Here is a 288,358-nt window from a genome sequence, read left to right as displayed (position 1 = left end):
ACATGAAAATCAGAGTGTGGAAGATAAAAATTCCTTGGAACATAGTATTGTTAAACAATACTGTTAATTTGTTAATTCAAATTAATTGTCTGTATGACTTATGTAGATGACATTGAGCGTTATTAAGGAAATGTGCTAATTATAATTTTATACAATGCTTCAAAGTGAATTCATGAAAAACTGTATAGGTACACAGTAGGAGCACATTCATGAAAAGTAGAATTGATGTTATTTCCACATGTTTAATGGGGGTTCCCAGGTGGCTCAGTGGTAAAGAATCCTCTTAGCAATACCGGAGATGCTGGTTGGATCCCTGGGTGGGAAGATCCCTTGGAGGAGAAAAAGCAACCCACTCCAGCATTCTTGCCTGGAAAATTCCATGAACAGAGGAATTCCATGGAAGGCTACAGTTGATGGGGTTGCAAAAGAGTCGGACACAACTGAGCAACTTGAGCACGCACGCACACCACATGCTTAATACTGAAGGAATTTTTTGATGCTTGAAAACTTTTCTCTCTTTAAGCTAAACGTAACTCATCCAACTACAGTACAAGTAAAGCCTTCATAGATGAACTCTAGGTTTATACAAAATCATCACATGTTCAGGTTCAGTGGAGTTTCTACTACTGACATTTTCCTATGGCTTTCTTTGGTCCCTTTGCTTTTTCATTCAACATATACATACTGACCTCTTCCTATAGGTAAGAATTTAGCACCAGGCTTTGAAGATGGATGTTGAGATTTTTGAAAAAAAGAAATTAAGTTGACTGTAATGAGGGTAACCATATTTTCAACTTAAAGGATCTGTTTTATCAAATTAAAATAGATTTAGTTCATGATATAAAAGTCCCATCCCACATACTTTCTATTTTGATCAAGCTTCCGACCTCTTAAGGACTATCCAATACAGAAGACCATTAGGCTAAGAATGTTAAGTATCAAAACAGACATTATCTACAGATTTGCTGAGCATTGGACATTTGAACTGAGTTGGGCCTCATGGAATGTTTGTGTAATTAAGGGCAGCCTCAAGATAGGAGACTTTTCTTTTTTGTTTTGTCTTAGTTTATATCATATATGTCCTATTGACTAAAGAGGTAAAGCTCTTGTTATGCTTAGTAATAACTGATATATTTATCAAGTGCTTTAATCGTTCCCTAAAGGCTTACCTTATCCCATTTAATCCTGGATTCTGGGAGGATTGCTCCTATTATCCCAGTTTTACAGATGCACGAATTAAAAACTTTAAAGAGTTAAGTGACTTTGCCCAATAGCACAAAGCAAGGGGGCAGAGCGTGGGAGCTGCAGACCAGAGTGGCTGTCCCAGAGTTGTGCTTTTTTATTGCCCCGCATAGTTATGGAATCATGGACAACATGCTGTCTAGAGAAGATAGAAAAGTCGAAGTGGGAGTGTGTGTCTTTTGATAGGGATGGTAGCTAAAATATCAAATGCAAGCAACCAAGAAGAACTGTGCCATTTTCAATAATGAGAGGTGATAGTTTACAGGAGAAGATAATTGTAAGTATCCTTCATTTTGAGCATAAGAGAAGAAATCAACAGTAAAAAAGAAATAGATTTGCAAATCATCTGTATAGAGTTTCCCAGCTGTGTGAGTCTGGGACATCACCCATGATTTCATATCTCACCTATTTTTTTCATACTGTTTAAAACAATGAGGTCTAGCCCTCAGCCAAGTGGATGATGTCATTACTTCAAGTAGGTACTTGAAACATCGCTCATTCACGTGATGGTTAGAGGGTGGCATTGTGGTTGAGAGCGTGGACTAGATCCTGGCTTCTTAGGTTCAGGACTGACTGCCCACTGCAAGCTGGTGACCTTGGTCAGGTGTTTCACTTGTGAGCTCATCCTTTAGTCTATGAAAGGACGATAGTAATCCTATCCCAACAGGATTCTTGTGAGGATTAAATGTATTAGTACATTTAATGTGCATAGGACAGACCTAGAACAGAGTTAAATGTTCAGTAAATGTCATTACATTGAATAGCACTTTTTAAAACAGATATTCTTTTTGCTGAAAGCTCTGTGGTAAAATTTGATCATATATTCATAATCTTTTACTTGTGACCCTTCACAGATTTAATTCATATTAATATAGTATTTGTTTGCTTAAAATTATGCTGCTTAAGATTATAACGCTGTAATGTCCCTTTTATCAGCTTCCTCTGTATTTTGGTTATTTTTTAATGTTTATTTATTTACTAATTTATCTGGCTGCCCCGGGTCTCAGTTGCAGCTTGTGAGGCCTTTGTTGGTCACGCAGGATCTTTTGTTGCGGCGCATGGACTCTCTACTTGTGCCTCTCAGGCTCAGTCGTTGCAGGCTCGTTAAGTTGGAAACGTTGCTCTGCAGCATGTGGGGCCTCAGGAATCAAACCCACGTCCCCTACATTGCGAGGCTGATTCTTAACCACTGGACCACCAAGAAAGTCCCTCTCTGCATTTTAAGAGCAGACATCTATGAAAATGCTCTCCAAGAATGTTTTGAAATTTGCACTCACCAAAGATTGAAATGAGCATAAAATATATGTTCAGAAATTAATGGTGTGAAAGTGTTAGTCCCTCAGTCATGTCTGACTCTCTTTGCAACTCCACAGACTGTAGCCCACCAGGCTTCTCTGTCCATGGGATTCTCCAGGCCAGAATGCTGGAGTGGGTAGCCATTCCCTTCTCCAGGGGCTCTTTCCAACCCAGGGATTGAACCCAGGTCTCCTGCATCGCAGACAGATTCTTTACTATCTCAGCCACCATATGAAGTGCTTATACTGGGATTTCCAACCAATAACATAGTGAATTAAGTTGGAAATGTTAATAAAGAAAAAATTTTAATATCTTACTCTATAACCCAGTTTTGATACTACTATTATTAAGAATCAGACTAAATGCAAACATTGAAAATAATATTGTGTTTATTTAGCAGACATAGCAAAGATTTATATCTTATTGTTTAGATTTCATTTACATATTTACTTCTTATATAATTGTATATTTGATCATTTATAAATACATTTGTATATTAACAGTATGGTAAATTACTTTGAGGTGTGGTTGTTTTGGGTCTCAGATTAGGCACAGGAGAATATGTTCTGAGGTGTATCAGTAAAGCTTGAAAACATACTACCTTAAATTAATTTTATTTAAAAAATTTTTTTCATATTAGTAGATCAAAAGAATGTTCTAAAGTGTTTCTTTTATTTTGTCTTTCCCCTTTAGTCTGTAGGGTGTATCATAAAGAAGTGTATTTTAAGAATAATAGTAATTATGAGGAAATGTTTTAACTTCATTTAACATCTGTGCCAGATGTGATGTATTTAATTATTTTTTTAAAAAAGAAAGTGTTTGTAACTTTCATTATTCTTCTTGTGGTGCATCTTTTATTGAGTGTTTTATACAATTGATAAGCATTATTCAGTGGCATATGGTCCGAGTCTGACGTGCTTTGAAAAGAGTACAGAGTTCTGATAATGAGGATTCTGTGAAAATGGGAAAACCAGCACAACAGATATGCTTTGAGAAAGTATGGGTTTTTAGCATCTTGAAACAATATATCACACTCAAAGGGACAGAACTGGGCTGCACAATCTGTTAGCTCATTCTTGTCCAATCTGGTCTCCTCCTTTCTTTTGGAGCCAGCATTGTCATCAACTCACTGAATTATATTCTGACTGGAATGTATTTCAGGCACAGAGTAATGTATCTACTTAAATGGAATCCTATCTTTCTACAAAAGCTTTTTGAGTATAATAAATTTAAAATATTAAAAAAAATTTCTATTAAGTTAAAGTAATTGGTTCAACAGTTTACATATGTGCCTCTTCCCCACCACCCTAAAAAATGAGCACTACTTAGAGGAGCATAGATCTGTTTTCCTTTTATTTTTAATATTGAAAAACATTTTTTGGTTTCACTAACATATAGTCAGACATATTTCAGAGACTGTTTATTGGAAAGATACCTGTACCTTACAGCAGTTGTTACTTGAACATAAGTGAACTGTGGCATTAAAACTTCCTCTAACAAGGTGTTTTAATTACGACTATTCTTTTTAAAATTCTATAGCAGTGTTAAAATTCTAACAAGAATTAGGCCTTAATGTCCTACGACGTTCAGTGAGTGTAATAAATGAACTTTCTCCTAAGCATCTAAATGGTACTAACTGTCCTTGAAAAAATTAAGACAATGGTAGTAATTCAGATATTTTTTTGTGAGGCTCAATTCTCTCATGGAACCAGAATTGAGAAAAACTACTTTATAGTATTCAAGATCACCCAGTCTTTAAATTTGAAATATAACGTGTTGTATAAATGAATTGAGTGTTACTTTAGAGCTATATTACTTTATGTAAAGAATTAAGTGTTATCATTTTTGTAAAGTCATAAGCACAAGGCCTGATACTTAGTAAGTACTCAACAAATTATATATATTATCATATTTAAATTCCTAAAAAATTTTGCTCATATTATGTTGTTTTGATCAAGATGAAATTAAGTATAGCAGTAAAGATGCATATAATCTAGTCAAAAATTATATTTTCAAATTTAAACAGGCTCCCCTGGTAGTATTTTATGCTTATTGGTTAAGTAACATTACTATAAATTTTGCTTTTTTATAATGTACAGGTAACTCAGAATTCATCCATAGTAACCATGTAATAAATGAAGTTGTTTTTTGTGATTGTCCTCTTGAGGATTTTAGGTCTTTACCAGTTCAGATAGGCAAATAGTTATTTTTAATGCATTGATTTATGTGAAAGTGGGGGCAAAGGAATGAGAAGCAGCTAGGCTTGCCTGATGTGGAAGGACAAGGTATTATTGCCTCGCCAAACCTCCTGCCATAGGACTCTTCTCTTTCCTATGGTAAATTGTATGTTATTTTTTAAATATGATTGGCATTGCCATGGAACACTGCAAATTATACAAGTTATAAATATACAGTGATATTTAAGATGTGAAACTGAAAAATCCCAAAACTAATTATCAGGCTCAAATATCAGCAAATTAATTCTTGATAGCATAAATTGAAGCTATTTTATGCAGTGAACTATTGAACAAAAAAAGGGATAATAGGCTGTCACTTGAGAATGGCTAACATAATTTGTGAGATGGGACAGCATCTTTCTTTATAGCATACATTTGTAGTCAGTCTTTATGCTAATACATTTCCATATTCTTGCAAACAGTTTATAAATAAAATAACACAAGAATACCAGGTGACTATACTGTGAATGTGAAGCAGAACAAATTGTTATACATTGCATTCAATTCAGGAAAGTGGATAAATGACATTTCTGATGTTTATGTTAATAAAATGTTACCTAGTCTATGCACTACTTCTTATACATTGATAATTATTATAAAGCGAAACTTCATCTTTCTTTTCTTTTCTTTTCTTTTTTTTTTTTTTGGATAATTGGTATAAAACAACTTTTTCCCACACAGAAAAACTAGTGAGTTTCGTAAGAAAAAAGGATTTGTTCCCTTTGCATAAAATCTGTGTTGCATTAACTATTTTCCATGTAGAAAGTGGAAAGTGATTTCTATCACTATATTCTGAGAGTATTTATAAAATATGAGTTTCAGAAACTATTTGTACATATAAAATTCAGTGAGCTAAACTGAGACTGGAAATGCAACCTGTTTTACAATGCAAAACATGGAATGTATGAGAATTCTGAATACAATCAAATTAGCATTTAAAATAAATAAGGTAAAGAGTTACTTAACCAAATAAAATAAATAAGAATTACTTAATATTGCTAGAATAATTGATGGACTATTTAGAAAAATTAAAGTTAGATTTCTACCATACTTTTTATTACAAAATAGTAACAAGTTAATATTTAAATGTAAAAATAAAACTATAACAGAAGTTAAAGGAATAGTAGGTGCATATGTATTTGATCTCAAGATGAGGCAGTTTTCTAAGCAAGAAAACATAAGGCCAATTTAAATTTTAAGTCCATAAAGTAAAAAAATAAATAAATTGATAAATTATAAATTGTAAACTTAGTATTATACATATAAAACTGGATGAAAGTTTATGATAATTTATTAAAAATGAAACAGTAAATATGAAAAGTATTTAACTGAACTGTTGATCAAAAACATGAGAAGTAAGTAAAAGTATATACCAGGCTGGTTTTTTAAATGAGGAAGCTGAGGCTTGGAGAGGGTATATAACTTGCCACCAGGTCACTAAGTTCAGTGAGAAAGTCTAAATTTGAATGCTTACTCTTTGGTAAGATTATAACTGATTTTTTCCATTAATTTTTTGTCCTTCCTAAATTTTTATTACTGAGTCAAAAAATAGAAGTCTTTTCCATAACAAGACAAACAGACACAAACATCTTAGGCAATATTGCATCACTTTTAGTAGTTGTGGCTCATTAAGGGGTAATGAGTACAGATTTTTTTTCCTTGATACATAAAAATAGGATTGATAGCATTTAAATTTTAATTAATGTAGGCTATACATTCTCACTAAGCAGATATTCTTTTCAACTAATTTAACTTTAATCATTACTGCAGATGCGGCCTAGATTTTTATGCCAGTAAGAATTAAAAAAAAACAAAATTAACCAAATATAGTCTTATGAAAAATGTAAAGCTCATGCACCTGCAACTTGTAATTGTGTTTTTATTTGCAGATGGAGAATATCATTGGAACAATAAGAGATTCCAACCTGAAGCTGACACTTGCTTTTGGAATAGGAATGCATCATGCTGGGTTGCATGAAAGGGACCGAAAAACAGTAGAGGAACTATTTGTAAATTGTAAAATTCAGGTATTTTTTTTCCCCATGAACAGATATTTAAAAGTGACTTGAAAGTTGTATTTTAGTTAGATGTAAGATATTATCTTTTATTTTTTAGGTTCTTATTGCTACAAGTACATTAGCCTGGGGTGTAAACTTTCCAGCTCATTTAGTAATTATTAAGGGAACAGAATATTATGATGGAAAAACACGACGATATGTGGATTTTCCTATTACAGGTAATATTTTTAAATTTACAAATATATTAGACTTCTGTTTTAGTCTTAATAATTTGAATTTGCATGAATTAAAGTTTAGAGAATTGGTCACATATGGTGAGCAAATTGTAAAATTTTTTTGTTTCCAGTAAAAATATAACTCAAAGTGTTGAGCCATTTTGTTTACTTTTACTTATCTAATTTGTTAATGAATGTCAAAAGCACAAGTAATTTTTTTTTAATTAAAAAGAGATTAGTACCAATTAGTAGCTGTTAGTAACGTTCAGTGTGTGTGTGTTTTTCAATCCTGTCCAACTCTTTGCTGCCCCATGGACTGTAGCCCACCAAGCTCTTCCATCCATGGAGTTCTCCAGGCAAGAATGCTGGAGTGGGTAGCCATTCCCTTCTCTAGGGGGTCTTCCCTACCCAGGGATCAAACCTAGGTCTCTTGCATTGCAGGCAGATTCTTTATCATCTGAGCCACCAGGGAACCCCCATAAATTATAATTAAATATTATGTTTAATTTTAAATCTCCTTCAATAGACATGATTGTTTCCATAGGATTTCTAGAACCAAAGCATTTGTTGCTATAATTTGTACAAGTCAATTAACATATTTTAAAATCTGATAGAATATTTTCAATGAGTTTTGAACAGGGTGATATACCAAATGAATATTTTAACTCAGTTAATGCATAGAAGACCTATATCATTTCTCAGTGATAATTTATGTCAAAGACTCCTGCAGTATAAAAGAAAAATTTTATACAATGGGTGAGTTGAGGATGAGGCCTAAATGGATCCATTATCATAGATAAAAATAATCAAATTACCCTGCTAAAGAAGTTTTTCTATGTGTTTTATTTTTTTCTTACTTGATTATAGTAGTTATAACTCTTAAATATCATTTTTGAAACATTTAACTAAAGGAACCTTTGATCTTTCTTACTTTTACATACACCGCAAGGCTCTTTTGAGGACTCAGTTTTCTGTCTTAGTGAATTGGTTATTAAATTATTAAAGAACTCTATAGTAGGCATAAGAGATAGCATCCATCCCTTGTCTTAAAATACTCTCTTATTTTCTGGTATTGTAGAAGCATGCCATAATCCATCAATATTTTTTGTGCTACATGCCACATTACAAAATACCTCTTGTCCTCTTTCTTATAGATGTACTCCAGATGATGGGGCGTGCTGGGAGGCCTCAGTTTGATGACCAAGGCAAAGCTGTAATTCTGGTTCATGACATAAAGAAAGACTTTTACAAAAAGTTTCTTTATGAACCTTTCCCAGTAGAATCAAGGTAAATTTTGCTGTAAATTAATTTAAATGGATTATGTCTTAGCAGGTTGATGTTTTTGTGCTTACATTTTATCAGGTAAAAATCAGTAAAACTTGTAGTACAGAAGAATTATTTGAAGTGAAACAATACATTTATCACAATAAGGCAACATTAAATTATAATTTTCACTAAAAAACAAAGCTGTTTAAAAGAAGCAGTGAAGCACTTTGTTCAGTCGTGTTGACTCTGGAGCCAGAACACTTAGGTTCATATCTGAGGTCTCCACCACTTATTTGCTATCATCCCTTTGACAAAGTGAACAATGCAAAGAAATAGAAGAAAACAGTAGAATGGGAAAGACTAGAGATCGCTTCAGGAAAATTAGAGATACCAAGGGACCATTTCATGCAAAGATGGGTGCGATAAAGGACAGAAACCATGTGAACCTAACAGAAGCAGAAGATATTGAGAAGAGGTGGCAAGAATATACAGAAGAGTTATACTAAAAAAGATCTTAATGATGGCAGAAAGCAGAGGAACTAAAGAGCCTCTTGATGAAAGCGAAAGAGGTTGAGTGGAAAAGCTGGCTTAAAATTCAACATTCAAAAAATTAAGATCATTGCATTGAGTCCCATCACTTCATGACAAATATATGGGGAAACAATGAAGACAGTGACAGACTTTATTTTCTTGGGCTCTAAAATCACTGCAGATGATGACTGAAGCCATGAAATTAAAAGACGCTTGCTCCTTGGAAGAAAATCTCTGACAAACCTAGATTCCATATTAAAAGCAGAGACATTACTTTGCTGACAAAGGTCCATCTAGTCAAAGCTATAGTTTTGTCATGTATGGATGTGAGAGTTGGGCCATAAAGAAGGCTGAGGGCCAAAAAATTAATGCTTTTGAACTGTGGTGTTAGAGAAGAGTCTTGGGAGTCACTTGGACTGCAAGAAGATCAAACCAGTTAATCCTAAAGGAAATCAGCCCTGAATATTCATTGAAGGGACTGATGCTGAAGCTGAAGCTCCAGTCCTTTCACCATGTAATGTGAACAGCTGACTCACTGCAAAAGACCCTGATGCTGGGAAAGATTGAAGGCAGGAGGAGAAGAGGATGACAGATGGTTGGATGGCATCACTGACTCAATGGACATGAGTTTGATCAAGCTCTGGGAGATGGTGAAGGACAGGGAGGCCTGGTATGTTGCAGTCCATGGGATCACAAAGAGTCAGACATAACTAAGTGACTGAACAACAACTTTGACAAAGTCTTTGCTCATTACTCAGCAAAAAATAATCTTTTCTCTGTCAGATTTGTACATTTTCATTCTTAACATATATCACTTGCTACTTTTTATCACTGTCTTCTTAATATACTTAACTTCATTTACCATATTCCAAATGCAAAGGATAAAACATTTCTCATTTATACTGTAAACAGTTATTGAGGTTTTTTTACTGTGTTAGAATTTCTACTAGTGTTCACTTTTTTAATTTGGAAAATATGAAAACATTTAATATGTGGGAGATAGCTTATACTGTGCTAAGAGAAAATTTATGACCATAAATATATATTTTAAAAGAAATAGGGAAAATGAATTATCTGAATATCCATCTCAAGAATTTGAAAAAAAGTTAGCAAATTGAACTTAAAGGAGAAGATAGAAAGATGAGAAGGAATTAATGAATTAAAACCAAACATACATTAGAAAAAACTATCAGCAAAGCCAAAAGTTTATCAATAATATTGATAAACCTTTAGTCTGGTCAAGAAGGAAGAGAGAAGGAACACCACAGTATCAGGAATCAAAAGATATAAAAAATTTTTAAATAATAAAATATGAAAAAAATCTATGCATATTTTTAAATTTTATATCAAGTGGTGAAATTCTTTTTTAAAAAACCTTACTAAAACTGACACAAAAAGAAATAGAAAATTTAAATAGTCTATCAAAGCAATTATATCTGAAATTTAAAACCATTCCACAAAGAAATTTTCTGATCCAGACATTTCACTAGTGAATTCTTTACAGCATTTAAGGAAGAAATTGAACATGAACTCTTTTCTACTCTACAATAGTAGAAAAGATAGGAATATCTGCCAACTTATTTTATGAGATTAGAATAACCTTAATGCCAAAACCTGATAAATTTACCAGAAGGGAAAGTAACAGAGCTGTGTCTCTCATGAATATAGATGTAGAAATCCTATATAAAACTTAAAATCAAATCTAGTAATGTATAGAAAGATAACATATTACAGCTAATTACAACATAAGTGCAAAGGCTAATTACTTGAAAATACATGAATATAATTCACTGTATTAGCAGGAAAAACATGAGAAAAATATATGATTATCTCAGATATTTTAAAAAGTGTTCGATGAAATTCCACACCGTTCATAATAAGAACTGTTAGCCAGCAAATAAATAGGGAAATGTTCTTAATCTGATAGAGTATCTGCTAAAAATCTACCTCAGATACCATGATCAAGGATTCAATATTAAAGGCTTTCTCTTTGAGACAGAAAATTATACAGGGATGTTGCTTTCACCAGTGCCAGTAATTAAGCACCGTGTTAGAGACCTAAGCCAGTACATTAAGGTAAAAAAAAGAAAAGTGAAAATTCTTTTTGAGCAAGAGGAGTAACTAAAAAACACAAAAAGAAGACTTCTGGGGCAGTGGGAATGCTTGATGTTGGCATTGGTTACACAGATGTGTTCACATTGTGAATATTACTTGAGTTGTACATATATAGTTTATGTAATTTTTTTCTATATATACTTCAGTAAAAAATTGATTAAAAATTTAAATGTGCAAGTTTGATGTAATATTTTATCTTCTACAAAATATATATACAGAAGTTATATATTAACTTCTCTATTAATGGGCATTCAGAGTTTCTAGTTTTCTCTCTTACATATATTGCTGCAGTGAACGGTTTTGCTTCCCTATCCTAACTTTTGAATGTTTCCTTAACAGGTGATAATGAAAAAGTAAAATTGCTGGGTCATAGTGATTGTTCACATAGATATTGCCAAATTGCCCTCCAAATTAGCTATACAGATTTACACTCTGCCACTGATGACTAGAGAGGAATATAGCAACTTTTTTTCATTCAGTTTATTATGGCCTTTTCCTCTCCTTAAAAACATCCTTTGCGGAAGCTGTGTTTAATAATACATACTGTTCCATGTATCATAATTTACATGTTTTTATCCTTTATTGGACATTGCTTCCCTGTTTTGTATTTTATGTAAGAAACTGAAATGACCATTTTGTTGTGCCAATATTTCAATGCATCTGATCATCGCTGTATTCTACAACACCTTGTACATTCATCTTATATGACTGAACTTAATATTCACTGAATTAATGAAGGGAATATCCTTGCTCCAACATAACTATCCCCCACTTCCTACCAACTCTTCTATCATCTGCCTCAGTATTATTCTGTACTTACTCCAAATGCCCTATGAGAAAATTCTGCTCTCCAAAGTCTGTCGCCTCTTGTCCACTCTTATGTTGGCTCTCATCTTCTTGTAAAAGTTACTAGCTCCCTTCCTATCAGCCTGTGTTTGTTTGCACCTAGCAATTCATTTGGCCAAAGTTATATACAAAGTATATAAATTACAGGAAACACATTTGTCCTATATCTTGGGACATCAAATTTGAGTCTTGACTATGTGTTCAAGTGTTTTTCGTTTAATTTTCATGTATGTTTCCCATGTCTCATTCACTCTGTAGTTTATTAGGAGTGCTGTCTGACCATTTAAATGCAGAGATTGCTGGTGGTACAATAACATCTAAGCAAGATGCAATGGATTATATTACCTGGACTTACTTTTTCCGCCGTCTTATCATGAACCCCAGGTAAGCACAGGACTATTATTTATCTTTATCGTTCTTCTCTAAAGATCTTTTTTGTATTTAAAATATCACCTGTCTGTGGAAGACCCAAAATATTTCACTCCATCTGCTCTCCATCAAGTAGAGTCTCATTTCTCCACCAACCTTCTGAATGTTGCCACATGGACTTCCTACCATCATTTCAAATTCAACATGCCTAAAACTGAATTAATCATATCTAAAAATTTTGCTCAAATCTCACTTTCTTGATCAGAAATTAAATATATTGTTTTGGAAATGGAAAGTAGATATGGTTTACTTAGTAGACATAGGTGTAAGTGGTGACATTTGAACAAAGACTTGAAAGAGGTGAGAAGGTTGACCACATAAATATCTAGTGGACAGCATTTCAGGCCAGGGGGACAGGAGAGGTTCTAAGACTGGCTAGTCTGGTGTGATGAAGGTACAGCAAGAAGAAGATATAGCTAAAGTGGAATAAGTAGGGGGGTGTGGAGAGTAGTAGGGGATGAGCTTAGGGATTGTGGGTGGGTGGGCAGTGGTCTTATTAGTCTTATGAGGCCTTCGGCACCAATGTAAGAACTTTGATTTCTATTCTGGGTGAAATGAGAAGCTTTGTCAGTTTTTGATCAGAGAACTGAGAGTATCTATCATATCATAAAGAAGGCAAATTATAATCATAAATGTTATAAATAATTTGAACTTCTCTGTTGAAAGATAGAAATTTTCAGATTTATTTTTTAAATATCAGTGTAAAATTTTTTTTTTTTTCAGTGTAAAATTTTTTAAGCAACATTTCAAATCAAGAGAAAGGGCCCAAATAAAGTCAATAATTTGCATATTTTACTTTATCTGCTATAGTCATGCTCTGCAGTTTTCTTTCTAATTGGCCCCAATATCTTTTTATTGTTGTCTGTGTTAAAAGCCCCTATCCACAAAGCCAGAAGCAAAGAAAGGCACAGGAAATTGGCACTTTTCCCACTTACTTTTAGATCTAATAAAAGTTTTAAGAAGGCTAAAATCATTGTCTCAAATGAAGAGCTTGTGTTGTGTGTAGTTTTAATATATACTTCATACTTCCTGTCATTCAGTGCCATAAATTGAGATTTGACTTTTCTTTGAGTGGGAGGGGCTTGTATACACACTTGTGTGCATGCATGTATGTGTGACAAGAAGAAACTGAAGTTTATTTTAAAAGTTGAAAGAGCAAGCACCACTCCTGAAATACAGTCACATATAGATAAATAAATATGACCCAATTTTCCAACCCTCTTCATTTATCCATGTTACTGTAAAGTGTCCACACCATACCACCACCCAAAATAAAATTTATGTTGGGAAAGATTTAAGTTCCTGGGTTGTTCTCTGTATGTCTATGTATATTTTTATGTTTTGATATGCATGTGTGTATATATATGCAAATATATGTAAATACATATAAAGATATGTATTTATAAAATTAAATATATATGTAGATACAGATATATGTATATATTAGTTTGTTTAAATATATATAAACACATGTATTGGTGCATCATGAAATGTAATATATTTCAAATTGAGTTCTGGATTCAATTTGTATGTTCAGTTTTACTCTCTGTTTTCCCCTGAGAAAGCGTCTAAATATTTCTAGGGGAAAAAAATGTTGTGGTAGTTTCAGCTGTCCCTGTAACCACTTCCATTATTTGTGTCATTATTACTGCTGCATAATCTGAACATAAAAAAGCATGGTGCTGTAACAAATGACTTCCCAGTACTGACAGTTATAGCAGCAGCATTTCTATACTGATGAAAAATTTCCCAGCGAGATCTCTGGCCAGGTTTACATAAACCAAACAGGAAATGGCTGCCACTATTCACATTAAATCCAAACTGTTTGGTGTGACTTTATCTATGTTTTACATTACAATAAAATCTCTCTTTTTCAGCTGGTAAACTTTCATTCTTTTTAAGGTTGGAAAGAGAGAATGAGGTTTCGTGTGAGGTATTCTTGTTTATCTTTTGATAAGATCTTTTAAAGTTAATTTTTTTAAGCTTGTTTTACTTTTTGATTCTTTAAATGTAATCAACTTTGTAAAATTTTATGATAGGGAGAGGTTTGTTTAAACTTTTTCCCAACGGACTGCTGATAGAACTAGCCTGTCTAGTCCATGTGCTCGATGCTGTCAGTACAAACTGCCTTTGACTTTCACACCTCTCAGGGGACTAGTAATTGTTGTGTTCAAACAGCCTGTAATTGTGATCCCGCTGGCTTCCTCAGTACGCTTCTGGCTATTAGAATCATTAAACAACTCAGCACCTGTTAACAGCATTGTAAATATTCAACCCTGCTTGTGTGCAGGTTGAGTCCAATATAGAGAAATCTTACAGAGCTCAGCCTCATAAATTACAGCCTCTGACAAGTCAATTATTGTGAAACTGGGTTTCTCTGTGAAATAAATGAAATACCATGCTGACAAAAAAGGTAGGCTGTCTGTTTATAGCAGAGAGAAGATAATGACTTGATGATTCAATGCAGTGAGCATGAAACTACATTGTATCCTTTATTCATAATTAAACGTTGTATAATATTTCTGCTTTAATAACCAATAAGTTATAAATTTTCTACTGTGGCGAGTGCAACATGAAAACAAACCTTTTTACTTAGCAGTTGCATGCTTTTTCAAGCTAGTAAAGTGATTATTAATGTTAATATGTAATTTGTAAGCTAAATGCTTATAATTATTTAAGCTAGAAATTGCATGGTTACTGAACATTCACGTGTTAAAAGCAAAGGCCATATAATGCTACTAATGAAGATTATGTAAATATAAGCTCTATCCTTTATTCACAAATAAGTGTCAGAATATACTCTCTCTCAAAATTTTATGGGATCTAAAAAATGGATATGAAAATGTTTATATAACCTTAGAATCTCAATTCAAATATTAACAAAGAGTAGTAATACTTGGTATAGATCAGTGAAGTCATCACTAGCAAAACTAGCAAAACATTTTACTATTTGTGTTGGCTGCATAGGAGAAAAGTTTTTACTATTATGTTCAACAATGTAATACTTGAACTAGTACCCTCTGTTTTTAAAGTTGTCACTTTTAAAAAATAAAGTTAATCACTTACATATGCCAGAATATCTGAAGAAAACAATTTTAGGGATTTTGAAAATTCTTGATAACCCCGAGATGTAGTAAGGATAAAAATTTCAATATTGAATCAATTGAATGTCAGTTCAATTACTTAAATTGAGTTTTTCATCTCTACTCTTATGCAGGTCAGTAATGTTGATGAGCACGTTGGAAAAGAACAACTATATTAAGAAATTTATCAATGGATTTTTTTTTAAGTTATTCTGCTCCAAAAATGCATTCGTTTTTAGCAAGTTAGATTATGAATAATATTTTAGTGTAGTCATTAGATAATTTGTTGGAGTCTCAGAGTCATGATTTTACTTAATTTTTTTTTTGCAATTCATTTAAATGTTTAAAACATGTTTATCCTGACTCTACTTTATCTGAATAAAACCACAAAGTAGTTTAAAGTATTTTCCAATAGATTGGAATAAACAAACTTCAGATGGGATTTTAGCCCATCACAATATGTCTTAAAAGTTTGTAAAATAGTGAATAAAATAAATAATTTAAAAAGAACCTATCATTTTTAGAGAAAAGTTTTTATCATTAATGGTTTTAAATATTATTTTTAAGTGTACCAAATTCATTAAAAATTAATTAAAATTGAAATGCATTAAAGCATAATATGGTAAAGTTGACCTTCCAGTTATATTTATATGGGAATGTCTGTGATTATCTGTAGCAGCAACCGTGAGATTTTTTTTGTTTTCAAATAACCTAATAAATTTATAGATGAAATGGAATCACAGCTTTTCATTTTTCATGGTAATATTATTTTCACAGTGTCTTCTTTCTATAATTTTAATTGCATAAAGAATAGCTTGATTTGTGTTCTGCAAATAGTACTACTTATTCAGTGTCCTGGACACATTTTCACTAGTTTTCGTCCAGTTAGATATAACTTTATCAGCGTTGTATTAGTCCAGGCAGCTGACAATAGTATTGGAAAATTTATAGGCTTAGCAAGCCAAAAGAATGTGAAATATAAAGTAAGCGCTTACATCGCACAAAGTCTGGCTGATAAATTTCATTTGTTGGGAAAAATATAAAAGGGAAAAAAATTGTTAATAATTTGAAACAGCTTTGGAGATCTGTCTCTTTTATGGAACCTTGAATGTCCAGAATTTTTATTTTCACCTCTAATGCAGTATAAATTATTCTAACTATATGCTTCTCAGTCATAATTCAGAATAAAGGAAGTATTTTCTAATGGTTTCTAATACTGATTTTTCACCTTCACATATGGCTGGTTATATTTTGGTCAAATTAACAATAGCACTGATCTGTCTGGTATTTATCTGTTCATTGATAAATATTGCTTCATTTGGGATTACGAAAAGAGCTTTTCCAGGAAAGACAATAATTTCTCTACAGACTAAAATTTCAACTAACTATTTCTCTTTTATAAGAAAATCCTTAGCATTTAATTAATTATGATTTAAATAAATAATCTATTATTAATCCATACTCATTGGAAACTCTCATATTTGAGGGTACCTAAACATTTGGGCTAACTTCTCTTTCTAATGAAAATATATCCTGCCATGATTTAAGTCCTGCTTTTTGTGTTTTTAAATAAATTTTTATAGTATTGACCCCAACTCTTTCCCTTGGAAGAAAGAAAATCACCATACTTGGCAGGCCTTAAGGCCTCTCCCGTTTGAGATAGTTAACACTTTCTTCCCCAGGCCCTGACTACCCACTTCCTGCTGCTGCTGCTGCTGCTAAGTCGCTTCCGTTGTGTTCAACTCTGTGCGACCCCTTTCTAGTCCTGTACAGATGTTAAGCCTTCTTGCTGGGGTTTCAGTATTGACGGTCTGTTCTCTGAGGCTTGTATCCTTGATTTGGGTGGAGGTAGGGCATGTAATTCTCCAGGCTAACTAGGGGACAGGATTCACCCAGCAGGAATTAGCGGTCTGCCATGACTGTGGGGATGGTCCCTCACCTCTTGGATCTTTTCGCAGGCACAGTTTCCTAGTAATCTTAGGGATTTGCCAAAAAACCTCTTGGAGTTACAGGGAAGAGCATTAAGGTGAATTGCATGTCCTTAAGTTTTTATGTCGAAGGTATATATATATATAGCTGAACCTGTATGTTTTCTGAATAAGTAAGCATAGTTAGAATGCTTTTTTGTTAGCCTGAAGATGCTCCTTCTAATCTTTAGAATATTCCTTAAGGGAACAACAGTTTACTAAATTTCCTAAAAGAACTTATCTACTACCCAAATCAATAGTTATTTGAGTTTTTTAATGTTACTGCAGATGAGTTTTACATATAAAAGGGAATTATATGTTTAAATGTAATAAGCTTCTTGCCGCTTTTGAATCTAGTATGTAGATTTAGTTTGCGGTAGATGCATAAACTGAAATAGTTTTAATGCTGGAAAATTAGTGTCTTTTTAATGTGTTGCTGAATTTTATCTGCTTCTCTTTCATATTTTGAATGTATCGCCATTCTTCATCAGTATCAATAAACTCTAGTATGACGATTTTGATCTGTAAGGTGGAAATGACAATTGCAGTTGCTTTATTTCTTTGATTTGCTATAAATGGATTTTTTTTTAAATTCTGAAAAGAACAAGGTGAAATTGAAGTGACAGTTTTAATAGGAAATATTTTGAAACAAATAATGACCTTGCTTGTTTTCTAGCTACTACAATTTGAGTGATGTGAGCCATGATTCTGTGAACAAGTTTCTGTCCAATCTGGTTGAGAAGTCTCTGGTTGAGCTGGAACATTCCTATTGTATTGAAATTGGAGAGGTACGACTGGGTCATATACATTCCAACTGAAAAGATTGCCCAGCTTTCTAACAATAGGGCTTTTGCTAATGATAATCAAAAACTGTAATGAAAAAAAAAAAAAAACTGTAATGAAATGTTGCGATAGCAACCTGCAGTATGAGTTATTAATATTATGAATATATTTACTTCTATTGTACTTTCTATTTACATTACTTTATCTTTCTTCTGAAACAGGATAATCGGAGTATTGAGCCTCTGACGTATGGCCGCATTGCCTCTGATCTTCCTGACCTAGGGATCGAACCCACATCTCTGATATCTCCTGTGTTGGCAGGCAGGTTCTTTACCACTAGCGCCACCTGGGGAACTCCAAAAAACACATCTTCCTTGATGTGAACTCAGGCCTTGGAGATGAAAGCACTGCATCCTAGCCACTAGACCACCAGGGGACTGTGCAAAATATAGATGGATGGGTATCAGATGCTGATGAGGATGTGGGGAGGTGGGAAGCTTCAGCACTGCAGGGGGTCATGTAGTCTGTACGGTCACTTTGAAAGCAATAAAATGATAACTTCATGGAATTAAGTATTTACTGTATAGTAATTCTATAGTATTAATATACTTCAAGAGACTCTTGAGAGTCCCTTGGACTGCAAGGAAATCAAACCAGTCAATCCTAAAGGATATCAGTACTGAATATTCATTGGAAGGATGCTGAAGCTGAAGCTCCAATACTTTGGCCACCTGATGCAAAGAACTGACTCACTGGAAAAGACCCTGATGCTGGGAAGGATTGAAGGCAGGAGGAGAAGGGGATGACAGAGGATGAGATGGTTGGATGGCATCACCGACTCAGTGAACATGAGTTTGAGTAAGCTCCGGGAGTTGGTGATGGACAGGGAAGCCTGGCGTGATGTAGTCCATGGGGTTGCAAAGAGTCAGACATGACTGAGCGATTGAACTGAATACTATAGTAAGTTAGTAATAGTAGTAATTACTATATAGACTTTCAACAGTAGGAAACCCTCATAAGAGTGTACCATGAGATTTTTATGAAGATGTTTAACACAGCATTATTTGTGGTAGCCAAAAAAGCAGGGACTGATTAAGTCAAATTATTGACCTATACACATCAGTCACAAGGAATCGCCCAAGTAGATGTTTAGCCACATGGATTAATCTCTAAAAAATAAGTTCTGTAATCCTACACTGTTATGTAACTTAAACATACCCAAACAATAATATTTTTTTAAAGATTCTCACCCGTACATATACAAATAAAAATACTGAAGTTGGATTGAAAGTACAAATATTTAATATTTTAGGCTGGGAGCATATGGAAGGGGAGGGGAAGTAGATTATATGGGATGAAGGGGATAAACCTCTAAAATAAAATAAAGAATAAATGAAGATAATGTGTCATGAGTTGATAGTATGATAAATCCCATTCTGCATATCTGACATCTCTAAAATAAACCAGTTACTCTTGAGAAAGAGGAAGGTTTGACAACTTAAGATCTGGTTTGCTGGGAGCCAGGAGGTGGGTAGGTGTGGAGCAGTCTGCCACAGATTACCTCCCCTTCTGTCTTTCAGCAGTCAGGTGCATCCATGTGCATTCCTCACTGGCCTCTACAAGCATCTGCATTAAGGCCTCTACTCTACAGAACTTTGTTCCAGATGAGGATCTCAGGAGCAGGAGACCTCGTGGCTACAGACCAGTTATGTAAGCATAACACGGTAAGTTAGTTTATCTTAAAAGTTCTTGCTTTGGTGATGAGTTCCTCCTGGGCTGAGAATCCCAAAGACAAGCAGCTCAAAAGATGTTACATGCTCTGAAGTCAATATTCTCCCTAGGAAGGATCCCTCAGAAGATCTAGACAGAGGGATGATTTTAAGCAAGGTCCATAAAGAAACTTTTACGAGTGCACCCATCATTAGTAATTCAGGTAAGAGACCTGTGAGGAGCATGGACCAGGTGAGCATCTTATCATCTCTGACTCTTCTATTCCTTGGAAATGGTCAGATTTTCAGTTCCTGATTAAAGTTTCCAATGTAGTTTGCTGAAAATATGCCAATGCATTCTAAATCCTGCAGGTTTTTGTCAGAAAACAGCAGTTTTTCCATCCATGACTTTCCTTGATCACTAAGGATGTTCTATATTCAAATAGCTGATTACTTGAGACAGTCTTTAAAAATTAACATCCTTTGGTATGAAGTACAGAGATAACTCAAAAGCTTAATATAAAAAAAGAGATACTCTTTGTATAGAGTTTGTAACCTATGGATGAAAGAACAAATTTATCTACTACATTCATAACTGATATGTAACAGGTACAAAAAATTAAGAAAACTGTAATAAAATGTCCTATTTCGGGTGAAAGTAAAGTCAAAGGAAACCCCAACCCCTCCATACACTGGTCACCTGTACAGAATATTTATTTCATCCCCAAGGGTAGTGCTGGTAAGAAAAGTGATGTGAGTGGACTTCATTTTATTGAATTGCTTCTTTGTTAACAGAGACCAACAGCCAAGGGACATTTTGCCAGAGAGTGTTAACAGAATTTTCTATCCTGCATTTGATAATGTAGGAAAAATCAACCAGAACTGGACCTGTGCTTGGTTATGTGTAGATCTGGGCACATTAGGAGTTTCTACCATTTTAGAGAAACCAGTTTTTGTATTTAACCCCATTTACTACCATCAGAGTACCTACACTAGAGATCAACGTGCATTGCAGATAAAATCCACTGCTTTGACAATCCTGGTGAACACTAGTTAGTCCATATAGGTAGCTGGAGTACTGACTTTGAAAGTCTACTCCTGAGCTACTAAAATAAATGATACAGCTTCTAATAGTTTGTAGTTGCTGCCAACGGTGATATGAATGGTGAAAAATGCGGTGTAGGACTAGATTACAGTACTTTGTACTATCTTTCTCCAAAATGCACTAGGTCTCGTTGAGGGTGGCCACTGCTAAACATGGAATAAGTAAAGCAAGTTAGGTCTGGAAATTTTGATTGATGGGGAAACAGTGATAGTTTCAGAGATTTCTAGAGTTAATATTGAGAGGGGAAAAGAGACCAGCCCTACAGAAGCAAATAAGTCAGTTACTACCATGAAGTGAAACAGGTTGAGTTTGTACAGAAATTTCGGTTTCATACTCCTAGGGGGAGAAAAAAAGAGTAACATTGAGTGTGCTGACAGACTGTGGGAAGATGTTGTATTAAACACATAAATTTCAGTTGAGGAAAAGATAATATACTAAATGATATTATGAGCATTAAACAAAAGTGCTATTGAGAAATGTCCATTTGTATTTCCTTAATAATGAGTATCAGCAATCTCAGCTGCCCAGATTACATGTTTGTCTCTACCCAACTCTCTCTATGGAAGGCTGTGTGGTGTCACAGGCAGACCAATCTGATGGTAGGTATCTCCTCCACTCTTGGTAGCTGTGTGATCTGTCTATATTGTAAGACATACAGTTAAAAGCTCACCCTATTGATTGATCACTGACAACTAAGACTGCTTTTGAGTTAGCAAACTGTAGCAGCTGCCCTGCTCTGATACACAGCAGCAGACAGACAAGGGCAACTATTGAAAAAGGCTGAGCTCTGGTGGTCAGGCAGGACTGCTGCTCAGGTTACATCTCTCCTACCTGGTTACTGATCTGAGATTCATCTCTACTCCTTCATCTTTTCCCGGAAGTGGGGATTGTATGTGTGTATGTGTGCAGGTGATGTCAGTAAATCATGGTATATGTGGTGCCTGTCACATTTATCCTGAGGTTGCCAGCTCTTAGATTAAAAATTACCCTGCCATTGGACTAAGGTAGGTAGTTGTTGCTACTTCCCCACTGGCCACTCGACCCACTAAATGCAAATCGTCTGTTTTGTTTTTTGAGATCCCTAATACTGACTGCTTAATTTAGGAGGCCCATTTGAATGAGTTTGGAGGATTGGGGTAGATTGCTTTTAATATCACTAATTTGAGTCATCCTCAATGAATTGGAAGGAGTGCACACTCTAGTGGACATTTTCAGAACTGGAATAGCCTGTCTGTATAAAACAGGTCAGGATTGGGTCAGTTCACGTGGGCAGCATTACACACTCTTGGCACCCTTTCATCTGTAAGTTAGTGGTTTCTGCCTTTGCGGTAACAAAAGGAGTCTGAAAGCTTAACCACAGGACCTGAAGAATGCAATGACTGGTAGAGGCGGGCATGCACGTGTGTGTGTGTGTGTGTGTGTGTGTGTAGGGGTGGTAGAGGGTTTGCTGCTTCACTCCACTGCAATTTGTGAAATGTTCGGGAGCCAGTTGCGGAGGTGGGCAGTTTGGAGAGAGAGAAAAGTGAGTCACAGTGTTTGGTTATCATGGCATTAAAGATGCAAGAAAAACTGATTGTGAAGGTAGAAAGATTCTCCTAATTCTTATTTTATTAAAATCTCTTGGTTCATTGAGAATTTCTCAAAAATGTGACATTAGAAGTACTAGAATATAAAGTTTTCCCAGTAATAGTATTTCTCTTGAATTGTCACAGTGTTTTTTAACTTATTTAATGTCATAGTAAGTAAATATATATATATATAACTTTTCATTGTTAGCATGAATTTTATCATTCTTTATATTATACAACATCAGTTGTCAATGCAAATATAAGACCATTTAACTTGTATGCAGAATCCCTGAAATTCCATAATTTGTATTTCATACAGGCATATGTAATTTGCTCTTAACAGATGACATGAAAAAAAATAACTAAAATTTTATTTTACTTCTTGATAAATGCAAAATATGGGCTATTCTATCTTTACCTTTTCCCCCTTAACTTCCATGTTATCATTTTCAGCGTAAGTGGTTGGTTAATACAGGGAATTTACACAAATAAGAAAGGGCACGACAGGGTTTCTCAGTTTTTAATGTTTCTCAGGCCACCATTGCCTTCTTTCTGAGCTGAGAATGGAACGGGGCAGTGGCCTTCTGGGATTGTCAACACCTCCACTTACTCGGTCACGGATACAACATGCTTGCCCTGCTGGACTCCGACCACTGCGGGTCCACTGGAACATTTCACTTGTGGGGATGGAGAATGCCATCTGTGAACAGGGCAGCTGGAAATGGTCTATGTGCAGACTGCATGCATCTGTGCTCATCCTCCACTGTCCTCTCGGACTTCACTGACGAAACCAAAGTATGAAGATAATGGTATTAAGAATTAGAGATGGTGACACCAGAGCATTACGCCAAGCACAGAGCTCTTCTGAGCATGGCAAGCTGTGTGATTGTACTGGCCACCCATCCATGAAGTCAGTCCTGCGTACAGCAGACCATTTATTCAGATGACACCCTAAGATTTACACAGTTTCTCCCTAGAGTAGCAGACCTTTCAGGACATGGTGCTTAGTCAAGGGGAGCCTGGGACGAAATATCAATACCACCCTTAGACTAGCTCCTTTATCCCAATAGGATTTGCTATTGTTATCACCATCATCAACATTTTTGAAAATTTCCTTGTTTTTGTTCTTTTTATTTTGGAACTCCTATTAGTCACATACTAGATCTTCTGTACCGAGTCTCTGATTTTATTATCTTTGTTTATTTTAAATACAACTTTCTTGGAGAATTCTTAAAATATTATTTTGATTCTTCTATTAATGTTAAAAAAATCATTTTCTTTATTTTTGGCTGTGCTGGATCTTTGCTGCTATATAGATTTTTCTCAACTTGCAGCAAGCAGGGGTTACTCTCTAGTTGTGAAGCACACAGCTCTTGTGACTTCTCTTGTTGTGGAGCACAGGTTCTAGGGCTTGTAGGCTTCAATAGTTGCAGCTCTTGGGCTCCAGAGCACAGGCTGTGGCTCACAGGCTTAGTTGCCCCATGGCATGTGGGATCTTCTTGGATCAGGGATCAAATCTATGTCTCCTGCATTGGCAGGTGGGTTTTTTTTTTTTTTTTTTAAATCACTGAGCCACCAGGGAAGCCCTCTTTTATTAATATTATTTATTATGATTATCACATCATGTCAAAGATTTCTATCTTATTCTCATATGGATACAACTGGTTTCATTGACACAGGATAATTTCTTATATTGCTATGTTATAAGGTATGGTTAAGAGGTGGACCCGAAACCAGATGATTTATATTCAAATCCCAGCTCTGTTATTTACTGGTTGTGTAAACCTGGACAAATTACTAAATTTTCTCATCTGTAAAATGGGCTAAAACCTTCATCAAAGGATTGTTCAATGAGTTAAAAGCGCTTAGAACCGTGCTTGACCCAAAGCAAATCCCTCCATTAGCATTTGCCATGCCACTCTTATTATCTGTCTGAAGTTGTTAATCACACGATTAATTTTTTTTTTCCTTTCCCTTTCTTTTCTTCCTCTGGGTTCCTTTTGTTTAATTTGATGCTCGTCTCAGACATTTGAAGAGTTCCTCAGATCTGATGATCCTGGGCTCTCTGTGCATAGTGAAGAGTGAGTCACTAGAAAGTGGATTAGAAGTTGCGTATGTGCGCGTCAAGGTTCTGACTACTGGGGTTCACTGTAGGATTCAGAGATTGTTGAAACTGCCTTTTTGTCAGAGGATGCCAAAAACTTACTCTGTGGGTGTCTTCTGTCTCAGGCTGTTCAGTTTCTTCAGAGAAGAATTCTGCTCACGGTAAAAGGCTTTAGAGTCTGACAGTTCAATATGTATATTTTCATTAATCTCTGTTTCAGTTTTACACTTTGCCATAGTCATTGCATCCCTCAGTCTAGACCCATGTTGCTTAGGTTTCCTCGAAGAATAAACCTTCCAGCTTTTCTGGGGGAATTACTAAGGGGTTACCTGTTCTGCTTGATTGGAGAAGAGAGCTGGCAAATCCAGTAACTCCCTGTTTAGATTGTCATTAAATCCATCTATGTTCCATTTTGCACCTAAACTTACCTGGCATCTCACCCATGAATCTTTTGTGGGTGCTGTAGTGTGTTTGTTCATTTCCTGTCTGTATTCTCTCTTTATAAGCTCTTAAAAGTTTTTCAACTCTGCTAAGTCAGTTTCTACCACTCCATCCATTTTTCCATCCTTGAAAATTTTATTAAAATCTTTCCTCTGCAGTTGTTTGGTCTTTGATTTGCTTTGCCTTTTGGTTTCTATCTTTTTATCTCCCTTAACTATCACTTTAGTAGGGTTAAAGGAGAAAGAGGAGACTAAGGTTAATTTGCCATGTTTAACTAAACTGAGATGGTTGGATGGCATCACCGACTCAATGGACATGAGTTTGAGTAAACTCCAGGAGTTGGTGATGGACAGGGAGGCCTGGCATGCTGCAGTCCATGGGGTTGCAAAGAGTCGCCCATGACTGAGCGACTGAACTGAACTGAACTGAATGAATTTTAAAAATACTTATTTGTTTATTTGGCTGCCGTGAGTCATAGTTGCAACAAGCAGGATCCTTTGTTTCAGCATGAGGACTTTAGTGTGGTACAAGGCTCAATAATTGTGGTGTGCAGGCTCCAGAGCATAGGCTTAATTTGCTCCACTGCATATGGGATCTTTAGTTTCCAGGTATATGGGATCTTAGTTTCTGGACTAGGGATCAAACCCATGTCCTCTGAATTGTAAGGTGGGTTCTTAACCACTGGACCACTAGGGAAGTCCCTGAAATGAATTTTTTAATAGAAGGTTTTATTATGTGTGTGTGTTTTGTATTTTTCTTGTAGTGGGTATATAGGAAGTGCCAAGGAATCAGATATTGCTAAGAATGCTGGGTCTTCTGGAATATACCCATTCCACTTTTCCTTTTGGCTTGCTACTTTGGAGTGAGACAGAGTTTGTGGCAATTTATCAAATTGTATTGTTACCTGAAGTTCAGAGGCCTCAGATTACTGAGTCCATGGAGAATTATCGTTTTTTTTTTTTTTTTTTTTTTTTTTTGCTGCAATGCAAGTGGGATCTTAGTTCCCTTACCATGGAGCAAATCCACAGCCCCTGCAGTAGAGGCACTGGAAGCAGAGAGACTTAATCATTGGACTGCCAGGGAAGTCCTCCAGAATAATCTTTCTTTGGCAAAGCTGTATCGTCTGTCCCTTTGTTTCCTGTCAACTTTCAGATGAGTCAGGTTGTCTGTGCCTCAATTTGATGAATGCTGAAAGGAGTACCCAACATCCTATGACAGTGATGACAGCATTTCCCACCATGTTGCCCAAGGCTCAAGCCTCGGTAATTACTTGGTCTGAATCCAAGAGATAACAGATAGTAGTTTAACTGATTGCTTCACAGCCTTCAAAAGGTATGCCTATTAATGAAAGTGTACATATCAAACTGTTGGATTGGAAAGCTCTGACTTTCAAAAAGATACTCTCTCCCACCCTACTTGGTCAACATTTAAGATTCTGTCCCTGTAGGAACCAGACTCTTTTGGTTGTAAGTTGCCGTGTGTATGTGTGTGTGTGTGTGTGTGTGCGTGCGTGCATGCATGCATGCTCTTACCTTAGTCATGTCCGACTCTTTGTGACTGCATGAACTGTAGCCCTCCAGGCTCCTCTGTCCATGGGATTCTCCAGCCAAGAATACTGGAGTGGGTTGCCATGCCCTCCTCCAGGGGATCTTCGTGACCCAGGGATTGAACCCATGTCACTTAAGTCTCTTGCATTGGCAGGTGGGTTCTTTACCACTGAACCACCAGGGAAGTCCCCAGGGAAGTCTAAGTAACCATAATCAGGCTTAAAATCACCTCCCAAGATCCATGGAAGAATTGAACAACCGAATTTCAGAGAAGTAGCTGGTTCTCATAAGCCCCCTGTGCCCATGGATTTGAATGCCATCAGGATGTAATGTTTCTCATCTCTGATGAGAGACAGAGAGTTGAATATAAGCCATAAATAGTCCATGAATTTTCCATATTAAATTTTCCACTGACACCAAAGACTGACCTACTTTCTCAGTTTCAGTCCAAAAAAATCCCCAAGGAGGAATTTACTTGGCCCAACTTGAATGAGTATCAACATCTGGTCCAATCAACTGGGGCCCTGGGGTGAAGTCAGGTAAGAGTGTCATCTCCCAAGGGGCCATGTGGATGGGGTCTTTGTGGTTACAGAGGCACATCCTTGGAAAAGTAAGAGCTGGGGCAACAAGAGAATAGCTTAGACATTCACCACAAACTAACCTTGAGTTTTGAGCAGAATTTTCTCTTAGTTCAAAATACATGTAATACTGAGCTCCACATATACATCAACTTAAAGATTAGAGGCAAAGGGAACTTGTCATTTCAATTTCAAACCCTTAACTCTTTTTCACTCTGAAATAACCCGCTTATAACAACAAGGCTAATAGCTCACTTTAAGGTCAGAAATCTGACAGCACTTATTGACTTTGACACTCTCCATAGGAAAACTCTTGGAGTATCCACGACATGAATTATAAGCAGGAGAATCAAGAATATCACAACAAAGAATACTTTTATCATAATAGACCTCAATAAATATTTTGGATATTGGTGGTAGTGAAATGTCCAACCTGGAATTAGAATCAATTCCCTGGTGGCTCAGATGGTAAAGCGGCTGCCTACAATGCGGGAAACCCGGGTTCAATCCCTGGGTCGGGAAGATCCCCTGGAGAAGGAAATGGCAACCCACTCCAGTATTCTTGCCTGTAAAATCCCATGGACGGAGGATCCTGTTAGGCTACAGTCCACGGGGTCGCAAACAGTCAGACACGACTGGGCGACTTCATTTCACTTCAGCCACCAATTACTTTGCCGACAAAAGTCCGTCTGGTCAAATCTATGGTTTTTCCAGTAGTCATGTATTGATGTGAGAGTTGGACTATAAGGAAAGCCGAATGCTGAAGAATTGATGCTTTTGAACTGTGGTATTGGAGGAAACTTTTGAGAGTCACTTGGAGTCAAGAAGAACAAACCAGTCCATCCTAAAGGAGCTCAGTCCTGAATATTCATTGGAAGGACTGATGCTGAAGCTGAAACTCCAATCCTTTGGCCACCTGATGCAAAGAACTGACTCCTTGGAAAAGACCCTGATGCTAGGAAAGATTGAAGGTAGGAGAAGGGGACAACAGAGGATGAGATGGTTGGATGGCATCACCAACTCGATGGACATGAATTTGAGTAAACGCTGGGAGCTGGTGATGGACAGGGAGGTCTGGCATGCTACAGTGCATGGGGTCACAAAGAGTCAGACACGACTGAGTGACTGAACTGAATTGAGTGATCAAATAAGGCATCAAAGTGATTTTTAACAATCTGATATATATATATATATATAATATACAATATACAATATATGTAATATATGTATAATTATATACAATAAAATTATGTAAGTTGGAAGTATACATATGTGTATATATGTGTGTATGTACATATATACACACATATAAATTATACATATTAGAATGATTTAATAAAATTACATAAATTGAAAGGGAATATTGGTCCATTTTTTTTTCAGCATGTACAGTTTATCAGAGGTAGTTATCAATGTCTTTCAAAGGACTTGACACAAACTTGAATTTGACATAAAACTGAAACCTTCCATCAGTTTGTTACCACTCTGTGACATTTACATTCTGCTTGTTTAAAAATTCAAGAATTCCACTTTACATTTGAGGGCTTGTTTTAATTAAACCCTAAGACTGAATTATACTTCCCTGCAATCTGAATATATGGAGATTGAATTATTTATTTTGTGTATCTGAGCAGATACCAGAGACCTAATTTACTGCTGGTAATGATATTCAATCATAGATTAGCACTCTGAATATGCAAAATTTTAAACACATGTTAGTAATTGTTGAAAGTCTCTTGAGACTGATTTTAAAAAGTAAGAAAGCATATTTTGAGTTGAAAAATGCAAGTTTTAAAAACACCAATGTAGAACAGTCATAACTGTACCCTGCTGTTATAATTGCCTCTACTTCAAAATTCCAGGAACTCTAACCCCAGCTGTAACCATCATGACTATGGGGGCTTTCTAGGACAGACCTCTCCCCCATATTTTCTGCTTTAGCTTCTCTCTAAAGTGCCTAGATAACAGTATCTGATGCACATTATGTGAGTTGTTTTACAGATGCTAAAACCACCACCAAATGGAAGAAATTAAGTACTCGACCATGAGGATGCAGCCCCTAGACCTACTGGCACCTAAGGGTTGATAATGTTAACTCCTATGGCCCCACTTTGTTAACCTCACCATCAACCAATTCGATGAGCTGAGTAGAGAGCTGATCACACACCCTGGGATGCCACCCTTCACCTAGCCTTTAAGAGTGTTTTGCTGAAACCCATGGGGAGTTCAGGTGTTTTGAGAACTAGCTGTTCTGGACTCTGCTTGGTGATAAATGCTGCATTTCCCTTCACCACAGCCTGGCGTCAGTACATCAACTTCACTGTGCCCCGGTGAGCGAGCTCAAATTTGATTTGCTAACATGACTATAGAGAGTTGTTTGATGATTTCAAATAATTTCACCTATGCGTAAAGTATAATAAGTTGTTGCAGAATTAGGTACATTATTTTAAAAATTTTATTTTGAGACATTCTTCTTAGTATGATGCATTAGTATTCTCTTTTTTTTGGAATGCATGTATATTTATGTAGATTGGATTGTATATTTGTCTAATATAAATGGAGATGATAGAGTCATTAAGATTTTCATTTCAATTCACACTAAAATCACTGAAATCTGAAACATTCAGGGATGAAAGAGAAGGTGGATATGAAAATACAAACATGTGAAGATGTACCTTCTCCCTATTGCAGCATAAAGTTAGTGGCTTTCTAGTGACCAAGGAAAGAAAGGAGAGATTAAGAGAGAGGGTGGGAGTACTGCACTTTGCCTTCCTGAGTGATATGTAAGCTATGTTAAAGCTGACGGACTTCAAATAAAGTAAAAACACACCAGACTGTGGAGGGAGAATTCCAGAGGGAACGACCTGGAAGGGATAAGTAACGTGAGCAGGTATATTAAAGAATTATTGACAACGATTTGCTAGTGTCCCTATCCTTAGCCAACTGTATGGGTATAGAAAAAACTAGGCTAGATGAGGCAGAGTGTGGATTAACCCATGTACTAAAGGTGTGAAAATATACTATTATCCTATGTTGTGAGTGCTGGATGCTCAAGGCCATTTAATTGGTTTTCCGAATTAAGTTTTAGGAGTGGGTATTATCAGATATTTGACACAAGTAGATGTACAAGACAAGATGCCTTAGAGTATTTCCTGTGCCCCAAGTTTGTGGTGACAGAGAGTGACTGAGGATATGGAAGATTTGGTAATGACAGTGAACCTTGATGGTATATAGGTATTTGGCATGGTTTTGGGGACAAAGAATTGATGCTTTCAAATTGTGGTGCTGGAGAAGACTTTTGAGAGTCCCTTGGACTGCAAGGAGGTCAAACCAGTCAATTCTAAAGGAGATCAACCCTGAATATTCACTGGAAGAACTGATGCTGAAGCTAAAGCTCCAATACTTTGGCCACCTGATGTGAAGAGTTGACTCACTGGAAAAGACCTTGATGCTGGGAAAGATTAAAGGCAAAAGAATTGAGCAACAGAGGATGAGATGGTTAGATAGTACCACCGATTCAATGGACGTGAGTTTGTGCAAACTCTGGGAGATAGTGGAAGACAGAGGAACCTGGTGTGCTACAGTTCATGGGGTCTCAAAGAGTTGGATACGATTTAACAACTGACAACAATGGCTTTGAAGGAGCCCAAGCAACACCTTCTTAAGGGAGTCAATGTCCTATATCAGTGAAATATGTGAGCTGAATATCAGCAGGAATAAGCACTCTCTTAAAGATTTTTGCCCTCATCACTGACCTTGTTCTACCAAGTTCTATCAGGGGACTACACCACTTTTAGAGTTTAATGGATGATAGAAGTGATATGTAAATAGCTATGTCCAAATTTCCAAGCTTCTCTATCTGATTTAACTCAAAGTTAAATGTGGATGGAGTCCGTGCTGCAAGACTGGGGCCTTAGGTGACCCCAAACAATGAAGGAGGTGAAAGACGACCAACTCAGAGACTTGAGGTCCAAAATAAGAACATGCTACGGTGAATCAGCCACTCCTCCAGGGAAAAAAAAGCACCCTCAGACTTGACCTTGATGGTGTTTTCCTGGTATCACACACCTCTGGCTGAGCTGGCGAGTGGCCATGAGGCTTCAGTGGCAGAATGCTCCTGGTTGCCCCAGAACCTCCAGCAGAGGACAAGACTGGAACAACCTGGCTCTATTGTTTCATCTTCACCTCACCAGGAACTCAGGGATATTCAGCAGGATCTCACCATTTTGCTTCCCTCTGATTCCATTCAATTCCTTTTGACTGTGCTGGATGGGCCTTACTGCCTACTTGTATGAGAATGGGGTGGTCTATACCTAACCTCTGCCAAAGGAGCAGGGGAATATTTATCATCAAGACATTACTAAAGCAGATTTAACAGTCTCTCCTACTACCTCCAAACCACCCCACTGCCATTCAAAAAGAGAAAAGGAGAACAAGAAAGGGGAACAAAAACAAAGAGGGAGGCTTGCATTGTTTACATCGTATGTGTGCAGAAACAAATTTTAATAAAGCATTTGATTTCACTGCACAGAAAATTAGAACTGTCAATCAGTTTATTGTAAGAATGTGTGAAGAATATCATTATTAAGGCCAATGGAACCGATTGAGAAAATAATTAGGCATTTATGTAAATTGGATTGCCACTCAAACATACAAGACTGAAAGAAATTAGGAATATCGTTTATGCCCCTGTTCACTGCCAGCTCTTTGCTTTGGAACACAAAATCCATTTAAAACCTAGTTTTCCCTCTTTCTACTTGGGGCAACTTGTACCAACATTTAGGGGTTAATTAGCTATTAAGTAAAAAAAGTCACTTGGAGGTATATGATAACCCTATTAAGCAACATAAGCCTATAAATCCCTTTAGTCCCCTGCAGTTCCAAACCCTATACCCCATCATTCATGGTCCCCATCATTATTTCCCTTCTTTATAAACTTTTCCTCCATTTCTGCACTTCTCACTGTCTCAAAACATGATTATCATACATTTTCAATTGCTAATTATATGCTGATGGGAAGGTGGAAACCATTCAAAAAGTATATTAAAGAGTAGAGACATTACTTTGCCAACAAAGGTCCATCTAGTCAAGGCTATGGTTTTCCCAGTGGTCATGTATGGATGTGAGAGTTGGACTATAAAGAAAGCTGAGTGCTGAAGAATTGATGCCTTTGAACTGTGGTGTTGGAGAAGACTCTTGAGAGTCCCTTGGGCTGCAAGGAGATCCAACCAGTCCATCCTAAAGGAGATCAGTCCTGGGTGTTCATTGGAAGGACTGATGTCGAAGCTGAAACTCCAATACTCTGGCCACCTGATGCGAAGAGCTGACTCACGTGAAAAGACCCTGATACTGGTAAAGATTAAGGGCAGGATGATAAGGGGATGGCAGAGGATGAGATGGTTGGGTGGCATCACTGACTCAATGGACATGAGTTTGAATAAATTCCTGGAGTTGGTGATGGACAGGGAGGCCTGGCGTGCTGCAGTCTATGGGGTTGCAAAGAGTTGGACATGACTGAGCGACTGAACTGAACTGAGTTAAAATATTTGTTTGTAAAAATCTGAGACTTTCTCTAATGATTGAGATTTATTACAAGGTTACCTGTGTGGCAGTAAGAGAGATGGGGCCTCACAAGACTGTAACAGCCAGGTCACAGGAAAGAAATGGGAGCTGAGCTTCACCCATGATTTACAGAGCTCATCCTAGAAGGAAGGGTCCTTTAGGATTCAAGACAGCTCTGGGGAACAAGTATTATTTCATGGCCACTCATTGACAGTTCTTTAATTTTCTGTTGAGTTCCCTCTGATTTTACTATTCTGCTTAATTACCATTCTCTCTACTCTACTTGTATCTTTACTTCTTGGTGTACTTGCTGCTTATTCAGTGATTCTGTGTGTGTGCATCGCTTCACTCGTGTCCAACTCTTTGTAACCCCATGGACTGTAGCCCACCAGGCAGCTCTGTCTGTGGGATTCTCCAAGCAAAAAAATACTGCAGTGGGTTGCTATTTCCTCCTCCAGGGGATCTTCCCAACCCGGGGATCGAGCCCACATGTCCTGCATCTCCTGCATTGCAGGCGGATTCTCTACCCACTGAGCCACTTGGGAGGCCCCATTCAGTGTTTCTGCTTACTTATAATTTGGCTTCTTTATGACTCATCTGCTTTATGTCTGCTTTTGGTGCTTTAAATGCCCATATACTAGCTATAACGCTTTCTATATTTCACACAAAATTTCCGGTACAATACTTTGATTGGGATAGTTAATCACCATGATTACCATTGGGCAGAGGCTTCAGATGGGCTGATCTGTTATGAGGTCCAAACAGCTCTAGCTGATGTGCAGGATTACTCGGGTAGAGAACAGAGTCGACAGGGGGAAGAAATCCCAGGGCTGTTGCCTCAGCAGATCGGATGCTTGGTGCTCTCCTTTGTAAGGCTGTTAGAATCACAGGCACCGTTACTCACCAGTTTATATTTGTAGAAGTCAGATTTTAGCTAGAAATTTGTACAGGTAAAATTCCTTATAACAAAAACCTTCATATGAATATTCTCAGATTTAAAAAAGATTATAGTGCATTGATAATTATGTGGCTTAATAAAAGCTAATTTGATTCACAGCAGATTTGATCCCTCCTCCCTCCCTTCCTCCCTACCTGCCTTGCTCCCTTCCTTCCTTTTCTTTCCTCTCTTCCTTTCCTCCCTTATTTATTTTTGTCTCTTTGGGCCTTAATTTAGAATTAACTTCATAAATGTTGTATATAGTTGTGAATTGGTTGTTCATTATATTTTTTATTATTTTTTTTTAATCCTTAAAGTCACTCACTGCAGCCAAGAACCTGCACAGAGCTAACTGATCTCTATTAAATTTTCTAAGCCAAGGCTACCACCATAGTTCTTTGTTGATGGCTGTTAAATGATGGTTCAATTTTAAAGTATTCAAGACATGTCTAGAAGGGTCATTCTCTATTTTTTGTATGAAAAAAATTCTCCACTTTCTGTATGAAAAAAAATCCAGCATTCTAACAACACAATTTAATAATTTTTTTAAAGTAAAAAAGGAACATATTTGAAAATATTTTTAAATATAAAGTTTTATATTTGTCTTACATTTGTCTATCCTGCCTATCTAATTATATACCACTTATAATCTCTACTTTTAAAAATTGTAGCCAGTTAAACATGGGTTGAAATTACAAATTTACTGACTATTGTCTATATTTTTAGCAAAGTATTAGATTAGTGTTCCAAAGCTCTATTTGTAAAATCAGGATAATAAATTTATAAACCTGGATTGGGTAGAGAGGGAGGTGGGAGGGGGGATCAGGATGGGGAATACATGTAAATCCATGGCTGATTCATGTCAATGTATGACAAAACCCACTACAATATTGTAAAGTAATTAGCCTCCAACTAATAAAAATAAATGAAAAAAAGACAAAATCAGATTGCATTATACATTAAACATGAAAATCACCAAAGACAGTATTCTGGTTCATTACAGAAATTATTCTTTTCTGCCATAACACAACCATTTTATTTTTGCACACACTTATTGTGGGCTCTGCCTCCTCCACAGCTGGGAGAGCACATGATTTATTATCAAGAAGAGAACATTCTGAGAGTTAAAGTGACTGCTATTGATTTAGTCCAAGAGACTGTATGTGAAATGGGACTGTCAGCAACCTGTGTGTGTAGTTACCCTATTCATGCTCTCCTTGTTGGTTTGGGTTTGGAGCCCAGGTAGTTTTTCAAGTCTTCAGAAATCACAGATTTTTATTCCCTTGGAATCTTGGCAATAATTTTTCTTCACTCTTCTTTAACCTTTTTATATCCTCACCTCCTGATTTCCATCATCAATCAGTATGATGATCTACTCTTAATTCCTTACCATTCATGTGAACTCATCCATCTTTCAGAATAAGCACCTTCACTCAAGTATTTGAAGTGACATTGGAGAAAAACTCAAGACCGTAAGTGAGAAGTGGCTTCTTCACTACTTGCCCAATAAACCTCTTCTCCCCCTAACACTAAGAAAAAGAAAATCTCAAAAAAGGAAAGTGAGTCTAAATTATTTAGTTTGCATGAGTATGAATCTAATTTTATAGAAACCATAGATTGAATCTATAATTTTTATAATATGTGACATTGCTACTTAGAAAACATATTAGACTATATTCAGTTGAAGGATGGGAGATGTTATTTTCTCATTTTGGGGGAAAATACTTTGTAAATAATATTCTACAAAAGATAAGAAGCCCATCTACCATATTTCTTTTTTCTCTCTAAAGGCTTCTAATATTTGAAAAATTGATAGCATTTTGTGACTATAAAATTGACAAGAAGAAGGAATAAATAAAACATTCTTACCAAAAATAGTTTATCATCATATATTCAAATTTTTCTTCAAACTGGAAAACTGGGTAGAGTTCCAAATCATGGGCTGTATGAAATGAGATACATGGTATGTGTTTTCTAAGAATGCTTAGGTCATCTCTGAAAGCCATAGTTTTATAAATTAATTAAAAGGGAAGAATCCTTTTTCAATATTTTTACCAGGGTAGAAAGTAAATATTGAAATGTGAATTAAATCGGAATTCTTCTATTTGACCAAGTTTCAAGTTACCCAGTGATGGACTTTTACTTAAAGATGATACAGTTAATTTCACCAGCAAAAAAGATAGTCTAAGACTGAAGCCCCGTGTCCCCTTCTGCTGCAGTTTTACCAGAACTAAAGGTCAGTAAGGCAACCAGACAATATTGCTGAGAGCCTTCTATGAGCAAGGCACTGTGATTAATTCAGGAAAGAAATAAAGTCTTTTAGAAGAAACTCACTAAAATAATTCTGTGTATTTATTGAAAGATTTGTATATGTGAAGGTCATACTTCCTGGTTTAACTTAATAGTTATTTCCAGGTGTGTCACAAAAACCAAACTAGGATATTTATGAATTCTTACCTTGGGCCATTGGGTTCAGCAAAAGAAGACATAGAGGTATCCTAAAAAGGAGATGATTGCCTGTCACCCAGGAATGTGTGGAAGAAGTGAAATATTTTCCTTCCCAGGTGGTGCTAGTGGTAAAGAACCCGCCCGGCAAAGCAGGAGACGTAAGAGACATGGGTTCGATCTCTGGTTTGGGAAGATCCTCTGGAGAAGGAAATGGCAACCCACTCCAGTATTCTTGCCTGGAGAGTCCCACGGACAGAGGAGCCTGGCAGGCTACCGTCCACAGGGTTGCAAAGAGTCGGACATGACTGAAGTGACTTAGCATAACCCACATCAAACTTAATATCTCTTGTATCTGATGTGTGTCACAGGCCTTAGAACTTCGGGCTAATTTGCCTAACTAATTCACACATTGTGAAAGGAAGTCAAACATACTTCAAAAAATACTCTTTTATAATAGACACTGCTACTTAAAAACTCCAGTGCGCCTCATTTTAAAAAGGACCTGCTGAGATTCTTTTGAAGTGTGATTATTATTATTCAATTGAAAATGCTCTTAAGTTTTTATGAATTTGTAAAATGATTTATCAGCCTTGTCTATGGACTGCTCCAGATGTTGCTCTCCAGGCTGTAATTTTTATGAGTCTACTTTATAGGTCAAAGAACTGTGAGTCTGGGTGACTAGTTTCAGCCTCAAGTCTAGAGAGGTGATACTTAATCATTTAGAAGGGCAGAAAAGCAATGAAATGACCATTTGAAAGTTTTGCATTTTAATAAGTATATGAGATATAAATACAGGTGACAACTAGCCCAGGGCACCTATGAACTAGGCATATTTCCTTAAAGGTCTTTCATCTTTTCTTACTTAAAAAAAAAAAACAAAAAAGAACCCCAATAAGGCAATAAGCAATGTCTTGTGATTGAACTTTAACTTGAGGCTCCACTGCATCTTCTTATTTCCAGTTTAACCTAAGAAGTAGGCTTCCATCCTGAGGCTCTGATGCCTGGGGGAAGTGAGATGTAGAGCCTTCTAAGCAACAGGAATAAAAGCTGAGTCATGGATTCAGTTTGAATTAATCCATCGATCCATTCATCCAGCAAACAGTGAAAGAACACTCACAGGGCATTGGGACCCTGCTCCTGCCCTCCAGTAGTGAACATTCCTTCAGCTGGAGGGAGAAGGTGACAGGGGACCCCCAGTGACGGTAAAGAGAAATGGCAGGAAAGTATTAAAGAGAGGCAGCAGGACTTTTGGAAGACCATCTAGGTACTTTCCACTGTAAAATAAGCAGGTCTGGGTAGAGGTTAAACCATGGATTTTGGAGTCAGATGTGAGTTTGAATTTTCCTTCCTTAACTTCCAATGCCCATGACCTTGTTCAGGTTATTTAGCTTCCACTATTTATTACATAGCGGAGAAGGCAATGGCACCCCACTCCAGTACTCTTGCCTGGAAAATCCCATGGATGGAGGAGCCTGGTGGGCTGCAGTCCATGGGATCACTAAGAGTTGGACATGACTGAGCGACTTCACTTTCACTTTTCACTTTCATGCATTGGAGAAGGAAATGGCAACCCACTCCAGTGTTCTTGCCCGGAGAATCCCAGGGATGGGGGAGTCTGGTGGGCTGCCGTCTATGGGGTCGCACAGAGTCGGACGCGACTGAAGCGACTTAGCAGCAGCAGCATTTATTTCATAGGGGCTTCCGTGGTGACTCAGACGGTAAAGAATCTGCCTGAAACTTGGGAGACCTGGGTTCGATTCCTGAGTTGGGAAGATCCCCTGGAGGAGAGCATGGCAACCCACTCCAATATTTTTGCCTGGAGAATGCCCCTGGACAGAGGAGCCTGGTGGGCTACAGGGCTTGCAAAGAGTCGGACAGAACTGAAAGACTCACTTGGACATAATGATAATGACTTTGTAAGGTTCAGGTGGTGATCAGTGTTATCCTGAAGGACTTCAAAGCTCTGCATGTTAAGAGTTGTTAAGAGGTAACTGTTAATTTTATAGTTTTACTTAAGACTGCTCAGTGGTTTGGATTATTTCTTGACTGGGGCTAAGAATTGGATTCAGGGTGATTTCCCTCACTAGTTTGCCCATAGCAGCTCTTGAGAGTCCACTGTGAAGTTTCAGGAATTTTACGAGCCATTTGTTAAACACAGTCATCTTTGAAACTGGCCATGGTGGAAGTATTTACAAGATGAAAATCAGCGAATGCCACAGGTCAGAGCTCCCCGATGTCCTTGATTTATCAGCATATGATTGCAAGTGAATTTCAATCCTAGTAGATCTATGGGGCTCTGGGTGGTGGTGGGAGCTGGGGCATAGGGTGAAGTGGGGAGAGAGCCTCCATATAATTTAGGTTTTTAAGTCCTGTCCTGAGGGAATATACCAGGGTCAAAGGTGAGGCCAGAATGAGATGGAAAATGTGGGAGAATAAGCCTTCTCTTCATTTAAACTTTTATGTAAGGCTTTGAAAGCACTGTTTAAATGTCATCGTTATTGGTACATTCTGGAGTTGAAAATCACAGCCCCAGAACAGCCCAAATGTTTGTTCCTTGATAGCAGCTGTTTTTAATATAATTGAAAGGAGTGGTGCACACATGTAGTAATAATATTTATAAACACTTCTTCTCTGCTAGCCAGATCCCTGCAGTAAATAAGAGTGTTCAGCGTGCCCACGTAGCACTCTGGTCAGTCTCCCTCCTGTCTGCTTTTTGAGTTATAGCAGAAGGATCTTTAATAGTTATGAAGTATTTAAAATCCAGCCTCACTCTTATTATGGAGAAAGTATTTCTAATACCCCGCCTGATTGCTGCTGCTTGAATTTAATCTTGTTTCTTCTCTCTTTACCTTGATTAGAGATGGGGAATAACGGGGCAGTCACCTCCTTGTTTTATTGAAGCTAGTGATGCTGCATTTAAACCCCCTCAAATCCAGACTACCTTTAGTCTTTTAAAATTTCTCCCTTAGTACTGTTATGTGAACTTTTCAACTACCTAGATTTACCTTCTGTAGTCTTTGAGTATTTTTTTTTTCTTTCTCTATTTCTTCCCTGGATAATTCCTATCACTTCTCCAACCTAAGTCCTGCATTTGGGGCCCCTCCCACCCATATATTCATGCAGTAGAGCCCCATGTGATGGATCACTGGCCCACTGATTCTCTTCTGCTGTGCATAGCCCTGCTCATTTCTGATGAACCTCCATGTACCTCTGAGGTTAGGAGCTAGGCTGTATATTTATAGCTTCTTTATTTAATTAGTCTTCTTGGTTTTGCAGCTTGCAGCTATTGAGTTCCAAACCTTAGTGACCAATGATGTGTTAAGCCATTGAAAGTCTCTTAATTTTCTCCCTGAGTGAACCTGGCACTCCAAAGTTTAGAGTTATTAATGGTTGCTCTGTAAACTACTAAACCGTGCTTACTTGGCAAAGAAGACATTTGTGGGACAGGGTAAACACACTGTTAACATTTCAAGGACTGGGTTTTCTACTTGCTGACAGCTGAGTGCCAGTGAAATTGGAGATAAGGTGGAAAACTGCCAAAAAGCGTTTTCCCAATCTTAAAGGGAAGAATCTCTCCACACCCATCCTTAGATCGTTCTGTCTGATGCTTTTTGCACGACTTAACCTTTCTGGAATGTAGAGAAAGCCCCTGGGAAAAGAGAGGAGACCCTTAAATTAACTGACATTGCTTCTGCTATTTGGTTAGATAGGCATTAAAAACTAAAATTAAGTTTAAATAAAGACAAAGGTAACATTCAATATTTAGCAACCATATAACACTGGTACCAATCCATCAGAACAGCTGTTGGCTTAAAAATCCTGGAGTCCTCCTGCTGTGAAATCTCTTAAATTGTTGGAACATTCAGATGGCTAGGAGTTTACGGAGTGTGGCCTAGGATGGCAGTGGCAGTAAAGGGGTGCACTTGAACCGGGAACGAAGCATTTCAGTATTTAACATCTGTTCTGCCTGTGCTTCTGCATAGCAGCTCAGTATCAAATCTGGTTAAAAACATAAGCTAAGTCACATTGCTTGCTCATCTAAGTTATACATTGATTGATACATGCTGCTTGTAAATTCAAATTTCCTTGAATGCAAATTTTTGCTCTCTACCTTTTTTCTCTTTTGTCAACATGTGTTTGATTTCTCACCACCATTACTATTTATTTTTATTCTTTAAACAATGACACATGTACATATACACATGAGAACAGGAAAACTACATCATTGATGATCGTAATGAACTCTTCAGATTTCTTTTAGTTTTGATGTAATTATTTAAATCACTGAACATATTTCCATATTAAGGGAGCAAAAATATTTGTTAAAAGACATGGTAAGAGGTAGTATTGATAGGCTTACTCTAATATATCAGATTATTGTTTGACTGTTTTAAAAGAGACCAAATAATGGTGATTAAGTAAGATAGAAGTTTTTTTATTGTCATATGCGTGGGATATGAGGGTGTTCTACATGAAGTACCCAAGGGACCAAAGTCCTTTTTATCTTGTTACTCTGTCTCTTCCTAAGACATTGCCCTTGTTTGTGTGGCTGAAGACTGCTCATGCACTCATTGTCTATGCTGCAATTTTTTATCCACAGTAAAGAGGAAGGGGAGGTGTCTTTGTCTGTTCCAGCTGCTATAACAAAATACCACAGACGGGGTGGCTTATAAATTGAAATGTATTGCTCACAATTCTGGAGGCTGGAATTCCCAGATCATGGTGCCAGGCATGACTCTCTTCTGGGTCCCAGATATCTTATTGTATGCTCACATGGCAGAAGGGGCCAGGGGGCTGGAGGAGGCTCTTTTGTAACAGCACTAACCCCCAAAGAATACAAATGAACTTATTCACAAAACAGAAGCAATCTCACAGACATAGAAAGCAAACTTATGGTTACCAAAGGGAAACAGGTGTGGGGGTAAATTAGGAGTATGAGATTAACAGATACACACTACCATATATAAATAGACAAACAGCAAAGATTTACTGTGTACCACAGAAAACTATATTCAATACCTTCCAATAACTTATAAAGGAAAATAATAAAAAAGAATATATAAATATATATAGATTATGTGCGTATATATATATATATACATATACACATATTTGTGTGTATGTGTATGTATGGATGTGAGAGTTGGACTGCGAAGAAAGCTGAGTGCCGAGAAATTGATGCTTTTGGACTATGGTGTTGGAGAAGACTCTTGAGAGTCCCTTGGACTGCAAGGAGATCCAACTAGTCCATCCTAAAGGAGGTCAGTCCTGGGTGTTCATTGGAAGGACTGATGCTGAAGCTGAAACTCCAGTACTTTGGCCACCTCATGCGAAGAGTTGACTCATTGGAAAAGACCCTGATGCTGGGAGGGATTGAGGGCAGGAGGAGAAGGGGACGACAGAGGATGAGATGGCTGGATGGCACTCACCTACTTGATGGGCATGAGTTTGAGTAAACTCCGGGAGTTTGTGATGGACCGGGAGGCCTGGCGTGCTGCGATTCATGGGGTTGCAAAGAGTCGGACACGACTGAGCGACTGAACTGAACTGAATATAGTGAATATATATATATATATATATATATATATTTGAATCACTTTGTTGTACACCTGAAACTAACACAATATTGTGAATCAACTATACGTCGCTTAAAATAATAAATTAAAAGAACACTAATCTCATTCATAAGAACTCCATCCTCATGACCTAATCACCTCCCAAAGACTTTCCTTCTAACACCATCGCATTAGGATTCAACATGTGAATTTGGCATTAGGAATCAGCATGTGAAGTTTGGGGGGACACAGCCTTCAGACCATAGCAGGAAGGTCAGCAATGACTTTGAAGACCCACACTCAGAAGTTATACACACTGCTTTTTCTCCTAATCCATTGGCTATAGCTTAGTCACCTGGCTGTGTCTAGCTGCATGGGAGTGAGGGAAAATAGTCATATTTGAGCAGCTATATATGCAGCTAAGACTCAAGGGGTTCTGGATTCTGGGGGACAATTAGTAGTATCTATCACATTTATGAAAACACATTTACTACTATCCTGGTCCATTGCTACTTGTAAAGGCATCTGATATAATACATGGAATCCCTTTTCCTCCTGCCTTCAATCTTTCCCAGCTTCAGGATCTTTTCCAATGAGTCACTTGTCCGCATCAGGTGGCCAAAGTATTGGAGTTTCAGCTTCAGCATCAGTCCTTCCAATGAATATTCAGGACTGAGTTCCTTTAGGATGGATTGGTTTGATCTCCTTGCAGTATGCTTATCTACTTTTAAATTTTTCAATAGTTTTCTTTTCCAAACAGACATTGAATTCATTATCTTTTCTTATTAGATATCCTCTGACATTCTGTGGTTCCATGTTATTGTATGGGTTCCCTTTTTGAGTTCTGGCAGTTATTTGCTATAATATTTTGTTCCTGATGAGGCTGTGGGGGTTAAAATATAAAATATATATAAAAATAATAAGATCTTGCACAACTGCTGCTTTACTCAAGACAGGGGTATTTGACAAACTTGTGGAATTTTAAAAGAAGGCACATTCCACATAGTTTACCTCTGAGATGTATATTCACTAGTGGGACCAATTGTGTATTGTTACTTACTTAAAATATCTAACAGATACTACTGAGACCCTTGTATACAGTGGTGACAACCATGGACCATCCCCTTCTAATTTCTAATGTATGCATCCTTTTTACATCTCTATTTTAAGAATTCTGTGTCTTGTGTGTCTTTCACTGAAGCCTATCTCAAGTCTCTACTGGAATTACATCAAGTATAGAAGACCAAACGAGGCGGATATTAGGGAGAGTCTCTCTTTAACTTCCTTGTTCAATATCCTCAATCAGTCACAAGCCCTGAGTTAACAGAAAGAATTGCAAACCTTTTCTCCAGCTTTCCCCCTGGTTTGATTCTTGCTGTCTCTGAATCTTGGTGTGTTCATTTGTCAAATAAAGTTAAGATTGCATCTTTTTTTTAAAAATTTAATTATTATTTTTTATTTATTATTTTTTTTCCATTTATTTTTATTAGTTGGAGGCTAATTACTTTATAATATTGTAGTGGTTTTTGCCATACATTGACATGAATCAGCCATGGATTTACATGTGTTCCCCATTCTGAACCCCCCTCCCACCTCCCTCCCCATCCCATCCCTCTGGGTCATCCCAGTGCACCAGCCCCGAGCACTTGTCTCCTGCATCCAATCTGGACTGGCGATCTGTTTCACACTTGATAATATACATGTTTCGATGCTGTTCTCTCAGATCATCCCACCCTCGCCTTCTCTCATAGAGTCCAGAAGTCTGTTCTATACATCTGTGTCTCTTTTTCTGTCTTGCATATAGGATTATCGTTACCATCTTTCTAAATTCCATATATATGTGTTAGTATACTGTATTGGTGTTTATCTTTCTGGTTTACTTCACTCTGTATAATGGGCTCCAGTTTTATCCATCTCATTAAAGTTGATTCAAATGTATTCTTTTTAATAGCTGAGTAATATTCCATGGTGTATATGTACCACAGCTTCCTTATCCATTCGTCTGCTGATGGGCATCTAGGTTGCTTCCATGTCCTGGCTCTTATAAACAGTGCTGCGATGAACATTGGGGTGCACGTGTCTCTTTCAGATCTGGTTTCCTTGGTATGTATGCCCAGGAGTGGGATTGCTGGGTCATATGGCAGTTCTATTTCCAGTTTTTTAAGAAATCTCCACACTGTTCTCCATAGTGACTATACTAGTTTGCATTCCCACCAACAGTGTAAGAGGGTTCCCTTTTCTCCACACCCTGTCCAGCATTTATTGCTTGTAGACTTTTGGATAGCAGCCATTCTGACTGGCATGTAATGGTACCTCATTGAGGTTTTGATTTGCATTTCTCTAATAATGAGTGATGTTGAGCATCTTTTCATGTGTTTGTTAGCCATGTGTATGTCTTCTTTGGAGAAATGTCTGTTTAGATCTTTGGCCCATTTTTTGATTGGGTCATTTATTTTTCTGGAATTGAGCTTCAGGAGTTGCTTGTATATTTTTGAGATTAATCCTTTGTCTGTTTCTTCATTTGCTATTATTTTCTCCCACTCTGAAGGCTGTCTTTTCACCTTGCTTATAGCATCTTGTGTGACAGCCTCAGATGAAGTCAAGAGTTACTGTCCATAAATACAATGACATGCTTCTTCACTAGAAAGTGTCTCCAACCTGGAGGATTAAAAAAAAAAAAAAAACAACCTAGGAGGTTAAAAAGAGAAGAGCCAGGCAGATGAAGTAAGAAGAGACCACTCAGCAATTTTAAAATTGGACGTACATTCCAGGCATGGAAAAGGTTACAGACTTGATCTCAGAATGAACATTTATCTTCCTGTAGAACTCAAGGCACACAGGAGAGGTGTGAGAAATGTTATTGTGTCTATAAGGGGATATATATTCTGTCACTTTCAGGCAGAGCTTGATGTTGATATCTAGAAAATTTGCAGAATGTATTATTGAATATTGGGTTTACAAGAACTTAGAATGGTGTTCATGACTTCTGGATCAAGATAGCTAGTTGAGACACAAATTTCCCTCTTCTACCTTCCCAACTTGTACTGAAATTAAAGGAAAAAAATGTAAGAAAAAAAGACAGGTTTCTGAGAGTGCTGAAGAAACAGATGCTAGGAAAAGACAGAAATATAGAGAAGGTTGCTATAGATTCAAGGGCTGTCTTTTTCCATGAGATTTTCATAGGGATACAAGCTTGAAATCAGCAAGGGTAAGGACAAGAAGTGGGGTAGAGATCTAGTAGTAACATTAATTAGAGGAATTTAAAAGAGTTGCACCAGTCATCTGCTCCCTCCCCACCCGCCCCAGTCATCTGTTTTATGTGTACAAAATGCCTGCCTATTATGTTTCTTTCCTGGATAAAACCCGAGAGAATAGCACCTTCCAAAAAAAGTGGGTGGGTGTTTGTGTGTGTGTCAGGGGGAATGAAGTTTAACATAAACTTTGGAGTCAAATAGAAGAGATGGCATTTGGTAACTTCACAGACATTCACCATGGATAGAGAAGAGAAAAAAGAATATAAGGAAGCCAGTGACACACAGGAGTAAAATAACCGAAAGTACTCTATTTCCCAGAATAAAGTCTTCCTTATGTTCTTTCCAACTGTAATGGAAGCCATCACACTGCAGCATTTCTGCTTATTCATTTGCAAAGCTGTAGAATTAACATCTCACTGAGAGGAGCCTTCCCATCAAAAGTAATTTTTGAAACTCTTGAGGAATTCTATTGCACCTCCTATATGTCGTGAACTGAATAGTGTCCAGCCACCCTCCAATTCATATTTTGAAGTCCTAACCCTGAGAACCTCAGAATGTAACTGTATTTGGAGACAGAGTCTTTGAATTAAGTTAAAATGAGGTCATTATGGCGAGCCTGAATTCAATATGACTAGTGACCCAAGAGGAGGAAATTTGGAGACCTAAAACTGGAGTGAAGATGATGCGAAGATACAGCATGAAGGTAGTCAGTTGCAAACCAAGGATAGAGGCCTCAAAATCAACTTCAAGGACTTCCCTGGGGGTCCAGTGGTTAAGAAGTCACCTGCCAATGCAGGGGAACAGGTTCAATCCCTGGTCTGGGAAGATCCCTCATGCAGAGGGGCGAATAAACCTTGCACAACTACCGAGCCCATGTGCCCTAGCGCCTGTCCTCTGCAATGAGGGAAGCCACAGCAAGGAGAAGCCCCACACAATGAAGAGTGGCTCTAGCTTGCTGCAACTAGAGAAAGTCTGCCGGACATAGCAACGAAGACCCAGTGCAGCCAAAAATAAATAAATATTTAAAAAAACCCAACTTCCAACTTCTATCCTTGGCAGATATTGCTTTAGTCAAGTGATCAAAGTATCATTAACGAGAGACCAATATCAACCCCTCCTGCAATCTCCCACCACCATGCAAAGTACTAAGAAAAATAGAACGATTCTTTCTGAAAGTGTTTAATCCATATTCAATTGTGAGGACAATTCAGACAAATCCATATCAAGCAGCATTCAGCAAAACCATTGATATAAGGAAATACCAACATGAGGCAATAACATTGAGAAACTATTCTTGATGAAAGAGGATTAAAGGGTCAGTGAAACGAAATCTAGTATGTGGTCTTTGACAGAGTTCTGGGTCATTATCAGGATAGTAAAGGTTATTGGATATGGCTCATATAATAGATAATGTTATTAACATTTCCTGGTGATAACTGCATTTGGTTATTATAGGATAATGTCTTTGTTCTTAGCTGATACAATCTGAAGTATTTGATATAAAGGGTATTGATGTTTGTTAGTAATTCTTAAAAGGCTCCAGCTATAAGATATATATATGTATACACACATATAAACATACATAAGTGTGTGTATATGTGTATGCATATAAATAGATATAAAACAAACGTGATGAAATTTTAATAATTAGTAAATCTGGGTGAAGTGTATAAATGGTATTTCTTACGGTATTCTCGCAGCTTTTCTGGAGGTTTGAAAATGTTTAACATAAAATTGAGGGAAGGTTTAAAAGCTAACTCTTGGTGTAATTAGAGTGTTTAGTTGCTTAGTCATGTACGACTGTTTGCAATCCCATGGACTATAGCCTGCTAGCCTCCTCTGTCCATGGGGTTCTCCAGGCAAGAATACTGGAGTGGATTGCCATTCCCTTCTCCAGGGGATTTTCCTGACCTAGGGGTTGAACTTGGGTCTCCCACATTGCAGGCAGATTCTTTACTGTCTGAGGTACCAGGCAAACCCAACTCTTGGTGTAAAGGGAATAGAAAAAATTAGCTTTTTTTTTTTCCTATGGCAAAAATAGTAGCTTGATACTTTCAGTTTAATTAAACAAAATGAAGCACTGGTTTGATAGTAAGGCCAAGAAGGATCCTAGTGTTACTTGTACTACAAATGCTGCTTGCTGGTGGTATATTCAAAGGCAGGTTGCTTAAATTTCTGATTTACAAAATGGAGATAACCACAGTACTTACCTATAATGGAGGCAGGTTGGCTGCCTAACCAGTATCCATTCTTAAATACTTTTTAAAAGAATAGTAAATTTGATGACATTGGCAATGTACTACATTTTGGAGCACACTTTGCCAGGTGGTCATGTCTTGGATCAAGAGATGTGAATGGGAGTTGCTTAATAACGGCCTTGACAGGTGGTACATTTAGCCAACTGGTAATTTTTTGCCTTTGCTCTTTCCTCTTCCTCTTGTTCCTTCCAAGGAGATGCATGCAATGGTTGGAGCTCTGGGGTATCTTGTGAAAATGAGGTTGTAGGCTATATCTGCACCTGAAAGGAGATGGGTTGTTGGAGCCTGGTGAAGCTTCTCCACCAGCCTGGCATCACCTACCTTGGGACTCTTGTTAGACGCAAAGACACACCATTTTTTAGTAAAGTCAACCTTGTTTTGATTTTCTAACAAGTGCAGCCAAAAGCTTATTTACATACTATCTTATAGTGTTATGAAGATTGCTTTGGTAATAGATCTAAAATGCATTGTACTATTCTTAGCACACATAAAGAAGCCTGAGAGACATCTGGCCACTATTACATCATCAGTTTCATATAAAGGAGTGTCCTTTCCCATTGACCTAGAGAGGGAATGGATGTTTCCTTCTCTCCAAAGCTTCCCTGTTAAAATATTCCTCTTAAGCTCAGGGAATACATATCAGTTCAGAGTTTTTCAGATATCTAGTCTATTTAAACATAATTCTGGAAATGATTAGCATAATCAGCCCCATATTTAAAATGAAGATATTAAACAGGTTTCTTGAACTGATGCAACTAAATCATTTTTAGTGAATAATTGCTGTTAAAAGAGTCAGAATGATTTACAATGTTATAAAACTGTGCTTGCTTCGGCAGCATATATACTAAAATGTTATAAAAGTGATTATCAAGTATGCTAGGTAAAGCAAAATATATATAAAATTTTGTATATATGTGATATATGGACTCAATAAATAAAAACTTAAATAATTGCAATGTTTGCAAAACCTGGCAAACTGGTTGAATAAATAGCATAATGTATGAAAAGGCAATTCTAGATATTTCTTTTTCAATAAAATGGTAAATCAACATATACATGCTTAACTTGATTTTGAATGAAATAAAGACTAGCATGGTTGAATTCCAAAGCCAGAAATTATCTTTAAAAACCCACATACTATTTCTTGAACATAAAGAATAGCCAGTTTCCTGTTTAACTTAGTAAGATGTTATTTACTTAACATGTGTTACTGACATGTTACTTGGACTGTTACTTACTTAAGCAGCATAGTTACATATGTAGTAAGATGTTATCCATAACTGGCTATAATATATCTCATAGAGTAATTCTTTCATGTTCCTATTCAGAGACTGGCTGTGGGAATAAGAATCTATGTATTTAACAGGGTGTTGTGTGACTAGAAAACAAAATGCCTGGTGGAGATGAAGTAGAATTCCTCTTAAGTTTCTAACACTTTATTAGTGAAATCTTCGTAGCACACAGATATCACATCAATTTTTAAACTGTGGAATCTGAGGATCCATTCCAAAACGTATAACACTTTCACTTGTGCACATAATGAAAATTCATAGCTGAACCAAAGAATTAAAGGGAAAACAAATGTATACTGAATGCCAAGGAAGGGCCATGCCCTGCACACATTTATCTTTTCACTCTGCATAGTAACCCTATGAGGTGGTATGATTATTCCCATTTGTTTGGTTGGGAGAACTATATCAATCAGGGTTTTAGCAGGAAGCAGATTGGACCCTTGCAGCAGGATAAATAAAGAGACTCTTTATGAAAGTCCTCAGGGTGAGGAACCCACAGAGGGTAGTGAAGTCTTCTAAGGCTGGTCATTAAAGAGCTATTCCCACACTCAGACTCAAAGGACAAGGGGAGGAAGTGGGAGTAGGCACTGGAATCTGGAAGGAGATTGATGGAGCATGATGCCTTGAGAGATGTTGGGACCTTTTAATTAAATGACAGGGTTGACTGGAGGGACTCTGCAGAAAGGGAGCTGGAGAGTGAATACTGAACCTGGTTTCCTCCTGCCAGTTTTCTGCCAGGGGCCACATACTTGAGCTTAATGAGAAGCCAGTGGGCAAGGTCATCTGATGACATTGTCCCTGGAGGTCAGCCTCCTGTGAAAGAGAATGGAGTGGAGGAGTGGGTAGTACATCTGGGTAAACAAGAAGAAGGTGTCCAGCTCAGGAACTGAAGCTCAAAGAGGTTAGGCTCTGTCAGAAGTCATACATTTGTAAGTCTTCATAAGACTTCAGTTGGAAATCAGCTCTGACTTTAAAGCTTTATTCTTCCCTTTATACCAAGTGCCAGCTCCTATCATTTTGAAGACAAAGAGTGTAGTTACATTTTTAATGTCTTATCTAGTCATTATGTTTCTCAATAGAAAGTGATATAAAGCCTTAATATGTTTATGTGGATGCATCTATTTCTTTCATAAACTATCACAAGAAGAAAAGAATGCAAAAGACCATGGTTTATATTACTTTGAAAATATTCCACACAGGCAAGGAACAGGTAAATTTTCTGTGGATATAAGTAGCATAAGTCCAGATAATTGACACATGGAACAATTATTTCATTCTCTCAATCATTTATTTGATTATCCTTTATTGCATGAGTCTCTAGAATCATTAAAATTCGAGAAGGGTTGCAGACCAGTGTCTTCAGAAGAAGGTTATCATTATTAGTTTGTTAAGGTCCCAACCAGTAATAGGGAATATATATTTTCTCTTTTTTTTCTTTGCATCTTGAAAAATGGTTTCAAAATGCCCAAAAGAAAAACCAAGTTTTTGAAAAGTAATAAAATTGCAAGTCAGAGGATAATTTTTCTTCTTTATGAGCATCCATCAATATCACTGATAACTTCAGTGAAACTGAAATAAAATGCTCACTATTTGCAGGAACCATTTAAAAATGGATCTCATTTTTACAAACTTCCATCAGACAAAGGACTTTTCCTAAAACACCACCGGAGCCATGGTCTGGAAATATGAGAATACAATCATGGTTCTGTTCTTCTAGGACACTGAAAGTTATATTTAATTAATAGAGTGATTGAGGGTACAGCTGCTGATTTTGTTAAATAATTTCCTAAGTGAATCATTTAACCTCTTAAAGGACTGACCTGTTTTTTTTTTATTCCCAGAGTTTATAGTTCACCACTGATTATTTCTTAAAGAATTGGTTGATACAAACAGTGATAGCATTAGAAATAATACTATTCCAAATGTAAAACCCAACTAACTATTTATAACTAAAATTTCATTCCAGTTAATGTTAAATTCTGTATGTTATTCAACAAGAGTGACTAAGAATCAGTTTAACAAAGAATGAGAATAATTTTTGAAATTAGTAGAATATTTGTAAAAAAGAAAAAAAGAATATTTGTACACCTAGCAGTGGCCACAGGACTGGAAAAGATCAGTTTTCATTCCAATCCCAAAGAAAGGCAATGCCAAAGAATGCTCAAACTACTGCACGGTTGCACTCATCTCACGTGCTAGTAAAGTAATGCTCAAAATTCTTCAAGCCAGGCTTCAACAGTATGTGAACCATGAACTTCCAGATGCTCAATCTGGATTTAGAAAAGGCAAAGGAACCAGAGGTCAAATTGCCAACATCCACTGGACCATAGAAAAAGCAAGAGAGTTCTAGAAAAACATCTACTTTTGTTTTATTGACTACACAAAGCCTTTGACTGTGTGGATCACAACAAACTGTGGAAAATTCTTCAAGAGATGGGAATACCAGACCACCTGACCTGCCTCCTGAGAAATCTATATGCAGATCAAGAAGCAACAGTTATAACTGGACATGGAACAATAGACTGGTTCCAAATTGGGAAAGGAGTATGTCAAGACTGTATATTGTCACCCTGCTTATTTAACTTATATGCAGAGTACATCATGCAAAATACTGGGCTGGAAGAAGCACAAGCTGGAATCAAGATTGCTGGGAGAAATATGAATAACCTCAGATTTGCAGATGACACCACCCTTATGACAGAAAGCAAAGAAGAACCAAAGACCTTCTTGATGACAGTGAAAAAGTTGGCTTAAAGGTCAACATTCAGAAAACTAAGATCATGGCATCCGGTCCCATCCCTTCATGGCAAATAGATGGGGAAACAATGGAAACAGTGACAGACTTTTTTTGGGGGGGTGGGGGGTTGCTCCAAAATCACTGCAGATGTTGACTGCAGCCATGAAATTAAAAGACACTTGCTCTTTGGAAGAAGAGCTTCAACCTTTTTCCAAGCTTTTCTTGGAAGAAAAGCTATGACCAACCTAGATAGCATATTAAAAAGCAGAGACATTACTTTACCAACAAAGGTCCATCTAATCAAAGCTATGGTTTTTCCAGTGGTCATGTATGGGTGTGAGAGTTGGACTATAAAGAAAGTTGAGCAGTGGAGAATTGATGCTTTTGAACTGTGGTGTTGGAGAAGACTCTTGAGAGTCTCTTTGACTGCAGGGAGATCCAACCAGTCCATCCTAAAGGAGATCAGTCCTGGGTGTTCATTGGAAGGACTGATGTTGAAGCTGAAACTCCAATACTTCAGCCACCTGATGTGAAGAACTGACTCCTTGGAAAAGACCCTGATGCTGGGAAAGATTGAAAGCGGGAGGATAAGGGGATGACAGAGGATGAGATGGCTGGATGGCATCACCGACTCGATGGACATGAGTTTGAGCAAGCTCCGGGAGTTGGTGATGGACAGGGAGGTCTGGCTTGCTGCAGTCCATGGGGTCACAAAGAGTCAGACATGACTGAGTGATTGAACTGAACTGAAAATGCTAGTAACGTGGACCTCCTGACATCTCTCTGCAAACCCTTCTGTTTTATTCAAGCAATTCAGCTAAATTGTATTCATGGATTTTAGTTAAAGTTGACTCTAACTGAGATTCAATAAAAGTATTAATTATATATCCATTGTAAGTGCTCATAAGAGACAAGTTATAGATAATTTGAGTACATAGAGACTCACAAAGAATCTTTTACATAGTGTATTATATTTTAACCTTAGTATCATTTTTTGGTTGGATGGAAAGAAAGGAAAAAAAAATGTGTTTCTCTGAACAAGGGACTTTAGTGTCTGTTTTTATTTACTAAATATTAAGAATCTGCATAAGCAGAATCCTTAATATGTAGACTTGAGGCATTGGCTTGCCTGGGTTCAAACCTCAGCTCTACTACTTACAGTGGTGTAATAATAGTACCTACTCCACTGGTATCTGTGAAGAGTAAGCAAGTTAAGGGTTTCTCAAGTGGCTCAATTGTAAAGAGTCACCTGCTAAGGCAGAGGATGTGGGTTCAATACCTGGGTCAGGAAGATCCCCTGGAGAAGGAAATGGCAATTCACTCCAGTATTCTTGCCTGGGAAATCCTATGGGCAGAGGAGCCTGGCAGGCTACAGTCCATGGGGTCGCAAAAGGATCGGACATGACTTAATGATGAAACAACAAAGTGAGTTAGTGTCTGTGGAGCCCTTAAAATAGAGTCTGTTACATAAGAGGCTTTTAGTAACTTTCACAGTTACATGATAGGTGGTTAATGGCACTCCATTGCTCATACTTCTGGTATGGGCATACCATTGTCATGCTCCTTTTTAATATTGCCGTTGGTATACTTCTTATGGACTTCCCTGGAGGCTCAGACAGTGAACATCTGCCTGCAGTGAAGGAGACCTGGGTTTGATCCCTGGGTGGTGAGGATACCCTTGAGAAGGGAATGGCTACCCACTCCAGCATTCTCGCCTGGAGAATTCCGTGGATGGAGGAGCCAGAGTTTTATTCCTAAGCTTATACAAAAAAATTATCACAAGGAAGTTAACATTTTAACTTACAGTTGTGTATTGCTGTTGTTTTCATAATTGAAGAATAGAGAAATTGGAAAGGTTTCCAAGAAATTGGAAATAGAGAGGGTTGGAAGGGGAAAGAAGATGAGAGAATATGGTTTTGCAGCTAAGAAACCTGTTTTATTCTGAGTTTGGCCATTAATTAACTGTATCATCTTTGGGAAAATCACTTAATCTCTTGGGTCTCCACTCCATTAATTATGAAATGGACATAATGATACCCTTGACATAATGCATATGCTCCTACTTAATGTGATCTTTTCATTGAAGACCATTTACATCCACTTTTTGTATCTCTAAGTGCCTAGAAACATTTAATCCCTTTCTTAGACTTTGGATTGTCTAGAGAGTAGCAAACTTCCTGTTACATTCCTGTCTTTTAGGCCATATGAGTAGAGAACTTGAAGAGGGCCTCAGAGAAAGAGGCCTGGAGAATCATTTTTATTGCAACTAGGAAAGTGTTAGACTGTTCTGATGTGTGACATGAAGGGGCTATCTAGCCAGGCATAGCGACCTCGCAGGCAGACCCTGCTTGGTTAACCTTGCTGGACACAGTCCCTGCTCACTTCATTAGCCCAGAGTTCATTCTGATCTGGGAGTCCCATGCCAAGAACACAGTTCATTCCCCTTCTGATTCAAAACACCTGGACTCCTTTGGCCAGAGGCCACATCCTGGGGCTGGCTCATCTCCGAGTGGCGACCTGGGTCTTGCCTAAGCCTTCACTACAGCAGCAAACACACCACAAGGAAAGATTAATTTTTGTGGAATGAGGCCAAGTAAAGCAAACATAACTGAGAATCTAAAATATTAAAAACCTATTAGCTGGGACAATGAGGAGCCCACATTAGCCCTGAAGTAAGAAACGTGCCCAATTAGAGAAGCAAGAGCTATTAAGAGCAATCTGAGCTAGCAGGAATGAGAGCAAGATTCCTTGCGAGGAAAAGTGATTGTAGCAGCAGCATTGCCAGAGCTTAGTTAGGTGAATAAAAACACCCATTTTGTTTCCATGTGGATACTTTTCTATTGATGCTGTTCCTATGACCATAACGATAGATGAAACAACCCCATCCCGAGGGTTTCAGCTGCAACTGTAGGGCTGTGAGATGTGTGCATTGACTTAACTTTCTGAAGACATAGACAATCAAAGAGAGGAAGTGTGAACATGGATTTGTTAGTACCTGTAGGTTTTCACCTGGATATCTATCTGTCTTTATAACTTGCTATGTGTACAGAACTTATAGCATGATTATTTTCTAGTTTGTGTTCTGTTAATTCATCCTTGAGCTCTTCACTACTGCTCTCTTTTGCCTGCCTCCCATCGCAGGTTTTCTTGTCCCCTCCATATACTAGAGAGGAAAAGCAAAAACAGGTGGTGGCATTCCAGTTAGTGTGGTAGCTCTGCCAAAGCTTCATCACAGGTTCTCTTCAGCTGTTGAGTTTTTCTCTCTGTCTGTCTCTCTCTTTTTTTTTTTTTGACCATGCATGCCATGTGGCTGGTGCGATCTTAGTTCCCTGACCAGGGATCAAACTGAGGCCCTGGCAGTGAAATCACTGAGTCTTCACCCTTTACTGCCAGAGGATTCCCTCAATGAGTATTTTCTTGAGTGCCCTTTTGTCAGGCATGGTGCTGGGAACTGCAGAGACAAATGGGTCTTCATTTTAACTGAACGGTATATAAGGACCTTTGTCACACCTCGGGGTTGCCTACCTGGCTTCTCATAAACACTGTTCCTCACTCAAACAAGGACAGAGTGCCCACACTAGCCTTAGTTCAGTTCAGTCGCTCAGTCATGTCCAACTCTTTGCAACCCCATGAATCGCAGCACGCTAGGCCTCCCTGTCCAGCACCAACTCCTGGAGTCTATGCAAACCCATGTCCATCGAGTCGGTGACGCCATCCAGCCATTTCATCCTTTGTCGTCCCCTCTTCCTCCCGCCCCCAATCCTTCCCAGCATTAGGGTCTTTTCCAATGAGTCAGCTCTTTGCATGAGGTGGCCAAAATACTGGAGTTTCAGCTTCAGCATCAGTCCTTCCAATGAACACCCAGGACTGACCTCCTTTAGGATGGACTGGTTGGCTCTCCTTGCAGTCCAAGGGACTCTCAAGAGTCTTCTCCAACATCACAGATCAAAAGCATCAATTTTTCGGCGCTCAGCTTTCTTCACAGTCCAACTCTCACATCCATACATGAGCACTGGAAAAACCATAGCCTTGACTAGACGGACCTTTGTTGGCAAAATAATGTCTCTGCTTTTTAATATGCTATCTAGGTTGGTCATAACTTTCCTTCCAATGAGTAAGCGTCTTTTAATTTCATGGCTGCAGTCACCATCTGCAGTGATTTTGGAGCCCCAAAAAATAAAGTCTGACACTGTTTCCACTGTTTCCCCATCTATTTCCCATGAAGTGATGGGACAAGATGCCATGATCATAGTTTTCTGAGTGTTAAGCTTTAAGCCAACTTTTTCACTTTCTTCCTTCACTTTCATCAAGAGGCTTTTTAGTTCCTCTTCACTTTCTGCCATAAGGGTAGTGTCATCTGCATATCTGAGGTTATTGATATTTCTCCCAGCAATCTTGATTCCAGCTTGTTCTTCTTCCAGCCCAGCATTTCTCATGATGTACTCTGCATATAAGTCAAATAAGCAGGGTGACAATATACAGCCTTGATGTACTCTTTTTCCTATCTGGAACCAGTCTGTTGTTCCATGTCCAGTTCTAACTGTTGCTTCCTGACCTGCATACAGGTTTCTCAAGAGACAGGTTAGATGGTCTGGTATTCCCATCTCTTTCAGACTTTTCCACAGTTTATTGTGATCCACAGTCAAAGGCTTTGGCATAGTCAATAAAGCAGAAAACTAGCCCTAATGTAACTTCTAATGTAGTTATTTGTTAGTTGTACTGATGGTACAACTATAGAAGAAGAAATAGAGGAAGATAATGACTCAAATACAATTTCTTTTTGTTTTTGTTTAGTTCACGAAGTCACGTCCAACTCATTTTGTGACCCCATAGACAGTAGATTGCTAGGTTCCTCTGTCCATGGGATTTTCCAGGCAAGAATACTGGAGTTGGTTGCCATTTCCTTCTCCAGGGGATCTTCCTGACCTAGGAATCAAACACCCATCTCCTGCACTGGCAGGCAGATTCTTTACCACTGAGCCACCTGGGAAGCCTATGATTTCTTTAGCATTTGTAATAGATTTAGTTTTCTATAAAAATTGACTGCTGATATTACCCTTTTCATCACAAAGATATTATAAAACTTTCCAAGAAGATGTTGTTCTCCTTTATCAGAAGCATGACAAACCACAAATATATGGCTAGGACACAGAGCAACTAATGAAAGAAATGTAAAAGAAATATTTTATAATATAGAGGGAAAGAAGTAAATGTTTACTATAACCTCAGATATGCAGATAACACCACCCTTATAGCAGAAAGTGAAGAACTAAAGAGCCTCTTGATAAAAGTGAAAGAGGAGAGTGAAAAAGTTGGCTTAAAGCTCAACGTTCAGAAAACTAAGATCATGGCATCCAGTCCCATCACTTCATGGCAAATAGATGGGGTAACAGTGGAAACAGTGGCTGATTTTATTTTTTTGGGCTCCAAAGTCATTGCATATGGTTACTGCAGCCATGAAAGTAAAAGACGCTTACCCCTTGAAAGGAAAGTTATGACCAACCTAGACAGCATATTAAAAAGCAGAGACATTACTTTGCCAACCAAGGTCCATCTAGTCAAAGCTATGGTTTTCCAGTGCTCATGTATGGATGTGAGAGTTGGACTATAAAGAAAGCTGAGCGCCGAAGAATTGATGCTTTTGAACTGTGGTGTTGGAGAAGACTCTTGAGAGTCCCTTGGACTGCAAGGAGATCCAGCCAGTCCATCCTAAAGGAGGTCAGTCCTGGGTGTTCATTGGGAGGACTGATGTTGAAGCTGAAACTCCAATCCTTAGGCCACATGATATGAAGAGCTGACTCATTGGAAAAGACCCTAATGCTGGGAAAAATTGAGGGCAGGAGGAGAAGGGGATGACAGAGGATGAGATGGTTGGATGGCATTACTGACTCAATGAACATGGGTTTGGGTAGGCTCCAGGAGTTAGTGATGGACAGGGAGGCCTAGCGTGCTACAGTTCATAGGGTTGCAAAAAGTCGGAGACGACTGAGCTACTGAACTGAACTGAATCAAGTTTCAGGTACAGTTCTTTATACGATGTTCTTCTGTGGGTGGATAAGTGTCAGGCTTCTGTGGTGGTTAATATATGGTTCTGTACCAGTTGTAAATATTAATAACTGCTGCCCTGAGCTCCTTGAGTATGTCCTTCCATTTCCATTTGTAGGCATATCATCCCACCCAAATTTGTTGAAATACCACCCCAGTTCACTTCCCACTGACAATAGAGAAGGCAAGTCTCAGAGGGTTACAGTGACTTGCTGGGGGGTGGGGGGGCAAAGATAACTAGAGGCCGGGCTCAACTGTAAGTCCAGATACGGCTCCAAGCCTTTCTCATTAAGCACACTACCTCTTGCAGCAGTGGAGTGGGGGCCACAGAGATGCAAGGCAAGTCACAGAGCACTCACTTTCCTTTGGCTGGCTGTTTTCTCATCAGTGTGGCATGTGCGTGCATGCTAAGCTGCTCTGTCATGTCTGACTCTTTGTGACCCGATGGACTGTAGCCTGCCAGGCTCCTCCATTCATGGAATTCTCCAGGCAAGAATACTGGAGCAGGTTGCCATGGCCTCCTCCAGGGGATCTTCCCAACCCAGGGATCGAACCTGCGTCTAAGTCTCCAGCATTGGTAAGCAGGATCTTTACCACTAGTGCCACCTGGGAAGCGCTGAAAGTGGCACAGCAGCTATTAATTCTGAGGATTTAACCGGAGCCTCTTCACATGTAAGGAGCATGCATCGAACGAGCGACTACAGGAAGCAAGGATGCACCTGAGAAGGAAGTGCTATGTAGAAAATACAGCAACAGTTCCAATAACAAATGTGCACTGCTTTCCTAACAGGCAGTTGCATGCATGCAAAAAGGTAAATTTTGTTTAATAGCAAAATTATGGAAACTAAATGCCCATCAATAGGGAGTGGTTGAAAAATCCATTAAAGGACCTCCCAAGAGTGAAATATTTTTCAGCTCTGAAAAAAGATGGGGTAGATCTATGTGATACGAAAATGTGTCCAATAGAAAGTAAATGTGTGGTGTGCTCTGCTACGCTTAGGTGCTCAGTCATGTCTGACTCTTTGCGACCCCATGGACTGTAGCCCACCAGGCTCCTCTGTCCCTGGGGATTCTCCAGGCAAGAATAGTGGAGTGGGCTGCCATGTCCTCCTCCAGGGAATCGTCCCAACCCAGGGATCAAGCCCAGATCTCCTGCAGCTCCTGCAGATTCTTTACTGCTGAGTCACCAGGGAAGCCCATGACTGTCATAGGATTCAGCTGTTTCACTCTTAAATATTTAACCAGGAGAAATGAAAGTGTATGTCCATTCAAAGACAAAAATATTTATTGCAGTTTCATTTCAAATTGTCAAAAACAGGAGAGAACTCAAATGTCTAGAAATAAGTAAATGGATGCTGTATCCATGTAATAGAATACTACACATCAATAAAAAGCAGTGAACTATACAACAAGCCCGAATCTCAAAATAATTATGTTGTGTGAAAGAAACCAAAGAAATCACATACCATATGATTTCATTTATGTAAAAGTCTAGAAATTGAAAACTAGTCTGTAGTGACAGAAGAGACTAGTTGCTGCTTTGGGAGGAGGAGGGGCAGAGAAAGGAGGAAATGCAAAGAGGCTAAAGGTAACTTTTAGTAAGGGAATGAGCATTGTCATTGTCTTTGTTTTGATGATGGTTTGACTAGTATGCACATGTTTAAAAACTCATAAAATTGTATACTGTGTGTAGTTAGTTGTATGCCAATTATATTTAAATAAAGCTGTTTTAAAAAGAAAACAGCAGAATTTAAGAGAACTCTAAACTGTCTTTTGGCAGAGAAGTAGACCACTGCTTACTTTTCTCAGTAAATTTGTAAATATAAAGTGGGAGTGAAAGGTGGGGCTGGAGGGCTAGCAAATATTTTTGAAGTCTTTTTATTTTTTTTATTTTTTTATTAGTTGGAGGCTAATTACTTCACAACATTTCAGTGAGTTTTGTCATACATTGATATGAATCAGCCATAGATTTACACGTATTCCCCATCCCGATCCCCCCTCCCACCTCCCTCTCCACCCGATTCCTCTGGGTCTTCCCAGTGCACCAGGCCCGAGCACTTGTCTCATGCATCCCACCTGGGCTGGTGATCTGTTTCACCATAGATAGTATACATGCTGTTCTTTTGAAACATCCCACCCTCACCTTCTCCCACAGAGTTCAAAAGTCTGTTCTGTATTTCTGTGTCTCTTTTTCTGTTTTGCATATAGGGTTATCGTTACCATCTTTCTAAATTCCATATATATGTGTTAGTATGCTGTAATGTTCTTTATCTTTCTGGCTTACTTCACTCTGTATAAGGGGCTCCAGTTTCATCCATCTCATTAGGACTCGTTCAAATGAATTCTTTTTAACAGGCTGAGTAATATTCCATGATGTATATGTACCACAGCTTCCTTATCCATTCATCAGCTGATGGGCATCTAGGTTGCTTCCATGTCCTGGCTATTATAAACAGTGCTGCGATGAACATTGGGGTGCACGTGTTTCTTTCAGATCTGGTTTCCTCAGTGTGTATGCCTAGAAGTGGGATTGCTGGGTCATATGGCAGGTCTATTTCCAGTTTTTTAAGGAATCTCCACACTGTTTTCCATAGCGGCTGTACTAGTTTGCATTCCCACCAACAGTGTAAGAGGGTTCCCTTTTCTCCACACCCTGTCCAGCATTTATTGCTTGTAGACTTTTGGATAGCAGCCATCCTGACTGGCGTGTAATGGTACCTCATTGTGGTTTTGATTTGCATTTCTCTGATAATGAGTGATGTTGAGCATCTTTTCATGTGTTTGTTAGCCATCTGTATGTCTTCTTTGGAGAAATGTCTGTTTAGTTCTTTGCCCATTTTTTGATTGGGTCATTTATTTTTCTGGAATTGAGCTGCAGGAGTTGCTTGTATATTTTTGAGATTAATCCTTTGTCTGTTTCTTCATTTGCTATTATTTTCTCCCAATCTGAGGGCTGTCTTTTCACCTTACTTATAGTTTCCTTTGTAGTGCAAAAGCTTTTAAGTTTCATTAGGTCCCATTTGTTTATTTTTGCTTTTATTTCCAATATTCTGGGAGGTGGGTCATAGAGGATCTTGCTGTGATTTATGTCGGAGAGTGTTTTGCCTATGTTCTCCTCTAGGAGTTTTATAGTTTCTGGTCTACATTTAGATCTTTAGATGCAAAAAATCCTTAACAAAATTCTAGCAAACAGAATCCAACAACATATTAAAAAAATCATACACCATGACCAAGTGGGCTTTATCCCAGGAATGCAAGGATTCTTTAATATCCACAAATCAATCAATGTAATACACCACATATACAAATTGAAAGATAAAAACCATATGATTATCTCAATAGATGCAGAGAAAGCCTTTGACAAAATTCAACACTCATTTATGATTAAAACTCTCCAAAAAGCAGGAATAGAAGGAACATACCTCAACATAATAAAAGCTATATATGACAAACCCACAGCAAGCATCACCCTCAATGGTGAAAAATTGAAAGCATTTCCCCTGAAATCAGGAACAGACAAGGGTGCCCACTCTCACCACTACTATTCAACATAGTGTTGGAAGTTTTGGCCACGGCAATCAGAGCAGAAAAAGAAGTAAAAGGAATCCAGATAGGAAAAAAGAAGTGAAACTCTCACTGTTTGCAGATGACATGATCCTCTACATAGAAAACCCTAAAGACTCTACCAGAAAATTACTAGAGCTAATCAATGAATATAGTAAAGTTGCAGGATATAAAATTAACACACAGAAATCCCTTGCATTCCTATATACTAACAATGAAAAACAGAAAGAGAACTTAAGGAAACAATACCATTCACCATTGCAACAAAAAGAATAAAATACTTAGGAGTATATCTACCTAAAGAAACAAAAGACCTATACATAGAAAACTATAAAACACTGATGAAAGAAATCAAAAGAGGACACAAAATAGATGGAGAAACATTACCGTGTTCATGGATTGGAAGAATCAATATTGTCAAAATGGCTATTCTACCCAAAGCAATCTATAGATTCAATGCAATCCCTATCAAGCTACCCACGGTATTTTTCACAGAACTAGACCAAAGAATTTCACAATTTGTATGGAAATACAAAAAACCTCAAATAGCCAAAGTAATCTTGAGAAAGAAGAATGGAACTGGAGGAATCAACCTGCCTGACTTCAGACTCTACTACAAAGCCACAGTCATCAAGACAGTATGGTACTGGCACAAAGACAGAAATATAGATCAATGGAACAGAATAGAAAGCCCAGAGATAAATCCACGAACCTATGGACACCTTACCTTTGACAAAGGAGGCAAGGATATACAATGGAAAAAAGACAACCTCTTTAACAAGTGGTGCTGGGAAAACTGGTCAACCACTTGTAAAAGAATGAAACTAGAACACTTTCTAACACCATACACAAAAATAAACTCAAAATGGATTAAAGATCTAAATATAAGACCAGAAGTCTTTTAGAGATTTGAATCTGAGTATGTCCTGAAACAAAGAAGAATCTGAATGGGTATTAAAGATCCCAATTATTTTATGAAAATCCTACCTTTGCCCTTACTGATAACAACTTTGAGTAAATGCCTGAGAACATTCTGCTTGTAATTGGATAATTAAAAGAATACTCTGAGTTTGTATTTGAGGAAAGATGTGTTTGGCCACTTGGAGAAGGCAATGGCACCCCACTCCAGTACTCTTGCCTGGAAAATCCCATGGATGGAGGAGCCTGGTGGGCTGCAGTCCATGGGGTCGCTACGAGTTGGACACGACTGAGCGACTTCACTTTCACTTTTCACTTTCACACATTGGAGAAGGAAATGGCAACTCACTCCAGTGTTCTTGCCTTGAGAATCCCAGGGACGGGGGAGCCTGGTGGGCTGCCATCTATGGGGTCGCACAGGGCTGGACACGACTGAAATGACTTAGCAGCAGCAGCAGCAGCAGCAGTGTTTGACCACTAATGGTCAGATTGGCAATTGGATCTCTCAGGATATTTTAAAGATTATTTATTATTTGATTTCTTTAATTTTCATAAATACAGAATAGGAGTTGTCAGCAGCACACTTTCCTCTTCATAAGATTGCATTTCATCATACTTTTTTTTGGTAAGATTCCTTAATGTCTTACCACCAACTGAGACAGATGGTGTCTTAGAGCTTTGGTTGGAATAGTTCAATCATTTGTTTTTCTCAAACACAATGTTAATGAGCTTTGCTGAGAGAAGAGCTCCCCAACATATGAGGCTCTCAAAGCATCAAGCAGAAAACAGCTCTACATCAATTTTTTTCCAACAAATTTTAGAGAGAAAAGAAAGTGTTTCTTTTCCATGTTACTCCTCCTATTCCTCTGGATCATGCCCTGGGACATACATGAATTCATTCCAACTCCTGTGGCATCAGAGACCTGAAACAGGTGCTAATGGCAGAGGTGATGGTTTCATCCCACGTGGAATATAGCCTTGGCAAATAACAAAAGTCAATGGGGCTTCAGTAGCAGTGATATTCTACCCTTCATTTCTGAGAGTTTCCTTAATGGGATCCCATACAGAAAACTGCATTCAAGGTCATAATGTAAGGCTGGGAGCAGTGGATAGAATTTATACAGGTCACAGGACTCATAAATATGACGGTTAAGCAATGCTGATTTCTTTCGCATTTATCTCCAGAGATAATCTGTAATCTGATAATCTGTAGAAAACAAATTAATTTATGAGAAGTTCATCACTGGCTACCAGCAAGTCATTTTCACAGCTTTTAACATAGCCGAATGGCTTCCGAATGCTCCTTGTTAAGCAGCTCAGTTCTCAACAGGAGGGGATTGTTGCTCACACCTTGCAGCCAAGGCATACAGCTTTCTCAGCGACCTTGTAACCAGTTCAAATGGGGAAGTACCTTCAGGTGAAATTTGCAAGGAAGAGGAAATTCCTTGATGCATAAAATCCACCTTTATAGGGATTACTAATACGTTGAGAAGCTCTTCGTCACAGTCCCACTTTTTCAAAAATAACTGTGCTCTTGCTGCCCTGGAAGACTCTGAGACACTTAATCCAGGCATGCAGCCTAGTGCTAGCGCTTTTCAGTTCCAGCTCAGAGTCCTGTCATCAAGGCTAGCTTCTGGGTGTAAGTAGGTGCAAGGAACTGGCTCTAGGGTGCAATAGGTCAGAATTATAATAGATAATGAGAGTATAATATACAAGAAGAATGGGGGAGTAGGAAGAGGTATGAAGAAGGGATCAAATTTGGCCTCTGGGGATATCTGTAACAAGAGGAGGATTTCCCACTCTGGGACTGAGCATGGAACCTTGTCACTTTGTGGGAATGGGGCAGTGTTATTGTAACAAAAGATATTTTCTTCCCAAAGAATTTCCTCCCACTTGTCATGTCCTAAAAAATAATTTATACATATGCTTTAAGACATACAGAACATTATTTTCATATATACTTGCTATAAATCCTCATAGCTAGGTTGTATTAAGTGCCATTGCTATCCTAATTTGGGTTTCTCAGGTGGCGCTGGTAAAGAACCCCCTAAAAAGCAGAATGGTGATTTGAGAATGGAAGGCTCCCCATTTTCACAACTGAAGGCTAAAAACAACAGCTACAACAATACCAACAAACTAGCCTGCTAATGCAGGAGACTTAAAGAGACAAGGGTTTGAGCCCTGGGTTGGGAAGATCCCTGGAGGAGGCAACCCACTACAGTATTCTTGCCTGGGAAATCCCATGAATAGAGGAACCTGGGGGCAACAGTTCATAGGATAGCAAAGAGCCGGACGTGACTGAAGCAACTTGGCGAGCATACATACACACATGCACTTTATCCTAATTTGCATAGGAGAGTTCCAGATTGTTATATTAAGTCAGGGTACATGACTAGAGAGTGGCAGAGCATAAACTTGAGTCTGTGTTCTGATGTCAATCTCAATTATTCTGTTAGTTGTTTGGTTTAACAACATCCTGGAGAGATAGATTCACTTATAGAACTTATTACAGAAATCAGATGCTAAGTAATAAGGTTCATCCTAAGAAGAAGTGTAGCAGGATGATAAAGTAACTGGGTTGTTGTTTTGCTATTCAGTCCCTAAGTTGGGTCTGACTCTTTGCCACTTCATGGTCTGCAGCACACCAGGTTTCCCTGTCCTTCATTATCTCCCAGAATTTGCTGAAACTCAGGTCCATTGAGTTGGTGATGCTACCTATCTCATCCTCTGCCACCCTCTTCCCTTTTCCCTCTATCTTTCCCAGCTTCAGGGTCTTTTCCAATGAGTTGGCTCTTTGCATCAGGTGGCCAAAGTATCAGAGCTTCAGCTTTAGCATCAGTCCTTCCTATGCATATTTAGGGTTGATATCCTTTAGGACTGACTGGGTTGATCTCCTTGCTCTCCAAAGGACTCTCAAGAGTCTTATCTAGCACCACAATTAGGAAACATCAGTTCTTTAGTGCTCAGCCTTCTTTATGGTCCAACTCTCGCATACGTCCATGACTCCTGGAAAAATCATAGTTTTGACTATTCGGAACTTTGTCGGCAAAGTGATATCTCTGCCTTTTAATATACTGGCTATATTTGTCATAGTTATCCTCCCAAGGAGCAAATGTCTTAATTTCATGGCTACAGTCACAACCCACAGTGATTTTGGAGCCCAAGAAAATAAAATCTGTCACTGCTTCCACTTCTTCCCCTTCTATTTGGCATGAAGTGATGGAACCAGGTGCCATGATCTTAGTTTTCTGAATGTTTCAAGCCAGCCTTTTCACTCCCCTCTTTCACCCTGCTGGAGTTCAAATCCAAGTTCTATCAACTCACAACTGTGTGATCTTAGGCAATATTCTTAAACCTTAGTAATGTTATTTATTTCAGGGAGTTACAGTAAGAGTTAATGAGTTAACAAGCATAAAGCACTTAGAACACTGCCTGGCATCTTCTAAAGGCTCGCTATTAGTTCTCACCACAGCAGCAAACACCATTGTTACCATAATTGATGCTTATTATTAGAGTAACTGAAAGCATTTATTACATTTCTTCCAGCTCTGTGGGAATAAAAATTAGGTCTGAATGGCATGCTTTTATGTTGATTTGAATCCTGCCAGGAATATATTAGGCACTGGAGAGCTGCATTACTCTGGTAAACTCTTATTTCCAGTCTCAGCCAATACTTAAAAACCAGGAAATGTATGTTCATTTTCTAATGTATCTTATTTACATCTCCCAACCTTATATTTAGGGATTACTGGACTCATTCATACTCTTCTGAGTTCGATACTACTTGAGATGACAGATTGCAGGTATGAATACTCAATTCTAGAGATACACATATATAACTTCCCTACTGGTACTTTCCCCCTCTGTTTATCTTCTGTCTTTCTTGGGGTTCAGTCCTTGAATGTCTCTTCTCTAGCTTCATCTGCTTCCTGATAGTTCTCATCTAGTCACATGGCTTTAAATGTCAATGCTTTGCTAATAATCCCCAAATTTATATCCAGGCTGGACTAACTCCAGACTTTTATGTACAACTGCCTATTCCATATCACCTCTTAGAAGTCCCATAGATGTCTGAACTTAACATAAGTCCAGTCCCTCCCAATCATCACTTCCAAACCTGCTGAACCTTTAGTTTCTCTATTTGATGATGACGTCTCCCGTCTTCTGATTATTCAGGTCCCAAATCTTGGAGTCTCCTGTGTCTCCTCTCTCTCCAGGATGTTAAGAAATCCTATTGATTTTGTCCTTGAAATCTCTTCAGAATCTGACTGCTTTTCAGTACCTCTGTTACCATCACCCCTGTCTGAACCAGCACGGTCTCATGTGGATTCTCACAAGCCCCTGCTAGTAGGTCTCCATTATTCTACCCTTGTTTTCCTACAGCTGATTTTCAACACAGCAGCTGTAATGACGCTTTTAAAATTGAAGTTGTATTATGTCACTCCTCTGCTCAAAACCCTGAAGTCGCTTAGCGATTCAACATGATTTGGTTTTCTATTACTCCTCTGGTTGTCTCTTCTACTCTCCCTTCTTGGTCGTGTCTTTATGTTTTCTTACAGGTGCCTAGGGGTGGCCTGTGTTCCCCTGATTCCTGGACCTTTGCTCTCCTGCTTCTGAAACACTCTTGCCTTGGGCCCCTGCTTAGCTAACTCCCTCCCCTCTGTAAGTGAAGATGCCTAAATATCACCTTTCCAAGAGGCCTGACCACTCTTATTAATTCTGCATCAGCTCCCCTCCCCGCCTCTGTCCCTCCAGATCTCCCTCACCCTGTTCCACATTTTCTTTTTCCATTTTCTAGGTCTCTAGGTCCACAGTCCCATCCAAAACCCTTGAGATGATGCTTTTCAGCATTTAGCCTTTTTCAGAGTTTAGTAGAGAATGCCACATAGATGCCATACATTACATTTCATGCATAGCTGTGTTCTGTGATCAAATACAATAATATTTCTGAAGCAAAACACAGAAGTAAGCTTATTAACTGGAATAAAGACTACACATAGTCATTCAGTTCAGATCAAGTTTACTGACAAACTCAGGAAAAACTTTAGGTTTTTAGACCTATTTAGACTTGTTTCTCAATGAAGGGGTTATAGACTTGTATACTGGTGGTGTTTTTTTCTCGCCACTGGACGGTGAACTCCATGAGGGCCATGTTCATTGTTTTTAGCCCACTGACTTTTCCCAGGTGCTGAGAGCAGTGCGTGGCATATAATATATGTGCAGTGTACGTGTTGCTTAAATTAAGGAATGGTCTCACAAAACTCTTCTCTTCCTTCTTTCCAGATTAACCAGTCAGTCATTGTTTGTTGAACTTATATGTATGCCTTTCCATCTAGACTTTTCCCTTCTTTGATTCTTGAATGCCTATCCTTGTACTCTTTTTATTCAAGGAGTCCTGTCTCTCACAGTTTAGGGTTAATCACACCCCCATAGAGTCCCCCTGGCTACATAGTTTGTGATGACTTTTCCCTATCAAATACTGTAGCAATTGTTTTTGTTTTATTTTACTAATGTAGCATTTGTATCCAATAGGTATGTGCCTCATTTCTTTTATTAATGATTTTTTAAAACATGAAATCTCATTACTCCAAATAAATAGAAAATTCCTTGAGTAGAAATGTTATGTTTCCATCAGCACTAGGAGGGCATTTTTTACAGCTCTTATTTTATGTAATAGACTTACCGTTTAACAAATTATTACATTTTGCCATTTTTGTATGAGACACTATTCTAGATGCTGGGACTATAATGAATTATTAGATATACTCCTTATCTGAAATCACTTTATTTACTGACTGCTGGGGCAAAAAAGAAGAAAATAGTTCACTACAATTGAATTGATTGGTGTAGCTGAGTTGGTTAGGACTGTGGGCATTTAGCCCAATCTTGGAGGACCAGGGATCATCCTGAAGAGCGTGGCAACTAAGATGAGACACACAAATTATAATTTATCCAAAGGAGGAAGGCAATGGAAAAAAATGTTTCAAGCAGAGAAGATTACATGTTCAAAGACCTGGAAATGAGAGCAAGGGGGGTAAGTCATTTTGTAAGGCACATTTGGATACATTAAAGGCATTTAGTGTATGTTTCTGCCTGTAACTGGGTGGAAACAGGTCCCTTTTTGGGCTTTCCTGGTAGCTCAGTCACCAAAGAAACTGCCTGCAGTGGAGGAGACCCACGTTCAATCCCCAGGTCAGAAAGATCCCCTGGAGAAGGAAATGGCAACCCACTCTAGTATTCTTGCCTGGAAAATCCTATGGACAGAGGAGCTTAGTGGGCTACAGTCCATGGGGTCACAAGAGTCAGACAGGACTTAGCTACTAAACCACCACCACCAAAGGCATTTTAGCGGTCTGATATACAGGTTGCAAGGGTGGTGTTATAATGTATTGAAAGATAATACTGATCTCAGAGGGAGGTAGAAGCCAGATCATGAAGGATATTATACATTTTGCTAAGGAATTTAGCCTTATTGTAAGAGAAGTGGTGAATTATTCAGGCATTTTAAGCTGGGGTCTACGATGTGCTCAGATCTATATTTTTGAAAGATGACTCTAGCTGCATCGTGAAGAATGGATCGGAGAGGGCAAGGCTGGAAACAGAGACCAGCCTTTTAACTTTTCCAGGATTTGTGGCAGTGCCTTTTTGAAGAGCTTGGTAAATGGATGTGCTTGCTGTTGATTTCTGGTAGGATGAAAAATAAATCTTAATGATTATGCTGAGGAGAAATACGGTAACACAATTTATTAACTAAAATGTATTGGCTTTTGTTTTATGATCTTTGGGAAATGAATTTCCCCCAAATACAAGAAAAATGTACTTGTGAAATATGTGAGTGGCAGGTATGTGTTCTGCAGAACAGGATGTGATGTGGGCTGAGCCATCCCTCTGAGAGCGGACATCACTCCCAAGGGCAGGGAAAGGATGGATCAGACATGCGACAGAAAGACTGATAGTGACACTTGGGGTGTGAGCTCTGTGAGAGTGAAGAGCCCGCTGCACCCCACACTCTACCCTCATGAAAGCAGCCTTCACAGACCCTTAAGAAAATGAATCTGTTCAACAGATGCCTTCGGCCTGTCACTTGCAGACAAGGCTTCTTTTCTAAAACCCTTCTCAGAAAGGTTGATAACGGTTAAGTCTGGTGAAAGGAATAATTTGTCAAACTAATTTATTATCGTCCGAGCACTCTGAATAATACAGGACTCTAGGGGATGGAAGGCAGTCATCTCCTGGCGTTAGTGCCTCACCTCCCGCAGACCCGGGCCTCTGTTTGCTTATTTGTTTTTGGCTTTGTTACATGCATGAGGCTAACATTGTTCCCAGTTCTGTGGTTCTGTGACTAATAGTCCATTCTTTGTTCATTTTGAAAATGAGAAAATGTGAGCCCATGTGTGGGAATGCTAGGTTTCCAACAGGACTCACTAGGGAAAACTGGATCTGGAAGTGAAAGCTATCAATAAAACGGGAACTGGATCGGTGGGTCTACTGTTTGGCTGTGAATAATCGGTAGGAGCCACAGGGAAAGGATAACCCACATCAGGCTTTAAAGGTAGCCATTTATGCCTTTCTGTTCCTGCAGAAGAGCTAGAAACTCAAAGCCAAACCACCAAGCACTGTCCAAGAACTTTTATTTTCTGCCTTTATAAAATAAGAAAAAAAGCTCCTAGCCAAAATTAAAGAGGGGAGGGGGAGGGAGCAATTTAGCATTAACTCAATGGGAAAATTATTACCATTCCAAAAATAATGGTCATTTTTCAAGAGAAAGTGTTAAAATTCCTATTTCTAGTGTAATGGATATCAGGCTGCGCATTTCTAAAAGAATCATTTCCCCAGTCATGGTAATAGTTGCATTTGTTAAGCTATTACAAAGGAAAAAAGAAAGGAAGGAAGAAAGAAAATAAGGAAGGGAGAAAGAGAGAGGGTAAAAGACCCCCAGGGGTCCTGTTTTTAGGTCCTGGGCTGTGACATTGCACCACACCAGCACTCAGCCCCTTTTGTTGGCCTTGGTTTTCTAATGTGCATCTCATCTCCTTCATATTAACATTTCAGGATTAAAAAAAATGAAAGTTCCACTGAAGGCACTGCAGGAGAATTTAACAATTCCAGAAATTAGAAGAAAACCTAAACAAAACAATTTCCTAATAGTCAAGGCAATACATATCATGACAATGAACATAAAGGAATTCTTACAGTGTGACAGAAAGAGATAGGGGCTCTGAATCTGCTACTTATTTCTATAATTTTAGAGAAATATCCTACTTCCTATCATACTTTCTTAGCCAGATGAGAAGATTGGAGTAGATGATGTCTATGTCCTTTTACATATCTAAAATTCTATATATTAAACGGACACATGTAAATTTAGACAGTAGATATTTTTAGTGCCAGGTTTGGGGGATAAGATCCTTACTTTTGCATAACTCACATTATGCTACAAGTGGTTCTCACTTGTCTAAAATGAGTAGCATTTGTTTCTGAAACACATTAACATAGTCAATGCAAAGGCTTTGCAGTGAAGTACAAAAGGGAGGGTGTTAGTCACTCAGTCGTGTTGGACTGTTTGTGACCCCTCAGACCATAGCCCACCAGGCTCCTCTGTCCATGGAATTTTCCAGGCAAAAATACTGGAGTGGGTTGCCATTTCCTTCTCCAAGGGATCTTCCCAACCCAGGGTTTGAACCTGGGTCTCCCACATTGCAGGCAGGCTCTTTACTGTCTGAGTGACCAGGGAAGATAAGGCACATTGATATGAGGTGGTAAGTATTCATTCAGCCTGTGCTGTTGACCTGCTGGGGACGGAGTGTTAGAGTAACTCAACAGATATTAGTTTGTAGAGGCCTGTTTATGCATGCATAAACGTACTCTTTAATTTGCCATGAATTCTTCCAATGCTGAATTGTACCCCCAACCATTCCTTCTACACATGAATGTATTTTCAGCACAAAAATTCATTGAATTCAATCCTGGGTGGTCAAGCGCTTGATGAGATGATTCAGTAAGAACAATTTTATGTATTTTCCTCCTGGTTCCTATCGGGAGTGCTAACACAGGTGGATAAGGGTGTTCTTATCTTAAACTCACAATAACTTCACCATACTGATCAAAGTCTTTATCCCATCCTTCAATTTTTAGAATGTTCTGACTTTCATGAAATGTCACTGGGCAATATTTTTTTTTTCTGAAAATCTTTTTTTGGGAAACTGCCTAGTACTCCATGTTACTTTTCTTCAAAAAGTCCACTTCATATGATACTCCAGGCCTTTGGACTTTTCAACATTCCTTAGCCAGATGTTCAACAGCAAGTATTTTCTCAGCTGGGAAAAGGAAGAAAAAAAAACCAAACAGTGAAACTTGTCAACAGCGGTGGGAATTATCAGTATCAATGAACACTTATTTTTTACTTTGGCATGAGAGATTGGCAGAAATATTTGAAATATGAATCTAGGTCCTATCCCTAATATACCTTAATAAATTCCAGCTCTGCGGTACCAAACGAAAACTGATACTGGAAACTACAGAGCATGCAAAAATATGGAACATATTCAGAAGTTATTACTATTCATTCTACTTCCAATCATAGGTTCACTGAACCTCTATGTGATAAATGAAACTTCAGGATATGTTTGCATTGACATTTATGAGTTTCAATAATAAATGACCTGATTTTTTTGGAGAGGCGTTCCCCAGGGGGCTTAAAGGTAACCGAAATATCTTTGGCCCAGAATACTTCTTAAGTAGCTTTGAAGCCAGAAAGTTTAATTGAATTTGAAAACCCACTTAGGAACAAAAATCTAAAGGCACTTTGGGCATTGAATTATGGGACTAAGTCAAATATTTCAAAAATATTTAACTTCAAATGAAATTTTCACTCATTTGGCTGGTTAATTAAATATGATTTTTTCCCCCTGAATTTCCCTGAGAAGGACAGAACTCTTTGAATGCATGGTATTAAAAAGAATACTAAATAAATTGGAACACAAGAGGCCTTTGGTTTGGGACAACTTTGTGAAGCAACAGTGTTCTATCAAGGAAAGAAATATATCACTTCCTTTGATCTGGTTTCTTGAAGTTACCGAGGGCCTTTTTTGCTCTCTCCAAGTCTGGATGGTCACTTATTCTCCAGGGAGAGTGATTTGGAAAGGAAACACAGTGTGCTCTGCTGTTTTCTCCCAAGGTCCTCAGACTAAAGTATTCTTAAGTAAGATTTATCAAAGCAGGACCATTTTAACTCAGGATCTTAGAATTTAGACTTGAGCTTTTTCAGCGTGGAATCTCTTCAAACCTGGTTCATCATATGGAAAAAGCTCATCCTTAGTGACAAGTTATCTTGTAATTAAAAACTAAGCTTTTAAGATACAGCAATCAAAATCAGCATACCAGGGCATTATGAGTCATCGTTCATTTCTCTCAAAAAGTTCCTTCATTTGAAATTTTGGCGCTTTAATTTTGAGAATATGGCATTGGAGTGTATACTGACAGGTTAGTTGAAAGTTGAATGTTAAAAATATAGATCTTGGAAAATTTTTTGTGTCTAGTTGAAAGAGCAGTCTCAACCTATAAAATAACAATATCACTATGCATGTGTGCTAGGTTATTTCAGTCGTGTCTGACTCTTTGTGATCCTATGGGCTGTAGTCCACCAGGCTTCTCTGTCCAAGGGATTCACCAGGCAAGAATACTGGAAGAGGTTGCCATTTCCTCCTCCAGGGTATCCTCCTCACCCAGGGATGAACCCACGTCTCTTATGCTTCCTGCATTGGCAGGTGAGTTCTGTACAACTAGCGCCACCTGGGAAGCCCAGTATCACTATGGACTTATTTTTTTTCCACTGTGATCTTATTTTGGGGATGATAAAACCTTCAAGAATCTTCTCTTTAGTTAAATAAACATGACTTTTAAAATATGAAGGTTAGAAACAACTAATCCTGTCTTGAATCAACAGGATTGATGCTATTCAACTTGCAAGGTATAGGGAGAAACAGACCAGCAAGTCACCTGCCTGGTCAAATTGTTCTTAAGGTAAAAACTGAATGTAGGAAATGACTACTTTTCTATTTCCATCGTATCTCTCTTCCTCAGTAGGGGGGAGTTGCTTTCATTATTGTTTTATATTTATTTCTCAATACCCATAGAATTTACATAACTTAAGTGGAAAAGGCAGGCTTTTTTTTTTTTGGAAAGAAATTGGCAAAATATTTGGGAACTTTTCATGATTATATCAGCCACTCTCGAAGTAACTCTAATGTCTGCAACTTGATTGAAAAGGAACTTTTCAACCCAAACTGAAGCACCTAAAATCAGTAAAGCTGGATCAGAGCAACCTTTTATAATACTTTGATATTATCATTGAACTGGAAGGTATTCAATTCACGCATCAATAATTGAACATTCATTTGCAGTCCACATAAAACTAAAGCCTAATGCCTTATTAGAGAGGCCTCTGAACCATTTTCCAAACACCTTTCAACTTCAGAATTGGTCCAAATGCAAGAAGCCAAAAGTACGGAGTGTCCTGCCAGAAAAATCTCTTTGCATTTCTGTTACTGAAAACCTCTAGACTTAAAACAAAGAAATCTTCTGAGGGAAATTGTAGAGGACTTACCACCCAAATACTGGACCAAATAAATGAGCCTAAGATAATATTTTGAGTGAGGATTATTTGCCTACCAGCAATTACAAACATCTCCATTTACTCAAGGTGATGGAGAACTGATAATGTAGAGCTAAAAATACATCAAATATACAGAACATATATAGATGCTGTATATGTATATGTTATAGTATATAACACATATAATATAAAATAGAGCTACATACAATTATTACTGACCGTTTCTCCTAATATTACCTGCTCTCAAACTATAACTGTTTACAAAGTTGCCCAGTTACTAGCATCACTTAGCTGTCATTCAAAAATGCAGGTCTTTCCTTTCTTCTCATTTCTTTCCTGAGAGTTTCTGATTTAATAGCATTGGAGAGGGTCCCAAAACCATGTTTTAAAAAAATCTCAGAGTAGTTCTGAAGAGAAACCAAATTTCGTATCTCTTCACTTAGGCCACTTGTTAGTTTGGGGCCTCTGCTTGTTCAGAGGGTAATAAAGTGAAATAATAAAGAAATACTGAAAACAGTACCAAATACCAGGATGGGTTGCTTTAAGACTAATCCCTAGTATTTGCAATTATATTTGTAGGTGTTTCCAATGTAGACAAAAGAAGAACCCAAAATGGTTATAGTTACACTGAATGAGGAATCTGTTCCTAGAGCTGTTGTTAATAGAATTCAATCTTAAAAGAAGCTGGAAATTTCTTCTTAGAGAAACATGTCAGACATATAAATTGAATTCCAGTATTCTTGCCTGGAGAATCCCTATGGACAGAGGAGCTTGGTGAGCTACAGTCCATAGAGTTGCAAAGAGTTGTCGGACACGACTGATGCAACTTACCACATACACACGCGTATAAATTGAAAGTTGTCTATTAGGAAATAGCAGAGATCAGGGTTCAGCTTGTTAAAAGAGCATGGAATTCAGGTGTCCTGGAGGACAAGGTATCAAATGCTAGAACTGCAACTTTCTTATATCTTTTATTTCCTCATGAAATTCTATTTTTTTATTACAAAAGTAAAATTTGAAAAATAGGAGGTATCATTAAAAAATTAGAAAATAGAAAAACATCAAAAAGAAAATGTCACTCTACTCATAATCACTCCATATTTTCTGATATTTTCTTTCTGTTTTAAAACATGTATATCTATATTTCTATATTGAAATGCAGATAGGCATTTACAAAATTTTAAGGCCAAAAATTGTGCGAGTTTATCTAGTTAACACCATTGCTGAATAAAATGTTTCAACTGGAACAATGACCCAATTAAGTTAGATGATAGAGTAGCTGATGTTTACAAGTTGCTTGTAAGAGGCACTGTGCCCTTATCACATGTTAATATAAAGCTCTAACTCTTCAGAATAGTGATGTAGGTACTCTATGATTTCCCATTTTATTGATGAAGAGAGGACGTGCAGAGGGTTTGAGCGATTTTGCTCCTACAATGTAGCAGAAGCAGGATTCTAGGCCTGCTGAAGAGTCATTGCTTTTAACATCCATGGAAAGCCTATGAGATGAGAGAGGGCAGAGGGTGGCTAAGGGCTTGCAATTCCCTGAGATGCTTCTCTGCGCCTGTCTTTCTGTTTTATTATTAACAAACATTTACGTGGTGGAAAATTAATTAAGAAATCCTGAGGTTCATTGGAGATATGCTGTGATGCTACAAAACCAGCTTTCGGAATCACTGATCTCAGTGTTTCTATCAGGCTGAGTTTTGGCCTCAGCTTTTATTCCTTAAACATGACAGAGGAGAAAAAAAGAATTTCACGAATAGCTAACAAGTTTTACCTGTGGCAGATTTCATCTCCGTTTACTCAGTAAAATGGCTCTGATTTTTCTCTTTAGATCTGAAAAATGACTTTAAAAGATTCCTGCAAAATTCTGCAAGGCAAATTTCTAAATTCATGTCAACAAGAAAATATCTTTTTTTTTTTTTTTCCAGATTAACAGTTGGATACTTGGTTCTGAAAAACAGTCGGGTTTAATTTAGGCTGTAAATTAAGACAAGAGAAATTTCAGAACCAATAGAGTTAGCTATTTTCGGACAGTCTTCTTGGCTTTTGTGCTCAGTTGCTCTTTGCTAACACAAAGCTCGCTCTCTCCCTAGGTAATCAGCCATCTTAATTGCTCAAGCTTCCACTGAAGGATATCTGAAATGACCAGACCCTAGAGGGGCAGAGTCATTATGAAGAATGTTTATTGCTCTTCTTATGTCCTCATTGTTCAGTGGCACAAAGAAGCATCTCTACATTTTAGTATCATGTAATCAGCATCAAATTATTTTCTCTGGAAACCTTGACCCTATTACTATTAAATCACATGCAGACTGTTAAATGATTTACAAGCTGCCCAGCTTAGCTTCATAGTTTGCATCTCTCTGGTGATTGCATTTTCATTTTATAACAGCAAACTTCTCACAGGTCAAAGAAACCATCCTCTAGGGAGGTCAAATTCTCTTTCACTTCACATTCAGTTTAATGAAACAGGATAGGAAAGCATTGTTTCTGAAGCGTCATTCCCAGTGCTCGGTAACATGGCAGCCCTGTACTCTTGAGGGGTGGAAACCTCTAAGCTGACATCTGGTGTTGGATGATTTCAGACACACAAAGGAAACCCACTTGTTCTGAGGCTGCTGTGGAGGCAGCTGGTCTGCAGAGTTAAACAAGAACATAAAGATCACACTTGCCCAACTTCTGAATTAAAAAGAAAAGAAAGAAAAAGAAGTTGGAGGGGGGACATCTGCTTAGCATCTGTTGTTAGAAACTTTGTCTTATGAACTTCAGACTCTGTGTTCCTAGAAGTGCCAGTTTACCAGGTGATAGTGCTAAGACCAGGATAATATGAAATAAAGATAATAAGGGAAAATGAAGTAATAACAGAGGGAAACTTGTCCCTTTCCAGGTAAAACCTTGCCCATCTAAGATACAGATCCAGTTTTGTTTTTGGGTATGTATCAACACATCTGGCTTCATAAACCCTTGTTTTAGTCTCAGGTTCCTCTCCAATAGTCTTTTCCATATCCTCAGCACATAGTTTTCCCTACTTTCAATACCTTGCAGAGTTCTTCGTACGTAGCTGTTCAATAAAGGACTTCGGAAAGACACCTAATCCATTAAAATTTGTCAAATACTTCAGAGAAACTTTGATGTTCTCTTAGATCTCTTTCCATTTTTTTTTTTTTTATGGAAAATTTCCAACAATCTGCAGTTTATATTGCATTTGAAAAAAAAAACTTTGTTTACTTTTATGTATTTTATTATAGAATATTTCAAACATAAATGGTAGAGAACAGTTTAATGAATACCCACAAACCCACGAGCAAGCTTTAAAACAATTTAGTGTTTGCCATATTTGTTTTAGATATATTTTTAGAAAGAAGCAAAAACATTTCATAAACTGTTGAAACCCCTACTCCTTTATGAGTCTGCTTCCCTTCCTGCCTCCTTCCCTTCTGCAGAGGGTGCTTCTACACAGAAGTTGGTGTATATCATTCTCATGAATGACTCATCAATATATACTTACTCCTTTTACTATACAAGTTATATATATTTTACCATTTCATTTTACTGTGTGTATATATATATATATATATATATATATATATATATAAGACAAATATTTTACTAAGTATATATTTATTTATAAAATCACTGGTATACTATACACTTTTCAAATTTTCTTTTTTTCATTCAATGTTATATTTTTCAAAATTTTTTCATGCTTCTTCACCTATTAAAAAGTTAAAGATCACCTATTAAATAGTAAAAGCTTCTCCAACTCTGGAAAATAAGTTTTTTTTTTTTAATATTCAGTCTATCATGAACCATATATCTAATTAAATATAATAAAAAAGGATTATTAGAAAAATGTGATAAAACAAAGATATGTTAAAATGCAATTTCCACATTTAACAGATAAAAATTACCCTGAGATGCTATGAAAGTTTCTTTAGAGAACAAATAGTGAGTAGTAGCAAATAGTTGGCCAACTGACACTTGTGGAGTGTAATTCATCCTGCCTGCTGTGGGGATTGCATTGTGACTTTTTTGCAGAGTACGGTATGGATGGGGGTGGGAGGGCATGAAGGAGGAACTTTACGCTAGTGAAATCTGACACGTGCCAGCACAGCTGATCGAGGACAACATCCTCTGTGATGTCATGTTGATAGCATGTGTCCTTGATATGATGTGATAAGGACACTTTACCTTTGTGATCTTTCTTCTCAAAACACATAACCACACTACACCATGGGGGAGAAAAAAAAGTGGAAATACCCAAAAGAGGGACATTCCAAAAACCTGACCAGCAATCCTCAAAACTGTCAAGGTCGTAAAAACAAGAAAAGCTTGACAAACTGTCACAGTCTAGAGCAGCTTAATGAGACGTGACGACTAAATGTAATGTGGTATCCTGATGGGATCCTGGGACAGAAAAGGGATAGTAGATACAAACCAAGGAAATTCAAATAAAGTGTAAGTGAAAGTGAAGTCGATCAGTCATGTCCGACTCTTTGCGATCCCACGGGCTGTCGCCCACCAGGCTCCTCCATCCGTGGGATTTTCCAGGCAAGAATACTGGAGCGGGTTGCCATTTCCTTCTCCAGTGGATCTTCCTGACCCAGGGATTGAACCCGGGTCTCCTGCATTGCAGGTGGACTCTTTACCGTCTGAGCCACAGGGAAGTTGTGACTGATAAACACAGTAATATAAGATAGTAACCATAGGGAAAACTCAGTCACCACACGCAGAAAGTCTCTGTAAATCTAAAACTATTCTAAAACAAAACATTAATTTTTTAAAAAGGCTTTTGAGAAAGTTTAATATAACCAGGGAAATAAGCACTTATGTAAATGTGTCTAGGAAATGAAACAAAACAATAGACCATAGACCTAAGCCTTTATTTTGGGATTTTCTATTCTGATTCATGATTTATATGTTTCCTAATGCAATACCACACTATCTTAATTATGTAGTTTTATAGAGAGTTGTGTAGTCAGGTAATGGAAGTCCTCCAACTCTGTTCCTTTTTGAAGTTTTTTTTTCTTGGTATTTCAGGTCTTTTGCTTTGCCAATTATTTTTGGATCACGGTCAATTATTTTCAAAAAAGACTATAATAATTTTTTAATAGAGATTACATTAAATAGATGTCAATTTGGGGAGACTTGACATCTTAAAAATATTGAGTCTTATAATCCATGAATATAGAATGGGTTTCTGTTTTGTTACAGATCTTCTTTAATTGCTTTCAGTAATCTTTTTAGATATCCATGTATAGGTCTTTCACTTCTTTTATTAAATTTATCCCTTAATATTTCTTTCTGATGTTATTGGGAATAAAATTGTTTTCTTAGTCTCAATTTTTGATTGTTTTTTGCTAGTATTATGAAGCAATTGCATTTTTAGTTTTGATTTTTGCATCCTGTGGCCTTTCAAACTTGTTTACTGATTCTAGGTTTTGCCTTACACTTTTGAGGTTCCTTAAGTGTAAGGTCCGATGCTGTAAAGAGCAATATTGCATAGGAACCTGGAATGTTAGGTCCATGAATCAAGGCAAATTGGAAGTGGTCAAACAGGAGATGGCAAGAGTGAATGTCGACATTCTAGGAATCAGCGGACTAAAATGGAATGGAATGGGTGAATTTAACTCAGATGACCATTATATCTACTACTGTTGGCAGGAATCCCTTAGAAGAACTGGAGTAGCCATGATAGTCAACAAAAGAGTCTGAAATGCAGTACTTGGATGCAATCTCAAAAACGACAGAATGATCTCTGTTCATTTCCAAGGCAAACGATTCAATGTTACAGTAATCCAAGCCTATGGCCCAACCAGTAACGCTGAAGAAGCTGAAGTTGAATGGTTCTATGAAGACCTACAAAACCTTTTAGAACTAACACCCCAAAAAGACGTCCTTTTCATTATAGGGAACTGGAATGCAAAAGTAGGAAGTCAAGAAACACCTGGAGTAACAGGCAAGTTTGGCCTTGGAGTATGGAATGAAGCAGGGCAAAGGCTAATAGAGTTTTGCCAAGAGGACACACTGGTCATAGTAAATACTCTCTTCCAACAACACATGAGAAGACTCTACACATGGACATCACCAGATGGTCAACACCAAAATCAGATTGATTATAATCTTTGCAGCCAAAGATGGAGAAGCTCTATACAGTCAGCAAAAACAAGACCGGGAGCTGACTGTGGCTCAGATCATGAACTCTGGCCAAATTCAGACTTAAACTGAAAAAAGTAGGGATAACCACTAGACCATTCAGGTATGACCTAAATCAAATCCCTTATGAATATACAGTGGAAGTGAGAAATAGATTTAAGGGACTAGATCTGATAGAGAGCCTGACGAACGATGGAGGGAGGTTCGTGACATTGTACAGGAGATAGGGATCAAGACCATCCCCATGGAAAAGAAATGCAAAAAGGCAAAATGGTTGTCTGAGGAGGCCTTACAAATAGCTGTGAAATGAAGAGAAGCTAAAAGCAAAGGAGAAAAGGAAAGATATTCCCATTTGAATGCAGAGTTTCAAAGAATAGCCAGGAGAGATAAGAAAGCCTTCCTCAGCGATCAATGCAAAGAAATAGAGGAAAACAACAGAATGGGAAAGACGAGAGGTCTCTTCAAGAAAATTAGAGATACCAAGGGAACATTTCATGCAAAAATGGGCTCAATAAAGGACAGAAATGGTATGGACCTAACAGAAGCAGAAGATATTAAGAAGAGGTGGCAGGAATACACAGAAGAACAGTACAAAAAAGACCTTCACGACCCAGATAATCACAATGGTGGATCACTCACCTAAACCAGACATCTTGGAATGTGAAGTCAAGTGGGCCTTAGAAAGCATCACTACGAACAAAGCTAGTGGATGTGATGGAATTCCAGTTGAGCTATTTCAAATCCTGAAAGATGATGCTGTGAAAGTGCTGCACTCAATATGCCAGCAAATTTGGAAAACTCAGCAGTGGCCACAGGACTAGAAAAGGTCAGTTTTCATTCCAATGCCTAAGAAAGGCAATCCCAAAGAATGCTCAATCTACTGCACAGTTGCACTCATCTCACAGGCTAGTAAAGTAATGCTCAAAATTCTCCAAGCCAGGCTTCAACAATACATGAACCGAGAACTTCCAGATGTTCAAGCTTTTTTTAGAAAAGGCAGAGGAACCAGAGATCAAATTGCCAATATCCGCCAGATCATCGAAAAAGCAAGAGAGTTCCAGAAAAACATCTATCTCTGCTTTATTGACTATGCCAAAGCCTTCGACTGTGTGATCACAATAAACTGTGGAAAATTCTGAAGGAGATGGGAATACCAGACCACCTGACCTGCCTCTTGAGAAACCTGTATGCAGGTCAGGAAGCAACAGTTAGAACTGGACATAGAACAACAGACTGGTTCCAAATAGGAAAAGGAGTACGTCAAGGCTGTATATTGTCACCCTGCTTATTTAACTTATATGCAGAGTACATCATGAGAAATGCTGGGCTGGAAGAAGCACAAGCTGGAATCAAGATTACCAGGAGAAATATCAATAATCTTAGATGTGCAGATGACACCACCCTTATGGCAGAAAGTGAAGAGGAACTAAAAAGCCTCTTGATGAAAGTGAAAGAGGAGAGAAAAAAGTTGGCTTAAAGCTCAACATTCAGAAAACTAAGATCATGGCATCTGGTTCCATCACCTCATGGGAAATAGATGGGGAAATAGTGGAAACAGTGTCAGACTTTATTTTTTGGGGCTCCAAAATCACTGCAGATGGTGATCGCAGCCATGAAATTAAAAGACGCTTACTCCTTGGAAGGAAAGTTATGACCAGCCTAGACAGCATATTAAAAAGCAGAGACATTACTTTGCCAACAAAGGTCCATCTGGTCAAGGCTATGGTTTTTCCAGTGGTCATGTATGGATGTGAGAGTTGGACTATAAAGAAAGCTGAGCACCGAAGAATTGATGCTTTTGAACTGTGGTGTTGGAGAAGACGCTTGAGAGTCCCTTGGACTGCAAGGAGATCCAACCAGTCCATCCTAAAGGAGATCAGTCCTGGTGTTCATTGGAAGGACTGATGCTGAAGCTGAAACTCCAGTACTTTGGCCACCTCATGCGAAGAGTTGACTCATTGGAAAAGACCCTGATGCTGGGAGGGATTGGGGGCAGGAGGAGAAGGGGATGGCAGAGGATGAGATGGCTGGATGGCATCACCGACTCGATGGGCATGACTTTGAGTAAACTCCGGGAGTTGGTGATGGACAGGGAGGCCTGGCGTGCTGCGATTCATGGGGTCGCAAAGAGTCGGACACGACTGAGCGAGTGAACTGAACTGAACTGAACTGAAGAGTTTCTACACATAGGATCATGTTATTTGGATTAAATGAAGACAGTTTTATTTCTTTTATTCCCTGATATATGTTTTTAATTTATTTTTCTGGTCTGATTGAACTGTCTAGAACCTCTACACAGTATTGAATAGACGTGACAAGAGCAAGCATCTTCTTTTTGTTCCTGATCTAAGAGTGAACTCATTCAAACATTCATTATTAAGAATGGTCAGCTTTTCCTGGTGCCCTTTGTAAGACTGAGAACATTCCCTCCTATTACTAATTTGTTGAGAGTATTTTTTAAATTTTAAGTGGGTATTGGGTTTTTCTTTTCAAAAGCTTTTCTGATTCTGTGCTTTATTCCACTGATATTGTGTATTACACTATTTGACGTTTAGGATGTTAAAGCAATTTTGTGTTTTTTGGGAAAATCTCATTTGGACATGGTATATAATCCTTTTGCTATGTTGATTAGATTTGCTAATATTTTATAAAGGATTTTTGTATCTATATTCATTTAGGATATTTGCTTATAGTTTTCTGACCTCCAGGTGAATTGGAAGTTTCTTCCTTCTTTGAAAGAGTGTGATGGATTGGTATCATTTTTTCTTTAAATGTTAGGTAGAATGCATACTGAAGTCGCCTGGATCTGTTCTTTTCTTTGTGGGAAGTTTTTTAATTACTAATTTAATTCCTTTACTTGTTATAGCTTTATACAGATTTTCCACTTCTTGTTATGTCTCTCTTGGTAATAAATATATTTGTATAAATGTGTTCATATCATCTAAGTTGTTTAATTTGTTAACATAAAGTAGATTGCAATATTTTCTTACAGTTATTTAAGTTTCTGTTGGAGAATTACTAATGCCCCCTCATTCATCCCTAATTTTATTGATTTGTGTCATCTCTCTTTTTTGCCTTTGTCAGTTTTTTGCCTATGTATCTTTATCAATTTTTGTTGACTTTTCAAAGAACAAATTTTGGTTCCATTGATTTTCTATGTTGGTTTTCTGTTTTATTATTCATTGACTTCAGCACTAATCTTTTAATTTGGGTTTGATTAGCCCTTCTTGTTTCTTGAAATGGAAGCTTAATCATTTTACATCTTTATTTCTTTCTAATGTAAGTGTTCAGAGCACTCAGTTTCCCTCTGAGCACTACTTTTCCTGTATTTCCAAGTTTGAATATGTTATGTTTTCTTTTTCAAGTAATTAAAGATATTATCTTATTTTCATTGTGCTTTCTTATTTGATCTTTGGGTTATTTATAAATGTGTTCATTTGCAAATGTTTGAGATCTCTCAAAATTTTTTCTGCTGTTAGTTTCTAGTTTAATTTTATTTTGTTCAGAGAACATACTTCATATGACTTCAGTTCTTTTAAATTCATTGAGACATTTTATGTCCTAGACTTATGGTGTATTTTGGGAAATGTTCTGTTTGTCCTTGAAAAGAATGTGTATTCTGCTGCTTTGGGGTAGAGTATTGTAAAAATATCAGGTCAAGTTTATTGAGTTGTTCAAATCTTCTCTAACAGTATTGATTTTCTGCCCAGTTGTTCTGTCAGTTGCTGGACATAGAGTATTGAAATCTCTATGATTATTGAACTGTCAATTTCTCCTTTCAGTTTTGTCTATATTTGGCTTATGTATTTTGAGGCTCTAATATTAGGCATGTACACATTTATAACTTCCACATATAGTGACCTTTGTATCAAGAAGTGTCCTTCTTTGTCACTAGTAATATTTCTTGTCTTAACCTCTATTTTCCATGATATTAGTGTAGCCATTCCAGCATTTTTAAGACTATTATATGTAGGGTAGATTTTTTTCACCTTTTTACTTTTTTTGTTTGTTTGTTTTGTTTTATTTTTTTTTCTTTTTTCTTTCTTTCTTTCTTTATTTATTTTTTTATTTTTTCCCAGTGGGTTTTGTCATACATTGATATGAATCAGCCATGGATTTCCGTATCTCTTTTTTTTTTTGGAGGATAATTGCTTTACAATATTGTGTTAGTTTCTGCTGTAGGACAATGTGAATCAGCTATAAGTATACATATATCCTTTGCTTCTTGAGTCTCCCTCCCAGCCTTTCTCCCACCCCACCCCGCTAGGTCATCATAGAGCACTGAAGTGAACTCTTGTGTTGTATGGCAGATTCCCACTAGTGATCAATTTCACACATGATAGTGTATATATGTCAGCGCTACTTGCTCAATGCATCCCACTTTCTCAAATTATGTCTCAATTTGTTGTTTTTCATTGGTCAATTTTTTATGGTTCTGCAATATTTGTTTGTAACAACTTTGTTTTATGCTTTTTTTTTTTTTTGGTGGGAGAGAGGATTTTCCAGTGTCTTCATGCTGCCACCACCAGAAAGCTTTCTGTTTTACAAAAAAAAAAAAAAAGCTTCCTGTAAAGAAGTTAAATAATACATAGAAGAGTAAAGAATAAAAATCAATTCCTCTGTATTTCAATTGTAAGTACTATTGACCTGTGTGAATACTTTTTCATACTCTTAATACATTACCATGTTATTTTAACTTAAGAGAACCATACATTATGTTACCAAGTCCAAGCTCCCTCTGCTCACCATAGGATAGGCCAATGAATCCGAGAAAAGAGGTGTTGAGGCAAGGAAGAGACTTTTATCTGGGAGCCAGCAGACTGAGAAGATGACAGGCTAGCGCCTCAAAATAACCATCTTATTGGGGTTTCGATGCCAGAATCTTTTATAGATTAGAGATGAGGGAAGGTAAGGAAGCCAAGTAAAAAGGTCATTAATCCTGCAAACCAGAGAAGGCAATGGCAACCCACTCCAGTGCCCTTGCCTGGAAAATCCCATGGATGGAGGAGCCTGGTGGGCTGCCGTCTATGGGGTCGCACAGAAGTCGGACACGACTGAAGCGACTTAGCAGCAGCAGCAAACTTGCAAACATCTCCTAGAATGGCAAACCTTAGGCAGGGGATGTGTTAATTTCTTCCTTCCTGCCATCCAGAGGTGGAAGTCAGGCAGTGGGGCGGGATTCTCTGAGGCAAACCATTCTGTACGATAATAACAAAAGCAACGAAAAGCATGTCAAAAAAACAGTTCCAACATGGAGTCAGAATTGGCTTCCTCCCTGCAGCAATTACAGAATGTTTTAGGAACTGTGTTTTTTTTTTTTTTTCATTCACCAAGATAGGGGGTATTTCAGTATCAGTGTGAATAGATTTACATCATCCTTTTTAATGCCTGCACAGAATTCCATTTTATGACACAGTTTTCCTATAATTTATTATGCAGTCCCTCACTGAGGAGTTTTAAAATGGCTTCTTTTCTTTCTCATTTTACAAGCAATAGTGTGATAAATGTATATCTTTGCACATTTGTCTAGGTATCTTATCAGAATAAACTTCTGTAGGAAATACTGTCAGTAATCACAGTGTGATCATTCTGACTTTGAGGATATTTTGTTACCCTCCAATTTATACCCCTCCCATCAATGTATATGGATAGCTATTTCATAAAATTCATAAGCTCATTTTTTTTAATGTTTCCCAGCCTAATGATTGGCATTGATAATTTATTCTTGCTTTTGTTTGTATTTATTTGATTACTAATGCTTCCTAGTGGTTCAGATGGTAAAGAATGTGCCTGCAATGCAGGAGACCTGGGTTTGATCCCTGGGTTGGGAAGATCTTCTGGAGAAGGAAATGGCAACCTACACCAGGATTCTTGCCTGGAGAATTCCATGGACAGAGGAGCCTGGTGGGCTACAGTCCATGGGGTCACAAAGAGTCAGACATGACTGAGCAACTAACAATGCTATTGAACATTGTTTCTATTGAATATTTCTTTTTCTGTATGAATGTCCCATTTTCTGTTCTTTGCCCATTTGTTTTATGTTGGTATTATTCTTTGTTAGGACTCTTTCTCACTTGCCATGTCTTTATCTATTTCCCTTTCCCATTTTTTTCATGTCTTCAACTTTATATTTCTTCATTTTTTGGCCTTTAAAAAATATTTTTATAGCAGAGCACAGGCTATGTAGTCCAAATGCTGTGGTTCTAATTTTAACTGGCCAATTATAAGCTATGTGATTATAGAAAATAAGCGACTCCATGCCTCAGTGTCCTCAGGTGTAAATTGTGAGTAATGCTAACATCTACCTCTTGGGCTTTGCTGGTGGCTCAGATGGTAAAGAATCTGCCGGCCATGCAGGAGACAAGGGTTGGATCCTTGGATTGGGAAGATCCCTTGGAGGAGGACATGGCCACCCACTCCAGTATTCTTGCCTGGAGAATCCCATGGACAGAGGAGACTGGCGGGCTACAGTTCATGGAGTCTCAAGGGGTCAAACACGACCGAGCGGCTGAACATATAGCATAGCACCTCATAGACATTATGTGAATGTTAAGTGTTACAATAATTGTAAAACATTTAGAATACTGCCTATAAATTATTAATGAGTCTCAGCTATGATTATTGCTATGTAATAAAATCTAGAATTTTTTTCTGATAATCTGGCTTTCATAGGCAGGCTTTGCCTAAAATTTTGTGATCTAAATGTGCTTATGAAGGGAGGAGGGGCAAGGTAGGGATATGGGGTTAAGAGACACAAACTACTACATATGACATAAAAACAACAAAGACATATTGTACAGCACAAGGAAATATAGTCATTATTTTGTAATAACTTTAAAGAGAGTATATCCATAAAACATTGAAACTCTGTATTGTGTACTTGAAACTAATATAATATTATAAATTAGCTATACTTCAATAAAAAAAAACCTCAGAAATGTGTGCTTGGACACTCTAAGGTTTTAGATGTGTTTACTCATACTTTGTTCCAGTGTTAACATTTATACACTTATGTAGTCAATTTATTTGTATTTATTTTGGTCAGTGAGATGTGTATCAGAAGTTTACTTTTTTCCAAATGAATGACCATTTTGTTCATAATTTATCTTATGAAATAATTACCAAATAATATAAGAATTTTTTGCATAGTATATTTTATCTTAGTAATTTGAAATGCTTGCTTTGTTTTTTTTCTTTTTATTTTATATTGAAATACAGTTAATTAACAACGTTGTGATAGTTTCAGGTGTGCGGCAGAGTGACCCAGTTTTACATATACGTGTGTCTGTTATTTTTCAAATCCTTTTCCCATTTAGGTTATTATAGGATATTGAACAGAGTCCTCTGTGCTATGTAGTAGGTCCTTGTTGGTTATCCATTTTATCTATTTATTTTTAGATGTTTTATTTTGTGTTGGGGGTATAGGGATTAACAGTGTTATGATAGTTTCAGGAGAACAGTGAAGGGACTTGGTCATACATATGCATGTATCCATTCTCCCCCAAACGTATCTTCCATCCATGCTGCTACATAACACTGAGCAGAGTTCCATGTGCTATACAGTAGGCCTTGTTCATTATTCATTTTAAATATAACAGTGTGTACATGTTATACATTCCAAATTCCCTAACTATTCCTTCACCTGATCCTTCCCCCAGCGGCCATAAGTTCAGTCTCTAAGCCTGTGGGTCTGTTTCTGTTTTGTAAATAAGTTCATTTGTGTCATTTCTTTTTAGATTCCGCATATAAGGGATGTCATTCATTATTTCTCCTTCTTTATAAGACTTACTTCACTCAGAATGACAATCACTAGGTCCATCCATGTTGCTGTAAATGGCATTATTTCATTCTTTTTTAATGGCTCCATTGTATATATCATCTTCAAAATTATGATAATATCAATGCTTATCTCAGCACAAGAGATAGTTGCCTGAAAATTTATATGCTAATTATTTAGAAAAGTTGCTTCATGTATAAATGTTTTGATGCATATTAGAAGCTATTTTAATCATTATTGTGAAAGAATAGTTTTATATCTAGACTGATGGACTAGGACAATAAGACCCTCCAGTGAATTATACTCCTGTGTCCATGCCCCTTTGCAGTGTCAATTTCTTAGCCCTCATCAAGAATTGGAGTCTGTTTTCCCACCTCTTAGATTTGAATAGGGCTGCATCTTGCTTTGACCAATAGTACAGTAGAAGGGACCTTATATGATTTGTATGCCTGGATCCTGAGAGGTCTTAAAATGTCTACATTCACCCCATTAGTAAATTTGGATAGAATACTTGAGGTGCCTTGGGTGACTGTCTTGGATAACCACTAGACCCATGAGTGAAGGCACTTTGGACCATCCATTCCCAGTAAAGCTCTCAATCCCGGAAACTGCTTGAGTGACCCCAAGTGAGATTAGAAGAAAAACTCTCCAGTGGGGTGCAGCCCAAACTGCAAATCTGTGAGCCAATAAATGTTATTTTATGTCTCAGTTTTATTCCTTTGAAATGTCACAGTAGGTAACTCTGACTATAGTTTCTCATTTTATTTTAAAATTAAATAATTACTTCCAACTCTCAAATGGGACTATGCATTCTTCAAGAATATTTTACTCTCATTTCTATAATTTCTGTTTGAATCTATACTTCAATTATCATTCTGGCAGCACAAATGTCTATGAAGATATAGAAAAAGACGAAAAGTCACAATAATACTTAAAAAGAAAATTGACAAATTTTTGGATGATCTGTGAACATTTTCATACTAATTAAATAGGGGATAGATCTATATTTAGAGCAATTGGTGGCTCACCCATTCTTCTCCCCAGCCATCCTGGTCATTTGAAACTAAACGACAACCAGCCCTGCTGCCAGTCATTACACCCTCGCTGCCCCATCAGATAGAAAGCTGGTATCAGTACCAAATGATCATTCTTTTGCCCAGAAATTTCTCAGTTTTTATTTGCAATATAAATTTAGGTTGATTACAAAAGATGAATACAAACCTCAAATGCTTTAGGAAATACACCAGAATAAAATATGATAATCAGCACTTTCAGCTATTATTTTCATGAGGCCAAGTCTATTTAATCATGCTTCACTATTATGTATAAGAGATGCTCTGAAAAGCAAGATTTTAAGTATTTTCCCATATAGATTTTATTCTGTGCTATGCGCCTCAGTTGGCATGTGACAACTGCCAAAATATAAAAAATATTTTATTTCAGAGTTTAGGAAAAATGATAACAAGCTTCAGGAAGTCAAGAAGAAAATTAAGACCAACACATAAATGAGTTGGTGTGGCAACTTTTTCTATATCTTCATAGACATTTGTGTTGCCAGAATGATAATTGAAGTATAGATTCAAACAGAAATTATAGAAATGAGAGTAAAATATTCTCGAAGAATGCAAAGTTCCAGTTGAGAGATAGAAGTAATTATTTAATTTTAAAATAAAGTGGGAAATTAAAGTCTGAGTACCTACTGTGGCATTTCAAAGGAATAAAACCGAGGCTCAAAATAACACATAAATGAGTTGGTGTGGTAAAGAAAAGCCTTTACCATGGAGTTAGTAGTAAAGAACCTGCCTGCCAATCCAGGAGAAGTAAAGAGACATGGGTTTGATCCCTGGGTCAGGGAAGATCCACTTGAGGAGCAAATGGCAACCCACTCCAGTATTCTTGCCTGGAGAATCCCATTGTCTGGGGAGCCCAGTGGGCTACAGTCCATGTGGTTGCAGAGTCGGACATGACTGAAGTGAGTTAACACACAGCACACATAAGCTTGGAACTTTCCATAAAGTAGTTTTGAAATAAAGACAATCAGGAAGACGGACCTCCAGCATACCTAAAAACAAACAAACAAAAACCTAGGCGATAAACACAATTATTAATGACAAATCGTTTGGCAACCGCTACAGAAAAGATGCCCTAGTAATTCAACCATAGGCTATGGTGTTTTGAACTTCTGTGTTGGATAAAAAAAGAAAGTAAATTGGCTGGAATTAAATCCCCCAAACTGAGAATTTCTCAGTTCTCCAATTTTCAGTTAATACAATCATCTTGTATCTGTTGTTGTGTAGTCACTCAGTTGTGTCCGACTCTTTGCAGCCCCATGGACTGCAGCACGCCAGGCTTCCCTGTCCTTCACCATCTCCCAGAGTGTGCTCAAACTCATGTTCATTAAGTCGGTGATGCCATCCAACCATCTCATCCTCTGTCGTCCCCTTCTTCTCCTACCTTCAATCTTTCCCAGCATCAGGGTCTTTTCTAATGAATCAGTTCTTCACATCAGGTGGTCAGAGTATTGGAGCTTTAGCTTCAGCATCAGTCCTTCCAATGAATATTCAGGATTGATTTCCTTTAGGATTGACCAGTTTGATTTCCTGAAAGTGTAGTCCAAGGAACTCTTGAGAGTCTTCTCCGACACCACAGTTCAAAAAGATCAATTCTTTGGTGCTCTTGTATAGGGAAATATTATTTTCTATTTCTATTGTATAGAAATCTCTATACAAGATATCTTGTACAGTGAAATATTTAAAATAGTGAATTTAGTCCTGCTCTTTATGACAGGCTTGATGTTTCTGATTATTTTTCTAGATGTCAATCATGAGAAAGTTCTTTTTGTAATTTATCTGTGAAAGTATCATCCCATATTCTTCTAGATGGAGATGAGATGATAATGTGTTTTTTCTAATCTCATTAAGAAAAATCTTTAGGGGACCATAAAATAATTAGATGGTTTAATTTGATTTTCTGCCAAAGATGCTTTTCCCAGCATCAAATTGCACACCATTCTCTCTGTTTGTTTAACATACTAAGAGAGTTCAGCAGTAGGATAGGGGTCAGGACAACTACTCCAGCCTATAGAACCTCTATGCCTTCCTTTCCCACCCCTCCAACAATTTTCATGGTCCATGAATCAATCCTAACTTATAACATGGCCTGACCCCTAGTCCCCTAGGGGTATGTGTGTGTGTATGAAAGTGTTTATAATGGATGTGTATGTATATCTAAACCAGTGCACAAGAACTCAGAAGAATTTCTCTTGCAATTTAAATTTGTATAGCATTTTATTATTTGCAAAGTACATTAACATCAACCATCTCGTTTTACAGTTTCCTACCTGGAATGTATTTTGAGGAAGTAATTGCCTCACACTTTAGAGAAATGACTGTGAACGGGACAGGCTTAAGTGACATATCCAAGGTTACAGGGAAAAGGAAGAGCAGAGGTGGGCCACCTCAATCTCTTTACCCAATGGAGTGCTGGCCCAGAGACAGCAAACGGTTTCATGATACCCAATGGGTGAAACTGAAGAATGATACTCCTCTCTTTACTATTTTTCCGTAGAAGTACATTTTTTTCAGAAACATGTGCAGTGTAACCTGGGTAGCATTATATAGAAATATGTAAGGATTAAATTTACTACTATCTAGCATATTTTTTTATTATTTATTTTTAATGAGTATTAAAAATTATTTTTTAATGAGTACTTATTAGTACATTAAGTACACTAAGTACATTATTATTTTTAATGAGTACTAATACCCATTAAAAATAAGGTTCTTAAATGCCATTGTCTTAGGCAATTTTGAGAGAGTTCCAGTATAGTACACTGCATTCTTTCCTACTAAACACACACACATACTATACTCACACACACAACATATACACATTATATAGTGTATCAGAAGTTAATGAATATTAATTAATAATTAAGCTGTTTCAGCTTAACTATTCAAAGAAATACCTAATTTAGTTCAAAGTAAAAATATCAGAATTAGTGTTGCCCCCTACCCATAACACACCATTGTTTTTTTCATAGAAAAGCATTTGGATTTTGATACTTTAAATGTTTTTTGAAAATGTTGATAAACACAAGCTGTACTTGGAGCTGGGTGACAGACATGCTTTCAACAAATGGATTTTTTATTCGAGAATGGACTTTTTCCAAAAACCATTCAATCTCAGGCCTTTTGCTGCAGGTAGGTTTCAAGGGAATGCACGAAAAAGAGGAAGGGCCCCATTACCCATGGGATATTGTAGTTTCTTTAAAGTCAGGCTGCTCTTACTTCCTGTGAAGTTCATAAAGTCCTGCTCCCTTTGCTTAATCATCCAGAATGAAACCTGCTGAACAGATTTTCTTCTGCTTCCTTGCTGCTCCGACACTGCCTCCGGCCAGGCTTGTCAGGAATATTAAGGATGGCTTTACTGGCCAGAACTCTCTTCCAAACTGCAAAGGAAAATTCCTTTTAATTCTGTGGAGAGGTTTCTCTCCTGCTTCAAATTCAACATAAAAATGTGTTGCTGCTCCTGGCAGTGCCATCTGCTTGATGGCAGAGGGCTCTGGGATGCCCAAGAGCACTATCTGTTGCTCCTGTGCCCTGGGAAATGAAGGCATTTTTAATGTCAGCAGTGGTGCCCTGGCTGAGTCGCACAAGAATGACCCGTTGCTGGAGGTGATGTCTCTTATTATCTTGTTACCAAATTAAATCATATGGACCCTGCTTGGGCTCTAGCCCAATGGGCAAGATGAGGACATGGTAATTAGATAAGCCCCCTTTGGCCAGGGCAAGGTAACAATGTGTACCAATCTTGAACATCAGATGTTTTTCTACTTCAGGGCTGGTAGGGCAAAATCAGCAAGAGCTTGGGGTCCAGGGAGGTCTGCAAGGCTGCTCTGGGTGAGGAGAAGACTTGCTCTCACTGCCACCAGATGGATGTCTCCTTCCTGCCTCAGTGCACCTGTCCCCTTTGCCATCTTATAGATGAACAGTCACAGGTGATGAAAGAGTTGATAGAAACATGTACATACAACTTTTAGACAAATCATTGGTCACATACGTAGGAATGATTTCATCTTCTGTGTGGGTTGGATGTAAAACACCTTTTTAATTTTAACCACTATTGTGAGCCAGCTTTGTGGAAGTGGGAGAGAGCCATCTGCTCCGGAAAGGTGACACATAATGAAGCTCCCTTTGGCCAACACTGATTGGGGCAGAATTGCATGGTGATCATGACAGCTTGGAGATCGGGAAAACTGAGTCTGCATAGAAACTCTCCCCCTTACTATCACTGTAACCTCAGATAATTATTTAACCTCTTTTATATCTTTGTCCCTTTATCTGCGAAGTGAAGATAATCATATCTGCTTCACAGAGTTCTTGTGAGGATTAGGTAAGAAAATGTATACACAGTACTGTGCCTTGCACATAATAAGTGTTCAATAAATGGTTGCTATGACAAGAACTTGGGCACAAGCAAGATTTATTTATTACTGATTTAAGAGCTCATTTTTAAAAACATTCCTGAAACCTTTGTTATTTGCTATAAAACTTAATATAGACACTAATAATGTGAACATTTCTGTCTTATAATGTTACTCAGAGTTACTATGGGACTTTCCAACCCTCCATTTCTTTCTTCTTTCCTAGTTCCAAGCTTCTGCATGTTTTCCTAAATCCCACCAAACCATGACTACTTCACTTTGAGAAAGGGTCCATTTGCAATCCTACTCAGCGTCTCAAGGTTCTGATCTCTGAAAACTTGACTTTCTACATCCCCTTTGCCAATTGTTTTCTTTTTTAAATTAATGGAATAGTTGACTGTGCTGGGTGACTTGCTGCACATAGACTTTCTCTAGTTGCGGTGAGCAGGGCTATTCTTTAGTTTCAATTCACGGCCTTCTCATTGTGGTGGTTTCTCTTCGGACTACAGGCTCTAGAGTTCCTGGGCTTCAGTCGTTGTGGCCTGCGGGCCAGTTGCAGCTCGTGGACTCTAGAGCACAGGCTCAGTAGCTGTGGCTCACGGGCTTAGTTGCCCCATGGCCTGTGGAATCCTCCCAGTCCAGGGATTGAAACCAAGTCCCCTGCATTGGCAGGAGGGTTCTTAACCACTAGACCACCAGGGAAGTCCCAATTATTTTCTAAGTAGATGTGGCCAATGGGTGACAAACCTGGGAAATTGGAGGAGTAGGGGAGGGAAGACCAGTTACTTCTTTGCCGTCTCCCTGGGCTTCGGGTTGCATTTCTAGCATAATCGGAGTCTCCATAATTCCATCTCTTTCTAGCCATCCTCTCTGTGGTCACAGTGTCCACTGGGCAGATTTCTGCCACAGCCTCGGCTCCCATCTGAACCTCGACTCCATGAGTGACTGCTCCTCTGTGGATTTGGCCTCTGTCTGGATGCTCTGTATTCAGACCTTTGGTAGCATCACCTCCTTTGTCTCTGCAGCTCTAGAATAACTTTTCTCTCTGGGTATTGACACTAAACTCTGAGTATCCTCACCATTCCCTCAGTGTCTCTAGCTCTTATTCCTTTGTAACTAGTGTCCTATGTTAATAACCTCTATTGGACTACTTGGTGTGGTTTCTCCTCCTGACTAGACCTGACTGATTCAATCATGGTGATTCCACAGCTGTTTTGTAAGCAACTAACCTAGTGGAGAAATTTGATTTTTAGTTGAGCTTTGTATCTGAGAGGACATTTACAAAAATGGGTATTGAACTATGACTCAATTCTTTTTTTTTATTCAAGAAAGCTAAAATTCCTGCTCTAAACTTTGGTGACTAACTGATTTTGTCAGCAAATAGCTATATAGTAGAGATTCTGTGCTTGAGACTTATAGGTAAAAAAGTACAATGAAGTTCAACACATAGCTGCATGCCCACAGAAAGGAGGAAAGACTTTATTTTCTTCATTCTTACTGTTAGTGCCATAGTTCCTGACATTTAGGAGTTTGAAGTAGAAGTAGTTTCAAGTTTATCCTAAATAAGAGAGCTTAGAATTATGAACTAAACCTAAAATTTATGTATTAAGATTTTATATATTTTTGTATATTTTGTACATAAGATGTATGTATTTTTTTTTTCAATTTTTTAAACTCTTAATTTTATATTGGAGTATAACTGATTAATGGGCTTCTCAGGTGGCACTAGTAGCAAAGAATTCACTTGCCAGTGCAGGGAGTATGGATTTGATCCCTGTATCGGGAAGATCCCCTGGAGAGGGAAATGGAAACCCACTCCAGTATTCTTGCTTGGAAAATTCCATGGACAGAGGAACCTGGTGGGCTACAGTCCATGGGGCTGCAAAGAACTGGACACAACTGAGTAACTGAGCACCATAGCCAATTAACAATGTTGTCATAGCTGCAGGTGGATAGGAACTCAGCCATTCATATGCATGGAAAGAAGGTTTATTTTTCCTCTGTCCTTCATTCATATAGTTCCTCCAAATCAAATAAAGAAAAGAAAGAATAAACAAAAGAAAATTCCTGCTAATCAAATATAAAAAAAATAACTAATAGTAGCAAACAAATTTTCTGCTTAGTTGCAGGGAATTTCATAAAATAATTCTGATATTTCAAACCTGTTGCTTAAGTCAGTGCAAAAGAATCAAACTTATGGCTTCCTTCACTTTATAGATCATTTGTAATTTGAGGGGAAAATAGCTGCCCAAAGGAAAAAAGGAGGCTTGAATTCTGAAGTTTAGGAAAATTGTATTAACTAAACATCTCAAATAAAACAAAACCAGATTCTCTTAGGCAATCAGAGGGCCACATACATAAGCTTTCGTCTTTGTGCACATGGGCTGCATTCAATAGGAAAGAGAACATGGAGTTGTCAAAGTGTCCTGAGACATATGTCTTTGTTTAATTTCTTGAATTGATTCTTTTCTGTTTCCCATACTTATTGGAAAAATATCATCATTCCATCAGGGTTATGGAACTTATCTAAAGTTGTGAAATATCTGCTCTGATGGCTTTATATGACCACTATGTTAATGTAAATAAATAAATGTATTCAGTCAATATTTCAGGCAAATGTGCACTAAAGTAAGCTAAGAATTATCTTAGTTGGCACACCTGGTGCTTAGTAATTATTAAAAAATATCAGAGTTTACCAACAATAATGAAACTCTAATTTTTTAAAAAAGTTATTGAGGAAGGAAACATACACTAATGTGAGCATTTCTTAGAACTGTCTATAAAAGTAACATACCCATAAAAGTAAGTCAATTAGGAAAACAAAAATGTAGTGTTTTAATGACACAGAAAGAGTTTGTAAAGGAAACTGGATCCAGGACTTACATACCTTTGGATTCCATCATTATAAAAATGTAATATAGTAATGGAAACATATATTTAAAGATTGATGCAATTATAGAGGAAACTAGAAAGCATCATATGAGAAAAAGAAAATTAATTCAATGCTTATTTATTTATTTATTCAAAGGACTATATTTAAAATCTGTTTTAGATTTAAAGAAAAACTGAGCAGAAAATACAGAAAATTCCCAGATACCCCCTTTTACCCTGAATGTAGTTTCCTTTAATTATTAATGTTTTGCATTGGTGTGGAGCATTTGCTACCATTGATAAGCCTATATTCACACATTATTATTAACTGAAGTTTATAGTTACATCAGAGTTCACTGTTTGCATTATGTATTCTATGGGTTTTGGCAAATGTATAATGACACTTATTCACTGTCACGTATCATTCCGAATAGTTTCACTGCCCTGAAAATTCTCTGTGCTCCGCTTAGTCATCCCATCTTCCCTTCTACAAGCCCCTGGCAACCACTGATCTTTATCTTGTTTCCACAGTTTCATCTTTTCAAGAATGTCATAGAGTTGAAATCATATAGCATGCAGACTTTTCAAATTGAATTATTTCACTTAACAACATGCATTTAAGGTTCCTCCACATCTTCCCATGGCTTGATAGCTCATTTATTTTTATTGCTGAATAACATCTTGTCATACAGATGTGCCATGAATTATTTATCCATTCATATTGAAGGACATTTGGTTGCTTCCAAGTCTTGGCAATTATGAACAATGCTGCTATAAACATTTATGTGCAGATTTTTGTCTGGACGTAAGTTTATAACTTATTTGGATACTTCTGGGAATTTTAACTTTTATGACAAGTTTATGGAAAATATGCCATAAAATTTATGTTAGTTGATTTAAAGATATTAACTGAACTGACAAATTTCTATAATATATACATGCAAATTTACCTAAAGAAGAATTTGAAGATCTGGATAGTATTATAATAACTAATAATTGTATCAGTAACCAAAGATATTCCCACTAAGAAAATTCTAATCACAGATTCTCTACCAATATGTTCAAGGGGTGTTCACAGAACAAATATTTCAATCTTAATTATACTATTCCAGGGTGCTAAATTTTTTTTTTATGAAGCTAGTGTAATTTCAATACCAACATGTAACAAAGCTAGTAAGGAAACAAAACATGGGAAAATTTTATTTATGAATTTATGAAGCAAGGATACAAAAATCATAAATAGTATGCTTACAAAGATAATTTAGAACATGTATAAAGCATACTAGTATAATCTACAATGACAAATTTGGGTTTGTTTATGGAAGATAAGCTTGTATTAATGTTAAAATGTATCTTAATATAATTTGCCATACTACAAGATTAAAGAAGATCACAAAATTACCTCACCAATTGCAGAAAAAGCACTCAATAAAATGTAGTCTTCACTGATGTTGATGTTCTTGGCAAATTAGAACCAGAAGGGAATTACCTGAACTGACTCAAAATCAACAGCAAATCTTATATAGAGTGAGGGGAAAAAACTGATAGCTCTACTTCTGAGTTTGCAAAAAAGACCAAGATTCTAAGTACTAACTTTTTATTCAATATTTTACCAGTGTCTCTAGACAGTGTTATCACCAGAAAAAGAAATATGTTTAATGACCTAAAAGAACAAAAATATAAAAGGTTATTTGCAAATCATATAATTGTGTACAAGAAATAGCCATAGTACCTACAAGTAAATTACTCGAATTTAAGAGGAAAGCAAAGTTGCTAAATGAAGTCTATATAGTAAAATTATTATGTTCCTATTCTGTGCTTAGTCACTCTGTCTTGTCTGACTCTGCAACCCTATGGACTGTAGCCCACCAGGCTCCTCTGTCCATGGGGATTCTCCAGGCAAGAATACTGGAGTGGGTTGCCATACCCTCCTCCAGGAATTACATTTCTATGCAACAGTAATAAATAGTAAGACTACAAACAAAAGCTGGCTTAAAACTCAACATTCAATAAACAAAGATTATGGCATCTGGTCCCATCACTTCATGGCAAATAGATGGGGAAACAATGGAAACAGTGACAGACTATTTTTTTGGGCTCCAAGATCACTGCAGATGGTGACTTTAGCCATGAAATTAAAAGACACTTGCTCCTTGGAAGAAAAGCTATGACAAAACTAGACAACATATTAAAAAGCAGAGACATCACTATGCCAACAAAGGTCTGTGTAGTCAAACCTATGGTTTTTCCAGTGGTCATGTATGGATGTGAGAGTTGGACTATAAAGAAAACTGAGTGCTGAAGAATTAATGCTTTTGAACTGTGCTGTTGGAGAAGACTCTTGAGAGTCCCTTGGACTGCAAGGAGATCCAACCAGTCCATCCTAAAGGAAATCAGTCTTGAATATTCATTGGAAGGCTTGATACTGAAGCTGAAGCTCTAATCCTTTGGCCACCTGATGCAAAGAACTGACTCATTGGAAAAGATCCTGATGCTGGGAAAGATTGAAGGCAGGAGGAGAAAGGGATGACAGGCAAGAATACTGGAGTGGGTTGCCATACCCTCCTCCAGGAATTACATTTCTATGCAACAGTAATAAATAGTAAGACTACAAACAAAAGCTGGCTTAAAACTCAACATTCAATAAACAAAGATTATGGCATCTGGTCCCATCACTTCATGGCAAATAGATGGGGAAACAATGGAAACAGTGACAGACTATTTTTTTGGGCTCCAAGATCACTGCAGATGGTGACTGCAGCCATGAAATTAAAAGACACTTGCTCCTTGGAAGAAAAGCTATGACAAAACTAGACAACATATTAAAAAGCAGAGACATCACTATGCCAACAAAGGTCTGTGTAGTCAAACCTATGGTTTTTCCAGTGGTCATGTATGGATGTGAGAGTTGGACTATAAAGAAAACTGAGTGCTGAAGAATTAATGCTTTTGAACTGTGCTGTTGGAGAAGACTCTTGAGAGTCCCTTGGACTGCAAGGAGATCCAACCAGTCCATCCTAAAGGAAATCAGTCTTGAATATTCATTGGAAGGCTTGATACTGAAGCTGAAGCTCTAATCCTTTGGCCACCTGATGCAAAGAACTGACTCATTGGAAAAGATCCTGATGCTGGGAAAGATTGAAGGCAGGAGGAGAAAGGGATGACAGAGAATGAGATGGTTGGATGGCATCACTGACTCAATGGCCATGAGTTTGAACAAGCCCCGGGAGTTGGTGACGGACAGGGAAGTCTGGCGTGCTGCAGTCCATGGGGTCGCAAAGACTCAAATATGACTGAGCAACCAAACTGAACTGACAAACAAAAAATTTAAAGATATTATTTGTACTAGCACCAAGCATACAAATTGTATAAAACACATTTAGCACAATATGTTCAAGAACTCTATGAGGAGATTTAAAATATAAGTGAAAGATATTCAACAATACCTAAATAAGTGAAAAAATAAGTTACATTAATTATCTTTAAGTGATTATAGATTCGGTGCAATCCTAGTTCAAAATCATAGCATGGTTTTTCCATAAAAATTGACAAGCTAATTTAAAAATGTTATATGTAAATTCAAGAGACCATATAGATACAGTCTTAAAAAGACTTGCCCTTCTGTATATTGAGACTTATTGCCTGGGTATATATGTATAAAAATATGGAAACACTGTGTTGTGCACCAGGGGCTAATTTAGTGTCATAAGTCAATTACACTTCAACAAACAAGCAAAGAAACTGATAGAAAAAGAAATAAGATTTGTGACTGCTATAGGTGAAGGGGTAGGAAGAAGGGAAATTAGATTTAAAAAGATTTATTACAAAGCTATATTAATTAAGACAATGTGGCATGGATGTAGATAGACAGACTAATGAAAATGGAGAGCCCCAAAGCAGATGCACACACATATAGACATGTATGACAGGGATGGCATGGAAGTTTAGTGGAGGATGAACAATATTTTCCATAAATTCTATTCAGGCCACATGTATTTATATGAACAACACATCAAAATCCTCATTTATATCATACACAAAATACAGCCTGGGTGAAAGGCAAAATTATTAACACATGAAAATATTTTCATGATGTCAGGGTACAGAATAATCTATATCTTTAACTTCATGTTGGTGTAGTAAAAAAGAGAAAAATATAATAGTAGACAGTCAACAATATTTATTGACTTGAACAGGACATTTCTTTATGTGTCAAGATGTAGCCACTATTTTGTACACTTTAGTCTTCTTTCCTTGCGTGAGTGTGTGCTAAGTCGCTTTAGTCATGTCTGACATTTGTGACCCCATGGGCTGTAGCGCTCCAGCCTCCTCTGTCCATGGGATTCTCCAAGCAAGAATACTGGAGTGGGTTGCCATTTCCTCCTGCAGGGGAATCTTCCTGACCCAGGGATCGAAACTGTGGCTCTTATGTCTCCTGCATTGGCAGGTGGGTTCATTACCGTGAGCGCCACCTAAAATACAAAACACGGGACTTCGCTGGTGGCACCGTGGTTAAGAATCCACTTGCCAATGCAGGGGACATGGGTTCGATCCTTGGTCTGGGAAGATCCCACATGCTGTGGAGAAACTAAGCCCCTGCACTGCAACTATGGAGCCTGAATGCTACAACTACTGAAGCCCACGCAGCTAGAGCCACGCTCTGCAACAAGAGAAGCCACTGAAATGTAATCCCGCACCCCACAACAGACTAGTCCTTACTCATGGCAACTGGAGAAAACTCGAGCAAAGCAGTGAAGACCCAGTGTGGCCAAAAATAAAAAAAAAATACATAAATACCATTAAAAAATTATTAAAAGAAAACAATACAAAACACTTCAAATGTGAAACAGTATACCAGTGATATCTTTGTAGCATTTAATTATAAGAAATACAAAATTTGCAAAAATGCCTTTTTATATGCATTGTAGTAAACTTAGAGTATTCAAATATCTAATAGACTTTTTTCTTTTTCCTGAGATCTAATTGATTTGCAATTATAATTATATAATTATTTTGATTACAATTATTACAATTATATAAACTTCAAGTGTTAAACAGTGATTCAAAATTTTTAAAGGTTATACTCCATTTATAATTATTGTATAATACTGACTACATTCCCTGTGTTATACAATATATCCTTGTAACTTATTTATTTTATACCTAGTAGTCTGTACCTCTTAATCCCCCAACCCTATTTTTCCCTTCTTCACTTGCCTCTCCCTACTGGTAACCACAAGCTTGTTCTCTATCTGTGAGTCTGTTGCTTTTTTGTTATATTCACTAGTTTTAGTTTTTAGATTTCATGTATAAGTGACATTATATAGTATTTGTCTTTCTCTCTCTGCCTTATTTCACTGAGCATAAACAAATACCTAATAGACTTTAGACATTCTTTGCCATTTACACAATATAACTGTTTCTATTTTGTTATTCAAATAATACCAGAAGGTTGACATCTTATTTCTAAAATGTTAAAAGAAAAATATATGAGAAGAAAGGGAAATAATAAAAATGAGATATATTTGTAGACCTCTGAGAATTGTTTTTCTAAGGAGTAAAACAACAAATGGGACTTACTTGTTTTAAAGACTACCTTTACTTCTAAAAAGCTACTAAAGCTAAAGTTATTTCTTCCAATATAATGTTTTTTCTTCATAAAATATTGGGTTCTATAGCAAACATTTTAGCGAAAACACTTTTTTTATAATGTGTTCAGCTTAATATCGCAAAAGTTGCATTCCTAAGAAACTGTGTTATCAAAAACAATTATTTAACAGAGAGAAGACAGTTAACGGCTAGAAAGTTTCCATCTTGCAATAACAAACTGAATTTTACTATAGGAGTTTCAACAATAATAGTGCTTTTTAAGTATGCACTGAATGTTTGTGTTCCCCCAACATGACTGTGTTTAGATATAAGACCTTTAAGGAGGTGATAAATATTCAATGAGGTGATAAAGGTGGACCCTTAATGCAATAAGGCTGGTTCCCTTATAAAGAAGAGTGAAAGACAGCAGAGTTCACTTGCCCATGTGAAAGAACTGTGAGAAAATTAATTTCTGCCATTTAAGGTACCCTGTCTGTGGTATTTTGTTATGACAGCCTGAGATGATTAATATAAGAGCTAAAAATGCATTGCTGTAAAACCTAAACATCTCTCACTAAATGTGGCATTTATGACTGCCAGTATTTGCTCCATGATAATGGCCGTTTCTATCATCAGCAGAAATATGATTAGCATAATTTCTTACAAACATTATTTATTTCATCCTTACTTATTGTTTCATTAGTTTTTGCCATTTAACTAATCAGTCCAAAACTTGGCGAATTAAAAATATATCCATTTATTTTGCTCATAATCTTTAGTTCTGGTTTTAGCTGGGATCCTTAAGAGTTGGCAGTTACCTGAGGGTCAGCAAGGCATATCTGTCTCTGGAGGTGGGTCTGTGGCTAACATTAGCCTATAAGTTTCTCTTATTGGTTTGCATACTTTTATCCCAAGCCTTAAGCTCAGTGTTAGGAAAACTGTGGGAATGTAATAAATACTTGTTGGACAGATGGTATTAAGACAGTGACCCTGGACTGTGAATTGCCAAAAAACATGGAGATCCTTCAGAGAGCTGACCGGGGTCACTCTTCAGGGAAGGTGTTGAGACCACTGGGGAACAAATGGGAATTACATAGAAGGTCTTTGCTAGGAGTTAATCCTTCAAGAAAAACCACCCTGGAGCTGCTGGTAGCAGAACCAGAGATGCCCTGATGGAAGGTTTTGTTGACAGGAATTGCCTTAGTAAAGGCAGGAACTCATTGTTGAAAATCTCCAGTTCATCCCTTGTTGTAGAACACGCAGTATGTGTTCAGTCACTAGGCTGTGTCAGACTCTTTGTGACCCCATAGACTGTATCCCAGCAGGCTCCTCTGTTCATGGGATTTTCCAGGCAAGAATACTAGAGTGGGTTGTCATTCCTTTCTCCAGGGGATCTCTTCCTGACCCAGGGATCAAACCTGCGTCTCCTGTGTCTCCTGCATTGGCAGGTGGATCCTTTACCACTGAGCCACCTGGGAAGCCCTAAATATATGTTACCTCCTCACTAAGGAGAGTCATATTTTGCCCCTTATAGCAGCACACATGAATTTCTCACACAGTCTAGTCTGTTCTTAATACAGTTATCCTGAAGCTAGGTAAAATGAAATGAAAACACTTTGAGTTAAAACTGTTGTAAACACTGTCAGGACAGTATTTAGGTGATATATGAACTATGATCCAAGAGGATCATAACGAAAGTTTGCAAATTATTTTCTTATACATTATTACAGTGGATGCTTTAAACATCCTTTGTGAGGTGGGTAGATCAAGTGTTATTGTATTATGATTTCACAGGTACGTAAACAGGCTCAGAGGTTCACAGGTCTTCCTCTATCTTAAGACTGATAATTAGTGAAACTAAGATTCAAAATTCCAGTCCAATTACTTTTCTCAAGGCAATGTTGCAATTCCAAAAGAAAAACTCAGTTGAAAAATAAAGGATGTTTCTCTTAGGTTTTGTTTCAAAGTCTTAAGAAGTGTAGTTGTGGCCCATGGGGAGAAAGTATTTATGTGAAGATATTTGTGTAACTCAACAGTCTATTTGCTAACTTTCTTTAAAACAGACTTTGAAGGCAGACATTTGAGCCATGCTTGCAGAACAATCCTTCAGAATTTATTTTTCACATTCAGCTTAACATCTATTTACAAAAAGGTTTAAGTTGAACTGATGGTAGTAATACGAAATTTTGGCCTGTATTTTCCAAAATTTTTCTCAACTGAAATACATAATAATCTCTGAAAACCTTGCTTTAAACTTGCATTATTTTCTTAAGATCAAAGAAAAATTGGCATTATTTGTTGGCAAAAAAAAGAAAAAAAATGAAGTGACGTTCCAAGCATCAAAGATGTTTTAATTGTTTTAAGAATACAATTACACTATTCATCTGTTTTCCCTTTAGAACCAATGTTCATGCATACCAGCTATGGTAGGTACTGTGCGCTGGATGGGATGCTAAAATGTAGTATTAGTTGAAATAAATTGAAATTCCTTCATTAGAGACTAAACACCACCAAGAGAGGAATAAGTTTCCTTTAATCTTTCACATGAAGAGGCAATCTCTTTAAATTCAAGTAAAGAATTTTGCATATTTATTATATTTTTGGATGATGGAACTTACACATGTACAGGCTAAATGTCATTCTTTACAAAGAAAGTGCATAGTAAATATCCACGTCTGCTATTTCCTATAACAAACGACTACTCTAGCAAGCCAAACTCTTTAACAGTACAATTCCTATCTTCTTTTTTCATCCTAATAGTATTCTCTTACATTGATTTGATGCTTCTATAAATGCGTAAATCTTGGCATTCAAATGAAGCAGCAAGGAAACTCCTCTCGTCCTTGTCCAATGTAAATTCTCACCCTGCATATTGTGGGTAGGATTACTGATTTCCCCTGGTTTGCTGGGACTTTCCTGGTTACCATGATGGAAATTCTCACCCAAGAAATCCCTTAAGTCTGGGAAAAATAAATGGTTAGTAATTGAAGGGCTGTCAAACCTGGACTGTTGGTATTTTGGAGGGCTGATCTTAACAGACTTTTTAATTTACTTTTTAACTTGTATATAATTTCAAATTTTCCAAGCAGTTGAAAGCATGCGTGTGTGTGCACACACACATCCCTTTAATCCAGATTAGTAATTGTTTAATTAAACTTTCTATATCATCTATCACCCATCTACCTGCATTTTAGAATAGATGGGAGATATGCCCCTTTACCTCTAATAATTCAGTGATTATTTCCTAAGAATGAGTACAGTCTCTTTATAACCACAGGATATTCAGTATGTTCATTAAAATTCTAAAATTTGGCATTTATGCAAACTCTAATTCATAGTACATATTCAAATTTCATTGAATGTTCCATGATATCCTTTACAGATTTTCCTATACTAGAATCTAATCCAAACTAAATGAATTTCATTTAATTATTATGTCCCATTAGTTTTTATGTCCTTTTAGTCTTCTTTAGTTTACAACAGTTTTACATTTTTTCCCTGTTTTTCTCATCCTTGAGATTTTTGAAAAGTATAAGTAGGTCTCTTATTGTGTAGAATGTTCCTTAATTTGGATTTGTCTAGTTTCCTCATGATTAGATTCAGGTTATAAAGTATTTAGGAAGGAATATCACTGAAGTGATGCTGTGTCTTTCTCAGTGTATTGTATCAGAAGCTACATGCTGCTGCTGCTGCTAAGTTGCTTCAGTCATGTCCGACTCTGTGTGACCCCATAGACGGCAGCCCACCAGGCTCCCCCATCCCTGGGATTCTCCAAGCAAGAACACTGGAGTGGGTTGCCATTTCCTTCTCCAAAGCACGAGAGTGAAAAGGGAAAGTGAAGTCGCTCAGTCGTGTCCGAAGCTACATAATGGTGGTTTATTCCAATACTGCTGAGGTGGGGAAATGCTTTAGATTTTAATCCTCTAGTTTTAGTAGCTAAGGGATTTTCTAATGCCAGTATTCCATCCATATTAGTTAGCTACTGTTCTATTGTCATTCTGTTGTAAGGAGGGATTTACCACTTGTGTTTTAATTTATAGGAGGCACTCAGTGCTGTATGAAATTTATTGTTGTGATTGTCCTGTGTGTGTGTGTGTGTGTGTGTGTGTGTTAGTTGCTCAGTTGTGTCTGATTTTTTGCCAACGCATGGACTATAGCTCACCAGGCTCCTCTGCCCATGGAATTTTCTAGGCAAGAATACTGGAGTGGGTTGTCATTCCCTTCTCCAGGGAATCTTCCCGATCCAGGGACTGAACCCAGGTCTCCTGCATTGGAGGCAGATTCTTTATCATCTGTGCCACCAGGGAAACCTATAAACCACCGGGATTGAGCCACAGGGATTTAGCCAGAAGGATTGTCCTATGTCTAACTTTATTATTTGATGTACCAGTAGCCCTATGGGGTAACATTTTCTGAAATATGCAGTGATCTCAGGTCCTTGAATCTTCTGAAAACAGAAGCAGAACTCATCTACTTCTTACCTTTTTCAAAAATAAGAGGAATAAGTGTATGATCAGAAAACACTTTTGAAAACTTCAGAGAAGAGACACAATGTACATTCCACAGGAAAATTCTTCCACAGCTCATCAGACAAGTGCATCGCATATCTCCGACAGGCAGCATGTCTTACCAGATGCTGCTTCATACAGTACTGCAGAGTTAGAGTTCTTGGGAGAATATAGCTTCCACATCAGCTGCATGCAAGGGTTCTTCTTATTATTTCAAATGTTAATTGCATAGTTTTAAAGAAATGTTAACTGAATAGTTTGTAAGAATCAAAGAGCAAAACATAGCTAGTAACACACAGGTTATATATTTACAATTCCTTTTCTCTTTTTATTTTGTGATTCCTTTTGTTGTGTCATAGCTGATCAGAAGAGAGGCTTACACAGATAAGTCAGTTTGAAGACAATCAGTACTCATTTTGTGAATAAAAGAGTGTTTTTTTCAGAATTGATAAATTGATAGGTGTTTATGATTTACTTCATTTTCCACTGTGTTCTTAGTTGATTGGTTTTATATCCACAGACATGCTTTGCAGGAAGCAGCAGTGAACTGTAATAATTAAGTGACTTGGGTTGAAAAGCCCTTCATTTGGTCTATGTTATGGGTCCTTCCCTGGTGGCTCAGACGTTAAGTGTCTGCCTACAATGCGGGAGACCCAGGTTCAATCCCTGGGTTGGGAAGATCTCCTGGAGAAGGAAATGGTAACCCACTCCAGTATTCTTGCCTGGAAAATCACATGGACAGAGACACCTGGTAGGCTACAGTCCATGGGGTCTCAAAGAGTTGGACACGACTGAGTGACTTCACTACTATGGGTCTTTCACCTGTAGGTTGAAATAGAAGAATAAGCCCCTGACTCTTGAGTCCTAAAACTTGGGTCATTTCCTTGGATATGGGCATTTACAAGTAAGCATGAGGTGAAAAGTAATACTTTTAGTAAGAATATTGAGAACAGCTAATTACGCTTAGCTGTAGTATCTGGGAAACTCAACAGTTTGCCTGACTTATCTTTGGCTTTGTCTCAGGGACTACTACACATCCTGGTGCTATTGAGTCTTAGTTAATAGTCACTGCAGTTTTAACTCCTCAATGCAGTAAAATGAAACCATTATTTTCATGACTAGGCTGTAAAAAACACTAAGATAGAAAACGGGATTCATTTCTTCATCAGTAATATAAAGACCAATGAGTTTATTATTTAACTAGATGAGCTCTCTGTTTGCTTTCAGCTCAAAAAATACTATATTTGTAATTATGAAATGCTTAATCATAAGCTTTCATACCTAGCACTTTAGGCTTAAACTAAATTGAGGACAATCCTCTGTCTTTATCTGGAGAGACACTTTATAATAGGGATTTACGGTTCAATTATCTATATGACTTACACAGTTAAAAACTATTTCTTAGGACTTTGAATTTCATTACCATTTCTAGTAGTTTATGGTTACTGTATCTTCACTTTAAAGACATTGTTGGCCATATTTAAGAATCATCTGAAGATAACTCTGGTTAGGAATGTAGACCCCAAACAGTGTTTTATTCCTATAGGAAAATGCCATCTGTTAAGAGTGATTCCCTTTAAGATCTTTAAGATGCAGATTCAAACCTTTTTTTTTTTTTTTTGAACAACCTACATTAGCTCCAGATTGGCCGTGTTCTGTCCCATGACCAACAGGCAGGAATAGAAGTGGAAGCTGTGACTTCACTTACCTTGAAATGAGCTCACGCTGACCTTGCGTCACAGCCAACAATTGCAATGATGCTGCGACCTCCTGACTGCTCCGGTGTCCTGCAGACTGGTCTATCCATCGGTCTGGGAAAAGGGTGGTAAAGAAGGTAGATACCTGAGGACTTGAGGTTCTGTAAAGCATGAACCATGGAGGACCAATAAATGGCAACATGCACAAATGGAACATGCAGGGCGTGGCAAAAGAGAATTGCACCACCCTACACCTGATACTAATTCCAAAAAAGATGTCCTTTTCACTATAGGGAACTGGAATGCAAAAGTAGGAAGTCAAGAAACACCTGGAGTAACACGCAAATTTGGCCTTGGAGTACGGAATGAAGCAGGGCAAAGGTTAATAGAGTTCTGCCAAGAGGATGCACTGGTCATAGCAAACACCCTCTTCCAACAACACAAGAGAAGACTCTACACATGGACATCACCAGATGGTCAATACCAAAATCAGATTGATTATATTCTTTGAAGCAAAAGATGGAGAAGCTCTATATAGTCAGCAAAAACAAGACTAGGAGCTGACTGTGGCTCAGATCATGAACTCCTTATTGCCAAATATAGACTTAAACTGAAGAAAGTAGGGAAAACCACTGGACCATTCAGGTATGACCTAAATCAAATCCCTTATGAATATACAGTGGAAGTGAGAAATAGATTTAAGGGACTAGATCTGATAGACAGAGTGCCTGATGAACTATGGATGGAGGTTCATGACATTGTACAGGAGACAGGGATCAAGACCATTCCCATGGAAAAGAAATGCAAAAAGGCAAAATGGTTGTCTGAGGAGGCCTTACAAATAGCTGTGAAATGAAGAGAAGCTAAAAGCAAAGGAGAAAAGGAAAGATATTCCCATTTGAATGCAGAGTTCCAAAGAATAGCCAGGAGAGATAAGAAAGCCTTCCTCAGCGATCAATGCAAAGAAATAGAGGAAAACAACAGAATGGGAAATACTAGAGATCTCTTCAGGATAACTAGAGATACCAAGGGAACATTTCATACAAAGATGGGCTCAATAAAGGACAGAAATGGTATGGACCTAACAGAAGCAGAAGATGTTAAGAAGAGGTGGCAAGAATACACAGAACTGTACAAAAAAGATCTTCATGACCCAGATAATCAACATGGTGTGATCACTCACCTAAACCAGACATCCTGGAATGTGAAGTCAAGTGGGCCTTAGAAAGCATCACTACGAACAAAGCTAGTGGATGTGATGGAATTCCAGTTGAGCTATTTCAAATCCTAAGAGATGATGCTGTGAAAGTGCTGCACGCAATATGCCAGCAAATATGGAAAACTCAGCAGTGGCCAAAGGACTGGAAAAGGTCAGTTTTCATTCCAATCCCAAAGAAAGGCAATGCCAAAGAATGCTCAAACTACCGCACAATTGCACTCATCTCACACACTAGTAAAGTAATGCTCAAAATTCTCCCAGCCAGGCTTCAGCTGGATCATTGAAAAAGCAAGAGAATTCCAGAAAAACATATATTTCTGCTTTATTGACTATGCCAAAACCTTTGACTGTGTAGATCACAATAAACTGTAGACAATTCTTCAAGAGATGGGCATACCAGACCACCTGACCTGGCTCTTGAGAAACCTGTATGCAGGTCAGGAAGCAAGTTAGAACTTAACATGTAACAAAAGACTGGTTCCAAATAGGAAAAGGAGTATGTCAAGGCTGTATATTTTCACCCTGCTTATTTAACTTATATGCAGAGTACATCATGAGAAACGCTCAGCTGGATGCAGCACAAGCTGGAATCAAGATTGCCGGGAGAAATATCAATAATCTTAGACATGCAGATGACAGAAAGTGAAGATGAACTAAAAAGCCTCTTGATGAAAGTGAAAGAGGAGAGTGAAAAAGTTGGCTTAAAGCTTAACATTCAGAAAACTAAGACCATGGCTTCTGGTCCCATCACTTCATGGGAAATAGATGGGGAAACAATGGAAACAGTGTCAGACTTTATTTTTTTGGGCTCCAAAATCACTGCAGGTGGTGATTGTAGCCATGAAATTAAAAGATGCTTACTCCTTGGAAGGAAAGTTATGACCAACCTAGATGGCATATTAAAAAGCAGAGACATTACTTTACCAACAAAGGTCCATCTAGTCAAGGCTATGGTTTTTCCAGTGGTCATGTATGGGTGTGAGAGTTGGACTATGAAGAAAGCTGAGTGCTGAAAAATTGATGCTTTTGAACTGTGGTGTTGGAGAAGACTCTTGAGAGTCCCTTGGACTGCAAGGAGATCCAACCAGTCTGTCCTAAAGGAGATCAGTCCTGGGTGTTCATTGGAAGGACTGATGCTGAAGCTGAGGTGGCCAGTACTTTGGCCACCTGATGCGAAGAGTTGACTCATTGGAAAAGACCCTGATGCTGGGAGGGATTGAGGGCAGGAGGAGAAGGGGATGACAGAGGATGAGATGGTTGGATGGCATCACCGACTTGATGGACATTAGTTTGAGTAAACTCTGGGAGTTGGTGATGGACAGGGAGGCCTGGTGTGCTGCTATTCATGGGGTCACAAAGAGTCGGACACAACTGAGTGACTGAAATGAACTGAACTGAACGTCTAATACTACGTTTGCTTAGAAACTGATCCAGTCTGAAACTTGGGCGCTTCTGACAGATTTCTCTATGAAGCAACTGTAAATATAATCTCTTAACCAAAAAAAAAAAAAAAAAATGCACTGTGTGGTGACTCTGGCACTGTATTCATCCTCTTGTGTGTGTGTGTCTGTGTGTGTGTGTGGTGAGTGAGTGTGTGCATGCTCAGTCACTCATTTGTGTCAAACTTCTTGGGACCCCATGGACTGTTGCCTGCCAGGCTCCTCTGTCCATGGGATTCTCCAGGCAAGAATACTGGAGTGGGTTGCTATTTCCTTCTATAGGGACTCTTTCAAACCCAGGCATCAAACTGGGGTCTTTTATGTATCCTGCATTGGCATGCATGTATGTGTTATTTGCTCAGTCAGCTTGTACTCTTTGTGACCTCATGGACTATAGCCAGCCAAGCTCTTCTGTCATGGGATTTTCCAGGCAAAAATACTGGATTGGGTTGCCATTTCCTGTTCCAGGGGATTTTCCTCACCTGGGGATTGAACCAGCTCTCCCACATGGCAGGCAGACTGCAGGCAGCTTCTTTATCACTAGTGCCACCTGGGAAGCCATTCATCCATTATACCTCAACATACTGAGGTTTACCCACAAATTGCCTTCCCATGAAAGATTCCATGGGAAAGAAGAAACAGTATGAAAGCAGTAATCTCCAATGTTGAGAGGGAAACAGAAGAAAAAGAGAAAAAAAGTAGTAGAGAAAGACAAAAAATCATCTGAAAGCAAAGGCAAGCAGAGATAAAGATTGCAAAGAAATGGGGACTGGGTGATGGGTAAAAGAAGAAAGATGCTTTGAGGAAGACAACTTGTCAGTTCAGTTCAGTTTAGTTCAGTCGTTCAGTCGTGTCTGACTCTCTGCAACCCTATGAATTGCAGCACGCCAGGCCTCCCTGTCCATCACCAACTCCCGGGGTTTACTCAAACTCATGTCCATCGAGTTGGTGATGCCATCCAGCCATCTCATTTCCTCTGTCGTCCCCTTCTCCTCCTGCCCCCAATCCCTTCCAGCATCAGGGACTTTTCCAATGAGTCAACTCTTCGCATGAGTTGGCCAAAGTACTGGAGTTTCAGCTTCATCATCAGTCCTTCCAATGAACACCCAGGACTGATCTCCTTTAGGACAGACTGGTTGGATCTCCTTGCAGTCCAAGGGACTCTCAAGAGTCTTCTCCAACTTGTATATCATCAGAAACTCACTTTATACTTTTTGAAAACTACTTACCCCAGAACTTTTCTATTTCTAAAATCACCTCTTTTCTTTCCTTCATAATCACTTCTTCTTACTCCTGCCACCTTGTTTTATGGTATCACTTACATACCAGTTTATGTAGATACCACAGAAGAAAAGAAAGATAGCAGGCAAAGGGGAAGGGAACATACTGTGTGTTGGTTACTGTGTAAAACATCTTAATGATAGGTGTATTAGATGTGTTTACATATGAGGAAGAAGCAATTTAAAAAAAAGAAAAGATTCTAACTGGTTAGATTGATGAGGAATGAATCATGCACCTTCTGAAGATTTATAAGGTCTTACTTAACTTTTAGTTTTGCTTATAATCCCAACATTTTATTGGCATCTTTGAGAAGAATGGTGTGTAGCTAGAACCAAGTTGATCTATTTGTGGATAATTATTAATAAAGAAGGCTGAGTGCCAAAGAATTGATGCTTTCAAACTGTGGTGGGAACAGACTCTTGAGAGTCTCTTGAACTGCAAGAAGATCAAATCAATCAATCCTAAAGGAAATCATTGAATATTCATTGAAAGGACTGATGCTGAAGCTTCAATATTTTGGCCACTTAATAGAAAGAACCTCCTCATTGGAAAAGACTCTGATGCTCAGAAAAATTGAGGGCATGAGGAGAAGGGGGCAACAGAGGATGAGATGGTTGGATAGCATCACTAACTCAATGGATATGAATTTGAGCAAACTCTGAGAGATCGTGAAAGACAGGGAAGCCTGGAGTGCTGCAGTCCATGGGGTCATAAAGAGTCAGACACAACTTAGCAACTGAACAACACTATCAATATGTACACAATTTCTGTTTTAATGGCAAGTAAACAGTGAATTTGTAAAATAGTAAATCCGCCAATAGTAAAAGCCCTAATAAAATAGTCTCTCTCAAATATGCCAAGATAGCTTGAGCACCATACATTGTCCCATATTTTGCCTAATCTGTTTTACGTTCTTCACTGGGGACCATTCTATTTCCAGTTCTTTCCTTTATTCTTCCCTCTGTCTCTCCTTCCTCCTTCCTCCCCTTCCTCCTTTCTCTTTCCCCCTCTGTCTCATCATTTCTTTCTCTCTTTTTCTTTCCAGATAATCCTAGTCATCTCTCTTTCTGGTTGAGTCATCACTCTTTACATCATCACTGACATGCTGTACAAGGAGAACATCAGGAAAAGATTAACGCATGAAGTATGATCCCCTGACGTTGTAGTCACACAATGCCTATTTTGAGGAATTGCACAGAAGGTTTGGTCAATGTAACAATGCTCAGAATGTTTTCCTATTCTGGGATAATAAATGTTATATCCAACGTTGTGATTCCGAAGTCTAACCTGTGAGAGTAAGTTCCTCATTACATTTTGATCACTGTGGTTACAATGCTTTATTTCTAAATCCGAGTATCCTTCCTTAGGCTATCAGAGATCATAAGAATTGCATGTTATATACATGCAGGCCTTCCATTATTTTTAGCAAGCAGTTTGGTTTAGAATGGGAATTTAAAATCACAGATAATGCCACAGCTTTACAAAATCCAGTTGTTAATTCTTCCTCAGGGCTGTTGCACTGGGGCTTATCAAGGAGACACTGGTTTCAATGTGGGGTCAGTTTTGAGTGTGGAGGTAGTTTTTGTTTAACATTCTCCTGGGAAAGTCCCAATCACCCATGGGAAAGGAAATCACAAGTTCGGAAGGTCAGCTATCTCCTGACCTCGGGAAGGAGAGAAGGTGGGTTGGGGAGTGGGTGAGGCCAAAGGAAGAGGATAACAGTGAGCTAAGGTTCTCTTTCCTGTTCCCAACCATAGGTTCTTCATAGAAAATTTACCTTCATACTGTGATGCGTGAGCTTTAAAAATTCAGCAACTCATTTTTAAATTCCTCAGAGAATGGTAAGCAATATATTTCTAGCACCTTAAAACTGACTATACAAGTTTTCATATACATTATTTTATTTTATTCTCAGAAGAATCTTATGAATGATCTTTTATCTCCATTTTTGGGAGAGGAACAAAGACTATGAGAAACTGATGCTCTCAAGTCCACTCAATAAGTCAGCAAGTTTTCATTGGCATCTGCTATGTGTCAGGCATGATGCTAAGTCAGTAAAAGCAGAGCCAGGGTGGAGACAAATATTTTAGAGTTCCCAATCTCTGTTCCATGGCGCCTCACTTCCTGATGAGTACAGTTGACAGAACTCTTCCTGGACTTCCAGCTGCATTTCTCTCTTCCTGATTAATATTCTCCCTTCTTGCCTATTAAAATATATTAATAGCCAATGCTTCTTATTTCTGACTGTGTCATTCCACTTATTAGAATGTAAACTCCCTGAGATAGAGAATAATTTTTGCTTTTGTGGGTGTTGATTTTGTTTTATAGCATCCATGGCACAGTGTTACCCACATTAAGTGTGCAATATAGAATCACTATATGTATATATGTATAAATTTCCATAAATATAATCAGTAGCCTGTGGTAATTATAAAGTAAATCATGATATTTTTCAGGTGAGGAGATGAAAATTAGCTTGAGCTGCTCTTTTCCCAGGCACTTAATTATTTTAATTGATTGACATTCTGTTTTGAAGCATAAATGAAGTAGAAGCAAGATTTGTCACAATATGTGGGACAAATATAATCCTATAAAAATATAGCTAAATTATTTTGAATATTCAGTTTTATAATTTGACCTTGGAAATGTGTGTGTGTGTGTGTGTGTGAAGGAAAAGAATGTAATGCTAATGAAATCCAGAAATGGAACAAATGGGAATTGGGGACAGGGAGGTTGCAGCATTTTTTCATCCAAAGCAATCTGAACTCCAAGAGCAAAACTTGATGAGAGTTTAGTTTTTTGAGTGAATTGATGAGCTCACGCTTCCTTTTCGCGTTCCTTTCCAATTTGCACAGCTGAAAAGCATTGTCGATGGAAACACCCTGTTAAGTCAACAATCTGTACACCCTATCTGTTAGTTCTTGTTCCTGAAGTGCCATTTTAACTATTAACCATTCGGAAAAATTAACGTGACATTCCAAACATAGTTGATAAATTTTCTCAGGTTCACACTCAGTTGCAAACACGTTCTGAGTTATATATAATTACTGCACCCGAGGGGATCCTGACAAAAATCCAGGTATTTCCTGTCCACACTCTGTGTCTCAGCCTGTTGTATACTTAGACCCAGGGAGCCTGATTCCAGAACATACTCCAAAAGAATCTGGGATTTGAGAGCCCTAAAATAAAAATTCTGAGTGTGTGTGTGTATGTTTGGTCAGAAAGACAAGAAAAGGAGGGGAAAAGGGAGACAGAAGAAAAAGCCATTATACAAAAATATTTAAAGTAGTGAAATTCTTTATGAAGTACATTGAAAATAAAATTTGAATATTCTGCTGTAGTTGAAATGAATAAACTAGGTCTGTGTACCAGTATGGATAGATTAGATGAAAAATACTGTTGAATAAAAATACAACTTGCACAAAAATATCTAGCGATGGCATTCTTTAGGTAAAAAATACCAAAATTACACATAGATATATATATGTGGTGTAGCATGATTATTTTTTAAAATGACTTGAGTAGTATATATAAATATATGTAAATATATTTATGAATATATAAAAATTGTATGTATAATAAATTACATATACATAAAAATCTATACATATTTTTCTATATACATAAAAATCTATGTATAATAAATTCTGGTTAATGGTTTTCTGGGGACAGGAAGGGTAGAGAACAACTTTGGGGAAAGGTGATTTGAGTTTTAATGTTTTATTTCCTTGAGTGAAGAAAAAGGATTAGTGTCAAATGTGCGGACTAATATTTTAAAATTATGAGTGGTGGTTGACACAATGGCTGTTTTACTATTTTAAATGTATATACATATATGCATATAAATTAACAATGAAAGTGAACTTTTATCCTTTAACATCATTCATATGTTGAGAAAATTTATGATTAATATAAGTTTGGAGGTTTCAGATGTATGTTACAAAAAGGAGTAATTGATCTCATTTTTAAGTGTTCTGATAAGACTTGTAATTTAAGGAGTGATGACTTTTTTATTGAAGAATCCTTGATTTACAGTGTTGTGTTAATTTCTGCTGTACAATAGAGTGATTCAATTATACATACATATATATACATTCCTTTTAATATCTTATCAAGTATATTTTAATCAAGTCTCCATTATAGTTTACATAAGATTTTGAATATAATTCCCTGTGGTATACAGTAGGACTTTGTTGTTTATCCATTCAATATATAATAGTTTGCATCTGCTAGTCCCAAACTCCCAGTCCTTCCCTCCCCTACCCTCACTCCCTGCTTGGCAACCAAAAGTCTGTTCTCTGTCTCTGAGTCTGTTTTTTATTTTGTAGATAAGTTTATTTTATCATATTTTAGATTCCAGATATAAGTGGAGTATATCACATGGTATCGTATGGTATAGTATGGAATATCTTAGATATTTGTCTTTCTCTAGCTGACTGACTTCACTTGGTATGATAATCTCTAGGTCTATCCATGTTGCTTCAGATGGCCTTATTTAATTCTGTTTTATAGTATTCTACCCACTCTCTTCATTCCTTCATCTGCTGATGGACATTTGGGTTGTTTCCATATCTTGGTTATTGTGAATAGTGCTACTTTGAACTTTGGGATGCATGCGTCTTTTTGAATTATAGTTTTGGGAGTGATAATACTTTATTTAAAACTGTTCACCACATTACTTACTACTTTAGGCCCACTGATTATATTAATACTTTACTATTGTATTAAGAAAGATTTTTGGTATTTCACTTGAGTGTTCACTGCCAATGCATTATGGGTGTTTTGTTTGAGTTTTCCATTCCTGACTAAAACTGATAATGCACTATCATATTTCCTTGCACTCACTATCTGTGCAGTTGTGGAATTTGCAGTAAATTTAGGCAGAAAAAGAAATCCTTCTTCAAATCTTCTTGTAGGAAGAGTTGGGTCTCATCCTGCCTCCACTGGCTTAGTCCTGGTTTTGGAAGTAGTCTGGCATCTTACCCTTGGATGGGCTGCATGAGATGGGATGCTTCATGGTCTTATTTCTCCTTTACTTTTTGTTCCTTGCTTGAGACTTTAATCCCTCAAACTCAGAAGTTTAAAAAAAAGTATTTGTTTTATTTAAAAATACTTTCCTTTTTTAAAAAATGAAAACTAATGGTGAACATAGTGAAAAATAGTACTCTTTCCCCTTGGATCCCATTATCTGCCCCTCTAGTGTTTCTTCTGCAGTGTTATTTGCCTTTAATTGTTCTGTGGTGAGAAAATTACTGTATCCACAGAGAAGACATTTTCTAAGGAAGTGAAATTTTTCTTCTGTGCTTTTCACTTTCTCATTATTTCTCAGTTCTACCCTGTACCCTCTCACCTTTTCTAAGCAAAAAGTCTTGTTCATTGTTGACTTCTATCTTTTGACATCACTGCTATTTGTATTTCTAATAGCACATGCTCTGATGCAGAATCTTCCTCAGTATCCAAGGGAATGATGCTCCTTATAATGGTAAAGAAGTGGGCAATGGGATCAAGTTCCAGGTCACTGACACTGCTCAGAACTGCTACAATCTCACCATACATCTGGATATATCTCTCTCCCTTTGGTCAAAAATTATCTTTAAAGAAGGCACATCAAATTTTACCCTTAGGAATTGAAGATATTTGTTGAAGCTAAGATCTTATTGGATAAGAAAAGGCATTTTAGCTCTGTAGCACTTGCAGTATTACACAAGAAAAGGCACTAGTAGTGCTAGCATTTCAAAAATTTAAAATCCTTTCTTATTTTAAGGTTTTTAAGTTCCTTCATCTTATGACCAGAGGATGAACATTTGTTCATATTTTTAATTGCTTGGCACATGGTGGGCTTCCCTGTAGCTCAGATGGTAAAGAATCTGCATGCAATGCAGGAGACCTGGGTTTGATCCCTGGGTCAAGAAGACCCCTTGGAGAAGGGAATGGCAACCCCCACCAATATTCTTGACTTGAGAATCCCACTGGACAGAAGAACCTGGTGGGCTATAGTCCATGGAGTCACAAAGAGTTGGACATGACTGGGCAACTAACACCATGCTGTGGCACATGTTATAAACAAATTTTATACAAGTTCAACAATTTGATATAAGTGAGAATGATGTATTTTTTAAAAAAGCTGGCAGTTTTCCTGTTTCCATAGATTTTAAAGAAATCTTAGGAAACTTAATGACTTTTGGTAGAAAAATACCCAGTGAGTCAGTTGAAGACGTATTGTATCTAGAGAAAGCCAGTTTTTTGTTGGTCTGTTGCAGACACTATTAACGCTTAAATACTTTGAATGGAACAGAAAACTTTATTACATACTATTTTTGTCTGTGTTAATGTATATGACAGTAAAATAGAAGTAGTTGAATTTTAGTGAAAAAAGTGTCATGATGATTTCAAATGCTTACGGTGGAATGAAAACAAGAGAAAAGTTGATTAAGTTAATTAGCTACGTTTTCAGCTTATATTGAAAATAAATTGCATGTGTTACCTGTCACCCTGCTTCATCTCTGCTCAGTAATGTCCTTTTCTGCACTGACCATCTCCAGAGTCCTTCTAATTATATATAAAGAATAGATCCCTATATAAAATGGTACCTAGATTATCCTCTGCTAGACATTTTATAAGTTGAAATCATTCTAGTTTCAGAATGGAGGTTATGGAACGTAATGGTTACCTCTGCATTTCCCAGTGTGTGCTTAGAGCAGTAGAACCGAGAGCAAGTTTGTGAATAAAAGGGCTCTGGGGCCAGTGGAATGCGGGAAATAGTTCAAATCATGTTTTCTCTTGGAAATTCCATAATGAACTTAAGTATAATCAAAGAACTGAGATCTGGTGTATAAAAACTTGTCTAACTTGTTTAATTACTGATATCTAAAACAGTAGATGCATTAGGTTTAATGGTATGGAGCTAGTGTTCTGAGACCTATCATTTAGGAAGCAGTGGATTAATCAGACTTTGATAAATGAACATTTTGGAAGCTAATTTTTCAGGCTATTTCCTTAATTTGCATTTTGTTTTTTTTCTCTTCAGATTGAGATACCTGAAAGCAGATACCTCAGTCTCAGTGTTTAATAAGCTACCACGTGCAGAAAGGAATCTGAAAGATCAATAATATCATCAAAACTCAGCATTTTTGTTAAAACTTTTCATTAGTGAATTTTTAAAAATTCAGAATAACTGTATTTGAAATTTTAAAACTTAATGTTGATCAATGTGAGGTACTTACAAAAGAATGCAAGCAATAATTGGAAAGGAATGTATTATAAATTAAAACCTAGGAAATGATTCTAGAAAGAATTGCCTGTTTCTTGAACTAACCCAAGGTGGTAGTGTTGTATAGTTGCTAAATTGTGTCCGACAGTTTTGCGACACCATGGACTATTTAGCCAGCTAGGCTCCTCTGTCCATGGGGTTATCCCAGGCAAGAATACTGGAGTGGGTTGCCATTTCCTTCTCCAGGGGATCTTCCTGATCCAGGGATTGAACTGGTGTCTCCTGCACTGGCAGGCGGATTCTTTACTGCTGAACCACCAGGGAAGCAACAACAACAACATACTTAGGGTTAAAAAGCATTACGAGGAAAGAAGCAAAACTGAAAACATTTAGTTTGGCTTTACTCAAAGTTAGAAGTTTTGTAATTCTAATTTGCCATATCTTAAAGGATAAAGGAACAGTAATATTACAGAGAATAAACTGAAGATTAATAATAGTTTGATAAAGTAGGTAAGTGGATTCTATATCAGTACAAATAGGAAGAAAATAGGGCTTATTAAAAAAAAATTAAAAGGAAAGAGAACAGCAAATAAAGACATACCTAAAATGTTTTAAATCATGGAAAATGTGGTCAGAATCCTTAATTCATCAAGTTCAGAACATGTACAACAGAGCAACTCTCTTTGAATCATGAAGGTTGATATAGTAGTAGGATCAAAGGGGACACTTCACGTAACAATTACAAGAGGCTGAAAATATAAATGAGTTCAAGGGAGATTTTAAGATATTCATGAATAGCCTGTGATTTTAAAGCAATATTGTAGCCACCTCCAATGATTACTGAAAATGAATAATATTTAAATAAGTAAGTTTCATACTGTTGACTTTCTAAGGCAATGAAGTCTTTAAGAGTGTGGCCTCTGGAGTATAACTGCCTAGATTGTCATCACAACCTCTCCACTTATATGTGATGTTTGGACCCTACTAACTTCTCTAATATTATTATCTTCATTTGTAAAATGGAGAAAATAACAGAACCTGTCTGACTGGATTGTTGTAAAGCTCTTAGCACAATGCCAGGTACATAGGAAGGAGATTAAAAGCATTAGCTATTGTGATACTGTTATAAAATGCATGATTGGTGACACTTCACTGAACTTTTAAGGACAAGAAATCCCCAAACCCTCCTCAGAGCTATTCTAAAAGACCAAATATTGAGCGTGGAGGAAACTGGCAAGATCTACCATATTTTTAACTTCTTACATAATATTCCCTATGGTACAATTTTGAAATTATATAACTATTTTGAAGTTTATTATATGTCCAAATCTGCCATCCACATGCTTGATAATATTCTGTGGCCCATAATTTTTGTCATCTCAAGTATTTATTATAAGAAACGTCCCTGAGCATTTTAATTTAACTTTTATTACTTCTTTGCAAATATTTACTTACCTCTGGACTGGAAGAGAATCCTTTGCTTTGCCCCCAGTGATTAAATTCTTTCATTTTTAATTTTGCCTGATGTGATGGAAAAAGAAGAAAGTTGCTTTTTCTTAACTGTTGAAGTTTTCTGAGTGTATTTACTGTAAGTAATGAACTTTAATTACTTCTGCAATTATAGCTTATTTGATTGAATTTTCCACTGACTGCACAAAACATCTGTACTACTGGGACCATGCATAGACTCTGATCTGGGTACAATATGCTGTTAAAATATAGTAACATCTGCAGTCCATTAATTTCTAAAGCAATAGGCAAGTTGGGCTTCCAAATGGGTTCAGCCAAGTTTATACTTAGGAATTCTGTTTCTTTGCTTTCCATATAAGTGGACTGAGACAGCTTATGCTTTCTGCCTTGTTTAATAAAGAAATATAAAATAAACAGTATTTGATTTGATGCTCTATTTTATTCTGACTACATTAACTATCCTCAGAGATGATAGAAGTAACAATGGTCAGAAGACACTCAATTATAATTTTACTGACATCAGAATACTGTTACTGGACTGCTAAGTGATATGAAGATATTTTGCAATAATAGCACTTTTGTGTGGACTTCTTTAAAAACTAAGTCTAAGAATACTTGAAAAGTGGGAGAGGATCCTGAGAAAGTAAGAGTTTTAAATTTTTCCTCAAAGTACAATGAAAGACTGCTATTATCATTACTTTGCTTCTTATTCCTTGCAGAAATATTCTGGTCAATACAGAAATATTTCTCTAATAAAATCTAGAGATCATTTTCTGCATCCTTATGTTTTAGAAAAAGAGGTGAGGCATAAAAATTTCATAGAGAAGGAATAATGTTGACATGAAGAGGCTTAGTGCAGCTGCCAATGAAAGTCATTCATTTCTTAGGTAGGGTTTTAAGCTACCATATTATTTGACCTATGTTTGACTTGTATTTCTCGATCAATAACCAAGGTCACCCCAATTTTCAAAATATAAAATATTATCCATCAAAAGTCTATGTTAGAAAATTAGGGTTGTAGAAATGGTTCATGTTTTTCTGTTTTCCATGCGTCCTTGCCATCCTGGTTGCCTCGTGAGTGGTTTCTGACTATGAGATGTAGTTGGAAGTAAAGGATGCTACTTCCAAGGCTGTTCCATCAGACTTCTCTGTTCCCCTCCCTGGTCAGCCTTGGAGGTCAAGTGCTTTAGATGGCAGAGCTACAAGGCAAGGAGGCTTCTTTACTCACATCAGGCAGACCCATCAATAAAAATAAATGTTTTTAGTTTTAAATTTCTGAGACTTAGGTCTGTTGTAGCACCCATATTAAACATCCCAAGATCATTACTAAGTGTAATGTATAACCTTAGTTAAGTAGTTAGGATTGTATCTGTGAGAGTGAATCTTATTTAAGAGGGATTATTCATGAATCTTTGAATAGTTGGCACTTCCTACATTATATATTATGTCTGTTCCTCAGTTCAATAAAATAACAGCATTTGTCCTTACACACATGCATGTGTGTGCATGCTAAGTCACTTCAGTCGTGTCTGACTCTTTGCTACCCCATGAACTGTAGCTCGTCAGGCTCCTCTGTCCATGGGATTCTCCAAGCAAGAGTACTAGAGAGGATTGCCATTTCCTCCTCCAGGGGATCTTCCCAATCCAGGGATTGAACCCGTGTCTCTTATGTCTCCTACATTGGCAGGCAGGTTCCTTACCACTAGCGCCACCTGGGAAGCACTTCCTAAATTATATATTTATATATATATATAAATTATATATAAATATATAAATTATATATTATGTCTGTTCCTTAGTTCAGTAAGATAGAGCATTTGTACTTACACACACACATACAAATGTATTTTGAAAATAGCCTATTCAGTTGCCAGCTTAGCAGCCCAGAAACAAAAATATCACAACTATTTTTGTGAGGGAGAGAAGAGAGCCTAGGAGTGGGCCCAGGAAGCCCCATTAAAGGATGACCCTGTAAATAAATGGACTGGAGTAAGAACAAGAGAATCGTCAAGCATCAGGAAGGAGGGAAATGTCCTTCTGAGGAGCATTCCCTGAGAGAAGGCTTGCAGGAGTCCAGAGCAGCCATGAAGCCCGGAGGGAAAATTGAGGCCTTGTCATGGTGACTCTGGGACCTGTTGTGTACAAACTGCCCGATTACTATTGAAGGTTCTTTCCTCTCCCCTATCGCAGATGTGGATGGAAACACACTGATGGGGAAGGACTGGGCCTCTTGAGGGAATCTGATGCACTCTCTCTACCACTTTTGTGCATCTTAAATGGGCTTTAAACATCCCAAAATGTCTACAATGTGTTCATTTCCTGTGGTGGATTTACAGTGTGTGACAGGAAATCTATTTCTTTTCCTGTAGATGCTAAATTCATTACCTTGGCACAGAATTCAGGCTCACTCTTTGCACTTGCTGCCATAGCAACCAGTGTCGGGCATTTTTATTTCTTTCTATTTTTTCTCCCCCTGGAAGCAAGGTAGTCACATGTTGCAGCAAGAACTATACTTCATCAAAAAATATTTTAAAGGCTCTTCACACTGTCATACCAAGGTGTCTCTACACTGTCACCTCCGTAAACTACATACTTCATAAATCTATAATCACATTATAGATTACAGCATTCTAAACCAGCAGAGTATAGCATTCTGTAAGATCTCTTCATGAGATCACTTCTTTTTTCTCTTTCTTTCAAATGTATTCTCATCGGTGAGAGGTATTTGAAATAATGGGCGTAATGGATTTTTCTTCCCCATCTAACAAAATGCTTTACAGAGCAGTGATGATCATTGGAGCCAAGTCCTGGACAAGGTGCTTATCTTAAATGATATAAATGCTACTATGGCTCTTAATAATGTAATATTATAATTCCACATGTGCTAGAGTGTCATCTGCTTTCTGCCTCAAAAAAGAATGCCATAAATGTTGTCCTGATTTCTAAACGGCAGAGGGAGTAATTATAAGAAGTGAAACAAAGTGAATGATTTCCCCTGCCCTGAGTAGTAGGGTTGTTTTGGGGGTGGTGTCTGAAAGAGGAAGAAAGAAAAAAAGCACAACTGGTGTGCTTGCCTGAGTCTTAGAAGGTCTTGTTTTTGAGGGTCCAATGTGCAATATACTTACCATACATCCTGTTGGTAGGGCTTTGGGAATATCTACATCAATTCACAGAGGAAATAACAAACATGGGGCAATTGTAAGACTTTGTCATTATGGGGCTAGTTACCATATAAAAACAATCATCAGATTGTATGTGCTAAGGGTCCCAATCATAAAGCCCAGGTGATTTAATTTGCTCTCACTATTTAATTTAAATGTAGTATCCAGAAACTACTCCGAGGTGGGAGATGCTCAAAGAAGAAAGAGCCAGTAAGTTATTTGTGCAAAACAGATATATCCTAAAGACTGAAGAATGGGTGATGGCATATGATCCTTTTTACTTTTTTTTTTGTAGCTTTTTCATGTTCTCTTTTACCTTCCTTCTCAACTAAAATATTTTGCCTTATCTATTTTACCTCTATATTCTTAGGTATGAAATAAATCCAGATCTATACAATAAGATATTACTATTGTATATTTCCATTTCTCTCTTTCTCAATTATTTCATTTATTAAACAATATTGTGCTCACTCACTAAATTAGGGTTGAAGTCTTAGTAATGTATTTTATTAAGCAAAGACACCTATGATCCAGATTATGAAAATAATGTTTAAACAGTGGAGCATTTTAAGCTTTGCATTGAAACTGTGTTCAGCTATCCAAGGTTTGCTAAGGGATTGCATGGATTAGGAGGTATTTCTATGAAATGAGTATGAGAAAGAATTTGAACAATAAAAACTGAATATATGATGATGTAAAACCTATGAAAAGTATGATGAGAGGAAACTCAGAATCAATAAAATGTCAAAGTGTTATAGACCAGGTAGATACAGTAGCAGATGCAAAGTGTAAAAATTGACACCTCTTCTCAGGCAGCAGGTCTAATGTCTTACAGCTGCAACAGTAAAGATTTATATAACATCCCATCAATTATATGTGCTAGTAGGAGAAGAGTTACACTAGTGAGAGTTGCCTCAGTGGGAAATACTTTGCAGGGGCCTGGGACTTGATGGATGTAACTAAAGGAAGGCTTCAGGGTTGAAAACAGAAGTGGGCAAGGGAGAGGTATTCTGAGACCTGAGAAATGCGAGAACTATGACACTTGTCCCACTTCCTGGGACCAGCTTTGTTTAAGGCAGGGTACTGTGAGAGTAACCCTTCAGGAAGCTGAAAGGAGATGAATCAGTTTTTTGGCCATCTAGGGAATTCTGAATGGATCGAATATCAAGTGACTATACTAGGATAGCAGTTGTGAGATGGTGAGTAAGGGAAAGATACCAGTTATTTTAAGAAAAACAAGTTAGTGGAACTTAATGATTAAATCTAAGACATGTGTGTGTTAGTCACTCAATCATCTCTGACTCTTTGTGACCCCATGGATTGTGGCCCCCCAGGCTCCTCTGTCCATGGGATTCTGCAGGCAAGAATACTGGAGTGGTTTGCCATTTCCTCCTCCAGGGGATCTTCCCAGGAGGAGGGATCGAACCTGGGGATCGAACCCAGGGATCGAACCTGGGTCTCCTGCATTATAGGCAGATTCTTTACCATCTGAGCCACCAGGGAAGTCCATATAATAATTAATTTCAAAATCAATATTTGTAATGGAAGAAAGCTATCTATAGTTGCTATTTTTTGTTTTTGTTGAAAAGTACCTCTTTCCCCCTTTCTTTTGGCAATGGCTTTCCTCTTCCCCCAAGAAACTTATTCTCCTTGATTCCAACCCAGAAGTGGCTGCCATGGCATCCTCCCTTCCTTTTCCACACCTAAGGATGGCCACATGACCTACACTTGTCCAGTCAGGGCTCTGCACCTCCTAGCTACAGTTGGTTAAAGGCATAGAAATATAGCCCAAGATAGAAGTTTGCTCTATGTTGTTGGAGTTGTAGAGACGGCACCTCGAGAGCTGCAGGTGGCCCTGTTCCCTGGTAAAGATAAAGCCTGGCAGAAAAAGCTAACAAGCAGTGAGCAACTAAGGTGAGATGTGCACGCACACTTCACACATGGGGAAAGAGATCCAGAGAAGAGAGAACATGAGAGACAGATAATAGCTTTAGCATTTGAATTCTCCATTCCAGTCTCCAAGGTGTGTAAAACTCTCAACTTCTGCATATCTTCATTGAGTCAATGAATTGGCCCAATATCTACTCATTGGACTTCTCTTTATTTTCATAAGGTAGTTTGATTTGGGTTAATGTCATTTGTAACTAGAATCCAAATTAGTGTATTTCTCAATGAGATTAAGAAAGCATTATCAGAAAAATGAAAACATTTTGGTTATTAATTGGAAGTGATACATTTGCAGATATGTCAATCCCATATGAAACTTGTAAACAGCTTATGTTTGGGGCAGTGATTATAAGGTAATACATAGAAGTAAAGGCCTAGATTTTACCACTTTGATCTATTTTAAAAAAATGTCTAGGGTGGAGTGGTGGTGGTGATACAAAAGGTGATATCTAGAAGAAATATATCAGAAATAACTATTAAACATTTCATAAAATTTGTCAATTCCAGAACTAAAATGACTGTGTATTGTTTAACCAAAAAATTGTTATGCTCCAGGAACATATTTAATTATTGCAAATACTTCATAGACTCTCTAATGAGAAATGATTGGGCCAGGAGCCAGGTTAAAGCAGGGGTAAGAACTGTCTGTAAATCTGGTGCTTTCGACAAAGGGAATGTTGGCAAAGTACTGTTTCATCCCTTTTATGTGGCTTGAAGATTTAAATTAGCCTTTCTTTTAGTTTTTAAAGGACTTTAATAAAGATAAAGGTTTTGTTTATGACAATTAAGTGGTCATGCATTGTAGGTCACTGTAACAATACTGAAGCTAAATAATGTTAATTTAAAACTTTGTAATATGTGTCTGGAGAATCCCATGGACAGAGAAGCCTGACAGGCTACAGCCTGTAGGGTCGCAAAGAGTCAGACATGACTGAGCAACGAACACTTTCACTTTTTCCATTTATGAGAAGTTTCAGTATGAAACAGTTCTTGAACTGAGTGACAAGAAAGTCTTTAGGATTTGATTTTGATAAGTGAAAATATGATAGGGAAATGATTTAAGAAATCTTGATAACACATTTCAGAGTGATATAATACATTCCAAAATGTTGTTATGTCTTGGCCCTTGGGGCAGTAATCTAGTTTCTAGACAGTTTTTATACCATTTTTACTTAAAAAATTTTACGGGTCCTAACCTGTCATGTTCCAATCGTTTGATATTTTCTAAGTTCATGGGCTAAAAGTAGTGAAAAAAGTTATTATTTATAGGCAAGAAAGTATGTAGATTGTTTAAGGATTTTATTAATTGTGTTACTGCCCATCTTTGGATGATCAAAGAATAATAATGTTGTATACAGAACTGGGATTCAAAACAGAAGATAATAATCACTGATCTATTTGTAGCTTTCATGTTGCGTAAAATACCATCCCCACCAACATAAAGAGTGACTGTCAGTCTCCTCTAGGGGAATATTTTCCTGAGTCTTATCTTCTCAGTCTGAGGAACTTGGTTTAGCTATTTAAAAAAAAAATCTATCTGATAAGTTCAGTTCAGTCACTCAGTCATGTCTGATTACTTGCGACCCCATAGACTGCAGCACGCTAGGCTTCCCTGTCCATTACCAACTCCCGGAGCCTACTCAAACTCATGTCCATCATGTTGGTAATGCCATCCAACCATCTCATCCTTGTACCCTTCTCCTCCTGCCTTCAATCTTTCCCAGCCTCAGCATCAGGGTCTTTTCAAATAAGTCTGTTCTTCGCATCAGGTGGCCAAAAGACTGGAGTTTCAGCTTCAGCATCAGTCCTTCCAATGAATATTCAGGACTGATTTCCTTTAGGATTGACTGGTTGGATCTCCTTGCAGACCAAGGGACTCTCAAGAGTCTTCTTCAACACCACAGTTCAAAAGCATCAATTCTTCAGTGCTCAGCTTTCTTTATAGTCCAACTCTCAATCCATACATGACCACTGGAAAAACCATAGCTTTGACTAGACAGATCTTTGGTGGCAAAGTAATGTCTCTGCTTTTTAATATGCTGTCTAGGTTGGTCATAGCTTTTCTTCCAAAGAGCAAGTGTCTTTTAATTTCATGACTGTAGTCACCATCTGCAGTGATATTGGAGTCCAAGAAAATAAATCTGTCACTGTTTCCATTGTTTCCCCATCTATTTGCCATGAAGTGATGGGACCAGATGCTATGATCTTCGTTATCTGAATGTTGAATTTTAAGCCAACCTCTGCTAAAAATATCATAATTTAGATACTTAGCTATAACTTAAATTTTTCTTGGTGTTCATCAAGAATCCAAGAGGAAATGTCTATTATACAGCAGTTCTCAAATGTCATCTTGGGACCCCTGAGAGTCCCTGAGATCATTATAGGAGATCTTTGGGGTTCAAAGCCAGTTTCAAAATAATACAAAGATGTTATTTGTATGGATTTACTACAGTAATTGATAAATAAATGCTTTAAAATATTCTCAGTTTCAATATTCTTTGCAGCTGAAGATGGAGAAGCTCTATACAGTCAGCAAAAACAAGACCGGGAGCTGACTGTGGCTCAGATCATGAACTCCTTATTGCAAAATTCAGACTTAAATTGAAAAAAAGTAGGGAAAACCACTAGGCCATTCAGGTATGACCTAAATGAAATCCCTTACGATTATACAGTGGAAGTAACAGATAGATTCAAGGGATTAGAGCTGATAGACAGAGTGCCTGAAGAACTATGGATGGAGGTTCATAACATACAGGAGGCAGGGGTCAAAACCATCCCCAAGAAAAAGAAATGCAATAAGGCAAAATGGTTGTCTGAGAAGGCTTTATAAATACCTGAGAAAAGAAGAGAAGTGAAAGACAAGGATAAAAGGAAATATATTCCCATCTGAAGGTAGAGTTCCAGAGAATAGCAAGGAGAGATGAGAAAGCCTTCCTCAGTTATCAGTGCAAAGAAATAGAGGAATACAATAGAATGGGAAAGACCAGAGATCTCTTCAAGAAAATTAGAGATACCAAGGGAACATTTCATGCAAAGATGGGCACAATAAAGGTCAGAAATGGTGTAGATCTAACAGAAGCAGAAGATATTAAGAAGAGGTGGCAAGAATACACAGAAGAACTATACAAAAAAGATCTTCACGACCCAGATAATCAACATGGTGTGATCACTCCCCTAGAGCCAGACATCCTGAAATGTGAAGTCAAGTGGGCCTTAGGAAGTATCACTATGAACAAAGCTAGTGGAGGTGATGGAATTCCAGTTGAGCTACTTCAAATGCTGAAAGATGACACTGTGAAAGTGCTGCACTGAATATGCCAGCAAATTTGGAAAACTCAGCAGTGGCCAAAGGACTGGAAAAGGTCAGTTTTCATTCCAATCCCAAAGAAAGGCAATGCCAAAGAATGTTCAAACTGCCACATAACTGCACTCATTTCACACGCTAGCAAAGTAATTCTCAAAACTCTCCAAGCCAGGCTTCACCAGTCTGTGAACTTCCAGATGTTCAAGCTGGAGTTAGAAAAGGCAGAGGAACCAGAGATCAAGTTGCCAACATCCTTTGGATCATTGAAAAAGCAAGAGAGTTCCAGAAAAACATCTACTCTGCTTCATCGACTACACTAAGGCCTTTGTATGGATCACAACAAACTGGGAAATTCTTCAAGAGATGGGACTACCAGACCACCTGACCTGCCTCCTAAGAAATCTGTCTGCAGGTCAAGAAGCAACAGTTAGAACCAAATATGGAACAATGGATTATTTCCAAGCTGGGAAAGGAGTACATCAAGGCTGTACACTCTCACCCTCCTTATTTAACTTATATGCAGAGTACATCATGAGAAATGCTGGGCTGGATGAAGCACAAGCTGGAATCAAGATTGCCGGGAGAAATATCAATAACCTCAGATATGCAGATGACACCACCCTTCTGGCAGAAAGAGAAGAGAAACTAAAGAGCCTCTTGATGAAAGTGAAAGTGGAGAGTGGAAAAGCTGGCTTAAAATTCAGTATTCAAAAATGAAGATCATGGCATCTGACCCCATCATTTCATGGCAAATAGATGGGGAATCAATGAGAACAATGGCAGACTTTATATTTTTGGGCTCCAAAATCACTGCAAATGGTGATTGCAGCCTTGAAATTAAAAGACGCTTGCTCCTCAGGAGGAAAAGGTGATCAGAGAGAACAAGATGTTTGGATGGCATCAGTGACTTGACGGACATGAGTTGAACAAGCTCTGGGAGATGGTGAAGGACAGGGAAGCCTGGCATGCTGCAGTCCATGGTTCTCAAAGTGTCAGACACAACTGAGCAACTGAACAGCAACAAAATAGTGATAGTTGTTATCCACTTACACAAAAGGTCTTGGGAGCGCTCAATAATTTTTAAAAGTATAAAAGTGGTCCTGGGGCTTCCCAGGTGGTGCTAGAGGTAAAGAACCTTCCTACCAATGCTGGAGACCTAAGAGATGTGTGTTTGATCTCTGGGTTGGGAAGATACCCTGGAGAGGGGCATGACAACCCACTCCATATTCTTTCCTGGAGAAGCCTGTGGACAGAGGAGCCTGGTGGGCTACAGTGCATGGGGTTGCAAAGAGTCAAACACAACTGAGGTGACTGAGCATGCATGAATAAAGGTATCCTAAGACCCATAAACAGGAGAACTGCTGTTACTTTATAAAGTAGTAGAGTACTGTTAGCTGCCAATGTGGAAAAGTGGAGAGTTAAGCACATTGATCAATGTATGATATCTTCTAAGATCAAGAGAAAGGACAGTGTAAACTGAGAATGGTCTCATAGTGGTGAAAATGAGTCATTTTTTAAATTAAACTTTTTGAGGAAGCCCTCACTCCCTGGCCCCTACTAATTTTAGGCATGCCTGTTTTGCATTACATGACATTAAATGGCTGCTTTTTTCACTCTTTGCCCATGTTGTTACATACGGTATATAGAATGTCCACTGAGAAGAATGCTAGGGTGATATTTATAGGACATGGGGATTAGTCTAAGCAGCATCAACTTTGTACATTTTTCCTCGGTCATCTAGGGAAAAATGTAGGTAATAACCTGAAGATGGCAAATAGTTGTATTTAGTTTAGATTATAAAACATGGAGACATTGCCTGCAATACCTATGTAACAATAGAAACGTGGCATTTATGGTTTTTATCCATTCAGGAAATTCATCTGGAACCAATTAGGTGGAAATCCTCAGGAGGAACATATGTAGGAAAACAAACTAAATTCCTTCATATGCTTCTCCCCATAATTGTTTCAGGGCAGAAAATGCTTGAGTGATCACATTCCTACAGATTACTTAGTAGAATGAAATATTTCTCTAATTAATTACAAACCAATAGTGCTCTGAAGATGGAGCACTGGTGGGGGAAGAGTATGCAGAGGAGGGGCAGCAATTGATCCCAGACCCAACCTATGGATTCTTCTTGAGAAGTCAGGTCTTACATTCCATCAGATACAGGGTTAGATGTACATCTAGGCTGGACCTTTTTGTGATGTTAGGAGGACTTCCTGGTGATTAATGCCCAGCATTCCCAAACCTCAAGATTATTTTGTATACTCAAATAGACAATCAACAAAATGATGAGGTCAAAGTATTAAGGTCATGATAAACAAAGAAGGGTTTGGCTCCTTGGGTTAGAAAAAAGAAATGAATATGATAATTGGCAAAACAAGTAATATTTATAGATTAAAACCATATTAATTAATTATTGTGGTGGCGGTGGTTTAGTTGCTAAGTCGTGTCTGACTCTTTGTGACCCCGTGGACTGTAGCCCGCCAGGCTCCTCTGTCCATGGGATTTCTCAGGCAAGATTACTGGAGTGGGTTGCCATTGCTGTTTCCTTCTCCAATTAATTATTGGTACTGCATTAATGTTAAATTGCTGATTTTGGTAATTGTGCTGCAGGAGTCTGGGTGAAGGTAATATGAAAGTTATTTATACTATTTTTATAGCTTTTTACAAGTTTGAAATTATTTAAAATTTAAACAAAAAAGTGTAGGTTAAAAAAATTACGACTATGAGGCAAATACTAATAAGCTGATACTGCAGTAGGGGTTATAATTGAGAATAGAGACTGTGACATCAGAAATCCTGGGGTTGAATTCTAGCTCCACTACCTGCTAACTGCATAACTTTTAAATTAATCTGTAAGTGATTCAGTTTCCTCATCTGTAAAACGGAGAAAGCAAAGCTTCCTACTTTGTAGTGTGGTTGGGTCCATCTAGTCAAGGCTATGGTTTTTCCAGTAGTCATGTATGGATGTGAGAGTTGGACTGTGAAGAAAGCTGAGCACCAGAGAATTGATGCTTTTGAACTGTGGTGTTGGAGAAGACTCTTGAGAGTCCCTCGGACTGCAAGGAGATCCAACCAGTCCATCCTAAAGGAGATCAGTCCTGGGTGTTCACTGGGAGGACTGATGCTGAAGCTAAAACTCCAGTCCTTTGGCCACCTCATGCGAAGAGTTGACTCATTGGAAAAGACCCTGATGCTGGGAGGGATTGGGGGCAGGAGGAGAAGGGGACGACAGAGGATGAGATGGCTGGATGGCATCACCGACTCGATGGGCATGAGTTTGAGTAAACTCCAGGAGTTGGTGCTGGACAGGGAGGCCTGGCATGCTGTGATTCATGGGGTTGCAAAGAGTTGGACACGACTGAGCGACTGAACTGAACTGAACTGTGAACACTGAACGAACACTGAGTTCACTGAGTACATTGAGTGTTTAGAAAAATGCTTGATTCAATAAAATGTTTGTTAGAATTATGAAAACTATTTGTACAGCAACAGTTGTTATGTAGGGGATATTAGAATGAAATACAATATCACTATTTCCACTTCTATGTAAGGAACTATATATAAAGCTGTCTAATTATCAGCTGTGCAGGAGCTTAGACAAATTAATGTTCGAGGAAGAAGCAGATAGATATAATGATGTAATGTCTGACGTTGCAACAGGGGAGCAGAGGGGTGGAGAGGTTAGGAGGTCAGGGGGAACCAGGAACGGGACATTTCTAAGAGACTGGAACTTCTGGCAAGGCAGTTTGCTATCAGCTCAAGACAGTGTATTTCTGAGAAATAGTGATGCTCAAGAGATGAATTCTCACTCAGTATATAGGCTCAAGAGAAGTTTGAGGTTTTTTTCCCCCAGAAATCTTATATTTTACATATGCATCTGCTTTGTACCATCCTGGAGCAGCACCCAGAGGGGAGAATATGGTTAAGATTAGCATTAGAAACCTCAACATTCCAACACAGCAAGGCCTGCAGGAATAGGGAAAGAGCTTTGAATCACGTAAGACATTAGCTGTAGGAGAATATGCTGTGGGAAAACTGGACCTAGGATCATAAAGTACAGTTGGTCTGGCTCATGTGTACAATTTCCAGCCTGTGGCTTTGCTATTAGGACCAGCTGTGGTACACTGGGCTCACCAAAATTTATATCTGTTAATTTTGCTCATTCTACGAACTCAGTACTTTTCTGAGAAACTTTGACACTAAGCCTCAGGCCATGAAGTTAGTGTAATGAACATTTGACAGAGTATAAGAAATCAGAATATTGAAATCTAATATCGGTTTCAGTGGCTTACCTGGCTCTTTACTTTACCTCAGTGTTAAAATCCTCACCTCTTCTTCAATGATAGCTGACACTAACCACAGCTGTGTTGGCTGGGGACCAACCAGGAGGGAGGGTGTGTGTGTGTGTGTGTGTGTGTGTGTGTGTGTGTGTGTGTGTGTGCAGTCACTCAGTCGTGTCTGACTCTTTGTGGCCCCATGGACTGTAGCCTGCCAGACTCCTCGGTCTATGGAATTTTCCAGGCAAGAATACTGGAGTGAGTTGCCATTTCCTAATCCAGAGTATCTTCTTGACCAAGGAATCGAACCTGTGTCTCTTTGCATTTCCTGCATTGGCAGGCAGATTCTTTACCACTGCGCCACCTGGGAAGAAGCTGGGAATTACTAAATATTTTAAACAAAGGGAGGAACCTCAGGGGAGGTGGAGGGATGCAAGTGGTGGTGTTAACAGAACCCAAACTAAAGACAGAGGGATGGGATGGGGAGGGAGGTGGGAGGGGGGTTCAGGATGGGGAACACATGTAAATCCATGGCTGATTCATGTCAATACATGGCAAAAACCACTACAATATTGTAAAGTAATTAGCCTCCAACTAATAAAAATAATTGGGGGAAGAAAAAAGAAAAGTCCAGGACCATTAAGGTAGGGAGTGTCTAGCAGGGAGCTGGAACCATGTGAAATGCTGCCTGAGGCATAGAAATAAAGGGAGAAATTCTGTATTTCTCTCCTCCTTTCACCATTAGTTTTCTACCAGTGCCTCAGACTAGGTAAGCATGCCAGAAAACCAGTTGGCAAAGGAGTCTGGAAGAGGTAATCTGCAAGAACAGGGCAGGGGTGCATCTGTGTGCAGACGGGCACCAACCTTCACGAGGTCTCTGCCAGTGCTTGAGCAGTGAACAGCATGGCCCTGTCCTGGGGGAGGCCTGCCTACCCGGAGCCACACCTTTAATTTTTCTGAGCAGTTCTGTGAAGTGGTTGGTTACTATTATCTCAACTTTACAGATGAGGAAATGGAATCTTGGAGAGGTTCAGGTCTATGTCTGAGGTTGCAGAATCAGAAAGGAACAGAGGCCACCTGGTTTTACAGTTACTCATTGTCCTGTCCTCTGTGCAACCACTTCAAAGCTCACTTTATATTGTGCTGAAACTGTGGACTTTAAAACACTGGAGCTAAAAGAGACAACAGATACAATAGACCAGATTTCATCCCGCCTTCCTTTAATGAGAGGAAAATTGAGGTCTAGAAACACTTGCTTAAAGTCACATATTTGGTACCCAAGTGGGAACAATGAAGTAAAGTTTCCCACTAAGAAATTGGGTAATTATATCAGTCTTTAATATGAATGTCCTCTGTCCTCTTGTTTTCTACACAAAGTCATTGAGGAAACTCAGGATGAGTTGAAAGCTTGGGTGGAAGGCAAGTACCTGGAAGAGGTAAGGGCTATGCATGCTCAGGCACCTGTATTTTCTCTAAAGTAGGGAACTAGACAATCTGCCAAGGTCAAGGGGGAAGGAAGGGTATGGGACATTAGAAGCGTGATCTCGGTCTGAACTGTTTATTGAAGGACTGGAAAGCAGATCCCACTAAGAATGAATGCAGGGCTTGTAATTTGTAATGGAGCATCGAAGACCACCCCCCAACCCCTACCTTCCCCTATACCCCCCACCATCTGAGGGTGGAAGAGGCAATGGGAGATAGCGCTAATCAACGTGGCTCTGCACATCCTTCAGTAGTGCTCACGGTCCTGGAGAAGAAGTAGAGAAGTGGGTGCTTAAACTAATCCATCACTGTCCCATGATCTGGCAGGTGAGGCATGCTGATTAGAGAGCAAGTCAGCTGAGAGCTTCCCTAACATAGGCCAGAGGGAATTGCTGGACTCTGAGAAGGGGAGTAAAGGACAGTCTCTTGGGGTTTAAATTTTGATTTAATGGTAGAAAAATATTGTCTAAGTGCATGAATAGAAGGTTAAGATCAGAGAATGCGATGTTAAGGATTAGGTTTCAGGATCCATTTCAGTACGGTAGACACTAGTCCCATGCGGCTACTTCAAATAGAGATGTGCTATAAATGTGCAATATGGAGCAGACTTTGAAGACTTAGTATGAAAAAAGGGATGCAAAATATCTCAGTATTTTAAAATATTTAATTAATGTTGAAATAATAATGTTTGGGGCACATTTAGTTAAATATGTTATTAAAATTAATTTTACATGTTACTTTATTTTTTAATGTGGCCACTAGAAGAGTTAAAATTTCTTCATGTGGTTTGCATATTTATGTATTACATATTATATTTCTACTGGATGGTGATGTTGTGGATGTATATTTATATATTCAAGACAGATTTTCAAAATGTGGTTTTAGTTCATTTAATGGCTATATGGAACATATTGAATAATATTTTAAAATAAGTATAAAAATTATGACAGCATAAAATAAATAATAATGCTTAGAATAAATAATATTTTTAATATGTGTTAATAATAATGGTCATTGCTTAATATAATTGATAGAGTTTTCCTAACTTTACACCAAAGTTTTAGTATCAAGTTCACTTGTAGATAGCTTATGTAGTACACAGATTATGAATCACACTCAGAAGTTTGTATTCTTAGTCTTTATTTGTATTAAATAAGTCCTACACTTTCAATCATGAATTTTCAGAATGGAAAGAATTATTTAGTGGCTGTCAAATAGTGCTGAATATTCAGAATGAAGGTATGTCCAAAAATTCAGAGATATTTCTCATGTAAGCTAATTCCAGTGTGGCTAACAAACATTTCTCAATCAAAGTAGAAGTTGAAAAATACATGCGAACAGATTTCTAACCCATTTTTAAGTTGCATTTATCATTGTAAATTATATTTTAATTTTTATAGAATTTGAATGTGGTTTAAAAATAAAACCCTCTCATAAATGATCAAAAGATCTTTGGTAATCCTACCAAGACCACACCATGGGGAAAGATGAGTCTCTTCAACAAATGATGTTGAGAAAACTGGATATCCACATGCAAAAGAGTAAAGTTAGGTCCTTACCTACACAAAAATTAAGTAAGTAGATTAAAGACCTAAATGTAAGAATTGAAACTATAAAACTCCAAGAAGAAAACATAGGACAAATGCTTCATTACATTGGATATGACAGTGTTTGTTTTTGTTTATGACAACAAAAGTATGGACAGCAAAAGTAAACAAATAGGACAATATTAATCTTAAAAACTTTGGCACATTAAAGGAAGCAATCAACATAATGAAAAGACAGCCTAAAAAACGGGGAAATATTTGCAAATTACTTTTGTGATAAGGGATTAATATCCAGAATATATAAAGAATTCCTATAGCTCAACAACAAAAAAATCAAAGGACCCAATTAAAGTACAAGCAAAGGACTTGAATAGATGTTTCTCCAGAGAAAATATACAAATGGTCAAGCCAAGAAAATATACTCAATATCACTAATCATTAGGGAAGTACAAATTAAAATCATGATGAGTTATTATCTCATAACCATCAGGATCAGCTCAGTTCAGTCGCTCAGTTGTGTCCAACTCTTTGTGACCCCGTGGACTGCAGCACCCTAGGCTTCCCTGTCCATCACCAACTCCTGGAGCTTGCTCAGTCTCATGGCCATCGAGTCAGTGATGTCATCCAAACATCTCATACTCTGTCGTCCTCTTCTCTTCTTGCCTTCAACCTTTCCCAGTGTCAGGGTCTTTCCCAATGAGTCAGTTCTTTGCATCAGGTGGCCAAAGTATTGGAGTTTCAGCTTCAGCATCAGTCCTTCCAATGAATATTCAGGACTGATTTCCTTTAGGATGGACTGGTTGGATCTCCTTGCAGTCTAAGTGCCTCTCAAGAGTCTTCTCCAACACCATAGTTCAAAAGCATCAATTCTTCAGTGCTCAGCTTTCTTTATAGTCCAACTCTCATATACATACATGACTACTGGAAAAACCATAGCTTTGACTAGATGGACCTTTGTTGGCAAAGTAATGTCTCTGCTTTTTAATATGCTGTCTAGGTTGGTCATAACTTTTCTTCCAAGGAGCAAGCATCTTTTAATTTCATGACTGCAATCACCATCTGCAGTGATTTTGGAGCCCCAAAATATAAAGTCTGTCACTGTTTCCATTGTTTCCCCATCTATTTGCCATGAAGTGATGGGACCAGATGCCAAGATCTTCGTTTTTTGAATGTTGAGTTTTTAAGCCAGGTTTTTTACTCTCCTTTTTCACCTTCATCAAGAGGCTTTTTAGTTCTTCTTCACTTTCTTCCATAAGGGTGGTTTCATCTGCATATCTGAGGTTATTGATATTTCTCCCGGCAATCTTGATTCCAGCTTGTGTTTCATCCAGCCTGATATTTCACATGATGTACTCTGCATATAAGTTACATAAGCAAGATGACAACATACAGCCTTGATATACTCCTTTTCCAATTTGAAACCATCAGGATGGCTATCATCGAAAGGTGCCATTAAAAAAACAAGTCTTGGTGGGAATGTGGAGAGATTGAAATTCTTGTGCACTCTTGGTGGAAATGTAAAATGGTGAAGACTGTATGGAAAATAGTATGAAAGTTCTTCAAAAGGTTAAAAAGTTAAAAATACACTTACCATATGATTCAGTGATTCTGCCTTGAGATAGATAGCCAAGTAGTTGGCTATCTAATGGCATATCCAATGGCTATCTACTGGGATAGGTAGCCAAGAATTGTCTATCCCATTAATTTATCTAATGGGATAGATAAATCAAAGAAAGCGGTTTTTCAAAGATATTTGCACAACCATGTTTAATGCAGTATTGATCACAATAGTCAAGAGATAGAAGCAATGCAAATGTTCATTGATGAATTAATGAATAAACAAAATGTGGTTTATAGGTATAAAGGGATATTATTCATTCTTGAATAAGAAGGAGCTCCTGGTATATGCAACATGGATGAACTTTGAGTACATTATGCTCATGGAAATAAGCCAGTCACACAATGTGAATGCTATGTGAGTCCACATATATGAGGTACCTAAAGCAGTCAAACTGATTAGAAAGTGGCAGAAAGGAGGAGGGAATGGGGAAGATGTTCAATGGATATAGAATTTCAGTTTTACAAGATGAAAAAATTCTGGAAATCTGTTGTACAAAAATGTGAATATAGTTTACACTATTGAATTGGTCACTTAAAATTGGTTAGGGTGGTAAATTTTGAGTTTTTAAAACCACAATTTTTAAAAAATGTTTATAATATGATATCAACTTCTTCAATGAGTGAGAAAATCATGACAGGTTGGGGAAATATGTAACTTGAAGCAAATGACCTACAAGTACAACAACAGTTCCATCTTTGTAAGAAATCCTTGTAATTTTTTCAAATAATTCTCAACATTAACATGTGTAATTTTTTTATGTTTAAGTGAAAAGTGCAGGTTAATCAAGGTAGAACATTTGAGAAAGCCACTTGAAATAGTTGTGAGCAATATCAGTGTCATTATGAAGTGTTTATGTCTTATTCCTTAGTTCAAAAATAGATGTATCTCTCCCTTTAACAATCAGTAAACTGCTTATATTCACTGCCCGACTGTCTCCTTGGCGGCTTCCTTTGTGGCTCAGTGGTAAAGAGTCTGCCTGCAATGCAGAAGACCTGGTTTCGATTCCTGGGTTGAGAAGATCCCCTGGAGAAGGAAATGGCAACCCACTCCAGTATTCTTGCCTGGAGAATCCCATGGACAGAGCAACCTGGAGGGCTATAGTTCATGGGGTCACAAGAGTTGGACACGACTTAGCGACTAAACCACCAACCACCACCTTCTCCTTAAAGTATTCAAACATCATACACACAGCGATCCTAAGCTTCATGTTTCCTTCAGTACTGAATCTACATAGGAAGTATGGTGTTCATTAGTAAGAGTTCTCCGAGAATGAGTATGTGTACTGAGTGATATGCAGGTGCAATTAGTTTTATTTGTGCAGCAACATGCCATGTTGCCACACACATAGTTGAAATTTGTTGGCATTGGTCTAAATGAACTTCCCCTATCTATATCTGGCTTGTACAATCATTATTATGTACCAAAAATCACATCTCTGTGCAGAACAAATAATCACATAACACTTTGCCCTTGTATATCCCACACATACTTGGATCTAATTCATGTTCTGCATGTTAGTGACATTTATAGAACTGTAAAACAAAATATCAGCACAGTTAATGCAGTGTTAACAACTGCTCTTCTAAATGATGCATCATTGATACTATGCAAAGTACACTGGGTATTTTGTATTCAACTTATTTTGCTTTCTTTCCAAAACGCATACACACACCTGTGATGATTGCCTTATAAACCTCTCAGTAGTAATATGTCTTATACCTGTTTGTGCTATGAAGCATATGACTGAAAATTTCCTTTGTTGTTTTTGTTTCTTCTCTTCCTCTGACAAATTCATCAACTCTATACTGGAAACCATTATTTGTTTCTCATTCTGGAAAAACACTTGGTTTACCAGAGAAGTCACTGTGATTTTTTTTTTTTTAAACAATATACAGTACTAAAAGTTTTTATGTCTTTATAATGTTATTTGGTATTGTTTCAACAGAAAATGCACTGAGACTAATTGAGCTCTGGTTCCATACAATTGAATTTTCAGATACTAATTATTATGTAGCCTGTTCTCATTTTGTTCTTTTCTATTTATGTGAAATGATTAGACTTGCAGAGTCACTTGCCTTGCATATAGAGGTTCCCATCAGATGTTATCCTGAAGTTTGGTTCGCTATTGATGACTTGCCTGGATGTAGTCTTTTTTTGCTTACTTTTGTCACTTTTATGCCTTAATTAACAACTTTTAAGTCATTGATCCATTTTTTTTCTAAATTTGAAATATGTTATAGGGTATTAATGACTGCAAAAAATTGATAAATTCTCAAACAGTATATTAGACTGAGATGTCTCTAAACTTGAATACTAGGTAAAAACTATTGACTGTTTCAGTTGCACATTGCCCTCATTAAGCATGCCATGATCTTTAAGGACCTAACAGAATTTCTGGCATTTTTTACTTCAAGCTCCCAAGCCTCCTTTTTCTGAAGGGCCTTCCCCCAGCACTATATTTATTCTCTTATTCCCAGACCTCAAATCCTCACCTCTCTCTTCCACCCTATCATGTTTTATTTTTCCTTTCAGTATACCCTAAAATAGATTTACTTATTATCATTTACTTATAGATGATTCCCCCTGTTTAAAAATGAATCTCCAGGATAGCAAGGACATGTTTATCCTGGGAAAAACAAACAAAATTGCTCTGTTCGGTAGATTAAAAACAACAACAAAAAACTAGGCTTATTCAATTTCATGGCCAAGGAAATGCATGCTTCCAAGAAGTTCTAAGTTGAACACATGAGCAAAGACTGTTATACACACAGGAAAGAATAAATGATTACACAAACACCTGCATGTTTAATCCCAGATGATAGTAATTGATAAAGAACAAGTTTTTGTAATATATTTGAGCCCAAATCATGGACCAAAAGTGGATATGGTAAGTTTCATATCATTATCTTTCCTTGGTGGGGGTTATTTCTCTGACTTTAGCATTTTATGGTTATTGCTGCATCTGCATTAGGTGACTTATACAATATAGGAACTCAAGAAGTCTCTGCTGAATGGGTAAATATTACATTTGGCTACTTGATAATGCATTGCTTCTCTCTCTTGATTTTTATAATTGTTTTATTTCTCCCTTCCTTTACTTCTAAGATCATAAACCCCATGAAAACAGGATATTGTCTGTCTTATTTACTCCTAAATCATCAGTGCCTCCCATAGTGCCTGGCAATTAGTTGATGCATAATGAATATTTATGAACTAAATGAGTGAGATTTGTGAAATTAAAGACAAAATGGTTTCATTATCTTTTGCTTTAAACTGCAACTTATTTGCTGACATCATTGGTAATCATCAAAGACCTCTAGGCCACTTTTTGAGAAACTGGTTAGGATATAACCACGAGAGTGAATTTCTGAAATTTAAAGAAAAGATCACAGGGCAGAGGTTAGTGATATACTAAGATGCGTATCACTGGAGAGGTACAACGTGAGTTAATGTAAGAGTCTTCAGTGACTGTAGGGACTTATATGGAGATTGATAGATGGCAGAAATGAGGACGGAAAGAAGTTGGTTCGCCCAGCTGGAGAGAAACAATGATGTTATGGAGAGAACCTGACTGGGGGTTCCGTTCCCACTCCATTTCAAAAGCTAGATCAGTTATGTAACCAGTTTGAAGCTTACTTTCAAGGAAAGTTACATGGAAATAAATATCACTGCTTCATAGATTGAAGTGAAATCTATGGAAAATAAGCCACTGTCCTCAGACAATGGCTGTCATGTTATTATTTGCTCATAATATATGGGCATTTAAATAAAGGCGTATCCCATCTTTTAAACAAGGGTGAAAGGATAATAGTCTGAAACTATTGGTGGGAATTCAGGAGTATGAACCTCAAAATAAAGGGAGAAGAAAAATGAAAAACTTTTTCAGATGAAAGAGAAAACCATGAAGATGTAGTAGAGGGATTATTCTATGAAGAGAATAAGTTCATGGTAAAATATATTGATAACTGATGGAGGTTCCTTTGGAATCACTGGAACTGATTTTTTTAAAATGGCATCAGTAGAGGAAGGATGAAGAATGGAAGGGGTTGAGATGCATCTGGGGAAAGCTTTGCCAGTCCAGAGGGGCTCAGCCTTGGCAGAGACAGAATCATAGAGTGTGAGAAGCAGTGTATTAGAGTGGACAGTGGAAGTGTGGGTTACGCTACGATCCCATTAGCACTTAGGAACACAAATATTTTTACTTCTACAGAGTTTTAACCCCAGTTATACCCCCAAAGGACTAAGAGATAGTTGGTGAATTCAACTTCACATTTCAGATCCTGGCCTCCCCTGGCTTCCAAGGGGGCAGGGCTGATGGGAGACCCAAAGCCTTGTTCTGTGAGTTTTCAGAGGGGTCCCAAGGGGAGGATGAGCATGATGAGGAAATCCTTGGCACATTAGTTCTTCAGATCAGGTCAAAGAGGGAGTTAGTCACTGCTTTCTAATATAAGGTAAGTAGCATGAAAAAGTTGAAAGCTACAAAAGCGTTATTTGCATATGACTGGGACTTGAGTATCAACTCTTTCAGGGGTGTAAATTTGGAAAAGTAACAGCTTCCCAGGGGTTCTCTTTTCTCATTTGTAAAATGTGTTTAATAATATCTTCCCAGGTATTTGTGAGTATTAAAATAACATGAGCATGCTGCCTTAGTAATTATGCTGAAGATAGTGAATAAAAAGTTAATTTCTTTCCTGTGCATTTATAAGTTATATCTCACAATTTTGAAAAATGGCTAACAAATATGTATTGGGTATCTGCTAATTGCAGGCTCTATGGACTGCTGGGGACATTATGTGAAAAAGGTAAATGCATAGCCATGGCCCTCAACAGAGTTTATAGACATATGAATATTCTGATCCAGATTTTTGCTATTAAAAGCATCAGGTCATGGTATAGATTTAACACCTGTGCAACCAAGCCTGTATTTTATCATGGCACTTCTACTCAATGCTAATTTGTAACATAATCTGACCTCTCATGAAAGGGCTTTTTTTCTGTGGTAATATGGTATTTCTAGAGCACCGAGGAGAGTTACCCTCCATCTGTCACTTCTTCTTGGTGCTATGACTGTTTTGATCTTTACATTGAGCCATTTATCAGTTCATTTCAGCTGAGTCACTCAGACATGTAGAACTCTTTGCAACCCCATGGACTACAGCACGCCAGGCTTCCCTGTCTATTACCAACTCCTGGAGCTTACTCAAACGCATGTCCATCAATTTGGTGATGCCATCCAACCATCTCATCCTCTGTCATCCCCTTTCTCTCCCACCTTCAATCTTTCCCAGCATCAGGGTGTTTTCCAATGAGTTGGTTCTTTGCATCAGGTGGCCAAAGTATTGGAGTTTCAGCTTCAGCATCAGTCCTTCCAATGAACATCCGGGACTGATTTCCTTTAGGATGGACTGGTTGGATCTCCTTGCAGTCTAAGTGCCTCTCAAGAGTCTTCTCCAACTCCATAGTTCAAAAACATCAATGCTTCGGCACTCAGTTTTCTTTATAGTCCAACTCTCACATGCATACGTGACTACTGGAAAAACCATAGCTTTGACTAGATGGATCTTTGTCGGCAAAGTAATGCCTATGCTTTTTAATATGTTGTCTAGGTTGGTCATAACTTTCCTTCCAAGAAGCAAGCATCTTTTAATTTCATGACTGCAATCACCACCTGCAGTGATTTTGGAGCCCCCCAAAAATAAAGTCTGTCACTGTTTCCATTGTTTCCCCATCTATTTGCCATGAAATGATGGGACTGGATGCCCTGATCTTTGTTTTCTGAATGTTGCACCTTAAGCCAACTTTTTCACTCCCCCCTTTCACTTTCATCAAGAGGCTCTTTAGTTCTTCTTTGCTTTCTGCCATAAGGGTGGTGTCATCTGCGTATCTGAGGTTATTGGTATTTCTCCCGGCAATCTTGATTCCAGCTTGTGCTTCATCCAGTGCAAAATTTCTCATGAGGTACTCTGCAGATGAGTTAAATAAGCAGGGTGACAATATACAGCGTTGACATACTCCTTTCCCAATTTGGAACCAGTCTGTTGTTCCATGTCTACTTCTAACTGTTGCTTTCTGCCCCTGCATACAGATTTCTCAGGAGGCAGGTCAGGTTGTCTGGTATTTCCATCTCTTGAAGAATTCTCCACAATTTGTTGTGATCCACCCAGTCAAGGCTTTGGCATAGTCACTAAAGCAAAAATAGATGTTTTTCTGGAACTCTCTTGCTTTTTCAATGATCCAATGGATGTTGGCAATTTGATCTCTGGCTCCTCTGCCTTTTCTAAATCCACCTTGAACATCTGGAATTCCACAGTTCACTTACTGTTGAAGCCTGGCTTGGAGAATTTTGAGTGTTACTGTACTAGCCTGTGAGATGAGTGCAATTGTGCGGTAGTTTGAGCATTCTTTGGGATTGCCTTTCTTTGGGATTGGAATGAAAACTGACCTTTTCCGGTCCTGTGGCCACTGCTGAGTTTTCCAAATTTGCTGGCATGTTGAGTGCAACACTTTCACAGCATCATCTTTTAGCATTTGAAAGAGCTCAACTGGAATTCCATCACCTCCCCTAGTTTTGCTCATAGTGATGCTTCCTAAGGCCCATTTGACTTCACATTCCTGGATGTCTGGCTCTAGGTGAGTAATCACACCATTGTGATTATCTGGATCATAGAGATCTTTTTTGTATAGTTCTTCTGTGTATTGCCACCTCTTCTTAATATCTTCTCCTTCTGTTAGGTCCATACCATTTCTGTCCTTTATTGTGCCCATCTTTGCATGAAATGTTCCCTTGGTATCTCTAATTTTCTTGAAGAGATCTCTAGTCTTTCCCATTCTATTTTTCCTCTATTTCTTTGCATTGATCATTGAGAAATGCTTTCTTATGTCTCCTTGCTATTCTTTTGAATTCTGCCTTCAGATGGGAATATCTTTCCCTTTTTCCTTTGCCTTTAGCTTCTCTTCCTTTCTCAGCTATTTGTAAGGCCTCCTCAGACAACCATTTTGCCTTTTTGCATTTCTTTTTCTTGGGGATGTCCTTGATCACTGAGCCATTTATAATGAAATGAAAATATTAATCATGATCATTTAAATCATAAATAAGTTTGGCTTTAACATAGTCTTATTCCTTAGGAATAATATACTGTCTTGTGACATGCGAAATACTGTTATTGGGAGTGAATTAGAATTTCATAATCACAAGTATGAGAAACCACTTCTCTCTGCCTTTGAATGATAAGAGGAGGAAATAAAAGGTTTCTTTCTCCCTCCATGTAAACTTGACTCCCAGGTACAACAACAAAGAAAAAGACATACGAAGGTCCTGTTCCAGTCATCTCATTATTTTATTGTGAAGGCAAGAGACAGTGTAAGCCTCAGGATGACTTCAGCATCTTTATATATCCAAACTGGAAGTTGTTAGACAAATATATATTCCCAGGCAAAGTGATCTTTAATCACTGGAGCACTACTTTATAAGAGAATGTCAGATCTCAGATACACACTCTGATGTGGATCACGTCACAGCTTTACACAAAACACTTAGACAGCATAAACTAGCTTTTCAAAGCTGCCACCTCCCTTCACCCTCCATTTTCACTTCCCATGCTCCCTTCCTCCCTTGGGAAGATGCACACTAGTTCCATTAGCTCTCAGCACCAGCGTCACCATGGAAACTCGCCTCCTTGTCTTCCCCCTCCCCAGTTACCAAGTATAGCTTCTGGACTCAGTGCCAAGACCTCCTCTGTACACCCTCAGCATTCTTTCAATGTTTAGACAAATCTGGTGGAAAACGTTGTTTACATTTTTTCCCCACAGTTCTATAGCTGTATGTTTGGTACAACACATTTCCGTTGGATCTATCCATGTTCTGAAAGAGATTACTACCCCCTTACCCTGTCCATTATAGCTTAAAAAATTGTACTCTTTGATCTGATTTTTAATGCAGTATTAAAGATAACTCAGGATTGAAGACATTCCATCTTTGTAGTGTTTCTTTTACTTTTCATCGTAATACTACATGTGCATAGTTTCTACACCTTTGGAGATCATTTCTGTTTTGTGAAAATTGTACCATTAATGCTTTTTTTCAAAAAAACCTAGGCAGTAATATGGAATATCTCTCATGTCTTTGAAGTTCATTCAAGTACATCTGTGAACCTTAGGTTATTTCAGCCATTATAATTCAGATGTTTAAATAATGTATTGGTGTTCCACATTACTTGAATGTATGGTTAGAGGCCTTACTTAGTACATTTTATGCAGACTTGAATATAATTTAATTAGTTATTCTAACACTCATTTATGCTGACACAAAGAGTTTTGTAGATGTGAAATGACTTTTTCTCCCTTCCCCTGCCTTTAAAATGTCAATTTTGGTTATGTATTTCTCAAACATTAAAAGGTAAGCTCAGCAAGGTATTTATTTATTTAGCATTTTTTATTATAAATAAATCACATCAGCTGTCCCACCATGCTGACATTGCCATTTTTCACTATAAACATTTATATTAAAAAAATATAAAAAGATAGGTCTTCTATTTGGAAAAATTCCCTCTGATAAACAGAAGAGGGAGCAATATTTCCTTCTTTTTGACACAGAATGCTGAGTTGTTTTTTAAATTCCTACTTCACCTTTTTTTTTTCCTAAATGTAAACCTCCTTTGTCATAATCTCTGCTGTTGATTTTCTATTCCTTTCTTTCATTTTCAGGGGGCAGGGATGTCTAGTAGTGGCAGGAGTGGGACCACCCATTTTGATCAAGAGTACAGAGGTTAAATTCTTTCTGGTTTGCTACTTTCTCTTAGGATATAGTTAAATATTAGAAATCTTTGTCTTCTACTGTATATTTTTACTTGCAACAATACTTTAAAAAAATCTATGGCAGCACTTTGCAAAGAGGCCCCGGCATTGTGTGGTCAACTGGAGTGAATGCATGTATTCTCTGGGGCCTGCCCTGGGAGAGACTGTCTCCCCGTTGTTCTCACTGTGAACTGAGTAAGAACCGTGCACATCTGAATAACAGAGTCTTTTCTGCCTGGTGCAATCCTGGATTGTTACAGTCTACAGGCCAGCCATGCTGTCACCGGCACAAATTGATTTAACCATCAATTGCTGTGGTCATTAAAGCTGCTAAAAGTCCTCGCCAAACTGATGAATTGCAACTGAATGTGAAATGAGTCTCTAAGTCCGTTTCCCACCATCTCATATCAAAGGCTATTGTATCCCTGCAAAGTAACGGGTCGGAGGTTCAGGCTGTGGTTCAACAATGGGCCCTGTCAGAGGATAGAGCTCCATTCACTCTGGCAGACCCAATTACAGTTTGCTTTCCATACCTTATTGTATAAAATTTGCATCCAACTAATACATTGAATTATTGGCATACTTTGGGTGTCAAAGGAGTTCACTGAATGGTTTGTCCTTAAAATACATGGAATTCTAAGCATCTGGTGGCTATTGGGTCGTGACAATGAAAGGATTCCCTGGTTTTTCACTGCTTGCAGAAGGACTCATTTTTTTTCTCAGCTCAGATTTAACACTTTATTTATTTATTTTGAGAGGAGCTGTAGGGAAGGAATGGTACTCTTCCTGCCTACAAGAATGTAATTAAAAAATTTAAGTGGTTCACTGTAATCTCTTTGGGACAAAGAGGGTAAAACCAGACTTGGGATAAGTGAGCAAAAGCAGGGTTACACTTTGATCTTTCCTTTTTTTCTTTTTTAAACCTGAAGAAAATTAGGGAGTGAAATAATAGTAGGGCAAAATTAAAATCACATTTAGGTATAGATATCAATGCCCAGAGAACTTCCATTAAGTCTTTCAGGAAAACACATAGGTTAGATTTTAAGTCATCATGATTAAGCCAGTCAAGAGCTACAAAGCAACTAGGCAAAGAACATGTCGATGCTGACACTAATGATTTCTTTATTTAGTCAATAACTAAGTCTGTCGAGATGAACCATCAGAAAAAATTAAATCCTTCAAGTTCTAATATTGCAATACTGATAGACAATTTCAGGAGATTTCAAGTTTTGCAGCAACATTTGATATGCTTCTGCTGATGCTAGAATTCTTTTTCTTATCAGGTAATAATCTGACTAATGATTTTGAGTCTTGGGTTAAGTATGTCAAATAATTTTATTTATACATGCAGCTTCTTATGGAATTTTCACAAATTCACTTGAGTTTTTTCTTTAATGTTTAGATTAATATTTAAGAGCTGTGTAAAGGGTCCTTGTTTTTAATTTCAAGGTTTTCGTTGTCTGTTCTTTCTCCTTTTCTCTTCCTAAATCTCAAGGTAGTATGATTTTAGCATCTAATGTTTTCCAAGATGTAGAGAGGAAGCTCTCTAGGAGAAACAGGACTTTGGAGATCAAAGGCAGAAAGTTCGATTTTCCTCCTGAAACCCCACACGCTCTGGTTATTTTCTTTCCCAAGCTCATCTTGCCACCAAGTGCTATCAATAGGGCTGAAAAGAGCAGATGTGGAAAACAAAATAAATCTGACTTCATATTGTAATGGGGATTACATGAATACAAAGTTTAGAAGAAAGTGAGCAAAGCCAGCGAGGGCCACAGTGCCATAGAAAAGAGAGAGGAAGGGAAGTTTTGCTTAAAGAATCAGTGCATAGGTCAGAGGTTCAGGCCATTCAGATGTATTAATAATGAGCTGGCAGACAGACCCAGGTTTGTGTTTCCCTAGACTCTATTTACCATAGACTTTGAGTCTCCAGTAACTGTGTGTGGAAATCCATCAGTAAGAACTGTTACATTTTGCCCAAGGTTCCAAATGACCCTTGAAGAAGGTCATTGGATTCTTGTCTCTGAAAGATCTATTGTTCAAGACAAGGGAAAAACACAAGCTCCCTTGGAAAAAAGAAAAAATTCTGACTCCAGATTGCTTAAGCATTGTAAACCAAATGAAATGTCTATGTTTTATGACCCAAAGAACTGTAGAATATTTTAGATGGAATGTGATATGGAAATCAATTCTTTTTACAAGCTTCACTCACAAAACAGCATTAAAAAATCTTGTATTTATTTGTGAGAGAAAAGTAAGACAATACAGTCTCCCCAAATCTTTTAAAGATAATTGGCTTCTGTTTATTTATTCTGGACCAATACTTTATCAATGTTTTTAACATTAATGTGGTTGAAAAATTTCAGCATTCATCATGATTATTAATTTATATCTTGACTTAAGACTTCTTAAGCCCAGATGATATGAGAAAGTCCTACTTTAGTATTATATAAATAACTTTAGATTGCCTAGTACTTATATTGAAATATATGTGCTTATTGAAAATACTTACTGGGATAGTATAGCACAAGAACTTTGTAAAGCCTTACATGAGTTTTTAGCTTTTAAGTTAACATAAAATTAAAAATAATAATTTTACCTGAATATACATTTTAAGACATCTTTAAGAGGCCTTTAATAAGAATTTTTCATTATTTCCTTCCACTAGATTCAGGAGAACAGCAAGCCTGCCTACTTTCTGAATACTCATGTGCGGTATGTGTAATTGATACTTGATAAGCATGTGTTGAGTGAATAAATACAGTCTCACAGTACTGCTATAAGATACTCATGATCAGTGTCTCAGTCATATCCAACTCTTTGTAACCCCATACAGTAGCCTGCCAGGCTCTTCTGTCCATGGAATTTTCCAGGAAAGAATACTGGAATGGGTTATCATTTCTTCCTCTATGGGATTTTCCCAACTCAAGAATCTAACCTGCATCTCCTGCATTGGAAAGAAAATTCTTAACCCCTGAGCCACCTGAGAAGCCCCCAGCTAAAAGATAGACAGTACTTTTAAAACTAACCATGCATTTGGTGGGCACTTTCAATTTGAAGACTAGTGTCTTTCTTCATGGGGAATTCTCTTCTGTATTTTGTTGTTGTTGTTGTTGAGTTTCTTCACATATTTCCTCTGTTGGGAAAATCTAATAGATTTGGACCTTCTGAACTGATTCTCTAAATCTCTCTCAAATTTTCATTTTATGCTTGTATATATTATTTTGGCCAGGGGGTAAATTCTTAAGAGACTCTACCTTCAGTATGAGGACTGTTGAGTGGGGAGAAGCATGGGTTTCTCTGGTTTTCAGTCAGTTCAGTCACTCAGTCATGTCTGATTCTTTGTGACCCCCATAGGCTGCAGCATGCCAGGATTCACTATCCATCACCAATGCCCGGAGTTTACTCAAACTCATGTCCATCGAGTCAGTGACGCCATCCAACCATCTCATCCTCTGTCGTCGCCTTCTCCTCCTGCCTCCAATCGCCACTGTCTCCCGTACAATGTCACAAACCTCCATCCATAGTTCTTCAGGCACTCTGTTGTTCAGATCTAATCTCTTGAATCTATTTGTCAATCCCACTGTATAATCATAAGGAATTTGATTTAGGTCATACCTGAATGGTCTAGTGGTTTTCCCTACTTTCTTCAATTTAAGTCTGAATTTGGCAATAAGGAGTTCATGATCTGAGCCACAGTCAGCTCCTGGTCTTGTTTTTGCTGACTGTATAGAGCTTCTCCATCTTTGGCTGCAAAGAATATAATCAGTCTGATTTCAGTGTTGACCATCTGGTGATGTCCATGTGTAGAGTCTTCTCTCGTGTTGTTGGAAGAGGGTGTTTGCTATGAGCAGTGTGTTCTTTTGGCAAAACTCTGTTAGCCTTTGACCTGCTTCATTCTGTACTCCAAGGCCAAGTTTGCCTGTTACTCCAGGTATCTCTTGACTTCCTACTTTGGCATTCCAGTCACCTATAATGAACATGACATCTTTTGGGGGGTGTTAGTTCTAGAAGGTCTTGTAGGTCTTCAGAGAACCAATCAACTTCAGCTTCCTCAGTGTTACTGGTTGGGGCATAGATTGGATTACTGTGACACTGAATGGTTTGCCTTGAAAGGAACAGAGATCATTCTGTCATTATTAAGATTGCATCCAAGTACTGCATTTCGGACTCCTTTGTTGACCATGATGGCTACTCCATTTCTTCTAAAGGATTCTTGCCCACAGTAGTGGATATAATGGTCATCTGAGTTAAATTCACCCATTCCAGTCTATTTCAGTTCGCTTATTTAACTTATATGTGGAGTACATCATGAGAAATGCTGGACTGGATGAAACACAAGCTGGAATCAAGATTGCTGGGAGAAATATCAGTAACCTCAGATATGCAGATGACACCACCCTTATGGCAGAAAGTGAAGAACTAAAGAGCCTATTGATGAAATTGAAAGAGGAGAGTGAAAAAGTTGGCTTAAAGCTCAACATTCAGAAAACGAAGATCATGGCATCTGTTCCCATCACTTCATGGCAAATAGATGGGAAATAGTGGAAACAGTGACAGACTTTATTTTGGGGGGCTCCAAAATCACTGAAGATGGTGACTGCAGCCATGAAATTAAAATACACTTGCTGCTTGGAAGGAAAGTTATGACCAACCTAGACAGCATATTAAAAAAGCAGAGACATTACTTTGACAACAAAGGTCCATCTAGTCAAGGCCATGGTTTTCCTGGTAGTCATGTATGGATGTGAGAGTTGAACTGTAAAGAAAGCTGAGTGCCAAAGAATTGATGATTTTGAACTGTGGTGTTGGAGAAGACTCTTGAGAGTCCCTTGGACTGCAAGGAGATCCAACCAGTCCATCCTAAAGAAAATCAGTCCTGAATATTCATTGAAAGGACTCATGCTGAAGCTGAAACTCCAATACTATGGCCACCTTATGTGAAGAACTGACTCATTGGAAAGGACCCTGATGCTGGGAAAGATTAAAGGTGGGAGGAGAAGGGGACGACAGAGGATGAGATGTTTGGATGGCATCACCAACTCAATGGACATGAGTTTGAATGGACTCTGGGAGTTAGTGATGGACAGGGAAGCCTGGCAGTGCTGTAGTCCATGGGGTCATAAAGAACCAGACACAACTGAGCAATTGAACTGAACTGAACTGAAGACTTCCTTTCTGGTCATGGCCTGCTGTTACCTGTCCTTCCTGATATTATGGGCACAATTAAGGGGTCACACATTGGGGTTAAAATGAATATAGCTTTTAGTCTGCTTTTCTGCATTAACACCACAAGTAGGGGTTCCATAAGAATTCAGGTAAACACAGAGAAAAGTTTTTTGGTTTGGAGATATTTGACTATAAGTTGGAGATATTTGGAGAGAAGGCTGGGCATAGAAGGGTACGGTGACCAAACTAAATTGTTTCTCATCCTGCAGAAAGTATAGGTCAGTCACCATGGAAGGGGGCCAAGTTGTCTCAAGAGCCTGTGCTTTAAACATTAGATTTTAGAGAAGAATCTATCTCAAAGCTATTCAAGAGCAATGGGAACTTGTGAGTGCAGTGCAGCTTTGACTGTACTTGGAATTAGGTCATATTTCTGAGATCAAGGTTATGTCTTCTGTAAGTATTCCTTTATTTCACATGCCATCTGCAAACTCTGGGGTGCCTCGGTCATCTGAACTTCTGACCAATTGGCTACACATTGGAAGGTTTCTATTACCCCCTTAGGTTTGATAGTTCACCAGAATAATGCGTGGAACTCAGGAAAGTACTGAACTTATCATTAGAGTTTTTCTATCAAGTAAGGACAAGCCATGAGAAGAGATGCATAGAACTGGGTCTGGTAGGGTTCTAAATGCTCTGTGTCCTGAGGATGCACTATATTCCTGGCATATTAATACATTTCACCAGGATAAAAACTCATCAGAGCTCAGATATCCAGAGTTTTTATTGGGATTTCCCTATATAGGTAAGATTGAATCCGTGGTTGTGTGACTGAACTGTTTCCAGCATCCTTCTCCTTCCCAGAGACTGGGCTGCATCAAAGTTCCAATCTCCAATCAGAGTTGGTCTTTCTGCCCTGATGAGTCCCTATCCTGAAATTATCCAGGGGCCTACAATGAATCACTTCATTAGCATAAACTCAGATGCCAGGGACCACCATTATCACCCAAGAAATTACAAGGGTTTAAAGGCTCCCTCCCAGAACCAGGAACAAGTAGGGGATCCCTGTAGCTGGTAAAGAATCCACCTGCAATGCAGGAGAGCCCAGTTCAATTCCTGGGTTGGGAAGTTCTGCTGGAGAAGGGATAGACTACCCACTCCACTCCAGTATTCTTGGGCTTCCCTGGGAGCTCAGCTGGTAAAGAATCCATCTGCAATGCAGGAGACTTGGGTTCAATCCCTGGGTTGGGAAGATCCCCTGGAGGAGAAAACAGCTACCCACTCCAATATTCTAGCCTGAAGAATTCCATGGACTGTGTAGTCCACGGGGGTTGAAAAGAGTTGGACACTACTAAGCCTAAACGACTTTCGAGTCACCCAGAACCAGGAACAAAGACCAACCAGATTCTTTATGTAATGCTTAGGTTACATTAGAGAATAGGGTAACAATAAGCACATTATCTTCTGGGGTGTCTCAGAAGACTGTTCTCTCAATTTCTCATTGCTGTTCCCATACACTTTCCACTTAGCTTCTTGGTTAGAGAGGGATGATCTAGTTGCTCTGACTTTCCGGCATGCCTTCCTTCCTGGGCTGATGTGTACTGATGTTTCTTTTTCCTCTGGTTTCACCCTGTTGTCTGAACCAGACAGCCCCCTGAGCTGAGGGCAGGGATGGACGCAATGGCAGCTCATCTCCGTTTACTCCACACAGAGTGGGTTGAATTTCTCACTTCTCTTCCCCTTTCCTCATTCAGTCCTTGGGGAAAGAAATCCAATGAGCTCTCACAACCCGGCCATTCTCTATCAGAAACTGATCCGTCTGCTAATTTTTGACCAGCTGTACGTTGCCAGTGATCAGTGAGCAACTGGACACCCACCTCCAATCTTTTTGCTCCGTTTAAGACCCCTTTCACATCACAGTGCTTTGTTTATCTTAAGGGAAATGGTTAAGAGAAAGTTCTTTGTGGTAGTTTGGAGTCTTATACAGCATGGTTGTTCTACATGGTCTCTACTGTTGACTGACACTGCAATGGTGGACATGGCTAGATGGGTTGGGCTTCTGTCTCTTTAAAGAAACTTGCCAAACTAGGTGTATCATAACCAACTCAGTTCTTAAGTTGATCCCCACTTGTATTAACCTCATCTGGAGTTTTATTGGTGAGAAAAAGGCATTGAGAATAATTGTACACATGGAGAATTCTTTGGAAATCTAAACTGACAGAAGGTTGACCATTAATGGATTGTTTTTTCCCCCTAAAAGACTTTATTATAAGAGACATTCTAGTATTTTTTAAGTGGCTCTGATATTTTTTAAGACATTATGAAATTCTAGGACTCAGTTTTATTATAATTAAAAGAGTTCTTATCAGAAGGAAAATTATTTTTTCTTTTTCTTTTATTTTGTATCTTCATGCAATGACACATGTTCACAAAACTTACTGTGGTTATCACTTCATGATGTATATAAGTCAAATCATTGTGCTGTACATCTTGAACTGATACAGTGCTTTATGTCAATCATATGTCAATAAAATTGGAAGAAAGAAATATTTTAAAAACTGAGGCGATGATTACATTGAGGGTTTTCATTGTGATATATTCTATTTTCTTCTCAGTCCATATTATGGGATACTTTCCTTGTTACTTGTTCTTTTCTATATAGAAGATACAAAATCTGAATTTCAGTAGCCCTCTAAACTATCACAGGATCTAGAGGTTTTTTTGTTTGTTGTTTTGGGAAGAGCAGTTTAGCTGGAAGACCTGATGAGTTCTCAGGAGCAATGATTTGGGGAGGAGGCTATCCAGCTTCCCCACAGGACTATCTTCATTGTCCTGATTCAGTCCGACTCTTGAGTCAGAGGCCTGTTCAGGGTACAGTCTGCCTCTGCAGAGCTGGGCTGCTCTGTCCTGACAGGCAGGGTAACAGAAGCATTAATGCCAGCGCTTCTTAAGCTATTAGCTTAAACGTGCAAATGAAAGAAAAGAAATTCAATATTTAACAAAGGAATACAATATCTAACTAGAAAAAAAGTACAGCAAAACATTTGTTGTTGTTTGAGAGACGGATTCTCCCCTAGCAAAGTTAGTGGGAGTGAGGCCCTTGCTTCCAACTAGTTTTGACTTCCGGCTTTCAGAACTGTGAAAGAGTAACTTTCGGTTGTTTTAAGCCACCCAGTTCGTGGTGATTTGTTTCAGAAGCCACAGGAAATTATTGTACCTCCGTGCCCTCATACGTAAGGGTAGCCTCCCTGCTTGGTGCTCCCAGGGTCCCTGTTCTTGTTTTTCATAACCTGTATCACACTGGATTGAAACGGTGTGTTAGAAGTTAGACTTCCCTTCTAGAATGCAAGTTTATGAGGCCAGGGACGTGGCCTTTCTTGTCTTCTGTGACTTCCCCAGGGCCTTCCATATAGAAGGTGCTCAATAAATTTCAATGCAATGGATGATTAAATGAGCTAGTATTGAGAATTTCTTGGCTGGGACGGTTGTTAAATATGCTAGGCTTTGAAAACACACTAAGGAAGTTATCATTATAGGAGACATACTCAGTTCTCTGAAATAAATATCTGAGGTCTTGTCTGAAGACCATAAAAAGCTTTATTTTATTTAGCAGTAGCACTCGGAATTGATTTGCTCTGGGCATTTTAGAATTTAGGAACAGCTACACTATGCTGTGTGGGCTTCCCAGGTAGCTCAGTGGTAAAGAATCCATCTGCCAATGTAGGAGACCCAGGAGACGTTGTTTTGATTCCCGGGTTGGGAAGATCCACTGGAGCAGGAAATGGCAACCCATTCCAGTATTCTAACCTGGAGAATCCCATGGACAGTGGAGCCTGGTGAGCTACAGTCCGTGGGGTTTCAAGGGTCAGACAGGACTTAGTGACTAAACAACAACAGCGGAAACACTACGCTGTAGGTCCGCTGTGGTCACACGCCTCAAGTTCCTAGCGAGGAGAAATTTAGTAAGGGCTGTATTTGAAGGCTGAGAACCTCTAGCAAATCCATGGTTGGAGGGTCACAGGCATGGAAAACTGAGGCTCTTTCCTCTACGTGATCCTTACGTTGACAAAAGGGTGTTATACCTGACGGAAAGAGACCAAGTGTAGCTGAGAAAAGGCAGAGTCAGCTGATCTGTTAGCCAAGTTAGCCTCCTAGAAAGGAACAGTCCACATACTACGTAAAAAGCATGTCTCTTCATTTAAAAGGCAGCTTAAGATTAACCAAGGATGAGTTTAATACAAGGATAGAAAAGGATTACAACATATTGCTGGACGATACAGAATTGCTGCCTAGAAAATGGACTGTCCTCTGTTACCAAGGAAAAATACAAAAACATCAACTCTTAATCAACATAGTGAGAATTAGGTTAGGAGTTAGAAAAAGAACATATAATTAAGTTCATACTTACTTGATTTGTTTAAATCATATTATATCTATTTCTGTTTTAAAGATTTTTAGAAAACAAAATTATAACCTTTTTTCAAATAACAATACGTACTCTTTTCATATATTCAGAAAATATAGAAAAGCATAAAAAAGAAAGCAAAAATAACCTTTAATCTCACCTCAAAGGATAAATGCTATTCACAAAATATTTATATATAAATACATGTTTTTAACAATAGAGTCATGTGCTTCTTTGTAGTTTATTATTTTTACTTGCTATATCCTAGATTTTCTGTAGATCATCAGAGATAACTATGCATCATTATTTTAATGGTTTTCTTTTATTTCATCACATGTCTGTTCCATAATGCTTTTTGACAAATGCTGTTGTTTTCTTTATAATCACTACAATGTTTGTGACCCCATGGACTATACAGTCCATGGAATTCTCCAGGCCAGAATACTGGAGTGGGTAGCTTTTCCCTTCTCCAGGGTATCTTCCCAATCCAGGGATAGAACCCAGGTCTCCCTCATTGCAGGCGGATTCTTTACCAGCTGAGTCACAAGGGAAGCTTATAATCACTACAATGTTTTTATTTTTGTCATTGACAACATGATACTGTGATAAGATAATTACTTCAGCTTCCTTAAATATTACTTAGGTATACATTAAAAATGTATGTTTACATTTTAAAAATGTAGCACATTAAATAAGTTCTCTGTAAATACTGTCGTTGTTTAGTCACTAATTTGTGTTCAATTCCTTTGTGATCCCATGGACTATAGCCCACCAGGCTCTTCTATTCATGGGATTTCTCAGGCAAGAATGCTGGAGTGGATTGCTGTTTCCTTCTTCAGGGGATCTTCCTGACCCAGGGATCAAGCCCACATCTCCTACATTGGCACCTACACCAGGGAAGCCTGTCTGTAAATATAACTCCTTCTCAATATTTTCCTCCCTTTTTTCATTACAGAAATAACTTCACCTACAAAGTCATAAATAAAAATATGAACTCTTACTGCCTAAAAGTATATACAGTTTTGGAACTAGACCAGAGTGTTCTCCTTATGATTTTATAAATCACTGAATGCAGTATTTGCAGTGTTGCATCAAATAAATGACTTATCACCAAAAGTTGTTATTGTCTCACAACCAGTTCTTCCAGTGATAGACCTTCCAGTGTACCAGTAAAGGTGCCTTGAGTTTAAAAAGTTAAAATTGTCAAAAGACTAGATTTTTAAAAACTAGTACTAGAGATGGTTGCTATTTAAATGTTATTATCTTATTAAAATTACTTCAGTTTGTCTAAAGAACAAAACATGCTGCTATCATTTAAATGGAAGCTAACAAAGTCTAAAATAAAATCAGATTAAATTTGTATTAGTCTTGGGAAAAGTATTCCATTTAGTTTTAAACATAAATATTGTTTGGCGCTTAATGATGTAAACCAGATCATTTTTTTAGTGTTCTTTGGAAACTTAGATTTTAGAAGTAATGCCATGGTTTAGCTTAGTATTATTTGTCACTTGAATCAATTAAATTTAATGAGAATATTAATTGAGAAGGTTTCTAAGTTTTATGCTTTGTAAATTATGGTCCAAAAATAATGCAAATAAAACATTTCTAAATATTATTTTACTTTTATTACATAAAAATAATTTTAGTGCTTACCTAACACATCTTGAGTGGTTATCTAGTAAATCACTAAGCAGAAGGTGTCATTCAACAAATATGTTATTATTTTCTGAAGGAATACAGATTTCCAGTCATGGAACAAAAACTGAATAATCAAGTGTTCTGTATCAGGAATTATAAGTATGCCTTTCTAAGATCATTTTTGTGTGTCATTATTTTTACCCTGAAAGTTTTAACTAATGAAGGTGATGATTCAAAATAAATTTTAGAAAATTTAGGAGAGTATTGACTCTGTTCTTGTAACAGAATCTCAATGGACTGTTTTTTTTTTTTCAAGACTAATACAAGTTTAATCTGGTTTTATTTTAGACTTTGTCCAAATTGCTGTTCTTAAAATGATCAGTCTCTGTAATTCTAATCATCCTATTCTTGGCTTCTACTCTTTACCCACAGACACATGTGCCTGGGATTCAAGCCTACTTATTGCCTAAGGCCAAACAAAGATATTTATCAGGTCCTTTCTTTTCCAGTTTTATGGCTTGAAAGATGATCTTTTTCTACTGCTAAAATATAGGAAGACTCAGTGACTGATTAGGTAGATGCTGTTGTATACAATACTCTTTAAATGAGAAAGTCCAAGACAGGGTACCAAGGAAAAAACTTGAATTATATTAAAAGAGAATAAAATATTAAAGATGTGTATACTCCTAAAGGAACCCTTGAGTAGAAAAAAGAAATATTCTTGGAAAACTTATAAAAGTACTCAAGCACAGGAAAAACAAAATTTAAAGTAAGAAATGGCTCAGTGATAAAGAATCCCCCTGCCATTGCATGAGACTTGGATCAGGAAGGTCCCCTGGAGAAGGAAATGGCAACCCACTCCAGTATTCTTGCCTGGGATAACCCCATGGACAGTGGAGCCTGCTGGGCTATAGTCCATGGGATCACAGAAAAGTCAGACATGACTTAGTGACTAAACAACAAATGATTTTGTTACAGTTGAGGATTTGTTAAAAAGAGAGAAAAAACAACTTCTATTTGAATTTTTCTAATTTGGTTCCATTTGCAAAGTCTGTTGTAATACACTAGTTGGAATTACTGGTTAATATTTTCATTTGGTTGTATTAACATAGAAGTCTATTCTTGATTTATGTAAAGATATCAGCTTAAAAGAAAAAAGAGGAAAAAATGAAGCATATTATTTACTTACCAAGTTAAAGCCTGTAACAAGTTTGAGAATTCAGACCAGAAATAAGTTCTTATTGTAATATTACCTCAAGGTCATAATGTCTAATACTATATAAAATATCTATGAGAAAATAAGCAGGATTTATTGTAGGCATCCTCAAGCTATAAATTATTAATACATTTTATTTCATCTTATTTTAAAATGTTTTGGTATTGCAGAGTCCATGAACATAGTTGACAGAGCAGCTTTCTCTTAATGTTTACCTGCAATCATGATGGGAATATTTTAGATTGGTAATAAATGTCACATAGACAAGTCTCTATGAAGATGCTTGCAGAATAATATGCAGTGAGGTTGCCACTTGGACTGAATCTTTAAGATACTACAATTCCCATGTGGTGTTACCTATCAGATAACATTAGTGTTCCCATAACTAGGAAAAGGTTTTTATGTTATAAATAAATAACCACACTCAGGAAAACATCAAATGGTCTCCCCAGACCTTTCCATTTCTGGTTCATCAACAAAAGGCAGCTAGAAAATTGACCTCATTTCATTTTTAGTTTTAGAGCACTAATACAATCACATTGAAATGTTTAGAAACATAAAATCCATGGGAGTGTATACTTGTTAATAAGGCATGTTTTAAAGAAGGTAAATAGTTTTTTTTTTAAAGATTTTTCTTCTGGTTTTGAGATGTTAAATGATACATAGCACTGTAAAAGTTTAAAGTAGACAACATAATGATAAGACTTACATTTATCTTGAGATGATAATCACAGTAAAATTAATGACCATCCTCTGTCTTATATAGATACAAATTAAATAAATAGAAAACATTTTTTCCTTGTGGTGGGAACTCAGGATTTACTCTCAACAACTTTGGTGTATAACATACAACAGTGTTAATTACATTTATCATGTTGTACATTACATCCCAAACAAGACACTTTTATCAAATGATGCAGAACATCAATGGGGTCAAATGTATTGCCAAGATACCAAATTGGTCTTCTCTTGTCTTTAGGTGGGAAATAGCAGGAGGCATTTTTCTGTGGATAGAGGTTCCTATATTATTATTATTTTTTTGCTACCTATTAGTCATCAAGTCCCTCTTCCCTCTTAGTTATATTATCTTGGTGTTCATTCAGAAGTCTAATTCTTGCCATGCAACACAGAAACTTCAGAGGAATTCTATCCCTTCCCTAATTTTATGAGTGGACCTAATTGGCTGAAAAGTAATCCATATTCCCTTCCATAGTAAGTAAGTCAAAAGGTCAAGCTTTGGCTGTTCAACAACTGGCATTTCCCTTGACCAGAGAAACTGATCCCTGACTGATCATGTGACTCAATTCAGGCAGAGGGACAGAAGGGAAGGTTTCCCTGGGCTTGGAAGTTTCTTCATTCTTAAGAGAGAGGCACCAGAAGAGGAACTTTCTTTTCCTCTAAGTGCCATCCTCTGTAGACATAAAGTCTGGGACACCACACCCACTTCCCTACTTCGAGGGAAATCAGCCTGGGGATGGTCCAACATAGAAAGGTGGACTAAGTTGGGAGAAAACAAAGAAACTGAACAAGAACCACTAAGTTAAGGTAACTGAAAGCCTCTTTCTAGATTTCCAATTATATGAGCCATTGAATTCTCTGTTCCTGGGGTTCTCAAGGCAAGAATAATGAAGAGGTTTGCCATTCCCTTCTCCAGTGGACCACATTTGGTCAGAACTCTTCACCATGAACTCCTTATTGCCAAATTCAGACTTAAGTTGAAGAAACTACAGAAGCCACTAGACCATTCAGGTATGACCTAAATCAAATCCCTTACCATTATACAGTGGAGTGACAAATAGATTCAAGGGATTAGATCTTGTAGACAGAGTGTCTGAAGAACTATGGACAGAGGTTCGTGACATTGTACAAGAGGCAGGGATCAAAACTATCCCCAAGAAAAAGAAATGCAAAAAAGGCAAAATGGTTGTCTGAGGAAGCCTTACAAATAGCTGAGAAAAGAAGAGAAGCTAAAGGCAAAGGAAAAAAGGAAAGATATATCCATTTGAATGCAGACTTCCAAAGAATAGCAAGGAGAGATAAGATAGCCTTCCTTAGTGATCAATGCAAAGAAATAGAGGAAAACAATAGAATGGGAAAGACTGGAGATGCCTTCAAGAAAATTAGAGATATCAGGGAATATTTCATGCAGTGATGGGCACAATAAAGGACAGAAATTGTACGGACCTAACAGAAACAGAAGATATTAGGAAAAGGTGGCAAGAATAAACAGAAGAACTATACAAAAAAGATCTTCTTGACCCAGATAATCTCAATGGTGTGATCACTCACCAAGAGCCAGACATTCTGGAATGTGAATTCAAGTGGGCCTTAAGAAGCACCCTATGAACAAAGCTAATGGAGGTGATGGAATTCCAGTTGAGCTATTTCAAATCCTAAAAGATGATGCTGTGAAAGTGCTGCATGCAATATGCCAGCAAATTTGGAAAACTCAGCAGTGGCCACAGGACTGGAAGTTTTCATTCCAATCCCAAAGAAAGGCAATGCCAAGGAATGCTCAAACTACCACACATTTGCACTCATCTCACACGCTAGCAAGGTAATGCTCAAAATTCTCCAAGCCAGGCTTCAACAGTATGTGAACCATGAACTTCCAGATGTTCAAGCTGGCTTTAGAAAAGGCAGAGGAACCAGAGATCAAATTGCCAACATCCGCTGGATCATTGAAAAAGCAAGAGAGTTTCAGAAAAACATCTATTTCTGCTTTACTGACTATGCCAAAGCCTTTGACTGTGTGGATCACAACAAACTATGGAAAATTCTGAAAGAGATGGGAATACCAGACGCCCTGACCTGCCTCCTGAGATATCTGTATGCAGGTCAGGAAGCAACAGTTAGAACTGGACATGGAACAACAGGCTGGTTCCAAATTGGGAAAGAATACATCAGGGCTGTATATTGTCACGCAGCTTATTTAACTTCTATGCAGAGTACATCATGAGAAACTGGGCTGGAGGAAGCACAAGCTGAAATCAAGATTGCCAAGAGAAATATCAGTAACCTCAGATACGCAGATGACACCACCCTTATGGCAGAAAGTGAAGAACTAAAGAGCCTCTTGATGAAAGTGAAAGAGGAGAGTGAAAAAACTGACTTAAAACTCAACATTCAGAAAAGTAAGATCATGGCATCTGGTACCATCACTTCATGGCAAATAGATGGGCAAACAATGGAAACAGTGACAGACTTAATTTTCTTGGGCTCCAAAATTACTGCTGATGGTGACTGCAGCCATGAAATTAAAACATTCTTGCTCCTTGAAAGAAAAGTTATGACCAACCTAGACAACATATTAAAATGCAGAGACATCACTTTGCCAACAAAGGTCCATCTAGTCAAAGCTATGGTTTTTCTAGTAGTCATGTATGGATGTGAGAGTTGGACTATAAAGAAACCTGAGAGTCAAATAATTGATGCTTTCGAACTGTGGTATTGGAGAAAACTCTTGAGAGTCCCTTGGACTGCAAGGAGATCCAACCAGTCCATCCTAAAAGAGATCAGTCCTGAATATTCATTGGAAGGGCTGATGTTGAAGATGAAACTCCAGTTGTTTGCCCAACTGATGTGAAGACCTGACTCATTGGAAAAGACCCAATGCTGGGGAAGATCAAAGGCAGGAGGGGAAGGGGACAACAGAGGATGAGATGGTTGGATGGCTTCATTGACTCAATGGACATAAGTTTGAGTTAACTTTGGGAATTGGTGATGGACAGGGAAGCCTGGTGTGCTGCATTCCATGAGTTCGCAGAGTCAGAGACGACTGTGTGAATGAACTGAACTGAACTGAATTCATTACTTTTAAGCCACTTAATTGGGTTTAACATTATGTGTAGACAAAACCTCTGTATAGAACTTTCTTTTTTTGTCCTACAGCATGGTACATTACTTTTTTTCTTTTTTTGATCCTAGAACATGGTGTCTTCTTCAGATGTTTTAAGTCATATGCTTTCTGAAGATTCTTTCCAAATGTGAACAGATAATTGTATAAAAGTTTCAGAATTTTTTTCTCCCCCAGGTGGTACAATAGACTGAAAAATTTACATGTGGTTGTTTTCACAACTGTTATAGATTCATGAAAGAAAGCCAGCCTTCAGCTTTTTTATGTAGAATATAATCAACAGATTCATTTGTTTCCTTATTACATGATCTTAATAAATCTTGGACACTCATTTGTCACATTCTCTATAGAAAAATCACATGTAAAAAAGTCCCTAAATAGTGCCTAGTTCATAGTAGGAACTCAAGGATTACTTTTGAGTGCATGAATGACTGACTGAATGAAGGTATTAATAACATATATACAACCACAGTCCAGCAACCTGAAAGAGTAATGTTGATATCTTTATAGTTTATCTTTTTAAAGGGACTGATTTTGGGGTTTATACAACCATATATGTATGGTTTTATTTGGACTATACACAACACTTCCCTGAAATCATATCCTTTCCATGAAGTTTCCTGCAAGGGACAGTAGCTAGAAATACCTCTGATTTTCTCATGTTTATGAAATGATGACTCATTTCCTTCCTTTTTCCTTTCCTGCCCTCCACATACCCTATGTCACATTATACCACTTTCTGGCCACAAGTAGCCATTGAGATTTGTGCTCCTGACCCCTGATATATTCAATTTCTAAGATGGCTAGGAAAACAGGTGACTCCATGTTCAAAGGCACAAAGGGGTCTTTGCTTCATGCTGATTACTTTCTTATGTGAAATTCTCATGGGGCATTGCTGGTGAATACAGCCCTCAATTTCATCTCAGCATTCCACATATTTGAGATCTTTCTCATTGAGTGGATATTTGTTTAGATCACCTTGGGACTCCTTTTACTTAGAGCACATTCCCTTTCTTTCTTTCTCCGTCTAACTGAACCTGATTCCTTTTGGGGACTCTGGAGATTGTGCCATGATCAGAGTATGACCTTCAGATTTCCGTGTTCAAACCTTAGGGCTGAGAGAGGGGAAAAACATGGAGATTTAAGCTTCTCTGTTCCAAGGTTGACTTCTTTGGTTATAGTAGGAAAATATGCTTTGGATCAATTAGATAGTACATTTATGTCTTTGTCACTACAAAAATAAAGTTGGGGCAAGTTCCAGTTTTATCCTAAGCACGTTGGAATCTGAAAAAATTCTAGGAGGTAAGAGGACAAAGGCAGTAATCTAGCACTGTACTACTATACCATTCATATGAGAATCAAATTTATGGATAATCTTCTACAAAGATTGGGGTACTTTCTTATCTCCAGGGACTGAGACCTACTTGTTGGCTTTCTATCTTTAAGGTAAATACTCGTATTACTTTTTTTCCTAAAAATACCATGGTGTCTCAAACCTGGTTTCCATTTATCAGTCTTTCTTCATGATATCTGATGAAATTACTTCCATTTCCCTGTCCTCTAATTGACTTTGTTATCAATGAGAATTTTAGGACCTATTTAGGGTGACCATGCTGTTTAATACTGTTTACTAGTTTCTATCTGTAAATTATCCTTATATGAACTTCTGAGCCTCTGGGTCTCTTTCCACTGTTTTGGAGCAGCGAGTCTTGCTGGTATAGTTCAACTCTTACTGTGAACAGGGTATGTATCCTAGTCCTTGAAATTTTGACAGTGTCCTCCATTTGGGACAGTGAGATGATCCTACTCAGAAACACTTGTTTTTAGGACTTTGAATCTATATAAACTCTCAGTGCATGGCCTTTCACATAAATGGCAGCCTATCTTTGTCTTTACATTTATGCAACTCTGAACTGTTTCTATGACATGTTATAACACGGTTCAAGTTTTTTTCTCTTGCACTGCTCTAGTTTGTGGTTGCATTTAGTTAGTTTATAGCAGAAGATTCAAGCCCTCTTAATTTAAGACTCTGGGTTGTGACTAATCCTGGGGATCCAGTTTAGCTGGTGGAGTTGTGGGTGGATGGCTTTAACATAATGAGCAAATCAGAAGTTAACCTCTTCCTACCACCCAGTTGCTATAGAAACCAGGTAGCTATGGAGGATGGGGGAACGATTAGACATAATTTCAGTTTGTGATTCTATGGGGAATTTTCTATAAATTTCCTATACTTGGTAAACTCACATACCATTGCCTAAGTTTGGTTCTCTGGTAAGTGCTACATTTCCAACAGCATTCCTCAAAAGTTGAAATCCCAGTTTCAGTGATATCGCTATGATATTCCTTTGAATTGCTGCTGTTATTGCAATAACCACTTTGAGTGGGGGCTTACTGGCTCTGTCTTTTGTTCAGTTATCCCAGCAGTTTGACATATTCTTGGGCAGTGTGATCAGTTTAATTCATTACTTGTAAACCATGGCTGTCCAATACCACTCCAAACCAACTGAATCTTTGAAGATAGGTTTTTGATATACTTCTAATTTATTTATTTATTTTTTGAGTTTCTCGGATAATTCCAATGTCCAATCAAGTTTGAGAACACCTATTTTAATTTAACGTATAGAAGAGTGAAGGAGGACATGGCAACCCACTCCATTATTCCTGCCTGGAGAATCTCCATGGACAGAGGAGCCTGGCTGGCTACAGTCCACAGGGTCGCAAAGAGTCGGACACGACTGAGTGACTAAGCACAGCACAGAGTGAAGGAATTTAGGAGCAAAATCCTTGACAACTTCCACCTCCCACTCCATTATAACAGGTTTATACACTCAATTCTGCCTTAAATAAATCTAGGACTGACTGGCTGAAATTGTATATAAAGAAGAAAAAGATGGCAAATGGAATGTATAATGTTAATCACTGCAACTGGTTTTCTTCAAAGGGGCTGCCTGTGGTTGTACATACTGTAACCTACAGGAAGTTCCCCAGATTTTTTTGTTTTTTTTCTAAATGTGATTTCAAAGTTTCATCTTCACAGAAAGCGCAAAGAAAACAAATTCTGTACTCTCTCTCTCTCATTTATTCCTCCTCTAATTGTGTTCCTCTCCTCTCCCCCTCTCTCCAGTTGTCTAGCTCTGCCAGATGCCCTATGAGTCCTGGGAGGACTGCATGAATACATGCCTTCTGACTCACAGAGCCGTGGAAATGTAGAGTCTGTTCTTTGTGTGTGTGGTATTAGATTCTGTGGGACATTTTCAGTGAGTGGAACTCTCTTGCTTCTATTGATTTGCTTCTTCTACTTTCCACACAATTTTGAGGAATCAGTGTGCCCCTAAGCATTTCCGGTGAGAGTATGAACACTTCTCACTCCAAAAGGTGTGAGTTCTTTTGTCCAGGTCCTCTCTGAGGACTGAGTGGAAGCTAAAGGAACCCCACATCTCTCCAAGGCCTCAAAAGCTTTGCTGTTGTGTTCAGTGAAAAGATGAGAGAAAAACTGTGGTATATACTGGGGCGATAGAGCAAAACAGCGTGAGAGCGTAATAATTTTAAGATATACAATTTATACCCAAAGAACAATTTGCTGATACTTCTATATGGGTTAGGGTTGCTAGATTTAGAGGGAAAAAGTACAGGACATCCAGTTAAATTTGAATTCCAGATAAATAATGTCTATTTCTCAGTATGAAGCCAAATAAAAATAAAATAGTATGAGTATAGAATTCTGACAACTTGAACTATCAGGAAAATACTCCAGTCAAATAAATGGTCAAATAAATGTATTTTTACATTCATTTTTCATTTTTCTGACATTCAGTTTAACTGGGCATTCTGTATTTTCATAACTAGGCAACCCTGAAGTTTAGATAGTGGTTTAGTCACTAAATCATGTCTGACTCTTGTGACCCCATGGACTGTAGCCTGCCAGGCTCCTCTGTCCATGGGATTCTCCAGACTAGCATACTGGAGTGAGTTGCCATTTCCTTCTCCAGAGGATCTTCCCAACCCAGGAATCGAACCCAGGTCTCCTGCATTGCAGGCAGATTATTTAACAACTGAGCTATGAGGGAAGTTACATAAATTCTCTTCTGAAAATTTGTTTCACAATTTTCCCCAGGGTTGTTCTCTTAAAAGTTTATGATGATACGTGCCCTCTATCTCAGAAATTCTCAAAGTGTGATCCTTGGGAACTCATTAGAAATGTAAATTCTCAGATTCCACCTCAGACCTATTGAAAACCTTATTCAGCATTTTTGTTTTGATAAGCCCTTCAGGCGCTTTAATGCACACTCAAATTTGAGAACTATGGATCTGTCTCAACCCAGGTTGCCTTACTACCAGTATAACTAATGTTTACAAATCTGTATCCCCAAAGAAGCCAAATTAAAATAAAATAGTATGACTGTGGAATTCTGACAACTTGAACTATCAGGAAAATACTCTCAGTGCTTGGTCAAGTAAATCATATAATAGAATCAACTTCTAATGACTAAAAATTCTGTTTTTAAAAAATATAACACACCACAAATTTGGCACCCAGCAACTGAGCAGAACTGCTTTGTTATCACCATCATTATCATTCTATGTGTGTACCATTAACATTCTCTGCTGAGAATAACCCACACCATGGACTTATCTCCAAAAGGCAGTGCTTAATAGTGAACTATCACAGAACATATTTAACTCTAATATACACTTTGCCTGAATGAATAAGACCTTTTAGGACCCTTCCTTTTAATATCTAAGTTCCAGGAAGACGCACCATAGCTAGCTCCAAGTTATGATTTCATTTTCATAAGGAAAAACATGAATCACTGAAAATACACATACTAGTTTAAATAAAATGCTGACTTCAATAAAGTGAGTTTTTCATGAGAGTATGTCAAAATTATATAACATGGAACTGATTGGGTTTTTTTTCCTTAATTGTTTTTATAAGACAAGTACCATGGGCAACTCAGAGATGCACTGAATTCTGGGGAATCAAGGGAGTCTATAATTTGGGTCGATGTTTAAATTAAATTTTATAAAAATATCTCCCTTTGTGGGGGTACAGACCAATGTGAAGAGTGGTTTCAACTAGGCTGGAAATAATGTGTTCAGAATTAGACCAAGTGACAGCTTTCTTTTGGAAGTCATCATGAGTTTGAGAAAGGACACTGGAACTTACATTGCTATAATTCAGATGATAAGAACAAGCAAGTTTCTTAGTTTGAACAAAATATTTTTACTATCTAGTTCATTAACAAATTATTAATATAAATAAGATTATTGGAGAAGATGTTAGTTAGTTGCCATTTCACTTTTTAGGGAACTTTTTGAGCCCTTAGACCAGCATAGTTTATGTTCTTGGATAAAATATGGATACCAGTTAGTTGATCCAAGAGGTTTTGTGAAATCTGATGTGGTTCCAGCAGGACTATGTCTATGGCTTCTAGGATATCCAGACTTTCTGAGCAGAAGTAGGCCCACTAAATGAGAGCCAAACTGGACCAAAAAGGGGCTGGTTTGGGAATGGCATCAATTTTTGGAATTTTCATTGTCATTGAATTGAACTTCATGAAATTGCATTCAACTAATGCGTCAACCCTATTCTATCTCCTCTCATATCCAGTGTGATGCTATAAACCAGAAGCTATGACATTATTTGGATGGGTACTGGCTTGAATGGCTAAATCATTTTTAGGTGGTAGAATAGCCAAGTGGGCCCTTCCTGCAAAAAAACTGGATTGTCTCAAAATGCTTTCTATTGCTTTAAAAATATATAAATATTTGGAGTCATTGGAGTTTATTTTCTTCATGGACTCTTCTATCCATAATTATTTTCATATTGCAAAATAGTTCTTTTACCCAAGTGTGCATTATTCCATATATCTCTGAGTTGGAATCCTAGGGAAGGAAGGGCTTACTGCTTTAAATGTGCAATGACTTTCATAACATAATGCTAGAGATTGAACACTTTGATATCAAATTAAAAAAATCCTGTTTCCATATATATAGTCAGAGTTTTTCCCAAAGTCACATTCTTGGAATTAATATGACTTCAATGTGATTATAGATTAAAAATAATTAAAATCAGAACTGTGAGTTAACATAATTTCCTTAAGTAATACTTAAGGCTATGTATTTTGGAGAGAGTCCTCTAACTGGCATTAGAGATAATTACTAAAGACAAGGGATTAGTACCATTAGAAGAAAACACACACAAGTTCACAGTCATATCTTGAAGTTTTGGAGTTAAGTTCAATTTCCATAAAGATGAGAATCAGTTAAGTTTGAATATGAGTGTATAACATTAAAACAATCTGATTATTTTAAGGAAGGGGTTTAATTACAAAGTCATGTTTATAAATTTGGTTTTTCATTTATTTATTTTTGCCAGTTCTTTCACCATCCAAGTATATTTTTCATATTGGGGAAACCTAAACTCTAATCTCTATCCTCCAAAGAGTTTTGCTAATCTTTCATCTAAAGATTGGGGAAAAGAAAATGAAGTAATGTTTATTTGGGTCTAACATGTGCAGGTAATTTGAGAATACTTTATTTAATGTAAAGGTTTTATATAACAGCACTATTGGCTCTGAGAATGGAAGTGGACACTGATTTCTACACTTAAACATCAATATGATTAGGCTTTTTGCTAGTTATATTTTCTTTGGTTTTGCTGAATACACTGTATATTTCATTGTTGTAGAATTCCTTTTTTGTGTTAGGACAACATATGCTATGATTTAAAAAAAAGTATATATATCCAGTGGTTAATGTTATGTTTCCAAAATAGACTTGTAACCCTGATTTTGTCAAGAATTGCACATATGGTGCACATCTACCCTGATTTCTTGGACAATGAGAGGGATGCATGGCCATAGGCAGTTGTAGTGTTGCCAGGACTGTAAGGAACTTATGGTGAAATCTTGCATTGATTATCAGAATTGATGTCTCTGGCTTTCAATTTTCCTGAATTTAGGATTTTTATGCAATATATCTATACCAGTCTTTCAAAAGTATCAGAGGATTCCTGAGATTTTTCTTGGCCTCATCTCTATAAAAATTTCAGTAACTCTATATGTTGGCTGTATTCATTTTATATGTCAGTTTTCCGAACTTTGCCATTAGGTTTCTTTTTCAGTGGGTGGCTATTGCCTAGATTAAAATATTTTATTATTAAAATAGGGTAACTTTATGTCAATAATTCTTAAAAGGCTTCATACTCTCAGCATACAAAAACTCAATTCATTTTAGGTTGTGTGTTCATAACCATCCAGTTAGCCTAATCAAACACAAAGGTCAGTCAGAAATTATTTTAGAAGAGGTTTATTTGATTACAAGTAACCATAATCTACTTGAGTTACTTTAGGAAAAAAATGCGGATTTATTGTTAGGATATTAAACTATCTCCTAGAACCCAAGGGCAGAAAGTGCTATCAAGTCTCAGGAAAGATGATACAGGAAACCATAGAGTTGTCAGCATTTAAGGCACTTATTGTTTTAATCTCTTTCCCACTGAGACCATATGGTTTCTCGCTTGTTTTTCCATGAAAAGCTAGTTCTTTCTCCAATTCTCTGCAGAATGGTTCTCTGTGCTTTTTTGTGTGTATATAGCAGACACATCTGGTTTCACATCTCTGTAGCTCATTAAAACGCTATTTCCACACAAATGTGCAAAATTATTAGGAATTACTAGGTGTGGGAAGAATGCATTAATATGCACAGTTTTAAATAGAGCTCCATGATAGATTTTTATTACCATCATAGAGAAGACATTTTTAAGTTTACAGAAGATGAAATTTGTGATGAAAATGTTAGAAGTAGTGGTGAGTATGATGAAATCAGCCACATTTCTTGAGACAGATGTGAGGACAAAATGAATGAACCAGCCTGAATCTTATTTATTGTCATAAAACACCAAGTAAAAAGTAATAATTCTGACAAATGTGATAAAAATTATTTGAAATGTGAATGTTTACTACTGGTAACAGAGTGAACATATTCCATTATGTTTGAGGACACTTACATTCTGAGGACACTCAAATTCTGAGGAAACTCAAACTCAAGTGCAGCTTTGAAATAAACAATGCACAGTAGGAAAAAAATCTATGGAATTTTTTCTTAGCAAAGTAAAAGGACAGACAAGTTTCCTGATCAGTCATGTATAGCACGACCAGGATGAAAATGGAAAATCCATAGCAGCCTTATTTATAGTGCTCGTGTGTGCTCAGTCGTGTCCAGTTCATGAGTGGTAGCCCACCAGGCTCCTCTGTCCATGGGATTTTTCTGGAAGAATACTGGGGTGGGTTGTCATTTCCTCCTCCAAGGGATCTTCCCCACCTAGGGATCAAACTTGAATCTTGTGCGTCAGCTGCATTGGCAGGCACATTCTTTACTACTGAACCATCAGGGAAGCCCTCATTTATAGAGTAACACACAAGGAAAGGCAAGAACTACTAACTCTGATAGGCTAAAAATTCAATAAAAATTAGAAATAAAACATCTGTCCTGTTATCCTGTCATAGCTTTAATTTTTTGTGTGTGTGCGAGAGTGAGACTGTAGATTATTAAAAACTAGCATAATCCTTAAAGGCAATTATTTAAAATTGCTGTTTGATTTCCATTTACAAATATTATTTGTAAGATATTCATCAAAACTTCTTGAAAATAAATGTTGGAAAAGATTATGATCTGGGATTTTATAAAATGGCACAGATTGTGGTAGCATTACTGTAATGGCCCCAAATAAGCTTTTATGCCAGAAAGTTGTTGCAAACTGAGAGATACAACAGTCTGTGCTGTATGAACAGCCTTATATGTAATATTTTTCTTTCAAACAGAAGTGAAAACAAGGACATCCATTAAAATGTGTTGTTTTGCTAAACTCGACAATTCATGCAACTGAAGAAGATAATTTTAACCCAGTAGTGAGTTTGCGGTGAACTACAATGTACAATGTAGACAGTGAGTGATTTGAATCTTTTGCTCAGAGATGTTTCTCTGGATTCAAGTAGGTATACCCAGAACAAAACACAAACACCACTCCCAATTGTAAGCTCAAGGGAGCTCCTCTTCTTTGAAAAACTAGGGAGGATTTCAAGAGCACTTATTGAGGCTGTTAAATTTATCAGCCATGATAATTAGGCCTATGGGCCTAATTGGACTTGGACTTCTTTCTCAGAATGAAATAACTATGGTTAGTGTTTTCTCAGAAAGTCCTCTTTTTTCTATATAGGTTGTCTGAGGGACTTCAAATTTTCCTGGAGGAATGAGATCTTACGAGTGTCTTGCTTTACAAATTATAATACCCTGAGATTTATTTTCTTTTATGAACAACCAAATATCTATCTTTTCAAAAGATGAGATTTTATCAATAATTACAATGGCAGGTGTGATTGCAATAATCACAGAACTAGATCAGTGAAGTATCTACCTTTATCAAGATGAGCTGAATGTCTGTGATTATTTCTGAACACCTTGGTTATAAAGTTATCCAGAGGCACTATACTAAAGAATAGTTGTTTTAGACACTCCCGAGAAGTACTAAGAAACACCTGACAAACTTTCTAATAATTTTTCCTAAGAAGACTGTATTCATGAGTGATTAAAAAGTAGATTTTGTTTTCACCATTTTTTTAAACCCAAACTTGAGACAGTCAGAGGAAATTCAAGATATTGTTTAAGTTTGTTGAATGACAGTCACACAGTTTTCATTAGGAATGATTTCTCACTGTCCTACTGTATCAGAAAAGTCAGTTAAATACCTCCTACAGTTTTAGAACACACACATGAGATGAAATTCTCAATGATAAGTCATAACTAAAAATGAGTTTGTCATATTGATTTTATTTTCATCTTAAATTAAATCATATCAAGCTGTTACCCTTTCATTCTTGACTAATCTTGTTTTATTCTTATCATTGAGGAAATTATTTTGAATTGTTTTAAATTAATTAGATTCAGTATTACATGTGTTTATTTTATGCTTCAATTTCTATTTGATAACATCCTTTATTTTCATCTTATTTTTTTTTTGGTTATAGTATATTTATAACAAGTAATAGTGATTTTTCAGTCCTGTAGCAGTAGTTTTGTTATAAAATAAAGATATTAAAGGTAACTTCATTGATAGAAAACTGTAAGCAGATACCACTCATGTGCTGATATGACAAAATCATGAAGCTAAAAATATAAAATACTGAAGTTTTAAAAACATTGGTGAAGATTTTTAATTTGTGAATATTTTCTGACTGCCAGATTTATCTGATGTAACAATTTGGGAGAAATGACAAGAACTTTGGAATTAGACAGGTGGTGGCTCAAATCTCAGTACAGCCAGAGACTGGCAGTGTTTATCTCGGCAAGTAACTTAGATCATATTAGCCTCAGTTTTTCCATTTGTAAAATGATAATTATTTTCAAGAGGGTTGCTGTGATAATTAGAATTAACCTACCAGGCTCTTCTGTCCATGGAGTTCTCCAGGGAAGAACACTGGAGTGGGTAGCCATTCCCTTCTTCAGAGGATCTTCCCAACCCATGGATTGAACCCAGGTCTCCTGAATTGCAGACAGATTCTTTACCGTCTGAGCCACTAGGGAAGCCCATATGTTAAAGTACCCTGGTTCAATAAGTGATAGCTATTTTTCAGGCAGCTAAGAAAACTTAAGTGTATTTTTAACAAATTTAATATGTTTGGCCTCTATATATTCACTTTATAAAAATTGAAGCTTAGTTGATTTACAATGTTGTGCTCATATCTACTCCACAGCGAAGTATACTTACATTCTTTTTTATATTCCTTTTCATTATGTTGTATCACAGGATATTGAATATAACCCCCCATATATTCACTTTTTAATGTCAGAATTAGCAAAATTAAAGACTAGCTTTAAGATCCCTAGATTTTAGAAAGGCTTTAGAATGAGATAGATGAGTCTACTATCATAAAAAAAATGTTAGGATAGTGGAAAGTGAATATGGTCTTAAGAGTGTTCTCCCATAGGACTTAAAATAGATGTAATATCTAGGTTAGCTGTGATAATCAATTGCAGATAAACTAAAATCTTGGATTGAACCAAGAAATGGAAACCAAGAGCTTGACATTCAATCTTAACTCTGAAATTGAACTTTGGTTTCCAATGTCACAGTGATTTCAAAGAGGTTCTTTGTTTCTGTGTCTGAAGGAGGTAGTAACTCACAGGAGCATCATGCAATTTCTTCTTTTCTGTTTCAGCACTAACCGTGTCCCCACTCCCCCCTTCAGGGTCTTGTACAAATAAAGAACACTTGACAATCACTGTAGAATTCTAGTAGAAGCAACAACAAAGCCTTTCACTTCTGTAACCCAGGCTTTGGTTCCACCATGAAATTTAAAGAAACGCATATTTATTCTGTTTGGATATTTATAACATAAATGTTATAAACCTTGAGCTTGTGGAAGAGGCCCCAGTGACAGTCACATTATACTTGTTATTTCTTAGGTGACATTTTTACAGTCCTAAATTTTATGGGAATACTCTATTCTGTAGTGTGGGCTTGATATTACTGATGACAGCTTCCAGGCCAGGTTACATTCTTTATTCATCTAACAAACATTTATTTGGCCTGAACTCTTGGGTATCAAGTGACTGTACCACTGGCCCTGAATTGAATCTGCCTGTGATATGTGAGGTGAGGCAGCTAATTAGACCAGTGACCACAGGAGATGGGATCCATGTGGGTGGCCTCTGCTTAGCTCTCTCTGGCTTTGTCTTGACACCAGGCTGGCCTTTTGTCCTAGAGCCTGTGAGTCACCAGGGCTGACTGCCAGATTCCTCTGAGGACCAGTCTTTCCTCATTAGAAGCAACACCAGGGCGATCACCCACCTGAGGATATGGTTATGTCACCCCTTAAGGCTTCACTTACTAGAAATCCCACATAAAGTGACTGAGTTCCAGGCATGGTGCTAAGACAGCCCTAGCTCTTTCTCAGAAAACACAATGTAGAGAATAAAATGTTTTAAAGGCACCACCTAAAATGCAGGAGAGTATTATAGGTGAAGGATTTTTGTGAGGTGATGGTGACTTCATCTTTCTCATACAGCAAGCTTTTTGTAAATCACCTTGAAAATCTGTTTTTATATTTGACTCTCAGCTGCTCAGAGTATCTTCTTTCTCTCTCCTCTCTCTGAACAATCTCTAAAAGCTGTTTTTTTCCTTTTCTGCTGTCCCAAGCAACCTCACTTTCCTCTCAGCTCACTTACACTTCTCAGCAAGTGTGGCATAGTTGGCAGCTGATCTAGGACTCTTTTTTGTTTTTAAGCACATGGAAGCCTCTTCCCACCATAAGTACTGTGATTGGGTCATACTTGATGCCCTAGGAAGACCGACAGGGACAGGTAAATAACTCCCCAGAAGGAAGTGAGATGTTGTTATTTAGTCACTAAGTCATGTTCAACTCTGTGACCCCCATGGACTTAGCCTGCCAATCTCCTCTCTGAGGGATTTCCTAGGCATTCAAGAATACTGGAGTGGGTTGCCATTTCCTTCTCTACGGGATCTTCCTGACCCCCTCATCTTCCTGATTAACCCTCATCTCTTGCTTGGCAGGAGGATTCTTTACTACTGAGTCACCAGGGAAGCCAAGAAAGTGAGTAAGCAAGAATAAGCACATGATCAAAACACACCAGTCATTCCTTATGAGTAGAGTTAACAGTGACAATGTGAGGGCATCATACTTGGTGATCTTAGAGAGACAGACCTCTGTGAAGACCTGCCATACTAGAGAAACTGTGTGACCTTATCTTCAAAACTTTCAGAACCATTAAAGAACCTGAAGAAACAAAAGGGTACATCATGAGGTTTGGGGTTTAGAATGATTATGAGGGTTTAGTGTTGAGAAGGGACTGGACCTGTGGAGATAAAGACCAGAGGCTCTTTTTTATTTTGTTTTCTTTTTTTGTGTGTTTGTTTGCCTTTGTTTTAGCATATAATAACACATTTTTCTCCAAAATTATTCTCAAGTTCGTAGGTTTTGGTTTGTGTATATCTGTATTCATTCATTCAACAAATATTTGTTAAATGCTTACTAAATGCCTGATACTATCTTAGGTTCTGGGGGTGCCTCTCTGTCCCTAACCATCTCCTGGAGTTTGCCCAAGTTCATGTCCATTGAATCAGTGATGTCATCCAACCATCTCATCCTCTTCTCCTTCTGCCTTTAATTGTTCCCACAATTAGGGTCTTTTCCAACGAGTTGGTTCTTTCATCAGGTGGCCGGAGTATTGGAGCTTTAGCTTCAGCATCGGTCCTTCCAGTGAATATTCACGGTTGATTTCTTTTAGGATTGACTGGTTTGATCTCCTTGCAGTCCAAGAGACTCTCAAGAGTCATCTCCAGCACTACTTTGAAAGCATCAATTCTTCGGCGCTCAGCCTTCCTTATGGTTCAACTCTCAGATCTGTACATGACTACTGGAAAGAACATAGCTTTGACTATACAGACCTTTGTTGGCATAGTGATGTCTTTTTTCTTTTTTTAATAAACTGTCTAAATTTTACATTTATTGGCATGCTGACTGTCAAAAGTATCTCTATATTTTAGTTTGATAGGGAGGGAATATGTAGAATAGATATGACTAGTATTTACATGTAATAACTGGGTAACAAGCAACCCCTCCCCTCTCAAATCTTAGTAACTTCTAAAAAACATTTGTGCTTTTGCTCAGGCAACACATTAGTGGCTATAGGTCAGCAGCCATGAATCTGATCCTTGTGTCTTTTCTTTCTGGGACTCAGACTGAAGGAATCAGTGTTATCGGGAAGTGGGAAATGAGCACACACCCTCAGTTCAGTTCAGTTCAGTCACTCAGTCGTGTCCGACTCTCTGCGACCCCATGAACCGCAGCACGCCAGGCCTCCCAGTCCATCACCAACTCCCGGAGTTTACCCAAACTCATGTCCATTGAGTCACTGATGCCATCTAACCATCTCATCCTCTGTCATCCCCTTCTCCTCCTGCCTTCAATCTTTCCCAGCATCAGGGTTTTTCAAATGAGTCAGCTCTTCGCCTCAGGTGGCCAAAGTATTGGAGTTTCAGCATCAGCATCAATCCTTCCAATGAACATCCAGGACTGATCTCCTTTATGATGGACTGGTTGGATCTCCTTGCAGTCCAAGGGACTCTCAAGAGTCTTCGCCAACACCACAGTTCAAAAGCATCAATTCTTCTGCGCTCAGCTTTCTTTATAGTCCAACTCTCACATCCATACATGACTACTGGAAAACCATAGCTTTGAATAGATGGACCTTTGCTGACAAAGCACTCTAGCTGAATCAAAATTCCCCCTGAAGCTTCTGCTCAGAACTGGTGCATGGCCACTTTTGCTTACATTCCAGTGCCCTAAGCAAGTCACATGTCTACAGGAGGCACTATGGGCCATAAACATAGAAGGGGTAAATCTTTGGAGACAAGATTAAGGAATAACACAGGTAACACTTAATGTTTGGCATATGGCAAATTCTTTTTAAGTGTTGTATGCTCAGTTGCTCAGTAATGTCTGACTCTCTGAAGCCCCATGAACTGTGGCCCACCAGGATCCTCCGTCTGTGGAATTTCCCAGGCAAGAATACTGGAGTGGGTTGCTGTTTCCTACTCCAGGGGATCTTGCTGACCCAGGGATCAAACCCGGGTCTCCTGTGTCTCCTGCATCAGCAGGTGGATTCTTTACCACTAGTGCTACTTAGGAAATCTTATTATTATAAATAATAATAATTATTATTTTTCTCTGTACATAGCATGAAGATTCCCATCTCTGTGTCAGTGTTACTACCTACTTTATCTTTCCTCTATCCAAGCAGTAGAAAACTGCTGAGCCTATAACTAAGCCTGTTGAATGGTGTCCCCGTAAATTAGGACCTTAACATCAACTGGATCCCTAGTGATTCTCAACATTTTCCTTTTTCCTGCTTTAGTTTCTACTTCCACTCCCCTCAATGTCTATTTCAGACCTTTCCCATTTTCTCCCAGGTTACCAGAAAACCTTTTCCACGTGTCCCAGTGCAGATAAGTTGCCCACTTGACAAATATAAATGGGAAAAATTGAGCCCAGTAGGTGGGATCTCCTTGACATTTCTTGGCTTGTCCAACCAACCTATGAATTTGGCAAAGCGCATTTTCATCCTTATTGCCCTTCAAGTGGGCACCAATGGTTAGATGTGTTTTTCTATTCAAGGCCAACTTCTCCATCTGTGTTCTTCATATGCAGATATATGTACCTGTATGTATGTGTATATAGATATATATATATATATACACACACACAATTATATACATATACACATATATATTTCTGCCTTCTTTTACATATGATCATTTAACCTTCCCCTATTTTCTCCTGTGTTTTCACCATTTTCCCTTATTCTTTTCCTAAAGGATATTTGAAACATTTCATATTCACCTTCATAACTCTCTTACCACACAGTATCATACTGTGGATATGATAAGTGTTTCATACGTATTTGTTGGATGAATGCACAGTAACCCCTATAAGCTTCTAGTCGTCAGCAGTATCTTCTCAGGGTCATGCTACTTGCTGCCACCCCTCCCTCTAGCCTTAAATTCTGTACATCAAGTTGACACCGTGAATGGCTTTGGTCTGCTATGCCACTGATAAACCAGTTAAGATCTATATAGCAGTTACTGTGTCACAGATCCCATTCTGAGTACTTTACATATGTTAACAAATCTGATCTTTGTAACAACTCTGTGAAGTAGGTTTACTATTATCCCTAGTTTATACCCCAGGAAACGCAGAGACTGATGGGTTATTAATATACAGGTGCTATGCTCTTTTCTATATGAGTATGTCAAGAAATAAAAGAAAATATAAACAGATAGACATAAATATAAATCTAATCTGGTGCTGGCTAGTAAACAGTCAAACCTTAGGGTTGTCTCCTGGATTTTTCCTGAGAGTAACTGAAGAAGTCTGTAATTAGTAGCCTGAAGGAGCCAGAAGTTAGTAGAAATTATCACTTAGCTGGTTATGTTCCTCAGAATATAAATGAAATACCCTTCCCCGTGCATCCTCGTTGGCTCCTGATGAAGCTTAAGTGTGTAACTCTCCTGCGCTACTCATTCTGCCCTTGCCACAGCAACTGAAGAATGCTATTCTCTGCTTTTGGAGGTACCTTCAGTTCAGTTGAGTTCAGTCATTCAGTGGTGTCTGACTCTTTGAGACCCCCATGGACTGCAGCATGCCAGGCCTCCCTGTCCATTGTCAACTCCCGGAGTTTACTCAAACTCATGTCCATTGAGTCGGTGATGCCATCCAACCATCTCATCCTCTGTCATCCCCTTCTCCTCCTGCCCTCAATCTTTCCCAGCATCACGGCCTTTTCCAATGAGTTAGTTCTTCGCATCAGGTGGCCAAAGGATTGGAGTTTCAGCGTCAGCATCAGTCCTTCCATGAAATCATGACTGATTTCCTTTAGGATGGACTGGTTGGATCTCTTTGCAGTCCAAGGGACTCTCAAGAGTCTTCTCCAACACCACAGTTCAAAAGCATCAATTCTTTGGCACTCATCTTTCTTTATAGTCCTGTTCTCACATCCATACATGACTACTGGAAAAACCTAGCTTTGACTAGACAGACTTTTGTTGGCAAAGCAATGTCTCTGCTTTTTAATATGCTGTCTAGGTTGGTCATAACTTTTCTTCCAAGGAGCAAGTGTCTTTTAATTTCATGACTGCAGTCACCATCTTTTTTTGAAAAAGGTAGTGAATCACATTTTTTAAAAAGCAAGTGGTCCACATGAGAAGCTAACATTTTTGAGTTTCTTGAGACTTAATGAATAGACACCAATTTTTTTCCTAGCAAAATCCTGTCCATTTTAAACATACCTTATTATGTACATAATATTGAAAGCTGAAAAACCAGGTTTTTATGAACCTAGAATTATACCAAATATGGAGTCCTAAAATGTGTAACTTATTTATGATGTTTCTATCATTTTGAAAGGAGTGGTATTTGTCTGAAAATTTACTCTTACAATCTTCACATTTTAGGGAAAAGTCATATATATTTCCTCTGCCATTTTCAAGCATCTTTCCTTCTTTGCTTAGGTATTTTTAAGAAAAGATTCTGTAGAGTATTAATAAATTTTAAAGTTGGGACAAATCATAGATGAAATATTATTGCTTTAATCAGCAGCCTCTTTCAATTGCAAATGACACAGATACATTCCAGGATTGATTATGCAAAGTGAAATGTATTTGAGTACCTCACAGAACCCACCGGTAAGAACTCGGCAGCTTGGTGAGATGGGAAAGTCCAATCAGACAATGCCTGGATGCCCTCTATCACTCAGCTCCATTTCTTTGCTCTTTGGCTCTGTGCTTCTCTCTCACTGCAGACCAGTGTCATGGCAGAATGTGGGTAATGACGGTATCTAAATGTTATGGCATGGAACAACAGACTGGTTCAAAATTGGGAAAGGAGTACATCAAGACTGTATATTGTCACTGGGCTTAATTTAACTTATATGCAGAATATACTATACAAAATGCCAGGCTGGATGAAGCACAAACTGGAATCAAGGATGCCAGGAGAAATATCTATAACCTCAGATATGCAGATGACACCACCTTGTGTCAGAAAGCAAAGAGGAACTAAAGAGGTTCTTGATAAAGGTGAAAGAGGAGAGTAAAAAAAAAAAAAACTGGCTTAAAACTCAGCATTCAAAAAATGAAGATCATGGCATCCTGTCCCATCACTTCATGGCAAATAGATGGGGAAACAATGGAAACAGTGACAGACTTTATTTTCTTGGGCTCCAAAATCACTGCAGGTGGTGACTTTAGCCTTGAAATTAAAAGACACTTGCTCCTTGGAAGAAAAGTTATGACCAACCTAGACAGCATATTAAAAAGCAGAGACATTACTTTGCCAACAAAGGTCTGTGTAGTCAAAGCTATGGTTTTTCCAGTAGTCATGTATGGATGTGAGAACTGGACTATAAAGAAAGATGAGTGCCAAAGAATTGATGCTTTTGAACTGTGGTGTTGGAGTCAAGGGACTTTTGAGAGTCCCTTGGACTTCAAAGAGATCCAACCAGTCCATCCTAAAGGAAATCAGTCATGATTATTCATTGGAAGGACTGATGCTGAAGCTGAAACTCCAATCCTTTGGCCACCTGATGTGAAGAACTGTCACTGGAAAAGACCCTGATGCTGGTAAAGATTGAAGGCAGGAGGAGAAGAGGATGACAAAGGATGAGATGGCTGGATGGCATCACTGACTCAATGGACATGAATTTGAGCAAGCTCCAGGAGATGGTGAAGGACAGGGAAGCTTGGTGTGCTGCAGTCCATAGAGTGGCAAAGGGTCAGACAAAACTGAGCAACTGAACAACAAAAAATGTTACTGCCAAAGTCAGTAGAGAGATACTGTGCTAACTCTTTTTCCTCAATCTAAACCAAATAAATAACAAAGAAACAAAATAAAAAAGAGGAAAGGGACTACTCATTGGTCCAGTTTGGGTCAAATGCTACTCAAAGAACAGTCAGTACTGGCCCGGAGCCAGTGTCATATAGCAACTTATGATTTATTTGCAGTAGGATCCAGCACTTCCTCCTTTTTGAGGGTCATCCTTCACTTGACTTCCTGGACACCATTTTCCCTCTATCCTGTCTTTATTTTTCTGAAAGCCTGTGCTCAGTCTCATTGCCTGTTAAAGCTCTGTGGAGAACAGACAAGCACATTAAGCCCCTTCCTCATAAGAATTGCCTGGAGTCATTGAATATAGCCCAGGTCAGAATCAAAGAGAGAAACAGGTGTACAGCTTGGCTGTACACCAAGGTAAGTCTGTTTCATCCTAGCAGTTTGCGTCCTGTGTAAGCAGCTCTTTGCAGGCAACTGCCTTCAGCAGGAAGCCCCTTCAGTTACAGTGTAGCTTGTAACTGATTTTTAAACCAGGCACCCCCATGCGCTGCTCATCTCCAGCCCAGGCACACCTTTCACATCTTTTAATCACATAATACTTTGCCTAACTTGCCTGTGCACAGTGGGGAAAGGTGATGACTCTTACCCTCTATCTCATTGATTAACTGGGATTACTTCTTTTCCTCCCTCAAAACTTTTGTGGCTGAGCAAAATCTTCAGAGGTGGTTTTGGGGAGACATTTAATCCCCTATATTCCCAGATTGCCAGCATTCTGATTAAAGGCACCTTTCCTTTCTATCCACATTTGTATTTTTTTTTTTTTAGGATTTTAAAAAATTTATTTATTTATTGTTATGTTGGGTTTTCATTGCTACTCTTGGGCTTCTCTTCACTGCAGTGCATGGGCTTACTGCATTGACTTCTCTTGTTGCAGAGCACAGGCTCTAGGTACATGAGCTTTGGTAGTTGTAGCACTTGAGCTCAGTAGTTGCAGCTCACAGGCTCTTGCTCTGTGGCATGTGGAATCTTCCTGGACTAGGAATTTGAACGCATGTCCCCTGTATTGGCAGGCAGATTCTTATTCACCATACCACCAGGGAAATCTTATATCTGTAAGTATTGATTTGATAAGCTGCAAGCAGTGAGGTCCAATTCATTTGATAACACTTACATTGTCAAAGTTAGACCCCTGCCCATCTTAAAGCAAAATCTTCTCCATTAAGAAATTCTTCCTGTACTCAAAGAACTTCTCGTCACTCTTCATATTTTTATTTTTAAATTCATATGTTATATATATATATGTAATTAGGTATATGTGTGTGTACACATAAATAATATGTATTAAACTAGGTTTTCTGTGATTTTCTAGGAAATTGTGCAATATAAAAAGAAAGATGAAGCTAAACAACTAGAAACAAAAAATGAAGCCCAGTAGAAATAAAGAAATTCAAGAAATGGAAAAGAACTTAAAGCAAAGCAAAAAAAAAAAAGAGAGAGAGAGAGAGAGAAAAGTCCAACATACATATACCCTGATTATTAGAATCAGAGAGAATTAAGAGGATATAACCATGATAAAAGAAAAAAGAACAACATGAACAACATACTATGAAAAAAGACTTTTAGGGATCAAGATGAGCTATTAGCAACTTAAAAATGTGTTTTCCAAGAACACAATTTAAAAATAAGTAAAAGATTATATTTGGAAAATCAATTAGAATGTGGTACAAAAATTTTAAAAAAATATAAGAAGTGTAGAATCTCAACCTAGGACCCAGTATCTGAATAGTAGAAGTAAAATAAAAGCAGAGTGAAGAACTCAAGAGAGAGGAAGCTATAAAAGAAACAATACAAAGACATTTTTCAGAGTGCAAAAAGATGTATCATAAATTTTGTCAAAAGGGCCAATATGTGACTGAGCATAATAGCCCCAAAAGATCCATATCTAGACACATCAATATAAAATTTTAGTACCTCAAGGATAAAAATAAGATATTTTAAAAATTTTAGTGAGGAAAAAGCAGTTAAGCTAGAAAGCAATGACAGATTGGTCTGAGACTTTTGATTTGCATTATGGTGATAGAAAATAGAGGAATGAAATACCCCACTCACAACTATGGATAGATCAACTAAACAGAAAATTAACAAGGAAACACAAACCTTAAATGACACAATGGACCAGCTAGACCTAATTGATATCTATAGGACATTTCACCCCAAAACAATCAACTTCACCTTTTTCTCAAGTGCACACGGAACATTCTCCAGAATAGATCACATCCTGGGCCATAAATCTGGTCTTGGAAAATTCAAAAAAATTGAAATCATTCCAGTCATCTTTTCTGACCACAGTGCAGTAAGATTAGATCTCAATTACAGGAAAAAAATTGTTAAAACTTCAAACATATGGAGGCTAAATAACACGCTTCTGAATAACCAACAAATCATAGAAGAAATCAAAAAAGAAATCAAAATATGTATAGAAATGAATGAAAATGAACACACAACAACCCAAAACCTATGGGACACTGTAAAAGCAGTGCTAAGGGGAAGGTTCATAGCATTACAGGCTTACATCAAGAAACAAGAAAAAAAACCAAATAAATAACCTAACTCTACACCTAAAGCAATTAGAGAAGGAAGAAATGAAGAACCCCAGGGTTAGCAGAAGGAAAGAAATCTTAAAAATTAGGGCAGAAATAAATGCAAAAGAAACTAAAGAGACCATAGCAAAAAATCAACAAAGCTAAAAGCTGGTTTTTTGAAAAAATAAACAAAATTGACAAACCATTAGCAAGACTCATTAAGAAACAAACTGAGAAGAACCAAATTAACAAAATTAGAAATGAAAATGGAGAGATCACAACAGACAACACTGAAATACAAAGGATCATAAGAGACTACTACCAGCAGCTCTATGCCAATAAAATGGACAACTTGGATGAAATGGACAAATTCTTAGAAAAGTATAACTTTCCAAAACTGAACCAGGAAGAAATAGAAGATCTTAACAGACCCATCACAAGCAAGGAAATCGAAACTGTAATCAAAAATCTTCCAGCAAACAAAAGCCCAGGACCAGATGGCTTCACAGCTGAATTCTACCAAAAATTTAGAGAAGAGCTAACACCTATCTTACTCAAACTCTTCCAGAAAATTGCAGATGAAGGTAAGCTTCCAAACTCATTCTATGAGGCCACCATCACCCTAATTCCAAAACCAGACAAAGATGCCACAAAAAAAGAAAACTACAGGCCAATATCACTGATGAACATAGATGCAAAAATCCTTTACAAAATTCTAGCAAACAGAATCCAACAACATATTAAAAAAATCATACACCATGACCAAGTGGGCTTTATCCCAGGAATGCAAGGATTCTTTAATATCCGCAAATCAATCAATGTAATACACCACATTAACAAATTGAAAGATAAAAACCATATGATTATCTCAATAGATGCAGAGAAAGCCTTTGACAAAATTCAACACTCATTTATGATTAAAACTCTCCAAAAAGCAGGAATAGAAGGAACATACCTCAACATAATAAAAGCTATATATGACAAACCCACAGCAAGCATCACCCTCAATGGTGAAAAATTGAAAGCATTTCCCCTGAAATCAGGAACAAGACAAGGGTGCCCACTCTCACCACTACTATTCAACATAGTGTTGGAAGTTTTGGCCACAGCAATCAGAGCAGAAAAAGAAGTAAAAGGAATCCAGATAGGAAAAGAAGAAGTGAAACTCTCACTGTTTGCAGATGACATGATCCTCTATATAGAAAACCCTAAAGACTCTTCCAGAAAATTACTAGAGCTAATCAATGAATATAGTAAAGTTGCAGGATATAAAATTAACACACAGAAATCCCTTGCATTCCTATATACTAACAATGAAAAAACAGAAAGAGAAATTAAGGAAACAATACCATTCACCATTGCAACAAAAAGAATAAAATACTTAGGAGTATATCTACCTAAAGAAACAAAAGACCTATACATAGAAAACTATAAAACACTGATGAAAGAAATCAAAGAGGACACAAACAGATGGAGAAACATACCGTGTTCATGGATTGGAAGAATCAATATTGTCAAAATGGCTATTCTACCCAAAGCAATCTATAGATTCAATGCAATCCCTATCAAGCTACCAACGGTATTTTTCACAGAACTAGAACAAATAATTTCACAATTTGTATGGAAATACAAAAAACCTCGAATAGCCAAAGTAATCTTGAGAAAGAAGAATGGAACTGGAGAATCAACCTCCTTCTTCAGACTCTACTACAAAGCCACAGTCATCAAGACAGTATGGTACTGGCACAAAGACAGAAATATAGATCAATGGAACAGAATAGAAAGCCCAGAGATAAATCCACGAACCTATGGACACCTTATCTTTGACAAAGGAGGCAAGAATATACAATGGAAAAAAGACAACCTCTTTAACAAGTGGTGCTGGGAAAACTGGTCAACCACTTGTAAAAGAATGAAACTAGAACACTTTCTAACACCATACACAAAAATAAACTCAAAATGGATTAAAGATCTAAATGTAAGACCAGAAACTATAAAACTCCTAGAGGAGAACATAGGCAAAACACTCTCCGACATGAATCACAGCAAGATCCTCTATGACCCACCTCCCAGAATATTGGAAATAAAAGCAAAACTAAACAAATGGGACCTAATGAAACTTAAAAGCTTTTGCACTACAAAGGAAACTATAAGTAAGGTGAAAAGACAGCCCTCAGATTGGGAGAAAATAATAGCAAATGAAGAAACAGACAAAGGATTAATCTCAAAAATATACAAGCAACTCCTGCAGCTCAATTCCAGAAAAATAAATGACCCAATCAAAAAATGGGCCAAAGAACTAAACAGACATTTCTCCAAAGAAGACATACAGATGGCTAACAAACACATGAAAAGATGCTCCACATCACTCATTATCAGAGAAATGCAAATCAAAACCACAATGAGGTACCATTACATGCCAGTCAGGATGGCTGCTATCCAAAAGTCTACAAGCAATCAATGCTGGAGAGGGTGTGGGAGAAAGGGAACCCTCTTACACTGTTGGTGGGAATGCAAACTAGTACAGCCACTATGGAAAACAGTGTGGAGATTTCTTAAAAAACTGGAAATAGAACTGCCATATGACCCAGCAATCCCACTTTCTGGGCATACACACTGAGGAAACCAGATCTGAAAGAGACACGTGCACCCCAATGTTCATCGCAGCACTGTTTATAATAGCCAGGACATGGAAGCAACCTAGATGCCCATCAGCAGATGAATGGATAAGGAAGCTGTGGTACATATACACCATGGAATATTACTCAGCCGTTAAAAAGAATTCATTTGAATCAGTCCTAATGAGATGGATGAAACTGGAGCCCATTATACAGAGTGAAGTAAGCCAGAAAGATAAAGAACATTACAGCATACTAACACATATATATGGAATTTAGAAAGGTGATAACGATAACCCTATATGCAAAACAGAAAAAGAGACACAGAAATACAGAACAGACTTTTGAACTTTGTGGGAGAATGTGAGGGTGGGATATTTCAAAAGAACAGCATGTATACTATCTATGGTGAAACAGATCCCCAGCCCAGGTGGGATGCATGAGACAAGTGCTCCGGCCTGGTGCACTGGGAAGACCCAGAGGAATCGCGTGGAGAGGGAGGTGGGAGGGGGGATCGGGATTGGGAATACATGTAAATCCATGGCTGATTCATATCAATGTATGACAAAACCCACTGGAAAAAAAAAAAAAGAAAATAGAGGAATGATACCGTCACAATCTCAGACTGAAGACAAATCCTTTCCCATCTGGAATCCTAAACTTAGCTAGAATGCTATTCAAGTGTGATGTGTGATAATAGCCATTATCTGAATAAGAAAATTAATATGTCAGATACCCTTTCTTCAGAAATCTCCTGAGGAGGTACATTAACAAAATAATGGTGTTAACTAAGAAAAAGAATGACTCAGGAAACAGTTTCTACATCAGAAAGCAATAAAAGATAAGGAGAACCAGCATTAGTGGCTTATGGCAGCCTAGAGAGCTAGCACTCAAGATTGGAGAAGGGTGGAGGTGGTGGCAAAGAGGTCTCTGAGGAAAAGAATGAGACTTTATAGCATTAACAGTAGGATGGAGAACTTGGGAAAAAATGTAGGCATAAAAGTTTATAATCAGCCCTTCCCTAGTTTAAGTATGGAATAATTAGGGGCAGAGACTAAGCAGTGAGGAAAATAGTTCTCAATGGGCTGAAATCTAGATATCTAATGCTAATTTATATGGTCAAATTAGACCAATAATGAAACTAACATCATGTTGCACCAACCACTTTTTGAGGAATGGCTCTCAGTTTTATACCAGGATTGATTCCAGAAGCATACATAGTCTCTTTCCCTGAGGAAATTACAATCTGGTAGAAAATCAAGATACAAATGAGTTAATATGGTTTGCTTCCAAAATTTAGAGGCAACCTCATGTGGAGCAGGGCTTGGCCTATGAACCACACGTTTAGAGCACATTTGTAGAGCTGGGAGGACACCCCTGTGGCAGGTCAAAACTTATGAACTAAGTTCTCTCTCTTTGGCCACTCCTGTCCTCAATCTAAAGCAATGTAGGCATGGAATAAAAACTGATGTACATCTCTTCTTGTCCCTGGAAATCTCATTTTACATTCAATACCAAGTTTAACTGCCCTGACTGCAACAAATGCATTTCTTCTTCCAGGGTCTTCATCAATCTAGTTGCTGGAAAAGCACAGTTTAGGTCTGAGTCCAGCACTCTATCTCATGGGGCACCCGTTTGGCTCCCTATAAAGAGAAATGTTCCTCTGACAGTTCAGACTGCTTTATCCTAGCTCAGTGTCTCTGTTCGTTCAGTTCCCATGTGATTTCTGTTTATGATATAGACTGATTGTCCTTTAACATATATCTTTGCATTCTTTGTTCTTCTCTCTTTTCTTGACTTGGTCTGCTTCTCTACACTGACATGCTTTCGGCCTGTACTATTTGTTTCTCTTTCTTATTTTGTCCAGCCTCTTTAGCTTTATTTTATCTTTCCCTTCTCTGTCCTGCCGTGTTTTTCATCCATTTATTCAGAAATATTAGGCACTGCAGTAGGAATGAGGATAAAAAGTGAAATGGTTCTTATTCTTAAATATTTCACATTCTTTTGGGGACAATGAAGTGGAAGAGTGGATGACTCATAAGCTAGAAACAAGATTTCTGGGAGAAATATCTACAGCCTCAGATATAAAGATCATATCACCCTAATGGCAGAAAGTGAATAGGAACTTAAGAGCCTCTTGATGAGGGTGAGAGAGGAGAGTGAAACTGTTGGCTTGAAACTCTACATTAAAAAAACTAAGATCGTGGCTAAGACTATTCAATATCACAGTAATCTAAGTCTATGCCCCAAGCAGTAATGCTGAAAAGCTGAAATTGAATGGTTCTATGAAGACCTACAAGACCTCCTAGAACTAACACCCAAAAAAGATGTCCTTTTCATCATAGGGAAATGGAATGCAAAAGTAGGAAGTCAAGAGATACCTGGAGTAACAGGTAATTTGGCCTTGGAATACACAATGAAGCAGGTTAAAGGCTAACAGAGTTTTGCTAAAAGAATGCGGTGGTCATGGCAAACACCCTCTTCCAATGACACAAGGGAAGACTCTACACATGGACATCACCAGATGGTCAATACCACAATCAGATTGATTATATTTTTTTCAGCCAAAGATGGAGAAGCTTTATAGAGTCAGCAAAAACAAGATTGGGAGCTGACTATGCCTCAGATCATGAACTCCTTGTTGCCAAATTCAGACTTAAATTGAAGAAAGTAGGGAAAACCACAAGACCATTCAGGTATGACCTAAATCAAATCCCTTATGATTATACAGTGGAAGTGACAAATAGATTCAAGGGACTAGGTATGATAGACAGAGTGCCTGAAGAACCAAGGATGAAGGTTCATGACACTGTAGAGGAGGCAGTGATCAAGACCATCCCCAAGAAAAAGAAATGCAAAAAGCAAAATGGCTGTCTGAGGAGGCCTTACAAATAGCTGTGAAAAGAAGAGAAGCTAAAGGCAAAGGAGAAAAGGAAACATATAATTATTTGAATGCAGAGTTCCAAAGAATAGCAAGGAGAGATAAGATAGCCTTCCTCAGTGATCAACGCAAAGAAATAGAGGAAAACAATAGAATGGGAAAGACTAGAGATCTCTTCAAATAAATTAGAGATACCAAGGGAACGTTTCATTCAAAGATGGGCTCAGTAAAGGACAGAAATTGTATGGACCTAACGGATGCAGAAGATATTAAGAAGAGGTGGAAAGAATACATAAACCTATATGAAAAAGATCTTCACAACCCAGATAATCATGATGATATGATCACTCACCTAGAGCCAGACATCCTGGAATGTGAAGTCAAGTGGGCCTCAGGAAGCATCACTACAAACAAAGCTAGTGGAGGTGATAGAATTCCAGTTGAGCTATTTCAAATCCTAAAGGATGATGCTGTGAAAGTGCTGCACTCAATATGCTAGCAAATTTGGAAAACTCAGCAGTGGCCACAGGACTGGAAAAGGTCAGTTTTCATTCCAATTCCAAAGAAAGGTAATCCCAAATAATGTTCAAACTACCACATGATTACAACTCATCTCACATGCCAGCAAAGTAATGCTCAAAATTCTCCAAGCCAGGCTTAAGCAATATGTGGACCATAAACTTCCAGATGTTCAAACTGGATTTAGAAAAGGCAGAGAAACCAGAAATCAAATTCCCAGCATCTGTTGGATCATTAAAAAAACAAGAGAGTTCCAGAAAAACATCTATATCTGCTTTATTGATTACACCAAAGCCTTTGACTGTGTGGATCACAAAAAAACTGTGGAAAATTCTTCAAGAGATGGGAATACCAGACCACCTGACCTGTCTCCTGAGAAATCTGTATGGAGGTCAGGAAGCAACAGTTAGAACTGGACATGGAACAACAGACTGGTTCCAAATCGGGAAAGGAGTAAGTCAAGGCTGTATATTGTCACCCTGCTTATTTGACTCATCTGCAGAGTACATTATGAGAAATGCTGGACTAGATGAAGCACAAGCTGGAATCAAGATTGCTGGGAGAAATATCAGTAACCTCAGATACATAGCTGACACCACCATTATGGCCAAAAGCAAACAGGAATTAAAGAGGCTCTTGATGAAAGTGAAACAGGAGAGTGAAAAAGTTGGCTTAAAGCTCACATTCAAAAAACTAAAATCATGGCATCTTGTCCCATCACTCCACGGCAAACAGATGGTGAAACAACGGAAACAGTGACAGACTTTATTTCCTTGGACTTCAAAATCACTGCAGATGGTGACTGAAGCCATGAAATTAAGAGACTCTTGCTCCTTGGAAGAAAAGCTATAACAAACCTAGCATATGAAAAAGCAGAGACATTACTTGTCAATAAATGTCCATGTAGTCAAAGCTATGGTTTTTCCAGTAGTCATGTATGGATGTGAGAGTTGGACTATAAAGAAAGCTGAGCACCAAAGAATTGATGCTTTTGAACTGTGGTGTTGAAGAAGACTCTTGAGAGTCCCTTGGACTGCAAGGAGATCCAACCAGTCCATCCTAAAGTAGATCAGTCCTGAATATTCACTGGAAGGTCTGATGTTGAAGCTGAAACTCCAATCCTTTGGACACTTGATGCGAAGAACTGACTCTTTGGAAAAGTCCCTGATGCTGGGAAAGACCGAAGGCAGGAAGGGAAGGGAATGACAGAGGATGAAATGGTTGGATGGCATCACTGACTTGATGGACATGAGTTTGAGTAAGCCGGGTTTGGTGATGGACAGGGAAGCCTGGCGTGCAACAATCCATGAGGTCGCAAAGAGTTGGATACCACTAAGTGACTGAACTGAACTGAAGATCATGGCATCCAGTCCTATTACTTCATGGCAAATATAAGGGGGAATAGTGGAAGTAGTGGCAGATTTTTTGGGAGGGGTGCTCCAAAATTACTTTGGATAGTGACTTGCAATCATGAAATTAAAAGATACTTGCTCTTTGGAAGGAGAGGTATTACAAACCTTGGCAGTGTATGAAAAAGCAGAGACATCACTTTCTGACAAAATTCCGTATAGTCAAAGCTATGGTTTTTCCATTAGTCATGTATGGATATGAGAGTTGGATCATATGGAAGGCTGAGCACCAAAGAATTGATGCTTTCAAACTGTGTTGTTGAAGACTCTTGAGAGTCCTTTGGACTGCAAGGAGATCACACCAGTGAATCCTAAAGCAAATCAAGTCTTAATATTCATTTGGAGGGTTAATGCTGAAGCTGAAGCTCCAATCCTTTGGCTACCAGATGTGAAGAGCTGACTCATTGGAAAAGACCTTGATGCTATGCAAGGTTGAAGCAAAAGGAGGAGGCTGCAGAAGATGAGATGGGTGGATAGCATCACGGACTCAATGGACATGAATTTGAGCAAACTCTAGGAAATAGTGGAGGACAGAGGAGCCTGGCAGAGACCATGGTGTAGCAAATCATTGGACACGACTTAGCGACTGAACAGCAACAGCAGAGTGAAAGAGTAGAAGGTGTAAGGCCTTGAAATCAAGGTACAGTAAAAATGTTTTGGAAATGCATAGGTCTTAGTACAAGAATGGCACAAATCAGTTTTTCCTAAGATGCATGGATAAAGCTTTACAGAGGAAGTACAAAGTGAGGTGGATTTTGAGGGATAAGTAAGAATTTAATAAAACTAAGTTAAGAAGATAAGACTAAGAAGGGAAAGGCATTCTAGGTGAAGGGAATAGAATATGTGAAGTTGTACAATGGGCTACTCCATATCGGTGGTTCCCTCTGTATTTGATTCTTCTCTTCTTGGGAAATTACCAGGACCACCAGCATCAGTACCTCCACTGTTGTGTGGTGGAGTCAGAAGTTTTCTGAACAGCTGTTATATTGGGTGGGATAGCTTACATCACGGAGAAGGCAATGGCACCCCACTCCAGTACTCTTGCCTGGAAAATCCCATGGATGGAGGAGCCTGGTAGGCTGTGGTCCATGGGGTCGCTAAGAGTCGGACACAACTGAGTGACCTTACTTTCACTTTTCACTTTCACGCGTTGGAGAAGGAAATGGCAACCCACTCCAGTGTTCTTGCCTGGAGAATCCCAGGGACGGAGGAGTCTGGTGGGCTGCCATCTGTGGGGTCGCACAGAGTCGGACATGACTGAAGTGATTTAGCAGCAGCAGCTTACATCAACTCTCATGGGAACTCCCCCTTCTTCATCATCTTCTTCCAGAACTTTTCAGGGTACCATTTTATTCCCAATATTGGCAATTGGTAAACAAACTTGCATTAAAAATGTGAAATTTGTAAATGAACTCATCTTTTCAAACATTAAGCAGATTATTTATAATGAAAGACATTAGAGGGGTTTTTAAGCCTACATTTTGAGAGGTTCAAACAACAGTGTTTGAGGGCAGCTTACCAAATGCATTAGAGAAAGTCATTTGGAAACCTCTTTACTGCTTTCAGAAACAAGAGAATTGAACTTCTCTTTTGCAGCCAATTCTCTGCAGCCACACACACACACAAATAAAGGTTTACTAACACTCTTTCTCCTGAGAACACTATCTCCTATGAGCGGTGCCAACAGCTGAAAGCGTCGAGCCTGCCCTCGCACTGTGAGAACACAGCTCTCTCCCAGGGTCTGCCCAGATGCTCATTAAAATCCAATGAGTACCCCACAAGGATGTGTTGTTTAGTCCAACATCATAGCTTTCAGAGAGAAAAGAATTTCAACTCGGTGTGTGTGGGAAGATGAACAAAGTCGAATGCTACAGTAACTGGGTCAAATTAACTCTTTGAACAGGAGCTACGAGCAAATGAATGACTGCTGACCACACACAGCCATTGAAAGTGTCATAGCTTAACTTCTGCCCTAGGGAACACCTGTTCTTCCCCAAGCTCAACAGAACTCATTTTTTCCTTCTTTTTTTTTTTTTAACACCTTCCATCGCTGTAGCTTTTCCCTTTTACTCTTCTTTCCCCATCTCAGTAACTGATCGATGTTTTACTCCTTTCAGATTGGCCTCTCTGGAATATCTCACAGACCTAGTCAACATGTTTACTGCTTTCCCAACTATTGTACCCATAAACGGTAACCACTTCTCCCCAGACTCATATCACACACATGGGAAAAAGCCACTTGCCCAATATTCTTGTCAACAACACACATTACAAGCAGAATGCTTTGTTGTTTTGCACAGCAGAAGTCCTGGGGAGATGGGTAGTGAGGAGAGCACCAAAAATAGTCCCCATTTTTAAGGAGCTTAAAATTCATTTGGCTATCACAAAGAACACTTTTATAAAGCTTAACTGTGTGAGGAAAATGTTTATTTCTCCTAAAGAACTGGTGTGTTTTCTTTTGTCATATATTGGAAATTATAGTATTTAGAATCTTTCCCTTGTTTACTTTTGCTGCCAGAATGCAGAGCACCAAAAGTAACATTCACAGACTGTAATTACATCAGCTCTAATTGCTTCCTTTCCTTTGTATGGCCTTGACTTCATATGCTTATTACCAATGGATAGATATTATTGTGAGGTTAATCTCCTCTTAAGCTATTTTTTGGAGTGATTTAGGGTATAAATAACTAGACAAAGATCTTTCACCCTGACTTAAAGCTGTGAAAGGCATGCCCACTAAGTTTGTACATACGAAGAGGCTAGACAAGAAGGCTGCGGTATTTAAGATGAGGCTGGAGAGAGAAGGGGAATTTATTCCATGGATTTCCAGGGAACTGGAACCCTGAGAGAAGGAATTAGAGTGGCATGAAGTCCAGGTCACACAGCAGATGGTGGGCTTTGAGGAGTGTCAGTGGGTAAAGAGTTCCGTGGCCAGAGTTGGAGAGTTGCATGGAATGAATTCTAGGGGACTCTGGGCCGGAAGTGAATTCTTGGGAGAGAGGCAGTGAGATTTTTAGTACTGGCCTTAAGTGTAATGTTTTGAGGAAAGGGGAGATGGTTTTAATAATGATTTTAGAAGTATTCCTATAAAATGCTTTTACTTCAAGGTTCTTGGGGTCATACTGATGGCCAGGCATCCAGGTGGCAAGGAGTCTGTTTAACTTTGTGATGTTAACAGTGCATGGATTGTGGAGACAACTAGAAGGCCAGGCTGGAGCTGTTACAGGGAACACTAATAGAGAAAACAACATGTTGTCTGGAGTTCAGGTTCAAACTCCAAGTGAAAAACTAAGGGTTTTGGTAGATACAGGAAAAAAATTGAACATGAGTTAACAGGAGTTGAAAGTATGATATAGGTTTCAAAGAACAGGGGTTATTAGGCAACATGCTCAGAGGGTAGCCGCGGAAGACAGAAAAGGTGGTAGTCCTAGGTGCGTGCATGCTAAGTTGCTTTAGTTGTGTCCGACTCTTTGCGACCCCAAGGACTGTAGCCTGCCAGATTTCTCTGTCCCCGGGATTTTCCAGGAAACATACTGGGGTGGGTTCCCATGCCCTCCCCCAGGGGATCTTCCCAACCGAGGGATCAAACCTGAGTCTCCTGTATTGTAGGTGGATTCTTTAGCCCTGAGCCACCTAGAAGCCCAGTCTTAGATGAGCTGCATTCAATTCTAAACACAAAAAGTGAACAGTACTTTTTGTAAGGAACACATAGAGCATGGAGTGGCTAGACAGGAAAGTGACTAAAAATGATGTTACACAGGAATGGTTAAGCAGCTGTACACTTTTAACCCAAAGAAGAAAAATAGGACATGGAAGTTAAGATGATTATTTTCAGATATTTGAAGATAAACAGTATGGCTGCAGGGAAGGAGCCTGTGATTTAAAGCCAGAGAAACAGTGATCTCTGACCTGCTGCTCACTTGCAGGGGACTCACAGGGGATGTGATCTGACCAGTGTTGCCTCAGCTTGATGGTGAATGGAGAACAAGCACCTTGGGCAGCATAGGATTATTAGCATGCCCTTAATGAAGGGGAATTCATTTCCTATGATGGAGAGGATAAGGGAGTGCAATATACACATTCTCTGTAGTTCCAAAGTGTTAGGTCTAAAATCAATACATATTAGCAATAAGAAGACAGACTTTGGCTCCCTTAAAAAGGTAAGATATGTACTTTTGAAGAGAAAAATAAACTTTCTCACCGGTGTTTTTGTTTCTCAGCCCAGACAGTGTTCAAACCTATACTTTCTGATCCCAATCTACTCTAAGGAATAGGTGATGTCAGAGGATGTATTGTGAGACTTTTGCAGGTACCAAGGACTCTTTTGGCCTTCTCTTAGAGATTAGAGATGGTGAAGATGGAGAAAAAATGGAATTCTTATGTGTATGTAGAAAAAGGTGACCAAAGTCAGAGGAAAGAAAATAAAATGTATTCCTCCATCAATCTTTATGTACACATAAGGAAATGGAGGCAAATTTTAAATAGGATAATTTGAAGAAAGTTTTGATGAAAATTCCATTTACAGAGTCAACTGAGGAATAATTACCATCTAGCATTAAGAACCGGAGAAGGCACTCCAGTACTCTTGCCTGGAAAAATCCCATGGACGGAGCAGCCTGATAGGCTGCAGTCCATGCGATTGCTAAGGGTCGGACACGACTGAGCGACTTCACTTTCACTTTTCACTTTCATGCATTGGAGAAGGAAATGGCAAACCACTCCAGTGTTCTTGCCTGGAGAATCCCAGGGATGGGGGAGCCTGGTAGGGTGCCGTCTGTGGGGTCACACAGAGTCGGACACGACTGAAGTGACTTAGCAGCAGCAGCAGCAGCATTAAGAACAGCAAAGAACAACCTAAAGTGGAATGAGAGCCTCAGGGTAAGATCATCTTGACAGGAGCAGGGCTAATTGGTGAAGTGATACTGACAGCTCTGGGAGAGCTGGCATGGACGGTACCAAGAGAAGATGCACTCTGACCTCTCTCCTCCCCCCGTCTCCTTGGGCTTTCCGTTGGCCAAAGACAAGTGAAAGCTAGAGGGCAAGGGAGCATGTTGATGTTTTCTAAACGGGTCATCCTCCTAAGCAGGGAGAAACATACACCTTATTACCAGTGAGAGATGTTTAAATAGAAAGATATAATCCTTTTTTTTTTCATGCCTTCTAAAATTCTGTTATTGAGGTATTCCAGCTAGAAACAAGGAGTGGAGTCTATCCTGATGAAAGGAAAGTTGTCTTTGTGTTTATCCCCATTTCCTCACCTCTGTTTACTTTCTTCTCTTGAACCAACTACTACCATCTATTCTACCACTGTCCTCAGAACTCTGTGGATCTGCTAGTGGGCCACTGCAGCTGATGCAGGTTGACAGTTGTTTCTGAGAATTTCTTATGGAGCCAGGGTGGGCATCTCCCTTTAGAGTTGGATAGTCATAGGGTACTGTTTTGTCTTTCTGATCTGTTAAAACTGTGTCCCTGTATCCAGAAGAGATTCCTGGAAGTTGTTCAGTTCCTGAGCCTTGGTACTCTCTCCTCATTTGTCATTGCCACTCATTCATTTATTCATTAATTCATTCTGTTAAAATAGATTGAGACTTTGCAATGTGTACACACTGGGATGCCATGGGAAAAACACCAGTCATGGTCTTTAACTTAATGCAACTGACTTTATTAAACTAAAAATATTAAAATGTCATAAAAGTTTTTAAAATTTCAGTGTACTCCAACACTCTTTTTTATAAAATTAAGAGATATAAACTTTCATTTCAGATCAAATATTCTAGTTTTAATCATGGAAAATGTACCCCTGTAGCCATTTGAAAGACAAAAGGAAGAACTAGAGTTGAATATTTCTGTGTCTGTGATCAAACAAAAGTTTAAAATGCATATTTTCTAAGAAACAGTCATTGATAGCTCATAGTTTTCTTTAGTTTGATGATATTGACAAGTATAGAATATATATTTAATTGAAGTGCCATAGAAATTGAGTTATTAGAATATTTTGTAAATAAAAGCCAGCTTACTGGAAGGGGAAGAAACTGTTTTAAGGATGTTAGCAAGGATGCTCACCTTCTTCAAAATATATAGAAAAGTTAAAATCAATTTTATTTAAGTGAATTGGAGTTTAGATCTATTTACATTGTTCAAGTATGAAAGTAATATAAGCTGTCTTCCATAAGTTAAACACCAATATGTGTTAATAATGATTATTTTTGAAAATCTATTTAGAATTCTTGAAGAAACTATGATTTTGCTTAAGGTAATTGTAAAACTTATAAGAAATATATTCTTCATAAATATTCAAATAAAAGAAATACATAATAAATATTTTTAGGTTCTTGTGCATGATTTTGAGACAGTTCTCCCTCTAATATGAAATGCGTAGCAAAAATAGTTTAGTGTTGGACAACTGGCAGTTCTCATAGATTTTGTCTATAAATTTACTCAGAATTATGTATAAACTCTATAAAATTAGGATGGGTCTTCAGGACTTAACAAATCCAGTCACCTTTCATAGGTCAAAAAGCTTAATTTCCATCTATGTAAACATAGAAAAGATACTCTCCAGAAGCCACCTACCTTTAATCCTTATATATAAAAATCTTCCTTTTAAAATTTTGATTCCTAGCAGGTATGTGAGGCTGAGTTGACCTTGACTTTTTATGTTCAGCTATGAATCATGGGATTATTACCATTGTCTCTCATTTCCACCTAAGTTGTACTATCTGGAATTTTGGGGGTTAATCTGACACCAGGAGTCCTCCCCACAATCTTAATGCAATTGTTTCTGAATGTAGAATCTGTAAATTTTTTGGAGAAAAGAAAATTTCTCCTACAGAAACCAAATGACATCAAATGACAATAGACATATATATTATAGACTAATATTTTCCAAAAGATCTGAATGACCTCCAGGAAATTCTTTAATATATCATCTTTGAGAACTAAATTTTTTTTTTTTTTGCTTTCATTCAATATTTGTCTACAAAAGGCTTAGTATAAGTCATTTCTCAATCATTTAAGTAACTGCCTTACAGTGAAGTACTGCTATGCAATTTTAGTTTTCTTATTTACATTTGATCTAAAATTGAATTTGCCAAGTGAGGTTTGCTAATGTTGGTACCATAATCACAGTTTGAAAAAAATGAATTATGTGGACCTTGTTTGTGTACATATCACTTATGTAACATTACCTCTAACTCTGGTGGTAAATAAGCAATGAAGTAGTTTCTGTACCCAGTTCCATCAGTAATTAAATTGTACATTAATTAATTTGAGTATTTATTTGGTCAGGGCTGGGGTTAGATGAAGGGATACTGCAATAAACATGGGAGTTTATTCTACAGTAGGAGTCAGGAAAAGGGTCAGAAAGTAAACAACTAAATAAATAAGAACATAAAGGCACAAAACCAAGGAAGTGCAAGTTAGTAAGTCTTAATACAAAATTTAATGGAACCACATGACAACCTTATCTTCATATGACACTTTTAAGAGTTATTACAGGACACTAAAATAAAACTTGCTTTAGCAGATAGGTAACTGGCAGAATTTTAGTTAAATCTGGAGTCTGATAATCACGAACCCACTACAGAACCTTAAAGTCATGAATATAATTTTGTAAAGCATGCTAACGTGAATAGGCATTCATTCTCTACATTAGTATAATTGAAGTGGAAACAGGGAAACATTTTAAATGCAGAAACAGACCTGAGGCTACATTTCACTAATGGTAGTCCCAACTTCTGCTATCTGTTTTAGTACATCAGTATCATCTGTCTCATTGAATTAATGTTTTAATTGTGTTGGATTTTTAGTTAGTTTATATTTAATTTGTAATTTTGATTTTATAGTTGTACACTCTAAGTGTAAGATGTTTGCATATTGTCCTGTAAATATCTATGAGTTAATATCATTCATGTAGAAACTGATGTTAGTTTCTTTAATAAGAAATATTTAATAAAATATTGATAGCATTTGGTGTTGTTAAGGTTGTGGGATAACACTTCCATAGATTGAAGAAAAAATGAGTTGCTATAAATTTTTAGAACAGTCTGACAGAGCTATTGATATTCAAAGGGTTTTCATCATTCAGCTCACTTTTGGGAACCTATTCATTAGAAATAAAAGCATCTACATGTGTGGATTTATGTATAAAGATGATAATTGCAGCATTTCTGGTAATACCTCAAATCAAACTCTCAAAAATTAGCAAATCAAGTTCAGCAATGTATAAAATAAAAGAAATAGTTCATGAAGAACTGAGCCATATCCCAGGATTTTAAGGTTCGTGGTCTTATTTCACTTTATTCTTTCATGAGTGTACAGTAAAATCTTCCAGAGACTATGTAATGTGTAATGACATAACAGTCCTGATGGCTAATACTATTTGTGCTTATGTGTTCTTGTGTTTTAGTTTATAATAAGGAAAAACTGATAAATATAACTCTCATACATAAAAGCTTTCTGAGGTCCTCAATTTTTCTTACTATAATATTTTATTGTTTTTTAAATTTAAAAATAACATCCAGAATTCTCTAATCATTTTTGTTGCTAGTATTTGTGAATCTAAAGCTTCTGTTTTCTTTCAATCAATTGACTTTTAGTGACTTAGCTTCCTTTTTGGATTTTCTGATTAAAAATATTCTTTAAAATATATTTATTAGAAAATATTTCAAACATATTTATAAGTAGAGATAATAATATAACAGAGATGCTGATGTCAACAGCTCACTTCTAATAAATGTTGTCCAAGTTTACTTCAGGTCTCTTTTTAATCAACTTTATATTTTAGAACACTTTTTGATTTACAGAAAAATTGAGAATATAGTACAGAGAGTTGTTTCCATGTGCTCTGCACCAGTTCCCCTAATTATTGTCATTTTTCATTAGTATGGTGTATTTGTCACAATTAATAAACCAATACTGATATATTACTCTTATGTGTAGTTTGTATTTTATTCAGATTTTCTTAGTTTTTTTTTTTTTTAATTTAACCTAATATGCTGTTCTTTTTTGTTTGTCTGTTTTTGTTCTAGATCCCATCCAGGATACCACATTTCATTTAGCTTTTGTTTCTTATTATGCTCCTCTTTTTTGGGGGAGCGGGGCATGCCATATGTCATGCAGGATCCCAGTTCCAGCCCAGGGAAGGAACTCCATGCCCCCTGCAGTGGAAGCATGGAGTCCTAACCCATGGATGGGATTTTTCTCATTGTGCTCCTCTTGGCTGTGATAGTTTCTCCGACATTCCTATGTTTTGGTGACCAGGAGGATTTGAAGAGTACTAGTGGTAGATTTTGAAGGACTCTCTTCTACTGGAATTTGTCTAATGTTTTATTCATGACTAGACTGGAGTTGCATGTTTTTGAGACAAAGACCAGAGAGATGAAGTGTCATTTTTATCTCATCATATCAAAGTACTTACTATCTGATTTATCACCTGTGATGCTGACCTTTATCACCTGGCTCAGGTGGTACTTGCTGTTTCTCTGATGTAAATCATTCCTTCCTTCCCCAACTTGGCACACTGCAGTCTTTGGAAGAAAGTCAATACATGCAGCTCACATTTAAAGTCATCCCCTCCTTAAAGGCAGAGTATCTGCATAAATTATTTAGAATTCCTCTGTACAGCAGACTTGTCCCTTCTCTACCTATTTATTTATATCAGTACAACTCATGGATACTTGTTTTACATGGTGAGTTATAATTGCTTTCTGCTTTATCTGTTTCATTGCTTAAATTCTTCCAAATTTGGCCAGTGAGCAATCTTTCTGTTGGCTCCTATGCACCTCTGACACATGTCTATCAATGCGGGATTATTTTCCACTCCCTTACTTTCTGGCATTACAAGATGCTCCAGGCTTGTTTTGTGTATTTCTTGCCTCAGTCTTAGAATCAGCCATTTCTTCAGGGATACCTGGTTCTTTTTTATTAGAAAATAGTGTTAGGAACCAAGATCTGAACACTAGATGATCCATAACTTTTTAGAGTTTTAAAGAGTTCAGAGACTAAAAGTTTTTGAACTGTTTGTCTCTATTGGAAAAATCACTTAAAATTATGAATAATTAACCTATATGGATGTAAGGGAGGAAGCAGTGTATTGAAAAGGGCACAGAGTTGGGCTTGAGTCTAAGCTCTATGCCTTAGGTACAGTGTAACCTTGTATAATTTACCACCTCTTCTGACTAATTCCTCAAGCTCACACCAACTTGACAAATAAGCTTTCTCTTCTTTGTAATTTTCTGAAATAATAATAATTTTATGACAAATATCAAGCAGAAAATCATATATATGTATATTTTTTAAATAAAATACTTCTACCTTAATGACATTTCTTGATTTATAGTAATTATTTACTCAGGCACTGTGAGTAATTTTAACTCATTATATCATTTAATTGTTGCAACAACACTATGAAGTTTGTACTATACTTATTCCTGTTTTAGTGGTAATTAAACTGAGGCTCAGATGGGTTAAATTCAAGTATAAAAATCCTAACAGTGTGGCAGATACATATCTGGTTCTAATTAATGTTATTTCTCTTGTCTTCTTTCAAACATGTAACAAACAGTTGTTAGAGCTAACTTTTGACCAGTCTCACAGGGCAGAGAACTGCTTACCATATCTCTATCTTACCCTTACCTGGTTGTCTTACAGAGACAGGCATGCTGTGGACTTATTTAGTGAGTCCCCTGGCTATAGGACATTTGCTTCTTGCCAGAGTTAAAGTGGCCCATATAAGCAGTTTTCTCGAGCGGGTGCAACAAGGATATAAGTAACAACAACCACCAAAATAACAACAGAATAGTAGCTGAGATTCTACACTGTGTCAGCTACTGTGCTAAATATTTAATATTCATCATCATTTTACATTGTCATCACCCATTTGTCATGTCTTAACTACTTTTTTAGGTAAGAAAAGTGGAGCTCAGAGTGATTAATTTTATTTGCCAAAGTGATGCAAATTGTAAGTGGCAGAGCCAGTGTTTGAAGCCAGGACTGTGTGCTTTCCAAACCCATTTACTTAGCATTATACAAGGAAGAACAGCAGTTGCTGGCAAGGGAAGGTCACTCAGGGCATTTTTCAGAACCCAGTAACAGTAACAAGCTTCCTTGAAGTTCTAGAGCTGCAAAGATTTTGTGCAGTGCAGATGAGGAGTAGGGCTTGTGAGAGCTATAGAAAGATTGATGAAGGCTTTATGCTCCAAGTCTGAACCTTGTGCAACTGTAGACAGATGTGCTGAAAAGCATCAACAGTAGGCACAGAAGTTCTGAAGCAGGGAAGCAGAGATCGATGGGCATAGGAAAGGGGACCCGTGTGTGACTCAGAAATAGGATGAGGGCGAATTTAGTAGGGTGAAGGCAGACATTCCTGGCAAAGGGCATCATCATTTTCATAATGAGGAGATATTAGACCCTAACGCTTGACTTACACTCTCTTTTATGTGTAGTTTGGATATTGTGGCAGGCAGTATTTTTTTTTTTTAAAGACCCTGTGGTGGTTAATTTTGTGTGTCAACTTGACTGGACCTTGGGTACCCAGACATTTGGTTGAACCTTATTCTGGGTGTGTCTTTGGTGGGGGAGGGGTGCTTCTATATTCTTCTCAAGTTATGAGAGAAGGCCTCCATCAGAGCCATTCAGTGAACTTGCTATCTTACTGAAGTGAGAAATCTGGGAGATTAAGAGATTGCTGGCTAGCTTCTTTGATGGCTGAGTGAAAAGGGTTTGATGCCAGGATAAGACTGAACTGCCCTCTGGCCTTTTGTTGGGGGCAAAGGATGTTTATTTCTTGTGGGCTTAGAGGTGGGTTAAGTGAGGACAACAGACCTGTTCTATAGATCTTTTTAATTCTTTTCAAGTATGCTGCATGAAAGAATGATGGAGCATCTGTTTTTATAAGTCATCAATGCATGAAGGGGTGAGGGATGAACACTTGCCCAGAGGAAAATGAATCACCCATACATGGGGATGTTCCCAGGGGTCTCAGAAGAGTTCACAAGGTCCACATCAGCTTTATGCCCCTGCCTGGCTGTGAGTGCTCAGAGTCATCTTCATGTAAACAGCCATTCAGAAATGCCCTGCTCCTCTGACACAGGCCCATCCTCTCCCTCAATCTCCACTCCAACCCAAGAGCGGTGAGGAAACTTGCTCAGCTAAATGGGACAAAGACTAGAAGGTGGGAGAAGTGAAAACAGACTCTCTCCTCTGCCCTTCCACCTACAGAAGACCTTAGTTGAGGGAGAAAAGACAATTTAAATAATTTGAAGCTTTGATTATGAAATATGATTAGATATTTTCTAATTTCTAAATTGAAATTCAGTAGATACTATATCAGTAATTATTAAGAAACTATTATGTGGCCTTAGGCACTGTTGTAGATTCTGGGGCTATAAGTAAAAAACAGAGAAAAGCCCTTTCCCTTATGGAACTAGCTTTCTAACAGAGAGATGTAGACAAAAAGTAAATGAATTGAGTTAAATTTGTGCTTCTCAGATGGTGACCTGTGTCGTGGAAGGAACAGAGCAGGAAAGGAGTAGGGAGCTTCAGGTGAGGGTGAGTAGGTGAAACGTCTCTGTCATTCATCCACTGGTAAGAACAAGTCACCAGGCCATGCCTGATGCAAGATGCAGGAGAAGAAAACATGGATTTCACAGAACAATATGCATTGTAGGCCCACAGAAAGCTTCTTGTGGGAAGCAAATAGATAATTACAGTCAACTATTGGGACATATTGGTGGCTCAGTGCTAAAGAATCCGCCTGCCAATTCAGGAGACACAGATTCGATCCCTCAGTTGGGAAGATCCCTTGGAGAAGGAAATGGCAATCCATTCCAGTGTTCTTGCCTGGGAAATCCCATGGAGAGAGGAGCCTGGCAAGCTACAGTTCATGGCATAGCTAAAGAGTCAGACACGACTGAGCGACTTAACAATTCTTTGAGCTGTAAGGCTGACAAATTGCTTTAAGCAATACTGCCTGATGGATCTACTTCTGTTATGTGAACAATATGCTATACATAATTATTTCAAGTACTAGAATGGAGGACAAAAAAATTAACAAAGGCTTGATTGCTGGAGTAGAATCGTTATGAATACCTTTTTCTCTTGTATTCCCTTTTTTCTTATATGATGAAAATAAGAAAAATATAGTTCAAAATAAATAAAGCAAAATATTTGCTTGAGTTAATGTTTGCTATATTTTTATAGAATGTCACCAAAGTAGCAGAAATGTTTCATTTTAAATCAAAAATATAACTTATCTAAAAATATGTCCCAAGGTTCTTATTTATTGAATAATTTATCTGGAAGTGAAAGGTATTTGTAATATTTAGTATACTTAAGGAGCTAATTAAAGAATTATAAACATAACATATCTTATTTTGTTTTAATACCAGATTACATAGATATCATCTGATATCTATCTGATAGATATCATGCTGATAGATATCATTTACTTCAAGGAAAACAAGAGAACTATTTGGAATTGAAATGAAGACTAAATCCACATAAACAACATATACAGGAAGTGTAAAATTGTACTTTGAGTGCTATGTATGCAGTTAGTATACCATTTTTGAACAATTGAACATCCATTTTGTCCCCAGTATTTGTTGATTAGTTGACCGATAAATTCCATTAACCAAGATCAGTACAACTAAAAGTTTCCCGGGTTTGAAAACATAGAATATTCTCTTACATATAAGTGAGACTTAGCCCCAGAGTAGACTATCCTTAGAAGGTAAAACTGATGAAAACTATATGTACAGAGGAGCCTGGTGGGCTACAGTTCATGCAGTTGCAAAGAGTCAGACAGGACTGAGTAACTAACATACTTTTTTAAATTAAAGTGAATCAAGAGGATATAGGGTTATAGTTATAATTATTGAAATTACAGAAAATACATGACTCAGCACAAGCTCACCTCTGTACTGTTAGGAATGCTTTAATCAAATTTAAAATAGGTGGCAACTCTTAAATCTATTTTCTTTGTCTTTTAAAGAGAGATTATCATCTCTCTAAAACAACTCTAGGGATTAACTTGATACTCATTTATTCCTTCAGTTCAGTTCAGTTCAGTAACTCAGTTGTGTCTGACTCTGCAATCCCCTGAACTGCAGTACGCCGGGCCTCCCTATCTACCACCAACTCCTGGAATCCACCCAAACCCATGTCCATTGAGTTGGTGATGCTATCCAACCATCCCATCCTCTGTCGCCCCCTTCTCCTCCTGCCCTCAATCTTTCCCAACATCAGGGTCTTTTCAAATGAGTCAGCTCTTCTCATCAGGTGGCCAAAGTATTGGAGTTTCAGTTTCAATATCAGTCCTTCCAATGAATATTCAGGACTAATTTCCTTCAGGATGGATTGGTTGGATCTCCTTGCAGTCCAAGGGACTCTCAAGAGTCTTCTCCAACACCACAGTTCAAAAGCATCAATTCTTTGTTGCTCAGCTTTCTTTATAGTCCAACTCTCACATCCATACATAACTACTGGAAAAACCATAGCCTTCGACTAGACAGACCTTTGTTGGCAAAGTAATGTCTCTGTTTTTTAATATGCTGTCTAGGTTGTCTAAGTTCCTTCATTTAGATTTTTTAAATCTTTTTTTTTGTTTGTTTGTGTGTGTCATAGAAGCTTCAGATTAAAAAGTATGTACCAGCATCAGTTTTAGATTTCAAAGTAATAGTAATAAACCATTTGATAGAGTTGAAGGTATTCTATACTTTTCTGTGATCCCACTCACTCTCCTTTTTGCCCAGATGTAACCTCCACTCTGAATTTGGTCTTTATTATTTACATCATGTCTTTTACAACACTTCTACTTATATACACATGCTAAGTAGCTTCAGTCATGTCTGACTCTTTGTGACCCTATGGACTAGAGCCCGCCAGTCTCATCTGTCTGTGGGATTTTTCCAGGCAAGAATACTGGAGTGGGTTGCCATTTCCTCCTCCAGGGTATCTTCCCAACCCAGGGATTGAACCCGAGTGTCCCACATTGCAGGCAGGTTCTTTACCGTCTGAACCAATACATACACCCATAAAATATACATTACTGTCTGGATATTTTAAAACTTTAAATAAATAGTATTATAGTGTATGGTTATATATGCACCTTTTTCTCCTCTGTACACTATTTTCAGTATCTTTTTCTTGATGACTTCAATGATCATATTTCATGAATATTCATTACCATATAACATTCCTTTGTGAACATGCAAAATATAGTTAACCATTTCCTATTGATTGCTACTTAGATTATTTCCAATTTTTCTTTCTAAATAATGCTAAATAAATGTTCTAGTATGGCTCTCTTAGTGAAAATATGGGAGAGTATTATTAGGGTATGTACTTTGATGAGGAATTATTGGTAAATTGTCCTGCAGCAGTTAATGTTGACCTTCCTAGGAGCAGTGCCTGTGAAATTCAATTGCTTCAACATTAGATACTGTCAGAATTTTAAATTCTTACAAATTAGTAGGAGAGAAATGATGTTATACTTTTTTTAAATTTGCATCTTATGATTGCTAATGAATTTGAACATTTTTCTTATGGTCATTGGTAGTTTCAGTTTCTTCCTCTGTGAGTTGAGTATTCATAACATTTACTCATTTGTTTATTTGATTGCCTTTTCTTAATGACCCATGGAAGTTATTTATAAATTTCACTTTCTCAATTATATGTACATCAAGTATATTCTCTCAGCTTGTGGTTTCTCTTTCAATTTTATTTAGTGTCTTCTGTCATCTAGAAGTTTCATCCAAGGTCTTAAAAAATATTCTCATGTTGAGTCTTCTAAAATGTTAAGGTTATTCTTTTGAATTTAGATCATGAATCAATAGATTGTTGTGTACAATGTAATATATATATATATCTTTTCCACGTACTCATTTGTCTCAGTACCTTATACTGGATGGAAAATATTTCCAGTGATTTATAGCGTGGCCTCTGCTGTTTATCAGGATGCCTATGCCTGTGGATTGTTTCTGGCTCATTATGTCCCAGGCTGGGAGGTTCAGAAGCAGTGCTGAGATAGAGTTTGGTGTGCAGGGTATTTATTAGGGGTTGGCATCTATGAAGGAGAAAAGGAGGTAGAATTGGGCAGATGAGAAGTCAACCTGTGATACATGGTGTGAAATAAAATCCATATTTTATGGCAAGAAAAGGAAAATCTAAGCATAAATATTTTTTCCTGCCCTTTGGCTTCCTCTCTCCCCTCCACTGTGCTTTGTGTATCTGCGTTATGCATCAATCAAACCCGCCCATCCGTGGAAATACCTGTTCAACCACAACTGCGTTCTCCTAGCACCAACTAGACAACTACTTAAAAAATATCATTCCTTCTTAATCTTGTAAGGGGCCACAATGACCCATGACCCACTCCTTGCTAGAATGTATGAACTACCAATAATACATTATTCGATGTAGAGCCTGCTGTCTGAAAAACCTATGTAACTGTGCTTTGACCTCTGATGGGTGGAACAGTTCTCAGAGCTTTCTTGAGAGGCTATTCCCGGGTTGGAGTTCTCAATTTGGCTGGAATAAAATTTCCCATTTCTTTCTGAGACCAACTGATTAACAGCTAGAAAAGACTCAGCCAGCCCTACAGAAAACTCTGGATATAACAAGCCCTAAAAATTGTACCCTGGTGGGTGAAAAGCTCTGGCCTTTATACCCCCTCCACAGTTGGTCCTTGGATTGGGGTTGCTCTGGGAGGGTGTGCCACAGGGAAGGCAGCCCTCTGCCCAGGCAAACCCTGAAGGATCTGATCCCAGAAGCCAGCTGCACACACTGTTAGCACCAGCTCAAAGAAGACCTTTCCAAAAGACATGGACCTGAAGAGCACCTTCTAGTCCATCACATCATTCTGTACTGTGTATTATTCTGTCTTTATGTTAAAAATTATTCTTTAGTAGTATATTTTACATCCCTATACCTGGCAAGTCTTCAAACCCTATTGCCTTTCAAACCCTCAACACTTTTTTTTCTATTTTGAGGTTTGTATACAAAGTTCCAAGAAAAGCTATAGATTTTTATTGAAATTGTATAGAACAAATAACTCAGAATGAAATGAGGTCTTTATAATATTTTCTTGTGATAAAATATATAATACAGGATATATAATTAATTTATAGTTTATTTTATGATCTTTATAAAGTTTCACACTTTTTCATGAATTTTCACATTTTATATTAAACCAGTCAATTCTTATTTATCTTAGGGTTTTTGTAGTTATTTTAAATGGGATTTTTCTCTTTTGCTGTTTCTAAAGATCTATTACTTAGATATAGGAAGACCCTTGGTTTTATTATGTTCATTCTGGAAACAGTGTTGAACTTCATTCTAATGATTTGTCTATAGATTTTTTCGTATTTTCTATGTAAACAATCATCATCTTCAAGGTAAACAGGGTTTTTTTTTTTTTTGCCTAATATCATCTTTCAATACTTACACTTTTAATTTCTTTTTATTGTGTCCTTGCAGTAGTAAAATTTGCAGTATAATGTTGAATGAAAGTATTTGCAGTATAATATTGAACAAGTCATTTTTTTAAATTTTTGTTTTTTAAATTAACTTATTTATTTAATTGGAGGCTAATTACTTTACAATATTGTGGTGGTTTTGCCATACATTGACATGAATCACCCACGGGTGTACAGGTGTCCCCCCATCCTCAACCCACCTCCCTTCCTCCCTCCCTATCCCATCCCTCTGGGTTGTCCCAGAGCACCAGTTTTCAATGCCCAGCTTCATGCATCAAACTTGCACTAGTCATCTATTTTACATATGGTAATATACATGTTTCAATGTTATTCTCTCATATTATCCCACCCTCGCCTTCTCCCACATAGTCCAAAAGTCTGTTCTTTACATCTGTGTCTCTTTTGCTGTCTTGAATATAGGGTTGTTGTTATTGTCTTTCTAAATTCTACATATATGCATTAATGTACTGCATTGGTGTTTTTCTTTTTGACTTACTTGACTCTGTATTATTGGCTCCAGTTTCATCCACCTCATTAGAACTGACTCAAAACAAATGCGTTCTGTTTTTTTTTAATAGCTGAGTAATATTCCATTGTGTATTTGTACCACAACTTCCTTATCCATTCATCTGCCAGTGGACATCTGGGTTGCTTCCATGTCCTAGCTATTGTAAACAGTGCTGCAATGAACATTGGGGTACATGTGTCTCTTTCAATTCTGGTTTCCTTGTGTGTGTGCCCAACAGTGGGATTACTGGGTCATATGGCAGTTCTATGTCCAGTTTTTTCAGGAATCTCCACACTGTTCTCCATAGTGGCTGTACTAGTTTGCATTCCCACTAGCAGTGTAGGAGGGTTCCCTTTTCTCCACACTCTCTGCAGGATTTATTGTTTGTAGACTTTTTGATAGCAGCCATTCTGACCTGTGTGAGCTGGTACCTCACAGTGGTTTTGATCTGCATCTCTCTGATAATGAGTGATGTTGAGCATCTTTTCATCTGCCTGTTAGCCATCTGTATATCTTCTTTGGAGAAATGTCTGTTTAGTTCTTTGGCCCATATTTTGATTGGGTCATTAATTTTTCTGGTATTGAGCTACATGAGCCACTTGTATATTTTGGAGATTAATTCTTTGTCAGTTCTTTCTTTTGCTATTATTTTTTCCCATTCCGAAGGCTGCCTTTTCATCTTGTTTATAGTTTCCTTCATTGTGCAAAAGATTTTAAGTTTAATTAGATCCCATTTGTGTATTTTTGTTTTTAATTTCCAATACTCTGGGAGGTGGGTCATAGAGGATCTTTCTGTGATTTATGTCGGAGAGTGTTCTCCCTATGTTTTCCTCTCAGAGTTTTATAGTTTCTGGTCTTACATTTAGATCTTTAATCCATTTTGAGTTTATTTTTGTGTATGGTGTTAGAAACTGATCTAATCTAGTTTCATTCTTTTACAGGTGGTTGACAAGTTTTCCCAGCACCACTTGTTAAAGAGATTGTCTTCCCCATTGTATATTTTTGCCTCCTTTATCAAAGATAAAGTGCCCATAGGTGTGTGGATTGATCTCTGGGCTTTCTATTTTGTCCCACTGATCTATATTTCTGTCTTTGCACCAGTACCATATTGTCTTGATGATTGTAGCTTTGTAGTAGAGTCTGAAGTCAGGCAGGCTGATCCCTCCAGTTCCATTCTTCTATCTCAAGATTGCTATGGCTATTGGAGGTTTTTTGTATTTCCATACAAATTGTGAAATTATTTGTTCTAGTTCTGTGAAAAATGCCATTGGTAGTTTGATAGGGATTGCATTGAATCTATAGATTGCTTTGGGTAGTATAGTCATTTTGACAATATTGATTCTTCCAATTCATGAGCATGGTATATTTCTCCATCTATTTGTGTCATCTTTGATTTCTTTCTTCAGTGTTTTATAGTTTTCTGTATATAGGTCTTTTGTTTCTTTAGGTAAATTTATTCTTTAGGTAAATTCTTAACTATCTTATTCTTTTCATTGCAATGGTGAATAGGATTGTTTCCTTAATTTCTCTTTCTGTTTTCTCATTGTTAGTGTATAGGAATGCAAGGTATTTCTGTGTATTAATTTTATATCCTGCAACTTTACTATATTCATTGATTAGCTCTAGTAATTTTCTGGTGGTGTCTTTAGTATTTTCTATGTAGAGGATCATGTCATCTACAAACAGTGAGAGTTTCACTTCTTTTCCAATCTGGACTCCTTTTATTTCTTTTTCTTTTCTGATTACTGTGGCTAGGACTTCCACAACTATGTTAAATAGTAGTGGTGAGAGTGGGCACCCTTGCCTCATTCCTGATTTTAGGGAAAATGCTTTCAGTTTTTTGCCAATGAGGATAATGTTTGCTGTCCTTTTGTCATATATGGCTTTTATTATGTTGAGGTATGTTCCTCCTATGCCTGCTTTCTGGAGAGTTTTTATCATAAATGGGTGTTGAATTTTGTCAAAGACTTTCTCTGCATCTGTTGAGATAGTCATGTGGTTTTTATCTTTCAATTTGTTAATATGGTGTATCATATGGATTGATTTGCAAATATTGAAGAATCTTTGCATCCCTGGGATAAAGCCCACTTGGTCATGATGTATGCTATTTTTAATTTGTTGTTGGATTCTGTTTTCTAAAATTTTGTTGAGGATTTCTGCTTTTATGTTCATCAGTGATATTGGCCTGTAGTTTTCTTTTTTTGTGGTATCTTTGTCTGGATTTGGTAATAGGGTGATTGTGGCCTCATAGAATGAGTTTGGGAGTTTACCTTCTGCAGTTTTCTGAAAGAGTTTGAGTAGGATAGGTGTTAGCTCTTTTCTAAATCTTTGGTAGAATTCACCTGTGAAGCCTTCTGTTCCTGGGCTTTTGTTTGTTGGAAGATTTTTGATAACACTTTTGGTTTCCATGCTTGTGATGGGTCTGTTAAGATTTTTCTCTTTTGCTGTTTCTAAATTTCTATTACTAAGATATAGGAAGACGCTTGGTTTTATTATGTTCATTCTGGAAACAGTGTTGAGTTTCTTTCTAATGATTTATGTATAGATTCTTTCATATTTTCTATGTAAACAATCATCATCTTCAAGGTAAAAAGCATTTTTTTTTGCTTAATATCATCTTTCAATTCTTATGCTTTTAATTTCTTTTTATTGTGTCCTTGTAGTAGCTAAAAATTGCAGTATAATGTTGAATGAAAGTATTGGTTGGTTTCTCATTTTAAAAGGAATGATTTTAAAATTTATTCATTACATTTACTTTGAATTTCCTGGCAGCTCAGCAGTTAGGACTTGGCACTTTCACTGCCTAGGCTTATGTTCCGTCCCTGTTCTGGAAACTAAGACCTGCAAACCAAAAGGCACGGCCCTTAGGCTTTTCATAGGTAATTTTTATCTCCTCTAGTCTCAGCCTCTTCAGGTTTTTTCCATGAATGAAGGTTGAGTAGCACTGTAGGCTTATAAACATTTTCTGAGATGAATTTTTTTCTTTTCCCATTTTAATGCTATGTTCTATGTTATTAGATTTTTTTCATGTTGCATGTTCTTTTGTTCCTGGGTTAAAGCCAGGTTGCTTATGATTCATCTTTCCTTGTATATATTTTATATTAGAGTTTAATGTAGTATTGTGCTGTGTGCTTAGTCGCTCTTTACATGTGTTCAAAAGTGAGGTTGGTCTGTAAATTTTGCTTTATACTCTTTCTCTCTGATTTTAGTTTCAGGTTATTCTAGTCCTTTATATAAAATGAAGCACTTCACTCATCTGCAACATTCTTTGAAACAATTTGTTGTGATAGGAAATATTTTTCTTTGCTAGTTTGTCAAAATAAATCCTTCATAGAAACAGTGGGAGCCTGGGAATTTGGGGATGAGTGAGATCACTGAGGGTAAGATTTGTAATGCTCAATTAATTAATTGATAATTAATCAAATTCATAATTAAACATATTAATGAAAATTCATATGTTTTGTGTCATCATATATCAATATATGTAGATATTTATTTATATTAGGTAGTTTTCTTTTTTATATAAACCAATTTTATTGAATCAATTATTTTCTTACTTATTAATTTTTACTCATTTTAATTTAGATCTTTTGCTTTGTTCTTTATGTTATCTCTATTGTTGTTTTACTAGCTGCTTGTCTGAAATACTTGAAACCATTTAAAATTTTTTACTTAATTAAAAAATATTCAAAGCTATACTAGTTCTGTTAGGACTGCTTTCAGTATAATCATTAAGTTTATGGGTTGGCCTTTTAATTTCAATTTTAAATACTTTTTCATGACAAATATGATTTGACCTTTATTAGACAAGTTATTTAGACTTGCGTATTTAAGTTACCAATCATATGTGATTTTAAAAAGAACTATCATAAGTTACCGGTGTTATATACTGAATTTAGTGGTTATTGAGAAGAAATATCAGTACAATCATGCACTTAATGACATAGAATTATGAATTAGGTAAAGATTTATATGTTAACTAAATTACCCTCTTTATTATGTGATAATATAACAGTCAGTCATGAACAGTGCTGTGCTTGATAAGATGATAGTTTTCCAGGAGGAAAGTCCTGTTAAGAATGTGAGGACTAGGGCATAAACTCTCGGTGTTTCCAAAATATTAGAAATCTATTTGGTCTCAATTTTTTAAACATTTGAATTAGACAGTCAGTCCTGTTTAACTGTCTCATAGTTCAGTGTTTAATGATCTCAATACCTCCATGCAAAGAGGAAATATACATGTTTATCCATTGTAGATAAGATGGAAAGGAAAAATAAGTTTCTACAAATTATTATGACAAGTTCAGTAAGTTAATATCATTTATCAAAGAAATAAGTTGCTGTCTGGATGCTGCACATCTGCAAAGATCTATGCCCAAACATCTACAAATTAGATACATTTTGTATATTTTCTAAACTTAAATTTCAGACTTTATCCAGATTTTATCAGTTTTTCTACCAACATCCTTTTTCTCTTCCAGGATCCAGTCCATGGAAGTTTCTGTGTCTCCTTAGTCTCCTCCAACTGGTGATAGTTTCTCAGTTTTGCCTTGCTTTTAATTCAAAATTAATTAATTAATTATGATAATTTTAATAATTTTGAGAAATATTGCATAATATTTTCTCAAGTTAGACTGGATTTATGCAGGAGACTGCTTTTCTTTTCTTCTTCTTTTTTTTTTTAAATCAAAAGAAATCCATGAATAGAAAAAAACATCATGGCATCAGAGTCCATTTTTTAAAATTAGAAAGTAATTTAAATTAAATTATCATTTTACTGTGTAAATTGTTAGATTGGATAGTAATGAAGAATTGAAGATGAGATTTGAAAATTCAGTGTCATTTGCTTCATTTTGGATTAAAGCTAGAAAAAATCCTAAAAAATCTTGTGAATTTGATTTCTCTACTACTAATATTAAAACAAAACATGTGAAGCATTTATAGGTACATTATTTTCTTTAAGGAATATTTTTTCCAATATGTTTTAAACTAAGTAAGTTAATATACAAGAAGCAAATCCATTTGTCACATCACAAACTTCAAATATTTATCTATATACCTTGATATCATTCAAAATGTTTAAGGAGAAATCATGATTTCACTAGTAACCACAGAATTTCAGAAAGTTACTAATGTAGCAGTGATTCTGTATTTTAATTGCCTATATGCAAACTTTCAAAGATGTATAATTTTTGAAATTATTTTATTTTTCTTATATTGTGTTCATTCTGATTATATTTATTAAAATGCAGTTTTATGTTTATGCCATAAAAATTTGCATGTATTTTACATGTCCTTGGATGTTTTTCATTTACTTATTATTCATCATTTTTATTTTATTTTATAAAAGTATCAGATAGTGGAAAAAAATGATTCTTTACCAAAATTAGTTTGAGAAGCACCGGTCTAGACTGTATCTTATCTGTTGCATTTAAAAAATTTGAAAAGCTTTATTTTTACTTTCAAGATTTTTCATATCTGCTTGTTCTTGTTACATTTGCTTTTTCTTAAAGATTTCAGCCCTACTTTAAAAGAGGTTTTAATTTTATTTTCTCTTTAAGTATCTAATATTAATATATTAGATATTTTAATATATATTAAATATTATATATAATTTATATTATATATTATTTATTTATTATTTATATTATATATAAATAATATATATTAAATATATATAAATTAGATAATATTAATATATATTAATTTTAAGGTACTTTCTCAGACTTTTGATAAAGGTAATTTGATTTGAATTTGTAAATTCATGATCTGCTTGTTGATTTTTAAAAAAATTCTTAGCATTAGATATTTTGGAAAATTGTTTTCAAGTCTTATTTTGAGTAGAAAATTTCCTGTGTGCTTGCTTTTTATTTTGTATGTGTTTGTTCATTCTTTCTCAATGAATGTTTTTCTGTCTTTGAGTTTTGTAGTTGTATCCCTTCAGCTTCCCTAGCTACTGATCCAGAATCAGGTCCTAGAAGTACATCTGGGATCCTCCACCACCATGGATAATGGGATTATGAAGATCTTATCAAACAAATACACAGCTTGGTTCAACTCCTGATTTTATGCTTTTTGTGTCTTCTTGGGTCAGCATACTACTAAAACCACAGCAGATTATTTCAAGTGACACCAGTGGTCCTGACTTCAAGCAGATGTGACTAACTTTTCTAGCCCTTCTATCTCCCATCCATGAAGAACACTTCTGAACTTTTCTATCCCAGGGGAACCAAATGCCTGGTCCCAAACACCTACTCCTGAATGCGGGGCCAAACTGGCCTCTCTGCTTTCTGTTCTGCTTATCATTTTAGGTTTTGTTCTATTTTGAAAATGGGCAGTGTTGTGTGTCTGGAATTCCTATTTCATACCATCATCGCTATGACAAGAACAAGCAAAATTCAACCAAATTCTGAATCAATAGATCCATTTTGACAAGAAGTCTTCATTGTTTCTCATTGCAAATGTTTTATTAGGAAAGTAAAAGGTCAACTTTCATAGGCCAGCATTTAATATGTTTTTAATATTTCTTTAGTCATACAGATACTGTCACTAGTGCTACCTGATTCAGAGTTTCATTATTTGGTCTGTGATGATTAATTTAAATATTAAAAAAAAACTTACACCAGACAATGAAATTAAATGCACTAAAGCCTGACCCCAAATTCTATTTCACAACAGGCTCTCACACTCTCAATGACTAAAATAATGTAATATGAAAAAAGCCATGGCATCACAGGAATTTGTTATCTTAATTCCTCTTAGTCACATCAGAAAAGTAGCAATATATATCCTCCCTTTTTATGATTAAATTTGCTTTCAGTTGTTACTAATCTTTCCTTACTGACATGTATCATCATTTTTTCCCCAACATTTTTCTGCCTATTTTCATGCTGTGATATGAAGTTTGTGGTGCATGTCAAAACCTAAAGTTGCTTAAAATAGAGTTGGATAGCTAGAATTTTTCTGTGAATGAGTTATATTGCTACTAAAATGATATTTTCCTTTTTAAATATTAGCCAGTCTCAAGGTGATACATTCATTATCTATGTTTTATGATCTACAAGATAGCTTTGCCTGGTAAAGTCTCTCAAATATATTTCTTATCTACCTTTCAGTACACTTCAGAATACTTCAGTGATTCTGTGTATTAAGTATATTCAGAATAGTTCAGTGGTTCTCCTTTTCACGTGGAGACCTCATAGCCCCTGCGCTTGCTGACCTCCTATTACCCCATTTTCTCACCCTTCCCTCCCCTCAACCAGTCCTCCAACTCTATCACCATTTCACCCTGGTTTTTCTTCACAAGCCCATCTCAGCCTTGTCCCACTCCAGCAGAGGCTCTTTCAGGTTCTTACCCTTCTCTTTGCTCTTCTCTGAGTTTGTTCTTGTTATAATGTAATTTAACCTTGACTCTGATTCTATAGGGTGATTCACATCCTTGGACTTCCATTGCCCTTTTTTCAATCATGCTGTTTCCCCCTTCTATGAGCTTTTAATTATATTTCCTTTTATATTCTTGTGTTAATTTCACCAGGATTAACTGCATGCATGCTTGACTTATTAGAGCCAAATATTTTTAAAATTGCCTTTATCATTTGCTTTTATCAATAACTCCCTTTATTCTTCCACCTTTTCTGTTATCGTTTTCATGTATTTCATTTCTTCATTGATTATAATTTGCACAATAGAACATTATCATTGTTTTATGTTATAAATACTTGTTTGATTTACACATGCATTTGAATTCTTTATTAATCTTATTCTTTGTAAATGTTTTACCCTTTCCTTTGGGATTGTTTATCTTTGCCTGGAGAATTCTCTTTATTATTTATGTCTTAGGCTGTTGCCTGGTGATGCTTTTTCTTAGTTTTTCTTTTTTTTTGTATGACAAAATGTCACTATTTTCTCTTTACTTTTGTAGGGTATTTTTGCTAACTCTAGAATTCTAGACTATGAGCTAACTTTCTTTCAGAGCGTAAGAGATCCTGTTCATTGTGTTCTGCCCTCCAGTATTTCTGTTGAGAAAATGACCATCAGCAATATTGTTGCTCCTTTAACAGTAACGTGTCTCTATATTATGCCTACTTTTAAGATGTTCACCTTATCCGTTGATCAGTTTTTAAGGTGATGAACCAGCAGCATCTTTCCTGAATCTGTGACATAATTTTTTTTTTTAACTGATTTTGGAAAATTCTTTGTCAATATCTCTCCCCAAATTGCTTCTTCCCCATTATCTCTATCCTCAACTTCTGGGCCCTCAATCACATGTATGTTAAACTGTTCTACTTTCTCCTCTATTGGGGTCACCAAAGTACAGTTCCAGGACTAAGATGTGCTCACCACATCTGTTTCTAAATGAAGGTTGTTGGAAGACAGCCACACCCATGTGTTTATGTGTTGTCTATGCTGCTTTTAGGCTACAACTGAGGAGCTGAGTAGTTGTGACAAAATAAAACCTAAAAAGAAAAATTTGACAAACCCTGTCTCCTAATACTGTTTAGCATATTTGTGGGTGTTTTCTACTTTTTTTTTTTTTGCTTTTGTGCCCTCCAGTCTGGATATATTGGCCTATCTTTCAGTACACTAATCCTCTGATCTTTTCTGCTGTGTCTAATCTATTGCTGAATCCATCTATTGAGTTCTTAGATTCATTTATTATATTTTTCAGCTTGGGAATTTCCATGTAATTCTTTTTTATATATTTTTGATTTCTGGTAAAATGTTCCATTTTGTAATTTTTGTTGAACATATTAATCACAATCATTTTAAATTTCATATATTGTAAGTCAATATCTGGTATTATAATATGTATGAAACTATTTCTATTTTCTGTTTTTTCTCTTGGCTTTCATTTATTCTGCTTTGACTCAAGGCAGTTTTTCTTCAAATGCAGATAATGGTAGTTGGAAAAGTGTAGAGATACTCAGACTGGTTAAAATGATCTTCATTGACAGAGAAGTTTCTGCTTGGTGGAAAAGATTACTTCAATCCAGAATGGCATTAAGCTGGTTGGAAACTGGTCTTCAGACTTCTGTTAGAGTTGGTCCATTTTTAGGTAATCCTTATCTTATAGTGTAGTTCTTCCAAATGTCCTAGTTTGGTGCCTGGGGTATATACCCTTTCCTTCTTTGTGTATACTGAAATGAATGTGTTGTCTCCTCAACTTCATGAAATTTCCAGTAGTACTGCTCAGCCTCGCATTCTTTCAGCAGCCACTTTCTGATCAGGTTTTCAGTCTATCCAACTATTGACAAATTATCATAGAAGACAAGGCTGCATAATATTAGCTGTCTCCAATGAGCATCCTTTTCCTCTGTGACCCTTGTCTGCTTAAGTCCTATTTGACTTAGTAGGTTTCTGGTGGCTTCTAGTAGATTTTTTTCATATATGTGTAAATATTGTGACCAGCTTTTCTAGACATTCTTGGAAGGGTGGAGAGACGGTCTGTAGCAAAGCACTATTGCTCTCAATGAGCGAATTCCTATTATTTTTAATGCCGTTTTCCTCTGTCGCTTATTTCAGTGGATTTGGAACATTAGATTTCTGTCTTTGGCCACCTCTTCTGGAAGAAAATCACATTAGGGTAGGTTTTTTCCCTCTGTGACTCTGTTTTGTATTGTTTGCCTGTGGGGGACATCTGTTCTGGAAAGAAGCCACACCACAGTTTGTTGATTTGTTTTAGCCTTAAAGGAATTCCTGTTGCCTGATTTTGTTTGTTTTGGCTACCTGCCCCACGGCCTGCCTTTACCTTGCCAAATTAGGGATTTTATATACAGTTCTTCTGAGATGCCTCCATTTATTTCTCCAACATCCCCCTTTCCATATTTGGGGGAGTTTCGAGTCATTTAGGTTTCCCTCCTTCTACATTGAACCATGAACTCTATATCATGAAGCAAGTCCTCAGAGTTCATGGCACCCATATACCATTTTCCCCCACTTCCACTGGTCATACAGCTTTCTCTCTGATACCCGCATAGCTTTCTTCTCGACATACTGTAGATCCTTTGCTCAAATGTTGGTTTCTAAGTGAAGCTCTGCCTGATAACTTCATTTAAAATAGCAAGTGTTCTTCCCACAGACAACCAATCCCCTACTCTATTTATGATAATACTTATCATCATCTGGCTTGCTATAAATTTATCTACCCATTTATTATCTATCTACCTCTCCTCTTCCCAATTGTTATATCACTAGTACCTGGAAGGTTGTCAGGCACATAGTAGATGCTCATTAAATATTTGCTGAATGAATGAAGGGTAACATCTGAAAAATTAAATGCATATATTTCAAACTACTATATTTTAAACAATCAGTGAGAAAAATCAATTAATTTCAGGGATCACTGTCCTTCCTGGTCTGATGTTCAGTGTCTTGAAAACTGTTGTTTCATATATTTTTCCATTTTATGATTGTTCCAGGTGGGAGATTAAGTTGATTGCCTATTACTTCATCTGGGTCATAAGAAGGATTCCATACTTTATTATTTATTTATTATTTGTTTCTCTTCATACAAATATGAGCTCCCCCCTTTTTTTTTGTGGTTAACACTTGAAATACATTTACTAATTAAGACAACCACTTTTACTTTTATTTGCACTTATTTTCTGCGGCATTTATTCCCGGGCCATAAGTTTTTGTTTCTTCAGTTTCTTCTGGGATATCTTTTTCTTCTGTGCAACCTCCTCTTCTGGTTTAGGAACAATCTGTTCTTTTTCAGTAAGGATCATCTCAATGTGGCAGGGAGAGCTCATGTAGGGGTTGATCCGACCGTGAGCTCTGTAAGTCCTGCGCCGCATCTTGGGGGCTTTGTTCACTTGGATGTGCTCAATGACCAGAGAATCTACATCTAAGCCCTTAAGCTCAGCATTACTCTCTACAAATATGAGCTCCATGAAGGTAGAGGATTTTGCTGTTTGATTTCATGCTGATTCCTTAGGACCTGGAACAGCGCCCACATATAGCAGAGACACCATAAATATTTGTTGGATGATAAATGTTTATTTATTTATTTATTTATTTTTTCCCTTTATTTATTTATTTATTTTTTCAGTGGGTTTTGTCATACATTGATATGAATCAGCCATAGATTTACACGTATTCCCCATCCCGATCCCCCCTCCCACCTCCCTCTCCACCCGATTCCTCTGGGTCTTCCCAGTGCACCAGGCCCGAGCACTTGTCTCATGCATCCCACCTGGGCTGGTGATCTGTTTCACCATAGATAATATACATGCTGTTCTTTCGAAACATCCCACCCTCACCTTCTCCCACAGAGTTCAAAAGTCTGTTCTGTACTTCTGTGTCTCTTTTTCTGTTTTGCATATAGAACATTTCTTATTTCTTCCATGTCTGTGAAATTAAATATAGGTTAATATTCAATATATTTCTGACTATATCACAAATATGACATTTTTATGACTTTTCTATAGTCTTATTCTTCCATCAAGATCTGTCACAAATGACTTGTTTTCATATATATTCTCTGTAACCTATTTTGTGTAATGTCCAGTTATCTGGCCACTGGTAAGATTTTTCTTTGGTACAGCCCTGAGCATATGACAGATTTATGTACTGAATCTAATTTGCATGTGAATATATTAATCTTATGTGACAGCAATGGCTTTAATCTTGTAACCCTCTTTCTCCTGGGCTAGGTGATTAGAAAGGGAATTAAGGAGACTTTATTTCCATCATATTGCCAGGACTAAATTGAATGGGACTTGCCAGTATCTTAGAGCCATCACTGTGAAATCTTTGCACGGAGGGATTTATGTTAAAAAACCTAAAATGGAAGAGAGAGCAATCGTTATTTTGGTACTAAAAAACAGTGTGAAATTCCTTACTGCTACTGGATACTTAGTTTATATAGTTGAACCTGAAATATAAAATGTAACAGTCACCTCACTTATGAAGTCTGTAAGAGTCAGTTGTAATCTCTTCATTTGGAAACTTCATTCAACATGTTAGTACAAGTCCATTTAGACAGCATTATTATATCACCGTCCTGTAGCCACACTAGATGAGTAAGCGGCACTCCAATTGTCAAGGCTTCAGTTTTACTGCTAGAAACTATATAAGTATAAAACTAAGAATCAGGAAACCTTCAACACATACTAAATTTATAGACATTTCCCACATGAATGTTGATTTTGAAAAAAAAACACAATAATTTAGGTAATTCATTAAATCAGTGCTTACCTACATACAAGAGTTATGTTTGCTGAAGGACTCTTCTGGATCCTGTGCAAGACAAAATAGATCGCTTTGAAAGGGAACACGCTACTTTGGAACATTAGACATATGCTTTGGGGTTTGGGAGACATGAAGCTTGGCAAGTTACTTCATAACTCAGGCCTGGAGCTGCCTCTTTAAATGCGTGGCTAGTCCTTATTTTTAGATAACATATTGCTTTTTCAGAAAATAAATTTTAGGTTTCATTCTTTTTCGGATGCTGAGCTCTGGTTTCATGATGTTGATTATGAAATGGGTGACCTTAAAATTGTCTTCTGCATGTTGCCTAAGCCAGGATGCCAGCTGGATAACAGGAGGGTTGTGATTGCCTGGTGGTGAGGTGGTGAGGGTAGGCCTGGTGGTGCCTGGTAGTGGAAAATGGGAAACTAAGACCCTCCCTGATGCAAGAGAAGATGTAGACTGCAAAGATGGTCTGATCCTGACATTTACACCTGCAGGGGACAGCATACACACACTCTGGAGTCTACTGGTAGGGAGCACATCCTCCTGATGCATTATTGGCTATTTTGCCCAGCTTTCAGTAAAGCATTTCATTTTTTTAGGGTTCTTATCTAGGTAATGAAGGATTCTTAGGCATTTGATGATAGTGTATTAAGCATTTATACTACTTAAATTACTTCTAGATAACAAAAATCTTTGTTTAGAGACAATAAGGTCTTAAGACATTGTCTGGAGTATATCCATTTTATATGAGAATAAGGTAAAATAAATTGCCCAAGACTATAGAGTTTATAAAGAACATGGAGTTTATTCATGTACATTGTCCCACTTAGTCTTCTTAGCATCTCTGTGAGGCAAACAGTGAAGTTGGCCTAATTAGCATTTTACTGGAGAGAATATTTTGTTTCACATATTTCATTGCCTAGCATAAGGGGCAAAATCAGTTCTTAAATCCAGAGCTTTCAACTCTCCCTGCAGTACTCTGTGGCCTGGCTTGTACCCATATGCAGGATGTTAATAAATACTGGCCTATCTAAGCTTCCTACTGTTGTTACTAAGCCATTACTTTCCTTTCCTTGAATGAAACTTGATGCATCAACTCACAAGATGTTTGTACTGTTGCCCCATATCTCTTGTTACTGTAATCAACAAACTTACTCTTATCAACAAGCCAAACCAACAAATAATTATTGGAAAATTACTGTTTTCTTTCCTATCCTAATTTCTATTATCATTCTTTGTAAATTAAGTATCCATACAGATGGCACTACTGTCATCTCATTTGTTCTTGACCTTTAACCCTTCAACTTTTTAACCTGTTCTGACCACATATTGGATATTAGTTAACAGTGGGAAGTCTCTGAAATTTCATGATGAGATTGGGTGCATTCAAGGTGGTATTGCTGTAGACAGAAATCTCTGAAATCTTAGAGGGAGAGTGATGCCAGACAAGAATGGAAAGTGCAGGTGCAAGATGATCAAGGTCAGCATAGGTCATGTTACCGATTTTGGACTTATCCATAATGCGATAGAAAGTCATTAAGCTGTTTTAAGTAGCAAAATTATAAAGTCAGATTTGCATTTTAAAAAAATCACATTGCTGTCTGGAGAACAAATTGGAGAGATACAAGAGGGAATTCAGAAACCCAATTGGGGAGTTATTAAAACCGATGCTAGTAGTTTGGATTTGGGTGATGATGGTGGGACTGGAGAGATTTTTAGATGATAGAATCAACAGGACATGGTCATTGGTTAAATACAGGACTTGAGATAGAGAAAAGAATTAATAGAAACATGAGTATTAGGGCTTAAGATACCACAGTTGATTGTGGAACCATTTACTGAGCTGAAGGGACTGGGAAAGGTTGTGTTGGGGTAAGGGTGAGGGACAGATGGAAAAGATAGTAAATTTAGGATTTGGTATATTGAGTTGTGGTAATTTGGAAAAATCTGAGTCCTGCAGTGGTTAAGGCACATGAGACTGTTGTTCAGAAGAGATGACGAGAAGAAAAGGAGAACCAAGAAGATACTGCATCTCAGATGCTGAGGGTGGAGCAAGTGGATGTGGTAGAATGAGCCCAGCTGTGAAGTACAGATCCATTGGGTGTTGCAACGTGGAAGACAGAGATGTTTTAGTTTGAGTTCTTTCAATAGACTGGTGGAGGTGGAATCGAGAATTAAGTGGGTTGAGGAATGAAGGTAATATGAGAAAATGGAGGTAGTGATTGCAAATATATTTTTTTAAGAAGTCAATAATGTAAGTATTAATACAAAACCTGAAGCCTTAAAACTGCTCCTTTCATTTCCTGGATAAAATCAGTCACCAAAAACTGGCTGTTTTAACTTTTTTCAGATGTATCCCCACCATCTCCAACAGACTCCCTTCACCCAGGCTCTCTTAATTTTTACATGGGTCTCTTTACTTTGACCCCTCCTTTAGTACATAGTTCAACAGCCACCAGAATGATCTTTATAAAATTCAGATACTACTCAAAACTCTTGTATGTCTCCACTAACCCTGACTGATGACTATTTATCTGTCTCTCTAGCCTGATCCCATGCCACCCCTGACATACCCCATGTTCTAGCTACAGCACACTACATAAGCTTTCTTACTTAGAGTATTCTGCTTGCTTGGCACATGCTGTTTATTTCTGAGAATGCCTTTTAATCCTTCCCTTTCCACATCACTGGGCAGATTCCCCCCTCATTCATCAAAATTCAGCTCAGATTTCACCTCCTCCAGGAAGCCTTCTTGGCTTAACCCCACAATCTACATTAGATGCTGCCAATGCACATGGTGTGCTCATCACTTTTAATAAGAACTCTTTACTTATTTGGATTTCATGAGTTTACCTCCAGGACCTTGTACAGAATTAAGACGCATTGGTATCAGCATACTGATTGATCAGCACGTTGATATGTGCTGAAAGAATAAACATATGCTTTGGAGACAAAGGTAAAGCAATGCAGATGACTTATCACTCACCCTCCGCCCTGCTCATCTTATTAATTTATGCATTTACTTGTCTAGTTTTAAATTCAGGTGAATTGAAAGACAGGATAATTGGTCTTTATGTATCAGATAAATAAATTAGTGTTTCCAGGAATACTGATACGTGCATTCCAAAGTAATTTTTATGAGTGAAAATACAGGTTTCATCTTGGGCAGAGTTTGTAAATCAATTAAGGTAAGATCCAAAAGTAAGTATGAGGATTTTTATTCTCTGCTGTCTTTTTTTCATAAATGTTGAAGATTTTTCTAGACATTTATATTTTAAAATCCTATTAAAACAATGAGGCTTGGCAATTAGTTCTGTCCAGGATTAATTTCATGCAGGAATATACATCTGTAGGTTTAATTTTACGGATATATACATACACACATACCTAGCTTAGTGGTTCCTTTGTAATTAAATAGATTATGTAGGCAATGTGAGGACTCGTGAATACGTCTCCAGTTGTTACCATGGAAACAGAATTTTTAGAGTTGCTCTGTAGAATGGTGTGATGCTGATTAAAGAGTTTAAGCACTTCATTTTAAAATTAGTCGAAAGAGTCAGCTAGGAAGAAGCTTCATCTTGCTGGGTGGGTGGGGCCACCCATGCCAGGCTGCCACAGCCATGATCTAAGGAGGTCAGAAGGTGATTTATGACCTGGTGGCTCTGGTGATCCTTGCCAAAAGGTTACTAGTTATGAACTTAGCAGTTGAGAAATGCAACTATGTAGTGCTCTGCAGCTGTGAGTGCTCTGCTCAAAAGGCTCAAGGAGGATAATATCCTGGCATTTTACATCCTGACATGAACTTCATAACCATTAAGAGCAAATGCTTGGGAAATTAATGGCTGTTGGATCTTTATTAACTTGCAGTGAAATATAATATTGCTTTCATTAAACTGTATCAGTGAAAAATTATGGTGAAAAAAATGTAATCTGAATGACAGTAAAGCTGTGAGAAAGCCTAGGGCTGCTTATTTGATTACCATGGCAACTGTGATAATACACGTGCACACATGCACATGCACACACACACACACACACACACCCCATCAGTGTTTTCTGGTTAGAAAATTTCAAAGTATAAATATATTTGCTAACTAATTTCAAATTCATACTTTTTAAAGGAAGGTGTTATTTTTAACCTTCCTCTAAAACTGAAATTTTAGACTTTTCTTACGAAGACAGATGCAAAGTGACTGCAGGACAATTAGAATTCAAAATAGTCTGAAAAACTTTTCTGTAGCCGATTCCCACCCCCTTACCTCTGAAAACCTTCCCTTTGCTCTCTTCAGTTTCTTAAGAATATAGCAGTGTGTAATTTATGAAAATTGCCATATTTGTTGCTATGAATCAAAGAAGTGATACTTGACAAACCATTTAAAGAGAAGCTAATTCTTCATAGTTTTCATCTTCACAGTTTGTCATAGTTTTATTTTCATGGCTTTAAGGATCCTGAAAACCGTGTTTCACAGAACGTCCCGGGGTACAAGTGTATAATACCCATTTCTTCAAACATGGGTGGAAAGGTCAAATCAATCAGGATTTTTTTCTATCTAATATTTCACTGCTGAACCAAGCTGTCTGTCAAAAAACAAACAAAATGATATACATATGAGTATTTATAAGTGAATATAGACAGAATATATTCATGCTGAGGCCTTTGCCAGCGGTAGGGTAGGTTGAACTGCATACAGCTGGAAATATACTGAGCTGAATTCATGCATTTATTTAAACTGTTTATGTAGATACTACTATTTCTGTGGTGCGTGGCAGTCATGCCAAGTGGAAGCAGTCTTGCATACAGACACAATTCATATGCACACACATTCCTTTACTCCATGACCCCATGAATGATGAAAACTATGGTTCTTGTGTTGAAATGAAAAATGTTTTGGTTCTAAGATCTTTCAATCACATGTACTTTATGGTTGATTGATTAATTTTAATGATGAGAAAAAAATTTTAAAAATCTATAGTTTCTCTTTTTTTTTTTTTTGCCTTACTCTGCTCAAGAGCTTGATGTTTTCTAATTAGAGATCAATAAAAGCATTGATTTTAATCTTCTTTGAATAAATGAAAAAGAGCTACTCCTTATTTTTGTCCTACCTTTAATCTGCATTTATTGTCACTAGAAATTTTATTTTGCAAATCCTTTTCCAGTGGGAAGCACCTGCTTGTTTCAAGATAATTTGTTTCATTTTCTCCTCTTCCTCCTCCAGGTCTCCCTATCTCCCATTTCATCAACCTCAACAGCACCCGGTTTCAAATGTCAAGGTAGGGACATGCTTCCTGCAGGTGTCTCTGGCCACACCTTAGGTAGTATCTTTTCTTAGAGCAGAGGAGATTTCCATTATCTTCATGGGAAGTTCACGTTTAAGAATATGTGAATACAATACGCTTATCAACTAGCTCTTTCCACCGAAAGCAGAGCCAGGCTGCATTCTCAGTTTATTTTGTGTGGCTTTTACCAAAAAACTTATTTGAGCCTCAATTTGATGATTTAATATCTAGTAGTGACACTAATATTCATTGACCTGGGTTGTTGATACAGTTGGACACAGATATATATGTGCCTGATTAAACAAATACTTGTTTCTATCTTTATAGTTTTTTGAGTTCTTTTTCTTTGTTTCTATAATCAAACAGTATAGCCCTTATTTTTTTCCCATGCTAAGATTCCAGTAAATGTAGGTACAGTAGACTTGGCATGGCAGCTCAAGCCAGATAGCATCTATTTTTTTATGCACTGCTCTGCTTCGTGATTAGTATCTTGTCTCAAAGCCACATAGCTATTCTCTAATTCTAGACATCCCTGTCCTTTGAAGGGAGAGAGAGGAGGGAGATGCAAAAAAGTAGCATCTAGTTGCATCTGTCCCCCATTATTTACATGTTTTTATTTTGAGAGAAATTCAAGCCCACCAAATAGTTGCAAGTACAGTACAAAAATCTTATTTTCCCTCAGAACCATTGTAGAGTAAGTTGTTAATATGATGCCCAACCACCCTTGAAAACTTTAGTATGTATTTCCTACAAAGAGGACTTCGTTCTACATACCCAGTACCTGACCATCATAATAAAAAAAATTAATGCTGATACATTACTACCATCTAATTGTCAGACTCCATTAGAGTTTACCAGTTGTACCAACAACATTCTTTATAGCTCAAGGGCCCAGTCCAACATCACATACTATATTGAGTTGTCATGCCTTGTAAGTCTCCTCCAGTGTGGAGCGGTTCCTCAGTCTGTCCTTGAGTTTTATGATGCTGGCATTTTTGAAGATTACAGGCCTGTTATTTTGTAGAAGAGCTCTCAATTTGACTTTGATGTTTCCTTATGATTAGATTCAGGTTATACATTTTTGATAGCAATACCCTGGAAGTGTTTTATGTATTTTTGATCCATTCCATTATAGTGACAGTAGTGATATTCAGGCTGATGAACTTGTTCAGAGTGGTATCTGCCAAGCTTCCCTGCCATGAAGTTACTCTTTTTTCCTTGGCAGTTAGTTTGAGATCATGTACATATCCCACTTATTGTCAAATTTAAATGTATTTATTTATATAAGTGTAGATTTCTATTTAATCCAATGGGCTGTTGTCCATTATTATTATTAGTCAATGCTCAAAGCATCCTATATTTGACTAGTGGAAACCCGTTCAAGTTGGCTTCTGTGTGTGACCTCTGATGTAACCCCATTGTTCTTCGAGCACTTCTCTACTTTTTCTACTTTCTGGAAAAAATAGATGTTCTGAAACTATCTTGTACTTTTCTGCCCAAGCTGTAGCATCGACAGTTTCTCCAACAAACTGTGGTTCTTTTCAATATAAATGTTGTTTAGAAACTTAGATGCGATCATTAAGTGTGCTTTGTTACTTGGAAATGACTGTTCGCAGCATTTCTCAGGGACCAATTAGATAATTGTTGTAGAAAGACTGTGTCCCCGACAAATTCATATTTTGAATACTATCTCCCAGCGTGATGATATTAAGAGGTTGGGTTTTGGGAGGTAAGATTAGATTAGATGGTATCATGAAGATGGAACCTTCATGAAAGGAATTGAAGCCCATATAAAAGTCATGACAGGCTTCGCTGGTGGCTCAGACGGTAAAGAATCTGCCTGCAATGCAGGAGATGCAGGTTCACTCGCTGGGTTGGGATGATCCCATGGAGAAGGAAATGACAATCCACTCCAGTAATCTTGCTTGGAAAGTCCCAAGGACAGAGAAGCCTGGTGGGCTACAGTTCATGGGGTCTCAAAGAGTCAGACATGACTGAGTGACTAACACGTTTCTTTCTGTAAAGGTCATGACAGGATTTGCTTCTTCTCTGTGCTCTCTGCCACATGAAGATACCGCAAGAAATTAGCAGTCAGCAACCTCGAAGTTTCTAACCAGAACATAACCATTCTGGCATCCTGATCTTGGACTTCTGACTTCTAGAACTGTGAGGAATATGATTTCTGTTGTTTATAAGCCACTTAATCTGTGGTACTTCGTTGAAGCAGCCTGACTTGACTGAGATAATAGTACATATATATATGTGTACCTGTGGATATATACATTTATGCACATTTACACATATCTACCTCTGTGTGTGTGTGTGTGTGTGTGTGTGTGTATACACCTACACATTCACATCAGTGCTTCCAGTTTCAAACCAAAGCCACAAGATTTATTCTAGTTTTCTTTCTTTCCAAAATTTTAGCCCCCATCTCCAACAGTGAGACACTTGATTCCCATCACGCTTACCATATTTTCTTATGGATCAACCTCCCTGTGTGTAACTAATCTTAGACCATACTGACCCCCCGCTCCACACACACACACAGAAGCTCTCCTAACCCTGTTCATCGTGGATACCCCACATAGGGCCACTCTCCCTCTGACACCCTGTGCCAGCTTGCCCCTCGGGGTGAGTTTCCATCTCCCTCAAAATCTGATATCCTGATTAGGGTCTCCCATGTTCTGCCCTACCTAATAAATTAAACTGTTTTGGAAGGGGAGGAAAGGGAAGCAAAGAGAGGAGAAGAAGAGAAAGGGAACGAGAGCGGGAAGAGGAAGAAGGTGCTTCACTATTTCCGCTGTTTTATTTCTCTGCTTCCCCTCTCAAGAGCTTGCCCTGCTTTGTATTCCTTGCCTGTGTCACAGGCATCTTTTATCTTCATTAATCTTATGTTTTTACAAAATTGAAAGCCTCTGTTTCTCTGCCACTGTTTTTCTTTGATCATGTTTTTTTCTACTCAAATTCTATTCAAATTGTGATTAGTTTGAGAAAACCCTGATAAAGGTGGATGATTCATAATATTTCCCAAGTGCAGCTCATCCTCACCTCCATATTCATTCTCATAAACTTGACCAAATAAGTTAACAGGCCAAAGACTTATAAATAGATTAATTGATTAAAATTATAAAAAGGCATTTTGACTACTCAGAACATGTTTAGGCTACTTAGACTCCTAAATAGAGAGAGCTGAGAGAACACTTGTTTACTCCCTTATAAGAAACTTTTTTGAGTGGGACATGGGCACTATTAGAAAAGTTATTGTGTAGAGACAAATTATCATCACTTTTAGCATAGTCCTGTCGGTTCTGAATATAGTCTGTCTCTAAGACACATTGCATTCATTTAGAGGAAGATCCTCACTGGTAATTTCAAATCAGGGAAATGTGGAAATTTTTACAAGGAAGAATCATTGAATCTGTTGGTAACAAGATAGGAGAGCTTTAGATCAGATTTGAGACAAGGAGGAATAAACTTTGTCCAGAGGCAGCCTGGTTCAAGGAGGTCAGCCACATTCCTTGGGGGTGATGTCGGCCTTCTAGGAACACTCATACCTAGTTGGCCTGTTCTGACAATATTAAAGGAAACCAAAAACAAAACAAAACAAAAAAAGAGAGAGAAGGAAGAAACTTTGAGGTTGGACTGGGATTTAAACGTGATCAGCTAACCCTTGGGTGCTGTTCGTGTTGTGGCAGTGGGAACAAACACGCCCCAGGGCCCGACCTAGGGGAAGAATTGAGGCCACTTGTTCAGTCCTTCAGGCTTTGGTAAAGGTGATCCCTCAGAAACTCTTTGTATACTTTAAGTCACAAAGTTGAGAATTTTGTTTTATAAATGAAGCCACTTCTGTATTATTTCCACGATCATCCGCAGATATTTAAATGCAAGAGACGAGCATGTGCACACATTAAAAATGTGAGAATTGAGGGGAAGGAAGATATCCTTCCTCTAGAAACCTGGCAAGCTGGAACCTACCCTAGGGTGTTTGCATGAGCGGCTCTTCAGCCCGAAAGCTGTTCCCCAGAGCTTCTTTCTCCTGACTGACTCCTTGCTGCTCACGCCTCAGATTAAATGCCCCCTCTTCAGTGAAACCTCTCTGATTGCCTAAACTGAAGCCCTTTGCTGTCTCTCTAACATAGCACATTTATATATTTCCCCCTTAGCACTTATCACTTTATTATATACTCTTTCATAGTCATTTATTTTCTGTCTACTTCCACCCACTTGACTGTAAGTACCAAGAGAGGGAAGATCTTGACTGTCCCGTTCACTATTATGTTACCAGTATCTCAAATGTCTGGCGTGTCAATATATAATCAATAACTACATTTTTAAAGAACAAATAACAGCAAAGCAAGTGACTAAATAGGTGCATCCTTTTGAGTTGAATCACATCAGACATAAGAGAAAATAGCTAGGATGTAAAATGAGCTAAAGTAGTTGCTTAAACACATCTTAGCAAACTGGTTGTTATAATTTTTCACATTGACCATAACAGGCGGCTCTCTAATTGAACAGGGTTCAGTCAGGAAGGCTCTGTCTGAACAGGCCACCCAAGATGGCTGTTCTGCTTTCTGTACATCTGCTGCTCGACCAGCACCAGCTTCATCTCCATCCTCTCACATGACTGACCTTCCTACATACTTGCACTTGCCGGTGACCTGGCTGGTGACTGTTCTAACCTTTAGAATAGAACACCTCCACCTGACAGCTTTTCAAAGGGGCGGTGAGGAGCGTCCCGGCCAGTTTCCCTGGTAACCCACGAGCCAACCGGTGGTCAATTCCCCCTATAAATGGTAACTGTCCCCCTCCCCGCCAGCAAACGCTGCCGCCATGTTCCGCTCTCTCCGCCCTCTGCTGCACACAGTGGAGTGTCCCTCCAGGATCTTGCTTCAGACGTGTAAGTTTCCCATCCATGAAGCCACTGATGTCTCTTTTGCTGACTCTGGGCTTTATTCCTGGTCTTGAAATTGTGGGGTGCAGCCCAGGGGACCCAGGAAACTCCCGTGAGCACCGAAATGTTGGGAAATAAGGATGAGGAATGGAAAGCTGTGGGGGCGTCCACTAGTGTTTGGGCCCTGCAAGTTCCAGGGGTGATCCCTAAAGTTGCTAGGGAATCCCGGGGTGGCTGTCCACTAGTATGTGGGGCCCTGGGGTGGCTGTCCTTGATGAGTGGGGGAACAAAGAGCTCATAGACACCCCTAGGGCTACTGAGGAGATGTTGGCCACTATTACAGGGGGGAAAGTGGCTGCAGCTGTGGGTTGGCTGTTTTTGTATTAAGGCCATGGGGGCTGAGCTAATAGATGAAGCAAATGTTGACATGAATGATTTTTGTTCTGAAAATGAGGCATGTGAATGTGAGTGAATGATAGCTATTATTATTGTCTATTATTGTTATTTGTTTGTTCAGTTATTTAGAAACTGAAAAAAAAAATCCCTGAAAATTTCCTCAATGGGATTCTTCCTATTCTATAACTGGTTTTTGTATATGCTGTCTTAGGAAGTTAGCTTTCTAGAAGGAATTGGTATGGCTACTCTGCTGCCTTCAAGATGTAAGGGACCTACCTGGGCTCTCAGGAACTTTAACCCCTGAGAATGTAGGCAAAAAAGAGGTCTTTTTAAGCTCTAGTAGGACAACTGAGAGATCTCTGTCTATATATGTACATGTATGTCTATGTATATGATGCTTCTCTGCCTCCAGATGGTGTTGCCAAGATTAGTTTGCGGATGAGCTATAATTGGTGTAAAAGAAATTAAGCACTTATATAAATTCTCAGAAATACAAAAGAGAGTTTTTAAAGAGTTAAGATTATAACCACTCATAATTCTAATCATTGTAACCAAGTTTCTTTATTGATTACATTGTGATCAGGTATTTAACTCTGCCTTTTAAAGTCTTGGCATTCATAGACAATTGCTGTTGTACTCTGATGCTTTTGTAAAAAGTGCTTCATCATTAAGGACATTCATAGAAAGGACTTTTTTTCAAGTATGGGTCTCTGATGAATTTCGGATCATACTGCTGAACTGGGTAAGAAATTAGAGAATCCTAATGAAAAACCTTCAGTTCAGTTCAGTTCAGTCACTCGGTCGTGTCTGACTCTTTGTGACCCCATGGACTGCTGCACAGCCAGGCCACCCTGTCCATCACCAACTCCCGGAGTTTACTCAGACTCATGTCCATTGAGTTGATGATACCATCCAACCATCTCATCTTCTGTCAAACCCTTCTGCTCCTGCCTTCAATCCTTCCCATCATCAGGGTTTTTTCAAATGAGACAGCTCTTCGCATCAGGTGGCCAAAGTATTGGAGTTTCAGCTTCAATATAAGTCCTTCCAATGAATATTCAGGACTGATCTCCTTTAGGATGGACTGGTTGGATCTCCTTGCAATCCAAGGGACTCTCAAGAGTCTTCTCCAACACCACAGATCAAAAGCATCAATTTTTTGGCACTCAGCTTTCTTTATAGTCCAACTCTCCCATCCATTCATGACTACTGGAAAAACCGTAGCCTTGACTAGATGGACTTTTGCTGGCAGAGTAATGTCTCTGCTTTTTAATATGCTGTCTAGGTTGGTCATAGCTTTCCTTCCAAGGAGTAAGCATCTTTTAATTTCATGGCTGCAGTCACCATCTGCAGTGATTTTGGAGCTCCCCAAAAATAAAGTCTGTCACTGTTTCCACTGTTTCCCCATCTGTTTGCCATTAAGTGATGGGACCAGATGCCCTGATCTTACTTTTCTGAATGTTGAGCTTTAAGCCAAGCTTTCACTCTCCTCTCTTACTTTCCTCAGGAGGCTCTTTAGTTCTTCATTTTCTGCCATAAGGGTGGTATCATCTGCCTATCTGAGTTATTGATATTTCTCCCGGCAGTCTTGATTCCAGCTTGTGCTTCAACCAGCCCAGCATTTCTCATGATGTACTCTGCATAGAAGTTAAATAAGCAGGGTGACAATATACAGCCTTGACGTACTCCTTTCCCAATTTGGAACCAGTCTGTTGTTCCATGTCCAGTTCTAACTGTTGCTTCCTGACCTGCATACAGATTTCTCAGGAGGCAGGTCAGGGGGTCTGATGTTCCCATCTCTTGAAGAATTTTCCACAGTTTGTTGTGATCCACACAGTCAAAGGCTTTGGCATAGTCAATAAAGCAGAAATAGATATTTTTCTGGAACTCTTGCTTTTTTGATGATCCAGCAGATGTTGGCAATTTGATCTCTGGTTCCTCTGCCTTTTCTAAATCCAGCTTGAACATCTGGAAGTTCACGGTTCACATACTGTTGAAACCTGACTTGGAGAATTTTGAGCATTACTTTACTAGCGTGTGAGATGAGTGCAATTATGCAATAGTTTGAGCATTCTTTGACATTGTCTTTCTTAGGGATTGGAATGAAAACTTTTCCAGTCCTGTGTTCACTGCTCTGTTTCCAAATTTGCTTGCATACTGAGTGCAGCACTTTCACGGCATCATCTTTTAGGATTTGAAAGAGCGCAACTGAAATTCCATCTCTTCCACTAGCTTTGTTCTTCCTAAGGGCCACTTGACTTCACATTTCAGGCTCTAGGTGAGTGATCACACCATCGTGATTATCTGGGTTGTGAAGGTCTTTTTTATACAGTTCTTCTGTGTATCCTTGCCACCTCTTCTTAATATCTTCTGCTTTTGTTAGGTTCATACCATTTCTGTCCTTTATTGAGCCCATCTTTGCATGAAATGTTCCCTTGCTATCTCTAATTTTCTTGAAGAGATCTCTAGACATAGGAAAACCTTATCGCATCCTAAAAAGTTAACAAAAGCATTGGTTACTAAATGAACTGTAAAAATGGTTATAATTTTGTCTGGAATATTACTGGTTTTGATCAGTGTTTGCCAGAAACAAGGGAACTCTTCCTATCAAGTTGATTATGACTTAAAGCAATTTGGTAAACTACACCTGTGGGTAAAACTGAAGCATTTTTCTTTTCTCTCTGCTTGGTCCCTCCAGAAATTGGAGACTTGCATTCTGAGCAGCCTTAACAGGTAAATGGGAAAGACTGTCTCCTGGCAGGAGTTGGGATCTCAGTATTTTGAGGACTTCTAGGAGAAAGAAATCCACTGAGGGATGGCAAGCCTTTAACATGGATTTCCTGGCTTTGGGAATTCAGTCTGAGATTGCTTCTGAGGAGTTCTGCTATAGCCAGTTTGGAGGAGCCTATATGGTCAATTGACCAGACTTCTTTTGCAAACAGATTTGTCTCAATTTGGCTGTGTTCAGTGGAGGGTAATTTTCAAAAGAAAAATAATATGTTTTAGTGGATATTAAATTTGAGTTCTGCTAATTGAAGTCTGTATTTACGAACATTTTTGTGTCAGTCATACTTTTATCCTGATGTTCAGGATGAAAGGAGAATTCTCTAGTGAAGTTGTCACAGAGCACAAATACTCACGATGTGTAACACTGCTTGCTTTAAGTCTACTGCTAAAAATATTTGTGTAGCAATTCAGTGTAACTGATAAAATGTACAGCCTCTGAAATGTTTCCCAATCAGCATACCTCTGAACTTGTTCATGTTATCTGATCACTTTCCCTGCAATGTGTATACCTAGATAAATACAAAGAATGCCTCACATAAAGGGACATGATCTGCACCTAGGGCTGGAGGGGTGCACTCACCCTGGCTTCAAGGGACATGTACTTTGGCCTATCAAAAGGTTTACAATCAAAAAGAGAAATGATGGAAAAATTTTCACATGTGGAGGTATGGGAAAATAATTCTGGTTTACCCAGGGTTTAACTTAAACTCTACTGACCAGAGTAGCCTGCTTTGTGGCCTACTGAACATGCACTATACATCTCCTTTGGCTATTGAGGAGAGGGATTCTAGAAAGTTCAACTGGAGCTGTGGTTTAGATTATTAACATGATTTTAGACACATTCTTGTATTACTAAAAACTTGAGTTTTTTGAACTATGTTGCAGACAGACAGATGTCATATTATCTTGGGATGGTGTTACTGCTTGTATTTTGCTTAATAGTAATGATCTCCCCTGTGTTGTGCCTGTTAGATGTCTTACATTTCGTCCCTGGCCTGAGCAGAGGAAATCTATTCGAGGACTGAGTGGCAGCAATGTCCTCACTGTGAAATGAGTCTAATTGCTGGATGAAATTAAAGGACGCTTACTACTTGGAAGGAAAATTATGACCAACGTAAACAACATATTAAAAAGCAGAGACATTACTTTGTCAACAAAGGTCCATCCAGTCAAGGCTTTGGTTTTTCCAGTAGTCATGTATGGATATGACAGTAGGACTATAAAGAAAGCTGAGCACCAAAAAATTGATGCTTTTGAACTGTGGTATTGGAAAAGACTCTTGAGAGTCCCTTGGACTGCAAGGAGATCCAACCAGTCCATCCTAAAGGAAATCAGTCCTGGGTGTCCATTGGAGGGACTGATGTTGAAGCTGAAACTCCAATATTTTGGCTACCTGATGCAAAGAGTTGACTCATCTGAAAAGACCGTGATGTTAGGAAAGATTGAAGGCAGGAGGAGAAGGGGATGACAGAGGGTGAGATGGTTAGATGGCATCACTGACTCAATGGACATGAGTTTGGGTAAACTCCGGGAGTTAGTGATGGACAGGGAGGCCTAGCGTGCTGCAGTTTATGGGGTTGCAAAGAGTCGGACATGACTGAGCAACTGAACTGAACTGACAGCAAGATGGCACAGTTTCCCTCCTCTGGACTTCCATGAAAAATTGACTTGGTTAATGTGACTGTGTGGAGGCAACTGACAACAAGGGGAAAGAACTCTCACCATTTCCTGTCCCACATGCCAGTACACCAGATAGGCCCATGCTGCTGAATGTTTCTGTCCAACTGATTGCCCATGAGTCCCTGGGTTATGCTGTGTGGAACGGAATAGGTCAGCTTCTGGACACACATGTTCAACTAGTGGTATTAACTCTTTTTTTTTTTGGGAAAGATCTAATGGGTCCACCCCTAGTGGAACTCAATATAACATGGTGTGGCAGACAGGTATTGTGACTGCTGACTCCTGGCTAGGCCACCAGGATGTTTTAAAGCTGGGACCTCCCTCTTCTCATAGTCATGGCTCTGTGAAAACAAGGAATGGCCTTACCTTCTTTATAACGGGACAGGACACTGCTGCACTGCCTCCCTCTCCACTGACCTAGTAAGTGCTTGGCTCCAAAATTTCCTGACATCCTGGTTAGTGACTGTTCTTAGTATATGAGTTATCTTACTTTTGATACACTTTCGCTGCTGCTGTCTGTATTATATTTGTGGTATCTGGTTGTAGTGACCCCTCCCTACATATCTGACCCCAGGGATACCATAGAAGAGAGCTGGACTCAGATTATGAGGGTGGTGCAGGGGGTATGTAGGGGTGGAGTGAATGATCAGGCCATCCAGGATGGCTGTTATCTTGCTTTCTGTACATCCCCTGCTCAACCAGCACCTACTTCACTTCTGTCTACTCACATGGCTGACCTTTCTATATACTTCCCTGAACTCAGCTGGTAATTGTTCTTACCTTTAGATCAGAACATCTCCACTTTGATAGCTTTTCAAAGGGGCAGTGAGGAGCGTGCCCCTCGCTAGTTTCCCTGGTAACACATCAGCCAATCTGTTCTCAATTCTCCCTGTAACCTCTCCCCCAACCCTCCCGGGAGCAAAAGCTGCTGCCATATCCTGCCTTCTGTCTACTGCAGTTAGTGGGATGTTGCTCTGGGACCTTGTTGTAGAAATGTAAGCTCCCCTATTTATGAAGCAATTAATGTCTCTGTCTCTGGCCTTTTTGGTCTTGAAGCTGGGTCAGTGGGGTATGGCCCAAGAAGCTCCTAGGAGCTAAATAATTTTCAATTTTGTTAAATGTCCTGTAGACACTTAGTATGTCTAAGATGCTCTCTACATAATGCATTGTCGCTTGTTCTCTCAGCACTTGTGAAACACTGTTTGCTAGGCCCCACTAAGACACAGGGGATACATTGGTGAACTAGAGAGTATTTACTGCCCTCCAAGAAAACAGTCCAATGTCTGGAATCAAGAGGTGGATGAGTGCTGAGATACTGCCAAATAGAGAGTGCTGTGGGGTTGTACTGGAAGGCTTAAAAGGTCATGAAGTCTTTGGTGAGAATGCAAAATCTAAGACAAATAAATTTGTAGGAAGGCTACCGGTTAGCTAATCAAACAGGATGATGATGAAAAGGGCCTGTGATCCAAATTTGTACAAAAAGAGGTGAAAGATTCCAAAGTCACTTAGAGACACTTAAGAGATTTGTAAATTTGAGCAGAAGACCATGAGAGAATGCAATGAGCAAACTTTACTTGTCCCAGTGATTGTCCTGGGGCTCTGTTACACAGGCTTTTGTTCATCACTGCATTTTCCAATGCAGTGAGTCGACTTTTCTTACTGCAATGAAAAATAAATTCTTGGTGTCACATAACCTATAAAGAAAGACAAAGTAAGTTCACTTGAGAATGCTGTTCAGTTCAGCTCACGCTCAGTTGTGCCCGATTATTTGCAACCCTATGACTGCAGCACGCCAGGCCTCCCTGTCCATCACCAACTCCTGGAGTTTACTCAGACTCATGTCCATTGAGTCAGTGATGCCATCCAACTATCTTATCCTCTGTCATCCCCTTCTTCTCCTGCCTTCAATCTTTCCCAGCATCAGAGTCTTTTCAAATAAGTCAGTTCTTCGTATCAGGTGGCCAAAGTATTGGAGTTTCAGCTTCAATATAAGTCCTTCCAATGAATATTCAGGACTGATTTCCTTTAGGATGGACTGGTTGGATCTCCTTGTAGTCCAAGGGGCTGTCAAGAGTCTTCTCCAACACCACAGTTCAAAAGCATCAATTTTTTGGCACTCATCTTTCTTTATAGTCCAACTCTCATGTTCATACATGACAACTGGAAAAACCATAGCCTTGACTAGACAGACTTTTGTTGGCAAAGTAATGTCTCTGCTTTTTAATATGCTGTCTAGGTTGGTCATAATTTTTCTTCCAAAGAGCAAGCGTCTTTTAATCATGGCTGCAGTCACCATCTGCAGTGATTTTGGAACCCCCCAAAATAAAGTCTATCACTGTTTCCACTGTTTCCCCATCTATTTGCCATCAAGTGATGGGGCCAGATGCCATAATCTCCATTTTCTGATGTTGAGTTGTAAGCCAACTTTTTCACTCTCCACTTTCACTTTCATCAAGTGGATCTTTAGTTCTTCTTCACTTTCTGCCTTAAGGGTGGTGTCATCTGCATATCTGAGGTTATTGATATTTCTCCTGGCAATCTTGATTCCAGCTTGTGCTTCATCCAGCCCAGCATTTCTCATGATGTACTCTGCATAGAAGTTAAATAAGCAGGGTGACAATATACAGCCTTGACGTACTCCTTTCCTGATTTGGAATCAGTGTGTTGTCCCATGTCCAGTTCTAACTTGCTTCCTGACCTGCATATAGATTACTCAGGAGGGAGATCAGGGGGTCTGGTATTCCCATCTCTTGAAGAATTTTCCACAGTTTGTTGTGATCCACATAGTCAAAGGCTTTGGCATAGTCAGTAAAGCAGAAATAGATGTTTTTTCTGGAACTATTGCTTTTTCGATGATCCGGCGGATATTGGCAATTTGATCTCTGGTTTCTCTGCCTTTTCTAAATCCAGCTTGAACATTTGGAAGTTCACAGTTTACGTACTGTTGAAGCCTGGCTTGGAGAATTTTGAGCATTACTTTACTAGCATGTGAGATGAGTGCAGTTGTGCGGTAGTTTGAGCATTCTTTGGCATTGCTTTTCTTAGGGATTGGAATGAAAACTGACCTTTTCCAGTCCTGTGTCCACTGCTATGTTTTCCAAATATACTTGCATATTGAGTGCAGCACTTTCACAGCATCATCTCAGGATTTGAAATAGCTCAGCTGGAATTCTATCACCTCCACTAGCTTTGTTCATAGTGATGCTTCCTAAAGCTTGTGACTTCACTTGACTCCACATTTCAGGATGTCTGGCTCTAGGTAAGTGATCATACCATCATGATTATCTGGGTTGTGAAGATCATTTTTGTATAGTTCTTCTGTATATCGTTGCCGCCTCTTCTTAATATCTTCTGCTTCTGTTAGGTATATAACATTTCTGTCCTTTATTGAGCCCATCTTTGCATGAAATGTTCCCTTGGTATCTCTAATTTTCTTGAAGAGTTCTCTAGTGTTTCCCATTCTATTGTTTTCCTCTATTTCTTTGCACTGATCACTGAGGAAGGCTTTCTTATTTCTCCTTGCTGTTCTTTGAAACTCTGCATTCACATGGGTATATCTTTCCTTTTCTCCTTTGCTTTTTGCTTCTCTTCTTTTCACAGCTATTTGTAAGGCCTCCTCAGACAGCCATTTTGCCTTTTTGCATTTCTTTTCCTTGTGGATGGTCTTGATCCCCATCTCCTATACAATGTCACGAACCTCCATTTGTAGTTCTTCAGGCATGCTGTCTATCAGAAATAATCTCTTGAATCTATTTTTCTCTTCCACTGTATAATCGTAAGGGATTTGATTTAGGTCATACCTGAATGGTCTAGTGGTTTTTCCTACTTTCTTCAATTTAAGTCTGAATTTTGCAATAAGGAGTTCATGATCTATGCCACAGTCATCTCCTGGTCTTGTTTTTGATGACTGTATAGAGCTTCTCCATCTTTGTCTGCAAAGAATATAATTGATCTGATTCGGTGTTGACCATCTGGTGATGTCCATGTGTAGAGTCTTCTCTTGTGTTGTTGGACGAGGGTGTTTGCTATGAGCAGTGTGTTCTCTTGGCAAAACTCTGTTAGCCTTTGACCTGCTTCATTCTGTACTCCAAGGCCAATGTGATTTAGGAAAACACCTAATTTAGAAAATCTTCCTATTTTAATCACTGGGTGTTGTCTGCTTTCTGCCAGGCGCTGTGGTTGATGCTGAATGTAGGGTGGAGTACAAAACAGGATACACACAGCTGTGGTTTTGAAAGCGCTGCTGGAAGCATCTTTGACAAGGACTGTAGCATTGTTCTGAGGAGCATTGACTGCAATAGCAGGGCTTTACGGGCAGTAACCAATCAACAAGAATTAGGCAAAAGAGACATTGTAGATGCCAAGCGGTGGCTGTGGCATAAAGCCTGGGGACCACATATGATGCCCCTTAAGTGCTTCTCAGAAATATTTGATTTTGTCGTAGGTGACTTTGTAATGGAAATGGCTGAGGTTCTTTGTAGGGAGAAACAAGAATAGATGCATTACTATTGATGTTAAGGTGACTTCACATCTGTAGGTTAGTAAGGCCAGGTGGTCCATGGATCATTCTTGTGACCAGGTTGTGATGAATCCTGTCAGTTTTGTGTACCATGACACCACAGGTGAGGATAGCACTAGTGTCAGGCTTTCCATCACAGGCACACTTGCTGGGACCTGCTGAAGGTTACCAGTGTAGTAATTTTCCTTGGTGGAGTTGAGTGTTCATACTCTGAGTTGCAGTAGGTAGACAGCTCCCCTCTAGGGTAGCAAAGAAAGTGAAGCGTGGATGACTCAGCTGATCCATTCATGATTGTGAAGTTTTTTCATGAGACATTAAAGGTTCATATGCACAATTTTGAAACATTAAAGTGAAATAAGAGTGAACCAGAGTTTGTAAAACATGCAAATGTTCATGATAGTATCTTCCTTTTTCTTGAAAGTCTAGAAGGAAAGACTGTTTCTAATCTAGAATTTAAAACTTGAAACATATTGAAGCATGCTGGAGCAGCCCCAGGGGGTATTTTGCAAGTTTTACTTTACAAACTTTTAAGAAAAATTATATGGCAGGATAGAAAACTTCTGATGAAGAGAGCTATTAGCTTTATTTTACTTGATTGTTTAAATTAAAATCAATTTACTTAGGGGTCTATTATTTAAAGCCTGTCAGTTTGAGCTTACTTGTCATACATCTTTCTCTCTTTTGCTGAAAAGTTCATTGAAAATAAGTTAATTAATTTTAACAAGTGTTGTATGCTTTTAGGAATTGGGCGAAAAAAACCTACTTTAATTAAATGAAAATACTATTATTATTGCACCTGTAATCATTTCAGTAATGGGAAAATGGTGTTTCTTCAAACTCCTGCTGAGATTTGTGCAGGTGTTTTTGTATTTGCTATAAATCTGTGCCCACACAAAGTTCACTGTTTGCAGAAAAATAAATCATCTCATTCAGGTGGCAGTGACCTTTGACTCAGGAATATTTCTCGCTTCTTTTTCCAAAATCAAAGCAATGCCTGAGTTTCCATTGCCATATGCTGTCTTTCTCAGCTATTGAAGTGCTTATTATATATATTGAGTCCTTTTCCTCCTGTTATCTCAGAGACCTGATATGATCTGGAGCATGGCAATGTTCTCCACCTTATGTAAAACCACAGATAGGTTGCTTTAGATAGCCAGTGGGGGATGGCTTATTCTGAAGTCAAGAGGAGCCATCAAGCAGGCCTCTGGCAGATCTTGCTTTCATAGAATATTTTCATTGAAATAAACTTGGATTTTTCTTCTCTAAGGCTTATAATCACTTTGGCCTTTGATTAAAGTCTTCTCCAGTGAGGGGAAATGTTTCTATTTTATGCATATTTATGTAGATATTTTTTCTTTACCTGTGTCTATTGTTTCTTTCTTACAAATTTAGCATTCTAAGGATAGGAGCACTTGCTTTTCTAACTTGGTGGAGGGGGAGGGGCAGTCAGTGAATGTCTATGATTGTTGTTTCTAAATATTTGGATTTCAGGGTGTGAGAACTGAATTCTGGTTTCTGCTTGGCCAGTTATTTGCTTGCAACTTGAGGAAAGCCCTTAGATTTCCTTGAGAAGTCCAAGCTCCTACTTACAAATTGATGGGATTGGAAAGATACTAAAGGAAAGTACAAATATACTTTGAAGTATATTTGAAAGTGTAAAGTGAAAGTATAAAATAATTTACTGAGCTATGAAAACTTGGAACTATCAAGACTGAGAAACCAGGTAATAAGTAGATAAAATAATTTCCTTTATACCTGGGGATCTGATTACAAAGAAACAAAGCCTTAACTGAGCAACAACACCTATTTCAGCCTCCCCATGGGCAACACCAAGTAGGGCCATTCTGTCTATTCTGAAAACAACACACTGTACTCTTCTGCTACTGGAATGTTCAAGGGAAACTCTGTGTAACGATCTAGAAACATGGTGAGGTAAAAATGTTAAAAATTAGATATTTAAACATTTTCATTATCCATTTATCTGTTGATGGATACTTAGGTTGCTCTTTATCTTGGCTATTGTGAATAATACTGCTGTGAGCTATGGGGTACATGCAGCTTTTTAAATTAGTGTTAAACATATTATTAATTTTTAATTTTATTGTGGAATAACCAGGTGATTTTTTTTATTGAGGTACAATTGACAAACAATATTGAATCACTATGATATACACCTTAAACTAATTATTTATACAAATTTCAAAATTGTTACCACAGTATCTCTAGTTACCACTTGTCATCTTACAAAGTTACTACAATATCATTGACTATATTATCTATATTGTACATTATATCCCTATGACTTGTTTGTTTAGTAACTAGAAGTTTTTGCTTCTTAATTTCCTTCACATAACTTTGCCTGTATCTTAACTTGCCTCCCCTCTGGCAAGCACCAAGTTGTTTTCTGTATCTCTGAGTCTTTTTTTGTTTTAATTTGTTCATTTGTTTTGCTTTTTAGATTCCATATATACATGACCTCACATAGTAATTGTCTTTCTCTTCTGACTTATTTCACTGGTTAATACCTTTTACGTCCTTCTACGTTCTAAGATTCTTTGTAGTTCTGTGAAAAATGCCATTGGTATTTTAATAGGAATTGCATTGAATCTCTAGATTGCTTGAGTAGTATGGTCATTATAACAATATTCTTCCAATCTGTGAGGGTGGTATTTCTTTCCATTTGTTTGTATCAACTTCAATTTCTTTCATCAATGTCTAGATTTCAGTGTACAGTTCTTTTGCTTCCTTGGTTAAACTTATTCCTAGGTATCTTATTCTTTTTTGATATAATTGTAAATGGGATTGTTTTGTTAATACATCTTTCTACAGAAATGTAATAGATTTCTGGATATTGATTTTGTGTCCTGCAACTTTACTGAATTAATTTATTGGTTTTAATGTTTTTTATTTTGGTGTGTGTGTGTGTGTGTGTGTGTGTGTGAAGGGTCTTTCAGTTCAGTTCAGTCGCTCAGCCATGTCCAACTCTTTGCGACCCCATGAATCGCAGCGCACCAGGCATCCCTGTTCATCACCAACTCCCGGAGTTCACTCAAACCCATGTCCATCGAGTCGGTGATGCCATCCAGCCATCTCATCCTCTGTCGTCCCCTTCTCCTCCTGCCCCGTCTCTCCCAGCATCAGGGTATTTTCCAATGAGTCAGCTCTTCGCATCAGGTGGCCGAAGTATAGGGTTTTTTATATATAGTATCGTATTGTCTGCAATTTGGATGCCTTTTAATTCTTGTCTCATTTCTGTGACTAGAACTTTTAACACCACATTGGGTTGAAAATGAGAGTGAGCATCCTTGTTTTGTTTCTGGTCTTAAGAGGAAAAACTTTCAGCCTTTCATCGTTGAGTATGATGTTAGCTGTAGGTTTGTCATAGGTGGCTTTTATTTTGTTGAGGAATGTTCCCTTTTTACACACTTCAGAGTTTTTATCAAATAAATGTTGAATTTTGTCAAATAGTGTTTCATTGGGATGATTATATGATTTTTCCCTTTCATTTTGTTAATGTCATGTACCACACTGATTGATTTGAAAGTGTTGAATCATCCCAGCATCCCTAGAATAAATACTTGATGATACTTGTGATGATACTTGTGAGAGTTCTATGTGTCCTTTAGAAAGAAATTGTCACTTGTCTTTTTAAGATGCTAGGTTTGAGGTATGTCCATTAGATCTACTTTAAAAGCCATCATCATATTTATGTCTTCTGTTTCTTACTAATTTGTATCCACTTGAACCATCGTTGACTGTGAGAAGTGAACTCAAATTTCCTATTGTTAGTGTATTTCTGTTTCTCCTTGTATTTTTCCCTTTTTTCCCCTTCATGTATACTAATGCAGTGTTATTTGGTACAGATGTATTCATGCTCTTAGATTTTCCTGTGGTTTGAAACTCAAGTCTTATCTTCTTCATCTTGTTTAATGCCTTCCGCCTCAGAAATCAATCTAATCTAATGCTAAAATCACAACCTCTGATATTTACTTACATTTGTCTAGTATGTCTTTTCGATTTCTTATTTTTCAATCTTTCTAAGTAATTTACTTCATTTGCTCTATAATGACATAAGAAATTCATTTCTAAGTAACATTGCTTTGGCTAACTACTTATGTATAACACATAGTTGAGCTTTTTCTTTTACTATCTATCATTTTTTATATAAAAAAGTGGCTTGGTTTTAGCTCTGTTATCATAGTTTATGTTATGCTGTTTTCCTAGCTTGTGTGTGTGGTGGGGGGAATAAATGAAAAAAATAACTTTGGAACTTATGTTTTTGCCTGATGATTATAATGATTTAATTTTTATTTTTAGTCATGAATATTGATTTCCTACTGAAATGCTGCTGAACAATAATAAAATTGATATATTTAAAGTTTCTTTCTCTTCTCCCATCCTTTACCCAGACATTTTCATTAATTCATATATTTATTTATTTATTTATTTTCTCTCTTTTTTTTTTTTTTTGTGGGTTTTGTCATACATTGATAGGAATCAGCCATAGATTTACACGTAATCCCCATCCCGATCCCCCCTCCCACCTCCCTCTCCACCCGATTCCTCTGGGTCTTCCCAGTCCACCAGGCCCGAGCACTTGTCTCATGCATCCCACCTGGGCTGGTGATCTGTTTCACCATAGATAGTATACATGCTGTTCTTTTGAAACATCCCACCCTCACCTTCTCCCACAGAGTTCAAAAGTCTGTTCTGTATTTCTCTGTCTCTTTTTTTGTTTTGCATATAGGGTTATCATTACCATCTTTCTAAATTCCATATATATATGTTAGTATGCTGTAATGTTCTTTATCTTTCTGGCTTACTTCACTCTGTATAAGGGGCTCCAGTTTCATCCATCTCATTAGGACTGATTCAAATGAATTCTTTTTAATGGCTGAGTAATATTCCATGGTGTATATGTACCACAGCTTCCTTATCCATTCATCTGCTGATGGGCATCTAGGTTGCTTCCATGTCCTGGCTATTATAAACAGTGCTGCGATGAACATTGGGGTGCACGTGTCTCTTTCAGATCTGGTTTCCTCAGTGTGTATGCCCAGAAGTATCGAAACTGTAATCAAAAATCTTCCAGCAAACAAAAGCCCAGGACCAGATGGCTTCACAGCTGAATTCTACCAAAAATTTAGAGAAGAGCTAACACCTATCTTACTCAAACTCTTCCAGAAAATTGCAGATGAAGGTAAGCTTCCAAACTCATTCTATGAGGCCACCATCACCCTAATTCCAAAACCAGACAAAGATGCCACAAAAAAAGAAAACTACAGGCCAATATCACTGATGAACATAGATGCAAAAATCCTTAACAAAATTCTAGCAAACAGAATCCAACAACATATTAAAAAAATCATACACCATGACCAAGTGGGCTTTATCCCAGGAATGCAAGGATTCTTTAATATCTGCAAATCAATCAATGTAATACACCACATTAACAAATTGAAAGATAAAATAATTCATATATTTAAAATTTATTTCCTATTTTAAATATAACTATTGCTTTTTAATAATTCAAATCTATTGATCTTTAATGTACAAGAGTAGGGAATCACCATACTTATTACCTCCTATCTTCTTATTCCTTCCCTTTCTGACTTTTGTCAGCTGTTTTATTTCTACTCTGTCAGGGCTTATACTATTTATGTTCTGTTCTATCATCATAATCACCATATTTATTAGGGGAACTTCCCTGGTGGCTCAGATGGTAAAATGTCTACCCGCAATGCGGGAGACCTGGGTTCAACCCCTGGGTCAGGAAGATCCCCTGGAGAAGGAAATGGCAACCCGCTCCAGTACTCTTGCCTGGAAAATCCCGTATATGTAGGAGCCTGGTAGGCTACAGTCCATGGGGTCGCAAAGAATCAGACACGACTGGGTGACTTCACTAATCCTAGAGTTAAGTGATTTCAGCATTCAGTATCACTCCTCTTTACAGTTGTTTATCAAACAGTTTTTCATTGATTGAAGTGTGTTTTCCAGTACTTTCTTAAAGAGGGTTCATGGAATCTATAATCCATGAAAGTGAAAGTCATTTACTTATGTCCTACTCTTTGCAACCCCATGGACTCTACAGTCCATGGAATTCTCCAGGACAGAATACTGCAGTAAGTAGCTGTTCCCTTCTCCAGGAGATCTTCCCAACCCAGAGATATGGAACCCAGGTTTCCTACATTGCAGGCAGATTTTTTTCCCAGCTGAGCCATCAGAAGCAATAATCCATGAGCACTTACTTACTTAAATATGCTTTCTTTTGTCTTTATTTTTAAACAATTTTTCTGGGCATAAAATTATTGGGTTTTATTTTCTTGTTGACTTTGCAAGACTTTACTCAACTTTCTTTAAAGTTTACTCTATGTCGGAGAAACTGGACACCAGTCATTCTGGCAGTGTTTTCCCCATACCGTAATCTTATGCCTATTCAACCAAAAGATTCTTTTATTATCTGTGACATATAGTAAATATACTAAGATATGTCCTGGTACTGATCATTCTAAATTCCTGGGATATAGTGCACACTTTCAGTCTTTAGATTTAACTACTTTTATTATTTTTGGAATGTTTTCTTAAAATATATATTTAAATTATTTTGTTCCATTATTTAGGACTCCAGCTATTAGATTTTTTCTTTTTTGTACTTCTTTGACCTGTAGTTCATGTTTAACATTTTAACTGTATTTCATTTTAAAACTTGACTTCATTTCCTTTTCTTCATTTTACTCAAATCCAGGCCTCTATCTTTTTCTGTGTTGTCAGTAATAACTCTCTTTTTGATGTAGATTCCAGTGGGGCCTCTTTTCTCTGATGGATTTGTTGTTCTCCTCAAGTTTTTAATGAGTTCAGCCAGGTTACACATTATAGTTCTACATAGTCTCATCATATTTGCCTGATATCTGATAGTTCTATGTTTCTTTTATTATAGAAGTGACTGTTTCAGTAACTTTTTAAAATTTAATTTTATAGTTACATGCTTATGAACAAGTTTTTAATTTCTATATTAACATTAGTAACTTTTAAAAGTTAATATTCATTATTTGCTATAAGTATTTTCCTGTTTCTTTTTCTTCCTTTTGGTTTTAGCATTCAGCTTTGGTTCTTATTGAGGAACCAATTTGAAATAAGGTTTATACTTTTGTATAGCCATTTACAAGAACAGGGCCATCTCATGGGTAAAAAGAAATTTTATTTACAATAACAGTTATTAGTGCACTATTTTTCAGTTTACTCCTCACTATTCAAGTAAAAGTAGCAGCTATAGGGTTACTAACTTTACTGTATTTTCCTCTCTGATCGTTTTTGCAATGTGGACTTTTAGTGTTTTCCTGTTAGTCTCTTAACTCATAATCTTTTCTTAATCAAACCAGCTGTTTGGAGGCTCTCAACAGTAGCTTGCACACTTGTTTTCCATGTGGCCCAAAAAATGTTAATTGGTTTTGCATATAATAGTTTTAGAACATGGTTGCACATTCTTTGACACTTCACTCATCACGTCTTTAGGGTTCCAAAAGTTAAGTCTAGTTAGGCTTATGACTGTTTCAACTAATAGAGTACAGTGATAAATGATGCTCTGTGACTTTTGGGGGTAGGTCATAAAAGGTCACTTCTGCCTTGTTTACTAGGACACTTGTTCTGAGAACGTTGAAATAAAATATAAGAAGTCCAAGTATTCTGTGGTTACCAGTGGAGGGACCACATGAGACAGAAGTGTGGACAGTTCCAGTTGACCTCAGTATTTCAGTCCTTCCCACAGGGGCACCAGACAGAAGAGTGAAACTATTTCAGACACTTCAGTCAGCTGATCCACCCGGTGGTTACAACCAAGTGACCTCTGTGAAGGCCAGATGGAACAGAAGTGTGATTCAGCTGAAGACTTGTTCAAATTGTTGCCACAGTTTCATGAGATACAGTAAAATGGTTGTGGCTTTAAGCTGCTGATCTTATCTGGAGTGAATATCTTTGTGCTGTTGACTTGGAGAAGTGCAGTGGGCCTGATTTTTATTAGATATGTAACTCTAGGTCTCCTTGAATTGTGTTTTTTTGTACTACTTTAGACATTCAGAGCTTCTGGGAGCCACTTTCCTATTATTTGTAGTGAGGTTTTAGCAATCCCATGGTTTTAATAAAAGTGGAGTTTCTCTTTTTATTCTTATTTTTGCTTTTGGGTAATTGTCAAAGAAGGGAAAATCTACATTTACTCTATGAGGTTGAAACTGAAAGTCTCAACCAACCTATTTTATAGAAAACAGAACTGTGACTAAGAGTTCTAAATAGTATGAGATTTCTAATAGAATGTTTCTATATACCAGAGCTAATAATGAGAAATCTCAAGTCCAGAATGTGAAGTGACTTTTCTAAAGACATAAAATTAATATTAAATTTAATAAAATGTCCAAATTCCTGATCCTTGTTTCTTTGCTTTTGTTCATTATGCTTTAGACACTATAAAATGTCATAGTTGTAAGAATGCCAGATATAATATTTGGAATTTATAAAAATAATTTGCTTTCTCAAGTATGAAGCTAAAATACAATAGGAAAGGAAACCCATAGCTCCTGGGAGAGAATAACTTTGCACAGCATATTTATTTTCTCATTTAAGGCAGAAAGGAAGAGGTAAAAGTAGGTACTGCAGTGACTAAATCTAAAAGTGGTACAGAGAGAAGCAGAGAGAAACTGGTCTTGATGGCTTCCTTGTCTTTGAAATAAGATCAAAATTGTCCATTGGGAGTGGGAGTAAGGAGTGAGACATGAAATAGGGATTTGAAGAGAAGAGTGAATTTAGAGAAGCAGTAGTCCTGGGGTCTGGGAGGGTGATCTGACCAGGAATCTGTGAAGAACCCCTGGATGCAACCAATGGTTTGGGTGAAATTGAGGATGGATGGTATTGATTAAAAATATAGTCACAACCTGAAAGTAGAGAGTTATTTTATTCAGTGGGAATATTTAAGACTCTGAGCCTGGGAGACAGCATCTCAGTAGCTCTGACAAAACTGCTCGGAAGAGGTGTGAGTGGGAGTCAGGCTATATACAAGTTTGCAACAGAGGGAGCAGGTGGTCTGGACATCAAAGATCAGATATCGAGTTAAGAAATTTAGTGTTCTATGTATGGGAAGATCAAGCCTCTGGGCTCACTGAATTCATTCCTTTCATTTGCACCTCAGCTATCTGGGGCCAAATCCTGTTTCCTTGTTCACCTTAAGGAGTGGCAGGTGTGGCAGATGGCTGCTGCTTGCATTCTTCCTAGCTCCTCAGCAATCATTGTAGGAGGCAGAGGCAGCTGCTGGATTGCAGTTTTGGGAGCCCTCACTCACATTTGGAGGCCAGAAATCGATGATGACTGTGACATTTGTTTATTGATAGGGCAGGATATATTTTCATTTCACAGTGGTTACCTGTATTCTACATCAGCTTTCATATAACTTGAGATCCTGAATTTGCCTTTGAATCGTGATATATTTAGATATAACCCGTTTGCCACTGAGTCCTGTCAGTCTTACAAATTATTTCTCAAACATTCCTTTGTCATCCTTTTCCAAGGATCTCAAAATAAGAATCCATGTTTGTAGGAATCATTCCGATTATTCCAATATACATATTGAAAAATGCTTAAGTGTATTCTCAGATTATATACCAGTTCACGGGCCTGGTACACTGGGAAGACCTAGAGGGATCGGGTAGAGAGGGAGGTGGGAGGGGGGATCGGGATGGGGAATACATGTAAATCCATGGCTGATTCATGTCAATGTATGACAAAACCCATTACAATATTGTAAAGTAATTAGCCTCCAACTAATAAAAATAAATGAAAAAAAAAGAAAAAAAAAAGAACAGAAGGACACTCAAATATGCTAAGGCTCAAAGCTATATGCCCAATTTTAGTATTTGAGAAGAAAAATTTGAAGTTAGAATTTGAGCAGATCTGTTTGAGGTCCTTTTCTTTCAGAGCTGCTTGTTCCATAGACTATAGTTTAGGGCAAATTACTTAACCTCTCCAGTTACTTAGTCTGCAAAATTAATTGACTCATCTCTTTGTGGTAAAGATGAAATAAAAAAATGCATCTAAAATATCTAACAAGATGCTGAGATGGTAAGATACATATATATGTATATATCATATATATGAATCTACATATTTCTTTATATATATATTTTATCTCTCTCTCTCTCTCTATAAAATCAGTTCAGTTCAGTTGCTCAGTCGTGTCTGACTCTTTGTGACCCCATGGACTGCAGCACACCAGGCTTCCCTGTCCATCACCAGCTCCTGGAGCTTACTCAAACTCATGTCTATCGAGGCAGTGATGCCATCCAACCATCTCATCCTCTGTCGTCCTCTTCTCCTCCTGCCCTCAATCTTTCCCAGCATCAGGGTCTTTTCCAATGAGTCAGCTCTTTGCATCAAGTGGCCAAAGTATTGGAGTTTCAGCTTCAGCATCAGTCCTTCCAATGAGTATTCAGGACTGATTTCCTTTAGGATGGACTGGTTGAATCTCCTTGCAGTCCAAGGGACTCTCAAGAGTCTTCTCCAACACCACAGTTCAAAAGCAGCAATTCTTCGGTGCTCAGCTTACTTTAATTTAAACAAACTTATTTTAAATATGACTAAAATAAATGCTTCAGTTAACTGAGACATGAAACAAAATTACCAGCTAAAAGAAGGGAAAATTATGGTGTAAAAAGACTTGCAGTGAGTATTGAAATCATAAACAAGGAATGAAGGGTAAAAAAGCTAAAATGCAGCTACAAGATAGAAAGCAAACCCTTCTCTGAAGTCACAGATGCAGACATTAGTCTTTCATTGCAACCTTTCATCCTTTTTTCTGAAAGGTGCAATTATTCCTGCTATTCAACCCTTCTGTCTTACCAAAACAATTTCATTTTCTCCCTGTATATTATCATTGAGTCATTGAGGGCTTACTCGGGTGTGTCCAACTCTGTGACCCAGTTGGACTACAGCCTACAAGGCTCCTCTGTCCACAGAACTTTCCAGAAAGAATGCTGGATTGAGTTGCTATTGCCTACTCCAAGGGGTCTTCCTGACCCAGGGATCAAACTTGTGTCTCCTGCATTGGCAGGCAAATTATTTATCACTGAACCATCTGGGTCCATGTATTATCCATTAGGTATTTGCTACCATGTCTTGTCTTTTCTATGTCATTACTTTCATTATACTTTTTTTTTTTTTTTATAAATTACCGCCTTCTTGGGACTATGTAAAACTGTTTTACTCTATTGTCTTTCTATCTTGGCCCCTTAGCAAAAACACCAAACTGGATTGATGAATATAGTTATTAATTTCCATTGGTATTTCCAGGAGTTGTAGCTGCATGCTACTGGAGAAAATGTATAAACAAACCAATTGATTCCTCTATTAATCTAATTTTATTTAGGTCTTAATGCCTACAAGATACTCTTGTGATACTACTTTAGTCAGCTTCTTTTCCCTTTCGGCACAGAAAGGCACATTTAAACATTTCTCCTCAAGCCTTTGGTTTCATTCTTTTCTTAATCTCTCTCAAACACTTTATTTCTCTCTTACTTTACTTAGAAAATAGATGAGAACATCCTCTTTATACCATAAATATAAATCTTTTGACTTCCACAATTATCCTTTCCTTCCTTGGCCAAATCTCAGGGGGGTTCTAATCATCTACTTCAGGGTCTGTCCCCTTTCTAGTCTCTCATTTAAATTCCTTTCATATCCTTTGAGCGTAAATGTGCACAAGGCTTCCATCTTAAAAGAAACAAACAAAATCTCCACCTTTCCTTGGTAGGCTTTTATTGATTCCATTTCTGAAGTTCACCTTCCTCCCACTCTTCAGTCTGGCTGCTGAATCCACCATTTTACAGAGACAACTTTAGACACTGTAACCCCTAAATCCATGTCACCATATCCCCAGGAGAATGGTTGAGCATTTTTCATACTAAGTTTCTCAGCAAGATTTAACACAGATAAACAAATATGACCTCAGTCATATTACAAGCCTCTCCCCTTGTAATTCATGTTAGCAAGTTCTGCTGATTTTCCCCTTGCTGACTAGTTTTTGATTTATCCTCATTCCTTCAATATTGTCACTTCTCCAGGCTGGGTCCTAAGCTTTCTGTACCTCTCCATAGGTGATATAATCCATAATCATGGGTTCAGTGATTGATTATATGCCAACCACTCTCATTTCTTATTTTCTAGTCCAGGCCTTTCCAACAACGCACTTCATTTGAGTATTCACTGGTTTCTCAGTCCAACTTTTCCAAAGTGAAATTCAATTTTTTCTTCTGCCTTTTCCTATTCCAGTACCTATCATCTCATCTGTGTCACTACTGTGGCAGGAGGCAGAACTCGAAGATGTCCCCACTCAGGTGTAATGCCTTGTATATCCCCTAGGATTGTGAGCATGAGGGGTTGTACTCCCACGGTTGAGTTATGTTATATGGCACAGTTGACTTTAACTAAGGGAGATTATCCAGATGGTCCTAACCTCACTACCCAAGCCGCTTAAAAGCAGAGAAGAAAGCATGAGAGGGATTCGACACATCATCACTGACTTGAACATAGGATTCGTGACAAGGACTGTGGATGTCCTCTAGGAGCTGAGAGCTGCACACAGAACAATGACCAGCCAGGATAAAAGACTTCAGTCTTACAACCTCCAGGAACTGATTTACCAATAAGAATGAGCTTAGAAGAGTATAGCCATATTCAAACAAGAATTCAGCTTAGCCATTACCTTGATTTCAGCCTTGCGATGTTTTAAGAAGAGATTACAGCCATGCCATGCCTGGTTTCTAATCTACAGAACCGTGAATGAATAAGTGTATATTGTTTTAAGCCAATAAATTTTTGATGATTTGTTGTGCAGCAGTAGAAAAGCCAAACAAACAAAACAACAACAACAACAAAAACTATTTGAATCTTGAGGGTCAAAGAATTCCAGAAATAATTTTTATTTTATTTCCTCTAACTTGACATGGATTTGATCCCTGGGTCCAGAAGATCCCCTGGAGGAGGGTGTGGGAACCCATTCCAGTATTCTTGCCTGAAGAATCCCATGGACAGAGGAGCCTGGTAGGCTACAGTCCATAGTGCTGCACAGAGTCAGACATGACTGAGTTGACTTAGCATGCATGAATCCTCAAGCTCAGTTCATGAGTCTTATAGATTGTTTATAATTTGAATCCACTCACTTTTGTTTATCCCCCTGCTACCATCCTAGTCTGTCATTACTTTCTCTTGGATGCCTGAAACACACTCCTTATTTGTTGCTCCCAGTTCATATCTGCCTCAATTTAATCCATTCTTCACAAACCACTGATCACATTATGCTCTGCTCGCTGTCTTCATCTCACTGCTAGCAAGATAGTGTTGGTTACATTCTAAATATTTCACTGATCTGAGAAGCACTGTATATTACATCCCCTGTTGTTCCATCTAGTATCACCTTTTATCGCCATGTATATTACATCCCCTGTTGTTCCATCTAGTATCACCTTTATCGCCATGTTCTTTCACTGCCTGCACTGCTGCCTCGAATGCTTTATTCCAACTTCTAACTCCTGGTGCTGTTTTCACCGTCAAGCTCAGATAGTGAGCTGCTTTCTTCTATGAACCTTCTCCCACCTCTACCCTTGTCTAGCTAATTCATGGTCATTCCCACATCTTAGGTTACATATCTCCTCATCAGGACAGCTTTCCTAATGTCCCAGGATTAACGAACCTTCTGAATTTATTGTTTAGCGTTTGTGATACTAAGTACACTAAATACTGCTTTCTTTTCAGTTCACCAGAACTCAGTAAAAGGCATTGTTAGTGAATATTTCTATATGTTACTTTAAGAGAAATAATTAAAATAAGTTGATAGATAACTGTAACCCATTTTAGAAGGAACCATATACTTCTCATATCTATTATTTTAGGATGAGAATTGGACTACATAGATTTTTCTCATCACAGCTCCTTGAGTCATAGGAATGCACTCCAACCATGTTATATTCATCTATGTATTTCATAACAATTTAATATTTTAAATGATCTATTACTTCTGTTTGAGGTAATCATCCTTTATATTTTCTTCAGGGCCAATATTCTTTATCTGTTACTTCATAGGCCCTGCAATATTACAAAAATCTGCTGGAAGTCTTCTTTAGTTCCAAATGTGTACTTCATAATCCACATGGGAAACATTCAAAATGTGAACTTGGTTGTTCACCAGAAACAATAGTAAGTGGTGCCAAATTGAAATAGAAACAAACAATACATCCTATGTCAGTATTGCATGTGGAAAGAGCAGAGGGAAATTATATACCTCTCAAAGTTAATAACAAACCTTATATTTTTGGAAGTAACAAGACCATTAATAATCATACCATTGCACAGAGCGCAACTGAGAAACAGATGTTTTTAAGTGAACATGCCTTATAGCTAAATTTACTAATAATATGTATATTAAAACATACCCTTGCTCCTCATTTTTTGCTTTTCCAGACTGCGTAGATCCTGTTTTTATAGCTGTCATTATGATTCAGAGAATAAATATGCAAATGCCCTAATGCTTATTATGATCATTTGATGCTGACTTTTTGGAGTTACTTGAGATGCACCTTGGTATGCAATTAATGCAGTGTGCATGGAGATAAATTTGACACCAGTTATGTTGTTGTTCAGTTGTGTCCGACTCTGTGACCCCATGGACTGCAGCACTGGTCAGGCTTCCATGTTCTTCACCATTTCCTGGAGTTGGTCAAACTCATATCCATTGAGTAAGTGACACCACCCAGCTATCTTATCTGCCTGTCACCCCCTTCTCCTCCTGCCTTCAATCTTTCCCATCATCAGGGTCTCTTTTAATTATGAAAATTTTTGTATTTTTAGTAGATCTTCAACCATGTTTTATCTGTATCTCATAGTTTTTGTAAAAGTTAGTAATATTTCTATTTTACTTAACTTTATTTTTTGCACTCATTTTTTAAAGCACACTGCTCTCACAGATAACAGAAAGCTCTTTGGATCTGTATACTATGTAAAAATTTGAACATGCATATGGGAAATAACTAAATTAAAATATTATATTATAATTCAATTAAGAAACATGAAGAACTTTCTAATGTATTTTTAAGTCATTATCCTTTGGTCGTGCCAGAGGAAATGTTTAAAGATTGGTATAAATTAGGAAGTAGTGCAATCAGCCTGCACCCTGGAAACATCTGCTGAACTTATTCCAAGAAGTTAGGGATGCCATGTCTGTACTCCTTTCAACATCTGAATTGTTAAAATTTCTGTGGAGTAAGAGTCGCTGGACCAATTGAAAGTTTATTAAAGACTGCTGCTTTATTTGGATGAACTCCTACTCAGAGAGTTGTTTCATTTGAAAATGTTGAATGAGGTCAAATAGAGGAACACTGCTATTGGAAGAAACATAAGTCAATCTGTTCTTTGACAAATATTCTTTGTAAAGTTTTTTATAAATGTAAATGTGATGGTTAAAGTATGTGCTTTTACATAGGCAATTGGGAATACTTTCCACATTTCTTGAAAGAAGTTTTGAAAGTTGAGGGACAGGTTTTAAATCTAACCGAAAGATTATAATGAGATTAATCATCTGCCGAGGGCTGTGAAGTTCACTGAGTGTGTCTCACCAGGGGATGACTGGAATGTAAGCCCACATTTGCAGATGGTCTTGTGGTTACATGAATCTCATTTGGGCAGCTAGATCAGGAAGGCAGTGGTAAATCAGATTCAAAACCTGCAAATATGCTTGTCCTGGTTATGCATGGATTATCAAAGCCCTGGAAAGAGCAGAACAAGACTTTTTCATTATCATCTTGTGCAGTTTTTCTGTGCAGACTGGTCATGCTGACATACTCTATCACTCACTGATTTTTTTTTTTTTTACTATCTCACAATTAATTTGAGAAGGCTGACAAAGTTTTGAGAAAACCCTATAGTCTATTTCTATCCTGTATTTTGCTAGCAGTAATTTTATGTTCTTTATATTTATCTGAACTCAAAAGTGTATAAAGTTGTACTTCAACCCAAATTTTAATTTTCACAATTAAAGTTAGCAGTGTTTTCTGCAGTAAAGCATTATATTTCTACTTATACCTAAATTTCTGGGCTTCTACTTTAAAACACTAAGTAGTTTAGTTTATTGAAGTTTCAAACTACATTTGTATGTCTTTATAATTTAATTTTCTAAGTTTTATTTACTTGGTTCTGATCATGTAGTACAAAATAAAGAAATGTAAAGGAATGAAATGGATTACTTTGCCAACAAAGGTCCATCTAGTCAAAGCTATGGTTTTTCCAGTGGTCATGTATGGATGTGAAAGTTGGACTATAAAGAAAGCTGAGCATTGAAGAATTGATGCTTTTAAACTGTGGTGCTGGAGAAGACTCTTGAGAGTCCCTTGGACTGCAAGGAGATCCAACCAGTCCATCCTAAAGGAAATCAGTCCTGAATATTCATCGGAAGAACTGATGCTGAAGCTGAAACTCCAATTCTTTGGCCACCTGATGCAAAGAACTGACTCATTGGAATTCAGACCCTAATGCTGGGAAAGATTGAAGGCAGGATGAGAAGAGGATGACAAAAGATGCGATGGTTGGATGGCATCACTGCCTCAATGGACATGAGTTTGAGTAAGCTCCAGGAGTTGGTGATGGACAGGGAAGCCTTGTGTGCTGCAGTCCATGGGGTCGCAAAGAGTTGGACATGACTGAGTGACTGAACTGAAGTACCTGTTAATACTTAACGCTAAGTACCTCACACACCTCACAATTCAGTTCGCACAACTGAGCGACTGAACTGAATTGAACTGAAAGGAATGAAATGGATAACAACTGTCAGCAATTAATGGAGGCTCAGCACTAACCCTGAATATTTTCAAGTGGATATATTAACAGATTTCAGATCCTTAAAAATTAAGTGGCAAATGGCTAAATAGTCCTCAAATTAGAACTTATAATAGCTTTGATAGCCTCTATTAATTCTTTATTTAATCAGTGTGGGGTTAGATGGCTATGAGCTAATTTTTTATAAGTTTATTGGTCACTTGTACAATTTGTTACAAAACAGACTAACACTATTCCTTTTGCTTCTATGCCATGAAAGAAGTAGCCACAGGACCCAGTTAGTCAACTAAAGAAAAAGCTAATATACATGTTGATGAATTATAAGAGCAGTTGTACATTTCATTTAATTACATTTAACTTAATTAATTACATTTAATTTAATTGATAAATGTAGTTTAATTAATTATATTTACATTTAATTGCTTTAGATAAATAATGGATAGTATTCTCCCTTTGAAGACTTTAAATTTTAGTCAAATTGAAATAAGTAGTTGTATAGATTTTGGAGTATACTGTTTGTGCTGTAAGAAGGTCCTGGTACACTAACAGCATTTATTTTCAAACGATATTAACAGTTTCATGGTGCAGAACACTTAATAGATTTTTTATAAGTCAGGTTTGTGGAGGTATAGTTTACCTAGTAAAATTGACTTCTTTAGATTCATGGTAGTGTTCATTTTGACGAATGCAGAGAGTCCATGTACCATCATCACAATCAGGATGCAGATCTTTGCCATAATTCCAGAGGGTTCGTACCTGCCCTGTTGTAGAGTCATCTTCCCCTGTGTCTGCTGGCAACCACTGGACTTTTGTCTCTTCTAACAGTTTCCCCTTGTGAGAATGCCGAGTAAAATGGAACTATAGAACATGGGGCATTTTGAGTCTGGTTGCTTTCATTTAACATAATACATTAAAGATTTATCCATGTTATTCATGTATCTGTGGCTTATTCACTTTTCTTGCTGAGTAGTATTACATTATAAAGATGTATCGCAAAACGTTTATCTATTTACTAGTTGATGGACATACAGACTGTTTCCAGTTTATGGCAATTCTGAATAAAATTTATAAATATTAATATGCAAGGTTTTTTGTGATTATGTTTTTATTTCCCTTGCAGAATACCTAGGAGAGGGAATGTTGGGTTGTATGGAGTGATTGCTTAACTTTATAAAAATCTCTCAAACTGTTTTAAAAAATACCTGTGCCATCTTGTGTTTCCATCAGCAGTGTAAGAGTGATCTAGTTCCTCTCCTTTATCAAGATTTAATGTCATTAAAAAAATTTTTGTCATTCTAGTAGGTGTGTGTATCTAGTTGTGATTTTATTTGTCATTCCTCAAATGACTAGTGATGTCAAGTATCAAAGTGTGTAATTGTCATCTTTGTATCTTTTTTGGTGACAGGTCTGGTCAGAGTTTTGGCTAAAATTTTTATAAGGAAAGAGTTGCTTACCTTAATGTTATTGAGGTTTAAGAGTTCTTCATTTAACCTGGATTCTAGTCCTCTATCAGATGTATTTTCTGCAAATACTTTATCTTAGTCTATGTTTATCTTATCATTTTCCAAAAAAATGTCTGAAAGAATGGACATTTTAAATTTCGATGAAAACAGTTTTAAAATTTCTTTGTGACTCATGCTTTGGTGTTGTAGCTAAGAAATCTTTGCTTAATTCAAAGCCACAAAGATTTTCTCCTATGCTTTCCTTTAGAAGAGTCTTAGTTTTAGAGTCTGTATTTAGCATTAAGAGTTAATAATACAGCTTAAGATACATCACATTTCTTTTCTTGAAAAAAAAAAAAAAAGAGAGACCATTTGTTGAAATCAATTGGTATCCTTCTCCATGAAATAACCTTGAGATTTTTGTCAAAAATTAATTGTTCATATATGTGGGTCTGTTTCTGGGCCATCTGCTGTCTTCAGTTCATCTGCCTGTCCTTTTACAAATTTCATTTTCCTTTGATTTCTGTAGTTTCATAGTAAATGTTGAAATCAGGGGCAATGAATCCTCTAACCTTATATTTTTTTCAGAAATCATTTGGTTATTCAAATTCCTTTGCTTTTTCAAGCTCCTTTGCTTTCCCTATAAACATTAGAATTAGCTTGTCATTTTCTATAAAATTATGCAGAATTTTTATTATAATTACATTAAATGTCTAATTTTGTAAGAGTTGATAATATTGAGTCTTCTACTCATGAACACGGTACAGATCTCCATGTAATTACTGTGATTTCTCTAATGTCTAGTATATACTTTTTAGAATTGTATTTTTTAAAGCCTTGATGTTTTTGGTGCTAACATAACTATGCTTATTAAATTTCCAAGTATTTTTTGCTGGTATGTTAAAGTGCACTTGATCTTCCTATATTGACATTAAAACCTACAACCATGCTGGACTCACTTTTTAAATCTAATAACTTTTTGGAGGATTTTTCAAGATTTTCTACGCACACAATCACATCACTCAATAATGAGTTTTCATTTCTTCATTCCTGTCTGTATACTTTTTATTTCTTTTTCTTCTCATCTTGCATTGGGCAGAACCTCTAGTATGCTGAATAGAAGAGGTAAGAAAAAGTGCTGGTCTTGTTATTCTTTCACCTTTAAGCATAAGGTTAGTTATAGGTTTGCATAGATGCAATTTGTTGATAATTATATTGAGGAAGTGGCATTTACTGTCTAGTTTGCTCATTCTTTTTCCTTTTTTAATGAAAAGTATTGGATTTTGTCAAATACTTAATCTGTTGAGATCATTATATGGTTTTCTTTGAAAGTCTGTTGGGATGGTGAGGCATATTTCTTGATTTTTTTGATTTTAGAACCAAGTTTGTATTTTCAGGATAAATCTAAAGTTATGAGGTATATATACTCTTTACATGTTTCTATATATTTCTGTATTCAATTTGTTAATATTGAAAATTCTGCTACTGTATTCAAGAGAGATACATTTTTTTTAACCATTTTTGTTTTGAATTTCATTTTTTTCTGTTCTCATTTTATTTATTTTCTTCTGCTTTTAATTTGCTCTTCTGTTTGTAGTTTCTGCCACACACCTTGATTCTGGGCTCAATATATCTTTGCTTTGTCCGGTGTGATACTAGAAGATGAAGTGAAAGTCGCTTAGTCGTGTCTGCCTCTTTGTGACCCCATGACTATAGCCACCAGGCTCCTTTGTCCATGGAATTCTCCAGGCAAGAGAAAACCCACTGGAGTGGGTTTCCGTTTCCTTCTCCACAGGCTCTTCCAGACCCAGGGATTGAACCTGAATCTCCTGCATTGCAGTCTGATTCTTTACTGTCTGAGCCACAAGGGAAGCAAATTATTTTTTGGCCATGCCATGCAGCATGCAGAAGCTTAGTTCCCTGACCACATATCGAACCTGCACTCCCTGCAGTAGAAGCTCAGAGTTTTAACCACTGGACCACCAGGGAAATGTGATGAAAGCATAACCTGGAAAAAATGTTTCCATGTTTTTGCTTTTATATTTTCCTCTGTAATCACCATGAAATCACATCTGGGGCAGCTTTCTAGAAGATGAGATGCATAGAACACATTGCTGAGGTCTCATTACCTAGTCTGCTGCTGCTGCTGCTAAGTCGCTTCAGTCGTGTCCGACTCTGTGCAACCCCATAGACGGCAGCCGGCCAGGCTCCCCCGTCCCTGGGATTCTCCAGGCAAGAACACTGAAGTGGGTTGCCATTTCCTTCTCCAATGCATGAAAGGGAAAAGCAAAAGTGAAGTCACTCAGTCGTGTCCGACTCTTAGCGACTCCATGGACTGCAGCCTACCAGGCTCCTCCATCCATGGGATTTTCCAGGCAAGAGTACTGGAGTGGGGTGCCATTGCCTTCTCCATTACCTAGTCTACATCTGACTAAACTCTCATGTCAAACACATTTCAGTAGAACTACCCAGCAGACTGGTAAACTTAACAAATAATGACAAACAAGTGTTATTTTAAGCCATTGTTTTTAAGTGGTTTCCTCTTGCTTATATAGTTTTTCTTGTGCTGCATCTCTGAAATCCCCACAAAAACATAGCTAGAGTTACATGCTGAGAATATCCCCAGGTTAGCCTGCAGAGCAGAAAGTTAAAGGAACAGCACAGTTGCCACAACCAAAATCATCCTATCCCAGCTGACCTACAGTTGATCTGAGATGCAGGAGTGAGTGAGCTCAGCCTAGACTAGAAGAACTTCCCAGCCGACCCCAGCCTCAAATGCTGACCTGAGATCTGTGAGCTACTTAAATTGCTATTGTTTTAACCCCACAAAACCATAGCTTTTGGGGGTGTTTTGTTATGTAGCATTATTGTAGCAACAGATTGCTGATGATACAAGCTAATTGTCATTTGTTCTGTGTTAAAATATGAGAACTATTGCAAAGAAAATGGTAAAGGATTGTCCTACATTTTACATGATTTCTATAGAGCAGTAAAGGAAAAAAAGGAAACAGCAGGGATGGTTGAGTTGGTCTAATCATATCTTTCTTCTCACTCTGCTTCCAAAACTGAAAGAAGCTACAATGCAGATTTTAATGACATAAAGGTTACAAAATGTAGTGTTCATATTTTATTAAATCTTGTAGCATCTCTAATTCATCATTTCTGGTATTTGTCATTTCAGTGTTTTTAGTATTTTATTAATAATAACTGTAATTCTTTTTCATGCCTTTTTGGATACAAATTTTAGTCTCCTGGAGGAACACATACTTTCCATGGAAATACATTTGCAGTTTGATAATGAGAACCACTGGAAAAACAGGCCAGGCATGCAGTAATTTACCTGTAGGCAATTATTCTGGGACATAGTTTAATAGAAATTGAGAAATTCTTACAATACAAAATGAATGCCATCTCCCTAAATTTGCATAGAAAGCATAAGGTTGAGCTTTCCTTCTGATTAGATCCTTTGCAAAAAAGCTCTTTCTCCAAAAATCTTAGCAAATGTCATAATACAAAAAGGTGGTTAGAATGTAGGAACTCAGTTGTAGAGTTTAACTACTGCATCTCATTTTTATATAGTGATATTATTATTAATAATTGCAAGAACTTTAACTTATTTGCATAAGAGAAAAATCTTTGGGAAAATGTAAGTTTAAAGTTTTTTTTTTTTTTTTTTTTAAAAAGAAGCTCAAATTGTGTATTTGTTTCTTTTTCTATTTATTGTATGAGCCAAAAATAAACTGAAAAAAGGATCAGTTTCTTAAGTTTATCTTTGGTGTCAAACAGCTATGTTTTGACAGATTAAATTGATTCTATATATTTGTATTAGACCTGGCCTTTCTAAGCTTTGTTCCTTATGCAAAGTTATTTCTATTTTACCTAGGCAAATTTTTGGTAAAACCCTAGTTTCCTTTTCCTCATACTATTTTATGTGGATCATTATTCTCTGAAAAAATCTTTGCAGGCTTACCGGATAAGCATAGCAAAAGCATTGGGGTGGTGTGTTCAGTGCTATTGATATTAAAAGCACAGGCTCATATTGTAAAGGAATTTGACTTCAAAGGAAAAGTGCAGTTAAGATTAAGTTGAAAGATCTGGATTTGAATCACAGCTCAAAATTTTACTAGCTGTGTAATAGTTGGAGATTGACTTAATTTCTCTCATTCCTCAATTTTCTGATATGAATATGGGTATAATGGAGATATCCTTTTCAAAGAATTAGTTTAAAGGTTTAATAAGGCAGGATTTAAACTCTTCTGTTAGATTCAAGGTGGGTGGCTGGGGTAATGGTAAGATGCTGGAACTTTAGGAGCCTGGGAAGGCAAGAGAGCTGTATTGACCGTAGAGCAGGAATAACCAGAGGAGTCAAGAGTAGTCACAGTTAGGGACCGGAAACAGAAAGCCTTTGTGAAATACTCAGTAACAGCAATAATAAAAGAAATAATGCCATTGTGCCAAAATTTAAATAAATCAAATATATTTTCCCATTTAATCCTCACAAAAATCTCATGAGGTGGATAGGACTATGCAAATGAGAAAATTGAGTAAGAAAAAATGAAGCTTATCTCACAGCTATCAAGTGGTGGATATGAAATTTAACCCAAGAAAAACCCAATTTTACAATGATCCCAGAGTGAATGCTTTCAGCCACAATGCTATCCTGACTTCATATGAATGCAGAAGGGTTCAGACAGAGAAGAAAGCCTGAGCCCAGTCAAAAGTGAACAAGTAGGATTAGCATTTTAAGTAGGTAGGATGAAGTGCCCATCCATTTATTCACTCAATTATAGATTCAACATATATTTACTATGTATTATAGGCTAGGAATAAAGCTGGGAGTGAAAAACAAAAAAGGGAAAATGTCCATGGCCTTATGGAACTGCATTCAAATGGAGGAAACAGACCCTAACCAGGGAGGTAGTTTCATTTCAGAGTGTAGTTAAGTATTAAGCATAAAATACAGGAGAGGAAGGGGTGGGAGAGGGGCTATACTATAGAGTGATCAAGGAAGGCTTCTCTGAGGAGATTCACATTTGTTCTGAGTCTGAATTGTGAGACAGACCCTTGTATTTAAAGGGTTGTGAGGAGACCTTTAGCAGAGGGAACATCAAGTGTGAATCGCTGGTGTGAGAACAAGGCAATACATGTGAAGCACTGGGTCTGAGGAAACAAACGGCTGAAGATTAGCAGGGCCAGGGTATGGTGTGCTTATGGGAATCCGACAGAGAGTCCTGGGGATACCTGAGGAGACAAAGAGCTGGGCCCTTTGTTATAATGGTCCTGAGGGGGAGTTTCTGCCATGGGTGGGAGGGACTGTTAAAGGAGCTCAAGCATTTAGAAGGTTGTAAGAGTTGCACTGACATAACAAGTGTGTTATCCAAGTCATAAGAAGTGTGTTATCCAAGTCATAAGAAGTATGTTATCCAAGTTGTAAGAAGTATGTTATAAAAAATCACTTGTTTACTTCTCATGCCTTATTCATATTTTTGACAAACATTTATTACCTAAGTAAAATGAAGTGGACATTATCTGTAGATGCCACTACCAATTAGGTGCCTGATGCTGGGCGAGTAATAGAATTTCTTTCCATCTTAGTCTTCTCATCTGGAAAATGGAAGGGAACAGGATTTGGATTACTTGTTATCTAAAGTGCCTTGACAACCAAACTTCTGTTTTCCAAGTTTCTGAGATCAAGACAGACAACCGAATTTACCTCTAGAAAATTCACTTATTTTTTCTTTACTGAATAAGAAAAAAAGTTAATGCTTACAGCTCTCAAGACAGCATTGCCACAAAGTACAATGGATGCACAAACAGTGTACATATTCTATTAATTGTAAACTTCTTCCACATCTTATGTTTTGGTTTACCAAATACTCCCTTTTATTCCAGAAAGCAAGGTGTGCACAAATTTATCTGGGAGCCTCTGATACATCAGTCACTTTGGTTTCTTCCTCAACGCGATGCCATGCAGGTTTACTGGCCTTCCCCTCTGCTTCATTCCACTGACCTGTCATCCAGTTGTTGGTTTGTTATTAACAGGCCCTTGATGACAAGGAGCCCTACCTTTGCCAGGGACATAAAATTGAACAATGTCTATCACAGGGAATTAAACCTCTGAAAACCTGCCACCTTCACCAAATGGAGGATTAAAAAGAGCTTTAAAAGTGAGTTCCCATTGATTAGATAGAGGATTTATATTAGTTAGACTTTTGTTTATTTGAAAAGTCACCTTTGACAGAGTGTCAGAATATATTTGGTTAAACTTCAGGTATGCCCATCAGATGCTAATTTGAAGCTTGTTTTTAAAGAAGAGGGCTTTGGTTTGTTAGGTGTTGACAAACACAGTGGCATCTGCAGTGTCATGCCCTTCTCCCAGAAGGATCTCCTCTGGAGTGAATTGCGTTTCTGAAAAGCTACCTCTTGTTGGAATTGATTTAGCTCGGTAGGAGACCTGTTAGTATTCTTGGTAGTTGCTTAGCACTGTGGTGTTTTGTGAGGACTGGTCCTTCAGCAAATTTTCTAGTGAAAGTGGGTTCCAGTGTTTATATAGCTAGAGTGTATCATCCATTTACTTCCAACTGGAGCACTAAACATTGAAAGATAGCAGTGTTCCTGAATTTTATTTTGGTTGTGTTATCAGTGTATATCATAGTCAACTATATTTGTTAGCAAATCAGGTTGGCGGGTTCTTGGGAAATTAAATCCCATTTGGAATTTGAATAAGTCTTCTTTTTAACACTTTTAAAAACTTCTTCCCAAGAATTAGCCACACTGATGTAGTGCACACCACCCACCCCGCCTTCTTTACCACTCCCTTCCCTGGGAAGCCCAGGTGGTGCTCATGGTAAAGAGCCCACCTACAAATGAAGGAGATGTACAGGAGACATGGGTTCGATCCCTGGGCTGGAAAGATCCCCTGGAGGAGGGTGTGATAACCCACTCCAGTATTCTTGCCTGGAGAATCTCATGGATAAAGGAGCCTGGTGGGCTACAGTCCACGGGGTTGCAAAGAGTTGGACACGACTGAGCACACACACCCCCTCCCCATTCTGTGCTTTGTTCTGGATGGACACAGAGCTTGGAAACTTGAATTAAAAAAATAGGAAATGTGCTGGATCTTAGTTGCAGCATGTTGGATCTAGTTCTCTGAGCAGGGATAGAACCTGGGCCTCCTGCCTTGGAAGCACAAAGTCTTACTGGATCACCAGGGAAGTCCCTAGAGGAATGTTTTCTACTAAGCAGATGCTCTAAGACTTAAGGGGTACCTATTTTGTTACGCATTTTCCTTTGATACCTTATCCATTTTCTTTTTTTTCTATAAAAGATTATGTGATTATTGTCAAATAAAACTACACATAAGCTCCTAGAAAAGAAAATTTAAAATATCCCAATGTCATTTTAACTTAACAAAGCACCTAGTCCCTGGTGGATCAGATGGTAAAGAATCCACCTGCAATGCAGAGACCTGGGTTTGACTCCTGGGTTGGGAAGATCCCCTGGTTAAAGGAGTGGCTTCTCATTTCAAAATTTTGCCTGGAGAATCCGATGGACAGAGGAGCCTGGTAGGCTACAGTCCATGGGGTCACAAAGAGTTGGACATGACCTAGTGACTAAGCAAAAAACTAAAAAAAGATAGCATCATCTGAAGCTCCCTGGGTACCCACCCCTTCTCAACTAGAGCAGTCTCACTTTTATCTGTTTTATCAGTCAGGTGCTGTGAAAATAATTTTTAAAACCACTGTACTGGAAGTAACTTAATAGACTGATAGCACAACATCTAAATTCAGGAATCACACAAACCCTGCTGTTCTTTGATGTTGTCCATGTTCCCACTTCATTCTCCCTTGGAGTAGTCTGATCCCATATACTGCTTGCTTTTGTGACCTCATTCAATTTTTGTGAAAATAAAATACAGGGAGGTTTGGTTGCTAGGCAACTTTATTTCACTCTACAGTTTTCCTTGATGAAAACTTTAAGACCAGTTAACTTTCTTCCTAATGTTTGAAAACATCTAGTGCTTCTGTCACCTGATTTCCATAAATATGCAATCAGATTTAGTTTCTGTTATGTTTTGTATATACTAGCTGGCACTAAACTGCTCTTTTTTTGTACTATTTGTGCATTAGTTTCTGTTTTCCTTATTCAAATCTTTTTCCCCTCAAATATACTTATTTCTAAGGTACCATTTGAATTTGAAGGCACCAATATATCATATTCACATTTTTCCCTCATCATTTCACTCTCCAGGGTATTTTTTGTGGTCTCACCTTCTGTTCAGGGTCCTGTCTTCTTCACGTCTGTTTCTTCTGTAGGTTCACTGCTCTCAAGTCTGTGCTGTCCGTCCGGCTCAGACTCTCCATAGCAGACCCAGTTTCTGCAGCACCCCAGATGTACTTATACTGTACCTGAGCTCTTGGAACTCGGTTAAAACCTTGCTAACGATTGTGGAGATTTTGTACTGAATGCCACCTGGCAAAAGCAGATCTCCAGGCCTGTTCACTGGTTTGACCTGCAGGGCCTCTGGCTTTCCTACCATCTTCATTGAGAACACAGATGTTGTACTCAAAAGTGCAGAGGGGTAATATGCTGCCTCGATAAGAGGACTTTGACTGATGGAAGCCAAGGACCATAGAGAGCCAGCAGATAAATATTTTCTCCTGGCTGGTCTGTTCTGAGTGCAGTAGTTCTTATAGCCTCTCTAGAGACATCTGCAAGCAATCAGCCCTTCAGCTTCATAATATCTCCCCAACATTTACTTTTTCTTTCCCTGTTTCATCTCCCTTTCCTGTTTATTCCTACTTCTCTTGCATTTTATTCCCCAGTAAAATGTAAGGACCATATGCTTTTCTTTCAGGCTTATTTTCTAGGGAACCTAGCCTAAGATACTCCCACATTTGTATTTCTATCTTACTCCTCTGTGTTGCAAAGCCATATATCCAAGTGTCTGTGTGGTTTCTTCATTTGGACCTCTTATTGCAACTCAAAGCCTAGGATCCAAAACACTCCCTTCAACATTCCAACAACTATAACATTTCTTTTTTCAGTGTTCCTATCTTAATAAATGATGTTCTCAAACATCCAATTGCTGGAAGCTGGGAATCATTATTATTTTGCTGCTTAATTTCATATGTATGCTCAGTCGTGTCCAATTCTTTGTGACTCCATGGACTGTAGCTCATCAGGCTCCTCTGTCCATGGAATTCTACAGTCAAGAACACTGGAGTGGGTTGCCATTTCCTTCTCTAGAGGATCTTCCAGACCCAGGAATCAAACCTTGGTCTCCTGCATTGCAGACAGATTCTTTACTGTCTGTGCCACCAGGGATGCCCATAACTAGTCCTTAATCACTATTAAATGCATTTATTAAATATCTCTAATCTGTTCATGCATATTTATCTACTGCTGCCACAGTAATTTAAGTACCATCAGCTTCTACCCCGACTAGTGTAGTAGTTTCTCAATTTGTCTTCCTGAATCCATGCTTGTGTCCTTCAATTTATTCTCCAAATGGTAGCCCGAGTGCTTTTATAAATAGGATGTACTAGATGACATTCCTATCTACAAGCCGTCATTAGCTTCCTCTTGCCTTAGAATAAAATCTTAAGTCCTTATTATGCTGTCCAGGGCCTGACATGGATATGGACTCAACACATAAGTAACATTGTCTCACCTTTTCTTCCTTTCCTTCTTGCTCTCCATACTCCAATCACACCAACTTCTTTTGGTTTCTCAATCAAATATGCTTTCCCTCATCAATATCTTCATAATACCTTCATACATACCTTCACCCTGAAATGTTTATCCCCATCACGTTTATCTGGATAATTCTTATAGTTCTTTCAGATCTCAGATTAAGTGCTAATTTATTTGGAAAGAGTTTACGAGCTTCCAGTTTGTATTCTCTGTGTTCACGCTCAGTCACTCAGTTGTGCCCGACTCTTTGCAACCTCATAGACTGTAGCCTGCCAGGCTCCTCTGTCCATGGGATTTCCCAGGCAAAAATACTCAAGCGGGTTGCTGTTTCCTCTTCCAGGGGATCTTCCTGACCCAGGGATCAAACCTGCAGCTCCTGCATTGGCAGGTGGATTCTTTACCACTGAGCCACCTGGAAAGCCCTTTTAAAGGGGATGTGAGACAGAATTTTTATGAGAGTCTCAAGAATGTATGTATGTAATCATGTCTGCAGTTGTCATCATAAAGCGTTTATATATTAGATCTGAGGAAATGCTTCTTTTTTAGGGTGTTTCTGTTAGAGATTTTTAACTCCCATATCATACCAAACTTGTTAATTGTATCACTTATCATACTTTGGATCATTTGCTTAGTTTCTGTATTTGCAGCTAGCATGTAAAGTTCATATAATCAAAGACTGTATTTTGTTCATTGCTATATTCAGGCTGGCTAAAAGTTGTTCTCCATCCTGTTCCCTCTGGCCATGCTGCCACTGTTGGTGGGGGCAAATAAAAGAAAAGATTGAGTGCTAGGCCAGGCAGCTAAAACTTCTAGAAATTTAAGTACTCATAATAGCTACCACCAGAATTAGATCTGACATTACCTAGGACATCTTTTGATTTGCTTTGTTTTACTTTGTTTCATTTTTTATTTCATTTTTGATGGGCTGAAGAAACACTTGGGATAGATGAGTTCATCTTGAGGTCAGAAGAATCAGAGCAGAAGAAGAAACCAAGATAAACTCCAGCTTGCCAGCTCAATGCACTCTTTTAAAATTTTAACTCAAAGCATTCTCCCATCTGATTTTAGCATCTCAGCCATCATCCTTCTTGCAAACTCTTCCTTACTTCCACTCCAGTTCCTCCCTCTTTTGGTGTTTTATAAATGTTAAAGCTATACTGTCTCTTTTTCTGTATCATTCTTACATCTCTATCTTGCTCAGTGAGATAAGCTCCTTTGGTTTTATTGTTCAAATAAAACCATTTCTCTAGGATTTTATTCCTCAGTAAAGTGAAAGGACATAGGCTTTTGTTTCAGGCCTTCCCCCCCCGCCCCCAGGGAACCTAGCCTAAGGCATTCCCAAATTTATATTTCTGTTTACTCCTCTATACTCCAAAGCTATATATCCAATATCAAACTGTGTTCTTGGTTTTCTCCACTTGAACCTGTAGCTGCAACTTAAGCTGGTCCAGAACACCTTCACTCTATCTTTAACCATAGAACAAAAGAAACAGAATGTTAAAAATATCTGACTTTAAACAGTACCTTTTAAATGGTCCTTTTTCCATTCATATTAAATATATTATTTATTTAAATTTCTGTATTATTAGTGCTAATTACCATTTTGCATATTTTCTTACTATAAATAGTATTTGAGAATAAATACATGTATATAATATTCAGTGATGATGAAGTAATAGAATCCCTATCAGAATGAAGTAGCCCCTTGTCCCCTTCCTCTCTTCAATTCAGTTATCTGATACTAACTGCAGATATTCTTGGGTTTCATGAAGTTAAATCAAGTTATGTAGTAATGTAGAGGAAAACTGTTGAGATATTTTCCACATTGATAACTTGGTTTGATGGTGAATTTTATTGTCTTAGTATACTTTCTCTTTTTTCCTTAGAATTTCACATGTGCTCCTCTCAAAGTAATCTATTAAGTCAAAGATGACAATCCTCAAGGATATATGGGAAATATTCTTTAATACGTAGTATGCTCAAATGGTAAAGAATCTACCCACAGTGCAGAAGACCTGGGTTCACTCCCTGGGTGGGGAAGATCCACTGGAGAAGGGAATGGCAACCCACTCTAGTGTTCTTGCCCGGTAACCCCATGTACAGAAGAACCTGGCGGGCTGCAGTCCATGTGGTCACAAAAAGTCAGACATGATTATGCGACTAACACTTTTTTATAATATAAATCCTCATAAGAATCTCAGTGATATACAGTGGAGCAATTTGTGAATAGTCAGGACATCAGTAAGATGGGGAAAACTGAAAGGGAGCAGGTCTTGGTGGAGTATAGAGAAGAAAGAAATCTGGTTTGTACATTTTAAGATTGAGAAACCAATTCTATGGAGAAATATTGCATAAGCAGTTAGATAATTGAGATGAATGTTCTTGGGAAAGCTGAGAGCTAAAAGTATACATTAGGGAATTGTTGACCTATAAAATTGGCTTTTGAACTCATAAGATTTAATGTTTCCATTTAGAGCATGAATGTAGTTAGAGGAAAGTCTAAAATTTGAACCTGAGAGCCTCCCAACACCTAGACATCAGGGAAAGAAGGAATATGCAGAAAAGGATACAAGGAAGAAGTGATCAGTGAGGTGGAAGGAAAACCAAAAGTAACCAAAAAATGTTCTGGAAGTAAAGATAAGTAATCTGCTATGTCACATGCAAGCTGATGGATCAAGTGAAGGGAGGAATGAGAACTGGCTCTTGGATTTTTTCAGCTGGAGATTGTGGGTGATCTGGGAAAGTTTCAATGGAGTGATGGAGGTGTTAGTATGATTGAAGAGTGTTCGTGAGATAACAGGAGAGGAAGAAATAAGGACAGAAAGAATAGAAAACTCTTTCAGTTTTCATCTAAAGGGGTTCAGAGAAAGAGATGGTAGCTGGAGGGGGAAGTATGACTAAGAGGGGGTTTTGTTCGTAGTTTCAAAAACAAGGAAGTAATGTACACATTATGAAATTTACAGATCTTAAAAGTACAGTCCACTTAAATTTTGATCAGTGCATACACTCCTATCAAGATATAAACTTGTTCCTATCAGCTCAGATATTTCCTTGTGCCCATTTCTGTCAGGGATAATTACTATTCCACTCATCCTCATCAACTACACATGAAGCAACAGTTACTCTGATTCTGTCACCACAGAATACTGTTGCCAAGTTCGAGAGTTAATAGGAATGAAATCACGTGGTATGTCCTATTTTATATCTGTCTTATTTCAGAATGCTTTTGAGATTCATGTTGCTGTATGTACCAATAGATCATTTCCTTTTAATTATTGAGCAGAATTCAGTATATATTGTATGTATGATAAATATTGATGGCCATATCATACATTGTTTCTTCATTCTCCTACTCATAAATACTTACGTTGAAGTGGGGTTTTCTGTGGTCATGAGAAACTTATCCCATTACTCTAATAGCTCTTATTGGTAAATAGTTCTGTCTTGCATAGAGGAAAAAAATGCATTTCACTACAACTTCTTAGCCGCTCATCCTAGTTACATGCCCTGAACCCAAATGGAAAAAATTATTTTCCTCATGTTTCCTCATCCAGTATTAGCTTCCTCAGTTCTTTCAAATGTTTCTGATGTAGCATCCTGCTGCTGCTGTTGCTTCATTGCTTCAGTTGTGTCCGACTCTGTGCAACACTATAGACTGCAGCCTGGCAGGCTCCTCTGTCTGTGGGATTCTCTAGGCAAGAGTACTGGCAAGATCCTCCTCTAGGGAGTCTTCCTGACCCAGGGATCGAACCCGGGTCTCCTGCATTGTGGCTGAGCCACAAGGGAAGACCCTAATATAGCATATGACCCTTCAAATCATCTAGCTTTTGCTCCTGAAAACATGATGACGTATGTCCCTTGAAGTGGTAGTGCTAAGACTAATCAATATTAGTCATTAAATAAACCAGATATAATTTGGTGAATAAAAAGATTGGAACTGTCACTACTACTTCTACCTAGTATATTTTTAATGTAGCCTAGAATCACATTAGGTTTCTCTCAGCCAGATAATTTCTTTTAAAATTTTGAGATTATTTTAAATAATTATATATGAATGCATATTCTCTTGTTGTATTTCATAAGTTACAAATTTTTAAGTTAGTTTCTTTGAGCAAATAGTGACCCTTTACCTTTATCCCTGCTAAGCTTATTTAGATTGATCAAATTGTTCTAATGGGTTGAGTCTTTTTCAGAATCGTAATTATCTTACACAATGTGTTTTTTGTATTGTTCGATGTTATATATGTAATTGGTACTCCATGAATATACTTATGAAAATCATTGATAAAAATATTGTATAGGCTGCATGATACACTTAAATGATCTTCTCAAGATTCAATTCAATCTCTATTCAGTTCAGTTCAGTTGCTCAGTTGTGTCCGACTCTTTGCAACCCATGAACCGCAGCACGCCAGGCCTCCCTGTCCATCACCAACTCCTGGAGTTTACCCAAACTCACGTCCATTGAGTTGGTGATGCCATCTAACCATCTCATCCTCCATCGTCCCCTTCTTCTTCTGCCTTCAATCTTTTCTAACATCAGGGTCTTTTCAAATGTGTCAGTTCTTCGCATCAGGTGGCCAAAATATTGGAGTTTCGGCTTCAGCATCAGTCCTTCCAATGAACACCCAGGACTGATCTCCTTTAGGATGGGCTGGTTGGATCTCCTTGCAGTTCAAGGGACTCTCAAGAGTCTTCTCCAACACCACAGTTCAAAAGCATCAATTCTTTGTTGCTCAGCTTTCTTTGTAGTCCAACTCTCACATCCATACATGACTACTGGAAAAACCGTAGCCTTGACTAGGCGGACCTTTGTTGGCAAAGTAATGTCTCTGCTTTTTAATATGTTGTCTAGGTTGGTCATAACTTTCCTTCCAAGGAGTAAGCGTCTTTTAATTTCATGGCTACAATCACCATCTGCAGTGATTTTAGAGCCCCCAAGAATAAAGTCAGCCACTGTTTCCACTATTTCCCCATCTATTTGCCATGAAGTGATGGGACTGGATGTCAGCTAAGATCTTAGTTTTCTGAATGTTGAGCTTTAAGCCAACTTTCTTACTCTCCTCTTTCACTTTCATCAAGAGGCTCTTTAGTTCTTCTTCACTTTCTGCCATAAGGCTGGTGTCATCTGCATATCTGAGGTTATTGATATTTCTCCCAGCAATCTTGATTCCAGCTTGTGCTTCATCTAGCCTAGTGCAATCTCTGTTAAGCACACTTTATTTTTAGCCTTCAACAATTTCAAATTCAGTCATTTATACTATTAGTTTACACACAGTTCTTTAGTGTATTCAGTGAAAGATTATGCCTTTTTGGTGTCCAGGTTCATGATTTCTGAGTGTCCCTCTATGCTACCTCTTGAGCATCCTTGAAAAGTAAACAAGTAGAATTGTTTGGAATTACTTAGAATCAGCAAACTGGCTTCTACTGATCAGTAGTTACTTATTCCAAATGTTAAGGAATGTTTTAAAAAAGTGTATGTGTTAGAATCTAACCAAGCGACATGGTATCTAAGCAGCCTTCATGTTGTAGTGAAGATAAGGGAAAGGCTTTTAATAAAGACAGACCTGATTTCAAATTCCAGCTATATGACCTTGAGCAAATTGAGTTTTCTTTTATCTTCAGCTCTAGAATTAGGATAATTATATCTACCTGTCAGTATTCCATTCAGAATGAAGTAGTAATGGGATGCAGAGTGAATGTCTGATACATGTGTGGTGGTGTTATCTGTGTCTGTCCCCATGTCCCTGGTTATGCACATACGTCAGGGACCACCAAGGGAACATAGAGTCTGTGAGGCTGCTTAGGATTTGTAGTTGGGTTTATTTAGGACACAGGACCTAAACCTTTTAAAAGCAATTTCCTAGACTCTACACTTTACCACCTTCACTTAATTTTTGAACTTGTTTCCTTATACCAATACTTGTTCTATGGTTTTCAAACTTACTTGTTTCTAATGCTTTTAATGCTTTTGTCTAGTGATTGTCATTTATTTTTATAGGTACCATGAGCCAAACTTAGTAGTCCACATTGTATTACAAATAGGATGTATTTCAGACAGCATAGCATATGCTTAATTGTTTATGGTGGAAAGAAAAGTGCAGAGTTCCTACACCATTAGACACGTCTTATCACCTTAACAGAAAGTATTATTTCAATAGTTTTAAACCATTAGGCCCATGGGAAATGATGAAAACTTTTGGTAGAATTTCTCATGAAATTACTTAGAATTGCATGCCTCTTTCACTTATGGATTCTCTGCTTAATTTGTACTAAAATCTTTACAGTATTGGTCAGATTTGAGACCTTATTTAAATAATAATGTTAACAATAGCTATTAATTATTGAGAGGCAAATTCTAATAATTTCTCATAATTTACCTGATTTAATTCCATTAGAAAACCTATGAGGTGATTACTCATTTATTCTCATTTTACAAAATAGAAAATTGAAGCACAAACTGTTAAAGTAACTTTCCCATGTTCATATAGCTTGTAAGTGGTGAAGTTGAGATATGAATTCAGACTCTGAAGGTTAGCCTTATTTGCTGCTGTTAAAAGTAGTGAAAGAAAAAGTTTTCCAAGATAAGATATAATAAGGAAGAAAAATTGTGGTTGGTAGCGGGTATAACAGCTATGGAGTAAATTTGTGTGGATCTCTGTTTCCATGAAGAACTGGCTCCCAAAGCTGACTCACGTGGTCTGGAATTTTAGCACACATGCGTCCATATACCGTGGTTTATACACTGGCTATGGTTCTGTCCTGGTAAAGGAGGAGTGCTCCCTGGCTTCTCCTAACATCCATGGATGGAGCCAAGATCCTCACATGCTAATTGTGGATGAAGCTATCAACCAACCCTTCCCAGTGACAGGAAGGTAGAGAGCAAAGACAGTATCACACACCCATTTGGGACACCCTTACAAAGTATAAAATCCATGTACGGTTTATTTCACAAGACTGCCCAGAAATTTTGTGAAATTAATCCAAAGTAGTTCAGGGGTGGGCTGCTTATTTGTGGCGATGGTTGAGGACCTTGGGAGCCCAGATCCAGTACTGCAAATGTTAGCCATCAGCCATGGGTATAAAGGAGACATGCCTTTTCCATGATTTACCTTTCTGTTTTCAGATTAAAGTCTCTATGAGCTTGAATTGCAGACATGTGACCTTATTAATGTGGGTCTTACCTTGCCAGCATAGGTGGCCGCTTGACATAGGCCCGTTACTATAGTCTGCTTGAATATTTTATCATATATTCACAACTGCTTGTGTGGTGTTGCTCTTGTGGGCTTTTTACCCCCATCCCCAATACACACACACCCCCTCCCCCAACACACATACGTGGCAGAGTAAATGTAGTCATGTAGGCTCTCAGTTGAAGCCATAACATTTATGGTAGAGTCAACTTGCTTGTGAATCCCATTCCAAATAAAAAGAAATCAGTAAGGCAAGTGGTTCCTTTGTTTCCATTCAGTCAGGTAAGCTTTACAGGGATTTTAAAGGCTCTTTATCTTGCTAAGCATTCCTTTATGACACATTTCTGAGTGAATTAAATTACATAAAGGGAAGGATTTGTTTCTCATAAAGATCACTGTTTGAGTGAAATGTTCAGTGCAGCCCTACTGCACATCAGATATGTGTGTATTTTCACAAAGTTAAGTTTTTATAGCAATCTTAGTATGAAATGCAAGATGAGGCTTTCTGCTTTACTAGAAAGGTGTACTTATTTCCTTTTACTTTGTAATTTGTCAAGATAGAGAAAGAAGGGATCAAGTATTTTGAGGACAAAATTGAGCCTTTAGTAACAGGCAGTGCAATGACTCACCATTTTACAGATAGTAATAGCTTATCCTGTGCTTTGATGGATGGATTAATCACGAAATACTAAATGTCAAGGCACATTAAAGAAAAATAATCTATTTGGCTTGAAGTGATGATGAAAATTCTATTTAATTCAATTAATCCAGTGAAAAGTTGTCGATCTTATAAAAAAAAATTTTACTGGTTTGCTATTGGGTGGTTGTGATTTTATTGAAATCATGTGTTCCCTGTACACTGAGTGATGGTCTGTTGTGTCATTTGTGAGCGATGTTCAGGTAGGCTAAATTACACACCTGCATTAGATTAGGTTTTATGTGTAAAATGCCTCAGAAATAGGGAAATATTAAGTATCATGAGGCAATATATGAAGATTCTAGATTTTCAACCTTAAAGATATGGAAATAGATTTCCATTAAAAGGGAAAAAAAGAAAATGCTACAGTTTACCATAATTAGAGAAATTAGATGTCTCTTGCACTTAGCCAGTAGTTAGCAAGATCAGGAGTCAATTTGAAAAATGATGTGATGATAAGGAAAAAAATGTCTCTCTTGCTATGGCTTATCCAAGGATTCTTTTCTCCTTTTTTCTCTCTGCTACTCTCGGTATGCCACCCTGAAGCCTCCATAATACTCACATTCTCTGATCTGTGCAGATTCAGTACAGAATGATTTGGCTGCTTTGAATGGGTCTTCTAGAAAGGAGACAGCATCAGAGTGGGTAAAAGTGGGTGAAAGGAGATTCTGGGTCCTATGGAAAGCTTTTATTTTAGCAGGCAGTAACCATGTTCAGGTTTAACATGTGGGGCTTGATGTACTTTTGTGGATTGTGGTTCAGTGGTTTAATTTTCAGGGCCTTTATGGGGTTGTTTGGTCTGCTGCTCCCACTGGTCCTCACTGGCATGCCGAGGAGGAGGAAGAAGTTCCCCAGGCCTGGCTGTCAGGAGCCTCCAGTTGGGGAATGGTGTCCCCAGACTAGGGGGACAGACCACATGTTCTAGCCCACCCCTTCCGTGGTGGGCTCCCTCTTGCTATTGCCATCCAGCATCTCTGGGTTTGGATGGAGGTCCTCAGGGGAAGGATAGCATTGCCCCTGGTTCTTCTTATCTGCAGGGCCCCAGTGAACCCTGCTCACTTGTCTGCCAGACATGCCTGGTGTTTCTAGCAGGAGAGGGGTGGGCCTGTTGGCCTATCTCCTATTGCTGTGCTGAGGGTCTGGGTACACCAGGCCTGGACAGCCTTCCTTTGAGGGTGAGGAGTCAGAGGATGACCTATTGTTACCTTGTTCCCCCAAGTCTTGAAGTCCCTGTCCAGATCACTGCCTTCTTTCCCTTTTCAGACTTTTCCTTTGATTGTCTCTTGCATTATTTGCAGGGCTTCTAGTTGTTCTTGCCAGCATAGAGCAGGTAGAAATGACCCCCTGCCATCTTATGTAGACTGAAAGCTTACTATAATTACTTTTTGAGTGAGATAATAGTATGTCAATATAAGATTACATGATTTTAGTTTAAATGAATCTTTAAATAGGAAAAATTCTCATCTAGAATTTCTAATCAAAAACTAAAAAAAAAAAAAAAAACCAAACCTCTTTTTTATTCTTTTTGTGTCCAATTAGGTTCTTAATGCTTTAAGAGTTTTCTAAGGTCGAATCAATAAAAATTGACTGGAAATATACAGACTCTACTGATGCTTGTCATTTGTGCATGGAACACATCTTTTTGTGAAACTGGATTAAATGGACAGAATGATTTTAAGTTGTATGAATTAATCATCTAGACAGTTGTTTTTTTTCACACATCTAGTTCTATCTCAAGCCCCTTTATTCAATCTTGACCCCATTCCAAAATGCCTATACATAATTCACTGACATTGTATCACAGTAGCAAAAATTACCTGGGAAAACTTTGAAAAGGAAGCTCTTCTGTTATTTTTATTTTTAAGCAGGAAGAAATAAACTAATTTTAGTCTTTCTCATTAAATATTTAGCCGTGTAACTTTCCCCTTGAATCATAAGGATTTGACAGACACTATCAAAGCTTGTGTTAATTTACTGACTGTCAGAAGTTTATGTGGGACTTTGTGAAAGGAAAAGATGAAAATACTAATAAGTTTTCATTGCTAGATTCTCCTATGCTTTCAGTGTTTCACTATCCGGGATTAGCTTGTAAGAGCAGAATGTCACCTGACCTGTCATTTTCATGGTGTTGCTTTATTTCCGTGATGGGATTCTGGATATGATGGCAGGGAAGCTTCTGTATCCAAAATCTTTGGCCAGTGATAAGGCAGATCATCAGGGCCTACAGGCTGGAACTTCTTCAATCTATAGTGTTTCTTCTTTAAAAATTTCAAATTAAAATTTTATATATAAATAGTATGTATAATATATACTTTAGAAAGCTTATGAATTTTTGCCTCACAAAAAAATTTATGACATTTTGATTCCACTTGTTTGACTAAGTATGAATAGAATGATAGATTTCTAATTTATGTTCACTTAAAATTGATACAATCTGGCATCTAGTATTACAGCTAAAAGCCTGGAAAGCTTTTTATCTTAGTGATTAAAAAAGTGAATTAGGCTTCAAGACTTCTCATCCAATTCTGAGAATAGAAAGAAATACTATGTTGTAAAACAAAAAAAAAAAAAGGAAATTAACACGTGATACAGTATTATTAACTAAAGTACATATTTTGTTCAAATTGCACAAAATTTTATGCTAGTGTCCATTATTTGTTTTCATACCTTATTCAAGATCCCATGTTGTTTTTAGTTGCATTGAGCAGCTTCTGCAGAATGCAACAACTTCTGGTAAATTCTCTTTTCACGCTATTCTATTACAGATAGTATCTAATTTTCCTTGTATTGGCTTATTAGACACAGCCATCATTTAAAAGTAGACATTTAATTTCCAAAGTCTTGGGGTTTTAAAAGTATCTTTGATACTAATTTCTCATGTCGATATTAACTTCTCATTTAAATGCTTTCTTCTCTGCAATCACCCTCTGTATTTTTTTCAGTCTTTTAACTTTATCGAGATTTTTAATGGCCAAGTCAAAGATCTCTCTTGGTAAATATCACATTGCACTTGAAAATGTGTGGGTTGTTTTCAAATATATTTTGATACTGATTTCTAACATAATTCCATAGTGATAAGAGAACAGACTGTATGAATTCAATACCTTTAGACCATGAAATTCTTGCATCTTTTATATCCCTGGTTATGTTCCAGTGTCTCCTGGTTTATAGTCTGTGGGAACTTGAATAGAATTTGTATCCTGCTGTTGTGTGAAAATTGTATAAATTTTAATTATGTTGAATTTGTTCAAGGATATGAACCATATCCTTCTACTTTTCTGTCTATGCATTGTATTAATTTTTGAGAGTTTGATATTGTAGCTCCAACTAAAAAATTTTAATTTATCTACTTAAAAAATAATTGTAACATATAGTGGAACTGTATGTAACTTTGCCCTGTATTTTCCAAGACTCTTGTAAATGTGTTATCATACTTTTGTAATTTAAAAATAAAAAAATTCAAATTAAATCAAAACATTATGTAAAATATTTATGATGGCTATAAAAATGTTATGGCAATACTTTTATCAAAGTATAGTGGATAAAATTTGTATGAACTATATACCACTATTAAACCATGTACACACAAATAATTAGAGTGAATGCATCAAATTTTAAGTGATTTCTGTATAGGATGTGCTTAATAATGTCCTGCTGGATGAAAATTTAGGAATAATCCCAACAATGCTTATGGTTGTAAAAGACTTGCAAAAAGTTGTAACACACAGAGGTTTCACACATGTGATTATTTAAAAAATGTGTGTGAATCTATTTTTAAAGATGTTTCAGATAATTAAAATTCAAGAGTGACATTTGAAATAGCTCTTCATACTGTATGTATGTTATTTGTGGTTCTGTGAAAAATAACTTTGTTTGAATTTACTTCAGATTAGTTTGACAAAAATAAATTAGCCTATTTTGGCCTTTTAAAAATTAAGCAGAATACTGATCATTTATATTTTCACAGGCACTTTTTCTTCACTGTCATTTTTCTGAAAGAATGAAACAAAGTTTAGTTTTAGAACTCATTATAAAGGAGTAGAAGAAATGATAATGACCTTATTGGTCTTAGAACATCAGTGTTTCCCAGAAGTTTCCCATCAAAGCAGAAGATAGTGCATGAGGACTGTATGGAGAAACTAATAGGGAGATATTTATTAATATTCTTTGGAAGCTTAAAAGTTTACTGAGGATCTGAAAAGCTGTTAGCATGTCTCTTAGAGACATCTGACCCTTATTCTCATTCTGAAACTCTTCAGTAAAGTGTGGGGTCTAGGATATGTTATCCTGGAAAGGACGAGCATGGTAAATGAGACTTGATTCATGCTGAACTATTGCATTGCATCCAGGTGTACTGTAAAATCCTGAGATTTATGAGGTCTGCCTGGCTCAGGTGAAGCAGCCTCTGATCTACATCTGGTCTGGCTTCCATGCAGAATTACTAGAATTACTATTTATTAAAAATATAATCCTGGGCTTCAGTGCGGCCATGGAGCTTCCAGTGGAACTTGCACAAGTTCCTATGTGATCCTTATTTAGATGCTATACTCTAGAACCATATACCTACCTGGTGAGGACTGGGTGCTAGAGTGTTAACCTCTATTTTCTGTTGTAATTTCCTTTAGATATGAAAACCCTGTTTAACAAAGTGGGCTTCCCTGGTAGCTCAGATGGTAAAGAATCTGCCTGCAATGCAGGAGACCTGAGTTCAGTCTCTGGGTTGGGAAGATCCTCTGGAGGAGGGCATGGCAACCTACTCCAGTATTCTTGCCTGGAGAATCCCAAGGGACAGAGGAGCCTGGTGGGCTGTATCCCATGGGGTTGCAAAGAGTGAGATACAATTGAGTGATTAAGCACAGCACAGCATTTAACAAAATGGAGTCTCTATCTACTCTTTCCAACAGGCGGCATCTTCTACAATACAGTAGTGCTGCATAAATCATATTGTCTGTCCTAGAGTAAAGACTTCACTCTTTTTTACTTACGTGATTTGCCTTCAGATCCAGCTCTGCTTGGTGTTATGTCACAGTGAGATTAAGACTTATTGATTGACAACCCTTTGAGCAAGCAATTAGCAGAATATTACTCAAAGGACTAGAAATGCAAAGTAAGACCAGACTTTAATTAAAAGATGATTAAAATTATTATATACTCCTGAGATAATTAATATAAGAGATAGAACTTGTTCATAATATATTTAAATGAATGAGCCTTAAAATATAGGGTATGAAAAGATGCCTACTTTTCTAGTTTTTCAAATATTTTTTAGACTTAGTTATTTAAAAATTTAAATTATACTCTCTTAAGTATGTAAGTATCAAAGCTATTGGAGGAAATAAATTAGGTGATTTATAATGCATTTTTATTCTTTTTCATTTGCAAAACTATGTAAAAACAATTACTTCATGATATAAAAATATATATTTTATCAGTTACTTATTTACAATTTCTAGCTAAATTATAACTTTTTCTCTTAAATTTTGTCTTTCAAATTAGTGAAATTATCTATGACCCATACTCATTTGATTTGACTCAAGTTCTGCAGCATGTTTATTCAAAATGTCTAATTAGGTTTAGGAGAAAACCAAGATAACTTTCCTGAAAACTTCATAATTCTTGGCAGGGAGTAATACTCGAAGATGGTGATTTCAAGTGCTCTGATTGAACTTACATTTCACTTACTTACATTAATATGTTACATGCAGTGATCTATATCTTGTAACAGCATATATTCATTTATAATCTCAAGCAGAAAGAGTAAATCTCACATTTTGGGAGTTGTGACTTATGTATCTTATAATATGTATCAGATGCTTTAAGTCCTTATTTAATTATCCATTAGTTATGTTTAATGTTACCATTTAGACAAATACTTTGAGCCAATCAGAAGAATTGTAAAGAATGCCAAGGATAGAATAATAATAGTTAATATTTACTGACTACTAGCTGTGTCCAGCACAGTTCAAGTGCTTAACATGTTTGTCTCTTGGCTGCTGCTCATTCTCTAGATACCACTGAATGACCATAAGCAACCCCAGGGTCTCTGAGAACAGAAATTCAAATGCTGACTCTTTGGGGGGCACATAACAGAGATCTTTAGCGGGTGTGAACTGGGGTGGAGGTAGTGGTTGTGGCTGTGGAGTGCTCCCGAGTGCATAACGGGAGATCTCTTACAACTCTGTCTCTATATGCCTTTGCCGTACGTACACCCACTGTTCTCCCGCCCAGCCTTTCTCTGCTGGGCTCACTGCCCAGAAGCCCGCCTTCTTGGATGAGATACCAACAGGCTGGCTCAAGTCCAGACACTGGTATCAGGCACAAGGGACAGACAAACACATCCTCTGCTTTAGTAGAAATCCCACAGAGGAATGAGATGCCAATGCCAGCTTCTAGAGGGCACTCGCAGTCTCTTGGTGTGGTTCTTTGGGTATGCTCTTTCTATTGACTTGAAGTGTGGAAGGAAAATTCGCTAGATGGCCTGCAAAGTTGGGGATTCATAGAGCTGACGATTCCTTCTTTTCCTTCTGCAATTTGCTGCTTAAGTGGATTTATGGGTGTGTGTGTGTGTGTGTGTGTGTGTGTAGGGTATGTGTGTAGGGTGTGTATGTGTCGGGTGTGCAGATTATGGCAGGGAGGTTCACACCTGAGCTGCCTTTATAAAGGGAAGTGCTTGATGGCCCTTGTTCCCAGCTCTCAGCCCTAGTCATCAATTTCATGGCAACAGGAAAAGGTCACTCACTGTCCTGATGCACTCTTATAAGGATAAATTAGCGAGCTCATGAAGAGGGCTAGTGGGAAAGTTTATAAGTTAGATTGAATTTAGATCACAATCCAATCTTGAAACTAGTTCAGCCTCCATGATATAAACAAATGAAAGAATAATATTACATTTTGTTATGTTAAACTCTGAAGTCTGGATATTTTGCTCTTTTTTGTGATGGTGATGTCAAAAGAGAGTTATCTCTGTTTTGTTCTGTAGTGGGTCTGACTTCTCAGTATACTGCTAGTTTTGAAAAGATAGAATGTGTCCTCCCACAGAAGTGTGATTTCTCTAAATGTTATAGTTGTAGTTCAGATATACAACTAGCTTATTGAAGGACTATTACTGACTAGAATTTGTGTCTCCTGAAGTTATTTTGTACAAGTAGTTAGAGAATGGTACTTAAAGGACCACCAAATTAGTGGCAGGCATGATGAATCACTGCATTCTTCTGGGTGCAGTACACATTGAGAAATTCATTTGCTGTCATTAGAAGGCAGAATCAAGCTTTAGGACCTCATGCTTGTTTGTTTCTGTTTAATCGCGTGGTCCAGGTGGTTCAAAAGGTGATATTTGTAATGTTAATTAAAATTGCAGTGGTTTGTCTGAATTTGTTTGTTCCCAAATCATTTTTTTCCATGTAGTTGCTTGGGAAGTTCCAGAGGCTTTAAACATGAGGGAATGTAGATTTCAAATATGGATAGCTTGCTTCTATATAGCAGATAATATCTTTCAGGATAGTTACACAGAGTTTTGCACTTGCTGCCCAGACTACAGTACTTCCAGCTGGGACTTGCCACCATGACAGAATCTCATTCACAGTCAGAGAAAACCTTGATTTGGCTTTTGGACTCATGTCATTCTGAAATCACACCATTCTGAAATAATTTCTTAATACCTCTTCCAGGTGTTTTTCTTTTTAACTTCTGGCCTGTTTATAATTCCTGTTCATGGGGTGTCATGAAATTCCTGGTTCAGATCTTTTAAAATTTCTAACCTCACAAATTAAATGTGAAAGAACATGGAACATAAAAGGAAAGTAAAAATGCTCATCAGAGGAGCCTGGAGGGCTACAGTCCATGGGGTAGCAAAAGAGTCAGATGTGCCTTAGCAATTAAATGACAAAAACAAAGCATAGTTTAATGCATTCCTTGTAGTCAAGACAAAGCAAGCATGTACTAGTGCTCAGAAAAATAGTATGTCAAACATATAACTCACTAGTTATCAATTTAAAACCTCATCTTTTCATTATAAAAATGCAAACATTAAATATGACACCCAAGTGGAAGCTCTGCCTTCTCACCTCCTCTTTTAGTTTTCCTTAAAGACAGGAAGGTAAATCCAATTGGCAAAATTTCAGGGCACTGCAGCCCTTTTCTTGAAAGTAAGTAGTCTGTGTCTCTCTCTCTCTCCACCGCTTTCTCTCCCTTCCTTTCTCCCTTCTGCTCCTACTTTCTAATACTTCTCTGATCTTTTTCCAAGTAGGAGAAATAACCTGTTCTGCATGGGGAATTTTTGAATAGATGAATAGAGCTATTCTGTTTCTCCTTAGCCTTCTTAAAGATAATTTCTTTTAATTTTTTCTTTTGTCACTGGCTGTAAACCTTTTACAAACATGATTGCTTTATTTATACACATTCAGAACTATTAATATTTCTTAGAAACAATTGAGACTCTAACACACTGTATTGGACTTCACTATCAAAGTGAGTAAAGAAACTCTAATCTAGAGTTGTAAAATCTCTAATACTAACATTATATGAGCTTTTTTTATCTGCTATAAAGATTAATTTATATTAAATGTGTCAACTGAAAACTAGATAACTGATCAGCCAATTTTTCTTCATTTTCCTTTTTTGCACTGGGCCTTAGAATTACTTGTGTGCTATTTCTATGATTCTTCTGCTTTCACATTACCTTGGCAGGGTATGCTCCTTTTTAGTTTGCCAGAAACTTTCTTCTCTTTTACAGTTTCTCAGTATTACTGACAATTCCTTTGAGATAAAACCTGTCCTACTAAATTACTACTGTAACATGAGATAGTTTTCCCAGAGATGGAAACTTAAACTCATTTAATATGCTTCTATATTCACTGACATTCTTTTCACTGTTTTGAATTTCAATTCCCTCTTTATGCTTTTTATCTTATCCTTCAACTTCAAAACCACTCTTTCTCAAGAAGATGTATACAAACTATTGAGTGATTTTTCATTTTCCAAATTACTTCACATTATTTCTTTTTCTTTTTATTGGTATAAACATAGCTAAGATATCTTTCTCTGGCTTTTAGAATTTCCAAGATTTCTGGGAATTTTCCTTTTGTTGGCCCCCTTTTCATTCACTTTTGTAATATTTTCCTTTTTGAAGTTTCATCAGTATTTCTCTTTTTAACGTACATGTATTAAATATTTTAGGCTTACTATAAAAGGGAAGGGGACACCTTCTCACTGAACTGGAAGACTGTTCAGCAGAGGAGTGGGTGTGATCACAGTGGTGCTCCAGGGAGATGAATCTTAGATGCAGGGCTGCAGGGTGTCAGTACATCCTGCTGGGAGATTAACTGATGGGGTAGACTATGATCTGTGTCATACATTTTCCCACACTTTGAGAATTGTGATGGAAGTATAGACAGGTGTTTGTAGTGCAGCTTGTAATTGGACACAGTGGCTAGTAAAGCACTTGACTAAATGCTGCTAAAAAGAAATGTATGAAGAAACCTAACCAATCAAATTTCTAGGAAAATGTAGATCAGATGTCAACACAGCAGCTAGTTTTCAGCATTGTATCACTAGGACTCGAAATCCAGCTTTTTAAAATTTTCATGTGTGTGCATGCTCAGTCACTTCAGTTGTGTCAGACGCTTTGCAGCCCTATGGTCTGTAGTTCACCAAGCTCCTCTGTCCATGGGATTCTCTAGGCAAGAAGACTGTAGTGGGTTGCCTTGCCTTCCTCCAGGGGATCTTCCCGACCCAGGGATCAAACCCACTCTCTGGCATGTCCTGTATTACAGGTGGAGTTCTTACCACTGAGCCACTGGGTAAGCCCCTTACATTGTCAAGTGTCATTTAAAGAACATTGGGAAATCACAAGCTTTAAACTAGGATTCCGCAGAGGCACTTTTACTTGTGAGAGCTTTCTTAAAGCAGTATTAAATTTTCTTCTGAAGAGTTCACAGCTTTCTGTACATGTACATTATCAACATTTATCTACATTTGGGTATGAAGAGAAAGTTGACAATACTGCTTTAGAATAAATATATTTATTTTTTATCTTTCTCCAAAAATATTATTTTTTATTGCTAGATGATTGGGTAATTAAGAGTGATTAATTTCAGACAGTGACCATTTTACAAATTAGCACACTCTTGTTGAGTAACATGTAAATGATGAAATGGCTTTTTGATTTAAAATGTAGGAATGTCACATTAGCAAGTAATGCACAACACAAAAATACTTGGCTTCAGCTTAATGTTAACTTTCCTTTGGATGTTGTCCACTTCAATAGGTAATAAATGATAAAAGGAGTACTAAAAATTTATTTGTTTATTTACTTAAATATTGAGTGTCTGTTGTATACACTAGAAATTGTACTAACTACCAGGAATGATACAAAATAAACAATTTCTCTTACTTTGCAGTTTGTAATATCCTGAGGAACAAGTGGACAGTTGTAATAAATTATAAATTACTTAGAAGATTAGCAAATCAGAAAAGCACCTAACTGTACTTTGACTATTAAAATACTTCCTAAAATAATTGACACCAACCTGATCCCTTGAGGAAGGTAAAGAACAGATTTGATGGCATATACCAGGCATAAGTCACTGAAGGATTTAAAGCATGCATGGTCAGATTTGCATTTTATAATTCTCATCTTCGTTTAAGAGAAGGAAATGAATGGTAATGCTAGTAGGAATTGGAAAGGAGACTGCAGGACTAGCCAAAAGGTCCTTCCAGTAGTCCATGAAAGAGATGGTAGTGACCTGGATTAGGGCAGTGCCAATGAAAGGGATGAGTTATTGGCCAGGAAGATATGTTGAAGTTAGAGCTATAGAGCTTGATTCTTGATTTAGTGAGGGCACTGAGGTGGTAAAAGAGAACTCCAAAATACTGCTCTGATTTCTGACTTGAGAAAATGAATTGGGATTGTGTCTTTTGTTTGATGATAGCAAATGTCAGAGGAGAAACTGAATCTAATCATATAAATCCTCCCCTCTCCTCGCCTCCCTCCTTTACTCTCTCCTTTCTTCCTTCCTTCTGCCTCTCCCTCCCTGTTTTCATCCATTCTCAACATTGAATCTTTAGTTTAAAATCTGCTACCCCTTGAAGTCACTGTCTTCTATGAAGCCCCAAATTATTTTGACAAGGAAAAGTCACTTTAACTTCTGTACTTAGAGCTAATCCTTGGGTAAAAATAACAGCAACCTATCACCTTGCCAAGTCATTTCAGATAGACTTAAGTGCTTAATCAAAGGAGACAGAACATTGATGTATTTAAGGAAAATTGCCAAGAGTATTTTTTGACCTTATTTAAAGTTTGAAGATGGAGATAGGCAAATTATTCAGTGCAAAAAAATAAAAGTAACCAAGGAATATGTTTCAAAGGGAAATTATAGGCTGCCAAGTAAATATATTTTTTATAGATTTTTTTTACCTTTAGTACTGAAAATTCAGAAAGGAGTTTTTATGCTTTTGTAATGCAGCACTGCAAATGGGAGAAATATGACTTAAAATTGTGTCTACAATGAAAATAGCTGAATTCATTGTCTTTTTAAAAATCTGAGGTGACAGAGTTAAATTTATCTAATGTGGAACTCCATTCAGCAGCTCAAATGGTGCTCCTGGTCTCTTCCTCACCCCATCTTTCTCAGACATCAGCTCTGGTTCTTATTGACTCTGGTTTGTGTTGGCTCTTTTCTCTTGCTACAGATGGCTCTCTCCGGGAGGGGACAAAAGGGTGATGGTGATGGTTAACATTACCTCAGCTAGTGTCCACAGAGGCATGAGAGAATGCTTTGCTGCCAGCAGTCACATCTGAAACCCCAGAAGATTCTAATTGGCCTGGCTTGGGTCATGACTCCAATGCTTATTTGGCAGTTGTAGTCAGGAGTGTAAACAACCGTGGCAACCTACCAGAATTATCTAGTGTCAAGTAGTTCTCCCAAAGGAATGAGGACAGGATGTCTGCTGTTTCAAGTGAAGGGGATGCAGAATACTGGGCAGACTAA

The 288,358-nt window shown here is 37.6% G+C and overlaps 1 protein-coding gene and 1 pseudogene across 1 annotated transcript in view; one reads left to right on the top strand and one right to left on the bottom strand.

Moving 5' to 3' along the window:
* Positions 1-23,195, top strand: part of ASCC3 (activating signal cointegrator 1 complex subunit 3) — a 255,303-nt gene extending 232,108 nt beyond the window's left edge. The window contains exons 31-40 of the mRNA XM_043439337.1: positions 6,665-6,802; positions 6,891-7,011; positions 8,163-8,295; positions 12,025-12,150; positions 17,922-18,033; positions 18,250-18,309; positions 19,609-19,752; positions 20,347-20,476; positions 20,604-20,789; positions 22,945-23,195. Coding sequence (XP_043295272.1) covers positions 6,665-6,802; positions 6,891-7,011; positions 8,163-8,295; positions 12,025-12,150; positions 17,922-18,033; positions 18,250-18,309; positions 19,609-19,752; positions 20,347-20,476; positions 20,604-20,789; positions 22,945-23,195 — 1,401 coding nt within the window. The remainder of the gene's footprint in view (positions 1-6,664; positions 6,803-6,890; positions 7,012-8,162; positions 8,296-12,024; positions 12,151-17,921; positions 18,034-18,249; positions 18,310-19,608; positions 19,753-20,346; positions 20,477-20,603; positions 20,790-22,944) is intronic.
* A 68,336-nt stretch (positions 23,196-91,531) lies between these two features.
* LOC122422724 lies at positions 91,532-230,822 on the bottom strand (annotated as a pseudogene).
* Positions 230,823-288,358: the final 57,536 nt, after the last annotated feature.

This window comes from Cervus canadensis, chromosome 20, assembly GCF_019320065.1.
Source record: "Cervus canadensis isolate Bull #8, Minnesota chromosome 20, ASM1932006v1, whole genome shotgun sequence".
Lineage (NCBI taxonomy): Eukaryota > Metazoa > Chordata > Mammalia > Artiodactyla > Cervidae > Cervus > Cervus canadensis.
Note: the sequence above shows the minus strand (reverse complement) of the source record. Positions and strands in the feature narration are given on the sequence as shown.